Consider the following 221,864-nt stretch of genomic DNA (forward strand, 5'->3'; position numbering starts at 1 on the left):
TACGATCAGTGACTGAATTTTATATACATAGGTACGATGCCCTCATAGTAAACACATCGTATGTTTTAGACAGGGTCTCACTATGTAGCCTTGGCTGTCCAGCTCAAACCCATTTAAAAAATAATTAATATACACCAATAAAAAAGATTTAAAAGACACAAAATGTGAACTGTCTTTAAAAAAAAAACCCTCAGTCAAAAAATATCCATTTTTAGCCGGGCCTGGTGGTGCACACCTTTAATCCCAGCACTCAGGGAGGCAGAGGCAGGCGGATCTCTGTGAGTTCTTGGCCAACCTGGTCTACATAAGGAAACCCTGTCTTGAAACAACAACAACAACAAAAAAAAAAAAAAAAAAAGAAGAAGAAAGAAAGAAAAGAAAAAGAAACACCCATTTTTACTGTAGAGCTTCTTACATATGCGATTAAGTAGCTGATTTTTTAGTTTGTTAGTTTAAAAAAATAGCTTGGAATGATTTTTTTTTAAGTGACAGAAACATAAATTCTGTGAATGGTACTTGTAGTAAAATTTCCTGTAAATCTCAGATTTAAAACAGCAGAATGTGCCTACAAGCCAAGAGCTGCAAATTAAGCAACCAGGTAGACAATGAAATACAAACCAGTAAATTCACTCCAGACAAAATATTTCTACAGAATCCTGAAAAAGAGTCACCCTTCCCATGTGGCACATGCAGACACTTGTGTGCAGTTACATGCACACACATGCAGGCCAGAGGAGACCCTCAGGTCCTGCTCTATAAGTTCCCCACTGTATTCCTTTGAGATTGACTCCCTTGCTGTCCCTGGAGCTGCCTGGTGGCCAGCAAGCTCCACAGGGCTGAGGGTACAGATCACGTGACCACGCCTAAATCTTTACATGGGTGCTGAAGATTCAAACTCAGGTCCTCAGGCGTGTGCAGCAAATGCTCACACCCGCTGAGCCATCTACTCCGACCTCGTTTGTTTGTTTGTCTTTAAATAAGAGAAAATGAGATAAGTTACTTTCTAGAACAGTGGTTCTCAACCTTCCTAACGCTGCAACCCTTTCATATGGTTCCACATGTGGTGCCCCCCCCACCATAAAATTATTTTCGTTGCTCCTTCATAACTGTAATTTTGCTGCTGTTATGAGTCATACTATAAATCTCTGTGTTTTCCGACGGTCTTGGGTGACCACTGTGAAAGGGTCATTTGCTCCCCAAAGGAGCGTGACTCAAAGGCTGAGAAGCACTGTTGTAGGGAGTAGCATAACTTTGGCATTGAGCTGGACCAGGAACAGACAGGCCAGTCTGCCCGATGGGTCTCTAACCCAGGGGACTGTGTGACCTCCTGAGTCTGACAAGTGAGGTTTTTAATCCATGCTACTTGTCTCCGTTGTGATCCTGAAGAAGTGATTTGCCTTCATTCCTTCATGTTTAAAAAGAGGAACCAGCCGTCCCCGGAGCCCTTCTAAGGATGAAAAGAAATAAGTCACGGAAAGTACCTTAATGCTGCTTAATAGGCCCAGAACACATAAAACTTAATAATGTTAGCTGTTACTGTCTATTATGGGCACAGATTCTAAAATTCTAAATAAGATAATAGCAAGTCAAGTACAGCAGGGCACCCTGGGAGAATAATGTATCATCAAAATGTGGGCCTTCTCCCAAGAACACAAGGACGAATCCAGTCAGGTAATTCATTAATGTAATATGCAACCTTAACAAATTAAATATTCATCTGATACAACCCTTAACACACAGGTTCCTTAATGCAATAAACATGTAGTATGGTAAATGGAAAAGCTTTACAAGCAATTTCCATCCGAGTCAGACTTAGACAAGGCTATGTTCCATCACTGTTTTTATTTATCCTTGCACTGGAGGTGTTAGGCAATGTATAAAGTTAAACTAAATGAAATTGCCAATTTTTTTTTTTTAGGTCACAAGCTTCCCAAATCAGCAATTTATATGATCCAACCTATAATAGAAGCAGGTAAAGGTAATAAATTTTAAGAATTGGAGAGGAAAATTTGCAGATGATATGATTGCTCTGTGGAAGATCCAGGAGAGAGATTATCAAACTGGTAAAGTATTAGGACTAGTGAGAGAGTTCTCAAGGTTACTGTATTCAAGATCAACTTAAAACTGATTCGTATGCCACCGGGGGCTGGAGTTAAGAGCACTTGCTGCTTTTGCAAAGGACCAAAGTTCAGTTCCTAGCACCCAGACCAGGCAGCTCACCACTGCCTGTAACTGCAGCTCCAGGGCACACGACAGCCTACTCTGGCCTCCACTGGTACCCTCATGCATGTGCATATGCACTGGTATCCTCATGCATGTGCATATGCACATGTTGGCCACACAAATAAATAGTAAAAGAAATCTTTTTTTTTGTTTTTTTTGTTTTTTGAGTCAGGGTTTTTGTTTTGTTTTGTTTTGTTTCCCTGGATTCACTTTGTAGACCAGGCTGGTCTGGAACTCACAGTGATCCTCCTGCCTCTGCCTCCCGAGTACTGGGACTACAGGTGTGCACCACCATACCTGACTTTATTTTTTTTTTTAAAGATTTATTTATTATTATACATACAGTGCTCTGGCTTCATGTACACCTGCAAGCCAGAAGAGGGCATTGGGTCACATTATAGATGGTTATGAGCCACCATGTGGTTGCTGGGAATTGAACTCAGGACCTCTGGAGGAGCAGTCAGTGCCCTTAACCTCTGAGCCATCTCTCCAGCCCCCCCATACCTGACTTTAAAATAAATCTTTAGAGAATGATTGGTGTTCCTTGGTTTTTTGTTTTTGTTTGGTTGGTTTTTGTTTTTTGCTTTTCAAGACCGGGCTTCTCTGTGTAGCCTTGGCTGTGTCCTATACTCACTTTGTAGACCAGGCTGGCCTCGAACTCACAGAGATCCACCTGCCTCTGCCTCCCAAGTTCTGGGATTAAAGGCGTGCACCACCATACCCGGCTATGATAGGTGTTCCTATACACTTCTACTGACAGTAGGAAACACAGTAGAAGGCTGGGAGCACAGCTTTGTTGGGAGAGCCTTGCCTAGCATGCCTGAAGTCCTAGGTTAGGTCCCCAGCGATGCCTAACTGGGCTTGGTGAGGCACACGTGTAATGCTAAGCACCAGGGAGGTGACAGCAGAAGGATCAGAAGTTAAAAGTTATCCTTGTTACATATAGTAGGTTAGAAGGCAGCTTGGGATACAAGAGGCTCTGTCTCTGAAGCAAAGCAAAAAGACTAGAAAACGTGACAGGAAGTGAATAGGCTTTATTTATAATAATAAAGATGGAGAATTCATTTAGAGAAAAAAAATGCCACCCCGTTCATGAACAATATTATTATGGTCTGGATGAGCTCCCTGGATTCGTGTACTGGAGCTTAAGCACCAGTGTGAAAGTTAAGATGTGAGCCTTTTGGAAAGGATGAGGTTGTGAGGCAGATGGGACAAGCACTTTGATGATGTGCTTGGGGGTAGAGATACTGCTGCCCATCCCACCATGTGACCCCTCTAGAGGACGCCACACACCAGGTCCAGCCTCTGAAGCAGGGACTGGCCCTTACTGGACACCAAGCTCGCTGGCACCTTGATCTTGGAACTTTGAGTTCTCCAGATTTTGGAGAAAGTAAGTTCCTGTTGTTTATAAATTATCCAGTCTTTGGAATTTTGCTACAGCAGCATAAACGAATTAATACAAACATAAAATTATACACAGGCTTGCTGTTGGAAATTTATACCATATACATTCTGAATAAAAAAGATTCCATGCTATAATTGTATCACTTCTCACAAAATTAAATCTACCAAGTCAATTAACTTTCTGCACAAATCTTCATAGGACTTTTCACAGTACATGACAAGACTAGTAATAAAATCCATGAGAAATAAAAATGGGCTGCGTCACAAACAAAAATGCATGAAACAAAGGGGCCTTTGCTGAGCTCAGATCTGGAGGGCTCGCCTCCGTGTGCAAAGCCCTGTGTCTGTCCAGCACAGCACAGCACAGCACAGCAAAAAACAAAACAAAAAAAAAACAAAAAAAACCCAAAAGCTTAGCCAGGTTAGGCAAGAACATTACACGTTCTAGGCTAGCCTTTCTCTAAGGTTAGGGTGTCAGTCTGGTTGGCTCTTGGTGAGGGAGGATTGCTTGTATCCTCACATGATGGGGACAGGGAAGAGAGCAAGCCCACTCTTCCACATCCCTTCTCCTAAGGGCTCTAATCTCACCACAGTGGCAACACTCTTATAGCCCAGCCACGGATAGAGGGCTCCCTTCCTTATAGCATCACTTTGGGGCTGAGGGTTTAACTTATAAACTTTGTCCATACAAAATAGTGAACAACATCTATCATCTATCTATCTATCTATCTGATAGGCAGGGTCTCATGTATCCTCACCGACATGGAACTGAGAATGAGGAATTCCTGATGCTCTTGCCTCTGCATCTAATAGTTGGATTGCAGGTGGCTCCATCATGCCAAGTTTGTGTCATGTTAGGGATAGAACCCAGGTGTGGTGGTTTGAATAGGTATGGCCCCCACCAGACTCATGTGTTTGAATGCTTGGCCATAGGGAGTGCCACTATTAGAAAGTGTGGCCTTGTTGGAGGAAGCGTGTCACTGTGGGGGGGGGGGGCTTTGAAGTCATATATTCTCAAGCTATGCCCAGTGTGGCACACGGTCTTCTGCTGCCTACAGATCAAGATGTAGAAGAACTCTCAGCTCCTTCTCCAGCACCATGTGTGCTTGGATGCTGTCACACTTCCTGCCATGGTGATAATGGACTAAACCTCTGAGACTGTAAACCAGCCTTTAATAAATCCTTTCCTTTCATAAGAGTTGTTTTAGAGCCTGGAGTGGTGGCACTCTCCTGTAATGCCAGCACTGAGGAGGCAGACACAAGTGGATCTCTGTGAGTTCAAGGCCAGCCTGATCTACAAAATGAGTCCAGGACAGCCAGGACTGTTACACATAGAAACCCTGTCTCAAAAAACCTAAAAAAAAACCTAAAAAAAAAAAAAAAAAAAAAAAGCCAGGCACGGTGGCTCACGCCTTTAATCCCAGCACTCGAGAGGCAGAGGCAGGCAGATCCTTGTGAGTTTGAGTCCAGCCAGGTCTACAAAGAGAGTCTAGGACAGCCAAGGCTACACAGAGAAGCCCTGTCTTGGAAAAACAAAAACAAAAACAAAAAAGAGTTGTTTTGGTCATGATATCTCTTCACAGCAATAAATCCCTAATGAAGCCATTAGGGCTTTATGCAAGCAAAGTAAGCACTCTACCAACTGAGCTAAATCCCCAGCCTCTTAAGCAAAATGCCAAAAGGACACATTCAAAAAGAAAAACGATGTTAAATTCTACTTGTTTTAAACCTTGACATCTGTAACTATTTAAACTTCTGCACAATCAAAAATCTCACAAAGCTGCCTGTAATCTCAGCACTCAAGGAAGCAGAAGCAAGTGAATTTCTGTGAGTTTGAGGCCAGCCTGGTCTGTAAAGCGAGTCAGGACTACACAGAGAAACCCTATCTCAAAATAATAATAATTGCCACAAATCTTAGAGAGAAACCATAGTTTAAGCAAAGAAGTTGGAACCAGACATGGTGGCGCACACCTAAAATCCCAGCACTTGGGAGGCAGAGGCAGGCAGATCCTCTGTGAGTTCGAGGCCAGCCTGGTCTACAAAGACACTGATATTCTAAACAGTCAAACAAGCAAGAAGGCAATGATGTGGTGAGTGACGGCAACATGAAGAGTCACAGGGTGAAGCTTTGACAGCTGCCTCTGAGTCTGGGAAGAGATGCAACCGGACAGGACGGAGGGAAACAAACGCCAAGGCAGCACGTTGTCGAATGTGCTGATGAGGATGCAGAACTGCAGACAGGCTCAGGACCTGCTACTGGTTTGCAGAAAACTTGATGCCGTGGAGTTGGAGATGCCCCTGCCCAGCTTTTCTACCCATGGCTTCCGCGCCCTCACATAGTATGCTCGTTGCTGCCTTCCCTGGCCCTACTTCCCACCCACAAAGGCATAATCACTCTAGGGATGAGGAGCAAGGCAGGAGCTCAGGGAGCTTGGAGACCTCAGGCGGCTGTGAGCACTCAAGAAACAGACTTCTCGGAAGACAGCTTCAGTGAGACAGACGGTTTAATTGGTGGCGCGGGGGACAAAGACTATTTAAGCCTTTGGGGTGTGGGTAGAGGCTTTGGGGGGGTGAGTGTACATCATAGGCCGGGGCCAAGGTGCTGGGAATGCCTTATTTGCGTGAAGAGGAGTTCCAGGTGCTTGCTGGACATGAACTTATAAAAGGAGAGAGGAAGTTTAATGTGTAAGCTGGCTACCAGCCTACGTACGTGACCACCTCAGGGGTGGCAGAGGTGGGGGTCACAAGGCTACATACGCCAGGACATTACAGGCCCAGGACAGGGAGGGAGCAGGCCTACCTCTACCCATCTCAGGATGAGATTTCTGTCATTTGGACACACATCTTGAACCCACTCTTGCTCCAGGAAGTCTCCCCTGGTAGCACAGCTCACTGCCCCACACATTGTCATGCATGTCACTGGCCATCATTAGGCTCTGGGAGAGCCACACAGGGGAGAGAGGTGGCTATCCATCTTGAACAGGAGCTGGCAAACCTCTACCCATCTACCAGATCTGCTCAACAGCCTGTTTCTGTGCATCCCAGGCCTGTGAAGAATTATTTTCTCTCCCATTTAGCTGGACAAACAAAACAGCAACAACAAAACAAAGACCGTGTAACAGAGGCCATTGTGACCTCTACATATATCTGCTTGTATAAAGATACCCACATTAAAACAAAACAAAACAAAAATAAAAAAGACCAACAAAACAGAAGCCGGGTGTGGTGGCACATGCTTTTAATCTCAGCACTTGGGAGGCAGAGGCAGACAAAGCAAGCCTAGGGCTGCCAAGATAACACAGAGACCCTGTCTCGAAAAACTAAAAAAAGAAAGAACAAACAACAACAACAAAACACAGGCGTAAGCATAAAAGATATACCAATGTCACAGACATTATTACATATATGGACATGCATGTATAAATTGACATGTGAAAACATCCTTAAGGATACCCATGTTAAATAGCAGGACTAGGGCTGCGCATAGTGGTGCACACCTTTAATCCCAGCACTCAGGAAGCAGAGGCAGGCGAATTGCTGTAAGTTCGAGGCCAACCTGGTCTACAGAGTGAGTCCAGGACAGCCAAGGCTACACAGAGAGACCCTGTCTGTCTCGGGGGAAAAAAATTAGCAGGACTATGCAATTGCTCTCTGTTACTCAGGACATGACGTGGGCCTAGGGAGAGGTTCTATTTTTATTTGAATTGCTTTGCCTCATTAAATAAGAAGGTCCAAGGCAAACATACAAACGCTGACAGCAGTGCATAGTGGGACTCATGTGTTGGTTATGTGATCTCTAAGGATTTATACGTATTTGAAATATTTTGTGATAGTTAAGATGCTTAAAAAAAAACAAAAACAAAAACAAAAAAAAAAAACAAAAAAAAAAAACGTTCCCTGTGTGATGGTGCCCAGGAGATGGACTGGTTCTCTCCCCCTTTGCTTTGTTTCTGGTGCCTGGCTGGCCTGGCCTGACCCCAGCTGTAGGCTGTGTAGTTTGTTTGTTTTTTATAGCCAAACAGGCAGGTTGATGTCCTGGCCTAGGGCCCTGCTTTCTTTTCTTTTTTTTTTTTTTCAGTTGTCTGAGTGTGGGAGGAGCCAGCAGCTTGCCAGCTGAGGCCCTGGCTTTGCCGTGTGGTGTGTGTGTGTGTGTGTGTGTGTGTGTGTGTGTATGTGTGTGTGTACACACACAAACACTGGCTGGGGACAGAGACTGGCAGCCGGTCTAGGGTCCACCACAGTGTCCATCAGGAGGCAAGGGACTGATGTGGCAATCCATGCGCTAAAACGGTGGGGACAAGTCATCCAGCTGTTTGCCTGGGGTCGTGGCCTAGGCTGTCTATAAACCACACTGACAAGGGCTGAGCAGAAGCCAGCCTAAAATGACCCAACTTTCACCTTCATTGTAAACTGCCTTTTCCTGCCTTCCTCTCAGAGCTGATGCCCTGGAGGAGCCTCAGAGTGAAAGAATTGGCTAATAGAGGAGCGTGTGGGGCTTGTGAGGCAGCAGGAAGGGAGGGCAGCTACTCCTGTCTGATGGCTGCTAGAAGACGTCACAGAGCAGTGGGTTCCAGCTTGGTGTCACTTTGCCAGTTGCTGACCATTGTTGTCACTGATGGGTTTTGTTCTCTAGGGGTGTTCCTTTTTTTTTTTTTTTTTCCCCTGAGACGGTTTCTTTGTGTAGCCTTGGTTGTCCTAGACTCACTTTGTAGACCAGGCTGGCCTCGAACTTACAGCGATCTACCTGCCTCTGCCTCCTGAGTGCTGGGATTAAAGGTGTCTACCAGGATGCCTGACTCTGGGTGTGTTCTTAGTCCCCAACCTCTTTTCCTTCCTGCAGGCTATGATGTGAACACATCTCCCACAAGATTCTGCTACCACAATGTTCTGTCTAAGCTCAGTCCTAAGGCAATGGTTCCAACGAACCTTGCCCAAAGCCTCTGAAAATGTAAACCAGAGCGCACTTTCTTCATTGTCTTTCTTGGGTATTTATTACAGCAATGAAATGTTTAATTCACACACTCCAGAGGTGGGACTTGGAGGTGGTTTGAATAAAGATGGCCCCCGTAGGCGCACAGGGAGTGGCGCTATTAGGAGGTGTGGCACTGTCAGAGGAAGTGTGTCACTGGGAGGTGGGCTTTGAGGTCTCAGAAGCTCAAGCCCGGCAGGTGTGACGCCATCACTTCCTGCTGCCTGTGGATCCAGATGTAGAACTCTCAGCCCCTTCTCCAGCCCCATGTCTGCCTGCACACTGCCATGATGGCAATGTACTAAACCTCTGACCCTGTAAGCCAGCCCCAGCGAAATGTTTTCTTTTCTTTTCTTTTTTTTTTTTTAAAGACTTATTTATTATATATATAGTGTTATGCCTGCATGTTTGCCTGCAGGCCAGAAGAGGGCACCAGATCTCATTATAAATGGTTGTGAGCCACCATGTGGTTGCTGGGAATTGAACTCAGGACCTCTGGGAGAGCAGCCAGTGCTCTTAACCTCTAAGCCGAAATGTTTTCTTTATAAATAGAGTGGTGTGTGGTCATGGTGTCTCTTCACAGCAATAAAACCCTAACTAAGACAGACTGTGTGAGGAACAGCTTCTCAGCACCCTGGGACTCACCCATGGGCCAGAGTTCAGTGACTTGGCATGTTCTGGCTTCTAAGACAGACTTTCCTTACTCCCAACTCCCTTCCCACGTCTTTACTTCCCACCCTCCACAATTGTGTAAAGTCTGCTGCCCACAGTAGGTCTTCTATTATATAACCCACACACTCTTACTGCTGCCTTGGTGAACACTGGTGATTTCTTTAAGGCAGGTAAAAAGGCGAGGCCATGCTGGGCCTGAGCATGAGGGGGCTGGAGAGATGGCTCAGAGGTTAAAAGCCCTAGCTGCTCTTCCAGAGGTTCTGAGTTCAATTCCCAGCAACCACATGGTGCCTCACAAACATCTATAGTAAGAACTGGTGCCCTCTTCTGGTTTGCAGGTATACATGCAGGCAAAACATTGTATACATAATAAATAAGTTTTTTATTTTTTAAAGATTTATTTATTATGTACACAGTGCTCTGCCTGCATGTACACCTGCAGGCCACAAGAGGGCGCCAGATCTCATTGTAGATGGTTGTGAGCCACCATATGGTTGCTAGGAATTGAACTCAGGACCTCTCGAAGAGCAGACAGTGCTCTTCACCTCTGAGCCATCTCTCCAGGCCTAAATAAGTTTTTTTTAAAAGAAAAAACACACACACACACACACACACACACACACACACACACACACGGATAATTGGGGTTGGGGATAGCTCAGTGGGTAATGTATCTATTACACAAGTGTGAGGATCTGAGTTCAAATCCCCAGCACCCATCTAATATTGAAATCTGGGTACAGTATCTCCCTGTTTCCCCACAGGAAAGGCACTGGTCCTTGCTGGCCAGCTAATCTGGCTGATAGTAGACCTTCAAGTTCAGTGAGAGACCGTGTCTCAAAAAGTGAGGTAGAGGCCAATGAGAAGCCTCAGCAGATAAAGATGTCTGTTGCTATGCCTGACCACCTGGGTTTGAGCTCCAGGACCCACACAATGGATGGAGAGGACAATTGTTGAAAGTTGTCCTCTGACATGTGCCTACACACACACATCACACAGGCGTCCAGAAAAAAAATAGATAAATGTAATAAAACAACATTTTTAAATGGTGAGGAGAAATAGAGGAAGACAGCTGATGTCAACCCAACACACACACGTACACATGCACGCACACACACACACACACACACACACACACACACACACACACAGAGGTCTTCTGCATACTAGAGACCAGACATGGTTGCTAAGCTCTTGGCATGTCCCTCCCATGGACCTTCAAACTCAGCATCTCCACAAACGTCTGCCAGTCTCCTTGGATTGCCGTGGGGACCTCCACCACCAGATGCACAGTTCCTTGTAGAAGAAGTGAGAGCATTCGGCAAATGCCCATGGGTACGCGGAGACTGTGCCGTTTAAAGCGACTTCTCATTCCTTCCAGTTTTGAGGGAAGTGGGCTCTTCCAAGCAGGCGTGCACGCAGGATGCTCCCATAGTGCTGGAATGGTTCTGATAAGAGACTCTCAGGGTGAGTAGGTCTTTTTACTCTGGAATGCTGGTCTTACAGATCCTAGCTATGACTAGGAAGAGGCTTAAATGGTACTGCCGCGGGGGCAGAGGTATAAACCACACCATGCTTCCTTCAATGACTTTTTTTTTTTTTTGAGACAATGCTCACTAGGTAGCCCTAGGCTGGCTGCAGAGACACAGAGATCCACATGCTTCTGCCTTCCCAGCCGGGATTAAAGGTGTGCGCCACCATGCTCCACCCCCAATAACTACCTTTTATTTATTCTTGTATTTATCCTTGCTCAGCTGTGGAATGTGCACCCAGCAGAAAGTTAGAAGGATGGAGGCGGGCTGGAGAAGGTAGGCAAGGGGAGGAGAGGGAACAGGAAGGAAGGGAGAGGAGCCAATAGGAAGGGGGGAAGAGAGGAATCTTAGTTACATCTGTGTGGTGTGACCAAAACATCCAGGAGCCCAGCTTAGGGCTGAGGTGGCTCAGCTCCACAGGTTTAACCCACAATCCTCTGTCCCCCTGCTTCTGAGCCTTGGTGAGAAGAACATCATAGTGGTGGGGGTGTGGAGGGGAGGCCACTCCTCAATCTCTGGCTGCTGGGAAGCAGAGATAGCAAATAAGTGAGAACCAGGCATGGCCTTCCGAGGCTAGCCTGCTGAGCCAGGCATGACCTTCCGAGGCTAGCCCGCCGGGATCTCTGACCTCCGTCTAGATTCCTCCCCCTTAAGTTTTCATTACCCCTGCCCCAGTAGAACAGCCACCCTAGGCACTAAGCATTCAGTTGGTGAGTCTGTGGGGGACAGTTCCCATAAATCAGAAGAAAACAACCATGTACACTGAATACTTGTTCTCTCTTACAGTTGAGGAAACTGAGGACCAGAGAGCAGCTAACCAGGAAGTGTTAGCATTGGCCTACAGACTTAATTGTCTTGGCCCCTGGCCAGTGACTCCATTACTTTATCATGACAGTTGTGACAACTAAGTACAGGTTTCAACTTATTTTCCTTCCAACTCTCGGGTCCTTAAGTGCTTCCTGTGTGCCAGGGTGAGTCCAGATTGAGTGAAGCTGTTAATGCCCTCTTCAGACAGCCACAAGATTTGGGGGACAGACAGAAAAGCCTTTCTTTGTGAGTCCTGTCCTGGGCCAGCTCTTGGCCACTGAAAGCCCCCAAACAACGTTTCACAGGATCTTCCCTGGGCCACCAGCATCATCAGTCTGGACTTGACACTCACTGGCAGTCTCCTATGGCTCTCTCTGAGTGGCCCCTGGCTTCCTCAAATTTACAGAGATCCGCCTCTACCTCCCGAGTGCTGGGGTTAAAAGCGTCTGCCTTTGGCTACTTTTTTTTTCTCTCCATTACTTTGTAGAACTTTGTTACAATCACTGGAGAAGCTATGAAGCAGCAAGGGCTCCTTGTCTGAGGTCAATCAAATATGCAGAATGGGTGTTAGTGGCTCTTGGTTCTCAGCTGATATAAGAGCTCCATGCCATGGGGAAACCTTGTGTGGTAACAGCTGGGAAGATGGTCCTTCCCACCAAACACTGTATATTGAGTGTGACTTTCTCCAGGCATTTGATGGCCCTCACCTCTGCCTTCCCAGCAAGACTACACAGTGGCCTAGGGTAGTTATAACCCTTTGACACTTCGGTCAATCCAGCCTCCATCAAGAGGCCCATGCCAGGCTGTGCCTCCACTTGAACCTGTGGCCACTTGTCCCATTGGCCACAGACTTGTCACAGATACTCTACCCAGATGTTTCAGCAGAAAACAAGAAGGTTTCAACCGATTCTGGAATCTGATGGAAACATTTGATTGTCAGCTGTCCTGGGCCCTAGTGATTCTGCCCCTGCGGCCAGGGCCTCCAGAGGAAGGAAGCCAGAGGAGGGCCTGGTCTCTGGCTAAGCAGTTGGATGTACTCAGCCCAGGGTTTTGTTGTTGTTGTTTGTTTGTTTTTTGTTTTGTTTTGTTTTGTTTGGCTGCAGAGGAGACAGCTGCTCACCAGCAGGTCTCCTGCCCCAATGTGACACGGGAGTTAATGAGGACAGAAGAGTCCCTCTTCTTAACGGGATTTCTAAGCCTTGTCGTTGGCAGAGTTAGGGCTCTTGGCTCCCTGCTTTGACACTTTCTGATCCTCACCATGGTCTGGTGTACTGAAGAAGGAAATGCAACTATATATCCAATGGGAAAACTATATATCCAATGGGACTAGATTATCTTTAAAAATGGCCATACTCATCAGGATTTCAAAGGAACTGGAAGAAGGTGGAGGTGAACTTTATAAATTCTTTTTTTGTTTTGTTTTGTTTTGTTTTGTTTTGTTTTGTTTTGTTTTTTTGAGACAGGGTTTCCCTATGTAGCCTTGGCTGTCCTGGACTCACTTTGTAGACCAGTCTGGCCTCAAACTCACAGAGATCCATCTGCCTTTGCATGCCAAGTGCTGGGATTAAAGGCATGCGTCACCACTGCCTGGCTTTTTTTTTTTAAGATTTATTATTTATACAATATTCTGCCCACATACCAGAAGAGGACACTAGATCTCGTTATAGATGGTTGTGAGCCACCATGTGGTTGCTAGGAATTTGGACCTTTGGAAGAACAAACAGTGCTCTTAACCTCTGAGCCATCTCTCCAGCCCCCTGCCCCTTTTTTTAAAGATAGGGTCTCACTAGGTAGCCCTGGCTGGCTTGGAATTCACTGTGTAGACCAGCCTTGCTCAAAACTCACGGAGAGTCACCTATCTCTATTTCCAGAGTGCTGGGATTAAAGGGCACCACACACTTACCTTGATGAATTCACTCTTTAAAACAAACAAAACAAAACAAAAATCTCAACTTGTAAAATGGAAGAAAAAAGTTAAATACATGCTGTAAATTGGAAAAAAAAATAAGGGCTGTGATACTTACAAAAAGATATATCAAGGTAATCCAGCAGAAATTCAGAGACCCCCCCCCCAAATATACTTTACTATTTAGGATGCAACAAAATGACATTTAAAACTGCGTGAAGGGGCTGGGGAGATGGCTCAGTCAGTGATGCTCTTGCTAGACAAGCTTAAGGCTGAGTCCAAACCCCAGCATCTGAGGCATCCTGGGCTCCCAATCCTGGCACTGGGAGATGGAGACCGCAGTATCCCTGGGGCTTGCCTGAGGGTGGGTGAGAGCCAGGCTTAGTGAGCATGAGAGTTTTTGTTGTCAGCTTGGCACAACCTAGGTTATCTGGGAAGAGGGAACCTCAACTGAGGAGTTGACTAGGTCAGACTGGCCTGTGGTCCAGCCCAATGTGGGTGGCACCTCCCCGGGTCCGAGGGCCTGGGCTGTATAAGAAGGCTAGCTGAGCACAAGCCAGAGAGGCAGCGAGCAGGCCCAGTTCCCCCACGGTTCCTGCCCTCATTTCCCTTGGTGATATGACGGGTTGTAGTGAAATAAACCCTTCCTTCCCCAAGCTGTTTTGGCTCCTGGTGTTTATCATTAATTTGAAATGGGATAAAGAGCTACATGTGAAAAATGATACTAAAAAGATAATAGAGTAAAGCAAGCTAGCTGAAGGAGGAACATCAGTATTAGGATAGCCTGGGCTATAATAGCAAGGACCCTATCTCAAGGAACTAAAAACAATTAGACAAAAGATTTAAGTAGAGGTGGTTTTGTTGTTTGTTTTTGTTGTTTGTTTGCTTGCTTGGTTTGGTTTGGTTTGGTTTGGTTTGGTTTTTAGAGACAGGGTTTCTCTGTGTAGCCTTGACTGTTCTGGATTCTCATTGTAGACCAGGCTGGCCTTGAACTCTCAGAGATCCACTTGCCTCTGCCTCCCGAGTGCTGGGATCATGGGCGTGCACCACCATGCCAGGCTTTAAGTAGAGTTTTATATTTATAAAACCACAATCAAATTCCAGTTTAACAAGGAAATCAGGAATTATGAAAGAAAGGTTGAAAAGGTGACTGCAAACACTTTTGCACATGGAAAAAAAATCACACACAATAGGCCCACAGTAAATTGGGAGAGTTCAACAACACAGGACACAAAGTTATTAGTAACACAAATCAATAGGAAAAAGACATTAGGACAGCGCACACAGCACTCATGTGTGGTGTAACAGTAAGTATAAATGACCAGTAAGTAAGGATACGAGCCATTTGTAAATATACTAATAAAATTTAAAATGCAACTAGACTCCTAAGGTAGGCATGTTCATCTGCCAAGGTGGAAGAGCTCAAACAGATGTAGGAAGGGCATCGAGGGAAGCAATTGAGGTAGCGATGCTCATCCTGCTCCTACTTTGTTACTGTTCTTTGTGGCCAAAGCCCTGGAACCTTCCTTCTATTCACTGGCACCAGAATTCTGAATTCTAGAGATAGTTCCTATAGGGTAACCAGACATGTGGAAAGCAAGGAGCAATATGCCTCCATCACTGTGGTGTTAGACATGGAAACCGGGGACTGTCCAGATGTGTAGCCACAAATCCAGCCATCTCTCCTCCAGTGCTCTCAAGGCCTTTTTAGTCCTCCAGTCAAGTTTGGAACAAGAGTAGCTGTGATGTCCAGAGCCCTAACCCAGTTTCCTCTGCCTTGAGCCTCATAGCGCCCCCTAGTGTGTCAATGGTAGGGAGGAATTTAAGTTTTCCAGGAGAGGAAAATGTATCTCCTAAGACCAGAACCGGGTGGCTACTAGAATTTCACCTGTGCTCAGCTCCTTGGAGTCTTGAAGGAATAGCAAACATTTCCTACTTCCATGGGGACATGCTTTGGTTTCTATTTATTTGATAATGTCTCATAAATTTGCTCAGGCCGGCCTCGAGCTTGCTGTACCTCCTTCAGCCTCCCGATGTGGAGATTGCGGGTGTAGACCTGGCTGCTTTGCTTTGGTTTCTAGTACCTGGCTTCTTACTTTTAGGGTAACGGCAAGGAGGCGAAGGGCTAGTGGAAGTGAAGAGCCATTGCATGATGAGTTATTGTGTTCTGCAAGGTTGAAAAAGTTTTGAAGATGATGGTGTTGGAGCAATGTAGTTGCTGAACCATACTCACAAAGTTGTGTATGAGCCGGGTGGTGGTGGCGCACGCCTTTAATCCCAGCACTCGGGAGGCAAAGGCAGGTGGATCGCTGTGAGTTTGAGGCCAGCCTGGTCTACAGAGTGAGTCCAGGACAGCCAAGGCTACACAGAGAAACCCTGTCTCAACCCCCCCAAAACCCAAAGTTGTGTACATGCACATGTGTGCTGTGTGTGTGTGTGTCTGTGTGTATGTGTGTGTGTGTGTGTGTTTATGTTGCCCAGGCTGGTCTTGAACTCATGAGCTCAAGGTATCCTTCTGGTTCAGCTAACTCTCCCAAGAAGCTGAGAGTACTGGATGATGCCACCGTATGCAGGGTATATGAGGGCATGGCAGTATCCTCCTGTAGGGTGCATAATATATGATATTTTCCTGAGATTCCCAAAGAACACATGTTACCTTTCCTTTTTCTTTTTTCTCTTTTGAATTTTCTCTGAGGACTTTAGCTCCTTCTGCATCATGCTAAAAGGAGTTTGGTTTTTGTTTGTTTGTTTGTTTGCTTGTTTGCTTGTTTGCTTGTTTGTTTAGTACAGGGTTTCTCTGTGTAGCCTTGGCTGCTCTGGACTCACTCTGTAGACCAGGCTGGCCTCAAAGTCACAGAGATCTGCCTGCCTCTGCCTTTCTGCCTGCTGGGATTACAGACATGTGCGGCCATGCCCAGCTTGAAAGTGCTTTTCAAATATGTGTGGCTACCAGGTGGCTTGCATTTAAGGTGGCTAACTTGTAGTTATGTGCTTGTGAGCAGAGCTGAGAGCAAACACAAGAGAAAGAAGAGTCCTGGCGTCGGCACAGGCTTCAGTGAGGAGGGCTTACCTCAGGGCGTGGAGTATCATACAGGTGCACCCCCCTCTGCCCAGGTAGAACATTCAGTTCTCTTTATAGAGAGCCTCTGAATTTCTCCCCTAGACTAGGCCCCTCTGTAGCCACGACCTGAGGGAAGGGACGTTATCTGTCCCAATCCATCCAGATCTTCATTTTCTCTGCTTCATGTTACCCTCTTGACATCTGCCCTGGACCCCAGAAACTCCAGGGCAGTTACCTGGCAGTAGGCCAGCCCCTCTAGGCTCCCTTGTGCATTTTCTGGGCTTCTGCTCCCCATGGTCTGCCCCTAAGATCTTTGTCTCCTCGTTTTTCCCTTTCTTCCTTCTTTCTTCCTTCCTTTCTTTTCTTTTTCTTTTTTTAAAAGATTTATTTATTTATTAAGTATACAGTGTTTTGCCTGCATGTACACCTGCACACCAGAAGAGGCCACCGGATCTCATTATAGATGGTTTGTGAGGCACCATGTGGTTGTTGGGAATCGAACTCAGGACCTCTGGAAGAACAGGCAGTGTTCTTAACCTCTGAGCCATCTCTCCAGCCCTCCTTCCCATTTTCCATAGTTACTTTGACACCAGGTATTTGTGAACAATCCCTTTCCACTCTGTTGTTAAAAGAAAAGCCACTGGTCTCTTACTTGACCTGGATCCTGCTTGCCAAGAGGCCTTACCCCTCGTCCAGTCGTCACAGGGATGGGAATGGCGCCAGATAAAGGTAAAACCACGGGTGCTTTACGCCAGGTGAGGTCTCTGCACATGCTCCTATTGCCTCTGCCACCTCCAAATCTCACGGGGGGGGGGGGGGAAGGCTACCCCACCAGCCTTACTTTCCTGCCACCTCCAGACTCCTTCCTGCATGCACTGCCACAGCCAGAGGCGACTTCCGGATGCACAGATCTAAGCTCAGTGCCTCGCTGTGTGAGTTCTTCAGCTGCCCTTTAGAGCCAGCTGGGTCAGCTCTGCCATCCTTAGCATGACATTAGAGGCCTTTGGTGAGCCCGCCTCTGCCTGTGCTTCTTTGTAGCTTCCCAGTGAGCCGTGCTTTGTTAGCAGCCTCCCAGCCTTGGGCTCTGCTGGCCCCTGCGTGGAGTGCCCTTTCGTTCCTTTTATTCCTGCATAGTTAAAAGCATTTGTTAGGGATAGGAACCTTTATACTCCAGCCTCATTGTTCCCTTGAAGGTAGAGGGACAACCATTAATGAAACACTAGTAGATTCCCATCTTACTACACACTGCTTTCAAGGTCTTCAGCTGCTCTTGTCAAGGAAGCTATCTGTGACTTCCCGAGTTAGGGTGGGTCTTCCACACTTAACACATACATATTTCAGCTTTTCTAACAAATTTCATTCTGTTTGCTTATTTACTTATGCTCTCTCTGTGGACATGTATGTATACCCATGTACATGCCACGGCAAGTATGCGGAGGCACAGGGACAACACACAGGAATTGGTTGTTTCCTTCTCCCATATGGAAACTAAACGCAGGTCATCAGATTTCTTAGCCAATACCTTTACCCACGGAGCCATCTCTCGGGACCTATTTCATCTTTTCTATAAAGCTGTAACACCGGCATAGGAAAGGTGAAGAGAAACCGGGACTCTTTCTCCAACTTGGTTGGACTGTTAAAAAAAAAAAAAAAAAAAAAAAAAAAAGAAGGAAGAAAGGAAGAATAAATAGATGGATGAAGTCTTGTTTCCTAATTTCTTTCTAAATGCCCGTTGTAGCTAACCTTGAAGACGTATGTAGCACTTGTTGAGTTTTTGTGTCAAATTAAAAAAAAATCCACAATTGTCTGAAAGAATTGATTAATGTACGATGCGCCCCTCCCCACCCCCCCCCCATGTGAGCACTGACTGTACACCAGCCTGCTTCCGTGGGTTTTGTAAAATAAGGCTAAATGCAGAGAGGCTAACAGGTGGCAGGGAGACACGGTCTGCTCTCCGGAACTGGCAGATAAATTACGGCGTCTGGAGCACCCAGAGCTCCAAATACTTAATACTTATCAGCGTCCGAAGCAGCTGACACAAAGATGCACTTAGCTGTGCAGCTCCAGGGAGAAAATGAAGGTAATTGAAATTAACTTGGCTCCTGCCGTTTTTTTTTTTCTTCCCCCTCCTCTTCTAATCACCAGGAAATCTGCTGCTGGCTGAACAGGAGGGGCCTAAGGGCCAATGCCCTCGGGAGTCCAGGGCTCAATTAAGCTCTGGAAAATTGGATTTCTGGCCCTGAGGCCAGGGGGCTGGGTTTGGCATTGAGGCATGAGCTGCCAAAAGGTATTAGGCCAAGAGCTGGCCAGATGGGCTCAGCAGCTAATTCAATCTGGCTTCCCAGAAACAAGGCTTGGGAGGTTGGAGCCCGTAAGCCTGAGGAACGGTGACTCTGGCTTCTAGGGCACGGCCCTGTAGTGCACGGGGGCCTCTTTGTGGCCACTCAGGGAGCTCTGTGCCTGGCACCTGGCCTCTGTCAGCAACGCACTAACGATCCGGACAACCAGTGGCCAGTGGCAGTTAGTGCTATTTGTTTCCATGTGCGTGTCAGCTTGCTGTAGGACTGGCTTCCGGTGACCCGTCAGCACAGGCATTCATGTTTCTGAGGCCTGGAAAGGCTGACACAAAAGAAAGGAGGGCGGCGTGCGTCAACGCAAGAGAGACCCTCAGCATGGTGGCAGAGGGCAGACAGAGACGTGAACGGCGGAGAGGGGAAATAGACAGCCCAGCCTAACCCGGAATTTTAGGACCTATCTATGTTTGACTGGAGCCTCCTACCTCTGTCCCTGAGGTGCTAAGGATTGAAATCAAGGCTTCCGGCGTATTGAGCAAATGCTCTTCCTTCTTTAAGACTCTTCCTGCCTCAACCAAGAATAAAAAAAGGCTTAAACACCCACATTTCCTTATTCTTGGATCCTTACTCCTTCTTTTGTCTTCCTGCCTCTCGTACTTGCTCTATTTCCTGGGCACAGAATCTCAGAGTTTTGACACCGGTGACCCAGTCTTCCCAATTTGACAAACTCCCTGAGTCAGCCCTGTTCCGGGCCCTGTCAGAGCTGTGCTAGGCAGGTACTGTCAGGCTTGCATATTATGCCACAGTAACTAACTGACATGTCAAGCCAAAGTTCGCCCTGATTGGCCCTCCATCGCTTCCAGTTAGTCCTTCCTCCTAGAGGAAGTGGGGAAATTGTTAGGTCTCAAACTCAGGACAAATGGCTGAGGTGACTATTTAATGTGTCAAAGTGGACTTGGCTGCCAGCTGTCCTAGGATCCCTCAGCCCCTGCTTGTTAGAGGGTATGGCTGGCATGCCCCGCCCCTTACCCTAACCTTCTCCAACCCCAGAGGCCCTTCCCTATATAATCTAGCCATTTGGTTACCTGGTTGATTTTTTGTTTGTTTGTTTGTTTGTTTTTTGTCTACCCTCTACCCTCCTGGCCTCTTGGTCTCCTGGCTTTCAGTCTTCCCTTTCCGGCAGCCTCACATGGCTCAGGGTCATGTTTACACTGGACTCTCCCAGATGTCTCTGCCTTTAGCTATGCTGTTCTTTTATCTACAATAAACTTTACCTTATACCATACCTAGGAGCAGTCCTGTCCTTCCTTTTTTTTTTTTAAACTTTTTTTTTTTCATTCTGAAATCACATGCAGGGAATCTGTTGGTTCTGCTGTATTCTACTCTTCCACCTAAGACTTGTCTTGAAATTTTTTCAGGTCTCCCCCCCTCCTTCCCTGGGAGCAGGCCCACAGAGTCTAGAGGGACCGAGCATACCTCAGGGCCCCCTGGTATGCAGTCTGTCCAGCCCTACTCCCTCCCTGTTTCCAGTTTTCTCACCCTAACCCATGTGCTACCCCAAGTGACCTTCTCCTGCCACATGCCAGTCAGTCCTCTGAGGCACTGGGGGGGGGGGGGCTCCTGAGGGCAGGGCATTGTGGGCCTAAGCTTCCCTCCTGACACATATTCACAGGCCTGTGGAGTGGGCCTCAGCCTGGACCGGGCTGGAAGCTTCTGGGGAGCTTTAACAGTCTTGTGACTTTTTAATGATTTGAGTGAATGATCCTGTACATGACTCTCTCTCTCTCTCTCTCTCTCTCTCTCTCTCTCTCTCGTGTGTGTGTGTGTGTGTGTGTGTGTGTAAGTCAGAGGTCAGTCCTTGCTTCCTGCTTCCCATCTTGTTTGAGACAGGGTCTCTTCTTTCTCTACTATGTCCATCACTCTAGCTGGTTCAGAAACTTTTGGGGTTCTCTTGACTGCATCTCATTTCCCTGTAGGAGCCCCGTGGCTACAGACACCCATGTTACATGTCAAGTTTTTGTTTTGGTTTTGGTTTTTCGAGACAGGGTTTCTCTGTGTAGCCTTGGCTGTCCTGGACTCGCTTTGTAGACCAGGCTGGCCTCAAACTCACAGTGAGCCACCACGCCCAGCACATGTCAAGTTTTTATTTGGGTTCTAGGGATTTGAACTCAGTTTCTACTGCTTGCATAAGAAGTGCTTTTGCCCACTGAGCCATCACCCTAGACCCTTCTGGGGAGGTTTGAAGGCTGCCAACACCAGGACCCCATCCCAAGATAATCTGATATAGTTGGCCTGGGATGTGGGTGGGCATCAGGAATGTTTTAAAGCTTCCAGAGGATTCTATCGCACACCTAGGATTAAAGATTTATTTATTTATTATTATGTATACATTGCTCTGCCCACATATGCACCTGCACGCCAGAAGAGGCCACCATGTGGTTGCTGGGAATTGAACTCAGGACCTTGGGAAGAACAGTCAGTGTTCTTAACCTCTGAGCCATCTTTCTAGCCCACAGGAATTAAGATTAAGAACCAATATCTGAACTGGGAGTGGTGGTACACGCCTGTAATCCCAGCACTCAGGAGGCAGAGGCAGGTGGATAGCTGTGAGTTCGAGTCCAGCCTGGTCTACAAAGTGAGTCTAGGATAGCCAAGGCTACACAGTGAAACCTTGTCTCAAAACAAAACAAAACAAAAACCCCAAAAGAACAACAAGAAAATCAAACCAATATCTGTCTGTACACTTTGATTGCACGATGTACAGAAATAGAGCTGGAACTGAGCTGGATGCTTCGTGAAGTCTTTAATAGACTTTCACAGTGTCAGAAAATGCTATGCAGGCTGCTTGGAAGTAAAGTCATCAATGATCTTTCTAGCTGTGATGTCCGGGAGAAACAATACCAATCTTTGAAGCAAAAAGGGCCCACTGGTGTAACCGTGGCCCGACTGGGGGTAGACAACTGTTTTCTGACTACATTGGAAGCCTGCTCCACCAAGGAAATTCTTTCCTAGTTCTGTAATCTAGTCCAATGACCATGACAGGGGAAGGTCCTACGTCCCAATGGGGGAAACTGTTGCCTTATTAAATGGACACAGTATCAAACTGCCTCTTCCATAACTATTTATGCTTTTACCCGTATGGTCATGCTGCTATGGGTCTTGGTTGCAGAAGCTTCTGTCTGCAGTGGGCAGTGGATAATACAGAGACTCCCAACTGTCAAAGGGCTGAGAATGAGTGATTGTTGCGTGCTTGGCCCTGCAGTGGCCATCAGTATCCTCCAAGGAATAGGGAACATTCTAGAAGGGAGGACTGAAAGAGTGTATGAGTTGGAGGATGGAAGGAGAGCTGGAAAGCACTGTTTCTTGGATGTGACCTGTCTGTTACACTCTCGATCTCAGAACAACAGTGGCTACTGCACAAGACCAGGATCAGACTCGGCCCATCAACTTGCCGCCATCACTGGGAGACAGCCTCAGAATACCTCTTAGGGAGGCATAGGCACTTACTGGCTGCTGAAGGGGAGATCACTTTTCTCCAAGGGTGCAGCCACTAGTAAGTCATTTAAATAAATAACACCCCATCCATGTTCATGCAAATGCCCCAATTAAACATAGTGGGCCACTGCGTGGAGGTGGGAAGGAAATGATCAGGAGAGGGCTGCAGAGACGCTCAGCGGTTAAGAGCACTTGCTATTCTTGTGGAGAGCCCAAGTTCAGTTCTGGACCATCAGTGCCTCCAATTCTAGGACTCTGACACCTCTCCTGCCCTCTGCAGGCACCGCATGTCACACATACATATGTAAGAAAGCACACAAAAATACATGTAGAATAAATGAACCTAAAACAATTTTTTTTCTATAAAAGGCAAGAGAAAGAAATAAAAAAAGAGAGAAGATAAAGCATGAAACTAGGGGGGCTGGAGAGATGGCTCAAGGGTTAAGAGCACTGGCTGCTCTTCCAGAGGTCCTGAGTTCAATTCCCAGCAGCCACATGGTGGCTCACAAGCATCTATAATGAGATCTGATGCCCTCTTCTGGCATGCAGGCATACATAAAGGCAGAACACTGTACATGTAATAAATAAATAAATCTTTTTTTTTAAAGCATGAAAAGTAGGTGGAAGGGGTTATTTGGAAGAAGTGTATGTGTGTGTGTGTGTGTGTGTGTGTGTGTGTGTCTGTGTGTGTGTGTCTGTGTGTGTAATCCTGAGTGGAGGAATGCGAGCCAAGCATTTATGTATGAAACTGTGAAGGAATGCATACGTTTAACAGAGAGCTGGTGTCTTGAGCCGCGGCTTCCTGAGCCAGGAAGAGACTGTGAGTACTTATTTGACAAAGCTCCTAAGTGAGTGGGACAGATAAGAGGACCAAGTGGTGCTGGCTAGAACCCCTCCAACCCCTGTGTTCTTTACCCTCTCCAGCCCCAGGGTGACTGCTCTGTCCCTTCCTGAGAAGATCTTCCGGGTTGCCAGTACACTCCTGTTGATACATCCATCCCCAGGGAGGCAGAGGGCTCAGCTCTGAGTACCTAGTGGGACTGAGGTAGAAGTCCCTGTCACTGCAAAGGCCCCCAGAAAGTTCCTTCCTGTCTCTGAGCCCCACTCACTTCCCGCACATGTAGATCTCTTGTTTTCAGAGAGAAATGCCCACTGTGGTCAGTTCCCAGAAGCTAGGCCTTAGCAAAGCCAATTACAGCCTCCAGAGGGGAGTTGGTTACCCAACTTTGCCCTCGCAGCATGGCCCTGGCCTGCAAGGTCCAGACCTCCAGCGCTAATGGCTAATGGCTAATGTAACTAAGGTCAGGCCCCTCCCCAGGCGGACTTATAGAAAATAAGTTCCAATGAAGTGCTTCCTGCGGACTGTTGGAAGACCTTTCCCGTGGGTGGCAGGGTGTCATTAGCAAGCGGGTCACTGGCTCTGGTTCCTGGAAGGCTTCTAGGCTCCCTGGAGGATTTTGTATGCAGGGGCATGTGTGGGGCCAGTGGTGGGGTGGCAGTGCAATGGAGCCAGCAGAGAGACAAGGAGTGGTCGGCCTCCAAGGGCTATTCACCCAGATCTCCTCATTTGACCACAGATGGGAAGAGCCTCTTGAGTGACAGCCACCAAGGACAGGCTTATGACAGACAAACTCTAAAAGAAAACCTGAGTTTACCCAGTCCACTAGCTCCATCACACAGGCGGGAAAACAGGTTCAGAGATGGGAGACACTCAGGTTCTGACCAGGATGAAGCTTTGCCCTGGGTAGGATGAGGCACAGACAGCTCAGTGTACCAGTGTGGTCCACATTCTGTGAAGAAGCCAGGAGAAGTTAGGCCTGAGACCTTCCTTGAGAGCTCTGGACAAGCCAAGAGGCACCAGCCATAGGTGCAATAGAGGAAGGAGTGGGAAGGGGAAGGCACAGCTGATTGACGTCAGGAATGTTCGTTCATGGGTGGACAAGCTCTATCTGCTTGTGGTATCTTTCCTATCTGGCTTTTGGCATGCTTTACATCCCATATCTAACACCTATGAGAGAACTCGGGCTCCGGAGGTGGGTAGAGGCTCCTGCCAGGCCTGCGCCCTCTCTTGTTCCCAATGAGCATGCCCCAGTACTGTCCATGGGTCATCAGACCTGCCAGCAGCTCGCTAGATGCTTCGTAGAGGACAGACTACAATTCTAGGTATGCCGGGAATTGTAGTAGTGGAAGTGAAAAGGAAACTCCATCTCTGCTTCTAAAAGAAAAAAAGAATTACCATTTAAATAAGACTCAACAGGTGGAAAAAATTGCCTGGTGTTAAAACCTTTAGAGAAAGCAGGTAAATGCTTGTAAATTTCCTGGCCCGGTGTTCTAAGAGGACCTGACTGAGTTGGCGTGGGGGAGAGTGGCAGTTAGGGGAGTGCTTTCATGGAGAACAGAGACAGGGAAAGAAAGTGTGGCTGGGGAGCTGCAGATGAGATTCCTAGAGCCCTCTCTGTCTACTCCAGCTCCCTGCAGCTCAAGAACATGGGTTTGTTTGTTTTTGTTTTTTTGTTTTGTTTTGTTTTGTTTTGGGTTTTTCGAGACAGAGTTTCTCTGTATATCCCTGGCTGTCCTGGACTCACTTTGTAGGCCAGACTGCCCTGGAACTCACAACGAACGATCCACCTGCCTCTGCCTCCCAAATGCTGGGATTAAAGGTGTGGGTCACCATGCCAGGCTTTCAAGAATGTATTTTAATTGTGGTAAAATACACATAAAAGTTACTGATTTAATCATGTCAGGGTAGACTCCATTGATGTTCCATTCTGGGCAACCATCACCCCACCTTGCCCCAGAACCTCACCATTTCCAAAGAAATCCAAACCCATGGCCTCTCCTTCTTCAGCCGGTGTCTCTGTGGCTTTTCCTGAGTAAAAAAAAAAAAGATGTTTTGATGTTTGTGGTCCATTCAAAATGCAAATACCCATGGAGAGCCCAGAATTTGCATTTTCAATTTCATTCATTTCCACAACACAGACCATCTGCCCTCCTCCAATTAGGAATTATCTTATCCCTGTGGCACGGAGAAGACACTAGACCTTAGGAGACCCGGTTTCCAGGCGCTCCTGTCAGAAGCTGTGAGGTAACATGTAGGACTTAGACACCCCCATCTTAAAGCAGGTGTGGGCTGAGCAGCCCCTCAACCTTCTCCCTGACCCCTGTACAGGAGTGCACTGGCCTGCGGGGGGTTGGGGCTAGATGTCTGCAGCTGGTAAAACTCTGCCCTGCTGAGGCGCAGACCCGCCCTGTCTACATTAGCTTCCTGGCCTGTCCCTCTAAGTGTGATGTCGCAGAGCTGCTCAAGGAAGAGCCTCCTGAGGGCCTGAATGATAGGTATTCTCCGCTCACAAAATGAGCCAATTCAAGCCAATTGAAAGCATAAAGGCCGGTTTAATGGGACCAGCTCTCAGGCGAGTTCACAGACATCACAGGAGGGGGGTTCAGTGAAGTTGTCATGCAGGGAGATAGAAAAGGGAGGGAGGGAGGAGAGAGAGAGAGAGAGAGAGAAAGAAGAAGGAGGAGGAGGAGAGGAGGAGGAAGAGAGGAGAGAGGAGGGCAGAGGGGAGGGGAGGGAAGAAGGGAGAAGGAAAGGGGAGAGGAGAGGAGAGGAAATGCAGAGAGAGAGAAGAGGGAACCACAATGTCTGGGTTATATAGTGAAGAGCCTCTGCAGGAAAGGAAGCTCAGCCCTGGGCTGGGGAGTTTAGGGTAGAGGGCGGGGTCTACACCAGCCATGCCATGTGACAGGTAGGGACAGGGGAATACTGGGGGAACCTGGAGGCCAGATCTGCCTTGGTTAAGTAGGCACCTCAGCTGCTGGTCCTGGGTCTGAATCCCAACAGCTTCCCTAGGCAGCTGTGGGCAGGGTGGTCTTGGGGATGGAGAGGTGCAGAGTGGCAGAGTGGCTGAGGACTGGGATGCAGGTACCACCATCAACTGCAGAGCCTGCTGGGCTCCACTTGCCCCCTGCCCCCCCCCCCCCCCCCGCCCCGCTCATGGGCACTGGGTTCAGTGATCCATCCAGGACTGGGGCTCTGCACTGTCCATGGAAACAGGCATGGCAAGAAAGGAAATCCCTTTAATCCCAGCACTTGGGAGGTAGAGGCAGGAGGATCGATGTGAGTTCAAGGCCAGCCTAGTTAACAAAGCGAGTCTGGGACAGCGAAGGCTACACAGAGAAACTCTGTCTCAAAACACCAAAAAAAAAAAAAAAAAAAAAAAAAAAAAGGAAGGGAGGAAGGAAGAAAGAAAATCATTTGTGGTTCTTGGCCTCCTAGACATGATCTATCATGGTCTGAAAGGGGACAGAGCGGAAGCTGAGAGAGGCCAAGCTAGTGCATTGAGGGAAACTTATAGACTTCCTGGGGAAGACATCGGGGAGGTCTGAGAAAGAATATTGTCCTGGTGTGCTCAGAGGGAAGGTGGAGCAAACCCAGGAAGACAGGACAGGGTCAGAGGGAGGGCAGAGCAAGCCCTGGAAAGCAGAGCAAGAGTGTTGAGTTTCATAGGAGAAGGAGATCTGGACACTTGTGGAAGGACTAGGCTTGGGGACAGCAGTACTTGCAAGAGATGCGAGGGATGTCGGTTTGCATTGCGTGTGATGTCAGCCCCTCCGCTGGACCTCCAAGAAAGTAGCCCTGGGGAATTCTTTTCCAGTTCTGTACTTTTGCTCTCAGGTTGGCTGTTTTTTTCTGGTGTTGTATTGGCTCGGCTCCATCTGAATTACAGATGTTTTGTCACTGTTCAATTAGCCGACTGGGCTTCCTGTTTTTCAGGAGCAGGTAACCACTTTAAATGTTTGTCTGCAGTGGTGAGCATCTTACAGATCCCCTCCAGAGCTCTGTGTCCCTAGTTCAGGGTCTCCTGAATAGATCGCCCACTCAGAGGATAAGTTGAATGTGGTCCTGTGCTGCCCACTGAAGCAGCTCACTTCCCCCCCACCCCCACCCCCACCCCGCTCTTTGGGCTCCTCTCGCCTGCAGTTTGGGACCTTCTTCCCAGTTTCCTTGCTTCCTCTGCTGCCCTAATGCATTCTGGGCCACTGTAGCTGTCACAGGATCCCATCCAGGAGCAGGCTGTGGTGACCAGCAGGAGAGACGTTCTTAGTATAAAAAGTTCTTCCAATGGGGGACCCTTGTGTGACTCCAGCAACACAAGGGGGCTTTGTGTCTTTTTCCACTCTGGCCAGCTCTGGCCCTGACAGAGTAGCCTTCTGGGAAGACATAGGTCCTTGGCCTAATCACAGCTCAGCCTCAGAGTCCATGTACCTGTTTCTTTTCTCAGTGATCTCATTATGGCCTCTGCCCATCTCCAAAATGAGTCAGGAACGTCTTCTTGTGTGAGCTACTGGGAGGCCAGAGAGAATGGATACAAAATGGTGGCCCTGCACTAAGTCCAATGGGGTGCTGGAATGCAAGCCCAGAACTTGAGCTTGGGTGCACATCTGGGTTGTGTGTGTGTGTGTGTGTGTGTGTGTGTGTGTTTAGAGGCCAGCGGGGGCACTGGGTGTCCTGCTCTACTGCTCTTTGGCTTTATTTTCTTTAGACAGTATCTCTCATAGAACTCAAAGCTAGAGTGGGCAGCCAACAAGCCCCAGCAATCCTCCTGCCTCTGCTCCCTGTGCCCCAGTGCTGGGTGTACAATCATGTGCAGCTTTTGACTTGGGTTTTGGAGTTTGACTTCAGGTCAAGCACTTGCCAAGCCATCTCACCACGCCCGACCCTTTAGCTCCAAAACATTTTCTTTGTCTTTTTTTTTTTTTAATTATTTTATGTGCATAGGTGTTTTGCCTGCATGTATGTCTGTGTGAAGGTGTCAGATCATGGAGTTACAGACAGGTGTGAGCAACCATGTAGGTGCTGGGAATTGAACCCCGGTCCTCTGCAAGATCAGTCAGTGCTTAGCCATCTCCCCAGCCCCAGTCTGTGGTCTTATACAAAGTCAGGAGCTATAGGGTGCAGGGAGCTACCTCTCTCTTTCTCTCTCCCCAGCTTACTACTAAGGCAGCCATCTTTTCATTTATCGTGTCTATCCCGTGAGGAGTTTAGGGTCATTCTTGATACACTGTACTGATGCTGGTCAAGGGGGAAAATGCTGGGTCTACAGTCAGGGCTTTACCTTGTTTGTAGCTCCCTTCCCCTCTACTGTGTCATATCTCACCCCATCCCTTTTAGTGAAGTAAACAGCTCTCACCTAGGGAAAAAAAAAAAAGAGGACAGAAGCAGAGAAAAAAGTTAATACCTCAAAACATGATCCTGTTACAATTATCTACCCATGGGAATGGAATTGTTGCCCTGAGCATCCCTCTGCCTCCCCGCAACAGTGAGGCCCTGGGTGAGGAGGGATGCGTTTGTAGACACGAGGTCTCCATGGGGAGGGTACAGGCAAGCTCAGAGCCCTTCCTGTGGTGTGCCTCCCACAGCCCCTTCCTAATTACTTTGCTTGCTTTAAAGCTAATTAACTGAAAGCCGTAATGGGATTTCACAGTAGGGCTCCTTGGCCATATGGCTCGGAGCCTCCTGGGTACTCCAGAGATGGCATTTGGGAAGCTGAGGAAATGACAGAGGGGTTTGGTGACATTCGGGAAATTATGCAGACCTGCTCAGCCATGGGTATGGGGCCCTGATTCATGGTGGGCTCTTGAGGCCCGGGCCTGAGAGGGAAGACAGATATGAATTAGTGATCAAGGGAGTGTGTCCTGTCAGCTGCTTTGAAACTCAAGGGCCCTTTAAATAAAGCTGGTAACAGATGTGGTTGCAAGGGGAGGGGGGGCCTCCCGTCTCAGGAACCGACTTGTACCGGTGGTGGGAGAGTGATTTCACTGAACTCCTACCAAAGATACAGCCCTTATCACACTTTTGAAGTAGGGTACAGCTAGCTCTCTCAGCTGGGGCCCACATGAGGTTATGAGTACATATGACCTCACCAGTGTGGGTACTGATAACTGGTTAGTGTTCCGGTCGTAGGCAGACACTGCCTTCCTTGCTATGGGAAACATGGATGATATTCTGAAATAGTCACCAGCAAGGGGCACAGGGAGGAAGGGGATGCAGTTCACACACACACACACACACACACACACACACACACACACACACACACACACACCTCATCCCAGGGATCTGGGAAAGGTGCATGGCCTCAGGAGGTAGGCAGGCAGGCCTAGTGTCTGAAGCCGTACAAGCAACAATCAGACACAGGGGTCACGGCTGCAAGGGTGTTGTTCCTCATGCATCGGAAATGAGAAGAAACACGGAGGTTAAAGGATACATAGTGCCAGGCGTGGTGGCGCACGCCTGTAATCCCAGCACTCGGGAGGCAGAGGCAGGCGGATCTCCGTGAGTTCGAGGCCAGCCTGGTCTACAAAGTGAGTCCAGGACAGCCAAGGCTACACAGAGAAACTCTGTCTCAGGAAAAAAAAAAATGCAGACCTTCTGCTGGCCGTGGGGAATTGTTGAAGACTTTTGAGGAGATGACACGTGTGTTAGCACAGAGCAGGAGACACCATGGAGAGGAGCAGGCTGGAGGGATGGAGACCCCAAAGTCTAAAGCACATGCTAGGGGGTAGGGAAGGATGTGAGACAGGAGACCCAAACCAGAGTTCTTGTAGTGGTTGTGGTGGTACAGCCAGCAGTTGCAGTAACAGTGGCCATAGCTGACAGGGAGGAATGGTCTAGAATTACACCCTACCAGCTTCTTATGAAGTCTATAACAGGCTTACAGTGAGCTTGAGAAAAGGGACAGGATTGTGTCTGACCATGTAGCGCCTGAGGAGCAATCCAGAAAATGACCGGAAAGATGAGTGAGAATCCCAGGCGTATACTGTTTGCTTGAGGGTTCCCATGCACCCCTGCCCTGATGTCCCCTTCTTTCATGCTGGCTGTGGAGAGGCAGGGCAGCAAGCTCAATGGCGTTTGATGCCCACTGTAGCCCTTTGTATCCAACACTGGGTGCTAAGCCCTGCAGAGAAGAAGGGAGCTGCAGTGTGGACCAAGCCACTCGTTTTCTCTATCCTATGGCAGAGTAAGTGTCCTTGTTTGGGGCTCGGCACTGTGGTTCTGATGCTGCCCTGGACCCTGCACCCACAGTCTGCCAGGGTCTCCATGTTGGCTACAGAGAAAATTCCTCAGAATGGAAAACTGGGGCTCAGCCCCACCCATTAGACGAAGAAGAAGAAGAAGAAGAAGAAGAAGAAGAAGAAGAAGAAGAAGAAGAAGAAGAAGAAGAAGAAAGTCATGCCCTTTAAAATCTCAATTTCTTTTTAATTTCCATTATTTTTTAAAAAGGCTATTTCAAGATAAATTTAATCTTCTTTTTGGACTCGATGACTGAAAATGTAATTAGAATTTTAATTCTCATGCTCCCTGGCTAAAGTGAGCAATGGCAGGCCAGCATGGGGCAGCCTTCTAATGCAGCGTGACCCTAGCAAGGGTGTTCTTGAGGCTTTCGCTGACTTCATGGAAGAAGCCAGCAATGGGCTGGGAAAAGGAGAAGGCTTTGTTGGCTTTCACTAGGAAGCCACCACTAACTGCACAACAGCCTGGGAAAATGAACTCTCTCTCTCTTTCTCTTGATTCTACAGTTCTCACAGAATATTGTTTCAGGATCTCCTGAGTGTCTATGTCACCACTAGGTTTTGGAGGACATGTATGAAGACAGCAGTCTACATGATGAGTCTAGAAATTAGGGTGCCTCAGGGTATGTCTTTCTCCATCACAGTCTATGCCTAAGCCAATCAGAGCCTGGCAGACCCCAGCCCTAATGTTTGCTTGCAAAGTGGGTTCTTTTTTTAAAGATTTATTTATTTATTTATTTATTTATTTATTTATTTATTATGTATACAGTGCTGTATCTGCATGTACACCTGCAGTCCAGAAGAGGGCATCAGATCACATTACAGATGGTTGTGAGCCACCATGTGGTTGCTGGGAATTGAACTCAGGACTTCTGGAATAACAGTCAGTGCTCTTAACCTCTGAGGCATCTCTCCAGCCCCACAAAGTAGGTTCTTGATCTGAAGTGTTCTATCAGAGCCAAACTAGAACTTTCTTTTTTTTTTTTTTAATATTTTTATTTATTATTATGTATACAGTGCTCTGTCTGCTTGCACACCTACAGGCCAGAAGAGGGCACCAGATCTCATTATAGATAGTTGTGAGCCACCGTGTGGTTGCTGGGACTTGAACTCAGGACCTCTGGAAGAGCAATCAGTGCTCTTAACCTCTGAGCCATCTCTCCAGCCCCTAGAACTTTCTTTTAATAAGTAAAGCAAATGTTTTCTTTCTTTCTTTTTTGTTTGTTTTTGCTTTTTTGAGACAGGGTTTCTCTGTGTAGTCAAGGAAACTGAAACTGGAACTCACTCTGTAGGCCACAAAAGTTTTCTTGTTTTCGATCGACTCAAATTCTTTCCCACCAGGACCCCTTTTCACCGGGGGAATTTTTATGCAGCCTGGGTATGTAAGTATATAAGTCAAACATTTACTGATAATAAATCATAAATAAATTTATTTTAGAAAAAATATTTAGTATATAGATACTTTAGCAGCTCTAAGAGAGGAAGGCAGAATCATATATCACACGAGATGGGTGTGGTTATTTACTTAGACACAAGGAATTAAATCTTCACTGATGCTGCAGGACACAGAGCATCTTGGGTGATTTTTGGCATTGGCTGATATTTTGATTCTGTAATTTGCAAAGCTGAGAACACCACTTTACATAAATATGCCGCGCAAAAATGGCCGAAGTATGTTTAGGCCCATTACAGAAATTGGAAACTGGGTTGCAATTGTTGACACTGTTCTGGGGCAGATGCAGGAGGGGTTCAGAGCAAGGCTGCTGCACTTCTAAGCAAGATCCAAGAGACATCACCTCTACAAGCCTTTGCAATGATCTGTCTTTGGGCATCACACCAGGACTGCAGAGACTTCCACATATTAATTAATGGGCAGGCTCTGATTATCTGGAGTGTGCCCCCTACTGGCCCAGGCTATCTTACACAGATAACGAGTTCCAAGAAAAACAACCCATACTATACAAAGTATCCCTAGGCTAGGAAGATCACTCAGTGGGTAAAGGTGTTGCCTTCAAGCCTGTGGCTGAGTTACAATCTCCAGCTATAAGGAGAGCATCTATTCCCACAAGCTGTCCTTTGACCTCACGCCAACTCGCTTGTGCGCCTGTAAAATATTAAAAGCCGCTCCTCTACAAAATAGTGAAACGTCATCTAGTCATCTAGATGTGAGCCCTACCTACACAGATGTCCCACCCACTAAGCTACTACACGGAAGCATCATCTGATTGACTATGTAATCTGCCCTCCTACGCCCCTCCCCCACCCCATAAGAACAGCCACGTAGTCCGTCTCTACTGAGTTTCCCTCTGCTATCTATGCCACAGAATATCAGATAAACTCTCTACTTCTATCTTTTTTTGTCTTGGTACATTCTTTCATTTCTCACACCTCACTGGTATGTCAATGCCATGATACAGTGGGCCAAAGTCCACTTAACTGTTTTATGAAATTCAAGTCAGCCATTCAATCAGCAATTTTTCTAAGTTGTAGTTTTGCTTGTTTGTTTAAGACCGGGTCCTACTTTGTAGCCCTGAGTGGTGGGAATATACCACTATGCAACAATTTAAAAAATGAATTCACCTCATTTTATGAGGATGGGAGTTTTGCCTACATGAATGTCTGTACACCACTTCCACGTCTGGTGCCTGTGGAGCTCAAAAGAGGGTGTCAGATCCCCCCAAAACTGCAGTTGTAGACAATACTGTAATGTGGGCGCTGAGGATAAAAACGGAGACTTCAGAAGAGCAGCCAGTGCCCTTAGTTGCTGTGCCATCTCTCCATGCCATCAAACAGAAAAAAAAATTTTTTTTTCGAGACAGGGTTTCTCTGTGTTAGTCTTGGCTGACCTAGAGTCACTTTTAGACCAGGTTGGCCTCGAACTCACTGAGATCTGCCTGCCTCCGCCTCCCAAGTGCTGGGATTACAGGTGTGTGCCACCACACCCGGCTCAAACAGAAAATTTTAAAGCCAAACATTGTAATACAATCCAACCCAAATATTTACTAATTTGATACTTATAATTTTGTTGTTGTTGGTTTTTTGTTTTGTTTTGTTTTTCAAGACAGAGTTCCTCTGTGTAACCTTGGCTGTCCTGGACTCACTTTGTAGACCAGGTTGGCCTCGAACTCACATCAATCCGCCTGCCTCTGCCTCCCAAGTGCTGGGATTAAAGGCGTGTGCCACCATGCCCAGCTCGATACTTATATGTTGAGGGATAAGGATAGGAAACATCATAAGTTCTTTTTTAAAATAATTAAATCATTTTATAAGAGCAGAAACATTTATATGTACAGTAAGAACAATTCATAATATACAACAGTCTTGAGTCTGAGATAAATGTTAACAAGCATTCACTGGCACTCACTGGCACCTGTGCTCAGGACCAAGGTTTCAGTGAAGGGCCACAATGCATGGGCAAACATATCCAGAAACATCAGGAATTCATTATATATTTGAACTTGAGTTATTAATCATGTGAGTTGTTATACATTCAGAAACCTTCCACCACTGTTAAATTTTCCCAAGCCCCATATTTAGTAATGTGACCCCATATGGCATCTCCTCTGCTTCGTGCAGGGAGCTGGGCTCTGGATGGTGCAGGGGGTAGAAATGACATCTGAGCTGGGCTGGTGTCCTATACCTTTAATGTGAGTTTGAAGACAGAAAGATCTACATAGGGAGTTTCAGGACTTTCAGAGCTAAGTAGAGAGATCCTGTCTTTAAAATAATAATAATAATAAGGGCTGGGGAGATGACTCAGCAGTTAAGAGCACTGGTTATTCTTCCAGAAGTTCTGAGTTCAAGTCCCAGAAACCACATGGTGGTTCACAAACATCAGATTTGATGCCCTCTTCTGTCATGTAGGCATACATGCAGATAGAGCACTCATATACAAAAACTAAACAACAAAAAAATTTTAAAGGAGGAGAGAAAAGAAAAGAAAAGGAAAGGAAAAAAAAATGAGACCTGAAATAGCTTCTGCTATTGTGTGGCTGTAAGGAAAGCTGGGCAGAAAAGAAACGGTTATTCAGAAGAGAGCCAAGCCCTGGGGATGTTATGAAAGACACCCCAAGTCCCAATCAAACTTTGACCAATTGCCAGACTTTATTGGCCACTCTACACACTCTTCCTGTATAAACCAATTTGTAGCTGAAAGAGTTCTAATTGAAATGGGCACATGCTGTGTACCTGCCATTTACATGGCAGATTTAATTAGTCCTCACAACAGCATTTTAACATTGAGATTGGCGGCCTTATAGAAATGCAGAAGGCAGAGGTGAAATGGTTCCTAAGGAGGTAAGGGAGTTGGATCACCAAAAATAAATAAAAATAATCTTATTGTTGTTGGTGGTGGTGGTGGTGATGTGTGTGTGTGTGTGTGTGTGTGTGTGTGTGTGTAGTATGTGTGCATGTGAGAGAGAGGGGGAGGGAGAGGGAGAGGAAGAGGGAGGGGGTGGGGAGAGGGAGAGGGAGAGGGAGAGGAGAGAGAGAGAGAGAGAGAGAGAGAGAGAGAGAGAGAGAGAGAGAGAGACTAGGTTGTTGTTTGTTGTGGTGACTTGGTGCCTCTATTCTTCTTTGGAATTCTCCTGGGTAGTTGCTTTTATCTTATTTTTAGGCAAGGTCTCACTGTGCTGCTCCAGTTGGCCTGGAAATCACTCTGTGGACCAGGCTGGCCTCAGGCTCACAGAGATCTGCCTGCTTCTGCCTCCTGGGTGCTGGGTGCTGGGATAAAGTCATCACAACTGGCTTGCTTCTCTGTTGTCTATGGAAGGAGAAGGAGGACCTGGTTTTGTGTTGGAGTGGACAGAGGCTTACAGGACGGACCAGAAAAAGCAGCCCAGACCTTCCCAGATAGCTTGGGGATGGTCTTAGCTGTGTGACACGGCAGGATCAGGACTACAGGTCATGAGATATCAAGAGGCAGGGGCCAGGCTAATGGCTAAAATTATTGACTTGCAGAGAAAACCATCTGCCCCTTGACAAGCCTCTTGCCTTTGCATCCAGAGGGCACTTGACATTTATACAGATTAATTCCAACTTGACATTTGGACTAAAGGAACTATTAACCCTTCCCCTCCTGCAGGCCTGACCGGCAGGTGACCCCATCAAGCTGTCTTCGTCCCTTGCCTTCTTTCACATCTTTCTCCTGGACACAGGAGTTATGACCAAGGGGAAGTGCACTTGCTGTTTCCTGGGCTCGTTTTTCACACCGGCTATTTGGGTGGAGAGGCAGGCAGAGCTAAGTCTCAGTGGGTGAGCAGGAGGGGGCAGGTGGTGGCGGGCTGTGTAACTGGGCTGCTCAGAGAAGCATTCAAATGCCCCTTTGTGGTCCAGTCTCAAGACTAGACAGGGAAGGGCTTTGCGGACAGTTGTTTTCCAATACAAAGCGCTCTCTCTCTCTCTCTCTCTCTCTCTCTCTCTCTCTCTCTCTCTCTCTCTCTTTTTGACTATGTTGTTTTCATTTTGTTGGCTCATCTGACCCTGGCAACAGACCTACAAGGGAAGAGGCTGTGTTGGACTAGAGACCCTAAGACTATCAAATACCAGTGAGAGCAGATTAGTTAGTTTCCTGGCTTGTTCATCTGGTCAGCACCTCAAGTCAATGCTTTTTAGCCTCTGGCAAAGACCCTTTTGGAAACACCCAACTGCTTTCTTCCTATACTTAGGGGCTGTGGGTGTGGCTCAGCGGGTAGAGCACTTGCCTAGCACACACAAAGCCCCAGGTTTGGGGCCACTGCTCTGTGAGCCAGCCGTGGTGCTCTATGCCTAGAATCCCAGTACTTGAGCCGTTGAAGCAGGAGGAGCAGAAATTCCGGGTCATCCTCAGCTCTGAGTGAGTTCAAGGCCAACTTGGAACACATGAGACCCTAGAGGGGCGAGGGTGGGTGGGGTGGAGTGGGGACAGGGAGAAGAAAGACAAAAAGAAAAAAAAGACAGGTGAAAGTTGGTTTGCACCAAGTGGCCCCAGCCATTCCTTCTCCCAGCACAGCTGCCAGGGCCTGCCCCACGCACTCCCTCAGGCCCCTGTAGACGTGGGGTATTACCCGCTCTGCTCTACTCTCAGGGAACCCATCTCCCCTGGAGCTGTGAGCTGCCTATGGGATCTCTCCTGGCAGCACTCCAGAGAATGGTCCTCCACGGCGTGTCCCTGGTGCACAGTTCCCTTTTAGAGATGTTTAAATGGTTCTGTGGGGCCTTAAAAGCTCTTGGAGCCTGGCCAGTAGGCCCCACTTATGACTCTTGATTCTTTTTTTTTGTTTGTTTGTTTGTTTTTTGGTTTTCTTTTGGTTTTTTGAGACAGAGCTTCTCTGTGTAGCCTTGGCTGTTCTGGACTCACTTTGTAAATCAGGCTGGCCTCGAACTCACAGTGATGCACCTGCCTCTGCCTCCCAGGTGCTGGGATTAAAGGCATGCGCCACCATGTCCGGGTGCCTCCCAATTCTTTAAAGCCCCCAGCTATTTCCAAGCCCCCAGTAGCGGCGAGAGTTAGGTGGAAAGGCAGGAGGCAGTGCTCCTGGCTACAAGCTGAGAATTGGCCTTTGGAGTGAGATGCTTGTGGGTCTAAGCCTTGCTCCACTCTCCCTGGCTGAGTAGACTGGAAAGTGTGGCTTCCAGATCTGGGAATTTTACCCCAGAGAGCAATCATGAGTGGGACATGAGCTAACGTGTCAAAAGCACAAGACTACGCAACATGACATATTCTTTAAAGACTAATAAGAGAGGGAAGATTAAGTCCTGTTGCTTTAAGACATACATGCCTGTGTATGCAGTAGGTACTCAATAAAGAGAACTTGATTTTTCTTTCATTCTCAGCATCGACCTCAACAACCACGTAGTGGTTTGAATAAGAATGGTCCCCATATAGCCGGATGTGGTGGTGCACACCTTTAATCCCAGCACTCGGGAGGCAGAGGCAGGCAGATCGATGTGAGTTCGAGACCAGCTGGCTCTGAGTCCAGGATAGCCAAGTATACACAGAGAAACCCTGTTTCGAAAAACCAAGAAAAAAAAAAAATGGTCCCCATAGGGCTACATACTTGAATGCTTAGTCATCAGGAAATGGCGCTATCTGAAAGAATTAGGAGGATTAGGAGGAGGTTGTGGCCCTGTTGGAGTTGGTGTGGCCTTGTTGGAGGAAATGTGTCACTGCGGGTGAGCTTTAAGGTTTCACAAGCCTGTGCCAGGCCCAGGTCTCTGTCTCTGCTTTGGGATCAGGAGGTAGCTAGCTCTCAGCAACTGTTTCAGGACCAAGCCTGCTGCTGTGCTCCCGCCATGCTGATAATGAAGGGATCCTCTGACATTCGAGCAACTAAATGCTTTCTTCCATAAGAGCCGCCACGCCCGTGGTGTCTCTTCATGGCAACAGAACAGGGACCAAGACAGATCCTGAGCAGTAACAAACCTTTATTGGCTCCCTGTAGCATATCAGGCAGTGGTCCAGATCTTGCTGGGGAGGTGCGTCTGGGCGGCCTCTGTCCAGAGTGGGTGTTTCAGGTTCACGTATTGAGTTTAAAGGATGGAAGAAACTGAAGAAGCACACACACATAGCAAAACAGTGAGGGCTTTTACCCAGAAGCAGAGCAGAGGTGCAGGCAGATACTGCCAGAGAGCCATGGGCTCTGAAGATTGGTAACTTCTTCCTGTTGGAGGCCCAGGAGGAGGGTTAGTTAGCAGCCAGGGGTGCGATAGAGATGGTTTTCTGTTTTGATTGACAAACGGATTCTATAAGCCTTTATTTGTTGCATGTGTCCTTTACCACAAATATCTGATTTTAGTCATAGACACACCTAACCATGCATAGGCGTATACAGTGGTAAACGGGAATTTCCCAGAAAGGTTGTCTTGAGGACAGAGGTTACCTTTGTGCATGGGTACCTAAAAATAGCTCGGCCTGGATTCCATCTTCCTTGGTTTTGGGGCATGCTTTAGGATGTACTTGGTTACAAAGGGGGAGTTACAAAGGGAGGGGGCATGCATCGTGTTGTTTAGAGCAGAGGGTCCACGCCCCTTGATGCAGGTCAGTGTCTAAGGTTGCTAAGCTACTCCAAGTTGTCTCTGTGCATCAGGCCCTGGGGAGAGTCTGCATCCCTAGCTCCACCCTTCCCTCCATCCCTCTTTCCTTCTCTCCCTCCCTCCCTCCCTCCTTCTTACATCCAGTTAATTGTGTTTGGCATTTCCTTCTGGTCTGGGGTGTGTGCGTGAGTGCGTGTGTGTGTGTGTGTGTGTGTGTGTGTGTGTGTGTGTGCGCGCGCGCGCGCGCGCGCGCACGCTAGTGTGCTAGTGTGTGTTTATTTTTGTACCAAAGCTGGCCTGGAAGTCATCATTCTTCTGCCTTTGTCTCCTGAGTATTTAATCTGTTTTGAGACAAGATCTTACCCTAGATCCTAGGACGGTGTCAAACTTGCAGCAATCCTACTGCTCTTGGGCATCTCTTGGATTCTAGGATTATATATACTGTGTGTCACCATGCTTAGACCTCATATAGCTCACTCTTCCCCACGGTGCTGGGGACTGAGCACAGGGTCTTGCACATGCTTAGCAAACATTCTACCTGGCAGGTCTCCAGCTTCAGTCACCCAAGTGTCTGGGATCATGGGCCTGAGTCAGTGTTTAACGCTGTTACCTGCTACAACCTTGCTGTGTTCACTTTGAAAACAGCGTCTGTGGGGGCTGGAGAGATGGCTCAGTGGTTGAGTGCCACCTGCTCTTCCAAAGGTCCTGAGTTCAATTCCCAGCAACCACATGGTGGTTCACAACCATCTGTAATGTGATGTGATTCCCTCTTCTGGCCTGCGGGTATGCATGCAGGCAGAACAGTGTATACATAATAATAAATAAACCTTTAAAAAAGAAAGAAAGAAAGAAAGCAGTATCTGCTATCACTCTCCATGAGGCAGGGCCTGTGGACTGAGGTCCCAGGGGCTAAGCATCTCACCTGAGCCTGCATGGTTAGTGTGTAGCATCAATGTCCTGAGGCTGCATTTTAATTCAGTCAACAATTTCTAGTGCCACATCCACATCCAATGATCTCTCGGGACAGAAGCAGCTACATGCAGGACAGCCGAGGCTACACAGAGAAACCTAGTCTCAAAAAACCAAAAAAGAAAAGAAAAAGAAAAATGAAGTCTGTAAGGCACAGGACGGAGAGAGAAAGATCTCAGGAATGGCATCATAGAGGTCTGATAGAGACAATCAATCAGGGACCAGCCTGCGCAGAACAGAGGCTCCCCAGAGAGACAGGAAATGGCCTGGAAAGAAGGACTTGGCACTGCCCATCACAAAGGCAGAAGAACGGTCTTAATGGCCTTTGGAGCTAATGAGTGGAACCCGGACGGCCAGTGCTCCCATTCTTCCTAATTTGACAGCTCTAGAGTAGTCTTTCAAAGTAACTCTGTGGGTTGGAAAGCAGGCTGCTGATCTCCTGTAATTATGTGCACGTAGCTCAGTCAGCAAAGTGCTTGCCTAGTGTGCACTGAGGCCTGGATTTGATCCCCCAGCACCGTAGGGTACAACTGTAACCCTAGCAGGAGGCAGAAGGTGAGGTGGGAAGAGCAGAAATTCCAGGTCATCCTTGGCTGCACAGCACCTTTGAGGGTAGTTTGGGTGTATTAGTTACTTTTCTGTTGCTGTGGTAAAATATCATGACCAAGACAGTTGAAAGAAGGAAAAGTTTACTCGGGGCTTATGGTTCCCGAAGGTTAGAGTGCAGGAGGGTGGAGCAACCGCTGCGAGTCACATCATCTCCAACCACAAAGAGGAAGCAAAGAGACCCTCAAGGCCGCCCTCAGTGACATTCTTCTTCTAGCAAGCCCACACCTCCTAAATCTTCCAAATAGGGACCAAGTACTCAAATGTACAAGAGTGTGGGAGACATCCCAAGCCACATGAAATCTTGGATGAACATACACACAGTGAAAGAGAGAGATACAGACAGACAGACAGAGACAGACACCCAGAGAGATGAACTCACCTGTATGCACACACACACACACACACACACACACACACACACACACACACACTGAAAGAGAGAGGTACAGACAGACAGACAGAGACAGACACCCAGAGAGATGAACTCACCTGTATGCGCAAGTGCGCACGCACACACACACACACACACACACACACACACACACACACACACACTGAAAGAGAGAGATACAGACAGACAGACAGACAGACAGACAAACAGACAGACAGAGACAGACACCCAGAGAGATGAACTCACCTGTACTTTCTGAAGTAAGGGCTTTGCTCAGTGAGGCCCTGAGCTCCACCCTCAGTGCCATAAACCAGGCACAGTGGTACCTACCTGTTTGCTAACACTCAGAAGTTCAAGGCTACCCTTAGCTAACTGAACTACAAGAAATGTTAAAAACAACCCACAGGAAACGGAAAGGCGTGTGAGAAAGCCCAGGAAAAGCAGACTGCTTCCAGGTTTTCTCCCACAGCGCTGTGCAGTAACTAGCTGTCTCCGGACAACGGGTACAACTCAGACTGAGTATATCAGTCTCGGCCTCGGTACCTGAACAGAGAGAGTTGGAGCAGCAGACCCACAAGAGCCCTTCAGCCCTGGCCTCCACTGGCTTAAGGGACATCTAAAGTGACTGGAAACCATTAGAGTCACACTGTAGTTTGTAGCAGGACAGATTAAACCACCAAGGACTAGAAAAGCTCCAGACCTAGAGCTCCTCTTGGCTTTTCCTCAGGCCCTCAGAATGAGCACACCCCTGGCCTTGATGAGCAGCGGTCATCACCAACCAGGAATGGTCCTAGGCTGCTATACAGCCACAGAGTATTCCAAAGCCCCACTTCACATTCATGGACTATCCTTTGTGACATGAGACCCCCATCAAGAAACACAGATGCTCCAGTGAGGTGTCTCAGGAGCTGAGAACAAAGGCAGATCTTTTCAAAAGCAGCGATATTGGTAGTGGTGGGTTTTTTTTTGTTTGTTTTTCGAGACAGGGTTTCTCTGTGTAGCCTTGGCTGTCCTGGACTCACTTTGTAGACCAGGCTGGCCTCGAACTCACAGCGATCTGCCTGCCTCTGCCTCCCGAGTGCTGCGATCAAAGGCGTGCGCCACCACCACCCAGCTGATTCTGTTTCATTATACCCCGTGCCATCACTTTGCTGTCCTTTCCACATCATCAAAACATCTGTAACTGACTTGCTAGGGATGTCATTGTTAACTTTCATTTCACAGTTGAGGAAATTGAAGATTTGGAAAGGTTTCGTAAGGGACATTTGACTCATAGACATTTTGCCTTTTTGCAGAGCCCTGAGTCCCAAAAAGATAGACGTGCAGCGTGCATGTGTGTGGTGGGGGTGGGGGGGCGTGCTGGTGTGTATGTCACAGAGCACTGTCTGAGCCTTGTTAGTGTGTGCGCTTATATCCTCAGGGAGACTGTTAAAGAGAGACAAGGCCTCATTGATTGGTCTCCTTGCGTATGGAGGAAAACAAAGCTGGAGCTGAATAGGAAAAGACACAAAGTACAGCAAGACGAGGCCGAGATGTGTCTGATTAAAACAAGGGAGCTGGGCCTTGAGGATGGCTCAGTGCAGAAAGCGCTTGCTGCACAGGCCTTGTGATCACCTGAGTTGTATCCTTGGCACCCACATAAATAAAGAGGAGAGCAGATGTCACAAAGTGTCCTTTGACTACCACATTAATACAGTGGCACCTAGTGCATGTGAACACACACACACACACACACACACACACAATCCAATTATAAATAAATCAAGTGTGAAAACAAGTGAGCAAAGATTAATTTATTTATAGAGAAATATAGAGCCAAGTGTGCTGGCACATGCCTGTGACTGGAGTCCTTGGGAGGAAAGGAAGAAGGACAGTGTTTAAAGCCATGTGGGCTTTGTAGAGGGATCCTGTGTCAAGAAAGAAAGAAAGAAAGAAAGAAAGAAAGAAAGAAAGAAAGAAAGAAAGAAGCCAGGCAGTTGTGGCACACGCCTTTGATCCCAGCACTCGGGAAGCAGAGGCAGGCAGATCTCTATGAGTTTGAGGCCAGCCTGGTCTACAAAGTGAGTCCAGAACAGCCAAGGCTACACAGAGAAACCCTGTCTTGGGAAAAAGAAAGAAAGAGAGAGAGAGAGAGAGAGAGAGAGAGAGAGAGAGAGAGAGAAAGTAAAGAAACAAAAGAAAGAAAAGAAAACAAAGAAATATATAAAAGTTAAGTGGCAGAATGAGACTTGAAGATCATTTCATCTGGAACCCTGGCTGTATTTGATAGAGACGCTCCAGAGGCTTCAGAGTCTACACCTCTGGGGAGCTGGAGAGATGGCTTGGTGGTTACAGTATTTGCTGTTCTTCCAGAGGACTTGAGTTTGGTTCCCAGCACCCAGGACAGGTGGCTCACAAGCCCCTCTTCTGGCCTCCACGTGTCCCTGAACACCTGACACATACATACAAACACATATGCAAGCCAAACATATACATAAACATTTAATTTGTTTTGTTTTGTTTTTCAAGACAGGGTTTCTCTGTGTGGCCTTGGCTATTCTGGAACTCACTCTGTAGACCAGGCTAGCCTCAAAGTCAGAGATCCACCTGTCTCTGCCTCCCGAGTGCTGGGATCAAAGGTATGTGCCGCCACTGCCCAGCTACCATTTAATTTTTTTCAAAGGGAACGCTCTTATTTTATTCTGTAGAAAGGAATATGTACACACACTGCTGATGGATCATCGATCCCATGTTGTTTGTCCTGAGAAGTGTGACTTGGTGGCCTTGGTGGAAGCACCACCCTGCTCCCCTTTTGCAGAGGTGATAGTGAAGGAAGGGTGGCATCTTAGCCACGAAGCCAACCTCATGGCCAGAGGGGCGGGACTAAGGCACAGATTGGCCGCCCACTCTTGTTCCCCTCCATAAGTCCTCTGCCGCTAAGGATGAGATCACAGACAGAGCTTCAGGGGCCTGATCTGCTCTTCTCAGGCTGCTGGCTGTCAGATAAAGCTCAGACGAGGAGTTCATTTCCTAGGGCTGATGAGAGGGCGAGGGCCCGACAGGGAAAGATGCTTGCTAAGCCTGATGACCCCAGTTCAAGACTCAGGACCCACAAGGCAGAAGGAGAGAGCTGGCATGTTCACACACACACGTGCACATGTATCCTCATGCGCGCACACACATGCAAATAAAAAGATATTAAGGATTCACTTTTTTTTCTTTTTCCTATATGTCAACATCAGAAAATCATTGACCCCATGTTAATTACCAAAGCCCAGATGACCCCATTTGAAACCATCCTTCTTAGGCCCTCTGTACTAGAGCAGCTCTCTCTCTCTCTCTCTCTCTCTCTCTCTCTCTCTCTCTCTCTCTCTCTCTCTCAACAAACTAGGACCCCACAGACCCTCTCACTGCTCCACAAAGGGCCAGGGAAAGTGTGCCGAGGCTTCACTAGGAGTTTACCCCATGGCTGAGCCCAGCTTCTCTCAGAGGAGTGTGAACTGCAGCTCTGGAACATTACAGTCTCGTCTTGTCTGATTGCAGTCACAGGCTAAGCAAATCATTTTTATTTAAAACCAGGGAGCCCTCTAATTTATTCATGAATGCCACACATTAGAGCTACCATTCTGATGTAGTTGCCTTCTTTGAAGCAGATTTATAAGATCTAAATTATGCACAAAATGCTCCCAAGCTAATACAAGAAAATACTCAAAATATCCCACAATACAGTACGGTGTGGTGGTGAAGGGCGCAGTTTCTTAAACTAGACCATGGTGGGTTCAAATTCTGCCTTCACTACTGTGGGCAAGTTTACCCCCTCTGTGCCTTGATTTCCCCATCTGAAGAATGGTGCTGCACCGTTCTGGAGCTAACGTTAAGTGACCGTGACCGTGACCGTGACCCAGGAAACATGGAGCAAAATCATCCCAGGTCCCAAGTTCCCACTGGGAGCAGTTTCATACAGAAGAACAGAGAAGGTCAGACAGCAAGGCAAGTTTAAAATGCACTAGAGAGGTGGTTCCACCAAGAGAGAGCGAATCTGGCCTGTTGACCTCAGATGCTATCCGATGCCATGCTTAGCTTTTGGGTTGTTGGGAATTAGTGGTCTTCTAAGTTTATAGATTCCAAAAGGTTTTATTGATTAGTGACATGGATGTTAGTTCCCACATGGAAGCGGGCAAGCAACAGCCTGTTCAGGGGACTAAAGCTAGCCCAGGGTAAGGTGGTTATCCTCTGGATCGGCAACATTCCAACCTTTCCATATCACAGCAAGTTAACTTACTCATGAGCACTCCACCTCATGATTTTGTTACTGATAGTCCCCTTTGGGGGGTTCTCAGCTTGTTTAATAAGAGTATTTAGAAATGAAATCAGAAGAGGCTTGAGGATTTTTTTTATTAGAGTTTGAGACAAAATACCAGGGTGTAGGCAAGCTGAAAATCCTGCCTGCTGCCAGGAGGAGGGAGATGGGGATGAGGAAGAGATGGAGCTACTATGCCTTCTAAGTCATGGCCCAAGGAAATGAGCAGGCTCAGCAACGGAGCTCAGCAAACAGCCAGGTGCTAGGCGAGCAGTTACATGGCCTTGGAGAGGCCCAGCGTTAGGAAACGCAGACTTAGGATTTTGGCCAGTATCCAAAGGAATGTCAGAAAGAAGAAAAGGAAAGTTACGGTGTTCTGAGGAATATGAGCAGGGACCACAGTGCTTCATGATGGGCGGTCTGCAGGCGGCCACACTGGTGGCAGCGTTCTTTTCCATGTTGTGTGTGTGGGTGCTCACTTGTGAGTATGTGTGCACACCATGTGTGTCTGCTGCCTTTAGAGACCATCAGAAACTATTGAATCCCATGAAGAGGATAATCAGTCCTTTCATGCCCTTAATATGTCTTTAGGAGAATCAGCTTTCTTTTTGTGGGGGGCAACTCTTAAAAGGAGGAGACAGTAGTATGCAATGTTTGGGTAGCTTAGACTGTCAGGTCGCCATGTGGGGCCAGGGGCAGAATTTAGGCTCTGTACTTTACCTTAATGGGACTCAGCAAGGTCTGGATACTGTCACCACTTCATTTGCTGATTATGTTCTTTGGTTTTTTTGTTTTTTGTTTTTTGTTTTTAAAGATATATTTATTTATTATTTGTACAGTAAGTATTCTGCCCGCATGTATGCCTGCAGGCCAGAAGAGGGCACCAGATCTCATTATAGATGGTTATGAACCACCATGTGGTTGCTGGGAGTTGAACTCATGACCTTTGGAAGAACAGACAGTGTTCTTAACCTCTGAGCCATCTCTCTAGCCCCATTTGCTAATTATGAAGGAGGTTCTGAGAAGGGGCTTCCCTTCCAGAGCTATCTGGAAACATGAGGTAAAGTCTGTCCTCAATGGCTTCCAAGGCCGATGGTATCTATAACACCCCTTCCGCAAGACCCTAGGCCTGACAGTGGTGGCATAGGCCTGTAATCCTAGCACTCGGGAGGCAGAAAAAAGCAGGCAGGTCTCTGTGAATCTGAGGCCAGCCTGGTCTACAGAGTGAGTTCCAGAACAGCCAAGACTATTCAGAGAAACCCTGTGGGAGAAGAGACCCTAAAATCAGTGAGGAATCGGACCAAGGGCTGAGCCTTCACGTCCTTTTGGCCTCCATGCAGGACAGGCCCTTTCTGGCTTCTGACCACAGCCCTGAGTCAGGCCCCTAAGCCTACACCGGCTACCCTCTCCCTCTCCTCTCCTCTCCTCACCAATGGAGCCATCTCCTAAGCTTTAGGACCTAAAGCCTTTAGGGTCTAGAGGCTTTGTGTCCTAATTGCATCACATAGAGACTAAGTTTTAACATGAATTTGAGAAAGTACAAGCATTGAGAGGACCGAAGAGATATCTTACTGAAAAGGGAAGGCCACCTGGCTGCACAGGGTGGTACACTCCTGTGGTCCCAGCCCTCCGTAGCCTAAAGATGGAAGGCCCTCAGTTCTGAGGTGAGCCTGAGCTACAAATTAAGTTCCTTCTTGGACTAATTAGCACTAGCTTGTCTCAAACAACCAACACACCAAAGAACAAAAAGAAAAAAAAAATCTTGTTTCTGAACGTGGCCTTTCCTTGGAGCTTGTACATTTACAGCCCAATTTCTTGCTTGTCATGTGCGAACAACGCTAAGGGTCCTTCTTAGGTGAGAAGGGTTTTAGCATTTTCTGAAGCTTCTCATCTCTGTGTTATTTTGAGAGAAGCCCACACTCCTAATTTAGACTTATGTTAGGCTTGAAACCCAAGGCCATGTGTGGCAGTATCTGAGGGCCAGAGAGGCCGTTAACCAGCAGGATCCCCCTATAAGAACAGGACTTTCGACAAGACTCCTTCAGACAAATCCCTTGCTTGGATAGCAACGAGACATCTAAAAGTGGAAATGAGGGAAGTTGGAGCCCTTTCTGCTGTGGATGGATGTTTGTGGGCCATTAACTGAAGAGGTTTCAGAAACAAGGGGTAAACGGTATGCTAATTCGGGCTGAATGGAGTAATGGCACACTCTTGCAAGTTTAAGAATCGCTCCTAATGGAACTTGTCTATTTGCAATTCAATAAACCAGTTCGCTTAAATTCAGAGACAAAGGGGGTACTCAGAACAAAATTGCAGGAATAAATTTAGTAGGGAGGGCCAGAAGAGGCAGAAATTGAGTTAAAGGTCAGGGCTCCAGCCCGCCTCCTGTGTTCCCTAACTCACCAGCCGTCATAACTGAGGGACAGTGTTCTACCTAGAAGCTGGAAGCAGTCTTTGGGCTGGTGATTAGACCCCAGGGGTGATGTCCGCCATTGCCAGGTCAACCTTCGAAGACAGGGATGCATGGGACAGAACACTGGATGTTTGTAGGGAGGGAAACAAAATTAAAAGCAAGGCAGAAAAAGGAAGAAAGGTGACCAGAGAGTGGGTTAGCATGTATTACAGCTGTGGAGATAAGTTTACAACTATTGTCCTAGAATTCCTTTTTTCTTTGAGACAGGGTTTCTCTGTGTGGCCCTGGCTGCCATGAATTCGCTTTGTACACCAGGCTGGCCTCGAACTCACAGCAACCCGTCTGCCTTTGCCTCCCAAGTGCTGGGATTAAAGGTGTGCGCCACCAAGCCCAGCTGTCCTGGAGTTCTTAATAGTGCCCTTTCCTGAGCCTGCCCGGGCGTGGTGGTGCATGCCTTTAATCCCAGCACTTGGGAGGCAGAGGCAGGCGGATCATCGTGAATTCGAGGCCAACCTGGTCTGCAAAGCGAGTCCAGGACAGCCAAGGATACACAGAGAAACCCTGTCTCGGAAAAAACAAAACAAAACAAAACAAAAATAAAATAAATAAATAAAAATTAGTGCCCTTTCTACTCTCTGAAGTGTGTAGAGTTGCGTGCTAATCATGTGATCGGTTCTCCACCGATGAAACTGGCCAAAGGACCCAGCTTTTTGAATGAGAATAAACTGAGAGTCCGCTTTGCACAAGAAGACTTCCACGCATCCAAGGCATAAACACCCACCCTGGCCTGGTTTAGGTCCCGCCTATGCCCCGCCTATGCCCCGCCTATGCTCCGCCTCGCCCTCCTTCACTGTTCTTTCCTGAGAAGGCTAGCGTAGGGAGTCCAGCTTCCACGTTGTTTTGGTGCCACCTGCAGGACATGTTGGGGAATTACCTCCCCTGCCACAAGCCGAGGTTTTGGTTAACATTGAGAGTGGGCCAAGTTCAAAGGCTGTCGAGTGAGCTGGAACCTGCAAAGCAGAGTAAGGAATAGTGGGGACCCAGCTGAAGCTAAGCAAACCAAGTTATTTTATCCACTCGTGTTCGTGTCCTACGTAATTTTCCAGAAGGGAAAGGAAGTTTATTTAGTGTGCAGGCTTGTGGTGCCCTTGGTGCGGCCTTCCAGCAGCAAGCTGCCTGGAACTCCCTCCTCAACAAAGCCTTTAGAAGGAGAGGGGCATGGTGACGCAAGCCTTCTGGAGGGGCACAAGTGGCAAAGGCCGTGCCCAGTGTCTCTTGCTAACTCTCTGAGTAGGTAAGTCATCGCACCAAGGTCTTTCCTTTATGAGAACTGAACAAGCCAAGGTCCCACTCCTAATGGACAGCTGAGACTGACCAGCTTCCTGCTTCTAACTGATGCCCTTCTCTCTGGTGGGGCTGTACCAGCCTTCTGAGTGCCACTGGATGATGACAAGGCTCACCTGAGGATTGTTTTCCCCACACCAAACACGAACAGGAAGTCTAATTCAAATAATACTCAGAAGTTAGGCTGGGGATATGGTTCAGTGGGCAAAAGCACCCACAAACAGGAGGCCCTGGGTTCAGATCCCAGCAAGCACAGGGAGAAAAGCCGGGCCTGGCCACTCTTGTAACACTAATGCTGGTGTGGGCAGAGATAGGAGGCTCCCTGGGGCATCAAGGAAGAGCACAGAGCTTGGCAGAACAGGACATGCAATGTCATCCTCTGGTCTCTGTGCACACACTCACAGGCTCTTACACACACATGCACACACACATGCACACACACGTATCACATGCATGTGCACACACACACACACACACACACACATCATGCCCAGAGTGCACATGTATACCACAGACACACATACAAGTCATGCCCAGAAGGAGCTGATGGTCCAGTCTTGACTGGGTAGGAATTGAGCTGTGGAGATCTACAGCTGGTTAGAAACTCCATTAGCACAACACACTGCCACACTGCCCAGCAGACGGGGCAAGCTGCACACACAAGGTACCAGGCAACACAGTCACCTTTATTTGTGTGCAAGTGCACAGATGCATTGGGGGAAATCTAGGAATAAGCGATTTTACTTTTAGTTGCCCTGTAGGCTTTTGCATCGTTTTGTTAAAAAAATTCGCTTAACTTTTTTTTTTGTCACACTTTTCATTTACTTATTTAGTGTGGAGAGGAGAGAGTGTGCATGATACAGCATGTGCGTAGAGGTCAGAGGACAGCGTGCAGGAGTCACTTCTCTCCTTCCGCCGTGTAGGTCCCGGGGATTGAACTCCTGTCACCAGGCTTGGCTGAGGACACCTTTATCTACCGAGCCATCCTGCTGGTCCCATTTTTTTTTTTTTTTAGTTTGAACAACGTAGCAGGAAAGGGCATAGATGGTCAGTTTCACAGTGGCCTGGGTCTCTGACCATCTTCATTAGGACCCAAACTCAGATGAAGCTACAGCCCTGGGGGCAGGATTGCTCTAGACACAGCCATGGCTACCTTTCTAAGAGGCCTCCAGCAGGAGGATACAATAAGGTGGTTTCAGGAGAGGAGCCCTGGGCCCAGCCTGGCTGTTGTTGGAGCTGCCATGATGTTACATCTCATATATGTATACACACACACACACACACACACACACACACATATATATATATATATTTTTTTTTTTTTACTTAAACATGTGGCTATCTCTCCCGTGAGACAAATGCCTGCTTGTATTTCATGACTTCAAGCAGATGCTTGCTCAGCCACCCACTTTTTGCTCTGCCCAGTATCTCTACTTCTCTATAGTTTTACTATAATTATGGGTGTCATGAGCTTGGGGGGGGGGGTGAGGCCCATTTTCCCTGCCTAGGAGAGGGGAGAGCTCAGAAGAAGCATGAAGACGCAGATGGGGGGGGGGGGCTGCAGATAGGAGGGGGCAGCAGATAGGGGGGGGCTGCAGATAGGGGGGGGCAGCAGATAGGGGGGGCTGCAGATAGGGGGGGGCAGCAGATAGGGGGGGCTGCAGATAGGGGGGGCTGCAGATAGGGGGGGGCAGCAGATAGGGGGGGCAGCAGATGGGGGGGCTGCAGATAGGGGGGGCAGCAGATAGGGGGGGGGGCAGCAGATAGGGGGGGGCTGCAGATAGGGGGGGCTGCAGATAGGGGGGGGCTGCAGATAGGGGGGGGCAGCAGATAGGGGGGGGCTGCAGATAGGGGGGGGGCTGCAGATAGGGGGGGCAGCAGATAGGGGGGGGGCTGCAGATAGGGGGGGCAGCAGATAGGGGGGGCTGCAGATAGGGGGGGCAGCAGATAGGGGGGGCTGCAGATAGGGGGGGCTGCAGATAGGGGGGGGCAGCAGATAGGGGGGGCTGCAGATAGGGGGGGCAGCAGATAGGGGGGGCTGCAGATAGGGGGGGCTGCAGATAGGGGGGCTGCAGATAGGGGGGGGCAGCAGATAGGGGGGGCTGCAGATAGGGGGGGGCAGCAGATAGGGGGGGCTGCAGATAGGGGGGGCTGCAGATAGGGGGGGGCAGCAGATAGGGGGGCTGCAGATAGGGGGGGCTGCAGATGGGGGGGGCAGCGGATAGGGGGGGCTGCAGATAGGGGGGGGCTGCAGATAGGGGGGGCAGCAGATAGGGGGGGGCAGCAGATAGGGGGGGCTGCAGATAGGGGGGCAGCAGATAGGGGAGGCAGCAGATAGGGGGGGCAGCAGATGGGGGGGCAGCAGATAGGGGGGGGCAGCAGATAGGGGGGGCAGCAGATAGGGGGGGGCTGCAGATAGGGGGGGCAGCAGATAGGGGGGGCAGCAGATAGGGGGAGGCTGCAGATAGGGGGAGGCAGCAGATGGGGGGGCAGCAGATAGGGGGGGGCTGCAGATGGGGGGGCTGCAGATAGGGGGGGGCTGCAGATAGGGGGGGGCTGCAGATAGGGGGGGCTGCAGATAGGGGGGGGGCTGCAGAATGTCTGCCCTGGCCCACTCTGATCAAGGCTCCTGGAGCCCAGGGACTGGCTCCGAGTCACCCTTCCAGGCCTGCGACACTGCCTCTGCATACTCGGTCGCTGGCACCTCGGACTGAGATACATTAGCAGTAGCACAGGACATGGAAAAGACGAAACACTTACTTGCCAGCTTGCACCATGGCAAGCGGGTTAGGGAGTACTAAAGAGACTGAACGCTCCAGTGAGGACACCTGGCTGGCTTTAAGCATCAAGTGTGTCTCAAATACTGCACGGGGCATGCTCATCCCCCGCAAAATGACTTGGAGCTTAGTTTAGCTGGGCATCCTGCGCCTTGCTCAGTCTGTGTTTGGGCTTGCTGCGTTGCTAGACTGCTTTGCTGCCGTGCCTCACCTCCGCTATGCTGTCCTAGGGTCTCTAAACACAAAGACAAATGAGGCAGGACTCCAGCCTGAAGGAATTTGCTGTCTGGTGCAGGAGGCAAGAATGTGAGCAGAGATTTCCAAAGCTATGTCCCCCTGTGTCTGAGAATTCGGGGTCCTTGTGGGAAGAGGGACAGCATTAGAAGTCAGCAGAGATCACAGAACAAGAGGAGCAAGTCCAGAAGCAAACCTGAACTTGGATAAGGCTGTGTGTTAGCCTGAGATAAAGACCCCTAAGAAGAGGGCAAGATAGGTCAGTCAGTAAAGTGCTCCCTGCCCGAGCACAGGGGCCTGAGTTAGACCCCCCTGAACACACACAAGAAGCATGCTAGGGTGGCACGTGCTTGTAATCCTGGCACTGGGGAGTAGAAATAGGCAGGGCCCTAGGTGCCCTGGCCAACAGGCCTAGCCTAATTGATGAGCTGCTGGCCAATGAAACTCAAAATCCAAGATGGAAAAAAAAAATTCAACATGGATTACACCTGAGAGACAACACACACAAGGTTGTCCTTTGGCCTTTACACACAGACACACATACACACACACACACACACACACACACACACACACACACACACACACACATGCACAAATCCCCTAAAAAGACCCTTGACAAGGGAAGAGTTAATACAGTCTACTGCAGTGATTTTTTAACTGCCTGGAAAGAAATCAAATTAGAATCATTGTCGCCTTAAGCTTTATACCTCTACTGTGAAGATTTCATGACACAGAACTATAAACTCACTACCAACCAGCAGAAGGGAAAAATGAGCTTTTATATGGTCGTGGAGATAAGAGAATTTCTAAGCTAAATACTCAAAACAGGCATTAAAAAGAAAGTTAAATCATTGCCACCTTGGCTTTTCCTCAGTGTCTCTTCTACTTTTTTTTTCTGGTATTTTGGGAACATGCAGAAGTTTTGGATTTTATGTAATGAAATTTATCAGTGTGGATATTCCCACTATAATATAGAAATACTTATCAACTAATGGGAAAAGGATGGGTATACTAATAAAAAATTGATCAAGAAAAGGATCAGCAAAGAAGAAATTCACACACACACACACACACTCATGAACATACTTACTCATATACACACATTCACACACTCACACATATACAAACATATACACTCATGCATATTCATACACAGACACATGCACAATCATACCCACAAACGTAGAAAGACATTCAAATACATATACAAACACACACCAACACACATACTCAGAGATTCACAGAAACTCACACCCACACACAAACATGCTCAAACACATACAAACACATGCACACAGATACATACAAACACACAGTCTTATCAACAGACAATCACACACAAAAACACACACTCACACACAGCCACGCACACAGAGTCAACCAGCACACGATCATACGCACATTCTCACACAGACATTCAAATGCTCATACACAACCAGGCACACTGACACAAACACACTAACACACACAAGCACATAAAAGTACATGCTCACACACATACACAAAACATTCACACACTCTGGCACGACATTTAAATACACACACAGAAACAGACACATACACAAGCATACATATAAACACATACAAACACAACTCACACATATTCGCACACACACAAATACTCACACGTACTCAGGCACTCACAGACACACACATTCATGCATGCACTCACACATACATATTCATACACTCACAAACTCCTACATTCACATACACACACTCTCATGTACTCTTACATACACTCACATACTTACATACACATATATATACACACATACAATTGCGCATATAAACACACACATAATCACAGACATGTACAATCACACACATTCACACACAGGCAATGAGGTTCAGTGGGTAGAAGCATTCGTACACAAGTGTGAGGACTTGAGTTCGGATCCCCAACCCCAAGGAGAAGCCAGATGTGTAATGTAGTGTCTGCGATCCCAGAGATCCTATGGGAAGATGGTAGGTGGAGACAAGAGAATTCCAAGGAACTCACAGTCCAGGGAGCCTGACGTATGTGGCAGCAAACATCACGCAGGCTCTGTCTCTAAGTAGAAGGAGAAGTTGGACACTGAAGATTATCCTCTGACCCCATCATGTGCATCACACACACACACACACACACACACACACACACACACACACACACATACACACACACCCCAATGCACATATAGTATTCAATTTTAGTAGTAATTCAAAAGGAAAAGTAAATCTAGCATTCAATAGGGTTTGAGAAAAAGACTTCTCGTTCTCTGCTGTGCCATGTAAATAGTAGCCGCCTTTACTCTCTATATTATCAAATATATTACACCTAACCAGCAGCTACTAATAATTTATAGCTGCATATCAGAGAGGACTTCACTAGGGGATGCGTGTTATAGCAGAGTAAACAGTATCCACAAATAAGGTAACTGTTGAGTGTATGGCCGTTCAGCTCACACTTTCCTGTCCTGTTCTGAGCAGCCCCTGCTAACGTGTGGCTGTCTTGCCCTATGGCTCTCAGAGCCTCAGAGCATGCCCAGTTTCATATGTCCTTCTCTTCTCTACTGAGATCTAAACAGTATACCTGTTTTTGTTTTTGTTTTTTGTGGAGATTATTTATTTGTACAAGGCACAGGGTCAGCTTGGCTATTAAGGCCTGAATAGAGTGAGTTTACACCACTGATCCTGTTTACAATCCCCGCTCAGTGACAAGGTCAGAGTCCACACATGACATTTGCCAATGTGTCAAAAAGAAGCAGCTGGGCGGTAGTGCCACACTCCTTTAATCCCAGCACTTGGGGGCAGAGACAGGCAGATCGCTGAGAGTTTGAGGCCAGCCTGGTCTACAAGTCCAGGACAGGCATAGCCAAGGCTACACAGAGAAACCCTGTCTCAAAAACAACAATGAAGAAGAAGAAGAAGAACAAGAAGAAGAAGAAGAAGAAGAAGAAGAACAAGAACAAGAACAAGAAGAACAAGAAGAACAAGAAGAAGAACAAGAACAAGAAGAACAAGAACAAGAAGAACAAGAAGAACAAGAAGAAGAACAAGAACAAGAACAAGAACAAGAACAAGAACAAGAACAAGAACAAGAACAAGAACAAGAACAAGAACAAGAACAAGAACAAGAACAAGAACAAGAACAAGAACAAGAACAAGAACAAGAAGCTTTATTCCCCGTATAGCCTCACACTTTCTTGCCAGCTGCCTTTGGAGCAGTTCTTTCTGGGCTGGGGCCTTTTGACCCTTTGTCTGGGGTGCGGCGTGGGGGGCATTACCTTCTGGCCAGGGGTCTTCTAAGCCGCAGCCTTCTTGCCTGGTCCTGTTGCCTTCTTGGCTGAGACCTTAGCTTTAACAGTAGCTGCAGCTGCAGCTTCAATGGCAGCCTTAGCAACAAGTGCTTTTTTGGGAGAAGCTTTCAGGATATCGGCTCTTTGAAACTTCTTGACTTTCCATCTTAATTATTCTGTTTCTTGTTTTCTTTGCCTTCATAACTTGGAAACCATCAAATCTGTCATCTTGACTGCTTTCTCAGGCATCCATCTTCTCGGCCCATCTTATGGCTGCCCATCCTGTATTGCTATCTGCCTTCTCCCAAGCTTTGCGAACATACTTCTGACACGCCCCGTGTGGGAACTTGAGGGCGAAGTCAGTGAGCTGCATGTCTTTGGAAGAAGACATGGCCTGCCTCCTCACCGGAGTGCAGGGTCCATCCACCAGAGCCCTCTTCTGATCAATACCAGCTACAATCCAGACCAGCTTTCCAGCATGAGGCCCAAAGAAAATGTAGGCCACCTGGCCAACCTCCACAAAAGGCCTGGACACCATGTCAGCGAGAAGCAACAGTATACCTTTTAAAAATATTTTGTTTCAAACATAAAACACAAAGCTTCTTTTCTGAAAGATATAGGTCAGAGAGCTGGACGTGATAGCTGATTATAGAATAATTCCCTGAAAATAGCCACCGTCTGGTGGCTCAAGAACATTTTATTCTTCTAAGAGGATTACAAAAATCAGGACTCAGAGCCAGAAGGATGGCTACAATACTAGAGCACCTGCTGCTCTTGCAGAGGACCAGGGTTCAGTTCTCAGCACGGTATGGTGGGTCACCTCTGTCTATTAACTCCAGTTCCAGAGGATCTGATGCCCCCTTCTGGCTGTTGCAGGCACTGCACCCACATGATGTGTGTGTGTGTGTGTGTGTGTGTGTGTGTGTGTGTGTGTGTGTGTGTGTGTGTGTACATACACACACACATATACACATACATACACTCAAGCACATACATACATGTAAAATAAGATTAAGTCTCCCACACCTATCTGCAAAAGTATTTGCCTACCTGGGGTCTTCCTGAAAGTGTCCAGATATATTCTAACCTAAACTGGAGGTCCTTATGAATTTCTATGGATGTAGATTGTCTCTTTTGGCCTGGGGGAGGGGGGGTTGATCTAATAGAATGTTAGGCAGAAACACCCAGGCCTCAGGACTAATAACCACTGGCCATCTCTCCTGCCCCTGCCTCATTTCTTTTCTTTCTTTCTTTCTTTTTTAATTTAATTTTAACTTATGTGTGTTGGTGTGAGGGTGTCAGATCTTGGAGTTACAGACAGTTGTGAGCTGCCATGTGGGTGCTAGGAATTGAACCCGAGTCCTTTACAAAGAGCAGGCAGTGCTCTTAACCACTCAGCCATCTCTCCAGCACCCCCCCCCCACCTTATTTCTTATGAGGACAGAAAAGAGGAAACACCTACAAGGTTCCATGCCAGCATAGAGCAGGTTTGTCTGTTCCAAGTCTCTTTCTCCAGTGGTAAAGTTGTTCTTTTCTTTCTTTCTTTCTTTCTTTCTTCTTTTCTTTCTTTCTTTCTTTTTCTCTCTTTTTTTTTTTTTTTTTAGTCACCAGCAACAGAGTATTTCCAACAGGCTGGCATTCAAGTTCTATGCGCCTTCATGCTATGTAGTATTGGCCTTTCCTGGGGGCACCTGAATAAGACCCACTGACTTTGACATGGCTGTTGAAGAAGAGCTTGGACACACACCAGGGGGCTCTGACTACCTAAATACTTGTGGCCAGTGTCACCTGAGCCCTACTTCCTCTCGTGCAAAGAATGAAGCCAGACCAGTTCCATCCCAAGCCTTCCTCTGTGTGTGTATGGGGTGTGGGGTGTGGCTCTCAACAGAGGAATGCTGCTTCCGTTCTGAAGAGAGGCTGGCCCACTTGGTGTTAAGCTGAATCTAGGCAGCGGTTTGTGAGGTGTTCTCCCATTATTTCAGGGAGGAACAGGATCCTAGCCTGCACCCATTCAGAGGCTGCTGGTTTGGGGGGACTGAAGGTATTGGCTGCTGTTGGCCATACCCAGCTCTGGGTAGCAGCCTCATTAAGGCAGTCTCAGAATGCACTGGAATTTCTCTTCAGCCTTAACAGCTACTACACACAAAGTGCTTTACAAATTCCGGCAATTTTTTTTTCCAAGACAGGGCTTCTCTGTGTAGCCTTGGCTGTCCTGGAACTCTCTTTGTAGACCAGGCTGGCCTCGAACTCATAGAGATCTGTCTGCCTCTGCCTTCTGAGTGCTGGGATTAAAGGCGTGCACCACTACACTGGGCCAGATTCCAACAGTTTTTTGTTTGTTTGTTTAGTTGGTTGGTTGGTTTTGTTTGGCTTTTTAAGACAGGGTTTCTTTGTGTAGCCTTGGCTGTCCTGGACTCACTTTGTAGACCAGGCTGGCCTTGAACTCACAGCGATCTGCCTGCCTCTGCCTCCCGAGTGCTGGCATCAAAGGTGTGGATCCCGGCAGTTTTATCTCTTTTCATTTGTCCAACAATTTGGACTCTGTACGTTTGCCTGAAGAAAACTCCTGTGATCATTCATGGATGGGGATGATGGGAAGAGTCCACTTAGAGGATAACATGAAAACTGCTTCAGAGGCTGGATGCTGAGGCACCAGCCTGTAATCCCAGCACTCAAGAGCCAGAGGCGGGTGGCTCCCTGTGAGTTCAAAGCCAGCCTAGTCTACAAAGGGAGTTCCAGGACAGGCAAAACTACACAGAGGAACTCTGTCTCAAAACAAAACAAAACAACAACAACAAAAAGGAAAGAAAGAAAGAAAACTGCCCCAAGTTGGCAAAGGAACGTGTAGTTTGTGGGGAGGTTCCTGCCCCAGGCTTGATGGTGCTCGTGTATATTCTGAAAAGCGCTAGAGTAGGGAAAATGCCAGAAGAACTTCATGGCTGCTTCATCCCTTCCCCATGGAAGGCCTCAGCAGCAGCAGCAGCAGCAGCAGCAGCAGCAGCAGCAGCAATCCTGACTGGAAGGACAGAGGGCACCACAGACAGACTGCATCATGGAGACTGAGTTCTGCTCACCGGAAAAGCATGGTTGGCATTCCGGTGACAGCAAGAGTCTCTGTTAGAACTGCAGTGTTCTGTGCAAGCGTTATCAGCCATAGCTTCCTATAAGGAGGGGCCGTCTTATAGGTACCAGAAAGCTGACTGAAACTGTGACAGGCCATGTTCCTGGCTCAGGCTCTATCTGGACTCAGGGGGACTGGCGCTTAGAAGACATGAAGGTAGATGTTGTGTGACCTTGAGTAAGTCAGCTGCATCTGTGCCAGCAGAGTGCTGGGATGCTCTCGGCTGTTAACCTGACTTGGAATCAACTAAAACCCAAGCAGCTGGCACACCCGTGAGAGATTTTTCTTTGGATCATTTGAGAAGGGAAGACCTACTCTAAAGCCAGATCGTTTGAGTTCATAAGGCCCACAGTAAATCTGGGCCACACCTTCTGGTGGCAGTTTATATAAAAGGACAGAAAAGAAGGAAACTTTAGCTTCTTTGCCTGCTTGCTCTTGATCTTGCTGGCACGTTCATCTATCCTGCTGCAGAGGCATTCCTTCCTGGTTTTATAACCTACTTCTTTGGGATTCCAATGTATACTGAAGACTAGCTGAGACATCCACTCTCAAGGACTGAGCAACTTCCAGATTCTTGGGCTTTCTGTCAGGACACAGCACTGTTGGAGTAGCCAAACCACAGCCTGTAAGCCACTCTAGTAAATGTCCTTCTTGTATACATATAGATGATGTAGGTTGCTGCCTCTAAAAATCCAAAACAACCCAGTCACAAGAGTCCAGCGAAGCAAGATCTTTATTTGAATTAGGCAGCAAAAACTGACCAGTCGCTGGTGCAGTGGCGCACACCTGTAATCCCAGCACTCAGGGAGGCACAGGCAGACGGATCTCTCTTAGTTCAAGGCCAGCCTGGTTTATAAAGTGAGTCCAGGACAGCCAGGGCTACACAGAGAAACCTTGTCTCAAAAACCCAAACAACAACAAAGAAAAACAAACAAAAACCGACCAGTCAGTGGCAACAGCACAGACTTGGAAGCTGTCTGAGTCTTCCAATGTTCATCTTAGCAAGTATTTAAGCAGATGACAAAAATGTATTGTACTCAGGCCGCTGCTGACAAATCAGGGCCATAGAACAGACTCCGGAGCTGCGCTGCGACCTAAGCCAGGATGTTACAAGGTTTTCAAGCCCGAAATCCACAAACATCTGTGCCAAGTTACAGTCACAATTTTTCATCAATCACAATTGGTTAGGAACAATCATTATGTTTTGGGGAACAAAAGAAGAATAAGGAGGAAATCAGCTAGCCGTCTGGAATACTCCCCTAGAGCCCAAGAACTTGACCTTAATTTCACCGTGTGATCAAAATGGAGTCTGAGAACAAAATGGCAATGCTTAGGATAAGTCTCATTTGTTTGTTCCCAACAACATATTATATACACACATATATTATATATGTGTGATGTGTATGCATAAATATATACAGAATAATTATGTGTGTATAAATTCTATCAGTTCTGCTCCTCTAGTCTAGTGGTTTTCAACCTTCCTATTGCTGCAACCCTTTAACACAGTTCCTCATGTTGTGGTGACCACCCTCCCCCCCAATCATAAAATCATTTTGTTGCTGTTTCATAACTGTGGTTTTGCTACTGTTATGAGTTGTAATGTGAATATCTGACGTACAGGCTATCCAATATGTGACCTGCAAGGGGGTCACTGCCCACTGCTCTAGAGACTGCTGACTAAAACACAGAGGCTGTAAATAGGGTTCATCTTGTACTCTGATGGGGTGGCTGCATAGAGAACCATGCTACAAAGGCTTCTTACGGTAAGACCAGGCTTACTGGTGCGCTATGTTGTGATTGATTAACAATGCCTGCCATGGCCATAGGCTACTGTTGTACTATGCTGGGATTGATTAGCGGTGCCTGCCATGGCCATAGACTTGGAGACTAAGGCTGTGCACCAAACATCTACCAGCTCTGGAGAAAATGCCACTGCTCCGGTGGTGGTATTGTAGACATGTGTCACCTTCACTAGCTTTTTTTTGTGGACACCGAGGACCCAAACTCAGCTCCTCAAGCCAACTCCTGCCCAAACTAGGGAGCAAACTTTGTGTCTTCTGGTGCCAGAAATCTCACTGTAATTGCAACAGGGTTTTTTTTTTTGTGGTGTAGGTTCTATGTACAACAGTTCTCGGAAGGGCTGTGCATTTGTTTGCTTGCTGCTGAGAACGGAACGTGTTAAAGTCTACACTCAGCCACCACGGTATAGCTGCAGCCCCGGAGGGTTCTTTAAATCGGAGCTTTAGGAAAATGACATGAGGAAAAGAGTTCTTAGAGATGATGTTTTCAGCTTTCCTGAAAATTTTTAAGTGGTTTATAATTTTCCAACAGAGGATTTTGAGAGTGACTATTTTTTCCTCCTTACTAATAGAGAAGAGGCTTTATGTAATTGCACAGTCTATGATGGAATCTCACTTTTGCTTCATGCAGGCACATTTAAGTATTTCCTGTGATGGCGTGAGGATGGCCATAGGTTTGAATGTTTCCCACAGGTCCATGTGTTAAAGACCTGGTCCCGAGTCTGTGGTGCCATTGGGAAATACGGAATCTAAGATGGGGGAAGGCAGCGGAGGAAGCTTCCCACAATTAGTAGACCCTTGAACGAGAGATAGGGACCCTGCTTTCTCCTCCCTGTCTCTCTTGTGTTTCCTGACGGCCGTGAGGCTTCCTGATTGAAACATACAACAGAACTATGAGCAGGGGTGAACTTCCTGTGTTGGAAGGTGATCATCCTGGGTATTTTCCTGTAACTTGAGGAGCTGGGGTGGAAGATGGCTCAGTAAAGGGCCTACTAAAACCAGCATCAGGACCTGAATTGGCATCCCCAGAACACATGTAAAAAGGAAAGTATGGCAGCCCATGCGTGTAACCTCAGCCTTGGGGCATGGGATGGGGGGGGCGGTGGGCAGAGGTGATGGCAGAGGGTGGAGCCAGACAGATCCCTCAAGCTCATTGGTCAGCCAGCCTAGGCAAACTGATGAGTATCCGGTTTCAAGAGCGACCCTGTCTCAGACACCTTGCACTGGCCTTGGGCCTCTACATGCATGCCCACACCACATACAATCAGCCCGCCCCGCCCCCACCATGTACACAAGTAAGTGCATGAAATTGGAAAGTGTGAAGTCCAAGCATATAAAATATACTAAAAGTGCTATGCAAGCCGTTTCTAGAAGGGTCTTCGCCGTGCAAAACTGAAACTACCTACTAAACGCTCTGGAGTCCTCTTCCCTGACCTGCCAGACAGTCTATTGTTTTTCTGTGTTTGACTGAACATCTCAGATAAGGTGAATCATACAGGATGTGGCTTTCTGCAAAGACACTTAGTGTGGTATCCTCCAGGTCTGTCCTTACTGTGGCATGTGTCACAGTCTTCTTCCCTTTTATGGTCAGATAATATCCCGTGGTGTAGATGGCCACCTTTGGCTCACTCCTCCCTCAGTGGACGCCCAGGTTGCTTCCACCTCTCAGGTACTTTGAAAAGTCTTTTGCATCAAGAGAAATGAAAAGCGTTCACGTGGAACTAGGCCTTCTGCCGTGAGGGGGGGGGGCATGTCCCGCTCCCGCCTTGACTTCCTCTTGATAGTTTTGTTTGTTTGTGTAGTCTTTGTCTAACCTAATAGCATACCCATGACTTTCCCCCAGCTGTTTCCCGGCCTTTATGAGGAAATCTGTCTTCTTCTTCCTTGTGGAATTGGCCTTTTTTACTTACTATCATTGCTAAGGTTTATATTTCTTGCTAGGCTGGTTTTTTTTTTTTTTTCATTGCTGTGTGACACCCTAGAGTATGCAGACCCCGAGGCCGCTCACACTCATGCTTTGGTGTGAGTTGGTGTGGCCACTTTGGAAAGCGGCTTGTCACTTCAGGAGGTCAGCATCCCTGCACATCGTACCAGAGTAGCAGTGCTTTTTTCTTTCTTTCATTCTTTCTTTCTCTCTTTCATTTTCTTTCTTTCTTTCTTTCTTTTTTTCTTTCTTTCTTTCTTTCTTTCTTTCTTTCTTTCTTTCTTTCATTTATTTATTTTGTATACAGTGTTCTGCCTGCTTGTACTCCTACAGGCCAGAAGAGGGCATCAGATCACATTGTAGGTGGTTGTGAGCCACCATGTGGTTGCTGAGAATTGAACTCAGGACCTTTGGAACAACAGTGTTCTTAGCTACTGAGCCATCTCTCCAGCCCCTCTTTCTTTCTTTTTTCTTTTCTTTTGGTTTTTCAACAGGGTTTTCCTCTGTAGCCCTGGCTGACCTGGACTCGCTTTGTAGAACAGGCTGGCCTGGAACTCACAGAGATCTGCCTGCCTCTGCCTCCTGAGTGCTAGGATTACAGGCATGCACCACCACTGGTGTCTTTCTTTTTGTTGTTGTTGTTGTTGTCTTTTTTGTTTGTTTGTTTGTTTTTTGTTTTTCGAGACAGGGTCTCTCTGTGTTAGCCTTGGCTATCCTGGATTCGCTTTGTAGACCAGGCTGGCCTCGAACTCACAGCGATCCGCCTGCCTTTGCCTCCCGAGTGCTGGGATTAAAGGCATGCGCCACCACGCCCGGCTGTTGTTGTCTTTTTGTTTTTGTTTTGTTTTGAGACAGAGTTTTTCTGTGTAACAGCCCTGGCTGTCCTGGAACTTGCTCTGTAGACCAGGCCGGCCTCTAACTCATAGAGATCCGCCTGCCTCTGCCTCCCAAGTGCTGGAATTAAGGGCAGTGCCTTTCTTTCTTTCTTTCTTTCTTTCTTTCTTTATTCGTTTTTCGAGACAAGGTTTCTCTGTGTAGTCTTGACTATCCTGGACTCACTTTGTAGACCAGGCTGGCCTCGAACTCACAGTGCTCTGCCTGCCTCTGCCTCCCCAGTGCTGGGATTAAAGGCGTGCGCCACCACGCTCAGCCAAGCAGCTTCTTAAAGAGCACAGAGCTAGAAAATAGCTAGACCAGGATGAAAACCAAGGACTCCGAAACTGGTCCTCCAGTAAAAGCAAGCAATGTCCGAGGGTTCAGGCTAGCTGTCTGCCAGGAACGCTCTCTCTACATGCTCCAAACATAGCAAATACCCACCCTTCATACACGGCAAGCAGAGCCAACAGCCCTTCCTTTTCAGAGGAAGCTCTAAGGGCAGCTTCGAGGGCAGTGCTCCAAGCCAAAAGAACTTTCCTCCACCTTTGTTTCTGCAGGCATGGGTGTGTTTGCGTATGAAAGGCTTGCCCAAGGTGGCCTGCAGGCCTACAGCGCTGTCCTCAGATATGAGTCAGCGCGACACAGCCCCGCCTGGCCCCCTCCACCATTGCAAGGGTCCAGCTTGACTTTTCGACTGGTTGTCTGCTGTTTTCAAAGACTCCCTAAGCAGCAGGCAATATGGAGATACAGCCTAAGTCCGGCTCCTAACGTGGACACTCCTCCCAGTCTCGGAGCTCCAGCACGCCATCTGTACACGCAGCCCCAAGCCACATCCCAGACGGTCTTCTGGTTAAACAGATGTTATCCTCTGCTTCCTTTTCACAGATGGCTGGAGCTGTTAGTGGTCCCATAAGATGTGCAGCCTGGGTCTGGCTTAGTTTTATCACCCAGGAGGTGCCTGTAGGAGAAGAGGCTAGGTTGGGCCAATTCCATGAGGGACTCCAATTCCTTTTCTTAGTTCAACGATGCCCTACTCTGTGTGTGTGTGTGTGTGTGTGTGTGTGTGTGTGTGTGTGTGTGTGTGTGTGTCCCGAGGAAGAGGCACTGCTGGCTACAGGCTAATTATTAGCTCATGGTCTTCCAGCAAAAGATATTCACAAGAAAGCCACATGCTGCCTCATCTCTGGAGAGTGGCATCATGTGGCTTAAGTTTGTCAGAGATCATTGGTTTTTCGGTTTTCACTGTTCTCAGTCTCAATCTAATCTAATCTCAATGGATTGTATAAGTAGAATTTTTCCAAACTCACAGACACCAGTTGTAGAAGTAGTTGAATCACAACACCCTAATTTTGTGGAGCTGACTGTAGCTTTTTTTTTTGCCCCCAAGACAGAGTTTCTCTGTGTAGCCCTGGCTGTCCTGGAACTTACACTATAGACCAGGCTGGCCTCGAACTCAGAGATCAACCTGCCTCTGCTTCCCAAGTGCTGGCATTAAAGGCGTGCGCCACCACCTAGAGATGCAACCCTAGAGTCTATATAATAGCCAAGGGCATGCGTGGGATCCGGGGTCAAATACGGGCTCAGCACACACACGGTGTAAAATACGCAACAGTTCACAGCCTTGGCGTCCTGATGTGTAGCAGGGATTATTAACTAAGACAGGTGTGACAAATCAGCACACTGCCTGGCCCAGAATACCCTCCTGAGTGGTGACCATCATCACGACTGCGCGTGAATTAGTGAGACAGGGAAGTACTTATAAGGACAGCTGAACACCCTCCTTTTCTTGTGCAGGGGAGTGTGCGTTTCACGTGCTTTTGTTTTAGCTCAGAGCCCTTATTCTGGCAAGGCTGTTAAACTCAGGACTCAATTTGCACGACAGCACAGCTGTCACCTTGGCTGCTAAACGGAGAGGACAGGGGACGTAGTGCCCTGCTGTCTATCTTTCTATTTATTTAGTTTCAACAGTGAGCATGTGTCTGGGTCAAGAACAGCATGCTCTGCCGGATGTGGTGGTGCATGTTTTTAATCCCAGCACTCGGGAGGCAGAGGCAGATGGTTCGCTGTGAGTTCCAGCCTGGTCTACAAAGTGAGTCCCAGACAGTCAAGGCTACACAGAGAGACCCTGTCTCGTAAAACAAAAATACATACATACACATACATACATACATACATACATACATACATACACACATACATATATACATACATACATACCAGCATGCTTCAAGGGCTGGAGATGTGGTCCATTGGAGAGAGTACTTGCTGTGCCAGCACAAGAGCCCATGTGTGGAGCCCCAGCACTGCAGCAGTAAGTAAAAAGCTGAGCATGGCGGTCCCTGCCTGTAACCCAGCACTGGGGAGGTGGAGACAGGAGGATCCCACGGCCTCACTGCTCAGGCAGCCTAGCCAGCTGTTGAGCTGCAGGTTCAGTGTGAGACTCTAGCTCAGAAAATAAGGTGGAGACTGATGGATGATATCTGAAGTCACACAGGGGAGCACATCTGGATACACACATGTACCCACATGGATAGACACCATACATACACACACACACACACACACACACACACACACACACACACACACACGGGAAGAGCATGCCTCAATTGGCTGAAATGAGCAGTCCAACTTGGGGAAGAATACCAAATTACCATGTTGAAATGTGAAAATGTGGAATGTTTGTGCCACCTTTACGAAGTCAGTGACTGCCCTGGGTTAAGAGCTATGCATTTCACCAACACTGGGGGTACTCGCCTTTAATGCCAGTACTTGCAAGGCAGAGGCTGGTGGATCTCTGCATTTAAGGTTAGCCTGGTCTACAGAGTAGCAAGTTCTAGGATAGCCAGGGCTACACAAAGAAACCTTGTCTCAAAAAACAAGCCAACAAGCCAGGCTTGGGGGCACATGCTTTTAATCCCAGCACTTGGGAGGCAGAGGCAGGCGGATCCCTGTGAGTTCGAGGCCAGCCTGGTCTACAAAGCAAGTCCAGGACAGCCAAGTCTACACAGAGAAACCCTGTCTCAGAAGCCCCCCCCCAAAAAAAACAAAGAAACAAACAAGAAACAGAAGTGGGGGACTGCTGGGAGAGTAAACATGTTTCTTCAAGCTCCTTTTGGCTCAGTGCCTTGAGCGGGGCCACAGGAGGATTCTGCCACCTGAACCCAGGCCTCTCTTCCCCATTTCTTTCTTGGGGTTTGGTCTTCATTACCTAATCCAAGATACAAGTGAAAATTATTGAAGTTCCTCAACAGAGGCTGGAAAGATAGCCTGTGGACCCGAGTCTGATCCTCAGAACCCATGTACCAAAGCCAGGCGTAGACTGGCAGTATGGCTCAGCCAGTAAAGGCTCTTTGCTACCAAACCCAGCCACCTGAGTTTGATCTCCGGGACCCACACAACAGCAGGAGAGAACCAGCTCCTGCAAGTTGACCCTTGACCTCTACAGGTATGCCATGGCTTGCATTGCCCTCTCCCACAAACAAACAAACTCTTTTGTTGTTGTTTTGGTTTGGTTTTGGAGACAAGTTTCTCTGTGTATCTCTGGCTGTCCTGGACTCGCTTTGTATACCAGGCTGTCCTCGAACTCACGGCGATCCACATGACTCTGCCTCCCTAGTGCTGGGATTAAAGGCCTGCACCACCATGCCCGGCCCTATAAACATTATTTAAAACAAACAAACCAGGTGTGGTGGTTTGAATGAAAATGGCCACCATAAACTTATAAGGCGTGGCACTTTTGGAGGTGTGGCCTTGTTGGAGGAAGTGTGTCTATTGGATAGTCTGTGAGGTTTCAGATTCTTGAGCCAGGCCCAGTATCTCCTCCTGTCTGCCATCCAGATGTAGAACTCTCAGCTACCTCCCAGCACCATGTCTGCCTGCACGCCGCCATGCTTCCCTCCATGATGATAATGGACTAACCCTCTAAAACTGTCAACCAGCCCCAATGAAATGTTTTCCTTTATAAGAGTTGCCAGCCGGGCGGTGGTGGCGCACGCCTTTAATCCCAGCACTCAGGAGGCAGAGGCAGGCGTATTGCTGTGAGTTCAAGGGCAGCTTGGTCTGCAAAGTGAGTCCAGGACAGCAAAGGCTACACAGAGAAACCCTGTCTCAAAAAAAAAAAAAGAGTTGCCATGGTTGTATGTATGTGTGTGTGTATATATACATACATATATTTGTGTGTATATATATATATATATATATATATATATATATATATAATTTGCCATGGCCCTGGTCTCTTCATAGCAATCAAAAGCCTAACTAAGACACCAGGTTTGGTGGGAGGTGGGGACTAGGGTATTGGAAGGTAGGGAGATTCCTAGGGCTAGGAGGCCTAACTAGTGAGCTCCAGTGAGAGACCCTCTCACAAACACACAGGTAGACATCTCAGGAGCAACACTGGAGGTTGTCCTCTGCCTTTCATGTTCCCTCCCCATCCCCCCACCCCCTACCCCTCCCACCCCACACACAAAGACAAGCATGGCATGACGGTACACCTGATTTGAAAGGAAGGGCAGCCACGGTTTCTGGGCCCTCGGGCTCTCAATGGGGAAAACAGTCAGGACACCTGGTGTGTCAGCTTTATTCCCAGTCTGGCTTGCTCCTCTGACCCCAAGGACAGATGCTGGGGCCTGACCGCCTAGGCTCCAAGCCTAGTTATAGCTGGCTGAATGCAGGCTGTGCCTCTAATTTCTCTGTACCTCAGTTTACTCACAGATAGCATGGGGACAATGACAACATCTCTTCTGAAGAAGCACAGGGAGCATTAAGGATCTGATTTATGTTAAGAGCTTCGGGTGGTGAGCAGCACTGAGAAAGCCCAGGCCTTTGCTGTGGTTCGGTCACCTAGGCGGCTGCCTCCAGTTTGCTTTGCCTTTCAGTTTTTTTTCCCCTCTGGGTTTGTGATGTAATTGAGACCTACTCAGTTGTATAGCTCAGATTTCATATTTGGTTAAATCCAGAATACAGTAAAACTTCAAGCCCCAAACTAAGATATCTTGTGAATGGACCAGACTCCCCCGTCCTGCCTCCTGTTTGTCTTCTCAGTTCATGTCATTTGGCTTCTGGCCTCTGTATAGGCCACTCAGTCTGCTGACAACCTTGCCCCCACTCTCCACTGGCTGTCTCCTGGTCACCATTCTTTTTTTCTACGTCATTTACCTCCGACATCACATTACCTAGGTTTTCACTGCTTCCTGACCACTCTGCCTGAGTGCCCAGGCTGGCCTAGCTAGGAATTCCATAACCCTACTTGTCCTTTATCCACCACTGCCATCCTGTGGTCTAGTGTTCTGTTACCTACAAAACAACCAGCACCGCCCCGGAGGCGTGGTAGCGCACACCTTTAATCCCAGCACTTGGGAGGCAGAGGCAGGTAGATCTTTGTGAGTTCGAGGCCAGCTCGGTCTACAGAGGGAGTTCCAGGACAGCCAGGGCTACACAGAGAGAACCCCTGTCTCCAAAAACAAAAGACCAAAACAAAACCAATCAGCACCTTGGGACACTAGCCGTGGCTTTTATCTTTGATCTCCGTGTACTTTTAGATGTGCTGTCCCCCCTTCTCCGTCCTAGAGGCTAGCCTACTTGTCTGGACTTCCTGGGTTCTCTGCTCCTGGTTGGTTTCTCTCAGCTTAAGTGAGGCCAAGGGATTAAACAGTAGGGGTACAGTCAGGCCTTTTCTTCTCTCCTTCCCTAGGAGATTGTTCAAGGCTGGGTGTATCCCTCAGCCAAGGCTGAGGCTCAAGACTCCCTCCTTTTCTTCCTCTTCCTCCTCTTCTTCCTCTTCTTCCTCCTCTTCCTCCTTCTTCTGTGAGACATGGTTTCTCTGTGTATCCTTGGCTGTCTTGGACGTGATTTGTGGAACAGTCTAGCCTAGAATTCACAGAGATCTGCCTGCCTCTGCCTCCTTGAGTGCTAGCTATGATTAAACGTGTGCACCACCACACCCCACTCAGTCATGAGCTCTTGCAGGGCGATGAAGATGGCCAACTACTGTGCTATGTTCTAAATGTCTGGGGGTTTTGTTTTTGTTTTTGTTTTTTGTTTTTGCCATCCGCATCTCATCATGGACCAGTGCCAGCATGCAGAGCTACTCAGCTCTGCAGATCACACTTTGAATGATGGCACTCTACCCTACTCCCTCGTTTCCAACTCCGGCAGGCAGGTACTTCTGCCTCTCCTGTGGTCTCTCTAGGTTCCTGCTCTCTTCCTCAGGGGACCCTTACAGACACACCTTTGTAATTTGTTATAGTTTATTTATTTCTTTTCGAAACAAGGTCTCACTGTGTAGCCTTGGTTGGCCTATAACCTGATAGATAGATCTAAGATGGGCTCTAGTTCATAGAACTCTGCCTGTGTCTGCTTTCCAAGTATTGGGATTAAAGGTGTGTATCACCACATCTGACCGAAAGGTATATACATGCATGTGCACATGTGTGAAGGCCAGAGGTTGGCTCCAGGTGTGCTGTCACCTCCTACTCATCATCATCACCGTCATCATCACCATCACCATCACCATCATCACTGTTATTGTTATTTTGAGACAACCTCTCTTACTGACTCTGTATCTTGACAACTTGGCTAGACTTGCTGGCTGGTAAGGCCTCAGTGCTCCTCCTGTCTCCACCTCCTCAGTGCTAGGATTACAGATACACACTATCACACTCAGCTTTTCTCAATGGGTGCTGGGCATCCAAACGCAGGTCCTCGTGCTTATATGAGATGTGATTTACCTATTTATCTAGCTATCTCTCTCAATTCTCCATAATTGTTATCTTGGGCTTTTGTTTGTTTTGTTTTGTTTTTCGAGACAGGGTTTCTCTGTGTATCCCTTGCTGTCCTGGACTCATTTTGTAGGCCAGGCTGGCCTCGAACTCACAGTGATCCTCGAACTCACAGTGTCTGCTCTTCCAGAGGTCCTGAGTTCAATTCCCAGCAACCACATGGTGGCTCGCAACCATCTATAATGTGATCTAATGCTCTCTTCTGACCTAAGGGTGTATATGCAGGCAGAGTACTGTATACATAATAATAAATAAATAAACTTTTAAAAAACTGCCTCTGAATTCCATGAACTGCCACAAACTCAATTCCATTGCACTGTCTTTCAACTCACTTTTTTTCTTTCTTCCTTTATTTTTTGTTTTGTTTTGTTGTTTTTTGAGATGGGTTTCTCTGTGAAGACTTGGCCATTCTAGTCTCAATTTCTAGACCAGGCTGGCTACAAACTCAGTGATCCTCCTGCCTCTGACTCCCTGAGTGCTGGAATTAAAAGCATGCAGTACCATGTCCAGCTTCTTTCTTTCTTTCTTTCTTTCTTTCTTTCTTTCTTTCTTTCTTTCCTTCCTTCCTTCCTTTCTTTCTTTCTCTTTTTCTTTTTTCTTTCAACCCAACTGCCAGAACAGGACTGACTAGAAGAACTCAGAGATCTGCATGCCTCTGTCTCCTGAGTGCCGGGATTAAAGGCATGTACCACCTGAACCTAAGCTTTCCTTAACCTGACTGAAACTTAGTCTATACCAGGCTGGCCTTGAACTCAGATCTGCTTGCCTCTGTCTCCTAGCATTAAAGTCGTGTCTGCATTCCAGACAGATCACGTAAACCTAGAAGGTCTTTGTATGTGATCTCTTGCCAGAACAGCCATGTTCTGAATTAAAATTCCTCTACACAGAATTTGTAGAAATATGCTGTTCTTGCTTGCAGGGTGATCTTTTCCCACACATTTCCTCTTTGGCTTCCTGAGTAGAAGAGGAGAGTCCTTACTGCGTAATGTGAGCGAGTTGTTTTGTAATGAGGGGCCACTGGAGTTCTGGGAGCAAAGGCTTCTCTTCTGAGTATAACTGTGTCATCTGTGGAAGGCCTGTAAGACCCCCATGCTGCTTGTCTGTGCCTGAGAGCAGCCCCAGGGAGCAGAGTAGGGGAGAGCCAGCACTGTGAACCAGTTCCTTCTGCCTGCAGCTGTGCATCAGTCCCACAGTGGGTGTGCTGATCTCAGGAGTGGGCTACGGAGAGGCAAGGAGGAGTCCAGGAGAACGGGGGTGAGGAAACCAAACAACTGTCAGAGCCTGTGATTCAGACCTTCCAGTTGCAGAAGGGGTGATTTGGGTTGACATGAATTCCCAGAATGCCTGACACACCCACGAGCAAGCGGGCCCCAACCCATCCCAGGGAGCTTCTGTTAACCAGCCAAGGGCTTGCATGGTTTCTACTCTCAGCATCATTTCCTGCTCTACAACAGCATGTCCCCCTGAGGACATCGGTGAGAGCTGATGGGAAATGGTCCAGAGGCTTGCATGAGATTGACCCGTCATTTTAATAGGGCAGGTTGTTTCAGGAGAGCTGGTGTCCTGTCTTTGCTGACACACCTTAGCTTCTCTTAGTTCCTAAATTGCTTAAGCAGATTGGTCAACTGTTTGGCTTGGTGGTAATGACAGGAATATTTACTCTGTGATCAAACCAAAGGCGGTGAACCTGGAAGGACACTGGGAGGTACACGTGGAAACAGGGGAAGGTATCGCTCTGGGGTCTGCAGAGAAACACCATTCCTGTAGCTTGCTAGTTCTGGAAACTTAAAAGAGTCCTGAGACCACTGCCCCTTTAAGAGCAGGACACTGAAGCTCAAAGGAGTGTACTACTGTTAGAGATTACCCTGGAAATGATAGTCAGGGTTGGAAGCCAAGTCTGACGGCTGCTGGTCTGGTGTGACTCCTAGTGTACTCTGCTACCACACAATGTAGTTGTCTCTCCAGTCAGTCATTGCTCGTCTTTCTCTTTCTTTCTTTCTTTTCTTTTCTTTTTCTTTTTTTTTCTTTTCTTTCTTTCTTTCTTTTTTTTTTTTTTTTTTTTTTTTGGTTTTTCAAGACAGGGTCTCTCTGTGTTAGCCTTGGCTGTGTCCTGGACTCACTTTGTAGACCAGGCTGGCCTCGAACTCACAGCAATCCGCCTGCCTCTGCCTCCCGAGTGCTGGGATTAAAGGCGTGTGCCACCACGCCCGGCTCTTTTCTTTTCTTTTCTTTTCTTTTCTTTTTGAAACAGGGTTTCTCCATGTAGCCTTGGCTGTCCTGGACTCACTTTATAGACCAGGCTGGCCTCTACCTTCCAGAGTTCTGGGATTACAGGTGTCATGCCACTGCGCCCAGCTTCATTTGTTCATCTTTCTTTCATTCATTCATTCATTCATTCATTCACTCGCTCAGTATTTGTTGAACACTGCTATTAGTTGGCCCTGTGATATGAGTATATAGATGTAGAGCCGTGAACGAGATAGGCTGTTAACTCACATTAAATGGGGGACAACAAACAATGGCAAACGTGGTACCTTACAAGAATTTGAGGGTGCCAATGATATTAGGCCTTACAAACCTAACCTGGCCCTGTGGGGGGGTGATAGTGATAATATCCTGGTTAGGTTCTTTTTTTTTTTTTTTTTTTGTCAAGGTGACACAAGCTAGTGTAGAGAAATTTTAACCCATCAATATGACTACTCTGGCAGGACTACAGGCATGTCCCTCACCCCGGCACCAAGACAGGGTTTCTCTGTATAACAGTCCTGGCTGTCCTGGACTTGCTTTGTAGACCAGACTGGCCTAGAACTCACCGAGATCTGCCTGCCTCTGTCTCCCTGAGTGCTGGGATCACAGGTATGCCCAGCTCAGATATCTCTTTAATTCCAGGAGAGAGAGGTAAGTAGATCTCTGAGTTCAAGGCTAGCATGGCATACAGCTAGTTTCAGGTAAAGAAAAGCTTAGGTTCAGGCATGGTGGTACATGCCTTGCATCCCAGCACTCAGCAGAAAGAGGCATGAAGATCTCTGAGTTCTGGTCAGTGCTGTTCAGGCAGCCCTGCTGACAGTGAGCTGAGAGGCAGTGCAGTGAACTGAGTCTGCGGCAGTTCAGTTCATGGAACTTAGATGCAGTTTTCACTGGGACAGTTTTACAGAGACAGGTTGAAGAGAGAACAAGCCAGACACAGGTGGACACAGAACAAGCCAGGGAATGAGAAGGTGCCAGAAGATTAGAACAGATTGCCAAAGTTTGAGGCCAAGCAGAACAATTCAGTCAGAAGCTGAGAAAAGCCAGTTTGAATCAGACAGCTTGGAGAGCAGTTTGAGTCAGAACAGCTGAACTGAACAGCCAGCCAGAGTTCAGAAAGAGCTAGAAAGGGTGATGTTATTCAGCAGAAAGTCACAGAGGCTGAAAACATGCTAGGCCTACATTAGCTTGTACGGAGGCTAGAAGCTTCCAGGACTAGGTTAGCAGACAGAGGCTATAAACCTTGAAAACAACAATTACATCAGGAGAATAAAAGTTATTTTCACAAGCTAGTTATCTGGGAAGACAACCTCAGTTGAGGAAATACCTTCACGAGGTTGCCTGGAGGCAAGTCTATAGTGCAGTTTCTGGAGTGATAATAGATGTGGGAGGGCCCAGCTTGCTGGGGTGGGGCCAAAACCCTGGGCAGGTGGTCCTGGGTTTTATGAGAATTCAGGCTGAGCCAGGGTATGGCGGCACACTCATGCCTTTAATCCCAGTATTCAGGAGGCAGAGGCAGAGGCAGGTGGATCTGTAGGAGTTCAAGGCCAGCCAGGTCTACATAGCAAGTTCTAGGACATCCAGTGATAGCTACATGTGGGATCTGGGGTGGGGTGGGGGGAACCAACAAAACAACAAAAATGAAAGAGAGGAAGAAGGAAGGGAGGGAGGGGATAGGGGCACAGTTCACCTCAGCAAGCACATGAACCAGAATTTGATCTCCTAGAGGCCACATAAAAAAGCCAGGCATCACCGGATGCAATGGTGCATGGCTGTAATCCCAGTACTCAGGGAGCAGAGTCAGGTGGATCTCTGTGAGTTTGAGGCCAGCTTGGTCTACAAAGTGAGTCCAGGACAGCTAAGGCTACACAGAAAAACCCTGTCACAAACAAACAAACAAACAAACAAACAAACAAAGCCAGGGATGGTAGGTGCTTGCTTACAATCCAAGCACTGGAGAGGCAGAGACAAGATGATCTCTGGGGTTTCCTGGCTAGCCAGTCTAGGTAGATTGGTGCGCTCCAGGTTCATCAAAAGATCTTGTCTCCAAAAACAACACAGAGAGCTACTGAGGAAAACACTTGACATTGACCTCTGGCTTCTACATGCTTACGCCCATGTGCAAATGTATCCTGTACACACACACACACACACACACACACACACACACACACTCATACATATACATAGATATAAATTAATAACAGTTGATTCTGTTGTGGGAAAAAAAGATGCACACCTAAGATCTTACCTTTGCTCCTAAGACCTGTCTGACTTTCTGTTGTTCTTTATTTATTTCAAAGCTGAACTTCTATGCTTCCCTTGGGGTGCTGGGCTACAGACCATCTCTTTCCTTTGCCTACCAGGCAGTGGGGTAGGGGTGGGGGATGCTCAGAGGAGGCTGGGAGGCTAGAGAAAGGAGAATGGATTGTTCTTTTTCTGCTTTTGCCTACCATTCCTGTTGGCATTGTCCAACAAAGGTGTTCATCCCAGTGGTGACAGTTGGTACCAATAACCGCGCATGGTGCCACTTCCAGGATGTATGCCCTTGCAGACGTGGCTCACCACTTTCTCTAGAAGCATCAGACTGGGTTACCCACGAATTCCAGTATCCTTGCCTACCACTGTGCTTACCTAAAGGCCAGGTTCCTGACCCTAGCTTCTTCCTGGTGTTGCTGCATGGATGCTTCCCTGCAGGGCTGGAGTGGAAGCACAGGCAAATGTCTTTCCCTGCTATGGGGGAGCCTGTGAATAAGGAAGGTGTGAGCTCCCTGCTCTGGGGAGGTGGGGTTTATAATATGGGAGTTAAGAACTTTGAGAACTCTCTGTTCTAAAACTCCATCCCAACTCTTGCACTAAGGGACTTAACCTATTTGAACCCGGTTTCTGGCTACCGAAAAGAAAACCCTTGGGAAAACCCAGTCCTTCTTTTCTTTTCTTTTCTTTTTCTTTCTTTCTTTTTTAAAAAAATGTTTATTTTGTTGTTCTTCTCGTTGTTATTATTTTGAGACAAGTTCTAACTATTTAGCCTTGCTTGCCTGGAACTCACTCTGTAGGCCAAGCTGCCCTAGAACTCGTAGACGTCTGCCTGCCTCTGCCTCCCAAGTGCTAGAGTTAAAGGCATGTGCCACCACCCCTGGCTTTCCTTTGATTTTTGAAAGATGCTATCTGAATGGCCAGCAAGCTCTAAGACTCCACCTGTCTGTATTTCCCCAGAGCTGGCCTTACAACAGGTCTGCCACCATACCTGGTTTTGTTTTGGTTTGTTTTGGTTTGTTTGTTTTTGAGACAGGATTTCTCTGTGCAGTCCTGGTTGTCCTAGAAGTTGCTTTGCAGACCAGGCTGACCTGAACTCATATACATCTGCCTGCTCTGGCTCCCGAGTCCTGGAACTAACAATGTGTGTCACCACACATGGGTTCTGGTGTCGAACTCAAGTAGGAATCCTTTTGTGGTTAGCCTTTACTGGCTGAGTTATTCTCCCAGCTCCTCCCACCCAGTCTTCATTTGAGGTGTGTGTGTGTGTGTGTGTGTGTGTGTGTGTGTGTGTATAATAGCTCAGAACTCAAAGAGAAACAGTATGATCTGTTCCGGCCAACACCTGGACAGGTCCTTGCCCTCCCTTAGAACATTTACTAAAAGCAACTAAATACTTTGTATCTCTCTGTGTGTGTGTGTGTGTGTCCTTCAAACCAGGAGTGTTTTTCTCAAGGACCAGAAAGCCATTCCTTTGAAATACCATCACCTGGATGGACAGGAAAGAGAGAATCCTAACTTTGACAGTGGCCAGCTACCAGACACAGCCGGCACCATCACATTTATGCAGCCCTCAGCAAAATCTCCCCTTAGAAGCTGTCCACTCCCTTTCCTGCTCCTTTCCCCTCCTTTGTGACGTGCCCAGTCACCTCTGCACAAACTGGAATGGAGCCTGGCTTTCTCTCCTGTGGTCAGAAGTTACTGAATAAAACCTTTTTTCATCACCTTAATTACTGTCTGCTTTTATTTACCATTGTCAGAATCTTCCACCAAATAAAAAGATGACTTAAAAAAATGATTGACAGCCATGGGTAATGCAAGCATCAACAACAGAGGTTTGCTTGTTCTCTTTTCTCTTTGTGACTTGTCTCTTTCCAGGAAGGACATAATCCAGAAAGTAATACAATAAGGGCAAAAGGGAAGCCAAACTGTCCCAAGAGGGACAGCCTGGTTAGGGAACAGGCTGAGAACAAAGAACCCAAAATAGAGTGCTGACATTCAAGAGCTTATTTCTCTCTTACACAGAAGTTAGGAAGTGAGTTCAGGAGCAGAAGGGCAGCTATGATCCCACCCTGCCACCAGGAGGGGATAGGGAAGTGATAGCATCTTTTCCTGGTATACACTCCCCCCACCCCACCCCCACCCCGTGCCTATATCTTAGTGACTGGGCCCCACTAACTTGCAAGGGATGTTGAAACAGACAGTCTTTGGTTAGGTGTTCACATACCCAGGGAAAACCCTTTAATCCCAGCACTTGGGAGGCAGAGGCAGGCAGATCTCAATGAGATCAAGGCCAGCCTGGTCTACAGAGTGAGTTTTAGGACAGCCAAGACTACACAGAGAAACCCTGTCTTGGAAAAACAAGCAACCATGCCTTTAATCCCAGCACTAGGGAGGCAGAGGCAGACTGATTGCTGTGAATTCAAGGCTAGCCTGGTCTACAAAGTGAGTCCAGGACAGCCAAGGCCGTACAGAGAAACCTGTCTGGAGAAACAAACAAACAAACAAAAAACCAAAACAACAACAAAAAAGAAAAGAAAAAGAAAAAACAAGCAACCAACAGGCAAACAAAACAACTTCCTCAAAAAGGAGAAATTGATGGAATTGGCGGAGGAATGAATCTCCAGAACAGAACATAAGTACCTCAGACTAAGTCAGAGATTTGACTTGCACAGAGTTATCAGAAAAACCAAACTCCAGTTGCCTTCCCTCCTGCTTCCTGGGATCAACCCCAACATCAAATACTTGTGTTGGAATCCTTGTTCAACGGCTTACTTCTGAGGCAGTGCAAATCTTGGGTCCCTTGAAATCCAGAGGGAAACTAAATGACATAACTTATATTTCGGAAGTAGAAGAGAAGCCAGGTCTTTAACCAAGACAAAATATGTCTCCTTGTCCTTCCAACCTGAACTCCCACTGTCGAGTTTGTTGCAGTACTCATGTGTGCTCTGCTTTCAGGCCATTGCGCTCCTTGACCCTTTGAACCGGCAAACTCCCTCACACATTCCTGGAACTAAGCTTGTTGGGATGGTGGAAAATATGAGCTCCGTCCAACACTTCTTGACACACAAAGAAACCAAGTATCAGAGACTGTGACTGGGCAGCATGTTCCCGAGAGAGTAACCCGGGGAGCCAGCTCAGGGCCCTTCTGGTTTTCCAGCATGAGCAGAGTTTTGCTTTACCCTCTGAGTGGATGGAGCTCAAGTCTTTTAGCTGGAACATGGTTATAACTGCTAAGGAAGCCTCTGCCCTAAGGGGCCTAGGTTGTCTCCCCTTGGCCATGAGGTCTGTAGGGCTGTGCTCCTTACTATTTAATTTTTCATATCTTGTAAGATGAGACCTAAAGGAATATGATCTATTGATTGTAGGCTATTGAGAATCCTATAATGCATTCATTGATTATGGGGAACTGCGAACAGGATCAGGCTCTTGTTCCCATGAATTGCTCCTGGAAATTACACCCCTTTGGTGCCTCGAATCTGATGCCGGAGAAGGAAGATCCCCCCTAACCCAAACCGAAAACATCAAGGGCCCTTACTCAACATGGTCTGGGGAGAAGGAGTTTTGTTTTTGTTTTTGTTTTTTTCTAAAACAGTATAAAATTTGTGAAGTGTCAGTGAATTGGCCGTTTGTTTAGGAGCCTGAAGTTCGGGTGCTTGTAATTCTACCTCTGAGTCACTTCGATTTCAAGTGTCCTTTTACGATTAGAAAACAGATCAAACCAGAGGAGAAGCTGAGGAAGTGGCTTTGTGAGTCGAGTGCTCAGCAGTGTAAACAGGAGTACCTGAATTGGATCCCCAGTGCATGCACACACACACACACACACACACACACACACACACACACACACACGTGAAACCAAACCAAACCAGGCCAAAAATATATATTGGCCCTTTAAATTTTCTTTGCAAAATTCTTCCACGACTGCCATCTCTCTACCTTAAGAATGCATAGACTAATTGAAAATTATGTATTTATGTATCTATTCAATACCGATACTTTGAAAAATTGTAAATGAGCAGATAGAAAATTGAAGTCGTCTGAAAAGTCATTACCAAGATGTAATTTTTTTTTTTTTTTTTTTTTGGTTTTTTGAGATAGGATTTCTCTATGTAGCCTTGGCTGTCCTGGGTTCACTGTGTAGACCAGGCTGGCCTCAAACTCATAAAGATCCACTTGCCTCTGCCTCTCCCAAGCACCTGAATTAAAGGCGTGTGGCCACCACGCCTGGCTATAAAAATAACTTTTACTTGCCAGATATAATTGTTGTCTCAGAGGCTCACTGCCTCCATCTGCTAACCTAGGCCTAGTCCTGGAAGCTTCTAACCTCCATACAATGTAGTATAGGTCTAGAATGTTTTCGGCCTCTGAGTCTTACTGCTGAATAAGCTCACCCTTTCTACTTCTTTCTGAACTTTGGCTCAAACTCCTCTCCAAGCTGACTGAGTCTATCTGGTTTCTCTCTCGGCTGCTGACTAAATTGCTGACTGGATAAATAATCAGATATCTGCTTAGAATGTCAAACAAAGAACAGCCCCAGGGATTCCCAATATGCCCTGTTTACCCACTGCTACCTTCTGTATGCTGGTGTGTATGTTGGAATAAGGCACAGGCTTTAGAAGGACATAGCCCATCCGAGTCCTAGGACCTGAAGTATGGGGCCCCCCAATAGGACATAGCCCATCCGAGTCCTAGGACCTGAAGTATGGAGCACCCCCCCCCAATCTAGGCACTCCTTGCTTAAACAATGCATGCAGTCTTGGGTCACTCCATCTTAGATGGTGATTCTCTGAGGTGTTAAGTGTGATTCTCTGAGGCAGCCTTCTGCCACTCAGAACCGTTAAGGCAAACTTTTTTCACTTGATGTAATTGTTGTCTTGGAAGCTTATTGCCCCTGTCTGCCAACCTAGGCCTAGTCCTGGAAGCTTCTAGCCTCCGTACGGTCTAACCTAGGCCTAGAGTGTTTTCAGCCTCTGAGACTTACTGCTGAATAAGCTCACCATTTCTGGCTCTTTCTGAACTCTGGCTGGCTGGTTCAACTCAGCTGTTCTGGCTCAAATTCCTCTCCAAGATGACTGACTCCATCTGGCTTCTCTGTTGGCCTCTCACTGAATTGCTTTGCTTGGCCTCACTCTAACTCTGGCAATCTGTTCTAATCTTCAGGCTCCTTTTCATTCTCTGGATTGTTTTGTCTTCACTTGTGTCTAGATTGTTCTCTCTTCACAACCTGCCTCTGTACAACTCTCCCAGCAAAAGCTGCCTCTGGATTCCAGGAACTGAACTGCCACAAACTCAACTCCACTGCACTGCCTCTCAACTCACTGACTTAACCAAACTGCCTAGCAGAACTGGGATTAGATTCGTGTAGCACCAGGCCTGGACCTAAGCTTTTCTTTACCTGAAACTTATTCTACACCAGGTTGACCTTGAACTCAGAAACCTGCTTGCTTCTGTCTCCCATGATTAAAGGTTTGTCTGCATTCTAGCTGGATCACACAGATCTAAAAGGTCTTTGGATGTACCGTCCTGCCAGAGCAGCCGTGTTCTGAATTAAAATTTCCCTGCACCAAGAAATGTTTACTATTAATATGATGTTGCACCCTTCCAGGTATACGGCCTTGTTAATTAAAGGCTCTTAGTTATTCCACAGGGTAGACCAAAATGTCTCAAATGTCCAATTCTAAGACGCTGAATCCCTTTTTGTCTTTTTTTTTTTTTTTTTGGTTTTTTTTTTCGAGATATGGTTTCTCTGTGTAGCCTTGGCCATCCTGGACTCACTTTGTAGACCAGCCTGGCCTCGAACTCACAGCGATCCACCTGCCTCTGCCTCCTGAGTGCTGGGATTAAAGGCGTGTGCCACCACGCCTGGCTCCTTTTTGTCTTTTACAAAGATAAAAGTGTTTCTACACTGTTGCAGTTACACACACACACACACATACACGGGAACAACCTTGTGGAGTCAGTTTTCTCTTTCTAGTTTTGCACAGGTTCCAGGAATTGAACTTGGTGTGTGTGTGTGTGTGTGTGTGTGTGTGTGTGTGTGTGTGTGTATACACACATAGCAGTGAACAAACTGTGTGGAGGCCAGACATCAACACTGGATGTCTTGCTCAGCTACTCCCCACCTTATTTATTTGATACCAGGTCTCCCATTGAATCTGTAGCCAGGGAGCCCCAGAGATTGCTGGGATTATAGTTTCATGTTCCCAAGCCCAGTTTTTGAATTTTTAAAGAGTTCCTTGCCCTGACTTACCTTACTAGCTCCAGGCCATGAGCACATCACTTCACATCTCTCTAGTGTGGGTCTGTGCCTTCCTGCCTTCCTGCCATGGCTTCCAGACTTTCAGTCTTACTTTGAATAAGACTCTCGCTGGACTTTCATCATCTCTCGGATCTAGCAATTCTCCCACAGACATGTCCCTAGAATTGGCATCGTACTTTCCCGTTTCACTGCCATTTACCCTGCTTTAGTTTTTTTCACTAATAACTTGGGCTGATCCAAAGTTTTTAAAAACTTGTTTAAGATGCCGGGCGTGGTGGCGCACGCCTTTAATCCCAGCACTCGGGAGGCAGAGGCAGGTGGATCGCTGTGAGTTCGAGGCCAGGCTGGTCTACAAAGTGAGTCTAGGACAGCCAAGGCTACATAGAGAAACCTTGTCTTGAAAAACCAAAAAAAAAAAAAAAAAAAAAAAAATCATTTAAGTTAGTGTATAAAGTAATTGTTTTACCAGAACAGTCACAGTCTCAGTCTCTCTCTCTCTCTCTCTCTCTCTCTCTCTCTCTCTCTCTCTCTGTGTGTGTGTGTGTATGTGTGTGTGTGTGTGTGTGTAGGATAGAGGACAACCGTGGGTGCTGTTCATCAGGAGTTGTCCACTATTTTTTTGATAGTCTTTCACTAGCCTGGTATTTTAGGCTGACTGGACAATGACCCCCAGGGATCTGCTTGTCCCTGCTTCCCTAGTGATGGAATTATAAGCATGTGCTGCTACACTTCACTTTTAATTAAAAAATAATAATTGCGCCAGGTGTGGTGGCACACGCCTTTAATCCCAGCACTCACTCGGGAGCGGGAGGCAGGCAGATTGCTGTGAGTTCGAGGCCAGCCTGGTCTACAAAGCAAGTCCAGGACAGCCAAGATAACATAGAGAAACCCTGTCTTGAAACCGCCCCCCCAAAAAAATAATTGTTTGGGGGTATCCTAGATAGCTTTCTATTGCTGTGATAAGACACTATGGCCAAAAGCAACTTGGGAGGAAAGGGTTTATTTTAGCTCAGTTTCCAGTCCATCACCCAGGGAAGTCAGGGAAGGAACTCACAGCAGGCTCCTGGAGGCAGCAGCTGGTGCAGGGCCATGGAGCAAGGCTGTTTACTGGCTTGCTCCTCCTGCTCTCTTACACTACCCAGGACCACCAGCCCAGGGGTGGCACCACCCCCAGCGGATTGGGCCCTCCCACATCAATCATCAGTAAAGAAAAAGCTACACAGGCTTGCCCACAGGCCAACTTAATGCGCGGGGTGGGGGGTGGGGGGGTGGGGAGGTGGGGGTGGGGAGGTGGGGGGGTGGGGGGGGTGGAATTTTCTCAGCAGAGTTTCCCTGTTCTCAAAGGACTCTAGCTTGTATCAAGTTGACAAAACAAGCAAGCAAGCAAAACCAAGTGTTGAGGACAGGGAACAGCAACCTTGTGGAGGCAGCTTTCTCTTTCTGGTTTTACACAGGTTCCAGGAATTGAACTGGCTTTGCCAGGCTGCACGTCCAGTAGATGCTTTTACCCGGTGAGCCAGCATGCTGGCCAGTACCTGGTGTTTCCCCTGAGGGGTTCCAGGTATCACACTCTGGTCCTCATGCTTGCAAGGGGAGCACTTTACCAAATGAGCTCTCCCCCTACCCCCTTGATGATGTTGTCATCCATGTCATTACATTCTGTTCTTGTACTTCTTCCCTTCTTCCTATTTCTCACGGTTCCCTTCCTCCTGATAGTCTCCCCTTTCTACTCTCACGATATGCATATTTTATGAACTCTACCCCGCCTTAGGATTTCTTCCTTTCCTTCCACAACCCCGTCTACTTTATGCCTTCCGTTCACCCCTAGTCAGAAGGATGGAGCCAGAGAACCTCACAGATGGATATGAACTGCTCCGACGAATTAGGGCTGTGGACCCGGGAGATAGGGCAGTTGGCAAAGTGCTTGTCACATAAGCATGAAGCCCTTAGTTTGGTCCCCAGAACCCATGCAAATCTGGCCACGTGTTGGAAACAGGAAGATCCTTAAGGCCTGATAGCCAGCCAGCCAAGAAGAATCCCTGTGCAAGTCTCACGACAGTGAGGCACCTCTATTTCAAAAATTAAGATGAGCATCTCTGAGGAATGACACCAGAGGCTGACGAGAGAGAGAGAGAGAGAGAGAGAGAGAGAGAGAGAGAGAGAGAGAGAGAGAGGAGAGAGAGAGAGGGAGAGAGAGAGAGAGGGAGAGAGAGAGAGAAAACCCATGTGCACACACATGCACATATATACCCCCAACATATACAAACAATAATTTAAAAATATTATGGGGAGGCCAGATTTGGAGAATCTGAGTTTATTGCCTCCCCTTGATTGTAACTTTGTTCTCTTAAACCAGCATTAATCCTTTTTGTATAGTAATGCCACACTAATTTGAAAAGGTGTGACCCTCACCAGATGAAACTATAGCTCCTGGCATGCATGCCAGGGCTTCAGAATCTAGTCACAAATGACATCACCGCTTTATCTTTCTCCTTGCGCCTGGCTAGCCACAGGAGGGGTGTCTACCGAGAGGTTCCTGAACAGGTTCCTAAGTCTCAGCAGGAGACGTGGGAGAATATATCCTTCCTATCTCTGGGTATTTCGTTTGGATAGGCCAAATGATAGACTGCTTACTGTGAGCCTGACAAACTCCTCTCAGGAAGTCTGAGCTCTTGGTGACACTAGTAAGAGCTGAGCCAACCCTGGAGATGGCTTGGCTTCTGGATGTCTCATTAGGTGGAGCAATATATTTCCTTATTGTTTATGCCATTTTCAGCCACTCTCCTGCTATTTGCAGCACGACACACCAGGCGATAGCATGCTGGGTTTGGTGTGATATATTGAGCTTCTTGAATTCAGATAATCTACTCATCTTCTTTAATCTGTTAGGGCTCGGCACACACTGATCCCTCCAGCAGAGTAACTGTGAGGTTAATATCCGTACATGTCTGGGATGTAACAGGTAAGACCGGTCACAACATAGGAGGTTTTCTTTTTATTGTCTTACAGCACTTAGAGATAACCAAATACAACTTCACTTGTTTAGTGACACCCAATTCCGACCAGAATGGGCTCCTTTGCTGCCAGTCCTTGTTTGTAACTGCTATGCCTGTTAGGATCCTAAGCACCAGGGACTGAAAGGAAAAACGAAACGACATGTCACATCTGCACTCAGGGCAGTGGTCACCTCATGCAGTTACTTTTAGCTCAGAGCCCAGTTGTATAGTGCCACAGCCACAAATAGCCCTAAATACAGGTTTTCTTCTGGAAAGATAAGATTGCAAATTTTCAGCCAGGTGTGGTGGTGCAAGCCTTTAATCCCAGCACTTGGGAGGCAGAGACAGGCAAGTTTGAAGTTAGCTTGGTCTGCGAAGTGAGTCCAGGACAGCCAAGGCTACACAGAGAAACATTGTCTCAAACCCTGTACCCCCCAAAAACAACAAAGACAAAAACAAGATTATGATTTTTCTTAGGTTCTCCGTGGGATCCGGGACCCTTCTGAAAGCTAAGAAGCACCATAACATGGTACCTCAGAAATGAAAATAAAAACCCAAACACTGTCTCCCTGGGTTGCAATGTAAGGAAGTCAGAAGCAGGAGATAGTCAGGCAGCAAGGTTAGGTGCTTCAAGCCCAGTGTAAAGAGAAAAAGCAGGGGCCCTCAGTGAATATAAGAGCTTCAAAGCTAGGTGTAACGGTGCATGCCTTTAATCCCAGCAAGCGAGAGGCAGAGGCAGAGGCAGAGGCAGCTAGATCTCTGTGAGTTCAAGGCCAGCCTGGTCTACATAGTGAATTCTAGGACAGCCATAGCCCTGTTTCCAAAAACAAACAAATGAATAAATTCCCAGCCAGGGGGTGGTGTGCCCAGTGCTCAGGATGCAGACTGGACCAAGCCAGGCCAGACTGGTCTATAGAATGAGTTCCAGGACAGCCAGGTCTACACAGTGAAACCCTGTCTGGGAAAAACAAATAGGAAAGCAAAACCAAACCAAACCAAAATAGAATGTCAAGATGGTTAATAGCAGGCCATTAAACCAGGCCTAGGGGGCTTACTAAGCTAGAAGGCCTGGGTACTACATAGGTTGCATGCACAGGAAGCTGGTTCTGCCTCTGGAACACATGAGCACATCTGCACGTCCGATTAACTATCTTCCCAATGATGCGCTAATTCCTTCAGACTGCAATGTGGTCCTTCAGCTATTCATGAGGGCACCCCCAATGTGTCAGAATTGTCTTAAGTGCTGGGGATTACAGGGAAGAGCAGGTACTCATTAAATGGCACCGGTGTCACTAAGGCTCTTCCTCCCCGGATCCTGGAGGTGCTGCTCTGAATTAGATTTCAGTGTTAAGTGGAGAAAAGCAACAAACAGAAATAAGCAGTAAGTTAATCTAGTGATGGGATACATGATTATTTAGCTTCTTGGTCAGGAAAAGATCAGTTTGACACATTTGAGATGTGACTTCAACAGACCTGGGCCAGTATCTACCTTAGCGTGACTACAGAAATGTTTACGAGAAAGACTGAAAAATGAGAGATCGGAAGAAGCCGGCAGGATCCATCATCTTCAGCAAATGGGAGCGAAGGAGGGCGCACAAGTCGGGAGAGAAGGACCTTTCGGGAGCCGCACTTAGAAAAGTGGTGGTGGGTGGTTCAGCGCAGAGCGAGAGCAGCAGAGGTGAAGCTGCGAGGCGTGTACCCTTCATCTCCGCATCCCGGCCGCGCCCAGGCCAGGTGAGTGGGTGGCCCGCGGACAAGCACGCGGAGGAGCCACCTCCAGGGGCCCGCGCGCTTCCTCCTACCGGAGCCGACGTGGCCGGCGCGATAGGCCGCGCACGTGTCTGGCCAGAGGCCCAGGCGCAGAGGCGCGCGCGCGGGGAGCTCGGGTCCGTCCGCGTGCGGAGCGGCTGGCCCAAATCCTCAGGGCGGCGGGTGCTGGGCGCAGAGCCCCGGCGCGGGGCGGAAGGGGGCTGGGTCATGAGAGGAGGGGGCGGCCGGGAGCGCGCACGGAGCTCGCGGGCGCGCGCCGGGGCGGGGGCAGCCCTCTCCCAGGCGGCGGTGGGGGCGGCGTCGCTGTTGCCCTTTTAAGCCGCGGGGCCACCGCCTCCTGCGGGTGGAGTCGGTTACAAAGGCAGTAGCCGGCCGGGCTCCCGCACGCCTGCCCGCCAGCCCGCCGAGGCCTCGCGCTCCTCGCCATTTTCCAGCCGCGCTCGGACGCGGGTCGCGGCAGCGGGGAGAGGCGGAGCCGCGAGAGCGCGGCCCGGGCCGGCCCCGCGGGGCGGTCGCGGCCGTGACGGCGGCTCCCGGCCCCGGCTCCCTTTCCTCACCCCTCCCGCCGGAGATGAGGGGAAGATGTCCGTGTCAGGGCTCAAGGCCGAGCTGAAGTTCCTGGCGTCCATCTTCGACAAGAACCACGAGCGATTCCGCATCGTCAGCTGGAAGCTGGACGAGCTGCACTGCCAGTTCCTGGTACCGCCGCCGCCGCCACCGCCACCGGGCAGCCCGCATTCGCCGCCGCCGCCGCCGCTCACACTCCACTGCAACATCACGGTGAGGCGCCGGGCCGCAGCCCCTCGGGGCCGGGCGGGGGCGGACGAGGGAGCCGCAGTCCCGGGACAAAGGGCGCCTGCCCCCGGAGACCCCCCGGCTTCCCGGGCGCGGCCGGTTGGCGGCTGGGCCCTGGCCCGGCCGGGAGCTCGGGGCTGCCTGGAAGGGAGGAGGCGGAGGCGCGTCGCGTCTCGGCGCGGGCCGGCTTTGCTCTGTTGGCCCCTCGCGGCCCCCGTCGGGCCCGGAGGTCGCCATGGCCGCCCGCAGCCTGCCTGCTCTGGGGGCCGCGTCGCGTCGGTGGGCTCCACTCAGCCGCCCGAGTGGAAAGGCTCTCAAGTATTTTTTTTTTAACTACTCATTTTTCCACCAGGTTTCAAAACCTCTCGTCCTTGCTTGTTCAATCAGTTCTCGTTGATGTGTTGGTCTCTGAGGACAAACGAACACTGAAAGCATACGTATTTAAGGAAAAAGTTTAGGACGCAACCCCGGGGGATGGTGTGATCCACCGTTTAGCCCTGACCTGGCTTTGCGCTCACGAGTTTTGGGAAAGCTCTTAGAACCTTTGACGCGGCAGGTGGTGTGGCCAGTGTGCGAGCTGTCCCACCTGTGCGGAAGCCTGGCCATTACCAGGAGGGGAAAGGGGATGATGTCCCGTCTGCTCCCCGGAAAGATCAGGTTTGGATTCGAAAGCTAGAGGGACACGTGGGGAGTTATTATTATTATTTTTGGTTTAAGCGAAAAAGCTTATTAGGAACGTACACCTTGGTAAAAAAATATCGAATTGTAAGTGAACTCTCCCCTCGCCTCCTATTAAAAGTGTATCATGAGGCTGGCTGTTCATTGTGGAATTAATCTCATGTGCAGAATACACTATTACAACAGGAGTTAAGGTAGTAGTTTGAATATGGCTAAGATTCCTTCTGTTAAGTCAGTAGATAACCCCATATGTGGTGGGAGTTTGCAGAGGTCTTACTTAGCATTATAATAATTGACCTTAACATAGTTATCAAACTCTAAGGGATAATGGGTATTGTTAGTACTGTTAGGTCCTGTAATGTCTGACAAAACAAAACAAAACAAAAATGCCACAATGTGCTTTAGTGAGGAGAAAATTCACTTTCTGAATATTTCCTTATGCTGGTTGTGGGTACTGGTTTTTAAGAACTTGGCGGACCAGTACCTACTGGGAGAACTCAGACTTGGAGAGTTTTATTTTTTATTTGTTTAAGATTTATTTCTTTGTCGTGTGTGCATTAGTGTTTTGCCTGCACGTATGTCTGTGTGAGGGTGTCAGATCACTTGAAGCTGGGTTACAGACAGTTGTGAACTGCCACGTCGGCGCTGAGAATTGAACTCGTGGGAAGAGCAGCCAGTGCTCCTAACTAGCTGAGCCGTCTCTCCGGCCCCTCTTGGAGAGTTTTACACAACCGTGTCAGCTGCTTTTGATGTTATGAAATCTAGAGGGAGAATCTAATTTTGAGTAGGCAGCTGGGCCTACCGACTAGCCCGCTGCTTGGATGATCCTGTGGTAGGCGCTCCTGAGAGGCAGAGGCAGGAGGATCTCTGAGTTCAAGGCCAGCCTGGCCTACAGAGCGAGTTCCAGAACAGCTAGAGCTGCACAGGGACAGCCTGTCTCAAAACAACAGCAAAACAGAACAGAAAACCCGAGCAAGCAAGCCATGGGCTAGCATGGCGCCTGCTTCAGTTCCTGCTTTGAGTTGGCGCCCTGACTTAACCTCAGCGATGGAGTTGTTACCTGAGAGTTGTAAACTGAAATTACTACCCCCACCTTTTTTTCCCCAAGTTGCTTTTGGCCATGGTGTTTTATCATAGCAATAGAAATAGGACAGGAACTGAAGGTGTGCCTCAGAGGAAGCCCCGAGTAGTTAGTTGACCAGGTGTGAGGGTGTTCCAGATAGAGGAAACTCCACCCGAATAAGACACTGGAGCTTGAGAAGGTTGACAGTTGATGCTCAGACTTGAAAAGCCCAGGATTGTAGGCTAGTGAAGATTTTCCAAATATGGAAGGCAGTGTAAAAAGTAAGAGACTGTGAGTAGATTGGCCTGAACAGTCGGCGGGCTATTATTCAGGTAGAGCTTGAAGGTATGGCCAGGAAAAAGTGCAGCTGATCTGTACGACAAGGTACTGACAAGGCACTAAAGTTGTAGACTGGGGAGCCACACCCTTATCCTGATAAGTTGAGAAAGTGTATCTGCTTTCAGAACTCAGATTCTTTACAATGGTATGGTATTAGAAAATGTGTGAATGCATGGTTTTGGTTATTCCAGTGGGTGTTGGGTGATGCTGTTGGTATGCTGGCATTTACTAACAGGGGATGTTAATGTTTTGTAATGTTTGGGCTGTCTGCCATGCCAAAGAATTACCTGACCTAAAATGCCAGCAGCATCCCATGGAGAACCATTTTGGAGACAAATAGGTCAGAGAAAGGATGTGATGATCTGGATTAGGTAGTGGCAATGGAAATAGTCAGAAAAGCCTCAGATGAACTGGGTGAAAGGGTGTGTTGATGTAGTAGTGCATTGGTGTTGCTAGTAGTCATTATTAAAATTGAGCTAATAATGAGTTATAGCCAGACATTATCAGAAGACAATTTCAGATTCTTGGTAGGGATGTATGTTAACTTTATTGTGGAAAACTGACAAACATACAGAGCTGACCAGAGAGACCCTGTACACCGTGGCTCAGCTATGATAAACTGTGTTCTATTGAATTAATTTGAAGTATAGTTCAGACATAGTTTTTTCTATAAAGATTTTTGTCTGCGCCTATAAAAGGTGTACTTTAAAAAATGAGTGTTTTGATAATCTACAGGGCCTACTTACATAGGTGTAATTTCCTCAAAAGGGAACTAGCAAGGGAAAAATGTGGTTGAAATTTAAATACAAGGTTCTTGTCTACTAATAAACTTGTAGGTTGTTAGTGTCATGGGCTTGACCCATTCTTTAACTTTTCCTCTTTAGACAGCAGTATGTATTGAGTGTGCTATATACCAGGTTGCCAAGCAACCAAGAAGCATCCTTTTGCAGTTTCTGTAATATTTGGCTGACTGGCACCATACTGTATACCAGTTTCTGAATAATCCTCCGTGGACACTGTGCCCATTTTACCTCCTTACCCTCTCTGTCAGCTGTTCATCCTATTCCTGTGCAATGTGCTCCTAACTCCGTCCTGCCTTGGACCCTGACCCAGGGTCTGCCTTTTCCATGGCTTACTGCCCCTCAAGACTTCCTGGGCCATGAACAGTTCATGACAACATTTCCCCTTCTTCTCCTTAGGTATCTCTGCTTTATGTTTTCCCATGTTCTTTCAGGATTCTGATTATCTTTCTCCAAGTCTTTAATGGTGGCAGGAGAATGTTGTGTAATTATAATTTTATGCCTTGCATTTTCTTCTCATTCATACTTGTTTTACTGACTATGGCCACTGTCCTATTTATATTTTGTTCGAGGAGAGTTTCGCTATCTTGGAAGATAGGGCAAAAGAGTGAGAACATCAGAAAGTGTCATGGGTAGTAAACAAATGCTTAAATGGTTACTGAGGACGTGATTGGAAGCCTGTAGTGGCTATATATGAAGACTAATGTCAGAAGTAAAAACCTCAGACATGGGTTATAGAGGAATGTTAATTCAGAACATGGCTGCTCTGGCAAGAGGTCACGCCCATACGCCTTCTAGGTCTGTGTGATTGGCTGGAATACAAACACTTTTAATCCAGGAGACAGAGGCAAACAGATGTGAGTTCAAGGCCAGCCTGGTATAGAGCAAGTATCAGGTAAAGAAAAGCTTAGGTCCAGGCATGGTGTTTTAAGCCTTTAATCCCAAACGAAGGTAAAGTTAGTTTGTAGAAGGAAGCACTCTTGTTTGAAAGTGATGTCTAATTGAATGGTAGAAAAGGTGATGAATCAGAGAAGATTTGACAGACTAGGATACTCCAACTCTCACCAGAAGAGAGAGGAAAGGGAAGCTACTTAAGAGGCAGTTTACAGAGAGAAGAGGCAGTTTGCCAGGACAGTAATAGAGAGATGGGTTGCAGAGAGAGAGAACTCAGGTGAAAACGGAATGAACCAGAAAACAAGAAGCCAGAGGATTTAGACAGATTGCTGAGTTAGTTTGAAGCCAAGCAGAGCAATTCTAGGCCAAAAGAGAAGCCAGGTTAAGTCAGTCAGCTGGAAGAAGAGTTTGAACCAGAAGAGATGAATTGAGTCAGCCAGGCCAGAGCCCAGAACGAACAAGTATGGATGAGTTTACCACGCTGTAAGTCTCAGAGGCTGAAAACATTCTAGGCCTAGGTTAGGTTGTATTCCAGGACTAGGCCTAGGCCAGCAGAGGGATGCAGGCAGTAAGCCTCCCAGACAGCAATTGAGCCAGGAGAAGAAAAGCTTTTATAATAAGTGCTTTCCTTTCTAGGCCAACAAAATTGTGCTGTTCCCCTCATGCTCTTGAATATGGACCTCAGGGAGTCTTTATTTCTTGTTTTCTGTGGACGCATGAAAGATTATCTGTTCTATAAACTTACATGTTGTTTTTTCCAATTCAGTAAACAGGCCTGGTTGCCAGTCACTACCCACTAACATCAGTTGTTACAGTCACTCTCCAAAGCAAAGCAGCTTATTTTAATAACCTATACGGCTGTTTTGGGAGCTAATATGTGGCCTTCTTTTAGTCCTTTAAAAATATTTAAGCTGACAGTTCCTTTACTCCTTTTTGTAGGAGTAAAGGGATGTTGAGACAGGATCTCCCCGTATTGCCTTGGCTGGCTTGAAACTTCCTATGCAGACCAACTGGCTCTGAAGCGTCATGTCTGCTTTCAGAGTGCTGGGATTATAGACCACTGTGTCTGGCTCCATTTCTTCTTGTATAGATTTGTTGGAATTTTAGGAGTGTGAGTGTGAGTGTGTGTCTGTGTGTGCATGCACATGTGGAGGTCAGAAGTCAGCTTTGGGTGGTATTTTTCAGGAGCCATCCACTTCTTTTCCTTTTCCTTTCATCTTCTTTGAGACAGAGCTTTTCATTGGCCTGGGCCTCATCAGCTAGTTTCGGTGGCTAGCCAGGGCTGGAGGAATCCCCCCGTCCTTACCTTCTTGGTGCGTGGCTTAATAGAGTGTGGCCCTATGCCTGTCTGTCTTTCTTTCACATGGATTCTGGAAATCAAGCTCAAGTTTTCATGCTTGTGTAACAAGCACTTTATAGTCTGAGCCATCTCCTCAACCCTTGTCCTTTAGTTCTGTGTGTGTGCGCACACGCATAAGTGCTGATGTATGTATGAGAAGGCCAGGGGTCAACATTGAGTGTTTATACTTAGGAGTTGTATACCTTGTGTTTTTAACATTTTTATTTATTTTATGTAGATGTGTGCACATGTTCATGTGTGTGGGTGGGCACCAGCCATGGTGTGTGTAGGTCAGAGGACAGTCTCCACTATTTGTTCTTGCTTTCTGCCTTTTTTGAAATCAAGGTCTCATTTAGCTGTTGCACTAGGTACACCAGGATAGCTGGTCAGCTTCAGGTGTGTTCTGTTCCCACTCCTGTTTCGCCAAAGGAATGCTGGGCTTGGATTCTGTAGACATGTGCTGCCTGAGTTTTGGAGGTCTAAACTGGTGAGGCATGCATGACAAACAGTTGTACCTGCTGAGCCATCTTCCTGGTATATTCCTGGTTTGCTTGCTTGCTTGCCTGTTTTTGAAAGTGTTTTCACTATTGTAAGGCTGCAGCAGCGGCCTAGTGAGCCCAACTTGCCTCTGTCTCCCCAGCACAGGGATCATATGAATGCCCACCTCATTGGACCTTGTGTGCATTCTGAGAGTCAAGTCCAGGCACTCATGTTTTTGTTGCAAACTCAACCCTCTAGAGTCCTCCCCAACTCTTGAGAGAGTCTGATGTAGTTCAGTCTGGCCTCGTAAATAAAACTCCTGATCCTCCTGTCTCCCTTCCGTGTGTTGTCCACATACCTTGCAGCATCTGGAGACTCTTGGTAGTCAATTGCTGTTTTAGAGTTTAAAACAAACACTTCCCAGAGGAAGTATAAATTGGTATAAAACTTTATTCTTTTTTTTTTTTAAATGGTTTTTCGAGACAGTGTTTCTCTGTGTAGCCTTGGCTGTCCTGGACTCACTTTGTAGACCAGGCTGGCCTCGAACTCACAGCAATCCGCCTGCCTCTGCCTCCCCAGTGCTGGGATTAAAGGCATGTGCCACCACTCCCAGCCCTAAAACTTTATACTTCATATTACTTGCATACATAAATTGTTTCTTCATCAATGATTGTTAGTCGAGGTTTGTTTTTTCTGTTTAGCTAATTTCTATTGATTATTACCAAAAGCACCTCCCTCAACAGCAAGCTACTAAAGTAACAAATGCTAGTCCTGAGTCTGGGAGGGAGAGGCAGAGAAGGATGGATAGCCATAAAGAATCTGACCCTATAGTACTAGCTGGTCAATAATTAAGAACAATGACTTTCTGGTCTGAAAATACCATTTAGGAGCTTAACATGGCAGCTCTGATAATTCCAACAGTTTAATATTTAGGATCTTGTTTACTTAATATTTGGTTATTTATTTAATATTTAAATAATCTATTTAAATGAGTAACTATTTACTTGTTTACTTAATATTTACTTAATATTTAGGATTTCCCCCTCCCCCAGGGTTTCTCCATGTATCCCAGGTGGTCTTGAGGCTTACTCAAAGAGATCCACTTGCCTCTGCCTCCTTAGTGCTGGGATCAACGGCATGTGCCACCACTACCCAGTTAATATTTAGACTCTTAAACAAATCATTTCTTTTATTGTTTATCAATAAAACAATCCCTTTTTGCCCTGGAATATTAATGGAAAGTATTTTGTCAATAGTATTTTACTGTAGTGTACAAATGGGAAAGTGGTAACCTTTATTCTAAAAATACTTGAAGCTGGATAGCTCAGTGATAGAGTCCTTCACCTTGCCTCGCATATGCCAGGCTCTGGGCTCAAGACTCAGCTACAAAGAAAGGAAAGAAGGGAGGAAACAAATTCTTTGCTTTATAACATCTTTTCATGGGAAATAAGCCGTCGTGTTTTTTCTAGTCTTTATGTTGCTAAAAAGAGTTCAGCCAAAGTTGTACAAAGGAAATAATGAACAAAATAACTACAGAGCCTAAGAACTCTGCTGAGCTGCTTCTCCCATGACAGACGGCCTTCCCAAACTGAATTCCTGGAGAAGCTGCCATGTTCAGCTCCTAAATGGCACCTTCAGACCAGAAATGGAATTATGAAGAGGCTTGGGGTTCCTTTTTATGAATGGTGCTATACTTTTTTTTTTTTTGATGGTGTCTGCAGGGTGGACTCTTAAACTGAGCCTGGAAAGGGAATATTAGATAAGTGTCAGCTAGTTTAGGGAGTGGTCAAGGTCGAATGAAGTAGACATCGTCAAATATGAGATGTTACAGGAGAGAAACAACAAGGCTCCCCTCCCGCCCTCAGGGCTTCTGGAATAGTGGTCTCTGATTGCTTCCGAAGACAGTCATGAAGAACAGGGCCTGATCGTCCGGGGCTCATCTTCATTGTTGTGTCTGCCTCAGTTCACTTAGAAAGGTGTCCCGAGGAGCTGTAACTGGCTCACTACCTTGGATAGTTCAGCAGCCTTTAGAACATGGTGCAGGGTTTGTGCTGAAGCTTGGTTCCAGGGTGTGGGTATTTGTAATATCGAAAACTAAATGCTGGGTTTTGTTTGTTTTTGGTTTTTTGGTTTTTCAAGTCAGGGTTTCTCTGTGTAGCCTTGGCTGTCCTGGCCTTGCTTTGTAGACCAGGCTGGCTTTAAACTCACAGCGATCCGCCTGCCTCTGCCTCCTGAGTGCTGGGATTAAAGGCGTGCGCCACCACGCCCGGCTAACTAAATGCTGTTGTGAGAAGTTTAGAAACCAGAGAAACAAAATAAAACAACAAAACCTCTCCATTATACCACCCACTGCCGTGTATATATTTAATTTTTTTCCTTTTTCTTTTTTGTTGCTCTGTTGAGACGTCTCTTTGTGTAGCCCTGGAACTCTGTATACCAGGCTGGCCTCAAATTCACAGAGACCCTCTGCCTGTTGAATTTGGGGTTAAAGCTATCATATCTGGCTACTATTTTGAAAAATAATGAACAAGGTTGTTTTGTAATGTTCTTCTCCCCTAGCAGTATCTGTATCCTGAGGTTTTCTCCTGTTGTTTGTCCCTCTGTGATATGACAAAACCATCTAGTGAGTCCTGACTCCTCATATTGAACGTACAGGTGGCGGCTGCTGCTGTTTTCCTCGCCTATTTTAAGCAACACTCTGAGCATCGGTAGATGGGATCTCTGTGTGTACAGGAAATGTCCTTGGAAGTTTTCCTTGAGGTGGTTGCTTTTAATTCTTGTTGCTGATTTGGTCTCTGAAGGTAACAAATTATGTTTTACTATATAGAAACTTTTCCTTCTAGCTATCAGCTTTGTCAGAGTGGTAAAAATGTTAGCATACTGTAACAAATGAGCCCCAGCACAGTCATGTAGGAGGTATACTTATCCACAGCCTTCTGAGAGGAAATACGAGCTCATGAATTCTCCAGTGAGGGTCAAGGTGAATGCTAGCCATTCCGTGCTAGCCAGAAGTATATCCATCAGCCCAGTTGTCACAGAAAGAGACTTTAGTCTCAGGGCTTCCCCCACCTGACAGCTCATCCGTGGGAATGGTTAGAATGTGTTCTGGCTGGTTTCATGTTAGCTTCACACAGTCGAGAGTTAGCTGAGGCGGGAACCTGAATTGAACACATGCCTCCATAAGATCAGGCTTTAGGCAAGTCTAGGCAAGTCCTTTTCTTAGTGATTGATTGCAAAGGGCTCAGCCCATTGTGGGTGTTGCCATCCTAGGCTTGGTGGTCCTGGTTGCTGTAAGGAAGCCAACTAAGCCAGCCAGTAAACAGCACCCCACCATGTCCTCTGTCTGCATCAGCTCTTGCTCCCAGGTTCCTGTCCTGTTTGAGTTCCTGTCTTAGATTCTTTCAATGGACTGTGACTCAGGCTATATAATCCAAATAAACCCTTCTTTCCCAAGTTGCTTTTGTTCGTAATGTTTCACCACAGCAGGAGTAACCCTAACTACTCATCTGGACTTCTTTGGTCAGGCTTTGTGTTAAGGGAGGGAGGTAGCAAAATCAGCCCCAATGGAACATGTAGGGTAAGTGGAGAATAGAGAAATGAGGTGATTTTTCCAAGGAGGAAAGGCTAAGGTATTTGGCAGTAGAGAAGTTGGTTTTCTTTTCTTTTTGTTCGTTTGTTTGTTTTTCCTGAGACAGGTTTTCTCTGTGTAGCCTGGGCTGTCCTGAACTCGCTTTGTAGACCAGGCTGGCCTCGAACTCGCAGCAATCCACCTGCCTCTGCTTCCTGCGTGCTGGGATTAAAGGTGTGCACCACCATGCCAAGCTCAGTAGAGAACTTGGAAAACAGCAGTTCTCAATATTTTTGGAGTCAGGACTTAAACTCTTAAATATATTGCAGGCCTAAGGTAATTTCATTTTTACCAGTTATATTTTTGGTATTTATCAATAGAAATTAAAACAAATATCCAGAACATTAATAGCTAAAAATGGTCATATATACTGATGTTCTTTCATTTGCTTCTGCACTTTGTTTTGTTTTTCTTAAAGATTTATTTATTTATTGTTATGTATACAATGCTCTGCCTGCATGTGCACCTGCAGGCCAGAACAGGGCATCAGATCACATTATAGATGGTTGTGAGCCACCATGTGGTTGCTGGGAATTGAACTCAGGACCTCTGGAAGAGCAGTCAGTGCTCTTAACTGCTGAGCCATCTCTTCAGCCCCTGTTTTTGTTTTTCAAAACAGGGTTTCTCTGTGTTATCTTGGCTGGCCTGGACACGCTTTGTAGACCTGGCTAGACTCGAACTCACAGCAATCTGCCTGCCTCTGTCTGCTTCCCAAGTGCTGGGATTAAAGGCATGTGCCACCACACCCAGCATTGTACTTTGTTTTTTATGTGTGTTGTCTTTGTTTGTCTGTGTGCTACGTGTGTGCCTGGTGCCTGTGGCGGCCAGAAGAGGGAGTTACATCTATTGGAACTGGCGTTAGAGATGGTTATGAACCACCGTGTGGGTGCTGGAAATGGACTCGGGGTTCTCTGGAAAAGCAGGCATGCTTGTAACTTCAAAGCCATCTCTAGGCCAGTTATTTGTTTGTTAGTTTGGTTGGTTGGTTTTTTTGAAACAGGGTTTCTCTGTGTAGCCTTGGCTGTCCTGGACTTGCTTTGTAGACCAGGCTGGCCTTGAACTCACAGCGATCTGCCTGCCTCTGCTTCCCGAGTGCTGGGATTAAAGGTGTGACAGTGTGTGCCACCATGCCCGGCTTAGTCCAGTTATTTGATACTTTAATCGAAGTAATGTGAACAAACCCAAATTCAGATATCTGGTTGGAAAAAGATATATTTTAGTAGCAATAGCCACTACAGATAAGTGGGGTCTCCATGCCCCTTAGTGCTGGGAACTGAACCTACAAGTGTGCATACCATTGAGCTGCTTCCCAGCTTGTGAGTGTGGATGTGTGTGTGTGTGTGTGTGTGTGTGTGTGTGTGTGTGTGTGTGTGTCTGTCTGTCTGTCTATCTGTCTGTCTGTCTGTCTGTCTGAGAGAGAAGGGGGGGGTGTGAAGAGAGGGAGAGAGAGAGGGACACAGAAAGGGAGGGAGGGAGGGAAAGAGAGGCAGAGAGGCAGACACACAGACTGATTTTACAAAAAGTTGATTTTTTTATGATATAGCATCATGCATTGATCATTGGAAAAATCTTCTAATCATTGACTTATCGTCTAAAACTGGTAAGTTTCACTATACGACATGTAATCTCACCATCAGTCTCATCAGAATACTTTCTGAAGCTTCAAGCTCATCCTGGTGGGTACAAGTGTTTCAAAGTTTGAATGTTTTTTTTTCTATAAAGTTTGACCTATTATTGGTGAAATATTCTTTCTTTTGCTTTAGAAATGACAGGCTTTCTCTTATTTTTGAGAAAACATTTTCCAAAAACCCAAATTGGAATAAGTGTTGCACAGCCATGTTTTTCAGAAAAGTGGTGTCTGTTGATGTCAGTTGATGCCACAGATGAGTACACATACCTACTCTCCAGCATCCACAGGGCACTGTGTGTACTTCCTGTTTCATTGCAGTAGAGCAGAAAGGTCGAGAAGATGCAGTGGACATCACTTCCACTGTTCATCACAGATGCTCTGAAGAAAAACCTCATCTTTTCACAGTTTTGTCCTTTTAAATCCATTCCAGCAGATCAGTGTTTAGGTGACTTTACCTGTCCTGGGTTTGTACATTGGTCTCCTGGTACTGAGGGGGTCTAAGGCCTTTGAGAAACATTGACATGTGTGCCTAGGCACAGTGCCTATCCCATCTTCTCATGGACAGGATTTACATACAGTACACACATATCTGGGGCACTGATTGCCTTTCCCTAAATTTCTCTTAATGTGGTGCAAAGCATTTATTTCACTCCACATTAATAGCTCCTATGTTTCTTCATGCAGACATTTAGTAGATAAACACTAATCTATACAATGTAATGTAGATCTATTTTTATTTTTTAAAAGCTAAAGAAAATACAATGCCCATTCAGTAAAAACGGTCTAGATGCTGTGTTCCCAAACTGGGCTGAAGACTGTGAAGATGAAGATGCCCTACTCAGTGAGTGCCTTTAAGAGTGGGGCTAATTCTGAAGACACTTTTCCTTTTTAGCCTGTGAAGAGATTTGGAGCCAGTAAGAAAGAAATGAGAACACAAAGATAAGTCAGCCATTGCTGGACAGGTGCATGGGCATCACTACTGACCACTAATTTCAGTCGCTTTTTTCCCACTTAAGATTTGGTAAAATGCAGGGGGGGGGGGTGGTGAATGGTGCATACCTTTAATCCTAGCAGACCCAAGTGGAGCTCTGTGAGTTTGAGGCTAGCCTGATCTACAAAGTGAGTTCAGGACAGCCAGGGCTATTACACAGAGAAACCCTGTCTGGAAAAACAAACAAACAAAAAGATTTGGTAAAACGTGTTAACATTTTCTAGTTTCTGTGCTGTTCTGTTATAAATGAGGCTTTTTAAAAATATAGTTCCCATATATAGTGTTAAAGAACAGTGTTCTTCAAAACTTTTTGTGTAATATAGTATTCCACTACTTACATGTGTTCAGCAGCTACTATCTACCAGTAATGTCTTTCCCTAGATTCCTAGTAAAAAGCAGGATAAAGGAACAGAAAAAAAATGCCTGTTAGAGCTCAGTGTGGTGGGGCACGCCTTTAATCCCAGGACTTGGGAGGCAGAGTCAGGCGATCGCTGTGAGTTCAAGGCCAGCCTGGTCTACAAAGTGAGTCTACGACAGCCAAGGCTACACAGAGGAATTCTGTCTTAAAAAACCAAAAAGGCGGGGGAAAAAGCCAGTTAGTGGGTAAAAACATGTAATGCTTCCTTTATTAACCCACTTAAACACATACATATTTGTGTATTTATTTATTTATTTATTTATTTATATTTTTTCGAGACAAGGTTTCTCTGTGTAGCCTTGGCTGTCCTAGACTTGCTTTGTAGACCAGGCTGACCTCGAACTCACAGCGATCCGTCTGCCTCTGCCTCCTGATCTCTGGGATTAAAAGTGTGCGCCACCACGCATATTTGTATTTTTAAAAATATTATATATTAGTAGCATTTCTCAGCAGTACTTTGTATGATAGGATATTGGAATTTTATCATGTTTGACTAGCAATAGATGTATTTCTCTGTAACAAACTTAGGAACATTTATTTTACTTAATTTATCTTATGTATATAGGTGTTCTGCCTGCATGTATGTCTTACACACGTGTGCAGTGCCAAGGCCAGGAGTGGGCATCAGATCCCCTAGAACTGGAGTTACAGGCGTTGTGAGCACCGCATCTGGGTCCTCTGTAAGAGCAGTCAGTTGTCTTTTCTGCTAAGCCTTTAGACCTTAACAAAGACAAGGAAGGGGGGTGTGAAGAGCCCACAGAAGCCAGAAGAAGGTGTTGGGTTCCCCGGAACTGGAGTTGCAGCTGGGTGTGTGCTGTCAGGTGGGTGCTGGAACTGTACCTGCCCTTTTGCAAGAGCAGGGAGTAGTGCTCTACCTACTGAGCCATGGCTTCAGCTTCCTAAAGTTAGAGTTTTTAAACAGCAAGTGTGCTTCTGTGGATCAGAGTCTGTGCACCACTCACCTTGGATCCTTTGACTATGGTCTTTCCCAGTGCAAGAAAGTGTTGGTGGAGGCTACAGTGGACAGAAGGCTGGAAGGCGAGAGAGATCGCCTCCAGGCTCTCTCATAGCTGTTGGCATGATTCTTCTCATAGGGTGAGGGTCTTGGTTTAGTTCTTAGAGTCCTTTTTCAAATGCTTGCCATGCAGAACTTGCCTAGGTACTAGAGGTACCAAGAGATAAGCCAGACAGATGGACTCTTTTGTAACTTGGTTTCAGAAGTGGTATTGGTACTTTTGCTGTATTTAGAAGTTCAAAGAAGGGTGTTGGTTTGTGTGTGTGTGTGTTTGTGTGTGTGTGTTTTGGGTTTGTTACTGTTGTTGTTTGTTTTTTTGCTGTTATTATGTGTGTAGCTCTGGGTATCCTGGACTCTCTTTGTAGATCAGGCTAGCCTCTAACGCACAGAGATCGGCCTGCCTCTGCCTCCCAAATGCTGGGATTAAAGGTGTACACCTGGCAGGGAGGGTATTTTTTTTTTTTTAAAACAAGGTGTAAATAATTAGGTGAGAATTAATTAGGGCCATTTTAGAGGCTTCCTGGTAGGGTGTTTGAGAATTCCATTGATAATTTCTATGAATAAACATCTCTGTTAGGAGAACAGCTACCTCAGATGCCTTCCTCTGTGGCAGGTGAAATCTGAATAAGGACTGTGGCAGCCCTGTGCTGCTGTTCACTCTGCTGCTTCTAGCACCTCCTGTATTTAAAAAGCAATCTTTAAAGACTGGTGATACAGGATAGCCAAGGCCACACAGAGAAACTCTGTCTCAAAAAACTAAAACATAAAAAATAAAGAATAAAGACTGGTAATATAGTTCAGTGGTAGAGCATATACCTGGGCATGGCCTTATATTTGTTCCCAGAGCCCCAGAAACAAAATAAGAAGAAACTATCACTCTGAAGGAAAGGATCAGGCAGCCAGGCTTGGTGGTGCCCTCCTGTAATCCCAGCTCTTGGGAGGTCGAGGCAGGTGGATCGCTGTGAGTGACAGGCCAGCCTGGTCTAAAGCAAGTCCAGAATGGCCAAGGCTACACAGAGAAACCTTGTCTTGAAAAAAACGAACAAAGAAAAAAAAAAAAGAAAGAAAAAGAAAAGGATTAGGCAATAGCAGATGAAGGTAATTTTAATATGTCTGTTCTTTATGAAATTATATTCTGAAGCCAGGCAATAATCTTAGCACTTATGAGGCTGAGATAAGAGGATGTACGAAGTTGAGTTTACATATTGAGATCCCTTCTCAAAAAACAAGGAAAGAGCTGGGTGTGTTATCACATACCTTTAAGGCAAAGGCAGGTGAATTGAAGCCAGCCTGGTCTACAAAGAGAGTTCTAGGACTGCCAGGACTGCAAAACAAAAAATTCTTTGTTACAGTTTAAGAAAATAAATGGAAAAATAAATGGAGCAAATCCCCCTTGTAAATTTTATTTTTATCTCTCTTTAATTACATGCATGTGTTTGCATGGAGGGCTGTGCACGTGAGTGCAGGTGTTCAGAAGTGCTGTCTCCCTAAAGCTGGAGTTAGCTGCGGCAGGCCGGGCCAGCTGAGACGGCACTGTGAATTGAATTCAGGTTCTTTGGAAGAGCAGAGCATGTTCCACTTTATTTTATTGTTGTTGTTGTTGGTGGTGGTTTTTTTTGGGGGGGGGTTGGTTTTTTTTGAGACAGGGTTTCTCTGTGTAGCCTTGGCTGTCCTGGACTCACTTTGTCGACCAGGCTGGCCTCGAACTCACAGCGATCCACCTGCCTCTGCCTCCCGAGTGCTGGGATTAAAGGTGTGAGCCACCACTGCCTGGCTTATAGGTAGCATTATTAAAAGGCAAAATGTACTGTTCAAAATCTATAGACTGAATTTGAGTTGGGATTTTCTTTTTAATTTACCTTTTCACTTTGAGAGATTATTATGATTCCATAGTTTAAAGCCCTGAAAAAAGGGTAAAATCTAGAAAATTCAGGTCATGATAAACCTATTGTTGCAAGTCTTCAGTGGCACTATAATATATTCCTCCCCTTAGAGAAAAGCAACTCTCAGGTACTTGGTTTTAATCATCCTGCTCAATGGGTAAAGTTCTCTTGTTGGCTTTTAAATACAAGTTGTATAACATGAACTCAGCAAGACTGAGCTGTTAAACTTAGCAAGTTTAATTTTTAAGTTCTACAGAGGAATCTGGTCTCTCTCCACATGAAGTCACCTTTCGTCCTCTGATGTACTTATTTTGTGGATCATAACCACCTTGCTGCTTAGTGCTGTGGCTTTAATTGCATCTCTGGGTTGGTCTGTTTGTAAATATGTTTCACCTAGCTGTCTCCATAACAGGAATCCTACCCATCTTCTTCACCAATATGGTTTGTGGACTCTGATGACCCAAATCTGACATCAGTTCTGGAACGCCTAGAAGATACTAAGAGCAACAATTCGGTAAGGAGATGAAACAGTCTCTCCTTTTTCCTTCTTATGGTCTTGTACATAGAAATTAAGTATTTAAGAGGTAATATGATAAAACTTCCCATATTAAAACTTACACCATTTATATCTTATTCCTGATTTTTTCCCATCCCTTCTTAAATCATAAGTTGTTACAGTATGTTCAATTGTTATAATTTTAGCAAGGTTAGAGACTATAGCTTTTGAGGCCTAACTCCCTCTTTTCACATGCACAGTGTATATTTACATTAGGAATCGAGGTTCTGCGCCTCCCTCTTTGAGACAGGATTTCTCTCTGTAGACCTGGCTGTCCTCAAACTCACAGAGATCCACCTGCCTCTGCCTCCCTCAGTGCTGGGATTACAGGCGTGCGCCACCACTATCCTGTGCCCTGCAAGTTCTGTTTTTCCTTTCATTCTAACCATTAAACAAAGCAGAGATTTTTGATAGACTGTGGCAAAGGTGAGGGAGAACAAAGGAAAAAGACAGGCCAGTGTAGCTGTGCGGGGAGAGACTCCAGGGCAGCATTAGGTTAGAGTTAGGGATGTGTGGCTGTGAGGGGAGCGACTCCAGGGCAGCATTAGGGTTAGAGTTAGGGATGTGTGGTGTGAGGGGAGCGACTCCAGGGCCGCAGTAGGGTTAGAGTTAGGGATGTGTGGTGTGAGGGGAGGGACTCCAGGACAGCATTAGGGTTAGAGTTAGGGATGTGTGGTGTGAGGGGAGGGACTCCAGGACAGCATTAGGGTTAGAGTTAGGGATGTGTGGTGTGAGGGGAGGGACTCCAGGGCAGCATTAGGGTTAGAGTTAGGGATGTGTGGTGTGAGGGGAGGGACTCCAGGACAGCATTAGGGTTAGAGTTAGGGATGTGTGGTGTGAGGGGAGCGACTCCAGGACAGCATTAGGGTTAGAGTTAGGGATGTGTGGTGTGAGGGGAGGGACTCCAGGGCAGCATTAGGGTTAGAGTTAGGGATGTGTGGTGTGAGGGGAGGGACTCCAGGACAGCATTAGGGTTAGAGTTAGGGATGTGTGGTGTGAGGGGAGGGACTCCAGGGCAGCATTAGGGTTAGAGTTAGGGATGTGTGGTGTGAGGGGAGGGACTCCAGGGCAGCATTAGGGTTAGAGTTAGGGGTTCCTTCACTGACCAGGGCCTCAAGCCTGCAGTAAGGCCGCATTTGTTTGTTTGCTTGTGTTTTGATACTTAGTAGTCCCCCTGTCCACACATTTCAAGACTCCCAGTTAAACAGCAATAACAGGCTCCATGTTAAATTACTTTAAAAGCTTTTTACTTCCGGTTTGTGTATGTGGACCTTGAGTAACCCGGAGAGCAGTGCTTGTCTGGGGTAAAGGAGGCTGCTGTGTGAAAGTACCTTTTGGGGCTGGAGAGATGGCGCCGGAGCTTAGAGCACTGCGGCTCTTGCAGAGGAACGCAGGTCAGTTCCCAGCACCAAGTTCAACAGCTTATAGCTCATTGGTCTCCACAGGCGCTGTACTCAGGTGTACAAACACACGCACAATTAAAAATAAAAGTCTAGTAAAAAAGATCTTTTCGCTTTTTTAAATATTAAAAATGTTTATTCTTGATTGTAAACTTCTGAGTACACATTATGAGAAAACTAGTACGTTGTAGATAAATGAAAAGAAGACATTTAATGATCATAATTTCCTACCTAATATAACCACTGTTGACATATGGATACTTTCTGCCAGCTTTTTCTTTGCTAGCAAAATACATATACGGTTTCATATGTCTTTAAATAGTTGGGTTCATAATCTGTAGTCGTACATCCATTTTGACCTTACTGTATTTTTCCATGGTGTTATTAAATCCTTATGGAAAATAATTGTTCTTTGTAGATGTCAGTTTTTAAAAATAACCCCTCCCCTTTCCTCTCCCCCCTGAGACACGGTTTCTCTGTGTAGCCTTGGCTGTCCTGGGCTTGCTTTATAGAGTAGGCTGGCCTCGAACTCACAACAATCCACCTACTTCTGCCTCCCTGAGTGCTGGGATTACAGGTGAAAAATGCCCCTTTTAAACCTCTATAAACTGCAAAGAAACCAGCTGGAGAAAAACAATTAAATTCATTTGTTGAAGTATATTTTATAAAAATCTATAGTGCCCCAAATGCAGCTTATTACAAGATAGAAAATACAATGATAGTTTATTGATGATTACAACAAAAATTAAGCACATAGGAATAAACTTAAATATGGGAGACTTATATGAAGAAAAGTACAAAATTTTGCACAGTAGGATGTAATAATTTAGATACAGTGTTCCTGGCTGGGCAGATATCTGAGATGTTACAAATGCCTCTTATCTCCATGTCCTTAGTTATAAATCTAATGCAATGTCACTGAAAATGACTTACGTATTTATTTTGGTTTTTAAAGACAGAATCTTGCTGTGTAGTTCAGGTTGGCCTGGAACTTGCAAGCCTTTTGCCTCATACTTTTCAGTACTGGTATTATAGGCTGTGTCACTATGCCTAGCAACCAACAGAGTTGTTTCTGATATTGACAGAATGACTTGTAAGAATAAATAATAACATACAAAAATTTTTTAAAGGTAAAAGATTTGTCCAAACAGATAAAATAAAAATTGAATATTGGGACTAGACCAGCAAACAATAAAAGTTTAGAAACAGTCATGCAAATGACAATTTAGAATAAGCAAAGCTGGTGTTTTAACTCAAGAAGGATCTTTCTATAGATAATTTTAGAACTGACCATTTAGGAAAGTTAGACTTTGGCTTGTCAGAATAAATTATAGATGTTTTAAACATGCTCTTAAAATACAAAAACTCTGGGGCTATTGAAGTAGCCAGCAGATGAAGGCACTTGCCTACAAGATTGATGACCTGAGTTCAAGTCCCAGGGCCCGCATAGGGGACGGAGAAACTAACTCCACAGTTGTCCTCTGACTTGCACATTGTGTCACGGTACATGTCATCCCCCATCAACTCCCCAACCTCCATAAGTCTAAAAAAATTCTGAAAAAAATGAACATAAGTTTGAAAAGTTAGTAAAAGTGTTTAAATCTTCAGAGCCATGAAAGTAGGAATTAATTAAGAAGCCAGACAAGTACATGTTGACATCTTCAGCAGACTGGTCATGGGAAAGAGAGAGAGCCCTCTTGCTGTTCCTCCTTAAATTGCTTATCAGCCAGGCCTGGTGCCACAGATCCCTAATGCCAGCTACTTTGGAGTTAAGGCATGGAGTTGGCAAGTTCAAGGCCAGTCTGGTGAACCAGATTGAGATCCTGTCTCAAAAGGGTTGAAACTATGACTCAGTGGGAGAGTGTTCACCTACCTCCGAGGCATAATTCTTGGTACTAAAAAACAAACAAACAAAACAAACAAACCTGTCAAATTAAATGGAATAGGACTTAACATTGGACCTAATTATAGAAAGTAAATGTGTTTACCTGAAGGATAAACATGTTTTCACCCTTACCTATAGCCTCTGCCAGTTTGAAAATAGTTGTTTTGTTTTGATTTTTTAACTTATTTATTATAGTATAGATTCTGCCATTGTGTTGATGTTTATTTCTTAGTTGTCTAATCCACTGGTTCCTTTTTAAATACCCAATTGGATTTTTCTGTAGCTGAAATATTCTTTCATCAACATGTATTACTTAATACCCACCAATACAGAGCTGGTTAAAATTTTAAAAAATGTGTATAGCTGAATATTCCACTATAGTAAAAAAAAGAATGCAGACAGCCTTTCCCCATATTACACATAGGACCTTCCATGATATAAGTAAAAAACAAGGCATAGACTATTGTGTAATCAGTCCTCTTCTGTATACAGTGTTGTAAATGCATACTAGTTCTGTCTTGGCTGTTCTTGCCCTCTCCCTCCCTCTGGTAAAGGTAGGAAGCTGTTACCAGAACACAGAGAAATACTTTTAAGAATATTGATTGGCTTCTCTGTGAGGCTCTGTGATAAGTGATGTGTATTCAAAGACAAGGCATGTCTGCCCTGTGCAGATTGATAACTTAGTAGGGGCTTCTATGGGACCACCATTCTCTATTTCTTACTATCTTGTCTTGGTCTCCTCTGAGGTGCTCTTCCTTGGTATGTCTCTTTATTATCTTTTTATTCTGTGCTTTCTCTGTGCAAACTCTTTTACTCTCATTACTTGAGTCGTACTTTATTTATTGTAGAGATACCTAAATCTGTATCTCAAAATTTATCTTCAGAGTTTGAAACCCACTTATGTATATATAGAGCCTCTGTGTGCCTGGCCCTGAGAACTTACGAGTTCTTTTTTATGGTTCTGTTCCCCAAACCATGTACCAAAAACTTGTCCATCTATGTTCTAAAAATTTTAGTTCCTCTTAAGTTTCTTCCACAGTCCCTGAAGAGGAAGAGAGTGTTAAAAATTAACCTTGTGGATGATGTGCTCCCTGTTTTTCCTGTTGCTTGGTATGATGCCATCACACTGCTGCCGCCTACAGCACCCCTACAGGATCCTATGCCAGGAGTCCAGGGCAGGGTTGTGTCCTGGTCACCCTGTCTCATCTTATTATGTACTTAAACAAATATCTAGATGGAAAACAAATCCTTAGAGGTGGGCCCTTTGCTTCCTTTTAAGCATGAGGAGGTTTGTTTGATATAATTTAGTTTAGCCTTCCTCATGTCCACTTGGTCCTTCATTCATTTTGGAAGGGCTTGTTCTTTGCTGGGTTTAACCCATTCTAATCCTGTTTCTGTTTTCTTAGTCCTCCATAAACCTGCTTCTTCTTCATGTCTTTTCTTGGTCAGAGACACTGAGCTAACTGTTCCTGTCCAGTGAAGTAAGTTACCTTATCAGCTCCCATCTGAGTCTAAGTATTGCTTATCTTCTATGTTGGGGAAAAGCCCTGAATAATGAAAAATATGTTTGCACATAGTTTGCCTTGTTTACTTCCTTAAAGTAAATAATACCTAAAACATTTTAAAGTAGAAATTTAAAGAGGTATTCTAATATGGCAGTTTCCTAATGATTTTTATTTTCCTTTTCTTTTGGAGAGGCTTAATTTTAATTTACTCCTTACTGTCATGAGGCAGCCTTCATTTTCCTGTTTTACAGATGGGGAGACTAAAGCAAGGGGCTTAGATAGACAATGTTATTTATTCCAGGGCTTGGTCTACTAGGTCACATTTGTCTCTGCAGTTTTAAACAAATATGGCTGTTGCATATGTAATTTTATAATCCATATGCAACACCTTCTTTAGGTTTTTTTTTTATTTTGAGTCTTAGAATGCATTAATGCTCTCTTGTATAAAGCTGCAAGTTTCTAAGATGTTAGCAACGAGACACTAGACAATGTCTGAACCTTCCGTGCCTTTTTGTTGGTGTTATCTACTAGATACCATGTTGAAAGGACATACTAAGCTGTAGTAACTTTTAAAAAATAGTGATTTTTCTTATCCCAGCAGCTCTAAAATGTATTAGAGACTGTTCCTCCATCCTTAGGCAGCAGTTGAGCAGGAGCACACGCTCAGTTCCTTCTGGATTGATAACAGTAGTTGTAGCATTGTTCAATGTCTTCCAAGGGCTCTTTAACATAATGCTTATTTACTGAAATGTGTTTTGTAGCTTCGTCAGCAATTGAAGTGGTTGATATGTGAACTCTGCAGATTATATAACCTTCCTAAGCACCTGGATGTTGAGATGCTAGATCAACCACTACCCACGGGTCAGGTAAAGTAAACATTCTCTAGTGTTGAAGAGCTGAAATCAATTGTCTTAAAAGTTAAACTAGGATAATATAAAATTATTATACAACGTATTTGGAAGTTAGTTTTTTGTTCCTAATAAATTGCCTTGCTGTAGGTCCTAAAACAGCCTTTTTATTTCCTGGAGTTGCTTGTATTTTACTGTGATAGGTGAGTCCTTGCTCATTGACCCCACCATTTCGGTTTTTGTTAAAATTTCTGATTTCTGTGTTTCTTCTTTGATGGTTTGCTTGTTTAGTCAGTTACCATCCCTTGACATACCATGTCCATAAATCTGTGTGTGCTTCTTCAGGTCTAATGCAAACTTACCTTTCCTAAGCCAAGGACATTTTCACCAGTTCAACAGTCACTCATCTAGTTAGCTATTAGTTGCTGGTGACTTTTTATTATAGCAGATGAGGGCTTAGCTTCTTGTACTACCCACTTAACCACCCACTATTTAGTCATGAACAATCAGTTTGCCATCAGGACTTTGTGGTGCCAGGTTTTCTGTTACAGCATTTCCTTACTTACGGCATCTTGTATTTCTCAGTGTCCTTTTTATATAGTATTTTTGGTTTATAAAAGTTACATTCTCTTCCTGTGATTCTCTCTCTTTGGAGTTGTTGGCTTTTCTGCATTAGTCTTTATGAGTTGTTCTCTGGGCTGGCTGTACAGTTGTTACCTCTAGATTTTTCTTGTCTGCTTTCCTAGAGTGAATTTTGATACCTGGGTCTCATGTCATTTCTATTGGCTTACCTTTTCTTGTTTGTCTTTATTACATTGTCAGGTAAAAGCCAAAGCATGAAGGAATGGCATATTTTCTGAGTTAGCTTTTGAAAACTCTAGTTTAGAGTTAGGGTTTTAGAACAAGCCCACACTGTTTTTGAAACTTGGTTCTGCTTGCTACCTTAAGTGCATGGGTTCTTCTAATCCCTCTGGTCGTTGCTCATTTGCACAAAGTAGTTTGACAGCACTGTGAGTATTCTAAAGCGTGGTCAGTGAGGTGCATGTGAATTGGGACTTCCATAGTGTCATCTGCTGTTATATTCTGTTTTACTCAAGGTTTGATTGAATTCATACATCTGGGCTGAAATTTCTGCCTTAGAATTTCAAAGACTGTGCTGTTGTCTTGTAGCCAGTGGTATTGCTGAAGCTGATGGCATCCGCAATCTTATTTGTGTTTTATGAAGCTTCTCTGGAGACTTCAGAGAATCTTGCTTTCCTGGGTGTAAGGAAATACTACAACAGTGTCCTTAACGTAGGGCCTTTTTCTTTCATTGTGCTAGGCATTCAGTCAGGGATATTCCTTTTCAAGGTGAGTCTTGAATTTTGTTATATTTTTGTGTGTTAGCTTTGCTTTTTCGTTTTCTTTATTTTGGAGTTGATTAAATTAATTGGGCTTCAATTTTGTTTTTGTCTTTTAGAGACAAGGTCTTGTGTACTTCGGTATAACCTCAGAAACCATGTGTAGCTGAGGCTGGTGATCCTCTTGACTCTACATCCTGAAAGCTAGGATTACAGGGTTGTGCTATCACATTTGGCTGCTTTTAGATTTTAGACCGTTTAGCTTGAGTCTTTACATCTTTTGTATTACATTCTTTTTCTTAATTTATCATGTTTCCATTTGTGTGTGGATGTGTACATGTTGGTAAGCACATTGGTGGCACTTTTGTGGAAGTCAGAGAAGAACTTGCAGGAGTTGCTTCTCTCCTGTACCATCTGTCCCAGAATCAAGCCCGGCAGCAGTCACCTTTATCCACTGAGACACTTTACTTTTTCTTTTATAATCTTGCTGTTCTTTCAACTTTTTACTATTTTACATAGACAGTAATATCTTTAAAGGTTTTTTAAAAAACTTGTATTTTTAATGAGTATGAGTGTTTTGCCTACATGTATGTATGTGTACCACATGTGTGTAGTAAAGTGCTGTTAGAAGTGGAGTTACTGGAAATGGAGTTTCAGGTGGTTGCAAGCTGCCATGTGGGTGCTGGGAATCACACCCTAGTCTTCTGCAAGAGCAGCAAGTGCTCTTAACCACTGAGCCATCTTTTAGCCCCTAAGTTTTGTTTTTAGTATATATCTGTTTACCCCGTTTTCTTAAAACTTACTATCTTAGAGCTGGATGTCGTGGTGCATGTTTATAGTCTCAGCACCAGGAGGCTGAGGCAGGATGAGCATGACCTTGTTCAGCCAGTCCTACAAATGAAGACCCAGTCTCAAAAACCAAAAAACAGGCTGGGCGTGGTGCTGTGTGCCTTTAATCCTGGCACTTGGGAAGTAGAAGAGGCAAATCTCTTGAGTCTGAGTATAGTTGGGGCTATATGGTGAGGCCTTGTCTCAAAATTTCAAAACAAAAAACCTTAATGTCTTGAAATAGTCATTCGTTCTATTGGGTGGGTTGGCTAGGCTTAGCTGGGTGGTGTCTGATGGCTTCATTTGATGACTGTTACTGTGTAGTCAGGTGGTGGCACGTTCAGGGTAGTATGGCTGTAGACAGCTAGTGTGATCTTTATCCTGAGCAGCTCTTAAAGTGTCCAAGAGGGCTTTTTCCGTTCCTCATGTTTCTGGCCCCCCCACCCCCACCCCTTGTGTACATGGCACCATCCTCTAGGGCTTCTTCGTATCACTTCTGTTTCTTCAAAGGCCAATCAGAACTCTCCAAGAACACAAGAGGGAAAAGCTGGGCGACTCCCCTCCCCCTAGACAGGGTTTCTCTGTGTGGCTTTGGCTGTGCTAGAACTCACTCTGTAGACCAGGCTGGCCTCGAACTCAGGGATCCACTTGCCTCTGCCTCCTGAGTGCGGGGCTAAAGACAAAGACATGCACCACCACCACCCCGCTTAAGTTGCTGGACATTCTTAAGGTTTAGCCGTGGAGCAGCTCTGTTGGTTAGCGAGTAAAGCATTCTCGAGGCCAGTGCAGGTTGACTGTGGGCTGGGACATCCTGACCTTAAGTGCCAGGTGGTGCATCTCATCTGGAGGGGAGTCATCTCCAGCAGGTGACTGTGAACCTAGCTGAAGAGCTGCCTCTGGGTCCCCTTCCTCATTGTGTTTGTATTGGTTGTGTGGATGCAATAGACTCATAAGGCAGTGTTTTGTCCTCTTCAGCATTTGTATTTTCTATTTACTATGTATATTCTCAGTTAAAGAATGTCTTGTTCTATATATCAAATCCTTTTGTATTCTATGTTAGTTTATTCATATTTTGATTTTTGTTTGTTTGTTTGTTTTGTTTTGTTTTTCCCCGAGACAGGGTTTCTCTGTGTAGCCTTGGCTGTCCTGAACTTGTACTGTAGACCAGGCTGGCCTCGAACTCACGGGGATCCACCTGCCTCTGCCTCCCGAGTGCTGGGATTAAAGGCCTGCGCCACCACTGCCCGGCTCATATTTTGATTTTTTAAAGATACCTTTCTTCTTTTGCACCAAGTGAAGTGAAGTTCCGTGTAGCCAATACTTGTCATCTCGTGGCTTTAGCTGGTGAATTTATGTTGATCCCAACTACTCTTTCCCCCTACTTTTTCACTTGCTAGTATAGGATAAACAATGGCTCCCATTTCACAGGAGATGATTGCTTGTCAGACAGATGACAAATCTTGCTGGGGAATGCACTGTATTTTAGGGCTGGTGGTTAGCCTGTAGGTTTCCGTTTCTGCCTGCTGTTCTTTTGCTGAGTATTTGGTGTCTGAGTCTGGAGCCTCTTTAGGGTGCTTTTTGCAAATTTATCCTTCGTCACTGTTGTCCACTGACCTTTGCTTGTGAGCTTCATTGTTCACAGTTCCTGTTTGCAGTTCTCTAATGAAGATGGAGTTTTATTGCTCTTAGTAGACTCATTCCCTTTGTTTTTAAATTTTTTATACCTATACAATATTTATTCAAGCCAGGTGCAGTGGCTCATGCCTTTAATCCCAGCACTAAGAGAGGCAGAGGCAGGCGGATCTCTGTGAGTTCGAGGCTAGCTAGCCTGGTCTACAGAGTGAGTCCAGGACAGCCAAGGCCACACAGAGAAACCCTGTCTCAAAAAAATAAACAAACAAACAAACAAGAAGCCCTGTACCCCCAAAGGCATGGCTTCCAACACATACAATGTTTATTCTTTTGTAATTTAGTGGAGACTAAAGAAAGGTGATGATAAAAATGATTTGTTTTTGTATCTATTCAAGTTTTATTTTCTAAAATGTCTTTTTTTTTTTAATTGAAAAGTATATCCAGAACTTGGAAATCTTTTTTCCCTAGGTGTACATAGAAGGACAATGTAGATATCTAGGATAATTTGTGAGTTATGTAACAAAAATGTCCTGATTTTGAATCATCCTTTGTGTTTTTCTAATAAACATTGTTAGTTAGATATGACATTTTTTTCTGTTTTGTAACTTAGACTCTAAGGCTGTAGAATGGTTTTGTCTCTTTTTAGGCTCTTGTTTCATTTCTGTGCCAAGGTTATGACTTAGGAAGCTTTGCTGTCTCACCAGCGCTCACCCCCTTTTTTGAGTTTCTCCCTGGCCTGAAACTTACCTAGTAGGCGAGACTGACTGTCCAGCAAGCCTTGGACCTGTCATGGCGGACTTGTACATAGGACCTGAGGATCTGAATTCAGGCCCTTATGTTTACGTGGCAAACACGTGGTTTACTGAGCCACCTTCTCCAGATCTTCATAGCCAGCCATCTTTCTCTTTCTCTGACTTTATACTCCACATGTGCATACTTGTTTAGTGTTGCCTATTTTTGAGCTTTATGTATTTGAATCACAGTGTGTATTACATGTTTTCCTAACAGTTCCCTTTTCATTTCTATGTTCATTCGATTGTTCAGATAGACCAGAATATTTTCCCATTTGCCAGTTCCCCACCTGGGACTCATTTTGTAGACCAGGCTGGCTTTGAACCTGCAGAGAGCCACCTGTCTCTGCCTCTCTTACTGCTGGGATTACAGGCGTGTCCCACTGCACTTGGCTCCCATTTGCCATTTGAGTGTTGATGGATGGTTAGATTCTTTCTAGGTGTTTGCTTGTTTGTTGTTGTTTTGTTTTTCTGTTAGGAAGACTCCTACTGTGGGATTTCTTGTTAATATTTCTGGATTCCTGTGCAGTTACTTCTCTGGGGTCGGTCTGTCTTAGGAGTTGTTTGCTAGGATATGAGTGCTTATTTATTCATTTATTTTTAACCTGAGAGTTATCTAGCTGGGTGGTGGTGGTGCATGCATGCCTTTAATCCCAACACTGGGTGGATTGCTGTGAGTTCGAGGCCAGCCTGGTCTACAGAATGAGTCCAGGACAGCCAAGGCTACACAGAGAAACCCTGTCGAAAAAAAAATGTTATCTAGACAGAACTTTAAAATATTTTTCAGGTGACTGATTTTGGGGATACTTTTGTTTTTGTTTGTCAGTAACTATGAGACTGTGCTATTGGTGTAATTGCTGTTATTGCTAGTCCCAGGTAGATCCCTAAATAATATGTTCTAGTCTGGTTGTTTCTAGAAAGGTTTGGTTTATGGAGATGTGTATGGTATGCATGGAGAGTGCCTTTTTTTTTTTTTAGCATATAAAGTGTGTTGGTATATAGGAAACCACTGGTGTACATAAGCACGCGCGCGCACACACACACACACAGCTTCTGACTGAATGGTGATAGTTACAGAGTTCTAAGTTCTTTATTGGGTGTCTTCCTAGTTATTTACATTTTAACCTCTGATATTTATTGCTAGAAATAAAACTCCAACAGCTGTGTGATTCCTCTTTCTGTGTGTCTCATTTTCCTGTCTGAATGCTGGTTTGGTTCCTGGTTACTGTGGACTCCGTTTAGCTTCTCAGTATTTCCTCTCGGTGTCTGGAGACACTGACTACTCCGCGGATTCTCTCCGCGCTTGCCACCATTTGTTTGTTTTCCTTTCAGTCTCTGGATGAACGTTAGAACTCTGTGTTTGTGTCCCCCTCGTCCCTTAACTGCTTTTATTTCTCACATCTCAGGCTGGCACGCAGTCTGCTTTCTTTTTATTCATGTCTCAGTTTGGTCGTTTTCATTATAAATGCTTTGTTCAGAGGAGACTTTTGGATTCTTTGGGCCTTTTACTGTTTTTCTCCTAATGTTTTTATCTCCTGGAACTGTCTTGTCCTTTGTGTAGTAACATTTTCTTGTTTTCTGGGCGTAGTGGCTTCTCAGTTGTGCTAGTGATTGCAGTTAGATCCCAGCTCTGTCCTTTTTACTAGTTGTGTGTCAGGTCACTATGTGGCTGTTCTTTGTGGCACCTTCAGGTCAGTTTTTTAATTATGGTACTTCGTTATTTGCTAATTTATAGGAAAAGTATGGCATCAGTCAGTACCACTTATTTAAAAAAATATTTTATTTATTTTATGTATGAGTGCTCTATGTGCATGTATACCTACATGCCAGAAGAGGGCATCAGATAATATTATAGATGGTTGTGAGCTACCATATGGTTGCTGGGACTTGAACTCAGGATCTCTGGAAGAGCAGACAGTGCTCTTATCCACTGAACCATCTCTCCAGCCTGTGTACCAGTTATTGACAGGGGTGTCATAGGGTGATTTTCTCTGTTGTCCAGTGTTTGACCTGTACTCTGCTGAAGCTGGATGATGGGGCTCGTAGGGTTCCCAGCTCCTGACAATGTAATGTTGAGTTATAAAAAGATTCAAGCCAGCCACGGTGGTGCATGCCTTTAATTCCAGCACTTGGGAGGCAGAGGCAGGTGGATCTCTGTGAGGTCAGCCTGGTCTACAAGTGAGTTCCAGAACAGCCAGGGCTGTTACATAAAGAAGCCCTGTCTCAAAAAACAGAAACAAAAAAAGAAAAGATTCTTTTTTTAAATCTCTTTGGTTCTAATACCTATAGTAGTTAAGAGGCCACCAGGATAGATCTGGTTCCCATAGAATAGAGTGATCCTCAAATTAATTGGGACAACTTAGTAGTAGTTGATCCTGTTGTTCCCCCTTGGCTCTCTCGGCCAGGGTGGCTAAACCTTTTTAGCACCAGCAGGATCCATCTGCTTTCTGTCTGTTGTTACCCTGTAGTTGTGGGTCTGTGTACTGTTTTTCTAGGGAGCGATGTTGTTTTTATGCTTGGCCTCCCTCCCCCCATTTGGTTTTATTTTGAAACAGGCTTTCTGCTCACAGCTTGGGCTGGTCCTAGTACTCACTTTGTGGGGTACGTGACCTTGAGCTCCCCACAGTCCTCCTAAGCACTGGGGCTATAGGCATGACACAATGCTTTAGTGGGATTTTGAGAAGAAGCCAGCCTGCTTGTTGAAATGAAGGCCTTAGGATTTTCATAAGCCTAATAATTGGCTTTGTGTTTTTGTCAAATTACTTATCCTTTGGGGAATGACTTTGCTCATAAAATGTCAGGCAGGGACTGTTTTGATGGTCACAGACATAGGCTAGAGCTGCGTGTCAGAATCACCTAAAAAAAAAATTTTTTTTTAAAATTTAATTTTGGTGGGGGGTTGTTCGAAACAAGGTTTCTTTGTGTAGCCTTGGCTGTCCTGAACCAGGCTAACCTTGAGCTCACGGAGATCTGCCTTCCTAAGTGTAAGGATTATCTGTGTGCTCCACTGTGCCCGGCTTTAAATTTCATTTTTAAATACTAAAATATAATTATATTGTTACCCTCCTCTCTCCAACACCTCTCATGCACTGGTCTTGCTTTCTTTCAAACTCATAGCCTCTATTTCTTCAATTGTTTATACACACACACACACACACACACACACACACACACACACACACCCCTCTTCAGTCCATATAACTTGTACGTATTATTTTTTTCAAGGCTGACTATGTGGTTTTGATAAACCAATTGGTGGGCTCGTCTATGGGGAGGATTGTTTCTCCTACTGTTGCACAGTTCCTTGTGGAGGCCCCGTGAGAGTTCCCCTTTCTATGTTAACATTTCGATGGGGGTCATTCTTGTTCAGGCCTTACCCAGGCAGCCATGATGGTGAGACTTAATGGCTGTAGCTTCTGTGATATCTCTAGGAGACCAAACCTCACAGCAGATGTTCTTCTCCTTCCTCTAGCTCTTAAAATCTGACCTGCTCCTTATTCTGCAGGTAATTGGTTGTGGTTTTCTGTAATGGTCTCTAACTCTTGCACTAAAATTCATGTAAGGACCGATTCTCAGGGATAGGTTCTGAAATTAGCATCTCAAAAATTCTTTCCACCCCTGGTGCACTCAGACTTGTATTTGGGACCTTGAGATTGCTTGTGCAGCTATGTTCTTTTTGCTTTTGAGAAGATACCAAAAAATAATTTGGTTTAGAAATGAAGAAAAGGGTAAACTACAATAATTTTGGCAACTGCTTGCTTTTCTCGTTTCATCTTTCCTTCAGAAAGGAGTAAGTGTTTTAAATGTACAAGGTTTTTCCAGCTCACTGACTGTGAGAGAGTCACATGCTCTGTGATAACGAGTTTTCCTTAAGACTGGTGCTCAGGCCATCTGAGAACAGGCGCCTTGAGACTGCTTGGATCCTGGCTGGGCTGATTTGATCCTATTTCTTGATATTAGGCATTCTGAGTCCCACACTAACTATCAATACATTTCCGTACTGGGAGCTGGCAGACTTTGCTCGGCAGGAGGCGCCATGTACTACCTGTATATGAAGACCCTTTGGAAGTCCCACTTGTGTATGATGGCGAGTGAGCCATGCTTCATGAGAAGTGGTCCACGGTGTCTGTTTCATTACAGTGTACCTGACCGTTTAAAATGTAAGGCGTGTACATTTACAGAAAGATTAAGGCTTTTCATGCTGAAAGGGTAGATAGATTAAAGAAAGAGTGATTTGAGGCATTTATTATAAGCAGAGGCCTTTGGCCATATACACATAGCTACATAGATAAAACATTTAAAAAATTAGAATGTCTTTATTTGATTGCCTTTGTTTATTCTTAAGGCATCTACTATATTGGATTAAATCCTATAATTTTAATAAGCTCTGCATATGAGACTGCAGTGACAGTGGTTAATAGTAGCCAGTTTCCTGATGTGTGATGTGCAGCGTTGAAAATTCTTTCTCTGTTTCAGAATGGGACAACTGAGGAAGTAACTTCAGAAGAGGAGGAAGAGGAGGAGATGGCTGAAGTAGGTATTTATGTAAGAATACCATTTCATTAATATCAACACTTTCTCCATTTAATTCTTATTTCTTTATTTGTATATGTGGGGGATGGGTGTTTGTGTTCTCTCATGCATGAAGAGATCAAAAGGCATCGTGTGGGAGTCTATTCTCTCTTTCCATGTGAGTTCAAGGATTGAACTCAAGTCATTAGACTTGAGGTAAGTTCCCCTTTGTGACGAGCCATCCATCGAGCTTGCTCGCATCTCATGAACATCTCAGTCATTCTTTAGTCTTGGATAACAAAAAGTGCTGCGTATTTCAAATGGAGCATACTTTCTAAACTGCCTGCGCTTCTGATTAATAATATGCCTTTGAAGACATTGTTTCATCTGAGGGCAGTAAAATTTGTTTACATTTAGTAATAATATTTAGTTTATAATTTGGATATTTTAAATTTAAAGGTTTGTGTTTACAGCTGGGAACACGCTCAGTCAGTAAAGTGCTTGCTGTGCAAGTATTGAGTACCTGAGTGCAGGTTTCCAGCATTCATGTTTTTGTTTTTGTTTTAAAGCTGGGTGCTGCAACTTGCATCTGTAACTCCAGCTTTGGGGAGGTGGAGACAGAAGGATCCCTGTGACTTTTTTAGCCAGCCAATCAACTAGATGTAGGTTCAGTAAGAGACGCTGTCTGAAAAGATAACGTAGGGAATAATTGACCAAGACTTAATTAACATTTGGCCTCCATAGATACATGAACCCAATGTAAACACACACACACTAGACAGACACACACACAATTATATTTGAATGAAAGGAAGGTTTGAGGAAATCACAGGGACTGTTTGCTAGAAGCAGTGACTTTATTTTATTGAAAACCCATTTAAGGGCTTTCCTGTTAGTTCGCTTTGTGCTGCTGGAATTAGAATTCCTAAGACTAGGTCATTTATGTTTGCGCAGCTTTGACACCTAGGAAGTTTAGGCTTGGGGTACTGTGAGGACTTTTCATGCTGTGTCCTCAAAGGGTAGAAAACAAAAGGGCAGGAGAATGTGTTAGCCAAATAGTCTGTTCCACATCCTTTTTAAAGGGCTTGATTCCATTGTAGAGAAAGGAGGGTTGTGTTAATCATCTTTAAAGGCCCTATTTCTCTTAATCTTAAATTTTTTTTTGCATCTTAATTTTTCATTTTTAATAATCTAATTATTGATATTGTTTGTTTATTTGTAACCCCTCCTTCCCCACACCATCCACAATTGTTCTGGTTGGTTTTATTGTTTTGTTTTTGTTTTTTGAGACAAGGTTTCTTCTGTGTAGCCCTGGCTGCCCTGGAACTTTGGTCCTGCTGTATAGACCAGGGTAGCCTCAAAGTCAGAGTGCCAGGCCATGATGATGCACACCTTTAATCCCAGCACTTGGGAAGCAGAGGCAGGTAGCATGATTTTTCTCCTGTTGAGTAGGTGTTTAGTCCAGTTAGACAGCTGTTGATGCCACCAACATGTTAGTGCCACTTGCTGCACCTTTTATGCATCTCTTGACGTGATGGGCATTGCAGTTCACAGGTGTCACACCTAGAGGACTGCGTTAGCTGCCCCCTTCCTTGGCAGCTGGCATAGTATTCACTGTGGAGGCTAGACACGATGGGAGCTTTCAGGACGGATGCAGCTCAGATCATCAGCGCCCTCTGCCTTAAGTGTGGTGTCATCAGCAGTAAGGAAGGTCCCCATCTTAATGCCATCGTATCACCATACCTGATTGTGGGAGGGGACACATTCAAATAACAAATTTTGTAGCAACTTTCCAAAGCATTAAAATAATTGTCAGTCACCAATAGATCTTCTGGCTTTTGAAGCTTTAAATTTAAGTTCAGGTTTTGAAGTGAAGATCCACAGGGCTCCTCCATTGACCAGATAAAATGTACACGACTTTCATGGTCTGTTGCTTCAGGAAGATTGCTTTTTGTTTTGGATCTTTTAATTTATTTAGACTTTTACCTTAACTTTATTTGGGAAAAAAAAATCTATTTAAAATATACTTTGAGAATGAGTCAAAGCTAAAAATAATCACTGTTTTGTGTCTGGAGTAGAATTTAGTTAGTTACTTTTGGTGGATGGCTTTGCTGTTTCCATGCAGTTTAACTTAGGTGGAACAAACTGCTGCATGAGAACATTAAGGTCCGCCCCTCCCTGGCCCAGGGTGCAGTGAAATAGATCTTCCACTGAGAGTTTCTATATTCTTCTTTTCTTTCTAATAAGATTGACAAGGGACAGTGATATTTAGGGAAATTTAGAAGAGTAGGCAGTGATTTAGGAGATGTCAGATTAAGACAAGTAAAAAGGAAGAATTTCCATTTTGTTAGAATTAATGTGTCTGAAAGGTCCTGAGTGACCCTGAGTGGGATGTGTTTGGGCACTGGGTGCCGTCCTTCAGGACAGGAGAGTGAGTGTTCTGGAGTACATGACTGGGTAGAAAAGGCGGTGACTTAGAGACAAACATTTTTGTTTGATAAGGTTGTTAACTAAGAGACCATAAGCAGAGACCAGTGTGCTACAAATATTGTTTAGGAAGATGATAATGTATATTAAGGATTTGCTGTCTAAAATTCAGATAAAGTGTATAGATGGAAATGACTTGAGTTTGGAGGAGGAGATTAAGGAGACACTCACTGAAATTCTGAAGAAAACAAATCCAGCATAGGAGAGAAGGCTTCATGACATGAAGTCCTGCATGGAATGCGATGAAGAACAGAGTGTAAAGGGCTGAAGGAGGCCCGTTGGGCTTGTTTTGGGTGGAAGGTAGTCATTAACCCTCAGTCCAGTTTGCATGAAAAATGGAGGTAGTTAATAAAATCCACTCAGGCAGCTTAGTATGAAGCTTAGAGTAGTCGAATACTTGAAAAAAATTAGGATCAGAAAGCTTGGGCATAGATTTGTGCATGTGAGTGCATGCGTGCCTGTGTGTGTAGGGGGGGAGGGAGAGAGGGGGAGAGAGAAGGGGCGAGAGAGAGACAGAGATACGGGAAAGGAACAAGATGGGCCAGGAAAGATGTTGGTCTGAAGATATTTTTCAAAATTTTTTCCTAAAATCCTTGCCCTAAATTTTTTTTTTCTTCCTCTCTTTATCTTTTTTGAGACAGGGTTTCCCTGTGTAATCCTGGCTGTCCTGGACTTGCTTTGTTGTAGACCAGGCTGGCTTTGAACTCACATGGATCTGCCTGCCTCTGCCTCCCAAGTGTTGGGATTAAAGGCCCACACCACTATGCCTGCCTTTCTCTTTGGTTTTCTTGAGACAGGGTCATATAAAGCCCAGGCTGGCTCAAAGTCCTTATGTATCTGAGGATGACCCGATCCTCTGATGTTTCTATCTCTACACCTGCTGATGCTAGAAGTACAGGCAGGTGCCACATGTTCAGTTTAGACGGTACTTGGGGGTCAAGGACCTTGCACATGCCTAGGTAAGCACTTTACTCACCAAGCTGCCAAAACAAACAAACAAACAAACAAAAACAAAGAGAATTAACTGTTTTTAGTATTTTAATGACCCCATAATGGATGATCCATTAAATTAACTTTTTTGGTATGCATCAATTTTGTTTTTGTAATTATCAGAATGAAGTACGTATAGTTATGCATAAATTAGTGTTCACCTTTCTTAGAATAAAACTCTAAAGTCAGCTTTCTTAGAACAATGTATGAATAACTACAGGGTTTTTGTTGTTGTTGTTGTTTTGTTTTTGTTTTTGTTTTTAAATTTTTTTGAGGCAGGGTTTCTCTATGTAGCTTTGGCTGTCCTGGCTTGCTTTGTAGACCACAGAGATCCACGTGCCTCTGCCTCTGAGTGCTGCAATTACAGGTGTGTGCCACCGTGCCTGGCTTATAACTACAGTTCTTAACATCTGTCACTACATTGCTTCAAAAGTTCCTCATAATAGGAGATTTTTAAAGATGGCATGTTTGATAGTAGTCACAACTTTATGAACCTATGGGATCTGGTGTACTCAATCTAGCTTTTCCACTGGACATAAGGTATTAAGAGAGAAACTTCTGATTGGAATGTGGGGCTTTCCCCTTCTTCATAGAATGCATGCATCCTTTCTTTGTTGTTCTCTTTTTATTCCATTCAGTTATTTTTTTTTCTGACAGAAGAAGCTAGTGAAGTAGGGAAGCTTGATGGGCCTTTCCCCTCTTTGTAGGATATAGAAGACTTAGACCATTATGAGATGAAGGAAGAAGAGCCTATTAATGGGAAGAAGTCAGAGGACGACGGGATTGAAAAAGAAAATTTGGCAATATTGGAGAAAATCAGGAAGACTCAAAGGCAAGACCATTTAAATGTAAGTGTGAGTAAGTAACCAGAACCTGGACTCTTAAATAATTACAGATAATAATTGGGTAATTCATTAAGATAGCAATCTCAGCTGCCCTTTGTTTCCATGCTGGCTGTGGTGATGGGTGCAGTTGTGTTTTGTTGACCTCAGGCTGCTTTTCCTGACTGTTGACAGCCACTTTCTGCCCTGTTCATCTTCACATCTTGAAGCATGCTGCTATCTCTGTGTAATAATCTTGTGATGGTTAGTTTTAATTGTCAACTTGACATAACCTAGAATTAGCCTGGGAAAGAGTCCCTGAGAGATCATCCCCATTGGATTGGCCTCTGGGCATCTCAGTCCACTGAGTGTGACAGCTTTCCTTACGTGGGAGTCTTGGAACTCTAGAGTAGAGAAGACAGAAGCTGAACTGCAAACAAGTGGGTGACCGTGTACTCGGCCGCTTCTCTCTGCTCTTGACTGTGGGTGTGGTATGACTATCTGAAATTTTTCCCTTGACTTCTCCATAGTGATGGACTGTGACCTGGAATTGAAGGCTGAGATAAACTTCATTCTTTCCTTAAGTTGTTTATTTGTCGAGTATTTTTGGGCTTTTGTTTGTTTGTTTGTTTGTTTGTTTGTTTTTGGAGACAGGGTTTCTCTGTGTAGCCTTGACTATCCTGGACTCGCTTTGTAGACCAGGCTGGCCTCAAACTCGCAGCGATCCACCTGCCTCTGCCTCCTGAGTGCTGGGACTAAAGGCGTGCGCCACCACGCCCGGCTTGTTGGATATTTTTATCCCAGCAACAGAAGCCAACCGAGAAGAGCCCCTCCGTTACATGCTGTTGCTGTTGCTGCTTTACTGTTTACTCCCCTACTACTGCTCTGTATGCTCAGAGTCAGCCTCCTACAAAGTATTACTCAGACTCTGTCTCCACAAAATCTGATCTCTGTCTTCTGTGTCCCAACTACTCCAAAAGTAACTTTTCTCTTTGGATTTACTTAGCCCTGACCCTCACACCGACAGGGTCTCACTTTGGAGCTCTGGCTAGCCTGGAACTCTATGTAAACAAGACTGGCCTTCAATTCAGAGATCTTCCTGCCTCTACCTCCTGAATGCTGGGTAAAGGTGTGTAACACCGTGCCAGGTGATTGAAGATGTCTTTTATGAGAAGCATCATAGCAGCATAAGATGCATTGTTAGGGGACAGACGTGCCTGTGTGGATTCAGATTGTTCAAAGTTAAAATGAGGCGGACAGTATATTCTTTTTGGATGACTTGTGAAAAATTAAAATGGGTTGGGGTGTGGGGTGGGGTATTGCCCAGATGAGGGGAGCATGCAGTGGTGGTCTGGTTATCTGATACTACTGATAAGAGCAGCTTATTAACTCCATGAAGTCAGGGCCAGCTGCCTTGTCTTGGGCAAACACAGTGAATGAATTGTAACAAGTAAATTCTTATCCTTCCTTCAGTCATATTTACTATACTAATTGGTGAGCTTTTGTTTTTATTTTTGTTTTGTTTTGTTGCTGTTTTTTGAGACACTGTTTCTCTATGTAACAGTCCTGGCTCACTTGGACTCACTTTGTAGACCAAGCTGGTCTTGAACTCACAGAGATTCACCTGCCTCTGTCCTCCTGAGTGCTGGGATTAAAGGCATGAGCCACCACGCCTGGCAGTTGGTGAGTTTTTTATTGCAGAGAACTTTAAGCCCACATCTTGATTATTGACGTACATTTGTACCACCTGAACTAATACTTTCCTTGCTGTGTCTTATGGTGGACTCCAGTTTGTACGCTTTGCAGTTAGAACAGCTACAGATTATTGAGTACTCTGACATAAGTTGTAAGGCTAAGAACTTTATGTTACCTTCTCATTTAGTCTTGATAGAATCTTCATAGGCATTCTTCATATTTCATAGATGTAAAAGCTAGGACTTAAAACCAGTTCAAGGGCTGTGAGATGGCTCAGTGGTTAAAGTGGTTGCCTCTCAAGCAGCAAGTGTTAGGATTGGTGTTTGTATCTCTAGAACCCACATGAATGCTGGGTGCATGTTGTGTGGTAGGCCAGCCTATATTTCCACAACTCAGAAGGTGGAGAAAGGACCCCCTGGGCAAGCTGGCTAATTAACCTTCAATTAAGAGACCCTACCTCAGTGAATAAGGTGGGAAGCAACCAAGGATGATGATCCACTGCCCACATCAGCTTGGGGCCTGTACATGTATGCGTATACATGTATTCTTGCGCTTACACATGGTGTGCCTACAGGTATGCACACACACCACACATATATACATTTTTTAAACATCCAACTAGTTCACAGTCATATAGCTAGGAAACAGATCTTTGTAAACTTTTTAACCCACAGTAGTACAACCTTTAAACTTTTTGGTTTTTAAGAAATAGTGGTTTATTTTGTGTGCATGCTTGTATGGGGAGATTGTGGGTGTCAGTTCTCTCCTACCATGTGGATCCTGGCGATCATCATACTTGGTAACAGGTGCCTTTACCTGCTAAAGTATCTTGGTCCACAATCTTTAATTTTACATAATGAAAATTTAGTTGCATTCCTCTTCATCTTTAGAGATGTCTTAGTGCTGTGAAGAAAAATCAAGCTGCTGGGTACAGTGGCACATGTCTGTAATCCCAGCACTTGGGGAGGCAGATCTCTGAGTTCAAGGTCAGCTTGGTCTGCAAAGTGAGTGCAGGACACCAGGGCTACACAGAGAAACCTTGTCTCAGAAAAACAAAAGAAAACAAAACACAAACCAAAACAAACAAAAAGCCAAGCTGTGTGAAGACAATGTGTTATTTTCCTAAGATGTAGCTAGACCTTCAGTGTAACTTCTTTTTTTGGTTGTTTGGTTGTTTGGTTTTTGTGTTTTGAGACAGAGTTTCGCTGTATATCCTTGGCTGTCCTGGACTCTCTTTGTAGACCAGGCTGGCCTAGAACTCACAGAGATTTGCCTGCCTCTGCCTCTCAAGTGCTGGGATTAAAGGCGTGTGCCACCACCTCCCGCCGTAATTGCTTATCTTATTAATGGAACGCTGATTCAGTTAATGCTGAAGTGTCATGATGAGGATCTTCTAGAATTTGTAGAGGTTGGGAATAGACTTAACTTATACTTAGTCACAGAGTCCATAGTGTTCTGGATATACTGGGAGGCCTCCACTCATGATATAAACAAGCTAGATATGTCTTGAGTTTTCTGGCTTTCTTGTCACTTCATAATCATTTATTCAATTGTACTTCTTGACTGATATTTTTTCCATTTAAAATTTTTGTTTATTAATTTTTAGTTTATTTATTCACTTTACAGCCTGGCTATAGCCCCCTCCTCCTTTCCTCCCAGTCCCACCCTCCCTTTCCCTTCCCTCTCCTCTCTTTCTCAGAAAAGGGGAGCCCCCCTCCCTCCCACCCCAGCTCATCACCTTCTTGAATTCTTAATGCTGAGCCATGCTCGTCTTTGTAACGTCACTGTCAAGTTTTACATCAGGCTTTGATGCTTCAAACCTTTAATCATTGTTTCAGGGTGCAGTGTCTGGGTCGGTGCAAGCATCAGACAGACTCATGAAGGAGCTCAGGGATGTCTACAGGTCACAGAGCTACAAGGCAGGTGAGGCCCTCACTCTGCTGGCCGAGTGCTTCTTTGCATGTAGTGTTGTGTCTCTCTCTCTTTTTTTTTTTTTTTTTGCTTTCCTTTTGAGGCCTGTCTTTGAACTTACTTTTTCTGTTTGCTCATGATGGAATTAGACATGTGTGCCACCACACCCAGAATAGACAGTGTCATTTCCTGTAATACAAGTAGACAGAATTGGGTTTTGTTTGTTTTTTGAGACAGAGTTCAATTGTGTAGCCCTGGCTGTCCTAGACTAATTTTGTAGAACAGGCTAGCCTTGAACACACAGAGATCCACCTACCTCTGCCTGGTGAGTTTATCTTTTTCTTTTTTAAATTAAAAAACAAACAAACCAAAACATCGCTGGACATGGTGGCGCACACCTTTAATCCCAGCACTTGGGGAGGCAGAGGCAGGCTGATCTCTGTGTGTTGAAGGCCAGCCTGGTCTACAAAGTTAGTCTAGGATAGCCAGTGCTGTTATACAGAGAAACTCTGTCTCAAAAAACCAAAAATCAAAACCCAAAACCAAACAAATCCAAAATCTCATCATAATTATAATTATACATACATTTGTACATAATTATACATACATATAACTCATGATTTTTATTTTCTGGCAAAAGCATGAGTAATACTACTTTTTAAAATATAATTTACATTAATGTACTTTATTGTACAAGGAAAACTTATTGAATAATAAGTTCATAGTTTTCTTACTTTGAAACAAAACTTACCATAGGGGTATGGTGTTCTTTTCAAAATGGATGGATTTCATTCATCTCATAATTCCATGAAAAAAATATTCTTTTTTAGGGCTGTAGCTATATCTCATTGGTAGAACACTTGCCAAGTGGACATGAGGCCTTGGGATTCAATTCTCAGTATGAGGAATTAAAAAAAAAAGTTTTTTCTTATCTAGTAAAATTTGAGTATTATAGAGCCTGTGGGTGGAAAATTATTGCTGCAGTATTAATAAACAGGAAAAATCAGTTTAGGAATTATTGATCCGATTATTTTGGATTCACTAAAAAAATTAGTGTAGAGTTGTTTAAAAGATTGCTATAAGGGCTAGAGAGTGGTTAAGAGCACTTTGTGCTTTTGGAGAGGACCCCAGTTCTGTTCCCGTACTCATGCCAGATGCTCTCTACACAGGCAAGCACACAGTGGTACACACTGACAGACACATATGTAAAATAAAATATATAATAAAAAATTATATGTATCCTCTAAAAAGAGTGACAATAGAAAAAAAAAGACATAAAGGTGAAAATTAAAGTAGTATATATAGGATTCCATTTTCTTAGAAGTGTCTGTATCCATAGAACTATTATTTGCATAATGTGTGTTTTTCGGAGAAGATGAGTACTAAGCAGCTTTTAATTGATGAAAGTATTTTTAGGTTTATAGCTGTAATTATTTTAATAATGAAATGTTGCTGTTATTGGCTACTTAGTATATTTAGTATATACATGTACCTGCACCAGAGTAATACATAATCAAGTGAAGAGTAGCCAGTGTGCTTATGTCTCCACAGGGATTTATTCAGTGGAACTAATAAATGACAGCTTATACGACTGGCATGTCAAACTACACAAGTAAGTACCTTTTATGAACCTATTCTTTACAAGGAAATGTTGGTTTTTCTTTCCTTTTTTTGACTTATCGTCTTACATATATTTTTTTTTCCTGGTATTTACTAGGATGCTAGTACTCTGTGATTGTGACAATTTACAAACAAAATATATTTAACGTGAAACTGATACTGTTTATATTTGAAGTAGGAAGATTTAGGCAGTATATATAGAAGAGATATAGAAAAAAATGTTTTGTTTTGTTTTTTGCAGTGATTTACTTTTCTTAGTTTTATTTGTGGTAAATTTCTTTCCTTAAACTTCTAGGTTAAAAATATAATTTTAGGAAAGCGTGTCATCAAAAAGGTTTTGAGTTGTTTGAAAAATGCTGTGTATTCAACTGTTGCTCTTTGGCATGACTGTCAATTTCAAATTCCCTTTGTTCCCACGGAGCTAGAGCCCGTAGTGATCCTTTTTTTCCCTGGAACTGTGGAGCACTTTAGACCTTCTGTTTGGAACTTATCCTGCCTGGGACTCTGTGGTCCCTTTTGGACTCGCTCAGTTGGAGTTTAGTAGGAAAGGTCTTTCTAACTGTGTTTGAACTGGCTTTTTTGTTTTGTTATTCTTAGGGTTGACTCTGATAGTCCTTTGCACAGTGATCTTCAGATCTTAAAAGAAAAAGAAGGCATAGAATATATTTTGCTTAACTTCTCTTTTAAGGTAAGAACACTGTAATGGGATCCATGGTCTTCTAATGGGAGTGTGCAAGTGGCTCAGCTGCCTTGGAGAACAATTTGGGATGATTTGGTAAAGTAGAAGATATTCATACCTTGGCTGTCCTGGAACTTGCTATCTTAACTCACAGAGTTCTGCCTGCCTTTAACTCCTGAATGCTGGGATTAAATGTTTACACTGGGCCTGGCTAGTCGAGGAGTTGTTGAGGAGTCTACTCCGCAGGAGATGAGTGCTTAGACACAGCTGGAAGTGCACAAGGATTTGCAGAGCAGCATTGTTTGTCATAACCCCAAACCAGAAATAACCCAGTTACAGTAAGATGAAAAATGAGATATTCATAAGATAGATATATTTGACAAGATAGGTCAGTGTTAAGTAGAAGAAACTAGAATTCTAGCTGTTTCATTTAGTTCTATTTATATAGAGTTCAACAATTTGTAAAACTACTATTGTATAGGGCGTGCATTGTCAGTCCAGGTAAATAAAAATTGGTCCTTTAAATGAAACATTCTTAGGTATGCCACAAAACATACATGTTTCTGTTGTGCCAAAATTCCATGTGTCAGGGGACCCAGGTAAAATTAGGAAAAACATTTCTAGGAAGGCTTTAGGTAAGCAATAGTGAAGGAAGAAAGCTCAGGAACACTGAAGTTGGGGTTCATACTTGGGCATACAAAGTTTCCCTGTATATTTATGTTGCATTCTGAGTTTGTAGTATAGTTAGTAATTTTGGAGATGTTAGCAATAAAAGTTCAATAATAGGTAAAATGTTAGTGATTTAATGTATATGTTAATGATTGAAAAATAACTAGATTGAAGTGATTTAAGGATTTATGTTGAAGTGATTCAGGGTTTCTCTTTGCCCTGTTCTGTATCGCAGAGGAGGATTGGTGCAGCGGTTGTCGTGGAATTACAGTCCTGTCCACATTAGTTTACTTAAGTGACTTTGAACCCTCTCATGCTATTGAAGGCCTTGCAGCTCTTCTTGGGGATAAGGGAGGTGGCTTTTGGACTTTGGAGAACATACTGAAAAGCCTACAGTCTCTGGGATCTGCCCTTTGTGTTATAAACCTGCAATTGGGGGTTTTATCTGAGGGCATAGTTGGTCTGTTCAGCTTCTTGGTTTCAGACAGTTAGCACCCCTTTCTCAGCACTGGTTGATAATACACAGTCAAACTCTGGAGACTAGGTGGAGGCCTTTACTTTAATCTCAGCTAGAAATGATACAGAGCTCATGTGTGGCCTTGGTGGTCTGGGTGACACAGGTGGATTTAAGATGTTTTAAGGAAGAAAACAAAGACATTAAAGAATATTTTTTTGATACTTAGAACTTGTAGAAATCTTTATTAGTTGTATCTCAGGACACAGTTTGTAGAAAAGTCAGCTCTGAAATAGAATTACTTTCTGAAATTAAGGTAGTTCTCAATCAAAAGGGGTTTTATTGTTACTCATTTGGGATCATGCACTTAAAGATCTATTTTAATAATAGTTTTGCTCTTCCAAGCTTGTGTCCATGCTTTAATTATACTCTTAAATTATAGATAAATTTAAAAGATTAAACTGTCATTAAGTTGGCATCTTGTATGGGCAGGTATCTTCTTTTTCTAACTTGAAGAAATCTAAGGTGACCCACTTTAGCCACTAGAAATGTGCCTCCTCTGCCAGGAAGTTTGAGTTTTCATAATTTTTATGTTTCTAGGAATTATGTGAGCAGGCAGTGGTGAGTTACAGAAAGTATGCTCATTGTTTTTCTACTTTTTGTTTTCTTGGAAATAATTGGATGAAGCATATCTGTTCCTATCCTGCCTCAAAATGAGTTTTTAAAAAAATTTTAAAGCATTACTTCATGTTGTTTGAACATAACAATTGTACATAATTTCTCTGGGACTCACTTGGCCTGTCGTCATCAGGAGCAGGAAGCCGTTTCCCCATCCAGCTGCTGTAGCTTTCCTGACCTGGCCACCAGGGCACTGGTGTCTAATACTCTGGGCTGCTTCACCTACTGTCTACATGATATCAGACGACTCTCCACCTTTTTAGGGCTAGAGAGGGCGTAGAGTCTCTGACTATCCTAGAATCCCCCAATTTGTCTAGACTAGCTGGCCAGTGAGCTCAGTGCCGGGACACAGGCTGGAACTCAGGGTTTCGTGCACAGTCATCTCCTCAGCAGCAGCTCTCTCTGAAGCAGCTTCCCCATTGTATTGACTGTTACTACTGTTACTGGGTTTAAATCTGCCGCATTATAGGTGGTTTTCTACTTGTCTTTCTTGTGTTGTATCCCCTGCTGAGTTCCTTAGGCCTCTCATTTCCCACCTTATAGCTTAGCGGTTATGTTCTCTTACTTATCCTGTATATATCCTTGAATTGTCAAATCCTGTATTTATTTTCTGCCCTCGAAATCTCAGTCTTTGAGCAGTGGTTCTCAACCTCCCTAGTGCTGCAACACTTTAATACAATTCTCATGAGGTCACCCCCAACCGTAAAATGATTTTCATTGCTGCTTCATAACTGTAATGTTGCAACTGTAGGAATCAATGTAAATATCTGATGTGCAGGATCTCTGATATGTGATCCCAAAGGTCACCTTGACCCATCGATTCAGAACCACTGCCGTAGACGGTTTGAGTTCATGTTCTCAATACATGCCGGATTCCGGAATGTTCATACTCTCTATTCTCCCAGGTTATATCTAGCATAATCTTTTTTTAATTCTGCCTACAAATATTTTTGATTCTTTTTAGTGTGGCTTTGCAGGTGGAAAAACACCTGGTTTTATTTCTTTTTATTTGAGACAAGGTCTTGTTATGAAGACTGGTCTCAAACTTGTTTCCCTCTTGTTATTTTCTGCATTTCCCACCTCTTTGACCTTCTTTGGTCTTTCCTAACTTCATTTTGGGTGTATGCCATGGATCTCCCTATTTACGGAATCTCTTTTCTACAGTTTGTTGGCATACTCTCAGTCACCCATTAGGTTATTAGTTCTTGCCGCTGTGGCTCCAGAGTCCAGACTCTCTATGGGCTCTTTTGTAACGATGCACTGTTCTGCTGCAGTTTGGTTTTATCTTCTCTTCCTTCCAGACGCTCATCAGCTACTCTGATGTGTGCCTGCTGTCTCTGGGTTTGCTGCTCTGCTTCTGTTTGCTCATTGTGTTGTCCTTATATCTGAGTCTTACTAATGATAGGCATTGTATGTGAAAGATTGCAGGGGGGTTTGTAGTGTCACATTTTTCCCCAGAAGGGAGTTACCATTTGCCCTGCCAGGGCCACAGGCAGTGGGGATAGCTGGAGAGTCAGTGGTGGAGAGAGCTGAGAGCCAGACTTGACTCCCTGCGAGGGCTGTTGGCTGTTAGTCTCCTCAGGGCCCAGCCTGACATGTAGAAGGCCTCTCTTTCGTGTGCTGCGGTTCCAGCTTTTGCCTTTCTGGCTGTGAATCTGCAGTCTGCTGTTTGCTAGCCTCTTCCTCTTCTGTAATGGGAAGTAAAGGCCTCTTTCTCCCAGGCCTGCCCATAGCTGTGCTGCTTAGTGTACCATGTGGGTTACTGCAGCTCTGCTCTGTTCTTTTCTGACCTGAGTTTCATATTTGATAATTTTGTTGTTGTTTGTTTCTCATCTTTCCTATGGTACTAATGGCTTTCATATTACTAGGTAATAAGAGGATACATTTATTGATTATTTGAAAACCTTCTAAATAACTCAAAACTTAAAATGATGTTCTTAAAATTGATTAAACTTAACTTCTCTAGGATAATTTTCCATTTGATCCTCCATTTGTTCGAGTGGTGTTGCCTGTTCTCTCAGGAGGGTAAGTGTATGTACTTACTTTTTTGGGGTTAGTATGTGTCAGAGTCTTTTGCAGAACTAACTAGGCCATAGGAGGTCAGGATTGCTGAACTTCTGCCAGAAGATTCTGTGTCAAATAGTTTGAGAGGGCCCGAGAGCTTACATTTTTAAGAAGTTCTCAAATTAAACTGATAGCACTGGTTTGGGGTCCACATTCAGAACCACTGGTACAACTTATTTATAAATGGACATCTTAATGGAGTTTGTTTATAGATACTGACCCTTAAAAAATGGGTTTTAGCTGAGTGTGCCTGCCTGCAATCTTAATCTGTCAGAAACTGACAAAGTATTGTGCGTTCCAGCCCAGCTTTGGCTATTCGTGGGTCTGAGCCTGCCAGAGAGAGCGAGAGATCTAGCCAGCCATCCAGTCTGTCTAGGTCTGGTGTTAGGTAATATAGTCAATCCATAAACCATGCTTGAGGATTTCAGTAGAGTTACAGTTACTGTGCTTCACAGGCCTGTAGAGACCACAAGCTAAGAGAGCATAGAACAAAGGTGTGTAGAATTGTGAGGTTTCATTTAGTTACCTTTAAACATTCTCTTCATGCTTCCAGATGAGGCAGTGAAGGTAATTTTTCTACCGTAAAGCCCCATGGCTGTTTTTGGAAGGAGAATATTAGGTAACCTAGCCAAATATTTACATACACAAAATAAAGATAGGGTGGAAATATGGTGAATTTTAAACCTTTGTATCTCTTGCTCAGAACACCAGCCCTTCATAGCCAAGTAGAGCAACACTAAACCTTTTCACAGTTGAGCATTGCTGTAACACTACAGATTGTGTAACAAGCCACTTTTTTCTCTTTCCTCTGTAAGTATGTAACTGTGAATATTGGATTTATCTGTCATTAACTGGTATAGGAAAAAGGTAATAACAATCTAAAAATGTTCTAGGAATGGAAGAGGTGGCTCAGTTGGTAAAATGCTTCTGAGAAACTAGAACCCACATTAAAGGGCCTCTGTTGCGTGGCAGGGGCAGCGGCAGTGATCAAAGTGGAGGTAGTGGCTAGATGCTCCAAGCCAAGGAGTCCTGCAGCTTCCCCAAGACTTGCAGGCGTGCTGCCTCCCACCCACCCTGCCCCACCAAGAGCTGTGTCTAGCCCCTGAGCAGCACCACTAAAGCTTCCCTCCTCAGGGCTGTCAGCCCTCCTCCCCCTGGGGAAGGGGGTGTGAAGACAGGAGGTGACAAACTAGGAGCTCATGGCAGCACCACAGTGGGAGAGCTGTCCATGTTGTCCTTTCTGGTCTCAGAATGCCTGCTACCATGAGAGCTGTCTATGATGAAGACAGCCTCTCCCGCTTCAGCCTGCTGCCATCATGGGAGCTGCCCGCGAGGCAGCACCTCCTCTCCAGTCTCTCCCCTACTCATGCTGCAGGGAAAGGCTTCCCTGCTGTGGACTCTGTACATTTTGTAAACTTTGTATACATCATAAACTTTGTAAGCCCTCAAGGCAAAAAAGTGGCCAGACCCCTCCCTGAGAAAGTTCCAGCAGCCCAGCTCCTTCCCCAGAGCTCTGTAACTGTCATTTCCAGTCCCTCAGTAGGACTCATCCCAGATTATGCTACTTTGAAGGTGAAAAGTCTGGACAAAACCCCACCGATCCCTAAGCCAGGAGAACTGACCTTTCAACTAAAACATACCATCTCTGAGCAGGAGAACGGACCAATCCTTGAACAGGAAAGCCCACCAATATCTGAGCTCCCTGAGCTCAGGTCTTGAAATCCTACCAATCCTCACTCTGGAAATCCCTGCCCTAGAAAGTGCTGCCCTCTAAGAAATCCTATATAAAGGCTGTGTCTGCTCAGATTCCTGTGGCCTTCTCCCTGGAGCAGAGGCCACCGCTTCTGGATTTGTCCTACCTCTCCTGGGCCAGTCTGTCCAATAAATCACTTTTAACAGATTTACTGCCTGGTGTGACTCTTTCATTGGAAGAAGCAATGGCAAAGAAGAAAGAAGAGGAGCAGAGCGCAGCGGAGTCTAAGAGCAGCGTTCTCCGCCTTGCCGCAGGGTGCAGAGAAGGCTCCAGGGGCAGGGGGTGGGTGTCAGCTCAGAAAACATCGTTCTGCTCCAGTTCTCGGGCATGTTTAGAACTAAGTGCCTAGTTTTTGACATGAGAAAAGTTTGTTTGACTTCTGTGAATTTGTTTGACAAGTTGATTGTATTAGAGTAATGACCATAATCATTTTCGTATGTTGTCTTCTATTTTTGTGTGCATGCTTTCTTAGTAATGATTTAGGGATTAAGGAGTATCGATATTCAATGATATGCTTGCTTTTCTCTTTGTAAAGGTACGTGTTGGGTGGAGGAGCACTCTGTATGGAGCTTCTCACAAAGCAGGTAACTCTCGTGCACAATTCTTAGCCTTAGTGGACTATTTCCATATATAAGCTAAATTTTAAGAGGAAAGTTCTTAAATGTCTAGCGCCTACTTTGATAACAAAAATCCAAGATAAATTGGTGAAATTTTATTGTACTTTGAGCTCACTCTATGCTGGAACAGCCATTGAGAATGATGTTTATTTAGAACACAGGGTTGTTTGTGAGATTCTAGATGTGGCCACAGTGTTTTCCCCATCTCTACAGACTTGTATTTGCTGCTGTTGGGTTCCTCTGTGCTGTTCAGTTAGGTTTTTCTGAATGGGAATTGTGACGGACCTCGTTCTTCCTGCAGGGCTGGAGCAGTGCCTATTCAATAGAGTCAGTCATCATGCAAATCAACGCCACCTTGGTGAAAGGCAAAGCCCGAGTACAGTTTGGAGCGAATAAGGTACGTTATTAAGAACCGCACAGAGGTGCTGGGGTGCTCATGCTAAGATGTGTTTCATGTGAAACATCTTCCTGTCTTGGTTCTATTTTGAAAATTTATTTTTATGTCTGAGTGTCTCTTGGCTAGATGGATGTGTCTGTGCATCATATGCGTTCCCGGTGCCCTTAGAAGCCAGAAGAGGGCATTGAATGAACTATAGTTATGGACAGTTATGATTCCCCATGTGGGTAACTGGAATTGAACTCAGCTCCTCTTCCAGAACAAGCGCTCTTAGCTGACGAGCCATCTCTCCAGCTCCCTGTCTTAGTTCTTTTTGAGACATTTTATTTCATTTACCTCATCTTTCATAAATAGACATGTTTAGAGTTTGAGCTTAGGATGTTAAATGTAACATGCTAAGTAAAAAGCCTGGTGTACTTTGAGGTTTCTCCAAACTGAGACCATGTTAGCATCATTGATTTTTAGCTACTGTGCACATGCTGGACTCTATTCTACTAAATCATTAACCTTTCCAACCCTTTAATAACGCAAGAAATGTTCTGTCCTCTTCATTTTATAGACGAAGAAACTGAGACACACAAGGTCCAATAACTCCTAAGGTCATGGGGTCAAAACAAGGGTCTCAGCCAGTGTGCTGAGTTTATGATTTCTACTAGAAGAACCTCCCAGGTGGGAGTGTAGCTATTCCTAGGCATTTATGAGGTTTGTTTTGAAAAAAACTTGTGTGTTGGAAATCACCTTGATCTGATGCTTTTTGCATAGTGAATGTTTTTCCTAAAGTTCTTTGTGAATTTGCATTGTTTTATTCAAGTTATAGGATTTGTACTTACACTGCACATCAAATCGTGAGATTTATTTAAAGAAAGTTAATCCACAGAAAAAGCAAAAAAATTAAAAGGTCATTAAGTATTTTATTTGGGATGATTTCGTGTTGCTTTTAACTGTTTAACAGTGGAATATTTATACCAGAACAAAATGTCTTTTTTTTTTTTAATCCAGAAGCACCAATGCTCAATAATTTATACTGAACCAGCATTAACTTTTGTTTGTTGGTTTGTTTTATTTTGAGACAAGGTTTCTTTTTAGTCCTGGCTCTCTGGCACTCTCTGTGTAGACCAGGGTGGCCTTGAACTTATAGAGATGTGCCTGCCTCTGCTCCCGATTGGTGGGATTAAAAGCCTGTCACCACCACTGCCTGGCCAAATTAACATTTTTTGTTTGTTTGTTGGTTTGTTTGTTTTAAGACAGGGTTTTTCTGTGTAGCCTTGGATGTCCTAGACTCACTTTGTAAACCAGGCTGGCCTCAAACTCACAGCTGTCTGCCTGCCTCTGCCTCCCAAGTGCTGACATTAAAGGTGTGCACCACCATCACCCGGCCAAATTTCTTTTTGCCGTATATTTATTACTTTACAATATTTTAAATGTTTACATTTTATCTTAGTCAAAAAAGCAAAGATATAATATTCTAATGATATTGTCAGTTGTTGTTTCAAAGTAATTGAATGCACTTATCTTCTGAAGGGCTGAGTTAACTGACATAAATTTATACATATGCTGGAAAGCAGAGTTCCCTTCAGCAGACATGATTGAGGTCACATTGGATTAATGAGGGTGAGACTTGGTAGCTCTGTACAGGCAGGAACCTATGGACCAGTGGAAGTACTCTTGCCATCAGCACCCCCACTTCCTGACAGTGCTTAACCAGAAAGAGTGAGAACAAAGTACAGAGTTAGAAGGATGTAGGCCAGGCTGTTTTCTGTTTAATTACTAGGAAATAATGTCTATAGCATACCTTGAGGTTATACAAGCAATGAATGTTCCAGAGTGTTAGCCTGCTCATGAGAACGTTTTTCCCAGCACTTGGGAGGCTAAGGCAGGAAGATTGTAAACTTGAGGCCAGCTGGACTACCTAGTGATTCTAGGCACAACTGGACGATATAAGGAGACCCTGTCGTGAAAACCATAAAATAAAGCACGCCAGTGTGCTAAGCAGTCACATTACAGAGGAAACAGTGATGAATGACGGTGAGGCTGTGGGACACACACAGCCTTCTCTGATCTGCTTCCACAGCCAGAATGGGTACCCTTCCTTCTGTTGCCGTCATTCACCTGCTCAGAAGCCCAGGAAAGATCTGTTTGCTTTTCATGTTTTTTCTAGTGCTATGGAGTGACTAAACAGCCTCGGCTTGTATTTATAAGTAAGTTATGGTGCCAAGTACAAGAACCTTGGTTCTCCACAGGGGCTGTTTGGAGACCATGTTAGTTGCAGCCACAGCTTTTACCAGGGCAGACTCATCCTCTAGAGAGGTGTTTCTAACCGAAGCGCTTAGACTTCCCAAAGACTAACATCAAACCAGTGGCAATAGCAACTAGGCCACCCAGGCATGGAATTGGCAGAAATGTGAATAATACATGTATGTCCCCAAAGACTGGTCCTTGAAATGATCACATCAGAAGATAGGCGTAAGGGCTAGGGTTATAGCTTAGTAGTGCAGTACTTACTCAGCATGTGCTCAGCTCCCCACCCCCACCCCCAGGACCTCCAAACACAACACAGAACAAAAGAGAGACAAACTGCAGTTATTTGAAGTGCAAAAAAATTGTTGTATGCAATGTCAAAGGAAGAAAATGGAAGCTGGGCACGTGGTCACGTGCTTATAACCCTAGCACTTATAGAGAACGCTGGAAGCAGGAGGATCAGAAGTTCAAGGTCATGTTTGGCTACATAGTGGGTTCAAGGCCAGAGTGGCCTACAGGAGACCCTGCCTCAAAAAGAGAAAGAAAAGAAAACATCTAGAAATGGTACCATGAGATTGATCAGTTGATAAGACTGGGAATGGTGTTGAGAGATCTGAAGAAGAATTTAACAACATACACAATAGCTTAAAATTGAAGAGAGAACCCCTTGACAAAACCACACCAATAATGCCAACAAAGGACGAGGTGTGCATATGTGGTCTGCTTTCAAGACAGGGTTTCCCTGGGTAGCCTTGGTTGTCCTGGACTCCCTCCCATTGGCTAAGAGCACCATCTTCTCTTCCAGAGGACCTGAGTTCAGTTCCCAGCAACCATATGGTGGCTCATAGCCATCTCTAATAAGATCTGGTGTCCTCTTCTGGTGTGCAGGCACACATGCAAGCAGAATACTGTATGTGTAATGAATAAATAAATATTTTTTTTAAAAAAAAAAGTCAGCTCCTCTTAAGTTTGTGGGGTTTTAAGAAGTACAGTTTTGGTATTGTTATTCTTAGAAACTTGTAGCAAATAAAGGTAACACAAGTCGTCTGAAAAATGAAAATGTCCTTTTAAGCACAGTAGTGATGCATCCAGAAATCTACTCTGCTGTCTTTCCTCTGGCTGCAGTTTTGATTTAATAATATTTATTTCTTTTTCAGAATCAGTATAATCTAGCAAGAGCCCAACAATCCTATAATTCCATTGTACAGATACATGAAAAAAATGGTATGTTCAATTCAATAAGTACTTACTGCCATTGGTGAGGTTGTACACAGCATGCTGGTGTGTGCCTTGTTAATTTTTGTGGGTTTGTTCTATTTTTTTTTTATCAAATTCTGTTAATTGCAGTAAAAGAAAAATTTGCGTTCATAATCTTAACACTGCTTCTTTAAAAACTTAAGCCCTGAACTCTTAAGTGCCTTTGAATCAGAGCCAAGAAATTTAGCTTAATGAATAAATCCTTTTGCTTACTTGAAATATATTCTGTAAATAAAGGAATTGTGTTCGCAACTCTGTATAGGAGCTTTTACTATATACAGTTGCTGAGCTAGTGTAACAGGATCATGACCATCTGCTTCTGAAACATTCAGATTCAGACTTCCCTTCCTTCCTACCTCAGGGTCAAACCCAGAACTCCGCCAGGTAAAAACATTTTACTAGTGAGATACAGCTCTGCGTGCTCTGTCTCTGTCTCTGTCTCTGTCTCTCTCTGTCTGTCTGTCTGTCTGTCTGTCTCTCTCTCTCTCTCTCTCTCTCTCTCTCTCTCTCTCTGTGTGTGTGTGTGTGTGTGTGTGTGTGTGAGAGAGAGAGAGGGGGGGGGGCGGGCAGACAGACGGACGGGCAGACAGACCTTGCCCTTGCTTTTCTTTTTTTTTTATTTTGCTTTTAAAGCCAGGATGTCACTAAGCTGCCCAGGCTGGCTTTGAGATCACGCTGTAGTCCAGGTAAACCTTGAACTTGGACTCATCCTGCTTCAATGCTTCAGTCTCCCCAGTGGCTGGGCTGATAGGCTGGCATCACCTGGCCTGGCTTGGAAGAACTATTTGCAAGTGCCATTTATGTCACTCCCTAGCTCTGTGGCTGTGATTTATTTTGAAAAGAAATACTTGTTTTGTGTGTATGTGTTTGCCACCACACACACTATATGAGTTCTGAGAGTCAGGTTGTCTGGCTTGGTGGCAGGCGCCTCACCCACTGAGCCATTTTGCTGGCCTCTATGATCTCTTTTAGCCCCCGTTTCCTCATCTCTGAAGTTGGCAAAGTGTTTCTTAGTTAACAGGATAGTGCCTGTGCAGAGTACTTTCTGTACCCTGAACAGGAGTTCACTGAAGCAGTGGGAGGGAAACTAATGCTCTTTTGTGCAGAGTAGAGGGTAGGTGCCTTAGGTAGGTATCTGTAGTAAATGCTCTTAACTTTGCTAGTTTTAATGTGTTAGCTGGGCTGAGGAGTTACCATGCAAGCTTGAGGCTCTAAGTTTGTTCTGAGAATGCACATGAAATGCCAGATACGGGATTGGATGCTCTGATTCCAGCTCAGGGGAGGCAGAGAAAGAAAAAGCGAGGAGAGTGAGCCAGGCGTGGTGGTGCATGCTTGTAACCCCAGCGCTTGGGAGGCAGAGGCAGGTGGATTTCTGTGAGTTCAAGGCCTGCCTGGTCTACAAAGTGAGTCCAGAACAGCCAATGCTACACAGAAAAAACCTGTCTCCAAAAACCAAAAAAGAAAAAAAGCGAGAGCAACATAAGAAGGCACAGGATGTTGGCCTCTGGCCTGGGCAAGCTCAAGTGTAGGTGTACACATTTACATAAGAGTTTGTAGGCTTAGAATTGCATCTTGCACTCAATTTTATCTTAATGCAAAGCCAACTTTTTACTCTTTCAGTGACTCCTTTTAGAAATAGTATTCAAAAACCAAATCTAAAACCTTCAAAGGAAGGTCTTAAAATATGAACTCAAGCCGAGGCTTTTGTAATAGTCATTTTCAGGAAGTACATCATGTGAGTATGCTCTAGTGCCTGCTTTGTACCAGGCATGGCTGAGCATCCAGTTGCCTGGCTGTGAGAGCTTAGACTTGTGTGGAGTCTGAGCAATAGTCACATTTCTCCCTTTTTCTTTCTTAAAGCAAACCTTACAATTGGCATTCACAGATGTATATAGAAAAGGGAGGGAGGGAGAGAGAGAGACAGAGAGCGCCTTGCCTGATGAAAGAGCAGTGGATTCAGAATCAGAAGACAGCTGCCCAGTGGGGGCGAACACCTTTAATCCTGGGATCAGCCTAGTCTACAGATCGAGTTCTAGGACAACCAGAGCTAAGCCAGAAACCCTATCCTGCGGAAGAGAGATGGGGGAAGAACAGAATCAGAGGAAGCAATTCTAATTTTGTGTTTGTTTTAAATTAACACAATTGTGTGCTTATCCTGTGTAAACTTGATGTTTAGACTTACATTATGAGATTACCAATTCTGTAATGGATGCCTTGCACAGCTAGAATTTTAATGTGATGAGAACGCTTAACCTACCAATGTTTTAATTCCAATTGCCAGGATTTTGTTTGGGGGATATTTTGAGTGAGGTTTGCATAAATACAAAGCTGAAATGGAAGCTTGGCATATAGACTGCTGTTATTCCATACAGTCATTATCAGCTAAGAATACAGTTCATGTAGAGATGTTGAAAACTCAAGTATGATCTAGTCCTAAGTAATAACTTGACACCGAGGACATATCAGAATTCTAGGTTAATAACCAAAAAACAAGCTTAACTTTCTACAGTAGGGTTAAACAACAAAGTTCTGAGTGGAGACTAGACCTGATTTTAGTAATGCCTTTTTCTAGTTGCTTCAAGGATTGAAGGAGGTAACTGTTTTTCCATTTTATTTCAGGCTGGTACACACCTCCAAAGGAAGATGGTTAACTACATTGACATGTGTCTGGACCAATGTTGCTTTAAGGAAAACCGTTCCAACGTGCAGACATAAGCTTTTGAGTGCCCGTATAACAGCAGTACCGAAGACATTAGCTAATAGATCATTTAGTGGATAATCTGTCAACTGACATCCAGTTACAGCCTTTTCATTTTGCTCACTTTAGGTATCTTGGACTGAGCAGTGGGGCCTTTACTGTATTTTTCCTGATAAGTGCACACAGTAGCCACTTCCATCTCTTCCTTGAAAAGTGAAATCTCTAAGCAGGGAAGTCAGCATCAGTTTACTGCAGCTGTGACTTTACATTGAGCCTATGGGGTATGAAGATTTTTGAAATCCTGTTCATTTAGAACTAATAAAAGTTTAACTGATGGTCAATACTGGTTTAGAAATTTTAGGTCTTCTAAACCATAACCTTTTCAGGTCTGAAATCATTATATTGCCAAAATTATGACAGGAAGCCTCTTCATTAAATTGTTATGCTTTTTCATGGTTGTGTGAAGGTCTGAACTATTCGGGAAGTATGATCTTAGTTATATCATATTAGGGAAAGCGAGCGAAGCAGCCACGTGCGAGCAGTAGTTTCCACTGGGGCAGCAGAGTCCTATTGGACTGAACCTGCCCCCTCTTGGGTCAACATTTCTTGTGAGGAAGAGCCACAGTGTAGAGCCTGAAGTTCTAAAGTATGAGGCCATTTTACCTTTCATTTATTAACGGGGTGTTGCAATTGTTGATAAACTAATAAACTTATGAAGTGATTGGCACTAAAACAGACTCCTTGAGCAAAATTATGAAAGATACCTAAATTGGAGACCCTTAAATTTTTTGCTATAGTCATATAGTGGCTTTTACATCAAAATACCAGTAGGAAATTAGCTTATGTTAATTTTATAAAATGTGACACAAATCAATGTACTTTCCATTTTATTGCCTTACCTTAGTCCTCTTTGGTTGGTAATAGACCTTTTTTTTTTTTTTATAATCCCAAGTTTGGTTTAAATGAAATTCTAGCTATTAAGCACTTTTTAAAAAGAAACCCAGAGGGGCTAGGTGGATGGCTTAGCGGTTAAGAGCACTGTCTGCTCTTCCAAAGGTCATGAGTTTAATTCCCAGCAACCACATGGTGGTTCCCAACCGTCTATATAATGAGATCTGGTGCCCTCTTCTGGTATGCAGGAGTTACATGCAGGCAGAACACTGTACACGTAAATAAATCTTTAAAAAGAAGGGAAAAAAAAAAAAAGACAAAGAAACCCAGAAGCACATTTTCCCGCACAAACCAGTACAGGCTTCAAAGGTGTACTTATACATTTGATTTGAGATTATTTTTTTAAGCTTTGTAAACCACATCCAGGAGACTTGGCACTTGTGCATTTTATGTGTGGTTTTAGTTTCTCTTGATTCTGTTGGTTAAGAGGACAGTAAAGATAGCTGATATTCTTGCTCACTTGCTCACCTTTAAATAAATGAGCACCAGTGGCTCAGATAACAAGTGACAAGGCAGAATTCGTCAACACATTATAAAGTTCCTTAAGCCTAAGGCAAAATCTTGAATACATTATTGAATTCTTTAATATCCTAATGGCTAGCAGATTGACAGCTGCACATTGGCATGCTTTGTTTTTGGGGGGATTTTTGTTTTTGTTTTTTGGGGTTTTTTTTTTTGGATTTTATTTTTCATTGCAGATTTATTTGGCAATGTACAGTAAATTTTGTAAACTTGCATCAAGTTTATGAATAAAGAACCGTTTAAAAATCAGTTTGTTATTTCCCTCATGAGATGCTGTGATTCAGGTGTCTTTAGGCTCTATATTCAATTTTTAGTAGAGTATTTAAAGAGAAGATGTGGTGTGGGAAGTTGAAGTGGAGATGAAGATTGATTTAATGAGAGAGATAGAGAACATAAAATTGGTGTGTACACACATAGTGCACGCAGTCTTTCCAGAGCTGGTTTGTTTTTTTTTTTTTAAAGACAGGGTTTCTCTATGTAGCGTTCATTTTCCTGGACTTGCTTTGTGGACCAGGCTGGCCTCGAACTCAACAGAGATCCACCTGCCTCTCCCTCTCGAGTGCTAGGATTAAAGGCCTGTGCCTCCACACCTGGCCCTCCCATTACATTCTTTTAAGTTCAAATATGTGTGGATTTGCCAATTTGTTTATTTTAAGACTGTCTTGCTCTCCAGCCAAGGTGGCTTTGTGGGAACTTGTGACTCAAGAGCTGTTTTAATGTCCCTGATCTTAGGCTAGTCACACAATCCCTCTTTTATTATACTCACGGCCCCTGTGCACACCACTATCAGTATATAGCCTAAGAAGCTCAGAAGGAAAGCTCTAGTCCCAGTATGTTTGGGTAATACTCTTCCTGACCTTGAGTGAAATTTCCCGTGCCAGTTTCATCGTTGGTTTGAATGTTATTTCTCCATGTACCCTACTTGATTCAGAAACGGTGGTCCTCTCTGAAAGCTCCTTTAGGTGGGGAAATCTTTCCCCTGGTTCTCACCGGGTGTCTCCTCCTCCCCTGCCAAGCCAGTGCCTGGTAAGAAGGAGCCGTCGAGTTGTTAGGGCCCCTAGTTCTGGAAGTGGAACTTCAGGACTCCTGGAGAGTCCTGGGGTTTTTAACGGAAAGCGTTTGAGTGTTCACACATTCTCAGTGGATAGTGGAGCTTGGGAGGCTGCCTGACACATCCATGTGTTTGGTATTAAGCCTTAAGATTTCTAGAGTAAAGTGGCAGTTTATTACTGAGGGCAGGGGCCTTCTAAAAGTTTTTCTCCATAAGAATATTGTTAATATGTTTTACGTTATGTTACGTTAAAATATTTGGTTGTTGGGAAGCCCAGATTGTTTTTTCGGCTTTTGATCCTCTTCAGCTTGCTGCATTGCAGACATGGATCATCATTCCTAGATCAAAATGTTGTAATAGGTATCACAGTGAAAAAGGTCGTGAGTCCAAAACAAGAAATACCAAGGTCAGAACAAGTAGCCGGGAGCCGAGCGCGCACTGCCAACACGAAGGGCCCCTCTGTCAGAACACTACCGATTCAATTTGCAATGAAGCTTCGTCTACTGTTCCTTTCACTTGTGGTTCGGGAATATGTGCGGAAACCATCTGAGGGTTAAAACAGATTGTTGGGCCCCGTCCCCTGTGATTCTGTAGCTCTGAGATGAAGAAACACGAGCCAAAGAAGAATGGTTCCAGCGTGAAAATGTCTGGTTTGGCGTGTGCTTTCTGTAGCAATTATAGTTAGTGGCCAAAAAATGGCGAGTCCAATTTATTTTTACTTGTTTAAAACTTAAAGAGTAACGAGCTAACCAGATTGGCCAAATAAACCGAGTGAGTGTTTGCAGCCGGCTCCAAAGCGAGGTTGCAACGGTTCCCTTCCGGGCGGAACAGTACAAGCCGTTACAGCTGGCCGTACAGCTGCAGCTGCGCGTCCAATGCCGGAAGTGGCCCGCCGGAAGTGGCGCGCGCCTGCTCAGTAAGCCCGAGGTTACCGTGGTGCGCCGGCCGCTCAGGTTCCTCCGAGCTTCCTTAGGGCTCTCGGGCCAGTAAGCGAGGAATGGAGCCGGTGGGCGGCGGCGGCGGCGGCTCTTCCTCAGACCCGCGGAGCACCTACGTGCTTAGTAACCTTGCGGAGGTGGTGGAGCGTGTGCTTACCTTCCTGCCCGCCAAGGCGCTGCTGCGCGTAGCCGGGTGAGGGCGAACGTGGCGGGAGGAGACCTTCGTCCCTGCGGGTGGCGGGTTCACCCCTGCCTGGGATGCCCTAGTGCTTGGCTGAGCGCTGCCGGGCTGCTGACGGCGGGAACGATCCTCCCGGCCGCAACCCTTTGTGCTTTTGCGTCCCCAGAGTGTGCCGCCTGTGGAGGGAGTGTGTGCGCAGAGTGCTGCGGACGCATCGCAGCGTGACCTGGATCTCCGCGGGTGTGGCGGATGCCGGCCACCTGGAGGGACATTGCTTGGTCCGCGTGGTGGCTGAGGCGCTTGAGGCAAGTATGGAGGTGTGCCGCGGGCAGTCAGTTGCAGGCCTGGTGGGCCATCTTTAAGAACTTTTTTTTTTTAAATCACGATTATGATACATGTCCTTGCTTTTGTAAGTTTGGGCAACCCTTGCTCCTATTTTGGAAAGATTTTATAATAAACGTCAGGTTTGTAAGGGCGTGCAGCGGCCTATTCCCTATTAGATGTTGGGCGATTGACATAGCCAGGTGTTCACCATCACAGCGCCTTACAGAGCCTTGCCTTCCCTTGTCTGTTTTGCAACGAAGGCATTGGGTATCGCTTGCCCACTGTCACGCACTAGAACCGAAGAAGTAAAACTTCTACCTAAGTACTTAAGTCATAGTCTGTCTCTCATTTGTGCTCCTGGATCTAGGAGTCTCTATACTGGCAGGTGAAGACAGACGATAGAGCTGGTAGTCGATCTCTGGTATCTCGCTGAGTGGCAGGGACCCTTGTGGACCCTTGAGAGGAAATTGCCAATTGGATGCTCTATTATCCCATAATATGTGTACTAGGCAAACAGAAGGTTCTACTCAATCACAATATAGCCTCCAAATTGGGAGATGATGATAGATGTGTTGGTTAGAGGTTTGTTTTTGTTTTTTAACTTGAGACAAGCTAACGTCATATGGAAAGAGAGAAGCTCAAGCGCTTGAATCAGATTGGCCTACAGGCAAGTCTGTAGACAGCATGTTTGGTGTGGTAAGGCCCAGCCTGCTGTGGGCTGTACCGCCTGTGGGTCGCGTGGTCCTGGTGTTGATAAGAAAACAAAGTGAGCAAGCCAAGGAGAAAACCCAGTAAACAGCACTCCGCCATGGCTTCTCTTTCAGTTTCTGCCTTGGCTTCCTTCATGGGCTATCACCAGGCTGTATGAAAATAAACCTGTTACCCCTCAGATTGCTGTTCGCAGTGGGTGGTCCTTTTCCCAGCAAGAAAAACTAGGTAATACATTACCTCAGAGACATGTGAAGTGGGTCTCACTAGTCAAAGTGGAGATAATCTGAGTACCAAAATAAAAATGGAGAGTAACAGTTACACCCTTCAGTAAGAGGCTGCCGGTGTGCTGCCATCCAGGCCTCACCCTTCCGCTCGCAGTTTGTCTCAGTGCCTTTCTTGCTGGCAGAAGATTCTGTTCCCAGTGACTTTAACTAAAAGGCATGTTTCTTTGACCTGCATCCGCTTTCCCAGCTTGACCTACCTTACCTGCCTCAACAGTTAACTGTAGACCATTTACAGCCCGAGTGTGACCGAGCTTTACTAGCCAGTGGGTCTCTGTGAGGAAGGATGGGAAGGAGGGTTTTAAAGATAGAGCTGCTGCTGTTAGTGTCTGTCCTAGGCTCACACTGTCTTTGGTTTGGGTAGTGAGCTCTCAAGCCAGCTTCGTTGTCTGTTTAGGGATGACCTTTTTGTTTGTGGTACCAGATGTTTTTAGCTTGTCTTTCGCTTGCTTCATTCAGAGAAATTAGTAGTTTCTCTACCAGTCTTGGTTTCTTTTAGTGGAGAATGGTATTTAGGATCTAAGGTGAGCACTGCCTAAGTGTAATCGCTGTTGTTGAGGGGTTTGCTGCCTCTGGCCCAGACAGGGAAATATGTAAATATCTGTATATGCAATTGTTCTTTGGTATTGTTGGGGTATTAGTTGCTCCATATTGAAGTCCACATATGCTCAAGCCCCTTATACAGTGGCATAGTATTTCTGTTAACCTACATAGCCCACCCTTATATTTAAATTCAAATCTCTAGATTACCTATACCTAGCAAAGTTTTCTCTAAGTAGACTGTTATAGAAAATAATGACAAGAAAAAGCTTTGTACATACTCAGTATAGATGCAGCCTCTTCCCCGTTTTATTATTTATTTGTTGGTTTTTCCAGGCAGGGTTTTCCTGTGCAGCCTTGGCTGTCTTGGACTTGCTTTGTAGACCAGGCTGGCCTCGAACTCACAGGTGTGCGCTACTGTACCTGGCTTCTCCCCCATTTTTAAAAATAGCTACATTTGCATCCTTGAATGAAGAGAGAGCTGCAGAGAGAACTGACTGTGTATTTGGAGCTGTATTTCTGTCAGTACATGAAAACTCATGAGTTGCCTTAGGTGCATCCAATCCAACATAAGATTTTTTTTCTCTCATTTCTTCTCTGCTCATATTTATATCTCCCTTTTTTACAGTGGGAAACTTGTCTCTTGAAAAAAAAAAAGAAAAGGAAAAAGAAAAAAAGAAAAGGCTTGCTGGGTGTGGTGGTGTATGCCTTCAATCCCAGCACTTGGGAGGCAGAGTCAGGTTGATCTCTGAGTTCAAGGATAGCCTAGTCTACAAAGTGAGTTCCAGGATAGCCAGGGCCTGAGAAGCCAGAGAAGCCCTGTCTCAAAAAAACCAAAACCCCAAAAATATCCTATTTGTATGTGTCTGTCTGTGTGTCCGTGTGTGCCCATGCACATGGGGGCCAGAAAAAAGCATTGGCTTCCTAGAGCTGGAGAGCTGTAGGAACCCTGTCCTCTGACAGCACAGCGGCTCTGAAATGCTGAGCCAGCTCTCCAGCTCTGGCTCATATTTTGGGGAGGTTTTGTTTGTTTTGTTTTTTCAAGACAGGGTTTCTCTGTCTAGCTTTGACTGCCCTGGACTAGGTTTGTAGACCAGGGTGGCCTTGAACTCAGTGATCCACCTGCCTCTGCCTCCCCATTTTAAAAGTGTGTGCACCACCACCCAGTGCTGGCTCTTACGTTTAATGTGAATGTCCTGTGTGTGGTGTCTTCTGTTCCATGCTGTCTTCTGTAGGTTTTCTTCTTTGCTCTTTTGGACTCTTGGACTCATACCCAGAAAGCTGGCTAGCATCCTTCAGGCCTGTTTGAGTACTATTTCTCTCTCATAACATCGATCAAAACCCACAGTCTGTTATTCAGAATCTTTTATTTGAAAGAATTAAAAATACCACAGAAGTGTTCTTTGGAGCATCACGTACAGTAAGGGAACTTAAAAACAACCTGCTGTTTGTTTAGTAAAAGAAGTCATTAAATTATAAATCACAAGGTGCATTTAACGTTTAATGGTAAGAAAATCTTGATAAAGGGGCTGGAGAGATAGTGTCTAGTGAGAATTAGAGCCAGGTTTGTATATTTGCTCAAGGCTGACTGCTGACGATGGCAGAGGCAGGACCAGGCCCTGACTCCTCACTGCTGACGATGGCGGAGGCAGGACCAGGCCCTGACTCCTCACGCATCAGGCTTTGCAAACAGAAGTAACTCAGATGTCAGAAAGAACCCCAAGTGGGTCTAGTGGGGTTGTGGGTGCTGTGCCCAGCCAAAGCGGAAAGGTAAACAGCTTGAGTGTTTCTAAGGTTTTAGCAAAAGGATTGGGAAATATGTAAAAATTCTGTGGGATTTTAAATTGTGGCAACCAGTTAAGACATTTTAAAAATGTCAGGTGAAATCAACAATTTGCACGCATAGATCATATGTGTTACCATGCCCACACCGTCCATTATCCTGTTCAGTGTTTCTCATGAGCTTATCCAGAACCTACTCTAAAACATCTGAATCTCCCCAGAGTATGAGGCAGGGAAGTTACACTTTACAGTCTACACTTTATTCCATTCTAATAGGAAAAAGTCTCTCATATAGTTCAGCCATTTTGACACTTGTCTACAGTGTGAGCCTTAGGAAAGCCCGTGTTCTGAAAAAGCCCTGCTCGGAGTCTAGACACAAACAAGAGTGGCAGGGCTGTTAGGGATGTCATGTGGAGGTGGCAAATAGCAAAGGGTGTGACGTCTGGGGCAGGGATTGAGAAGTTTGCTCTAAGGCACCTTAAAGGAACCGATTTTAAGGTGCTTGGCAGCAAGGGAACCTGTACAAGTGTGTGCAGGTCTTAAATGCTGAGCTGGAGGGCTGGCAAGGAAAGCCAGAAGAGGGGTGCAGCCTGTGCACCCTCTCTCTGTTGAGATGCTTCTTACTGTGATGCCTGTTCAGTAAAGCGAGACACAGCTTTAGCTGGTACCTAATGTCTGCTCTTAATATTAAATGAGCCTTATGAAAATGAACTTCTTAAGGCCTTAGATAAGTTAGACACAAAAAAACAAACAAAATAGTAGGTGCTCAGTAAGTAAGCTGACGAGCAGGAGTGGCTCATGAGAAGCAAGAGGACCAAGGACGGATGGGGACAGCGGAGTCAGTGCCCTTGGGGATCCTGGGGGACACAGGCATTCTCAGACTCACGGCCAATTCTTTTTCTCTTTGCAGAATGTTCACATCTTACCACGGACAGTTCTCTATATGGCAGATTCTGAAACTTTCATTAGCCTGGAAGAGTGTCGTGGCCATAAAAGAGGTAGATATGGAGAAAAGAGTTCGGTTTCTTTGTTGTTTGTTTTTGACATTGTCCTAGCCCTGAGAGCAAGGCTTCTGAGGCTTTGGGCTCTGCCCTTGGTACACATGCCTCTGTCTGGCTTGAGCTGAGGAGCCCTTTGTGCTACAGATTGATGTCTAACCTCAGGGTACAATTGGAATGAGGATTTTCAGAAAGATATTTTTCTTGTTTTGAAATACTTTACTCCTTGGGGCTGGAGAGATGGCTCAGAGGTTAAGAGCACTGGTTGCTCTTCCATAGGTCCTGAGTTCAATTCCCAGCAACCACATGGTGGCTCACAACCATCTATAATGTGGTGTGATACCCTCTTCTTGCCTGCAGATGTGCATGCAGGCAGAGTACTGTGTACATGATAAATAAATAAATCTTAAAAAAAAAAACCAAAACCAAAATACTCCTCCAAGTGTACTTCTCTTTGGTTATCAAGCCTGTTTATCTATAATGTAGTACTACAAGGTTCAGTTTACCACAGCTCTTTACAGATATTATGTATTCTTGGCTTGCTAAGGAGAAATACAGACCAAGAATCCAAGGTGGACCCCTGCAGCCCTGACTTTGATTTGAACGTTGTCTGACTTGAATCTAGCTGACCAGAGTCAAATAGTCATTATGCTGTGACATCAGCTGCACAGAAAGAGCCAGTAAATAGCACCTGTCAGCCTCAGTACTGAGCCAAATGTGATGGCTTTGGGGCAGACGTAGTGTGTGAACAAAGGGCAATAGGAAATTAGTGATGGCAAAGGTTAGGCTTAGAATTTGAATAAAACAGGCATCAAAAAGGGGAAAGTGCTTATTTTAATCAAAATGTTGAGGCTTTCTTAAAAAGTTTCCCCCTTTTTCCTTCCTTCTATTGTCTTTTCCTTTGAGACAAGGTAACATGTAGTCCAGGCTAGCCTCAAAACTCACTTTATAGCCAAGATCATCCACTTTCAGGTGCTAGGATTCAGCTTGGCACCTCCTTGGGGTTTGCGCAGTGCTGTGGCTGGTGAGGGAGCCCAGGGCTTCTTGCATGCTAGGCTAGTATTCTACCAACTGTCCTCACCCCAGCCTGATGACCTGTTGTGAAGGATTGTTTTGCTTTTTAACATTGTCAGATTTGACAATGAAAATGTGTAGTGTTTCATGATTGTGCTACTGTGTTGTTACAGCGAGGAAAAGAACTACTATGGAGGCAGCGTTTGCCCTGGAGAAGCTGTTCCCCAAGCAGTGTCAAATCCTTGGGATTGTGACCCCGGGAATTGTCGGTGAGAGAAATTAACTGTTTACTTCTTGCTTAGTATGATGTGGTGAAATATTTGTAGCTGAGAAGTCCATTCACATTTCCGGTCATCTAAAACAATAGCATTGGGCATCCTTGCCAGGGTGTTGCATTGTGCTTAATCTCTCTCAGGGTGCTGAGGTTCATAGTTCACATCTCAAGGCTGCCTAAGAGCAAAGTGCACTCCGTGTCTTCCCTTAGCCATTGACAGTGGGGGTGGGGAGGGTCTCATTCTTCCTACCCCAGAATAGGAGAGACCTGCAGCCAGTCAGTCTGGAGAGTGACAGGTCACAGTGGGCCTTATCTAGGCACTTGTTCCTCTTTGTGTTGCCACCGTGGCACATTGCTGTTACTATTTGGATTGTTTGCTGTTGCTGTAACCCTGGTGCAGGGGTTAAAATTAGTGGGTTAGGATTCCAGTTTCGTGGCCCCCTGACATCCACAAGGCTTCAGTTTCCTCATCAGTGAAATGGATGCTGGTGTTTGTACGGTCTTTGGAGGGTTGTGACCATGTAGTGACTTAACACATCTGTGGCATTTAGAAACAGAGCCTTGCTGGTGGCTCTGCTGGTAAAGACCCTCCCTAGTCCTGGGTCCCCACACAAGTACGCTGAAAGACTGAGCAGCTGCAGACGGTTTGGACGCTTTCTCCTTTTTTGTTTTGTTTTGTTTATAAAGTATCTCTTTCTGAACATACTTGAAAGGATGCTGCAGGTATCACCACCCTGAAGGTGTCAGAGAAGAGCATCTATTTGGTAGTAGCCTAAGCTGTAGTTAGGATGTAGTGGGCTGATGAAGCCTCTTACTAAATCGAGTTTCTATGAGATGTCCTCACAAAGCTGTCGTTTTCTCCCTAGTGACTCCAATGGGATCTGGTAGCAATCGACCTCGGGAAATAGAAATTGGAGAGGCTGGTTTTGCTTTATTATTCCCTCAAATTGAAGGGGTGAAAATTCAGCCCTTTCATTTTAGGAAGGACCCCAAGAATTTAACACTCGAAAGACGTCAACTTACTGAAGTGGGTAAGTTAATCGTTATTTACTATTGTTTGTATGGAGACAGGGTTTTCACTGTGTAGTTCTGGCTAGTATTGATCTCTGAGATCCTCCTGAGTGCTGGGTTTAATAAAGGTCTGTGCCATCCAGCTGGCATCGTTACTGTTACCTGCTCATTTTGTTGATTGGTTTGCTCTGTTTCAATTTTGGCCAACTAGTGTCTTCTAGGCTGCTGTCAACAAGGCTAGTGATTGGTAGAATTGGTTTTAAATTATTTTATTTGCCATGAAGTCCTAGATGACCAGAGATGAACATTTTTATAAGCATTCTGTCAATAAGCTTGCGTATGAGTGCTTTGCTTGCATGTATGTAAGTGCATGTAGCATGTGTGTGTGCTGCCCATGGAGAGCAGGAAAGGACATTAGATTCCCTGGAACTGGGATTGTAGACACGTGTGAGGTAAGATATGTGCGTGCATTTAATCGTAATTGAATTTTGAAGGAATTCTTGGTCTTCAGTAAGCTCTTAATAGATAATTTTGTCTTTTTTGTTGTTGTTATTTAAAGCTGAAAAACTTAAGCTTTTAAAAATATTCCTAGTAATGTTATAAAAGTTTTTAGAAGAAAAAAGTTGGTGTTAGGAGAGATAGGCTCGAATAGTTAGGAGTGGACCAGAGTTTGAGAAAGTAAGTGTGGTTGAATTTGGAGTAGGGTCTAGTGTCAGCAAAGCAGTGTGAAGGCCTCATCACCTACCCCTGCAGAGCGGGTGATTGGGTTTAAACTCACTGCTCATAAAAAGTTACTTAGTACTAACTCCGCATCTGTGTATAGATGGGCTAGCCTGAAGACACACGCCTCCGTTAGGCAGTGTCACTCAGACTTGTCACTTCCCCACCTGTTCTGCTTCCACGGTGCTAATATGTAAGTTAGCTGTTGAATCCTGTCGGGTCCCAGCCCGCAGGAAGAATTGAATCAGGCTTCACCTGAAAGAGGGAGTAGGGATTGAAAGTAGGATACAGAGACGCGAGAAATAGCAAATCAAGTCAGGAAATTTCTGATCAAGATTCACTTTATTGCCGACTAGCAGGAACATACATAGAGCAAGGTCAATAGGATTTATTTTAATCTCACTCACCCTAGCCCCCGGGCAAGAATACAATAGCCTAAACCGCTCCCTGTAGAACTTCCTAGTTCTCTGAGTAGTTCCCTGTAAGAACTTCCTAGATCCTCTGGGTTGGTCCAAGTTGAGACTTCTCTACTTCTTTCAAAGGTAAATGGTCCAAGGGTAGCCTAGAACACAAGGCCTCATGGTGAGGTAAAGGTCAGCAACTCGAAGGTCACATCATACAGCCTAAGCACAGGATTTCTGACATGGCAGAATTTAGCATGGGTTCCCACAGAATCCTGTATCTAAAGAGATATGTTTGGCTTTACAGACAAGAAAATGGGTTTGGAAAAGTTAAGAAGCTTGTCCCTACTTAAAGACCAGCAATAGAAAAATAGTATAACAGCAAAGGGAAGTTTGAGTTTATGGGTCAGAGGAAGGAGTGTGTACATTGAGAATGTCAGGAGCGGGTGTAAGCAGGGGAGGAAGAGCTGCGTCTGGGGGCCGTGCACATAGGCCTCAGTGCGGAAGAGGCTCGGGCAAGTACAAGCACCCTGTACTGTAGTGCGGGGTAGAGCTGCGGGGCAGCTTCAAGACTGAGACTACTCAGGAAGATCCCTCACTTTTCTTTTTCCAGGTGCATGTACCACAGGTGCATTTGTGTTTAGACCTAAGGTTGGTGTCGGGTGTGCATCTTCAGTGTCTCTGCACCCTAACTTTTGAACAGCCGTGTCATTGTCCCAAACTAGTCGCTTCCATGCAAGTAACGATCTTGTTTCTAAAATAAGTAGACTTGACTGTTGGCCCCACAGGCTTCTTCCTACTCAGAAAATTTGTTCTACAAAAGGAAAGGGTCTTCTCAGTGTGCCAGGCTTGGCTGGAAGAGGGGGACCCTTCAAAACTGGCTACGGATGCATGGTGCTAGGAGGGTTTGTTATTTTCCACTTTGCAAACCTACAGCTTACAAAGTATTTCTCAAGATGGGCGTGGTGGCGCATGCCTTTTATCCCATGACTTGGGAGGCAGAAGCAGGTGGATCAATGTGAGTTCAAGGCCAGCCTGTCTCAAAACAAACAAACAAAACAATAAAGTTTTACTGCTCCACACTGTGACCTGCAAGTAAAGCTACCTAGATTTCAGCACAGAATTCCAGGATGAGCCAGTGTGAAGCAGAGCTGGGATTTATTAAAAGGAGATTTTTAATATAAATTTAAGCAAGCGGTTGAGAGACCTTCAGGGAACATGGATGTGAGCTGCTCAGGAAAGTCCCACATTGTCATCTTTATAAAAGCGTTCTGAGGTGGTTAGCTGGGCTCACTGCGTGGCTCCTGGGATGTAGGACGGGATTCCACTTGGTGAGATGGAGTTAGGTGTTGATGTGGTGGGATTCTTGATCCATAGTTGCCAGAGTCTTCCCAGTCTTGTGGTCTGCAGGGCTCCTTTTCCTTTCTGTCTGGACTGCTTCAGTCTTACTGAGTGATCCTTCTATCGTGATGGAGTTAAGTGAAACATCAGTGTAATTAGGGTTGTATTTTCTTCCTGTCCCAGAAACCATCTGTTTGTAATACTGATCGGTTTTAAATTAATGCTGTGTAAGCAGTGTGCCAGAGCTCAGGGAATGAGACGGCCTCTAGCTCCCTTGAGCTTTGCTAGCGGTGGAGGCTGCTTTTAGACCACATTTGCTAAGGTAGAACTCTAGGTCACTGGCATGGGTGGGGTTAGGATGTGGAGTCACCTTGCATCATTGCTGCCCACTCTGTCACTGTGTCCATGCTTGTTTGAGGCGTGTTATTTCAAAAAGCCATTAATGGAAAAATTATAACTAAGACTTGAGTAATCTCAAAGTATACAAAATGGAAAACAGCTTCACCCTTGCAAAGCACACCTGGGAATAACAGTTCACACTGTTTTAAGGCTGTCTTTATCCCTCACTTGTGCAGGTCTTCTGGATAACCCTGAGCTTCGTGTGGTCCTTGTCTTTGGCTATAACTGCTGTAAGGTGGGAGCCAGCAATTATCTGTATCGAGTAGTCAGCACTTTCAGCAACATGAACATCATCCTGGCTGGAGGCCAGGTGGACAACTTGTCTTCACTGACGTGTGAAAAGTAAGCCTGAGCGCTTTGCCTTCTCCCATGGGTGACTGGAAATGGCTTCAGGTTCTCATTACGTTAGGAATCAAATTTGAGCAGAGTGTGGTGTTGTTGTTATGTCTTTAACTCCAGTACTCTGAGGAGGCAGAGGCAGGCAAATCTCTTGAATGCAGGGTCAGCCTGGTCTACACTGGTGACTTCCAGGCCGGCCAAGGGTATGAGGTGATAACCCTGTCTCAAAAAATACAAAAAAATGTAAAGAAAAGGAATTGCCAGGATACCAATTCATTCCATTTTTCTGTTGCCAAGACGCTCAGTAATCACAGTTCTGCTTGCTGTCAAAGAGCTAAGCTTGTACTTATTGTCCTTTAAGACGACCATCTCGGGCTCCTTCTGCATAACCCATTGATGCATTTATAGCTTTGGTCCTCCTGGGATGCTCCTCCAAATGAAGACGTCATCAGTGAGTGAGGCTAAAATAAATAAAATCACATGATTTATTTCAGTATAGCATTGAGTTGCTAACTGTGAAACAGAGATAAGGAAGAGCAGGTTTTTAGAGGAAAGGGAGGACTCTAAGGCAAGGTTGAAGCAGCTCGCTGTAAACAGTTCTCAGTGGCCCTGTGTGGACATCATCTTAAACAAGCTGAGACTAGACCTCCGCCAGGGTCTGCATGTAAGATACGCACACGAGAGGTCAGCAGCAAGTGAGCACAAGTCCCGAGGTTGGGAAGCTGGAGTGTGGAACCCTGCAAGCTCATCTTTCTGAACAGTTACTTGAAGATTGAATTCTTGTGTCTGGAGCAAACTTTAGCCTCTCAGAGACAGTCTCTGTGCTTATGAATTCTCTTGATTAGACTGTAGCGTATATAGTGTTCCCAGGCTTTCCTTGAGGAGGTCACCCATGGGTCACATGTTGATGGCAAAGCCAGACAGGCTCTTAACACTAGGATTGGGGTGGATCTCCCTGTGGCATCTGTAACCTTCTCCCAAGGGAGCAGCAGCCTGTGGGTATCTTACTGGTATTTTTGGGAACTGTATACTAGAATTTATTTATTTATGTGTGTGTGTGCACCAGTGTTGCTTGGTGCCTTACTGGCTTAGTTTCTTGCTAGCCCAGAGAATCTTGTGCATTCTATAGGCAGTTGTTGATAAATGTTGTAGGGACTTAAAGTGTATGTTTCTTCCCAGTGGGTGTTCATTACATGCTTTATTTATAACTTTTACGGACAGTGCGTTTTCTTTTGTAAGGACAAAATTTTTTATTTAAAAAAAAAGAGCCTTAACGGGGCTGCCAGAACTGGCAACCTGAGTTCAGTCCTTGGGACCCACAAGGTGGAAAGGACTCCTGTGCTTTCCATCCATATGCCGTGCCCTGTGTGTGTTCAGCCAGATAAACACACAACATTAATGTAATAGGGAAAAAAAAATGTTTTTTGAGTTAGGGTTTACAGGGTTTTTCTGTATAGCCTTTGGCTGTCCTAGAACTCGCTTTGTAGACCAGGCTGGCCTCAAGCTCAGAGATCCACCTACCTCTGTCTCCCAAGTGCTGAGATTAAAGGCGTGCGCCATGACACCCAGCCTAGAAAAAAAACTTTTAAGATTTAATTATGTGATGTGTGGCTGTCTGTGTAGAGGTATGTGCACATGAGTGCAGGTGCTCTCAGAGACCACAGGTGTTAGATTCCTTGGAGCTGGAGTTACGGGTGGTTATGAACCACCTCATGTGAGTGCTAAGGGCCCAGCTGGGATCTTGTGTGAGAGCAGAGCATGCTCTTGACCTCCATGCCACCTCTGCAGCCCTGCCCCCAGCGGTGAAGCCTTCAAATGAAAATGAGTCAGATTCAGGCTCAAACAATAAACCAGACAGGAAGGAAGCATTGCAGTCATACTTGTTAAAGGCAAATCAACACAAAGCTAAAACCTGCAGAGCTGAGCATTCCCTCCATGCTTACATTCCTAATACAGCTTTTTCATAAGGTAACAGTGGCTGCAGTCAGAGGAAAAAGGTCATAGTGTAAAACATACTTAAGTAGGTATGGTGGGGTGGGGCTATCAGTTAGTGACAGAGTACTTGCCAGCACCACCACCGCAAAGCTACGCGACACAAACCTACCAGGTCCCATTTAGAATGGGTACTACTACGAATCCAGGAAGAGCTTCTGTATAGCTAGCTTTGAATTTGTGGCTGAAAAAGACAGTTGCTCACCTTTTACGATCTGTCCTGTTTTTAATAACAGTTTAGTTTAGTCTGAAAAGATAAACCTCAGACTAAAGCTTGTGTTGCCCAAGGCAGCAGCCCTCTCCCCGTTGGCCAGGAGGTGTTGATGATCTCCTGTTTGTTTCCAGGAAGCCTCTGGATATTGATGCTTCAGGTGTGGTTGGACTGTCGTTTAGTGGTCACCGAATCCAGAGCGCCACAGTGCTCCTCACCGAGGATGTGAACGATGTCAAGACTGTTGAGGCGGCCATGCAGCGCCTCAAAGCAGCCAACATCCCAGAGCAGAACACCATTGGCTTCATGTTTGCGTGCGTTGGCCGGGGCTTTCAGTACTACAGAGCCAAGGGGAACGTTGAGGCCGATGCCTTTAGGAAGTTTTTCCCCAGTGTGCCCTTATTTGGCTTCTTTGGCAATGGGGAGATTGGATGTGACCGGATAGTCACTGGGAACTTTATCCTGAGGAGATGTAACGAGCTGAAGGAAGAGGATCTGTTCCATAGCTACACAACCATCATGGCGCTCATTCACCTGGGGGCCTCTAAATAAGCCACCTTGTTGAGAGTGACTTCACAGTATTTAACTTTGAGGCTTGCCTTTTTCAGAGAAATGAAAACTTGATATAAATTTTTAGATAAAACTAGCTATGCGTGTTTTGTAGCTTTGAGTGGTGCTCTGAGGTCACTTTGGGATGATTTTTAATATATGAATGAAGGACAACTTTCTATACACACAGGTCAAGAAGTGAGGCTGTTGCTAGGAGCAGGCAAAGCTGCTGTGGCTCAGCTGCACCCGGTTCTGTGGCCACTGCGTAAGCCACCGGGGGTTGAGAAGGCCACCGGGAAGACGGAGGGTTAAGACCTTGTAGTGGCTGATAAACTTTTAACAGACTCATGACTTTATTCTCCCTTTATAAAGGAGAAAATTAAAGAAATGGTTTGAGAAGCTTTTCTCTGCTTTTCAGTTCACAGAAGTTGTAACAAATATTGCTGACTTTTTACTTTTCTGTAAAGACTGTCTGTGATTCAATACTGTATAAAGTTGCCCCTTTAAGTCAGTTAGCGTTTTCCTCTTCACAGGAAAGACTGCAAGGGAACAATCTTTTTCACATAGTTCTGAAAGTTATATCACCATATTTTGGTTTTATACCAATAAAATATACTTGAAAGCCCACTCGACTAGGATTGCATCTGTTCTTTTGCTGAGAGAATGAAGGGTGCAAACTACTCCTATCAGTGAGAACCTGGAGCTGAGAGAGAGCTGTGAGAGCATCCGTTCCCTCAGAAGCCAAGCTTATAGCGCACGTGCTGGTGGAAACCAATTTTTCAGTTACTCACGTGTCCGTATTTCTCAGTACTATTGCATCATGAGGTCTTAACAATGCCCGGCCTTCATTTGATCTTTTTTATTGCTTGGAATCTGGGCAGGTCAGGAGTCACCTTGGAGGCTGCAAAGAAGTCAGCACTCCACTGTGCAGAGGACCACAGAAGGAGCCTGGGTCTCTGTACACTTCTGTTGTTGTACCCTCAGTGGACCCAGGCTGCCTGCCTGCCTCTAGACTGCTTCACAGGCAGAAATTAACGTGGACCTGCACCAGGTCTATGTTGCAGGATATTCTTACAGGTTAACTAATGGGTGACATTTCTGTAATGGCCAGTGATTTATCCTAACAGGGCAGTAGACAATCTGTAAGTAAAATCAAATACAAGTATTAAAGAAATAATTGCTAGTTTGTCAAAAAAACAAAACAAAACAAAACAAAAAAAAAACAAAAAACAACAACAACCAAATGCCTAGAAATGGCAACTGCTGCAGATACTTATGAAGCTACAAAAATAATCACATGACAAAAAGCTGATAAGAGGACAACAGTGATGGCAGGTTTACATGCTGAGCTGCCTTCTCAAGCAAGCCTCAAAAGCCCCACCTGCAAAGCTTGGAAAGCACTGATTTCTCTCTACACCTCCAGATGAACCATATCTGGGGCTCTAGTTTGTTAGAAAAGGGTTGTTTCAAGGAACTTATTTCCATACCTTTGATGCAAGGAAAGGGGAAGAAGATGTCACAGTGTTACAGGGTAAGAGTGTGAACGCCCACATGTAAGTTTTGGCCCTGTTATTTTTGCTTAGGTGAGCAACAGACAAAGCGAAGAGGAACCTTGTAGTTGAGGTGCAGAGGAAACCCTGCAGGCAGAACACGGCTGTGCGGGCGTGGCCAGTTGGAGAGACTGGGAAGTTGGAACATCCGAAAGCAACCACAGGGAGGATTTGGAATGCCGAAATGCCAAGAGAAGCCACTTGCTCTAAGGATCTGACACCTCGGCCCTTCAACTGAGTCTGATCCCTGAGTCTGGGGAAACTGGCATAGTGGGCATTGCTGAGTAAATGGTTGGATATAAAGGGGAGAGGATGAAAAAGGGGGCACCTGTAAAAAGTTTGGGAGAGTAAACACAAGTGGAACTAGCAAACCTTGGGATCAGAGTCGGGGAGTGATAGCGTTAAAATACTGACATCCAGAATGAAAAGTAACAGGCACACAGAGGCCAAGGGAAATGAGGTCCATTCAGGGACTCAAGATAAATACCTCAAGGTGACTCAGGTAGAGTTGCATGCCACCAAGACACAACCCGAGTTTGATACCAGGGACAGACTAGGTGTCCACAAAGAGAAAGGAATTATAAAAACATAAAACAAAACCACTAACCGATGACCTTACCAGATGCTTTCAGAGGCCTCTGGGGACAGGGAGGGACAGTGAAGAAAAAAAGCTGAAGCTGGAACCAGAAGATTTAAACAGGTGAGCCCAGCATGAAGGATTTGTGGAGCAAACACAAATCGCTGGCCAACATAGCACTAGCATGGGAAAACAGGAAAGGCATTTGGTAAAAAAAAACAAAAAAACAAAAAAACCACCCTTTTGTACTTAAAAACAACTAACAAAGTAGAGAGGAATGACCTCCACATAAAAGCCACCATGAGACCGGCCGCACTGAAATCACGCAGTGGAAAAGCTTCTCTTGTAGACGTAGGCAAGGATGCTTGCCTGCACTATTGCTAGTCAGCATGGACCGGCCGGGGCCACTAAGCAGGAAGAGAAGGCATCAGATGGAAAGAAGCAAAACAGTCTCTTCACAAATTGTCTGATCTTTTACATAGAAACCTGAAGATTCCACAGAAGACTTTCAGAACTAATTACTCACAGTACCAGTGCTGCTTCTTCAGCAATGAACAGCCAACCATCAGAGTGCTCCTTTTTTACAGCAGCTTCAAGAATAAGCTACTGGGGCTGCCGCAGAAATGATGGAACACATCCATATTGATGGGCTGGACATTTTAAAATGCTGGCACTACCCAAGCAGTCTACAGGTGCAGTGTAATCCCTATCCAAACCATAGCCTCACACTGCTGCTTTTGTTTTTCCGGACAGAAAAATGCACCCTAGAGTTCAGATACACTCTCAAGGGACATGGAATAGCCAAGTCAATCTCAAATAATAAAGTAGGATGAGACATCTGATTCCAGAACAGACTGATTCTGGCATCAAAATAAAATGGAACAGAGAGCCTTAGAAAAGAAACATCTGCAGCATGACGAACTATCAACAGAAGTACCAAGACGAGTTTCCATAAGGAACAGGCAACCTTCCAGAAAACAGTGCTGGAGTCGGGACCTTAAGTAATAGTATATATTAACATTAACTCAAAATAGACTTTTAAAAATTTAACAATAAAGCTGGGCGTGGTGGCACACATCTTTAATCCCAGTATTCAGGGATGCAAAGGCAGATGGATCTCTGAGTTCAAGGCCAGCCTGGGCTACAAAGTAAGAAACCCTGCCTCGAAACCCCCCACCCCCCCAAAAAAAAAAACAAAAACAAAAAAACCCAAAACCAAATATTTAACAATCATAGCTAAAAAAAAAAGCAAAACAAAAGAAACCCTATACACAACCCTTAGAGGAAAACATCAGGATAAAATATCAGGGTAATGAATCTTACAGTGATTTTTGTGGAGTTCTTACCAAATTTTTAGGAATCAAAAACAGACCTAAGCAGTCTAATTAAAAGTGGTGGCGTATGCCTTTAATCCAGTACTCAGGAGGCAGAGGCAGGTGGATCTCTTGAGTTTAAGGCCAACCTGGTCTACAAAGAGTCCAGGACAGCCAGGGCTACACAGAGAAACCCTATCTCAAAAAACCAAAAAATAAAATAAAAAATTAAAGCTTTATGCATGAAAATATAAGGCAAAAAGTTCATACATAGAATTAAAAGTATATTTGCAGGCCACAAATAAGTACTTAATGTCCAGAACACAGAACTAAAGTACAACAACACATATTTAATTAAAAGTGGCTTGGGACTTAATCAGGTGTCCATGGGAGATACATAGATAACTAACAAACACTGGCAGTATGGTCAACTACTGATGCCCGGGGAAATGCATGTTAAGCCCCAATGACGTGGCACATCACCCTGCTAGGATGGCGCGTGTCTTCCTTCTCCCAGCCTTACCCTCTTCCTTCTCTGCACACATGGTAACAGAAGCACACGTGTCGGGCCCTGCTGCTGGTAAAACTCTTAAAATGGCACATTTGTTACAGAAAACAATATGATCCTTGTCAAATTAAGCAGAAATTACAATTCAACCCAAAAATTCTACGTGAAGTATAATATTTCAGTATAAAAGCGGGGGTCTGGTGATATATATTGTAACATCACTGTTTACAGCAGTCGAATTGAAAGTATTACAAACATATTTGCATGGTACACAGAATCTAATGTACCCACACTGAGTAACACTGAGCTGTTCTTAATGGAATTTTGGTTAAGTGTGGATGAGCTTTGAAAACGTGTGGACTGCAACAATGCATATGTGCTTCCAGTTACTTCCTGGTGGAAGCAGCCCAAATATATTTGCATGGTCTCAGAGGCTCAAGCCCAGTGTGTCTCAGTGTCTGCCTGCTGCCTGCGGATCAGGAACCTCTCTATCACCATGTCTGCCTGCACGCTGCCACGCTTCCAGCCCTGAGGATAATGAACTAAAGCTCTGAACTGAAAGCCAGCCCCAATTAAAATGCCTTCCTTTATGAGAGTTGCCATGGTCATGGTGTCTCTTCACAGCAAATAAAACCCTAAGACACCCCTCATCAAAGCAGCTTTTTTTTTTCGGGGGGAGGTTGTTTTGTTTTTCAAGACAGGGTCTCTCTGTGTAGCCTTGGCTGTCCTGGACTCTGGACTCGCTTTGTAAACTAGGCCGGCCTTGAACTCACAGCAATCCACCTGCCTCTGCCTCCCGAAGAACCATTGACCAGCCCCAAATGAGATATCGACAATGACCCATAGGGAGAAAGGAGCCAGAGGTCCCGAGTGGGATGTGTCTTCTGTGTGTGACAGGGGTGCTGCACACAGGAAACCTCACCAATGTGATTGTCTAAACACGGACTTAAACATGACACTGCCAGTTGACATGAGAGTGTATATGGGAGAATTCTTTCAAAAGCTTCACACTCCTAGGCAACTAACGGTTGCTGAGAGAGGGAGAACCAGTCTTGTCCGGTGAAGAGCCCTCTGGTAGCTAGCCAATCCCAAGAGGTCAGCCCTTTCTACCTCTAAGCAACACAAAAATGACATAGCAATTTGTATTTATAAGTGTGTATATACATACACATGTACACATACACAAAATATGTGAAATTCTAAAAAAAAACAACAAACAAAAAAAAAACCCAAAAAACTAACCAACCAACCAACCAACCAAAAAAACAAATTTTAAAAACCATCACAAAAGAACACCCCAACTGTTAAAAACGTAAAATGCAGCGGCGGGCTACAGAAGAAAAAGAGTCTTGGGTGGCCGAGGCCTGAGACTACTTAAGTTTAGGACTACGGTGTGAGAGTCCAGAAAGCACAATGCGAAGACGTCAGTAGGCGTCAGAGGTCCGCTGGAGATGGAGAGTGGACCGTGGAACAGGAGGGCTGCTTAGGGGGAGAAGACTTGGTGCTCTGTAATAGCGGAGACCTGAAAAAATGCTTTGGCGAATACCTGCTGCGGGTGCAAAGCTTTTCCTAAAGGAGCTGGGGGTGAGGGGCGGCAGGAGGAGGCTAGACTGCTCAGATTTCCTTGTTTTGTTTTGTTTTAATTAATTATTTTTCTGCTCAGATTTCTTGAGCAAGCCTCCGCCGACTGTGGAGCCACAGCCTAGCAAACCTGGTAGAAGCTGAGACGATTCACAAGTCAAATGCAATTAATACACACTTCGTCTAACCAAAACCGTGTGGCTTAGCTCCATGGCCCACGGAGCCCATGACTGGCCTGATCAAGAGACGGCTGGAATCACCGCACAGCTTGCTGCCGATGGCAAGCACACGTTAGGATGTCTTACAGCGTATTATGAGTTTGGAAAACAATAAAAGTTCAGTTTCTAGTGGATAAGAGCCAGTTTCCCGCTGGGTGGGGTGGCGCACGCCTTTAATCCCAGCACTCAGGAGGCAGAGGCGGGCGGATTGATGTGAGTTCGAGGCCAGCCTGGTCTACAAAGTGAGTCCAGGACAGCCAAGGCTAACACAGAGAGACCCTGTCTTGAAAAACCAAAACAAAACAAAAAAAAAGTATGGTGAGCAAGAGAGCCCTGAGAACATGCTGTATGCAATCCTCCTCCATGACCTTTGTGTCAGCTCCGGCCTCCAGGTTCCCAGCTGGTTTGAATTCCTTTGATGTTCTTCCCACAAGGGACTATGATCCAGGACTTGGACGCCAAATAAACCCTTTCCTCCCCAGGTTGCTTTTGGTCATGGTGTTTGAGCACAGCAACGGTAACCCTAAGACAGGAAGACCAGTGGAGACAACTCTGCTAGTCACGCTGACAGGACCATCAAGCCCTGCTTTTCTCAGTCGCCACGTGAAGTGCCTGTGTAGCTCTTCCATTTGTATTTGCCCGCAACCCTGTCTTCTGGAGGCATTTTCTCAACTGCTGGTCCCTCCTCTCAGACTCTAGCTTGCATTTCCGGGTAGCTGCTAGGTCTCAAACCCAGAACAAATGGCTGATATGCCTATTTAACATATGAAAGCAGACCTAGCTGCCGGGTTCTCCCCATCTGTTACAGGGTGTGGCTGGCATACCCCACGCCATACCAGGAACTTCTCCAGCCCAGGGATTGGGCTGCCCTTCCCCCTCTAATCCAGCCATTTTGGCTATCCAGCTTTATTTATTTATTTATTTATTTATTTATTTATTTATTTATTTATTTATTTATAAACTTTTGGTCTGTCCTTTATCCTCCTGGCATCTTGGTCTGGCTCTCCCCTCTCTCTTCCTCCCCTCCTCAAGTCTTAGCTCAGTCTGGTCATGTTCACTCTGGAATCTTCCAGATGTCTGTGCCTCTGGCTATGCTCTCCCTTTTATCTACAATAACCTTTGTTCTCCACATACCTAGGAGCAGCCCTGTCTTCTTTCTTTCTTTCTTTCTTTCTTTCTTTCTCTTTCTTTCTTTAGTAGCCAACGGTTGGAGTGAGGTGTTTTGTAATGCTCTAAATCAGCTACTCCTTGCACTAAATTAATTTTCATCTTTTTTTTTCTTACTCCAGACTTTACTCAGGATTTCTCCATAGTCTGATTGTACTGTCACTGCTAAAAAGAGTATTGCACGGTATGTTGCTTCCCCTCCCCTAAGCAGTCTGCCTTGGATAGGCCTGAAAAGATAGAAAAGTTGTTTTTCAACCCTGGCCTGGCCACTCAATACCTTCCGAGATGGCCTCAGGGCTGTTCTAAAACCACACCCTCATACCTGTCCTGAGCGCCTGACAGCACTCGTGATGTCCCAAGCTGAGCTCTTGGCCCCCTGTCCCTAGCACCTGACAGCACGTGATGTCCCAAGCTGAGCTCTTGCCCCTTCAAGAATAAATAACTAGTAACCAATCATGTTAAAGGTCAACTAACCAATCATGTTTGTACTAAGGTCTGCTTCTGTAAGAGTCTAAAAGACCCAAGCCTTGCTTATTCGGGGTCTCCAGCTCAATAGAGCTTGGTAGACCCCATCGTGATGGATCAATAAAGCATCCCTTGCTGTTTGCACCGGACTGTACTCTCATGTCTCATTGGGCTCTGGGAAGTAGGATCTAGCCCCCCAGGTCTTACAGGACCATTTACCAAGCCTCTTGTTTAAAGAAAGGAAAATTGAAACATTACCTTCCCTTGTTGCGTGGTTCACGGTTCACTTCCTGCCTGTGTAAGGTGACTCAATAGCGCCCCTCACTGGGTGTGTCCTCAGTGCTCTCTGTGACCTGTGGAAGAAAGTAAGACATGAGACCTGCGCGCACACACACACACCTACCTACCCTCTTACCTGCACATATAAACCCACAGCTTCTATTTGGGGCAGAAGACTTGAGGTGAGCTTAAGTCAGACACCCAGGACAAGTGCCCTACATCACCTGTGCACAGTGTGTCTGCAACCCCATTCTAATCTCTCAAGTGCCTCTGCCTTCCTGCCCTTCTGCTGCTTAAAGTTCTAATAAGCTTAATGATCTTTCTGAATTATTCACAATGACAAAGGGCTGGGCGAAGAGAAGAGTGCCAGGGAGAGTCACTGAGAGCAAAGACAGCAGGAGATGCCAAACATGGAAGAAATATCAAACACAGGCATGGGAGAATCCTGGGAGCAAAGCTGCTCTGGCCTGCAACCCCCAAGGACCTGTGGAAGGTCGTGTGCACAAGAGGGAAACGGGCTTGGAGGCCAGCAACACAGCCCAGCCATGCAAGGCTGGTAACTAGTTCAGTTCCCACCACCCATTACTGGTGGGAACAGACCTGACTCCATAATAGTATCCTGTGACCTTTGACCTCTGTACACCTGTGTGTGTGTGTGTGTGTGTGAGAGAGAGAGAGAGAGAGAGAGAGACAGAGACAGAGAGGCATGAGTTGGGAAGCCAGACACATCTGGGTTTCAATTCTTGCTGTACTGGCGTCTTGATGCAGCACCACTTACTCGACTCTTACAAATTGCCATGTGCTGGGACTTGAGGCTGTGGGTTCCTAATGGGACAAGTAAGGAGGGTTGCTTACAAGTCTGTATTCCAGAAGCCCAGGGACAGTGTAAATATACCTGTCTCCTGAGGTGCTGAATCGGGACCAATGACATCGCCACTGGGGTGGCATCACTCATCTATGGTTGAACATGGTTCTCTGACCTTGAGTTTTCACAACACAGGTCAGAGCTGAGAGAGTCTGTAACAGGCTCATTTCATACTCCAGCTTTCACCTACCACGCGCATCTCCTCTCCTCTCTGTGTTACGGCCTTAGATAATAGCTGCTTTTTTGGCCTTGGAAAAATGCCTGGTCACATATGGTAAGTTCATAAACTGATACTCACCCTATCCTGGATTTTGGTTGTTATGGATGCTCTCATGATCTTTTTTCCTCTATTTAAAAAAAAAAATTCATCTCAGGGCCGGAGAGATGGCTCAGAGGTTAAGAGCACTGTCTGCTCTTCCAGAGGTCCTGAGTTCAACTCCCAGCAACCACATGGTGGCTCATAACTGTCTTTAATGTGATCAGATGCCCTCTTCTGGCCTGCAAGTGTATATGCAGACAGAGCATTGTATACATAATCAATCAATAAATATTTAAAAAATACTCATCTCATCCCAGCATGGTGGCTCATACCTCTAATACTAGCACTTGGGAGGTAGAAGCAATACGATTGTTTCAAGCTTGAGGCAAGCTCAGCCATACACTGGGTTCCAGGGCATCCGGAGCTATGGAGTAGCTTAGTCTCAGAAACCACGCCCAACCCAACTAGTATATAAAGAAAGAAAGCAGTTAGAATTTAAAACTCTCCCCAGTACAGGTCATATTTTATGAATGGGAGTCTGTAAGAGAGCTTCCTATTCTTTTTAATATTTTTTAAATTGTGTGTATGAGGCGTGGGAGGGATTATGCATACACGAGGTCAGAAGTATAGGACCCGCCTGGAGCTGGAGTTACGGTGGCTGTGAGCTGCCAAACACGGGTGCTGGTAGTTGAACAGTCTGTCCTTTTAGCCACAGATCCAGCTCTCTAAAACCTCTTCTCTCCATGTTTTATCTGCACATGGTTTATAAAAAGCAAACAGTCACCGAGTTTTACTAATCCACCCATCTTACGTCAGGGACTGTGGCAGAATGCTGTTTCCACACACACACCCGGTTTGGATTGGGCACTATGTGCGTTAACCTTTCCAGATACCGACACAATAATAAACCCCTGCATTTCTCTTTGAGGGCCCTGACTGGTTGGTTCACTGGTGAGCACTTTACCACGATTGTCACTCCAGACAGTACTGCTCCAGAGTAAGCAACGGCCAACTCAAGCCATTAATTAGAGTTGCCGCTAAGCTCCGCAGTAAGGGACACATTCCCTTAGCATCTTGAGACTGTGATCATTTTGAGCACGTGAAAGTTCAATGCATCCTATGCTATCATCACTAATTTATTCTGGTTGACTTCACTGTGAAATGTGTAACAGGATTTGCCATTTTAGCCATTGTCCAGGTCAGAAACATGAAGCACAGTCACACAGTAGGAATCACCATCATCTCTAGAAACTTTTTATTATTCCAAATAAAACACTACACATTAAACAACAACTCTGCAGCTCCACAGCCCCTGGGTGTGAGGCGGCTCCGCAGCCCCTGGGTGTGGTGTGAGGCGGCTCCGCAGGCCCTGGGTGTGAGGCAGTTACACTTTTTGTCTCCATGCATTTGACTGCTCTAGGATCTCATTCTGGTGGTGTACACAGTACGTACTTTTTTTTTTTTTTTCAAGACGAGGTTTCTCTGTGTAGCCTTGGCTGTCCTAGACTCGCTTTGTAGACCAGGCTGGCCTCGAACTCACAGAGATCCAACTGCCTCTGCCTCCCGAGTGCTGGGATTAAAGGCGTGCGCCACCATGCCCCACCACCGTGCTTACTTTTGAGTCTGGCTTTTTCACGCAGCCTAACGTCTTTAGAGTTCATTCATAATACAGTAGCAGGCTAACGCATGCTCCGTTTATATGCAACCACTTACTTCATCCGTTCACACACCAGCGGGCGCCTAAGTTGTTTTCCACCTTTTCACTATTACGGATGTAGCTTCTATGACTGTGGTGTACAGACGTTTGCTCATGTGTGTAAACCCCTGGGGATAAAATGGTGATTCTGTGGTTTTGTTCAAGACCTGTCATGCTGTGTATCTAGGTGATTAGAACATGCTATATCCTTACCAGCAATACACAAGGGTTCTAATTTGTGTGCATCCTTGGCAACACGTGGTCACTCCTAACGTGTGAGGGATCCACACTCTCCTTTTCACGTCCCCAGTGGCCAGCGATGCTGGACATTTCACACGCTCTTGGAGACATTTCTGCGGAAATCCCCTGCTATCTTTCTTTTTTGGTTTTTCGAGACAGGGTTTCTCTGTGATAGCCTTGGCTGTCCTGGACTCACTTTGTAGACCAGGCTGGCCTCGAACTCACAGCGATCCACCTGCCTCTGTGTCCCAAGTGCTGGGATTAAAGGCGTGCGCCACCACGCCCGGCTGCTATTTTTCAAATTGGGCTTTTTAAAAAAATTTGCTTCAAGTTATTTATTCAGGATTATTTCTTGTTATTAATTTTAAGTTGCTATCAAAATAATAGTCTTCATTATGGCATTTTCTTTTCTTTTTTCTTTCTTTTTTGGTTTTTTTTGTTGTTGTTGTTTTTTTGTTTTGTTTTTTTTTTTGTTTTTTTGTTTTTCAAGACAGGGTTTCTCCGTGTAGCCTTGGCTGTCCTGGACTCACTTTGTAGACCAGGCTGGCCTCGAACTCACAGCGATCCACCTGCCTCCATTATGGCCTTTTCATATATGCATATCATTGTACGTTGTTCACATCTGTCCCCCTGCCCCTTACCCCTTCTTTGCTCCCTCCTACATTGGCATTAGTGCCCTGGGTTGTGGCACAGTAGCTCCATCTTGCAGTGAGATGCCACTTAAATGTTCTGTGGGCCAGCCTGCAGCAAAATGGGCTGTCTTCTCTAGAGACCAGCAAACCTCTGTAAGAGAAAAGGCAGCATCTTCGTGGGCACTACCCTTTGTGGGCACTTGTTACCTGAGCCTGCAGTCTCCCAGTTTAACACTAGGTGGCATCCTTAGCCCGGGTCTGTACCAACTCCACTGCCAATTGAGAGCCACACAGCAGGAGCTCAGTGAGCAGGCCTGTGGGTCACCTACATCCCTGTTATGAAACCCTAAAGGACGCATTTGTCATGTCAAGCTGAAATTGGTAGAATCTTTCTTAGGTCTGTCTACTTTTGTTTGGGTTTAAATAGATGTTTCTTTACATTTTCCTGGGGGACGACACACATCCCTCAAGACAGTCTCCTGTCTGTTTTCAGTCACACATAGGTGCACATGAAAGAAAGTCTCTGTATTAAATCCTAGAGGTTTAAAAGGTCATTCCTCATGTTTTGTGGGCTGCCTTTTGTAGGCAAGGTCCTTTAGTGAAATCAATTTTTAATTTTGATGAAGCCTAATTTGTCTAAAAAAATTTTTAGTTGACTATATCTAGTTGTTATTTATACACAAGAATCATTGCCAACTCCAGCTTTGTGAGTACTTTTCCAAGATTTGTATGAGTCTCGTGGGTCTTATATGTAATTTCACATCCACTTTGAGTTCATTTTATGTATGGTGCCAGCAGCTCAGCTTCCTTTTTCAGTGCATACGTACCCAGCCCTGGCAGTGTTAGTTGAAAACTAACAACTTGCAGCATTCACCTTTATATACTATTCACTGGCTTAAAAAAAAAATTACAACCATAAGCCACAACCATGACCCAGTGTTAAAAGCAGATCCATCATGCTGGGTGGTGGTGGCACACACCTTTAATCCCAGCATTTGGGAGGCAGAGGCAGGCGGATCGCTATGAGTTTGAGACCAGCCTGCTCTACAGAGTGAGTCCAGGACAGCCAAGGCTACACACAGAAACCCTGTCTCAAAAAACAAAAAACAAAACAAAATAAACAAACAAAAAAGAGCAGATCCATCTACCTGGAAATATTTTCAGGGCTGTCTGTGGTCATTGCTCATTCCAACCCCGGGCCCTAGGAACCCCCTCTCCTGTGTCAATATGAAGGCAGGTGCACGCAGGGAACCGTGCAGCCCCCACCACACAGCACAGCTGGGTCTGATCATGGGACAGCGCACGTGGATGTGTTGTGCTTGCACAGCGATGGCTGACCATTTACGGGCACAGAAGTGAACTTCCGGGCGATGTCCACTTCCTGGTTGCAGGGAGGGATGCTGTTGTGAATATCCAGGTTTGTTGTACAAACACAGGTTTCTGTTTGGGTGGTAGCTAAGGAGGGGTTTGCTGGGCGCCTTAGTAAACTGTCCGCACCATTTTATAGTCACGGCAGCTGAGAACGGTGCGCTCTCATAGCCCTCAGGCTTTTAAAAGTCACAGCGGCACTAGTGTGTTAAACACGTATTTTTTTTCTTTTCTTTCTTTTTTTTTTTTTTTTTTTGGTTTTTTGAGACAAGGTTTGTCTGTGTAGCCTTGGCTGTCCTAGACTCGCTTTGTAGACCAGGCTGGCCTCGAACTCACAGTGATCTCCCTGCCTCTGCCTCCCGAGTGCTGGGATTAAAGGCGTGCACCACCACGCCCGGCTCTTTTCTTTTTTAAAAAAATACTTTCTTTAATGTTATCTTGTGTGCATTAGTGTGAAGGTGTCAGGTCCCCTGGAACTGGAGTTGCAGACAGTTGGTGCGCTGCCATGTGGGTGCTGGGAATTGAACCCGGGTCCTTTGGAAGGACAGACAGGGCTCTTAACCACGGAGCCATCTCTCTAGCCCCTAAGCACGTATTTTTTCATGTGCTTGTTGGCCATTTGTGTATTTTCTTTGGTAAAATGGCCACACATTAGTTGCAGGTTTTTTTCTATGACCAAGTTGAGACGTTTGAGCTGAGTGAGTTCTTGTAGATGTTATGCCACCTGTCAGATAGATGACTTGGAAGTGTTTTCTCCTATTTTGTGCCTTGTATTTCATTTTTCCAGTGGAATCGTTTGAAGCGTGGGAATTTGCCAACTGCCTTCAATCCAGTATGTCACGCATTTTACCAATTGTGCTTTCACATTCCATCTTTGCCTGACCTGAGGGCATGAAGACTTTCTCCTAATAGATTTGTATCTTGGTTTTCCCATTCAAAGTCATCATGAGTTATTCCTGTACGTGGGGAAAAAGACTTTATTTCTCCTTGTATGTGGATATGTGACTGTCACACAGCATCCTGTTAGAGTGCTGCCTGGGAGCCCATGTCTAGAGCCCTGCAGTCCTTGTCTTGCCAGCGCCAGGCCGCCTGGACTATGGTCGTTTTACAATGAGCTGGAAGTCAGGGCGTTTAGGGCCTTCCGTGTGCTGTTCCATCACTGCGTTCCTAGTCCAGGCCCTTTGTATTCCCCGTGGTATGTTACAGTCACCCTGTCGATTACCACAAAAACACCTGTTGTGGTTTATTGGGATGGTACTAATCTCAGGGCAAACTAAAATGAAAGAGAACCGACATCTTTTTTGGGGGGCGTGGGGGGGGGACAGGGTTTTTCTGTGCAGCCTTGGCTGTCCTGGATCCGCTTTTTAGACCAGGCTGGCCTCGAACTCACAGCGATCCGCCTGCCTCTGCCTCCTGAATGCTGGGATTAAAGGCCTGTGGCCAACAAAATCCAGAGATGCTCCTGTCCCTTTGTTCCCCACAGTAGGATTGATTGTAGGACTGTCACCAAGCCCAGCATTAAAAAAAAAAAATTATTAGTGCGCGCATGCGAGTTCTAATAGTAGCGGTCAACCACTGGGTCACAGCGCATGTGCGTTCTGAGACTAGAGGTCAGCCGTTGCGCCTCATAGCTTGTCAACCTTTTTTTTCAAGTAAGAGGAAGGAAATCAGTGCTTGCTGTCCTACTTGGCTAGAAATCTCAATAAAGACTGCTTAAAACATTGACTTGTCGCCGGGGCATGGTGGTGCAAGCCTTTAATCCCAGCACTCGGGAGGCAGAGGCTGGTGGATCGCTTTGAGTTCGAGGCCAGCCTGTTCTACAAAGTGAGTCCAGGACAGCCAAGGCTACACAGAGAAACCCTGTCTCGAAAAACCAACAAAACAAAACATTGGTTTATCTATAGTTTTCTCAAAGATTCTCTCACTCCTAGGGTAACTTCCCCGCTCTGAGTCCCCAGCACAGCCCACATCGGATGTTACAGCTGAGGGCATCGCTTCAAGTAATGAAATTCATATAATTTCACATATTAATTTTGGAGAAAGTATTACTTCTGTCACACTGCTAATAAGACATTAATCTGCCAGGTGGTGGTGGCTCATGTCTTTAATCCCAGTACTTGGGATGCAGAGGCAGGCGGATCTCTAAGGCCAGACTGGACTACGCGGTGCATTCCAGTACAGCCAGGGTACACAAAGAAATCCTGTCTTGAAAAACATAAACAAACAAACAAACATATTCTCATATGAAAAAATAATAATTAGCACAAAATCCATGGAAAAACTCTTAGGGTCACCCTTTTGAATGTCTGTGAACACAAATCCATACACATAACAAAGATATCACTTGTTCCTATAAGCACCCCGGTGGGAATTTACTCACTGTGGTGGGGACCGGTGTTGCTTGTCTCTGCCAGGCTGATCTCACACTGGACTGAACTGGCCCTCTGCAGGTGCCCCTTCCTGGCATCAAAGAGGAGAGAAAAACAAATGGAAAACATGAAGTTGGAAAACACAGCAGAAGAATCAGAAGGAAAATTAAACTTCAACATTTGAAGGCTCTTTCTCTCTAGAGTGACCTAAAACCATAGGGCTGCCCTAATGATGTATCTCCACCCCACCCCTACCCCCACCAGCCAACCTGCCCACGGAGGTGGCTGTGACACTCTGGATGCTGCTGAGCTGAGCCTACAGCATGGCACCAATGCTGTGTCTTGGGTGGTGTTTCTGTAAAGAAATTACTCCTCACCACTGTGTAATATGGGGTGGCGTGGGTGAACAACTCTAATTCATGGCAATAAAAAAGTCACTTTGGACCCAAGCTTCATCAGGTTCGGGTTATAACCTTATACAGGTTATAATTTGTGACCACGTGGATTCTGCCACAACTTCCCCCCGCCCCAGACAAGGGTTTTTCTGTGTAGCCTTGGCTGTCCTGGACTCACTTTGCAGACCAGCCTGGCCTCAAACTCACAGTGATCCACCTGCCTCTGCCTCCTGAGTGCTGGACCATGTGAATTTTTAAAAAGGATTTATTTATTACTATGCATACAGTGTTAAAGAGGGCATCAGATCTCATTATAGATGGCTGTGAGCTACCATGTGGTTGCTGGGAATTGAACTCAAGACCTCTGGAAGATCAGTCTGTGCCCTTGACCACTGAGCTATCTCTCTAGCCCTGTGACCATGTGAATTTTAGAAACAACTCTAAATATTAAAATGAAAATTGCAGTGTAAAAAGTTTTTTTATTTCAAATATGTCAATCCCAGTGTATTAGCTTACACTAGTGAAAAATGAATTCACATCATCTAGTCATAGCAAAATGGCATTTCCTAAAGGCGTACTGGCCTCTAATCCTAAAATGCCAATCTAGGAGGGGTTGTAGCACTGGGGAAAAGGGGACTTTTCGGACCTCTCTCAAGTAGCATTGTTTCCTGAGTTACAGAAAGGCCCTTGGGTCAAAGCTCTTTCAACCACCATCAGTCATGTTAAAGAACTATTTCTTTCATTTATTAAACATTTCCTCCTTTTTCCTTCTTTCTGCCATCGTGTGTGTGTGTGTGTGTGTGTGTGTGTGTGTGTGTGTGTGTGTGTGTGCTGTGCACACTTGCCCGTATGGAGGCCTGAGGGAGTTCTCAGTATTGGGTGTCTTTCTCTATCACTTTCTACCTGACTCCCTTCAAACAGGCAGGGTGTTTCACTGAACCCAAAGCTCACCATTTCAGGTAGGCTAGCTGGTCAGGGAGCTGGTACCCGCCCGTCTCCACCCCCACCCCAAACACTGGAGCTTCAGGCACGTGCATCTGGTCGCCTCCTCTGAGCCTCCATCAGCAACCGTCACTGATGCCTCATCTCTGCTCCCGCCCTCCTGAGTGCTCAGCAGGCACCTGAACTACTTGGTCCTTGAAGACTTGCTGTCTTTTTACTTCAGCGATTTTCACTTTAGAATGGGTGTTCTGTGATTTTATGAGGCTGTGCTACGCACATGTGTTTTTCTTTAACCTACTGAATCTGTAGGTAACTTATATATTCTGGTTTTGGATTTGTTTGTTTGTTTGTTTGTTTTTTGGTTTTTCAAGACAGGTTTCTCTGTGTAGCCCTGGCTATCCTGGAACTCTCTGTAGACCAGGCTGGCCTTGAACTCATGGAGATCTGCCTGCCTCTGCCTCCCCGAGTGCTGGGATTAAAGGCGTGCGCCACCACTGCCTGGCAATTTATACATTCTGAATGTCTCAGCTATTACCCTCTTCAAACACTGTCTCTGTCCCAAGTCCCCCCTGTCCCCCACAACTCCAGAGAAGCGTAAATTAAACATAGTCAATCTATTTTTTCACATTTCTTTACTTTTCCTTAATATTTTACAGTTCTTTTAGGTCTGGGATACTTTTCCCATTTTTATCATCTCTCCTCCAGTGTTGGTTTCTCTCTCTCTCTCTCTCTCTCTCTCTCTCTCTCTCTCTCTCTCCTGTCTTTCTGTCTCTCCATCCCTGCTCTTACTCCTTCTAATCTGTTTAAAAACAAACTAAACTTAAAAGACACTGAATAAGATGTATTGAATATTTTTAATTATAATTTTATTTTTCAGCTTCTGCATTGGCCTTTGCCAAGTCTGCTCTTTTGTAAACATATCATTTATTTATTTAAAATTTTATATTTATATATATTTTTGCATATGAAAGCTTTGCCTGCATGTATGTATATGTACCACGTGCATGCCTGGTGCCTGAGGAGTTCAGAGGAGAGGTTAGATCCCCTGTAACTAGAGTTATAGGCAGTTGTTAGCCACCATGTGGTAGCACTTGTGGTGGCTCCTTTGTAGTTTTGACTCTTTTATTCAGCCTGCTGAGCACTCAGGAGGGCGGGAGCAGAGATGAGGCATCAGTGATGGTTGCTGTGTGCTCAGAGGAGGCTGTAGGCCCTGCTGACGTGCTTCTTTGTCTTGGACAGCCTCATCAGGACTTTAGGCCTCACAGCACGAACCCCACGCAGTCTGCCTGGGCACACACCGCTTACGGATTTAAGTGCTTTCCCAACCTTCTTGGTGTACAGGTAAACAATCCTGTTGCCAGGGGTTCGAGACAGCCTAGTTTTGTTAGAGGCTGTATTGTAGGAGGCCTATGACGGTATGTCAAATGCTGGACCATTTTGAGTACCTCTAAGCACCGTCCCTGGAAGAGGAAAAGGAAGGGTGTAGTTTTGACTCTTTATGACTATGTTTAGCACAACCAATCCATGTGCTAACCCATAATGATTATATACTATGAATTTTCTTATTCATAGTATTAGCTTTTATTAGCTGGGTGCAGTGGTGCATGCCTGTAATCCCAGCACTCAGGAGGCAGAGGTGGGTGGATCCCTCTGAGTTTGAGGCCAGCCTCAAAATACTCACTGATTCTAAGACAGAGCTTAAATCTTTTCTCTCTCTCTCTCTTCTTTCTTTCTTTTTTTTTTTTTTTCGAGACAAGGTTTCTCTGTGTAGCCTTGGCTGTCCTAGACTCACTTTGTAGACCAGGCTGGACTCGAACTCACAGAGATCTGCCTGCCTCTGCTTCCTGAATGCCGGGATTAAAGGCATGCACCACCACACCTGGCTAAATCTTTTTTTTTCTTTCAGAGCTTAATCTTAATTGCCAAATTTTTAATTTCTTAAGTTATTAATTGTAACATTGGCACAACATTTATGGCTAAAGCAATCGTGGTGCCTGTCTAGAGAAATAAACACTATTTCTTCTCACAACTCAACAACTGAAGCCAGAGCCTCATGCCTGCCAGACAAGCACACTGTCACTGAGCTACAGAGCCCCAGCCTTAAACTCTAACCCTTGCTCGTGCATGGCGAGGGGCACAAGCAAATGACAGATCACATGGGAGACACGTTTGGATGTTATGAGACAGTAAGCTTTTATATCTGAGATATTTAGATGCAAAAATCGTGAGAGAAGATCTACTGGTTGCTTAAGTGATACTTTGAAATAAACTACACAGTGATGCATATTTAAAAAGCGCTGGGTGGTGGTGGTGCACGCTTTTAATCCCAGCACTGGGAGGCAGAGGCAGGTGGATTTCTGTGAGTTTGAAGCCAGCCTGGTCTACAAAGTGAGTCCAGGATAGCCTGGGCTACACAGAGAAACCCTGTCTCGAAAAACCAAAATAAATAAATAAAATAAAAAATAAAAAGAGTAAAGTCAGCCAGGTGAGGTGGCACACACCTTTAATCCCATCACTGGGCAGACAGAGGCAGGCCGATCTCCATGAGTTCGAGGCCAGCTTGGTCTACAAAGTGAGTCCAGGGCCGCCAAGCCTGTTACACAGAGAAACCCTGCCTTGGAAAAAGAAGAGTAAAGTCCCTCCAAATTTTAGTCAGGGTTTATGAAATATTATTTTATCTACATCTTATTCTTAGAATACTAACTTCTCAAGCCAACTTGGTTTATGATGACTATCAGCTTCATTTTCATAACCATATAAGAGTAACAGATGCACACTTAATATTTATTAATACAAAATAACCACTAAACTTAATTTCATATTCCCTTAATTTTTTCCCTCCAAAACACTGAAGATAAGTCAAAAGGAATCTTCGATGTAAAGTCTTGCAACATGTCATTTTTCCTTTTGTTTCACTGTTTTCTTCTCTGTTTCTCTAGATTTAAATAACCCCTGAATTTAGGGAACATTTCTACCTTGTTCCCGCTATGTTCATATGTCTATCCCATAATAGACGTTAAAGAAAAGGCTGATGGTGGACACCAGCCATGTGCCTTATGCTTCTAGAGTACTGCATGAGTCACTTGGCTTTCCATATTCAAAGCTTACTAAAAAAAAAAAAAACACATGTGTAGCTAAAGTCCTACGGTGAGTGTGTGGGTCCTCCTAGCTTAGAGGCACCGAGGCAAACGATGATGACGGTGACAAAGAAGAAGTTGAAATTGCTTACGATGCTTTCTAAATGACTTATTAGTCTATAACAAAATTGTATTAGAGAGATAATGCCAGACATAAAAATGGTATCTGCAGAAACTTCTAGAAGTAAAGAGCATGTTAGTTACTCAGAGGCTGCTGCTTTGTGCGAGTCTGGCTCCACTTCAGTTACCTGCACAGGAAGCAGAGCGCCGCGATGGCGAGGGTGACGAGGATCACCAGGGCCACGAAAGCTGCCGACAGGTTACTTTGGCTTTGGATGCTGGAGCTTGGGAGAAAAACCTCTTCGCAGCGAGCTCCTGTATAATTCTCAATGCACCTATAGGATAAAAGTTTAGATGGAGATTGAATCTCGGTTCTAGACGTCGATGCGGACAACACAGGGTCTCCAGCCGGAGTGAAGGGAACGAACAGTGTCTACTTTTCAGTGAGCGTGGAGTGGCCATGCCTGACGCAACGCTCACGGTGCCGCAGGTGTAGGCAGATGCGTTATTCCACGCCTGCTCCCTTTCTTTTAGACTTCGCCGGCGGCTTAGCGTCTAGAGGAACCAGGTAGTATTCAGACTCCAAGTGCGGACAGCGCTGGTGCCTGCGAGGCTCGGCTTCTCTTCCTGCCCAACTTTTGCAGAAGGGTCTTGCAATGTTGGTCTTCTAGCTGTCCTCAACCCCCTGGCTGAAGTGATCCTCCTGCCTCAGCTTTCCAAGTAGCTGGGACTGCAGATGCATGTGATCAGAGCTTAAAGTCTACATTTTTTTTTTTTTTTGGGCTTTTTCGAGCCAGGGTTTCACTGTGTAGCCTTGGCCATCCTGGACTCACTTTGTAGACCAGGCTGGCCTCGAACTCACAGCGATCCACCTGCCTCTGCCTCCCGAGTGCTGGGATTAAAGGCGTGCACCACCACGCCCGGCTGAAGTCTACATTTTTAATGGTGTAACTGCCCATATATAACGCAAAACCATCTACAATCTAGTCTACTGCATTTCATATAGATGTATACATGATGCAACTTTTCTTCGAGATCAGTGCTTCTTCCAAAGCCTGATTTATTCACTATTATACCCCTTCCCTGCTATTCAATCACGCCTTCTTGAACTTACGTCAACTTTATATAACTAACAGCATTTCTATTTTCCTTCAGAGACAACACAACACAGCAAAGAATACCACAAGAATCAGTCTTTGGCCGGGCGTGGAGGCACACACCTTTAATCCTAGCACTCAGGAGGCAGAGGTAGGGCACCACTGTGAGTTCGAGGCCAGCCTGGTCTACAAAGCAAGTCCAGGACAGCCTGGGTTACACAGAGAAACCCTGTCTTGAAAGACCAAAAACAACAACAACAAAAAAGAATCAGTCTTTGGTATGGCCAGTCAGCCCTCTTTTCCTGTCCCTGTTTAAAGGATTAATGTACATGATCAAGAATTATGCTGCTTGGCATCTAGTCAATTTGTATTACAGTTGAATGTAAAATAAAAAGTATTTTGTCTGGAAATGGTGGCACACATCTATAGTCCTAGCACTTGGGAAGCCAAGGCTGGAGGAGCAACTCAAATTTAAGGCGAGCCTGGACTACATGGTGAGTTTTAGGCTAGCCCAGCAAGCCTGGAGTGAGAAACTCCATTTTTAAAAAAACCCACAATTTCTTTCTTTCTTCCTCTTTTCTTTTTCTTTTTTAAATGTTTTTTCGAGACAGGGTTTCTCTGTGTAGCCATGGCTGTCCTGGACTCTTCATAGACCAGGCTGGCTTTGAACTCACAGCGATGCCCCTCCCTTTGCCTCCTGAGTACTGGGATTAAAGGCGTGCCCCACCACGCCTGGCTCAACTTTTTTCTTTTTAATATGAGCATTTGTTTATAAAGTAACTCAAGAAGTTATATAGGAAACTCACAAAGTATATGTAATAATAAAGCTATATAAAAATGAGTATGTATGCACACAGAGGTACATACTTTAAGCTATTTTTTTTAACAACAACAACAAAAAAGTAAAAGTTGATTTTCCAAAACTAATTTTCCTCCTCACCTCTTTTTAGATTAGGTAAATATTTAGACATTTATTCGCTCTGCCTCCCACGTTCTACAACGTGCCTAGAGAATTATATGTGAACTAATTGCTGGTTTTAACAATGAATGTGACAGGATGACTAATAGCCTAGATATAAATAAGAGAAAAACAATTTAGCGCAGAGTGAATCTTAGCTGACCAAACAGCAGGCATTGTATGAGCCTCACGCTGCCCTGATGACGGCAGGCGGTTACTGCTCTTGGCTTCATGGGGGACTTTAGGCAGTATAGGGGACCTCAAACTTCTAGAAAGATTGCTTTGTTGAGACAAGGAAAGGGAAAATAAGGCCAGGATATAAAACACTACATGAAAAATGTTTTGGGGAAAAAACTTCATAATTCCTTACAGTATACATGTTAAAATACTGTTTTTCCTTGGGGCTGGAGGGATGGCTCAGTGGGTAAGAGCACTGGCTGTTCTTCTACAGGACCTGAGTTCACTTCCCAGTACCCACCTGAGGCTCCCAACCATCTGTAACTACAGTCCCTGGGGATCTCACGCCTTAATTTGGTCTCTGCAGGCACCAGGCATGCACATGGTGTGTACAGACAGACGTGCAAACAAATCACGTATACACATAAAATAAATAAATGAATAAAATGTGAAAATATTATTATTCCCATAACTCAATTAAAGACACGCAAGAAGATAAAAGATGAGTGAAAATTCATTTTGTTCTTCTCTAGTTTTACTTTCAACTTCCCAGGACTGACAGACAGACAGATAGACAGACAGACAGACAGACACATACACACACACGCATGCACACAAGCACATTACTCCTCAGAATATAGCTTCATAAACTATGGTTTATAACCTTATATGAGGTCACATAACAGCGCGTAGGGGTTGTGAAAAATCTGGCAACAATAAAGATATCTGACCATACAAAGGCACAAACAGAATCCACAGTTAAACGGGATCATGGTGGTTCTAGCAGGGCTCAGGTCCCTGCAGCTTCATTCTGAGCACACACACACACACACACACACACACACACACACACACACACACACACACAGAGGACACTGTGCATGTAGTCTCCACACAGCTCTGACGGAGGCTGCCTGTTACCGCTCAGCTCAGACTTAAGACCGTTCATTGTATGGTGGAACTTCAGGGTTTCCACTGTGAATACAGAGTTTTCTGCTTACAGAAACATAATGGTTTAATAACGAGAGATAGAGGCTTTGATATTTTCCTCCTGTCATTCCTCAGCATGAAAGTATCCAAAATGGCGTATCTTTGGATTGTATTGTTAGGACACTTACATTTAAAATTACCATTTAAGTTGCTAACTTTTTAATAAAAGATAGTTAAATGAGTTTTGGCTTAGGATTAGGGCAGAATTTCCAGTAGTTTCTGAAATGGCCCTAAGTATTATGCTTCTGCCGCTCTGAGCTACATATATTTGTGAAGGAGGAGGATCACAGAAAGTGCTACAGATGCTCCATGGCACTCAGGATCAAATATGTATATTTGTATACATACATGTATATATGCTTCCATGACTAACAAACGCGACTAACATCACTAACAAATAACTAGATTGTTTTAGCAAATTATTGTTTTAAAGCAAATGTTCTTATCATTACCAGTAAATTCTTGGCGTCTATTCCAAGTGTGTGTTATCTCCTTACATATCAGGGGTCAGGGAGGAGGTTCTTAGGTGAAGGTACGGTGGGCGGGAGACGTTGGCGAGGCGCTACCCAGGAGGCCCAGTACATCAACACACAGCGTAAACAAACACAGAGAGAGTAGGGTTCCCACAAGACAAAACCTTGCTCTAAACTCAGTTCCAAGAGTTGTTCTAGAGACCCGAAAACACAAATAAAAGCTCTCCCATGATTTCCTTAAGATTATTTTTACATTCAAATAGAATTCAGTGAACACGTATGCCTTGCAGAGGAGCCGCTGAAAGAAAGCAAGCCCTGTGTAGCCCAGGAGTGGTGTGGGTAAAATGCAGTGATCAGATCAGGATCGAAGGAAACAGAAAAAGGCACCAGAGGGAAGCAACCAACAGACTTCTCTGTTGTCCACATCTGGGGAAAAAGTAAAACACTGGTGGAAATTTTAATCAAAATAACATCAAGAAAATGTTTTTTTACTCTTCACCTCATTAAGTCAGAACTTGGAGAAAAGCAGAGACACAGTGTACTCCTGCTTGGCTAAGCTACAAGTGAATTTTGTTTTTTCAGATATTTACCATATAAATAAGGGAATGTTGCCCACCCATCGCTGTGCATAAGGAGCCTGCTTTGAAAGCTCTGGTTAAGTTACGAAAATGTCACATCTTCAGTTACAACACAAATGTTAAATTTTAAGCAAACATAAATGGGGGGGGAGGGGGGCGGGTGGAGTGGAGACATAACAGACTGGAAAGTATCTCTCTTGTGAGCGGAAGGTCAGTGTCACGGGATTGTTTGCGCAGAGCTAAGCAGCCCCATCCTTATGTAAGCCACTCTTGCTAACGTATTCCTGGGCGTCACTTCTGTGCAGGCTGTCAGGCAGCTAAAGGTTGTGCCATCTAATTTGATGAGTACCAGGTGCTAACACGCTCTCCTAGAACTGAAGACTATAACACTAACACTACAACGGGCACAGCCTCCCAGACTCAGAATCCACACGATCAGCGGTTTTCTAGATGCACCAAGAGTTTCACCGGAAGCACAGAACCCATGTTTGCTGCACTGGACCCGAGAAAAGTTCGTCTGGTTTTATTGTTTTCAGGGAAAGTTGTTATGATACTGAAGGCCTTCAAAGAGTAAAGGAACCAAACTTTTACTTGGAGGGCTTAGATGGGAGGATTAGTGTGGGTTCCGGGCCAGCCTGGGATATTTGGGGTGACTCCCTTTCAAAACGAAACAAACACAAACGGAAAGAACCAAGAAGTTGTGAATCCTGCAGCCTTGGCTGTGTTCCAGAAAAATGAATGCTGCAATTCAGGCTAGAAAAAAATGGTTTCCTGACCTTTCTGTAATGTTGTAAACTTAAGATTTTTTAGGGATTTTTTTTTTTTAAGGTTTTTCGAGACAAGGTTTCTCTGTGTAACAGCCCTGGCTGTCCTGGACTCGCTTTTGTAGACCAGGCTGGCCTCAAACTCACAGCAATCCACCTGCCTCTGCCTCCCAAGTGCTGGGGTTAAAGGTGTGCGCCACCACGCCCGGCTAAGTTTTAAAACATAAAGTCAAAGAAAAAAAAATCCCAAATTGTTTCATTTAGTTATTTTTATAATCAAACAAGACATCCAGCAGTACGATAGCAGAACACAGCACTGTCCGGGCGAAGAGGAATGCAAGGGATCTCTCTACAAAAGCCATGTTTATAGCAATGCCAGACTCCAGGTGAAAGAGTAGCCAACAAGCATACTACTATTGCTGGGCAGTGGTGCACACCTCTAATCCCAGCACTCGGGAGGCAGAGGCAGGTGGATCACTGTGAGTTCGAGGCCAGCCTGGTCTGAAAAGTGACTTCAGGACAGCCAACACTACAAAGAGTAACTTTGTCTGGGAAAACAAAACAAAACATGCTACTTTACACTTCCCAGGAACAAGACACAAGTACCCTATTGTGAAAGAGTCACTAACAAGAGAAAACTCAACACTAGTGCCATTTCACTTGGACAGTTACCCTAGAAGAAGTCATTCTAACACTGTGGTCCCCAGAGTTCAGTCTAAAACATTCATATATATATATATATATATATATATATATATATATATATATATATATATATATATATGAACAAACCAAAAATAAAACCTTTACAAGAGTTTGAGAAAAGACACTGATGTCAAAGGCAATCTGATACACAAATACCTGGCCAAATCCTGTATAATGCCAGGCAGGTATGTGCAGGCCAAGAACTCGGAGATGAGCGCTGGCAACCTCTGCCTCTTTCTTTACCTGGTGCCACAAACACATTAGACACTGACTAGTGTGATTATGCCTACAGATATTCAGCTAATAGACAGTGTGGGAGAAACAGCTGTTTATGTCAAGTGTGTGACATGTGCACCGCTAAGGACTGATAATCACGATAATCACTTCAGGAGGGTCAGCCCAATTTTAGTCTAGCCCAAAAGCAAATCTTAGATTCTTTTAAGGTTGACTGTTAGCCCACCACATCCTATGTGGGATGCATATTCTATTCCATATGAAAATGGTAACACAGTTGCACAGAGAACCACCCGTTCCTGCCATCAGGTAAGTTACTGCCTACAGTGGTCTGCAAGATTTAGTTTAGGTAAATCACTGAAAATTTCAAATACTTGCTGAAAGTAGTTAAAGCCCAGTGAAATACTGGGCTTCTTCTTCTTCTTCTTCTTCTTCTTCTTCTTCTTCTTCTTCTTCTTCTTCTTCTTCTTCTTCTTCTTCTTTTTCTTCTTCTTCTTCTTCTTCTTCTTCTTCACTATTTTATTTTTTATTTATTGCATGCTGTGATTGTGCAATGAGCAAGCCATGGGCTGTAAGCACAGCCTTCATCATTGAGTGTGCCCAGGCCAGTTTGCTCTAGCGAATGCTCTGAGAGGAGGGCCGAGAGGACTTCATAGCAGCCTGAGGCAAAGCTCTGTGGTTTGTTAGCTTTCATAATGTTGCCTTTTCCCTCACACTAACAATAATTTATTGATGTCCCAGTCTCTGTCTTCCCCATTTTGCTTACCTCAAAAATATGACCGGGGAGAAAATTCTAAAAGTCACCCCCTCTGAAATAAAATGTATTATTTCTTAAAAGGCTGGAAGATAAATTAAAACTAAAAATAAAATGTATGCATCTCAGGCATGGCGGCACATGCCTCACAACAGAGCATTCAGAATGGGGCGGGGTGGGGGTGGTAAAGAATTCAAGGGCAGGGTTGGAGATGGCTCAGGACAGAAGGTCACTGCTGCTCTTCCAGAGGACCCTGGTTAGAACCCCAGAACCCATGTGGCAGTCCACACCATCTATAACCACAGTTCCAGGGGATCTGACACCCTCTTCTGGCTTCTTCAGTACTACACATGGTGCACACACATGTTGATAACTTATCCATACATGAAATAAAAATACATACATCTAAAAAAAAAAAGAGTTAAAGGGTAGCCTCAGCTACAGTGTAAAGTTTGAGGTCATCCTGGGCTACATGAGACTCAGTCTCAAACAAAAAAAGATATGTATATCTTACATAACTTATGTCTTAGAGATTATATATATATATATATATATATATATATATATGGCATACATAAAATTGATATAACTTTTTTCTTTCAAGTAATATTTTTAGTATATGTAAAAAAATAAGTAAATATATATAATACGTAAGTGGGCCTTCCAGCTATAGAGATTTTCCCTGTTCATGTCTTTTAAGGGTTCATTAAGACCATCTTAGGGACACCTGGAAAGACTTGGAGTTGCTGGTCTTAAATGCACAGTGTTCATGCTGGCCTCTTACCTTCCCAGGCTGCAGGGAAAATCACATGACCCAACTTGGAATAAGACAAAGAGAAGCCAGCCTCAGTTCACTTCCTGACAAAAGAAGTTGAGCATTAGATCTATGCAAAAGTCACAGCTGTCCGTACTCCTGGGTAGAAATTAAGTCTTACAGATAGGATAATGGGATTTCTTTTCTGGCTGTACTCCAAAGGGGAGAGTGGATGATGAAGACAGTTACTCAAGGGGTAATCAAAATTCAGACGCCAACACATAATTGTACAAACTCCATTATGCAACAGTAAGAAGGAAGCGCCTTCCGCCGGCCCTCAGCTTTCTAAAGAGCAGTGGGCTGACCTCAGCTGGCCCTAAGGGGCGATTTCAGCTCTTACTAACGCAAGCCAGGAAGACAAACACAGCTGGAAAAAGTGATAGAGCCAAGGGAGCTGGCGTGCGCGCCCTGGGTCTCAGCCACGGCTCGAGGCTTGCGCTGTGAGAGGACTGCCACCAGGCAAAGTCGGGGGGGTCGGGGGGGGGGGGGTCGGGAGATGTATGCTCTTAAGTTTTGTTCTAAAGACTGAGGTCAAGAAAGATGCATCCGTTGTTTCTGCGGAGAACACTAATGAGGGAGTCTATAATCAGAAGTTAGGTTACTAAAATAAAAAGCATTAACAAGATGCATAAATGGAGCAGCTGCTGGGTGCATTTGCATCTGCTCTATTATAAGCACCGAGGCTGTTATTTCTGTTCCGTAAAGGTGTTCTAAAGAGCAACCTAATTCCAGATGTTTAATAAAGCTTGTGGCGTACTGTCAAAGAGTAAAGCGAAAAGGACTTCGCTGTATTTAATATCGGAGGTATTTTTGAATTTACTCCTTGAAATATAATCGTCTACTAAATTGAGAGATGCGAAGGCCGAATCTTATCCAGAAGGAGCGCCAAGAACCACCCAATCATAAGAACTGGCTTTAAGAAAAACCTTAACATTTTCTGTGATTAATAAAGCAACCCACAAACTTCTGAAGTTCCCTTTGGTAAAGCAGGGTGGTGCGGTGGTTTGAATAAGAATGTCCCCCATAGGCTCATATACTTAAATGCTTAGTCATCTGGGTGTGGCGCTACTTGGGAGGGACTGGTAGGTGAGGCCTTGTTGGAGCAGGTGTGGCCTTGTTGGAGGCAGTGTGTCGCTGTGGGTGGGCTTTGAGGTTTCAAAAGCCCAATCCAAGCCCAGTGTCTCTCTCTCTCTTACTGTTGCCTGTTGGTCTGGATGTAGAGCCATCAGCCCCTCCTCCTGCACCATGCCTGCCTGTGCGCTGCCATGCTGCCCACCATGCTGACAATGGACTAAAGCTCTGAACCTGTAAGCCAGCGCCAGTCAAATGCCTTCTTTTATAGGAGTCGCCATAGTCATGGGGTCTCTTCACAGCAAGAGGACACTGACTAAGCCAGGTGGAGTCCAGCCAGGCTGGGACAAAATGATAATCTACAGTTAAGTGAGATGATGTGACAAATTCAGTGGCACCGTAGGTGTAGGTTTTCTTAATCTCATTCATGTGTGACTAGTCTTCAACAGATTACATGTTTGTTCTTCTAGACCCCATTTTATAGGCAGAGCTCAGTCCGAACCATCACACACAAAAAGGTTTCTACCTGCCCAAGAATATCGCTGGCCAGGCGTGATGGTGCACGCCTATAATCCCAGCACTTGGGAGGCAGAGGCAGGTGGATTACTGTGAGTTCGGGGCCAGCCTGGTCTACAAAGTGAGTCAGGGACAGCCAAGGCTACACAGAGAAACCCTGTCTCAAAAACAAACAAACAAACAAACAAACAGCATAGCTGTTGCTACAGATGGCAAACGGAGCTCGGGCGAAGCCATAAAACAGGAAGCCACTCTGGTTGGGTCTTGTGGTCACGTGAGTTTGGTAGAGCCCTGGTGAAACCAGAGTTCATTGTGTCACGGTGGGTAACTGTTCCACCAGATAATACTTTGCCAAGTTAAGCTCCAATCACAAAGCTGAATGCTCTGTACTAGTTGGCCCTGGGGTGATCTTTGGACACGTCACAGGGTTGAGAGGAAAGCAGGACTGCCCATAGGTCCTCACCCAGCTAGTGACGCAGGTACAGGTGAAGACGCGCCTCTCCTCCGCTTCTGCTGCGTCAGCTCCATAAGCTCTGGTTGGAAACTCTACGTGGCTGCCTTTGTGTCTAGATGGCCAAGATGCCAAAGGCTAGAAGGCTCCTGTCTAGATTGTTCTTTAGAGCAAGACTTCGACGTCAGCCACAAAACAGGTTCCCGGATGCACGGCTAACATCTCTCTGGGTTATCCAACTCCACAGAGGCCTGTACCTGTACTCTGTAAGTTGCGAACCTTAGGAAAATACGAGTGAATTCTGCTTGGTATACGCCAACAGATCGCTGTGTGGGCCCACATCAATTTCATGCCTACCCACATGAGTGCACATTATTGAGTTTTCCTGAGTCAGTTGCAACATCTTTTGGTCTCCTTGTAAATAAGCGGTTCCTCAAATATACTTCTAACACATGCTCAGTTTTTATTTGTCAAAATCTGGTTTCCTCTTTTATAAATTTTAAAACTTTTAGGGACTGTTGAAATGCTCAGTACACTCATTGGGTAGAGTGAGATGAACTGAGGTGTCAGAGAAGCCTGCACACCAGGCCTGTGTGCTGAGGGAGGACTATACACTGGGCCTGTGTACTGGGAGGAGGACTGCCTGGTCTACAAAGTGAGTCCAGCACAGTCAAAGATATATAGAGAAGCCCTGTCTCAAAAAACAAAACAAAACAAAACAAAATATTAACTTAATTTTTTAAACTTAATTAAAACAGATTGCTTTTTCTCTGATTTAGAATATTGAGTACAATATACATACATTTTACTTGACAAAATTCTGTTTTCCCTCAACTTATATGGGCTCACTGATCAAATAAGCTATTACTCCTTACATAGTGTTAAACATTTTAAGAATGTAAAACTGTTCAACTAATCATTATTTTGATGTTCTACTTAAGCCATAGTCATTTTATATCATTCATGTTTTATAAACGAAACTTCTAAGATATCTTAAAATGCTGAACTGATTAATTGAATTTATTAATATAATTAAGTGAATAATTTTAAGTCAAGTAGGACTACTGAAGCATTAATCACTAAGTTGATGTTATACTTAGATTTCTGTTTCTTAAATAAGGGATTTGCATTATATTTGTGAAGATTTTGCCCTTTGAGCGGGTCATATGCAGGACGCGTGCTGTACTGAGGGTACAGCGCGGCGGTGACAACCTGCTCCGCATGCAGCACACGCTGAGTTTTATCCCTAGACTCACTGTAGGGGAAAAGGAGCAAAACTAGAATGGCCCCATGTCTAAAAGCAAAACAAAAGTTGTAGGGACGGGCTACATGGCCAATGTTCAGCCATCTTGTCAGAGCCTAGGTTCCTATTTCTCCAGCAGTCTGCCATTTGCCAGAAACCAGCTGACCCTGTCGTGGTTCGGCAGTTAGACTAAAGATTTAGACGGAGCCACCCTGCTGTAGTTTAACAGTTAGATTAGATAAAGATAGCAAAATATTAGGTATGGCAGAAGGTTGTGACCTGCTTGGAATTCCTCGCATCTTGAGATAGCCTACAGCTGGGTTGCCATAGCAATATGCTTCCCTGCCCTATGCCTTATAAAAACTCTGTGAAATTTCTCAATAAACGGGGTTTGATCAGAATCCAGGCTTGCCCCCTTCTTCCAGTCTTGTGTTCTCCTCCCGAGTGTTAGTGGAACCCCGGCAGGCCGGGACAAAAAGTAGAAGGCCAACAGCCTGGCTCAGAGGGTAAGGGCCCTTGCTGTCTAGCCTGATGTCCCAAGTCCCATCCCCGCATGTGGGGAAATGTAAAAAATAAAATAAAACTTAAGAAGGCTGTGTATAGAGGTAGAGTGTAAGGTGTGTACTGTGTGTGCGACTTGTGCACGCCTACTAAACTGCCTTACGCTAGACAGTTCCGAATGACCCCGAACCTAGCTCTCCTTGTGCAGCAGAAATCAGTGATTTGGTTAAAAGCCATAGCTGATGCGGGCAATGAGACGACGCTAAGAAGAATTGTGACAGAGACGCACATGAGTGCATGCACTTCTGTTTTTAAAGAAAAGTAGTTCTGTTTGAAAGTAGCAGTTCTCTGCTTTTTTTTTTTTTTTAAACAGCAAACCCATGTTCAGAACTGCTGGTATTCAAACCCCAATGAAGAACAGCTATAAGAATGATGAACACACCCGTAAACAACACCTTGGCATTAAGGATTAAGTGATGTTGCCTGGGCCTAACTAAAGTGTTTTCAGAATATGAGGAGACTCGTGTAGAGAATTCCATCTTCTTATCATATGAAATGTGTTCTCAGCTCTTAGCACCCTGCTGCCTGGGCTTTCAGGACAGGCGAAACACTGTTCTCTGTCATCCAAGGGACCAGCACAGAAGACAGGTGATTCAGCGTCTGTCCAGGATGTTTTTCTGTACTTAATGCTGAATTTTACATCCTGAATTATTTATGGGAAGAAAAATATTAACTCAAAAAGAAAGAGGAAGAGGAAGAAGAGGCAGTGACTAAGGACTTAGGACTGTCATTTCTTCTTTTATTTTAATGTCTTTTGTCCCTCTGAGGAAAGAGACAACCGAGAACACTTTGTCAGGTGCCCGTGATACTATAGGCAGTGGCCCCAAGCTCTTCAGTACATTTTAAATTTTGCCTTCCTCAAATTCAATCTTGAAAAAAAAATTTCTTTTTCAAAGTATCATTTATACCTGCAAAGCATACTTAATTACCACAGTTGTTTACATAGTAAAAATAAAAATGGTAGTTAGAGTGGGAACCACTGTCATTTACATTATAGATGTACATTAGAATAAAGGTGGTGATTGGAAGGGGAACACATCAAGTTAAACACTCCAGATGCTCCTGGAGATCTCTCATCATACTTGATTCCATATGCTTGTGTGTTTGCTTGACTGGATCATGGCTTTCTTGAACAGATGGGCTAGTGTGGTCTTCCTGTGTCTGCCTCCTGAGTAGCTATGGTCACAAGCACGCACCATCATGCCCAGCTACCATAAAAAGCTAAAAACTCATGTGAAATGGTTATATAGCACACTCTAGTAAAGAATTTTGTCCGTCTCCTTTGTTATATTATTGGCTACAGGAGAAAACTAACCACAGGCATTATCTGCCACCCAAGAGGCTCCTGCTTCTCCTCTTGTGCATGGTATATGTGTGTGCATATGTTCATATGTGTAGGCATGTGTGTGCACGTGTGTACATCCAGGCCAGAGGTCGATGTTCCGTGCTTTTCTTCAATCCCATTTTCTAAACCTGGAGGAGCTCACCAATTAGGCTAGGGCAATGGGCGGGAGGCTCCCTGGATCCTTTTCTCTCTCTTCCCCAGCACTAGGATTACAAACACCTGGCTTTTGGGCTGGGTACCGAGTATTAGAAAAGCAGGAGAGTGAGCTGCAAGCTGTCCACTCTCTGAGCAATCTCCAATACAGTTTCTTCTCTAACTTGATGCTTGGCAAGGGCTCCAAGTCACATAGGAAATAAATGACCGGTACAGATTAGTTCTTCAAAGAATAGATTCTTGGGAACAAGATTCTAAGGTGATGGGTATTTATAGAACATTCACATAGACAAACCAAAGGCCTGAGTCAGGATTTCCCAGGATGCATAGCACTTCAGAAGACTGCTCAGGAGAGCAGACCCTGTAAGCTCGAGTCAGGGAAGGAGGGGACTGCCAGAACTACTGAGGGGCAATTGTTACAGATGACTGCTTAGATTCATATTTTAATGCCATGTTTTTATATTAAAAAAATACCTTCTCTTCAGAAGATATTTATATCCTACAAAAATTCAGTAAACATTGCTTTTATAAACTGAAACTAAGTCATTTGAACTACCTGATTTTCACAGCTGTAAATTATCTAAGGCTGTTTTCCCACGTGGGCCTTTGTCTAACCAAGCATCCTCAGTGTGAATGACCCGGTCCCTGGCTTACAGGCCAAGGATCTCAGAAAACTGGACGATTCCAGGACAAGAGGAATTTGCTTTGATTCCCATGCTACCCGTGAGATCTGGGGGATCGCGTCTTGGGCATGGTTTCCTAACCTCGTGACAGCCGAGAGGCCTTTGAAGCTTCGTTATAAGACTCCTTATGAAATATTTCAGGACAGAGGGAGTGTTGTAACTGTCAGAGAATCATTACTGAGTGGCTAAGACTTGTAAGAACAAACTCATGGCGACATCAACACATTGCCTCACGCACATAAGCCTGCACCAGCACTTCTATGACCAAGAATGACTGAGCACAGCAGCACAGGCTGTGATCCCAGCTGATGGCCAGGCTGGGCCAAGATCACAAGTTCAAGGCTAGCCTGACCGGGCAAATTAGTGAAAACTTGTCTCAAAATAAAAAGTTTTTTTATTTTTTAATTTTTTTTAGTTGCTGTTTTTAACGTATATGAATGCTCTATCTGCATGTACACTTACAGGCGAGAAGAGGGCATCAGATCACATTATAGATGGCTGTGAGTCACCATGTGGTCACTGGGAATTGAACTCAGCTCCTCTGAAATAGCAGACAGTGCTCTTAACCACTGAGCCATCTCTCCAGGCCCCAGGCTCACTAAAAAGTTTTTTTTTTTTTAAATTTAAAATTGGGTGGTGGAGGTGGTGCTGGTGCTGGAGAGATAGCTCAGTGGTTAAGAGTATTGATTGTTCTTCCAGAGGACCTGGGCTCAATTCCCAGCACCCACATGGCAGCTCACAACTGTCTGTAACTCCAAGATCTGACATCTTCACACAGACAAACATGTGCAAAGCAGGCAAAACACCAATGCATACAAATAAAAATAAACTATTAAAAAATTTTTTAAAAACAGAAACAAAAAACCTGGGTTGGAGAAATGGCTCAGCAATTAAGAACATTGAAGGCTCTTGCGGAGGGCCTGAGCTCAGTTCCTAGGATTCACGTGGAGGCTCACAACTACATGTAATTCCAGTTTCGGGGAGCATGGCATGCACAGGGTATACCAACATTTTTACAGACGAAACACTCATTCACATAAAATATTAAAAGTATATATAAATAAATATTTTTAAAAGCACTTTTTTTTGGCTAGGTGTGGTGGCACACACCTTTAATCTAGCACCCTAGGAGGCAGAGTCAGGCAGATTACTGTGAGTTCGAGTGTTGCCTGGTCTACAAAGCAAGTCCAGGACAGCCAGAGATATCTAGAGAAACCATGTCTGTGGGTGATGGGGGGTGGAGAGCGGTGGAGAACTCAAGTGTTCAGCATCCTTAACCATCAGTGAAAAGCAAATTGAAGCTGCTTTGAGAGCCACCTCATCTTAATCAGAAGAGCTACCATCAGATGTCATGGGGTGTGTGGGGGGGATGACAAATGCTGAAGAGGATGTGGGAAAAGAGGAGTTCTTGTTCCCTGATAGTTAATGCATAACCTGTGTAGCCACCATAGAAATAAGCAGTAGGGTCCCCAAGAAACTGAAACCTGAACTACTGTACACTCAGACATACCACGGATGGGCACGTGCCTGGAGACACTGTATCCTGCTACACAGAAATACTCATGTCCGTCCCATTGCTTGCTGTTCTCAGTAGCAAGACAGTAAAATCAGCCTAGGTTTCCATCAATCGCTGAGTAGACAAAACAAATATAGTACATATACACAATAGAATTTTTTTGTTATTGTTGTCACAAAGAAAAAATGAAATCATGACATTTGCAGGAAAGTGAATGGAACTGGAAGTTATTTATGAAACAAAAATGCCATATCCAGAAAGATAAATAACACAAATGCCCACTTATATTCAGAACCTATATTTATATGAGTGCATCTATTAGCATAAATTTGCCTCTGTGTGTGTATATGTGTATGTGTGTCCTCGTCCGCACACGCTCATGTGCATGCGAGGATGGGGGAGGGATCCTGAGAGAAGAGAATTCACATAACAAGAAAGATAAGTGAGGACTAACCATCCGGGCAAGGGAACCAGCTGCAGGGGTCTAGGGAGCAACAGGAGGCAACAGTGGGGAGAAGAACAACGAGGACAAAGTATGACACGCATGTGTGAGGAAGTGAGAATAAAACCTATTTCTTTGTTTGGCAACCTAAAAAAAAAAATAGTAATTTAAAAATATCAAGATAAGCCAGGTGGCAGTGGTGGCGGTGGCAGTGGTGATGGTGGTGGTGGGGTGTAGGCCTTTTATTCCAGCACTTGGGAGGCAGAGGCAGATGGATCTCTGTGAGTTCAAGGCCAGCCTGGTCTACAGAGCAAGTTCCAGAACAGCCAAGGCAAACAGAGAAGTCCTGTCTCAAAAGACAAAGCAAAACAAACAAAAATCCCATCAAGATAGTTCAGCCGATAAAGATACTACCAAACCTGACAACCTAGTTAGTTCCCAGGAACCCATATGGGAAAAGGAAAGGGCTGAGTCCCACGTGCTGTCTCTATACATGTGCCGCGGCATGCGTGTGCTGCCAGTGGAGAAGACGCCAGGGCTACACATTGTCACGGGGTATTTGGGGATTTCATGATATTTCACTGGTTTCTAGCCATCCCACCAAAGACTCTCAGAATAAAACAAAACCAAACCTTCAAGCATTCAGGAACATACTGTAGGAGAACTTAGTAAGACAAAAGCCACAATAAAACAAATTACCCTGGCTCAAGTTTTCTAAAAATCTAGTAAAAGAACCATTTTTTTTTTTTTTGGTTTTTCTAGACAGGGTCTCTCTGTGTAGCCTTGGCTGTCCTGGCCTCGCTTTGTAGACCAGGCTGGCCTCGAACTCACAGCGATCCGCCTGCCTCTGCCTCCTGAGTGCTGAGATTAAAGGCATGCGCCACCACACCCGGCTAGGAACCATAATTTTGAAGTTTACTTACCATTCTACCTTTAATGACTAAGAATATAAAATTAAAAATGCAAATGCTTTCAGAGCTACAATCATTCTATGGGTTAATTTTCTGTTTTATATATATATATATATCCTGCACTGGAGCAGGATAATAATCTCAAAAGTAAATTTTTAAAAAGAGTTCAAATAATAAAGCAAGTGAAATTCTATTTGCCTTAGGCCTGGCGTGGTGAGTGGCACACGCCTTTAACCCCAGCACTCGGGAGGCAGAGGCAGGCGGATCGCTGTGAGTTCGAGGCCAGCCTGGTCTACAAAGTGAATCCAGGACAGCGAAGGCTACACAGAGAAACCCTGTCTTGAAAAACCAAAAAAAAAAAAAAAACAAAAAACTATTTATCTTATGAAGAACCAATTGGTAGTTTGGTAAAATCCACTATGAATAGGCCCAACAAAGTTTACGTCCACCTCAATGAACTCTACAGAAGGACAGAGAGCCAGAGCCTCTGCTCTTCATTCACCGGCAGAACCCACGCGCTCAAGGATGACATTAAGCCACATGGTGGCATTTGTACATTAGGGTAATTGGAGAGTTTCTGAAAAAAGTGCACAGTATAAGCAAAAATCACTACCTGAAAAGAGGAAGAAGAAGAAGAAGAAGAAGAAGAAGAAGAAGAAGAAGAAGAAGAAAAAGACGTGTTTCTGCTACTTCACAGCTAGTCTCTAATAGCTAACCACTTGTTTTGGGGGGCGTGGGGTGCTGCCCACAGTATGTGTGCCCCCAACTACAGTCCTGGTGCACATAGTAAACAGGTGAGTGGCAGGAGAAAGAAAGACTGACTGAAATAAGTTATGACACGGCTGCCTCACGCCCCTCTTGGGGTGGTCCAATGAGACAAAGTGTTTCAGAAACGCTGGGCACACCAAGGTGCTCAACGGCATAGGTGACTTAAGTAGCAAATGTCTTAGAAGCATATGACCAAATAAAGAAGGAGATAATATAAAGGTTTGTGGTTGCTGTTGTTGTTGCCAGAGTGTGAACACAGTTCATACTTATTAATGACATGCGCTACTGATGAGCTACACTCTAGCCCAGCAACACACACTTAGATACACTAAACAAAATTCTCATTTAATTCTGAAATATATGTATAAAACTAGAATAAATCACATATATACAGAACATTTGAAAAAGTAATATGGCTGGTCGTGGTGGCGCACGCCTTTAATCCCAGCACTCGGGAGGCAGAGGCAGGTGGATTGCTGTGAGTTCGAGGGCAGCCTGGTCTACAAAGTGAGTCCAGGACAGCCAGGGCTACACAGAGAAACCCTGCCTTGAAACACCAAAAAAAAAAAAAAAGTAATATTTACATAAAATAAAGGCATAAAAGTATCCCATTTCCTAACATTTCTTTAAGTTTTAGATAGTAAAAATAAATAAATAAATAAAGTCTTAGATACTCAGAAGTTTTTTAAGCATATAAGAAACTAAAAATGTAACCAAATATCTAAAATTTGTGCTGTATTTTCTCCCTGTTGTGCTAACAGTCCTCAGTTGAGTTCAGAAACAATAGCTTGCTTTTATTTCAGACAGTAAATTACAGTAAGTTCTTTGAAGCACAACGTGTTCCTAGCAGAAATGCTGACAGCTGGTAACAGTGGGACAGCCCAGCATGACTATACTTAGGCCATAACAGCATTAGCCTGCGCTTGTGTCAGCAAAATTTGTCATATTGCTCTTTTCTTCTCTCCAAATTGAGCAGATTTTGACGCCTCCATTTTTTTGAGGGGTTGTTAGGCTGTTTTAATGACATTTATTTGAATATAAAGATTTAAACACACAATTTTACCTCAAAATACTATTTGTCAAGGTCAAAATACCTCAAATTAAGCTCTAGTTTAAAGACTAAGTTTTATTTAAGTTTCCTGCTTATTTGATTCCGTTTCCTGTTTGAATTATAACTATTTTAAATCAGTAAAATTCTGGTGAAAGACACAAAACAATCAATCCTCACATCAATGCCAATCATTTTCAATTTTACTATGTTTAGACCTTAACTTATAAAAAAGTTCAATACTCTATATGTTTCACTTTAGCAGTTTTCATGTCTAATTTGTTATTTTATTAATTCTTCATTTCTCTTGTATGTGCCCCTTTCTTGGTAATCTTACTCTGTGTGTTTGTGTGTGTTTGGTGTGTGTGGTATGTGTGTGTATGTGTGTGGTATGTGTGAGTGTTTGTATGTGTGTGTATATGTGTGTGTGTGAGTGTGTTCATGTGTGTATGTGGTATGTGTGTTATGTGTGTGTGGTGTGTGTAATGTGTGTGTATGTGTGAGTGTGTGTGTGCGTGTGCGTGTGCGTGTGCGCGTGTGTGTGTGTGTGTGTGTGTGTGTGTGTGTGTGTGTGTGTGTGTGTGAGTGAGTGTACCTCCTATGCAGCTTCGCCTGGCCGGGAATCCTCCACCCTCAGCCTCTAGACCATGGATTGCAGGGGCATCATTGCAGTCAGCCTTAGCTACGTCTCATTAAATGAACAAGATAACAAAGACCATGGCTGAAATTACACCTCAAGTGGCCATTTGGGCATCTTAATTTCACTCACAGACTTTGGAGCTAACATATGGAAGACTTTCAGGATTAACTTATTTAAAGAATTATAAATGAGCTGGCCTTTTTTTTTTTTTTTTTTTTTTTATGAGCTGACTTATTGATACAGGGCCTCACCTTGTAGCCCTGGCACTAACAGACTGCCTGGCTCTACCTCCAGAGTTCTGAGACTAAAGGTATGTGCTTTGCCTAATTTGTATTTTTTTTCCTGAAAAATTATATAGGAATAAAAAGTATATAAAACATCTCCTGACTTTTATTGATTTACTTGTAAATATTTTTTGCTTTTATAATATTATAATAGTTTTACTCCTATATTCAAAACACATTTAAAGCCAGGCACAGTGGCGCACACCTTTAGTTCCAGCACTCGGGAGGCAGAGGCAGGAGGATCTCTGTGAGTTCAAGCCCAGCCTGGTCTACAAAGTGAGTCCAGGACAGCCAGGGCTACACAGAGAAACCCTGTCTCAAAAAACCAAAAAACAAAATGCATTTTAGGAAATTTTGCTTCACATAGACCTATAGTCTAGAACGGACAAGAATTATCTGCTGACAGTAGAACTAATTTCTGAGCAAAACCTGAAAAGAAGAGCATCCTGAGAGAATTTTATCCAAGAAACCACCAGATTTCTAAAACCTTTAGACTCAAGAAAGAGTAAAAAAAAAAGGTGACAGTAAGAACTGACGTTATGTGCTGTAATCAAATAAAGTGAACAGGAAGTGCAAGGCTGGGCATAGCGAACTGACAGGAAGTGCAAGGCTGGGCACAGTGAACCAACGGGAAGTGCAAGGCTGTCCAGAGCGAACCGACAGGAAGTGCAAGCCTGGGCACACTCAGCTTGGATGCCAGGTATGATCCAGGGCACTTCAAAGCCAACGGCAGAGTGCTCCAAAGTTCCCTCCTGTCTCTGCCATCCTTTACTTTTGCATTTCTCTATTGTTACCCCAGCTCAGTCTTCAAGGGGACTCAGGACATTCTAACAGTGACAGCCAGGCCAGGCCCCATGCTCCAGATCACATCCTCTGAGGCTTCACTCAAGCCTATGTGCTGACCCATACTTAATATCTAATAATGCCAAAGGCTTATCTTGCATATAGAAAAGAGCCTCATAATTTATAGAAGATAGTCAAATCTCACAAAACCGTTTAGCTTAACTTGATGATGGCGAATCTTGGTTTTGGTCCACGGGACTAGGTTGGGAATTGCTTAGGAGATTAGGAGAGACACACCTCTCAGTGTATCCATGAGAGCATCCCAAATGGCATTAGCTAAAGGGAAGACATGCCTGGAGTATGGCTGGCACCATCTGATAAGCTAGAAGCCCAAATGCAGTAAAGGCGCAAGGATGAGGATGCTTGTGTTTGCAGGCATCCCTTGTCTCCTGCCCATCATGGCGGGCTCTCTGCTCTGCTACTCTCACCTTACAGCGAGGGACCAAGAGGCTGAAGCTATGGCAAAACAATCCCTCCTTTTAAACCGTTTTTCTTAGTCACTTTATCACAGTGACAAGAAAACTGATTTAAAAAAACCCTCAAATAATGACTGACTCTATTTTATCTCACTAAATAGAAACTGAGCCGCTGCTGTGAGAATCAGCCTTCGGGAAAACACCATAGCTAACCTTATAAATAGTGAAGGCACTTCCCAATAAGTCACCGTTATGAGGAGAGCTATTTCATATCTTAGCTTGAAAAGTTCATGTTCATCCCTGAGGCCTTACCCATGCTGTACATAAAATTCTTCAGTCTTTCACCAGTGAAAGATTAGAAACCTGGCAGAAATGGCTACATGTCCCCTCTATTCTCAGTACCCTTTAATTATTTTATCTAATAAAATCCATAGCTAGGCACAGGGCTACACAAGTTACAATTCTCTGCCCCACCCCTGTGCGACAAAGTCATGGGATATGTAGGTTCCAGAAAATGACACACCATCAAGTTTCAGTAAATGTCCTTTTAAAGGTTAGACTTTCTCTGTGCCCTCCTTACACTGTTTGAAGAGCTGTTACCCAAAGATTCTGAAACATGTGTAAGAAATATCAAAAGAAGCAGAAGTCATAAGAGTGTTTCCAGGGACTAGCAAGACTAGAGGGCACCATTAAGAGTGCTTCCTGAGGGGCTGGAGAGATGGCTCAGAGGTTAGGAGCACTGATTGCTCTTCCAGAGGTCCTGAGTTCAATTCCCAGCAACCACATGGTGACTCCTAACCATCTGTAATGTGATCCAATGCTCTCTTCTGGCCTACAGGTATACATGGAGGCAGAGCACTGTATACATAATAAATAAATAAATAAATATTAAAAGAAGAGTGCTTCCTGAGCTGGGGTGGGAGGTGGGGGTGGGGGCTTGAAGGAAGGACAAGGAGGAAGGGGAGGGGGTGGGGAGGGAGAGAGAAAGGGAGGGAGAAAGGGAGGGGGAGAGAGAGAAAGACAGGGAGGGAGGGGGAGAGAGAGAGGGAGGGAGGGGGAGAGAGAGAGGGAGGGAGGGAGGGGGAGAGAGAGAGGGAGAGAGAGCTAGCTACCCTGTCTCAGACAGACAGACAGACAGACAGAAGTGCCTCCTGAAGACAAGCAGCCCACTTTGACTTGCAGGAACTAAGTGTTAAGTTTGCAGGGATGGCAGCAGGGAGTGGAGAGGCTGTGAAGGTGAGTACAGCTCAGGAGGGATGCTGATTGCTCCGCCATGGACAACAGTGGAGCAGCCACTGGGAAGCTGCTTTTGGATCCAGTAACTAACCTCCCTGGTGCTCAGGCCAAGACACTATGTAAACTCAGAGGGCCACACACAAGAAAATAGGGAAGTAGGAGAGGGCCTGGCTGAAAAGAAAGGCTCCAGGGGGTAAGGGGGAGAGGAGGAGAGAGGAGAAGAGGAGTAGGGTGGAGGTGAAAAACTAGTAAAATTCAACTGTCAAACAAGGAAAAAAATCAAAGAAAAACCCTGGCATAGGAAGAATGTTACAGAGGAAACAGTGATGCGAATGTGGGCGGAGAGGGGGCTGGGCCTGTGCCCTCGCTCTCAGGTTTGCTGTGAAATAAAACTGCCCTGAAAAAAAAAACTCGCTTAAAAATTGTTTTTTGGTTTTGGTTTATTTGTTTTCGAGGCAGGGTTTCCCTGTGTAGCCTTGGCTGTCCTGGACTCACTTTGTAGACCAGGCTGGCCTCAAACTCTCAGAGATCCACTGGGCTCTGACTCCGAGAGTGCTGGGATTATAGGCATTTTTTAAAAAAAAAAAGCCTTTAAAACAATTAAAATAAAGCCTTTAACAAAAAGGAAAGAAAGCAGAGGTAAATTCCATTGTGATTTTCAAGACTGATGACTTGTTAAGAATGGACTCAGTATGTAGTCATGCCCAAGGCAGCCGTTTATTATAGCAGACGTACATAACGTACATAAAGGGACTGGTCCAGAAGAGACCAGGCCCATGCTCCAGGGCCCTCCCCTAGAGCAGGCATGGGGGAGATGCCCAATTCCTCCAGGAATGAGCTGTGACATTTGCCACATGCTGTCTAGCACAGAGGCTTTTCAGAGACTTGGTACCCAAGGTTTTTCTTGGGAGAGGGTCATGGCATCACCCCTGTCTAGCATACACCATCATCCCAGACTTTCAAAAAAAGAAAAGTAGTTACTCAGCATAAACGCTGTTGCATGCATAGTGAGACATCTCCCTATTTAGAGAAAGTTTTACAGAAGTAAACCTATATGCCTGACAAGTACTATGCAAGCAGGCCGCTCTGAGGACAGCTGTCTCAAGTCTTTGTTAAGTACATCTTGACTGATGCAAACAGGGAAACTCATCTTTTACACGATAAATGCGAAGTAGAGCAACTCTGAGTTGTTATTGTCCTCTATCAGGCTGGCAAAGTCCGAATTAAGGAAAATTTCCACTCGGTACTGAGATGCTTCCGTAAGAAGTTGGCAGGAACTAAGACGCCATGTTAAACAAGTGGACAGTGTCCACCAGAATTACAAATAGACAGTCAAGCCTTCTTGAAATGTGCTCGCATTTGTAAGATGAAAGGTTACCCATTGAGGCATTGTTTGCACAGAACAACCTGGGTTAACATTATTTATGCTTGTGCTGATGCTCCGTTAAGCCAACTGCCCTGCCGGTCCCTTAAGATTACTGCACACGCAGGGCCCGGTGGATGGGGCTCATGGGTAAAAGAGCTCGCCACCAAGCTTGACAACCCGAGTTTGATCTGCAGAACCCACACGGTAGAAGAAAAGAACTGACTCCCGTAAGTTGTTCTCCACAGGTGCACTGTGGTGTGTGTGTCCCCACGTTCCATACACATACAAAACAAATGTTTTAAAAAATCACATATATAACCAAATACAGTATATAATCCTTGATGATGATAATAAGTAACTATTACTGGTTTAGGTATTTACTATAATATGCATTTCATCATTATAGAGTGTTGGAGGATGTTTTTATGCACTGGGTATTCACATGTTGATTTCTGTACCCAGAAATCTGGTTGCAGTCCAGAATTTGGCGTTGTCAATTAGTCTCCTGTCTCAGTCTGTTGTAAACATTGTCCTTCATCATCTTCTCCATCTTGCTTAAATAAAGAGCTGAACAGCCAATAGCTGGGTAGGAGAGGATGAAGCAGGAATTCTAGGCCCAGAGAAAGGAGTCCCAGGTGGGGACCAGGGGAGGGAGTGGATGCAGGAGACGGTGCCAGGGCAAGCCTACCCTGGCAGAGTCACACGGCTGGGAAGTAGGGCCACTGTTGGAGGGTTGGGATAGCTGAGCGTCTTCCCAGCTATAGTGCCTGAAGATTTTAATAAATATAAAGGTCTCCATGTCATTATTCAGAGCTGGGGCAGGCACAGAAAAATAAAAAAAACAAACCACCTTGTACTTTACAATAGAGAGTGAGCTATCTACTGTGAAGTTTTCTATAAAGAAATGAGCTTTGAGGGCCATGGTGGTGAGGTTTATAATCCCAGAGCTCAGGAGGTAGACGCAGATGGATCTCTGAGTTTGAGGCCGGTCTGGTCTGCAAAGACCAGTCTTGGTCTAAAGTCTAGGACAGACAGGGCCGCACAGAGAAACTGTCTCAAAAAAAAAAAAAAAACACAAAACAAAACCAAAACCAAAAAACCAGAAAACAAAAAACAAACAAAAGAAAGAAAGAAAGAAAGAAAGAAAGAAAGAAAGAAAGGAACTTTGTTCCACTAGCAGTGGGATTGCACACTTGTGTTTACCACATCGCCTGACTGCATGAGGAAGCTATGTTGAATGACCTGTTCTGCGCCGCCCAGGTTTGCGTAAGTACTTAATCATGTTGGGACAATGACAGAATCACTACATGCATTTATCAGAACACATCATTAAGTAACATAGGGCAGTGATATACACTGATTTATGCTACAAGAGAAATAAGCTGCTAAAATTGCTCACCTGGGATAGAAGATACAGACACAGGACGGGAGGGAGTGACATCGTGCACAGTATGCCCGCCACTACTGCGCGACTTTTTCTTTAGCCCTGTGAATTTATTATCAATTTTTAAAAATGCCAACAGCTTCTGGAGCCCACACTAACAGGAGATGGTTGTAAGGAATCATAACCAGAGAGAACTGTGACCTGGACACTTCTGCTCACTTCTCTGCCACACACTGGTCAATCTCTGGACAAACAAAGCCCTTAGCTATCCGAGTTCTGTGTGTTACAGTGGCCCTGGATTCTTCATAGAGTAAAGTCACTCTGTGCTGCGAGATCCCAGGAGCCAACCAGTGGTGTCGCTTTTAATCTGAACAAACAAATCTGTGGGCATCTGTGTTAACCTCAGGGGAAACCTTCTGCACTGAGACAGTGAGAGCCAGTCTACAGATGAAAACACACAGAGCCTGTGAAGAGACTAGAAATACGATTTTACCCCGAACAGCACAGCACCACACGGAATGATGTAAAAAATGTCTAATATTATAAGAACGCTATCTCTGTTTTGGTTCAGGGCAATGCTGGGATGCTTGCCCCTTCACAGAGGTGCAAGTCTTCCTCTGATTCAGTTTACTTTGCCATAGAACTGCTTTTAGCAGTCTGAGCACAATGGTGACTGCTTTTTTTTTTTTTTTTTGGCAGGTAGGGGAAGGATTCAAGAAAGGGTTTCTATATGTGGCACTGGCTGTCCTGGAACTCAGAACTGCCTGCCTCTGCCTCCTGAGTGCTGTGCCACCACTGCAGGGCCTCGTAGACATTGCTTATCTGTGAGATCCCAGAGTGCCAGCGGCAAGATGGTTGGAGGCAGGGGTGGGATGTGGGGTGGGGGGTGGGGGGGAGGTGGGACATACTTGTCACCAAGTCTGATGACCTAGCTGATCCCAGGAACCTAGATGGTGGAAGGAGAGACCTGACTTCCACAAATTATCCTCTGATCTCCATGTGTGTTCATGTCCAGGCATACATGTGCACCACATGCACACACAAATATATATATTTGAAGAAGCAATGGCACAAAATGTATATGCATACATATGTATCTGAAGAAGCAATCTCTTCTCCTGTCTCTGTCTCTCTTTCTCTGTGTGTGTGTGTGTGTGTGTGTGTTGTGTGTGTGTGTGTATCCCCACCCCCATCCCCGAAAGTCTGTGGGACATTTTCTTGATTACTGACTGGAGTGGGAGGGCTCATCCCACTGTGGGTGGTAACGCCCTTGGGCAGGTGGTCCTGGGTTGTACAAGAAAGCCAACTGAACAAGCCATGTCAGGACAGAGTGTTCTCCGTGGCCTTTGCCTCAGTTCCCCAGAGCACTGTTAGCAAAGCGTCTACCATTTTTTTGGGGGGGGAGGTTGGTTTTTTCGAGACAGGGTTTCTCTGTGTAGCCTTGGCTGTCCTGAACTCGCTTTGTAGACCAGGCTGGCCTCGAACTCACAGTGATCCGCCTGCCTCTGCCTCCCGAGTGCTGGGATTAAAGGTGTGCGCCACCACGCCCGGCTCATCTACCATTTTTATCTGAAAGAAATAGGAGCAACTCTAGCCTTTCCTAAGGAACAGATTGAACTAGAACTTGTTCTGAAAATGCTCAAGCATGAAAGAACCCCACAGGAGTTAAAAGCGAGGCACTAGCTGGGCATGGTGGTGCACGCCTTTAATCCTAGCACTTGGGAGGTAGAGGCAGGTGGATCTCTGTGAGTTCGAGGCCAGCCTGATCTACAGTGTGAGTTCCAGGACAGCCAAGGCTACACAGAGAAACTCTGTCTTGAAAAATAGTAAGAATAAAATTGAGGCACTTCTCTAAGGCTGAAGTGGAGTGTTTCACTAGCCACGTGAATAGTATTCTTAAAAGGCAAGACTTAGAAGAACAGGAGCTGGAGAGGTGGCTCAGAGGTTAAGAGCACTGGTTGCTCTTCCAAACACCCCGAGTTCAATTCCCAGCACCCACATGGTGGCCCACAACCATCTATAATGAGATTTGGTGCCCTCTTTTGGGGTGCAGGCATACATGTGGACAGAACACTGTGTACATGATAAATAATAAATCTTTTTTAAAAAACTTAGAAGAAGAATGTGTAAAGGAAAATAAGCCAGACAATAATATATATTTCTTATACTTGGACTATATTCAGATTGACTCTTAAGTATAAGCAGGAAACTGATATGGTACTATACTTTGAACTGAAGGAAATAAGATTATTTAATTCAAAATTAATTACAAGTTTCTAAGCTTTGAGGCGAGCAAAGCTCCTTTAAATTATGGAGACTGGCTTAGCATACATTAACATATATAAAGAAAGAGCTGTCTTCCTCTTTTTATTGGTTAGCAAAGAAACTCAGGTATAGGAGTGGCACAGAGGCAAAATATCAGTGATGTGTATTTAAGCACCATAAACAGAGGTAGCTCTGCCCGGGAGACATGATGCAATCACAGCCTGATGTGAGATGCTTTTCCCCCCTCTCATGAAATAAATGCGTCAAGGAAGTTATACATTCAAATTACATTACTTTTTTGTGGTTTTTTTTTAATCAATAATGCTCTAAACTAAGTGTTTTGATTATAAATTTGTCTTCCTATCTGTGTCAGCTCACAGGGAGAGAAAACGATTGGCTTTCATTAACACAAGTCCATGTTACTTACACCTATTATAAACTATAAGCTAGCATGCTTATTTTAGACACCAGTTTCTGTAAGCGTCGTCAGTACATGCTGATCACGAGAGACAAGATCTACCTACAGTGTAGAAATGCAAGCTGTCACACCACCATGGACACACAGTCCTCAGTACTCTGCCGCACTGCTAATTCTCTAAATGCGCTAATACTAGCTCATGGAGTAGTGAGAATTTTGTTTTAGCTACAAAAGTTTGAGGCTCAATTTTCATGCTGTTAAACAAATTCACTTTGGGGGGGTTTCTTTGTTTTTAGTTTTGTTTGTTTGTTTGTTTTGAGACAGGGTCTCACTATGTAGCCCTGACTGCCCTGAGACTCACTATGTAGACAGGCTGGCCTTAAACTCACAGAGCTCCACCTGCCTGCACTTCCCAAGTGCTAGGATTAGGTATGTGTCGCTGTGCCCAGCTAAGCTTCGTTTTTTAATGAAGCACGTATGTTTAGTTGCATAAGGCAAAGAAGAATAGAGACATAATGCTGGGGAAAGTGTACACTGAGAAGTTGGGAAACTAAAGTCAGTCAGTCAGTCAGTTTAGAGAACTAGCCCATAGTTTCTCATACAAATCTCCCTAGATGTAGGCAAAAAAAATATCCACAAAACTGGAAAATGTGCCAAATTTCTTAACAACTTACCATTAAAGTGGCTAATTATTTATTTAGATCATTTATCTACATAATGACAGCACTGGATCTTGTAACCTGCTTAAGATCTATAGCCCCTCCACTGAGACCTCCTTTAGTTCCTAGCATGACTGTAGCTCCTCTGTTCACACCAGCTCTTAGCATATCAGAAGCCATTTTGACTCCAAATCGCCATTTTGACTCCAAGTCTCCATTTTGATCATAAGGTGAAATTCAGTTCAAGATCTCAGGCCCTACGTGCCTGAAACCAGGAAGGTTCAATGCCTGCTGCTTAGCATAAAACAATTAAAGATAAGTGTATGTTCTGGTAGAGTTAAGTCCGCAACATCCTGCTATGTTCTCTTCTCCCGGAATGGTGAGAAAAGTCCCCAAGCCTATATCCTAGCCAATTAGCTTAAAATGCTTTGTCCAGCTGCCTGGACATTGTGCTCAGAACAAAATAGATTCTTCTTGTGTTTAACTGGTCAAAATGGTGTAATGCTGCCCTCCACCCGGTTATATTTTTTCTTATAAAAATTTGCCTGCCTTAGAAGCAGGCCAATGTCACAGTTAGGCTCCCGAGGCCACTGTGTCCCTGTCCATGGCAATCTTGGGGTGTGGCGTTCTAATAAACCTTCAATGTCTCACTGAGATTGGTGCTTGAGTGGTTTGTGTGGCAATTTTTGTGTCATAACAGATCTCAGTATGTTTATCCTTATGATATTTACTTATAGTCTTGTAGGAGTCAGACGACTCGGTAATATTAGAATATAAAGTAAACAGGGTTTCCTTCAAACCTCAAAAAATTTCCAGTGAGGTGCATCACAGAAACTGTATAATGAGGATCCATAAATACCAGCATTGCACAGTCCCATCTGATCCCCCGGATTACTGCTATATTTGGAGCTCCATTTCGCACGTATTGGTTGAGATAATTTGTAAAAAAGGATGAGGTAGGTGTAAAGTAGAAGACACTATCTGTCAGTCCCCGTACGGCCTCCCGCCGCCGCCACCACCACCAGTTGAGCGCTTTCTTCAATTTCATACTCTATTACAGACTCAAAAAAGTTTGTGATGGTCTGAGGAGCTGATTTGTTAATGGGAGAAGGAAACTGAGCTAAATTGAAAGTGAAAGCAACTCAGTAACATCCTTGTACAAAACCACAACTAAATTGTATGAGGTAATTTATCTACTACTTTCCCTAGTGGAAAGCAAGGCAATTTAAAATTTTGGGTACCCATTCAACTTCATGAAAAATTTCAAAAACATGCCACACCACAAGATTCTTACTGTTAACTTGACTAGAGTTATAATCACCATGGAAACACACCTTCAGGTAGCTCCAGAAGGGCTTGACTGAAGAGGCAGCATCAGGCCAGTCCGTGTGAATGTCACGAGGAGGCTAATTGATGTTGGAGGGATCAGCCCACTGTGAGCGGTGTCATCCTTAAGCAGATAAGTCTGGGTTATGTAACACAGGCCGCTGAGCAGGCCAGAGGAAGTGACTCACTCAGCAGTGTTCCTCCAGGGGCTCTGTTTCAGCGCCTGCTGTGAGCTCCTGCCCTTGCTTTCCTGGAGGATGGGCCATGATGGACCCGTGTGACTCAAATACAACCTTTCCTCCCCAAGTGCTGTTTGTCACTATTTATCACAGCAGTAGCAAACCAGTGCACCCCCTCAAGTTGCTTTTTGTTGCCTTGAAGGCAAACTCTCAAATACTGGTAGGTTAATGCAAAAAAAGTTTTCCTTTTCTTCTTCTTGCTTTTGTTTTCTTGTTTGTTTGTTTGTTTGTTTGTTTGTGTTCACTGTACAGTTTAATGCCCAATGCCACCCTGGCTATCTTCTCTACCTCCTGGTTTTGCTTCCTGGAAAATATGGCTCTTGGGTCCCTGACAAGGACAAATGAGGGCTGGAGTGTTTTTGGAGCTGGCTTTAAAAACCAGACTTGCCAGTGGCTGCCGTCCCCTTTGTTGATATCCACTGTGAGGATCTGTTGCATGGATCCAAACTATCTGCAAGCAACATGAGGAACCGCAGAACCCAGGAGGCTACAGTGAACACTAAGAGTCTCTGCTACAGTGAGTAGAGCAGAAAATGGCAAACTCCACCTTGAGAGGCTTTATAATGGATAGAGAGCTTTGGGTGAATTTCAGAACGCACCACTAATTTTGACCCTATATGATGAGAACCCAGCAACTATCAGAAACTTTACAGACAGTAAAAGACCTGAGCAAAGTCGCAGGTCATTCGTTCATTCCAAAGGCGATCACCTCAATGACTGTTCTACACCTGTTCTGTATGGACAGAAAAACAAAACAAAACAGATAAAAACATATTCCTTTGTGGAACTTACATTTCACCTGAGGGAGCTAGAAAGTAAAGACTAAATAAACACGCAGTGTATCAGTGGATAGTGAGAGTGTGGGGAAACAAAGACTCGCAGCAGAAAAGTGCACATTGGCCATTTCATTGAAAGGGTGACATGAAATATAAAATAAGTAAGAGGGATGTCCTTGAAGAACGTCCAGGGAACGCACCTGGCACAGGAGGACCTGGGCAGTACCTGAAGTCAGAGCTGTCCCAGCTCAGGGAACAGCAGGGTGGCTACTACGGCTCAGGAGATGAGGAAGAGGACAAGAACAGGACGCGAGGCCAGAGCACAGCAGAAGGCTGTGTCCTGAGGGTCTTACAGGCCACTGGCTTTCATCCGAGAGAGAAACACCCAGAGGGGTTCTAGGCATACAAATAATTTACTTTTTTAAATTTGTAGGGAAAACTCATTTTAATAATAAAACATAAACTATATGGAATAAACTCCCTTAGGAATGTTCAAAACATCTATACCACGCCGAGGACATTGTTGAAGAACATGAGAGGGGCTTTGAACAAATGAAAATACATTTCTCAATCTTGGATAAGCGGCTTCGACATTATAAACAAACACATTAAGCACATTTAATGAAATTCAGATAACCCCTCCCCCCAAAACCATGATATTTTTCTTCTGAACAGATATTTTCATTCTAAAGTTGATATGGAAAAATAAAAGGCATGGGCAGGGAACAAAAGCTAGACTTACTGTCTACTAAACTTACTATAAAAAGCCAGCAGCTAAAAGACTGCTACTGGCACAGGGCTGGACAGGCTCCTGTCCTCATGGGGCCGACATGCTAGTGGGAACTGTGACAGCCAGGGCAGTAATGCTGTGGGGACAGACTTGCTGTTGCGCTTTTAATCCGTTTTTTCCAAAATGCTTGTTCAGACTTACTTCCCACTGTGCTCTATCAAAAGGTGGAGCAAGCTAGCCACGCCCTTCATCTGTCAGCTAGCCACGCCCTTCATCTGTCAGCTAGCCACGCCCTTCATCTGTCAGGGCTCCGGCTGGTAGTTCCTTGATCTTAGACCTACTAACCTCTAGACCTGAGAAAAATACATTTTTATTGGGTAATCACTCTCAGATATCGTGTGAGCGGCACAAACACACACAACATTTTGAAGGTGAATTTAGATCCGTATCCACAAGACTCAAATATTTAATTTAATTAAGTAATTAATTTAAGAGGCACCTAAAACAAACATGGGCAAATTACTTATAACTTAGGCAAGAAGGACGTCCTATCGTGTGACTGAAATCCTAAAAGCTTTAAGAAATAACAGAGTTTGACTTCAATAAAACAAAACTACCACACAGAAAATAGAAGCAGGCCAGGTTAAAAAAGAAGAATAAACTATAAATGATTTTCTATGACTGATATTACTGATATTATAGGGGAAAAATCCAAGTTTATAATGGAAATTCTATAGGGGAAGAAATAAAAACTCCAATTATTAGAATAAACAAATACATTATAAAATAATTTAATTTTAATTAATGACATAGTCAACTCAGCTTAGAATTCAGAGAATATAATTAAAAGGTATTCTGAGATGCTCTTATTTATCAGACTGGCACAACTCCAGAGGTTTGTCCTTTCTTTCCGGGGTATATATGGAGAGACGGGTACACATAGACCTTATTAGTGTAAGTTCAACGGTCATATCAAAAGCTCCATGGAGAGCAAGTTCATGACACATTAAAGTCACAGGTACACTGATGTTCAGCCCAGCAACCTCACTTCCAGAAATGTGCTCCCAGGATGGGTGGATGTAAGGCATTGTTTAACTGGTACTGAGCGAGCTCCAGGTTCACAAGGTAAGTATAGAGATGGGGGTGGTGGTGGTGGTGGTGAGTCACAACATTGAGTATATTTAATATGCTGATGTGTGCATTTAAAAGTGGTTAAAATAATGCATTTTATGTTATGCATATCTTGGTAAAATAAAAATTTGAAAAAAAATAATTTACATATGCCTAGACTCCCCCAAATCTTTAGAAAATAAAGATTATACCTTAAAAAACAAAATAAATGTTTTTAAAATGAAAATGTAAATGCTATCTAATATACCAGCCAAAATTATTAAAATGTCTTTTTAAAAAATGGGAATATATGCATCAATATCACAATACAACCATAAAACAGGTATTACTGATGAAAACTTAATTAGGATGTACATCTCGTACAGGGATCAGAGGTCTTCAGCTTTATCAAGATGTCAATTTTCCTCATATATGATATAAAGATTCAATCTCATTTAAAATCTTACGGGTCTATGTTCTTCTTTTGGAAGTTGAAAAGATGATCTAATGTTTATCTTTGACACAATGGTAAACCAGATGAAGTGGTCCCCACAGAGGAGAAACCTAGCTGCAAAGGATCCCAACCACCGAGCAGCCAACCTGTTCTTAGTGTTGTTTCTAACCGCCTGCTGAAAGGAATGTAACACCAGCAGCCTTAAATTACCTCTATGGTTTTCATATATAGTTTCCGACACAGAATAAAGAAATAACCAGGCATGGTGGTGTAGGCCTTTGATCCCAGCATGGAGGCCAGAGGCAGTGGATCTCTATGAGTTCAAGATTAGCCTGGTTTACGTAGTGAGACCTGACTAAAAGAAATAAATATAAGGAAATAAGGCTGTTAGGTGCCCAAGGTCATCTTAACAAAACTGAGTATCTGTGGATACTCTTCATACAAATTGAACATACTCACACACACAGAGCAATAACAAAAAGCCTGTGTTAGGTCTCCTAAGGTACACCGATCAGCCAAAACATTTTTGAAAAAGAAAACCAGAGAACTGTCATTTTCTGAATTAAGAGCTAACTATACAAGCACAGTATTAAAATGCTGTTTTAGGGCCTGGTAGGATTGTTCAGTGGGTAAAGGTGGCTTCCACCGAGTAGGGCAATGTGAATTTGACTCCTGGATCCCACACGGTGGAGGGAGCCAAGCTCTGCCTAATTGTCCTCTGACCTCCATTCATGCCATGGCACGCACACCCCTCCCATATAAGTGCATGTTACAAACTAAACTGTGATAAAAACCTAAGTGCAGACTATAGACCAAATGGAGCAGAATGCAGAGTCCAGAAATAACCCCTCACCCAATGGTCAGGTCACCAAGACCATTCAGTGAGGGACCAACAGCTAGAAAAGCTGCATAGGTACATTAAAACAAACAGCCGGGTGTGGTGGCTCACGCCTGTAATCCCAGCACGCGGGAGGCAGAAGCAGGCGGATCGCTGTGAGTTCGAGGCCAGCCTGGTCTACAAAGCAAGTCCAGGACAGCCAAGGCTACAGAGAGACCCTGTCTTGAAAACCAAACAGAACAAAAACAAACAAGCCTTATCTCATACCAAACACAAAAATCAACATAAAGTAGATCAAAGACCTAAACATAAGATGTAAACATTTCAGAAACAAGAGGGAAGCCTTGTGACAGGGGTCTGGTAACGAAATCTTACATTTGACAACCAAAGGGAAAAAATGTTTAATTGTGACTTGATAAAAACTAAAAATGTTCAAATGTTAGTCCTCATGCTAGTGTGACACTGGTGTGACAAGGGCAAAGGCAGGAGCCCCTACATGTGCGTAGAAAAGATGCAGAAGAGAGCAGGCAAACCCATGTACCAAACGGACAGAGGACCGCGTCTCCAGCAGGCTCAGCACACGTGTTCTGCATCCTAACTAAATACACACGGTTCAAGCTCCTAGAAATAAAGGCAAGTATGAAGCTGGCCATGGCGGCAGCACCTTCCTGGAATCCTAGCCAGCTTGGCTTATGTAAGAGTCCCAGGGCAGCCTAGGTTACATAAGAAGAGTGCCAGGCCAGCCTGGGCCAGTGTGAGATCTTGCTACAAAATGAAATGAAACAAAGCACACTGACGAGGCCAGAAGGAACCTTTAAAGTACAGTGGAGATCATAAAGGAAGAAGGTTAAAAACTGATTTTAAATTTTTATAATATAACCAGAAAACCAAATTTTGATTTAACTCATATTAAAAGAAAAACATTGCAGACTAGATTTTTTTTTAAGCTTACTATGAGTATTTACAGACACTCCTGCCTAACAAAAGTTGAAGGAAAAAAAATCCCAATATTCAAATACTTAACAAGGGACAACTGGGTGTGCCATCCTGATGCCAATGAAATATATGTGTGAAGATAGAAAGCGTTATTAGGGACAAAGGCGGCCAATAGCATACAATAAAGAAAGGGAAATTTACTAGAAATAGTCCACTGTACATTATATGGGCTTCATAACATTACTTCAAAGTATTTCAAGTAGAAATTAGCAGAAGCCACACTGAAGATTCAAAATCTGAGAAGGCGCTTTTGGCATTAGCTCTTTAGTTATTGACAAGCCAACTAGGTAAAAACACAGGAAGGGGGGATCAGGGAAGCGAGAACGCGCACAGCCCTGCACCCCCTCTAGCACCGGTGAACCGTTCCAAATTCCGTCCGCGAGCCAGGCTTTGAAGCCAGTTTTAACAAACACCGAAGACAGAGTGTCGCATTGTCTCCTAGGCTGGCCGTGAACCCGCAGCTCCCCTCTGCCTGCAGCTTCCGGAGTACATAGGATACACATGAGAGCTACTGTGCCCAAGTAACACTGAAGAATTCATACCAGTTACTCAAGTAGCATCTTAGCTTAAAGTCACATATTTTAGAGACTAACTAGTTAAAGTACATAGAGAAAGCCAGAGTGTGTTCTGAGAAAGCTCAATGAAGAAACAAGTACAGACAAGAGGGGGGAAAAAACACCACTTACTGTATGCATGGAGGGAATGTACCAGGGCTGTAAAACACACTTAGACATTGCAGAATTCCTAATTTAAAAAAAATCATAATTCACTTACCTGCTTCACTAAAGAACACTGATCACTGACTCAGACTTAAAAATGATTTCTAAAACATCATCAGAGTTGATGGATCATTCATTCTACAGGTGGTGAGGGGGGGCTATTTATAGCTGAATACGTGTGCTGGGTATATAAATGACCCCAAATATAAAGCAACAGCTTTGTCACATTTCTGTGCTAGTCCACAGGAAGACCTTAGCTCTGGCTTGTCATGGGGTCAAGGACGGGGGAAGAAGTAGCCTTGAAATACAAGCAGGTTTTGAATGTGGCTGCGTAGAAAGAGGAGGCGGAGTAGTTGTAAACGTAAGGCGTAATGCAAAGCGTAACTGAACACAAAATGGTGCTTCTCGATCAAGCGCCGACCAAGCATGAGGAGAAGGCCACAACGATGGGTTTGGTACCGAACTGCAAACGACTCTAAAAGCTGAGCAGAACAGTAAGGTTTGACTTCGGACGCAGGGGGTGTGCAGGCACGGCATCTATTGCTGACGACGTTTTTCTTGATCTAAGAGGTACAGCGATACAAATGGGGCTCTAGGAGTTAGTCTGGGAACAGTTTATGTCAGACAAACCAGGGCTCGGGAAGGTCCGAGCTAGCGGACCAGTAGTAAAAACAGAAAGGGATGGGGGAGATTAGAGAGATGCGGCAAAGAAGAAATCCGAACCGACAACTGGCCGAACCAGGGATGCTAGTCAGGAATGAGTCTGGGTTTCTCCGTGACAGGATGATTGGGAATATAGGAAATAGTATGGAAGGGACCGGAAGTTAACGTACTACCCTCAGATACTGCGATTACAGTCTGTGGTGACAGCTATATTAGAAATGTAGCCCCAAGGTCCTTGGAAGGCAATTTTTAAAATAAAATAATACATGATTTAAAATATGACAGATCATTCAACTCCACTCAACCTTCAGACACTCCCCTCCTTGCCTCTCAGCCTGTCTCGTCCTCCTGTCTGATGCAGCCATGACCCTTTTTCCTCCAGGGTACTGAACAGCTGCTCTTGGTGACACGGTTCGTTCATCGCCAGAGAGGGCCAACCCCACTAACCTGGGGCGCCACTACACGCTGGCCAGCCCCCAAAGGCTCGTACTCTACCCATCACAGACTCAGAGCCCGGTGTTGACCACTTACTAATTGCTGTTCACAACGGGAAGTTAAGAAGACTCTAGATACATTCTTAAACTTGGTATTTTACCAGCTAACTTCCTGTTCTCTTTCATCGAAGGTAACTTTTTTGGGAATGTACTAAAAACACATTTATCCAAGTTTAAAAAAACAAAACAAAACTGCAGGCAACCAAGCTTCCTTCCCATTTTAATGAATCTCCAAAACTTGTCATTCTTAGTGCTGTATTTGGTTATTTTGAGGCAGGGTCTCACTATGACAGCCCAGGCTGGCCTGAGTCCACTATGATAGCCCAGGCTGGCCTAGAGCTCATAGAGATCTGCCTGACCCAGCCTCCCTGGTGCTGGGATTAAAGGCGTGCCCCACCATGTCCGGCTTTAGTGCTGTATTTTAACTTATTTGGTGCAGGCAGCTGGATGGTTCAAATATTCTGACCATGGTGCAAATAAATTACACATTAAGGGATTATAACAAAGAAATAATACCCACGGGTTAAAGAAGAAGTCACAGTGGAAAAATTTAAACAGTTTTAACAATTAGAATTTGGAGGATGAACTACGCAGAAGTTACTATCTATTGGAAGAGAAGGTTAAAATTCGGTTACTTATCTTTCATTGACGTATTCTAAATGAAAGCAAAATATCTTGTTTGGGCTTTTCACACTAGTGATTTCTCATGATGCTATGCTAGCCATGTAGAACAGATCGTTTTTCCCTAAACTGCTGACATTCGGAAGGTTCTCTCGGGCGTGTTCTTTATAATCTGTCTAGGCTGGGAACTACCAAACCGGTTTTGAAAGCAAACGCCACACCAAGACTTTTATCTGCCGCTTGGCTTTGTTTTCTCCCAGGATCTGATTGTCCTACACACAGAGACCAGTGCCCCCACTCCCCGTCCGTCCACGTCACTCACCTACAGAATGGGCTGGGAATGGTAGGAATCACATAACAAATCCCCCCATTCAGGCAAAACGCCCTGTGACGGGGACCACAGGGCTCCTCGTGATCTACAACACACATGCATATGAAATAGAGACGGTTAACGCTTTGCGGACGCCATCAGGTACTGGACTGTCTCATCTAAGAACGAAGCTAGCATTTTTTTTTTTAAAGAATGAATTGTTTTCCCCCCTCAAAGTGAAACAATCTTATTCCTTATTTCATGGGCAAGAGAGTCTACCCCTTTGAAAGAAAAGTTACTCTGTCCCAAGAATATGGCTATTGGTGGCTATTGGCAATAATAACTTTAGAAGCTACGTGACAGAAGTAAGACATCTTCACAGTTTGATTAAAGTGCAGTCTTCCTACAAACCATGCCTGCTCTCGCGCAGTCCAGGCTGGGGAGCTTAGGCACTTCCTGGACAAAGCTGTATTTAGATTCTTACTCTACGTGCCTACTTTTAACGTCTCAAATATATATAACGAATCTGAAGTTTCAGTGGGGAAATATCTAGATAATTGAAGTAGAGTCCGATTTCTAATAAACCTTTACATATCAATGTCAAAAAACAAAAAACAAAAAAACAAAGGACACAATTGCACAAGGTTTGATCTGCAAGGGAGTTTCAGTTATGGCTTGCAGCTGTAAAGACCAGCGTCTTAAGTAGAACCGAAAACTTAACCCGTTGCTTAGATACAAGCCCAAATGTGCAGAATATCAAGGAAAGAAACCATGCTTTCTCTCGTTTTCCTCTTTCCCTGCTTGTTGGCCAGTGTCACTGTCACTTTCTCTTTCACCTTTGACCTTTCCTTAACCGGGTCTTCACTGACTGACTACAAGGGGGAACTGGGAACTAGGAGTGCATGTTGCCAGCTCCTGGTTGTTTGGAAAACATGGTCTACAATTAACCAACGTGAAGAAGAAAATGGCATTATTTCCACTCCACATCCAACTTGGCATTGAAAAATAACACGCCATGAAAAAAGCTTGCTGGTATATATTGAGCCCTGAAGTACTGATGTCTGTTAAGATATAATTTCAAGGAGCTAGAAATCTCCAGTCTGAGTTTGAAAAGTTTAAATTTTCCTTTTACTTTAGAAACAAGAAAAACTTGTTTCAGCTTCACATTGCAACTATAAAAGTGTATTTTAAAAAGTATACAAATTTAAAAAAAAAAAGAAGGAAAAAAATGAACAGAACTACAAAGAATTTAGTGTTTAAAAATAAAAAGTAAGCTGGCCCAAACTCATTTTTTTTTAGAGTCCCTTTTTTTTTAATACAATGCCATGTCTCTTAATAACCCAAAATTTAACATTATGTAATATCTTAGGAGTAATTTGGCTAACAAATAAAATGTCAACTATTACTCCATCAAAACCAGGAAGGTAGTATATTTTAAAACTAAGGATGAACTGTGACTGTCACAGCTGAAATCAATGTCTTTGACTCTAACTGCATTGCAAAAAGACTGCTCTCAATTCCTGGTGTTTCATCGGTAGAGGAGCTCACCGAACCTGAATTAGCGGCCCTGAATCTATTCTTAGTCCTATTTCTTTCACTTAGTAGTTGAAAAGTTGATACCAGATAGAAAGATTGAATCTGTCACTTTGTAAGAAGAAATAAGATAATAAAACATAAAAGTCAAATGGCTTCTCATTACCTAGACCTTTTAATGCTAAACTACTTAATGCTTCTGGAAGGCTTTGCATCCCCATGCTAATATACATTTGTCATTTTCTTGTTAAATAAAACTCACACATAGACAAAAAGTATGAATTTACAAGAAATTACCTGTTGGCATCTTAACTTTTAAATAGTTTCATTCTTGGTGAAAGGATTAGGGTTGAAAGACAGCACCTAAAATAATTTAAAATTTATATTTTAGGGGAAATAATCCTGTTTTGAGGGCATCCTAAAGCGCCAAATGCTCAATCAGCAAAACTCTAAAATGTTGAAAATAAAACACGTGCGTCAGAACCTGATCATCTTAGACACATAGGTAGTACTGAAACATGACCAGATGAAACAGAATCAACGTTAAAGGGTTAGCTTTGGATGACAACTTCAGTGCCATGGCATCTCGCTTGAAGACGTGCAGCAGCACGTTCCACAGGGTCATCTCAAGAGACACCTGTGCTTCTGAAACCATGGCGCCCTCAGAGACCTGACTTCCAAGAAGAATCTGTGACCTCCCAACTTTTCAACGTGTTGAAGATGGTCATTCTCTAGAAAAATCTCAGCAAGCATTTAAAACATTTGCACTTCTGTTGCAGCTTTAAAACCTTCAGAAGAGCACTTCCACGTTTTGTAGAAGCTATAATTGACGACTGCCCTTCCTTAAAACAGTGTCTGAGGTTTGGCACGACAGCGCAAGTAAGGAGAAGTGCTTGTGTGTCAAGTTTGCTACTGAACAGAAACAAGGCTGATAACAGAGAGCTGCCGACGAAGCATTTGTCCTAAGATTGCATTGCAAGCTCTCGACGGTACGAAGCCTGTAGCAAGTTAAGAACATGTGCCATACTAAAGTCTTCTAGAGCTAATCTCTTTTTACAGACAAGGAGAGAGAGGGAGAGGGAGAGGAGAGAGAGAGAGAGAGAGAGAGAGAGAGAGAGAGAGAGAGAGAGAGAGAGAGGGAAAGCGTAAGCAAACACCTAAACACAGTAAAAGTATAATCACTGGCTCATTCTTTCTTTTCCCCCAAATAAACAGGGCTTACCTCAACAAAAATTTATATTCCCATTAAAAAGTAAAATTTGCTAGACATGCAGCTTTTCATTTGAGTACCGAGGACTCCAGCAGCCGTGACTTGCACTTTACCACGTGTCAAAAATCTGATTTATGTCACTTCAGTGTGGGTGAGGTCAGGGCAGACCAAGGGAACCACTCCCACACGTTTCCAAACTGCAAACGGGCTGGATTCCACTCAGAAAAGGAGCCGCACTAGGTGGCACCCCAAAAGCACGGCCCACATCTCAAAGTTTTGAAATAAAGCTGCACTGTTTAGAGTCCTTACTAACCTGTGCGTGCCTTGGTAATGCACGTGTGTTGTGTAAGCTTGCGGACACACGCCACTGTGATGGGAGCTAATGGTCAGGTGCACCACAGGGTTCAGACAACAATCGCCTTATAAATTATGTAAAATTCATATGGAATGACTTGAGTTAATAAAACCGAACGAAACAACAGTTGTAACACAGCTTGTGCTCTGATAACATAAGCCACCTGAGAATTGTGATAAAGCCATTTGTGCATGCTGCCACCCTCTCTTTGAGCTCATGTGTGTGTTAAGTCCTCTTGTGTCTGCAAAACACTGTCCCCTTGGAGTCATCCACCGCCTCTGGCTCTTAACATTTTTTCCACTGCCCCCTCTGCATAGAGCCCTCAGCTTGGCATACATTAAGAAAAGGTAGGTTCCAAAAAATTAATGTAGAAATCTGTGGAAATGAGTGTGGGGTTTCCCTTTATAGAATTCTCTAAAGTGTAATAAGCATTTAGATGTTTTTATTTTCTAAAAATTGCAATTCAGAGAAAATCATTATTTCGTGGGTATAAAACACAGAAACAAATACATTTGTTCTAATAGATATATATTACATATATATAACAAGTTTTGACTAGACTTATTTTCATTGCCACATATTATCTCCCACATACAAGCTTTTTTTCAAGTTGAAAAAAGTCTTTATTGTATAGAAATACATGCATATATATATATATATAAAATCCCCCCAAAGATGCTATTCTCTCATTTTCTCATCTTCCTCCTCCTCTTCAATGCCTCTGATATAAAGGACATTATTACACCTTATCAGAACTTCACCCAGATGTCCAGACAATGCCCCATCTATGTATTCTGTACTCTCCAGCTGCATGTTCATGTAGCCGCCCACAGAGACCAGGTAGCCCTTGTTCTCCATCCCCCACTTAAGTTTTACCATCACTGGCTTTCCTGTCAATCCAGGAGCCGCTGGCCCCGCCACTGCCAGCCCCTTGTGACTGGAGCAGCTGCCACTAACCGGAAAGGCCCAACACTAGGAGAAAATCCCCAATGCTAGGAGAAAATCCAAAATTTTTATAGGTATAGTCATGATATATAAGTGTGTACACATAAATCATTTTAGCATATAGTATTTCAGACTGAAAATGAGATGATGAAAATATCCTTTATTATTTCATTTGAACTAGAAAACTATTATGTTGTCAATAAATTTGTGGCAATGTCTCATTTCTTTCCTTCCCAGATAATATGTGGCAATTAAAATAAGTCTGCAGTCAAAAGCATGTTTTTTATATATACATACATACATTAAATATGTTGTACGTTTCTATGTTTTCTAGACACAATGAGATGGAGAGCTTAGCTCTTTGATGTGACGTCCTTTCTACCTCAGGCCCAAAAGCAATGATGCCACCTAACTGTGACTCAAGGCTGTGAGTCAAAATAAGCCTTTCCTCCTTTACCTTACTTCTCTCAGTGTTTTTCCACTGAGACAGAAAGCTGACACACAAATTTACATAAATGGGATTTTTAAAATTAGAACAAGGATAGTTTTGTGTGGGTCAAGCTATGATTCTTGCCAACTCCTATGTAAGTGTGATATTTTACTATTTAAGACAGAGTCATACTATGTAGCTTAGGCTGTATGCCACTATATAAGTACACACACATCAAAACCAATAAAACTAGTTAACTAATAAGGAAAAGTGAGAGGCCCCAAGAGTACTATCATTTGCACAGAACCTTGGGAATAAAAAAGTGTTCGTGAGTAGAGATGGATAAACATGCCACATAATGTTTAAGGCACAAAGAAAGAAGATCCAGGGTGGCTAACTAATTGTTGGTAGCTCACAGGCCAGGATGCGTACAGGGCACATGCATGGAAGGTGTACAGATCTGAAGGCATGTAACACAGCAGAGAAAGGCACTCCAGGTGTGAGGAGAGCCGAGACCAGATATAAACATCCTCTGAAGGGCAACACCAAGTCCCTGAAGAATTTCTGGGAAAGGAATCGCATGGTCGTATCTGCATGTTATAGGGTTCATTTTAGTGACAGTGTGGAAAATAACTGGCATCAGAAAAGAAGTTTGGAATTTAGTTTAGTAGCCAAGAACAGTGACGAAATAAAATAAAACAAGAGAAATTAGGGTAACAGGACAGTAATTAAAGATATACTTAAAAGAGACACCACAGAACCAGGAAGCAGAGTAAGAAAGAAAAAAAGAAAAAAGAAAAGAAAAGCAAGGGTAGTTTTCAAATACTGCTGAAATGAAACAAATAAAATATAACTCTTAGGTGAACAACTAGAGATGAGATGCCACTCCCCACCTACTTGACTTGCTAAATCACATGGTGGCAATAACCAGCTCTGACAAGGATGCAGAGAAACCAAGACCCGCACTCATTGCTGGCATGACTTTAAAACACCACAGCTGCTTTAGAAAATCCTTTGTGAGCTCCTGAAAGGTTAAACACAGGGCTGGGCATGCACCTCAGTGACAGGGTGCTTGCCCACACGCGAAAGGCTGTAGAGTCAATTCCCAGGCCACGGGGTGTGGGGGGGGGGGCGGGAGTTAAGTGTAAATTTAGCATTTAAATTTAAATGAAAGAAGTGAAATCTCAGGTCTACACAAACATTTAGAACAGCTTCATTCTTGCTGTCCCCAAACTAGAAACAATCTAAATGTTCATCGGCTGACAACCCCCAGACACTGGAAACAATCCCGATGTCTATCAACTGACAAAAGGATAAATGAATTATTGTGGTGCACCCATACAATGGATACTGTGTGTCAACAATGAGGAATTAAGTAGTCACATGTGTTAAGTCATGGACAAACCTGAAAACATGCTAAGTGGAAAAGTGAGTCATAAAAGAGCACTGTCTGTGATATTAAGTCCATGGAATGTATAGAGAAGGCAGGCCTATAGAGGAAGCCTGGGACTGGGGCTGGAAACAGTCAAATAGGAAGATGAGGGATCTTTTCAGAGAGACAGAATTGTTCCACAACTGGATTATGGAAATGGCTGCACAACCCTGTCAAGGTAAAAATGTCACACAACAACGTGTATTTCTGCTGTTGAAAACAAAAGATAGCTGGGCGTGGTGGCGCACACCTTTAATCCCAGCACTCGGGAGGCAGAGGCAGGTGGATCACTGTGAGTTCGAGGCCAGCCTGGTCTACAAAGCAAGTCTAGGACAGCCAAGGTTACACAGAGAAACCCTCTCTCAACCCCCCCCAAAAGAAAAGAATATAGAAATATATTCCATGAGTAAGGTAACACTTCCTATTTGAGTTTTTAAAAGAGTTTTATTTGTGTGTGTGTGTGTGTGTGTGTGTGTGTGTGTGTGTGTGTGTGTGTGTCTGTCTGTCTGTCTGTCTGTGAAAGTGTATGCCCTGTGTGGACAAGTACCTGCAGAGCCTAGCACAGTGCTTCTCAACCTTCCTGATGCTGTGGCCCTTTAATACAGTTCTTCATGATGTGGTGACCCCGTCCATAAAATCATTTTGTTGCTGCTTCCTGATTATAAGTTTGCTACTGTTATGAATTGTGGGTATCGGATGTGTGATCGGAATTGTGACCCACAGGCTGGGAACCCCTAGTCTAGAAGAAGCTGTCAGATCCCCGGGCAGTTGTGAGCTTCCTCCCATGGGTGCTGGCAACCAAACTCAGGTCCTCTGGAAGAGCAGCAAGTCATCTTAAGTGTCACCTCTCCTGCTCCCTAGACATACTAAGCTGAAAGTGCCATGAGGGCATGCAGAAAGAGAAGTGTGAAAATCGAGATCTCGCACTCAGGAAAGCAATCAGATTATAAAAGGGCACCTCTGGACTTGAAGCCATTTATCGTGCGCACGTTGTGTGACACAGCAGCTGGGGACTGACAGCCTTCTGTAAAACAGTACAGGTAAGCACCGGTGGTTGGAAGAGGGCCAGGGAAAGAGAAGAACAAGAGAAAAGCCCTCTCCCCAGAGCCAAGCTCTTCCTAGCAGGGTTCTGATGTTAACTTTCATAATTCAGTATACATATATCCTCATTTCCATATTTATTACTCTAGACAAGATCTGTGGCCCTGCCAGAGGTGTGGTCTCTTAGCACTATCCCCTACTTCCTTAACCTTTTCTCATGTCAACATTATTTCTCCTCTTGACTACATTTGTCATTTCAAATGAGATGGATGGTCCCTTGGTATTTGCCAGGGGCTGGTTCCAAGACTTCTTGCAATCCCTGGGCTCTTGAGTGGATGTATTTCCTATATGCATCTTTGTGTATTTTTTTTAATCTTTTCCAGACTACTTTCATTTGCTGGTCATTTCTCCATGGCTGTAACTAAAGGATGCAATGGCTTCTCTAATCGCTCACAATGTGCCAGTTAAAAACACCTTCAGGGCGGAGTGCTCAGCTGTTAAGAGCGCTCGCTACTCTTCCAGAGGACCAGAGTTCAAGTTCCAGCATTCATACTAGGCATTCACTCATAACCAGCTGAATCCGGCTCCCACCACACTCAACATGTACACATGCCCATGGTTAAAAAAAATAAACCCTTTTCTTAAAAGAAACTATTTCTAGGTTCTGTTTGGTTTCCCTCATTTCGTAACTTCCAGGACCAGCATTTGTTTTCTGGGTCTTCTCTAATCAAAGTTGCTTTTCCCCAACCGCTTGAGAAGCCTTGGCTGCTCGTGTGTTGTAGCTGCTCATTCTTGGTTGGCTCCTCTAGGTAAGAGGTGTGGATGCCTCTGATATTGTGTAAGCACATCTGCCTGCCGCCAGGCCTCATGCCCCAATGGGAATAGCAAGAGGTACTCTGTGTACCTGGGCAGAACATCTGGCTGGCAGGTTTGGTTTTGGGAAGAGCTGGCCAGGAGCCCATTGGCAGACCGCAGAGCCATCCGATGACACAGAGCATAAATCCACTGCATGCCCTAGGCCAGACTGGTTTTGTATGATGCATGATCGTGAGCGTCACACACATGCACTTGTATGTATGTATGTATGTATGTATGTATGTATGTATGTATGTACGTATGTGTGTGTGTGTGTGTGTGTGTGTGTGTGTGTGTGTGTGTGTGTATGTGTATGAAGGGGTGTTTGGCATTATTCCTCCAAAAAGAAGGAACAGGAAGTAACAAGTCCAGATGCTTTATGAAGCCTCTTTTAAAAAATATACATTTTTTTTTTTTGTTTTTTGAGACAGGGTTTCTCTGTGTAGCCTTGGCTGTCCTGGACTCGCTTTGTAGACCAGGCTGGCCTCAAACTCACAGCGATCTGCCTGCCTCTGCCTCCTGAGTGCTGGGATTAAAGGCGTGCACCACCACGCCCGGCTAAAAAATATACATATTTTTAAAAGTGCATGTGAAAGCCGGGTGTGGTGGCGCACACCTTTAATCCCAGCACTTGGGAGGCTGAAGCAGGTGGATTGCTGTGAGTTCGAGTCCAGCCTGGTCTACAAAGCCAGTCCAGGACAGCCAAGGCTAATACAGAGAGACCCTGTCTCAAGAAACAAAACAAAACAAAAGGTGTGTGTGTGTGTGTGTTAGTGTGTGTGTGTGTGTGTGTGTGTGTGTGTGTGTGTGTGAGATATGCATGCACATGTACATTTGTGGTAATCCCTCTGCCTTACTCTCCCAAGTGCTATGACTGTGGGACATACTGTGTAAGGAGAGCAGCCTGGTATATATGTCCAAGCAGTAATAACTAACATTTTAAAAATAATTTAAGGATTATAAACAAACACTTAAAATCACACAGAAATATGTCATCCAAGCTGCTATGGTTTGAGTGTTTGAACCCCTTAAAATTTTGTGTTGAAACTTAATTTCCAATAACAACATGTTAAGAGGTTAGATGTTAGGGGATGGAGAGACGGCTCAGAGGTTGAGAGCACTGACTGCTCTTCCAAAGGACCTGAGTTCAATTCCCAACAACCACAAGGTGGCTGACAACCATCTATAATGTGATCTGATGCCCTCTTCTAGCCTTCAGGTGTACATGCAGGCGGAGCACTATATACATAATAAATAAACAAACAAACAAATGTTTTTTAAAAAGAGGTTAGATGTCTACAACTATTGAGTCAAAAGGGGCCCTCCCTCATAAATGGGACTGAGGTCTGTATAAAAGCTTCAGGGCTGGAGAGGCAGTGTGCTCTTCTTACAGAGAGGACCAGAGCTCAGCTCCCAGCATCCACCATAGGGACATGCATGGCTGCCTATAACTCCAGTTCCAGTGGTTCCAATGCCCGCTCATGGTCTCCACAGGACCTGCGTGTGCATGTGCTTGCTTATTAACAGGCATATATTCTGAGAAGTGCATCTGTCCTTGGTTTCATCCTTGCGAGGTCATGGAAGATACAGCCTACTTTACATTCATTATACAGCATACCCATCACTGCGTATCTGGTGCATCGCTGACTGAAAATGCTATTCTCTAGTATGTGATTATATCTGTGGCACGTGCACTGTGGTATAGCAACGTGAGTTAAGACAGAGCTAGGTTTATATGGTTTAAAAAAAAAAAGAAAAGAAAAAAATCTTAAAATATTTAACATCAGACCATGGACAGAGATTT

At 44.8% G+C, this 221,864-nt stretch overlaps 3 protein-coding genes and 1 pseudogene across 10 annotated transcripts; 2 read left to right on the top strand and 2 right to left on the bottom strand.

Moving 5' to 3' along the window:
• Positions 1-4,020: 4,020 nt before the first annotated feature.
• Positions 4,021-215,121, bottom strand: NRG4 (neuregulin 4). 5 transcript variants are annotated; one of them, XM_084782970.1, is made up of 10 exons: positions 215,015-215,121; positions 214,090-214,155; positions 212,272-212,365; positions 175,409-175,555; positions 170,698-170,777; positions 164,714-164,845; positions 163,237-163,331; positions 160,052-161,869; positions 158,943-160,016; positions 4,021-4,039 (listed from the first exon to the last, which is right to left on the bottom strand). In XM_084782970.1, exons 2-7 carry the CDS (start codon positions 214,097-214,099, stop codon positions 163,315-163,317), a joined length of 480 nt encoding a protein of 159 aa, XP_084639096.1. In that variant the 5' UTR covers positions 214,100-214,155; positions 215,015-215,121; the 3' UTR covers positions 4,021-4,039; positions 158,943-160,016; positions 160,052-161,869; positions 163,237-163,314. The 5 variants fall into 5 exon arrangements, with proteins under 5 accessions (XP_084639096.1, XP_084639097.1, XP_084639099.1 ...); XM_084782972.1 differs by lacking the exons at positions 4,021-4,039; positions 164,714-164,845 and having other exon boundaries at positions 156,752-160,016; XM_084782971.1 differs by lacking the exons at positions 4,021-4,039; positions 158,943-160,016; positions 160,052-161,869; positions 164,714-164,845 and adding an exon at positions 152,857-153,277.
• LOC311598691 (large ribosomal subunit protein eL14-like) lies at positions 54,759-55,291 on the bottom strand (annotated as a pseudogene). The gene has a single exon. The product of its transcript is annotated as a large ribosomal subunit protein eL14-like (transcript).
• Positions 82,988-140,791, top strand: UBE2Q2 (ubiquitin conjugating enzyme E2 Q2). 3 transcript variants are annotated; one of them, XM_084782966.1, is made up of 13 exons: positions 82,990-85,571; positions 101,157-101,258; positions 106,852-106,956; positions 116,006-116,062; positions 120,226-120,366; positions 123,873-123,957; positions 125,497-125,557; positions 126,163-126,253; positions 130,012-130,070; positions 132,398-132,446; positions 132,781-132,876; positions 136,272-136,338; positions 138,991-140,791. In XM_084782966.1, exons 1-13 carry the CDS (start codon positions 85,374-85,376, stop codon positions 139,020-139,022), a joined length of 1,143 nt encoding a protein of 380 aa, XP_084639092.1. In that variant the 5' UTR covers positions 82,990-85,373; the 3' UTR covers positions 139,023-140,791. The 3 variants fall into 3 exon arrangements, with proteins under 3 accessions (XP_084639093.1, XP_084639092.1, XP_084639094.1); XM_084782968.1 differs by lacking the exon at positions 82,990-85,571 and adding an exon at positions 85,884-85,904; XM_084782967.1 differs by lacking the exon at positions 106,852-106,956 and having other exon boundaries at positions 82,988-85,571.
• On the top strand, positions 142,469-156,226 carry FBXO22 (F-box protein 22). Its single transcript, XM_084782961.1, has 7 exons — positions 142,469-142,724; positions 142,879-143,017; positions 147,261-147,348; positions 148,536-148,631; positions 149,503-149,667; positions 152,685-152,850; positions 155,185-156,226. The coding sequence occupies exons 1-7, from the start codon at positions 142,591-142,593 to the stop codon at positions 155,600-155,602; spliced, it is 1,206 nt and encodes a 401-aa protein (XP_084639087.1). The 5' UTR covers positions 142,469-142,590; the 3' UTR covers positions 155,603-156,226.
• Positions 215,122-221,864: the final 6,743 nt, after the last annotated feature.

The sequence above is a fragment of the Acomys minous genome, assembly GCF_964271855.1.
Source record: "Acomys minous genome assembly, chromosome: 5".
In the NCBI taxonomy this organism is placed as follows: Eukaryota; Metazoa; Chordata; class Mammalia; order Rodentia; family Muridae; genus Acomys; species Acomys minous.

Excerpts from the sequence above, each read along its gene's own strand:
- UBE2Q2 (XM_084782966.1), top strand. The coding sequence starts at position 85,374 with ATGTCCGTGTCAGGGCTCAAGGCCGAGCTGAAGTTCCTGGCGTCCATC. Across the intron at positions 85,572-101,156 it reads CACTCCACTGCAACATCACG|GAATCCTACCCATCTTCTTC; the intron begins GTGAGGCGCCGG and ends TCTCCATAACAG. Across the intron at positions 101,259-106,851 it reads ATACTAAGAGCAACAATTCG|CTTCGTCAGCAATTGAAGTG; the intron begins GTAAGGAGATGA and ends TGTGTTTTGTAG.
- FBXO22 (XM_084782961.1), top strand. The coding sequence starts at position 142,591 with ATGGAGCCGGTGGGCGGCGGCGGCGGCGGCTCTTCCTCAGACCCGCGG. Across the intron at positions 143,018-147,260 it reads TGGTGGCTGAGGCGCTTGAG|AATGTTCACATCTTACCACG; the intron begins GCAAGTATGGAG and ends TTCTCTTTGCAG. Across the intron at positions 149,668-152,684 it reads ACGTCAACTTACTGAAGTGG|GTCTTCTGGATAACCCTGAG; the intron begins GTAAGTTAATCG and ends TCACTTGTGCAG.
- NRG4 (XM_084782969.1), bottom strand. Across the intron at positions 164,846-170,697 it reads CAACACCGGTCCCCACCACA|TTGGGTTGGGCGTGGTTTCT; the intron begins GTGAGTAAATTC and ends TTTATATACTAG. Across the intron at positions 164,621-164,713 it reads CCCAAGTGCTAGTATTAGAG|GCCAGAAGAGGGCATCTGAT; the intron begins GTATGAGCCACC and ends ATACACTTGCAG.